We start from the raw sequence: 288358 nt of genomic DNA on the forward strand, positions 1-288358 counted from the left end.
GGTTTCATTAGTTTTCAATTGATTGAATCTTTACTAAATAACAACTGACTTAACTGTTAGTATATTYGTAGTCAGCTGTCGGCTCGTCTATGACATACATATACTCATTGTTTTCATTGACATCCAACTGAGCCTGTGGTCCAGTGAAGCTGTATATACCATAAGAACTTTGAGGATAATAGTCAAACTTTTTTATTGCTATCTCAAGCGGAAACCACTCTCGTTGATCGTTATTGTCGTAATCGACAGGTCGGGGACGGAGAGTAAACAATTGTTGCCTAATCGGACGTTTCTGCATCCGTGAAAATATGTGATATCTATTGGATGACTAATTCCAGCGATTGCCAACCGTTGCTCCCCTACTTGTCCCATATTGATCCATTGATTTTCTTGACCATCGACATCATGTTCCCGTACGTCTACTACCGGTTTATTGAGAATAGGAGTAATCTCATGCAAAATGGCTATAATTTGGGCTTAAATCTATATTATAGACAGCCAGCAAAAAGTATTGTTTTTTTATGCAGTTATACAATCTCAAATAAAATCAATCAAACAGATTAGTACAGACAGGTAAAAGATTTATTTATATTTTTTCTCAAAAAATGTTTAATTTATTTTTAATTATTTCCATTATCTACTATTCTATACATCCTTTGCCTTATCCCTCACAAACAAAACCAACCCAACAAACAATCGTCGTCTGTTTGAATTGGAACAAGTGGTTGAACAATACCATCAATGGTTCAATGAATTCATTCAACGTTCCCGTGAACTCTGCGATCTGCGTCTATGGTATCGTCTGGCCGGTCATTTAGGAGTCGGGAACGTCGGGACAGTTGGGATCGACAAAAAAAACAAAATAATTGGCAAACAGAACTAACAGTACAGTCAGTCGTACTGTTTGTAATTAATTGAAAAGTAATTATAAAGAAAATTACAATTGATAGAAATATACCATAAGTTTTAAGGTATAAAAATATTGTAAAAATTATTTACAACTATTATATATTTATATTATATCAATGTATAAGAAGATAGTATAGGATTTACTTTCCACAAGAGAGCCATAAATGTTATTGAATTATTGAACTATTAATATAAATTAAATGAATTTTTTTTAAGTATATATAAAGATGTTATTAAAATATTTTATAATATTTGTGAATTAGTGATTGAGTTATTTTATACATTTAAACTGTTTTTTTTATTAGTTTTCAATTGATTGAATCATTACTAAMGTACTGTTAGTTCTGTTTTCCATTTACTTTGTTCGTTGTTTTTTTGTCGATCCCGACGTTCCCGACTGTCCCAACGTTCCCGACTGTCCCGACGTTCCCGACTGTCCCGAAGTTCCTGGTTCTGTGTTTTTTGATACCTGTTCTTTGATATTTGATTCACTCTTGTAAATAGCAATTCTTGTTTTCATAAATTGAATTTTATATTCCTGTTGTTGTGCATTGGGAACGAGTAAACTGAAATTCCATACCTGTTCGAGACGATGGATAATCTGATATTTYCGAACAGTGGTGCGGGTATTGCAAACARTCGTTGGAAGCAATCCTGAATGTTTGGCAGCCAATGGGGTTCGGCTGCTAAATGACCGGCCAGACGATACCATAGGCGAAGATCGCAGAGTTCACGGGAACGTTGAGTGAATTCAATAAACCATTGATGATATTGTTGAACCACTTCATCCAATTCAAACATKCGTCTCAATTCCATAGCCATCGCGCGGTTTACAAAATACAGCCGCCGCTCTTCAAGCCCATCAACGTCTGGAAAGCTTAAAGTCATTACTTGAAATCCATTGTTACCGGATTGGAGTGGAATGTCGTAAAAGCTACCGGCCAGACCGTGACTGTGTACCGGAAAGYGTTCTGGTCGCTCGACTACCAATGACTGCCAACCGGGAACCTCTACTAAATTGTATTGTTGATGAGATATGCCGCTAAACGCTGCCGAACGGATTGAAAACCTAATTTCATTGTGTATACCTACATATAACTCACACAATACATTGAATTCCKGTTGATTTGTTAGACGGATCATCTGATTGACTCTTTGGCCCACCTCTAGGTTTCGTATGGGCAACGATGTCTGTTGACTGGCCATCTCGTTGAAAGTCTGTCCCCAGTTTCGGGTAAACAGTTGACTAGCGTTTACTCTTTCGATATACTCATTGATTCTGTCCACCAATTGTTGGACATTCTGAATGTCGATATCCGGTGCCTGATCGACATTTTCGGAAAGAAGTGGTTGCCTGAATGGATCCAAAGGATTATTTATCGGCAAATAATTCATGGCTTCTCTTTGAACGATTGAAATCTTGTAGATTATGTCTGATTGAATAGCTCTACGAATTTGTACCATAAATTGATTTCCCAATCTATAGACACGCCGTCTGAAACTATTGACATCTTCATCGTTGACATCGTTGCCATCACACCATTCGTATAAACGAAAAGCCAATATTGCTATTCTATGGGCACACAAAACAAACCTATATATCAATGACTTGTGATTGCCATGACTTACACATTGGTTGCGTAGTTCTACAGCTGTCGGTTCGTCTATGATATACAGATACCGGTCGTTTTCATTGATCTCCATCTGAGCCTGTGGTCCAGTGAATCTGTGTATACCATACGAACATAGAGGAAAATACTCACCAAATCTTAATGTTATATCAATCGGATACCACWCTCGTTGAYCATTATTGTCRTAATCGACAGGTCGGCCGCGAACTTTGCAAGTGTTGCCTAATTCAACTCTTCTGTATCCTTTATTATCAGTGATATTGATTGGATAACTATTTCCAGCGATTGCCAACCGTTGCTGCCCTACTTCTGCCATATTGATCCATGGATTTCCCTGACCATCGACCGCATGTTCCCGTACGCCTACTACCGGTTCAGTGAGAATAGGAGTAATCTCATGCAAAACGGCTATAATTTGTTGTTGGTTTGGCAGAACATCCACTTCTTGTTGTTGTTGTTGTTGTTGATGTGGTTCAGCCATTGTTTTCCCAAATAATTTGTTAATGTAATGGAAAGGTGTTTGTGATAACTCTTTTAGTTTTTAGTAATTGGTGTTAATTTTACATAAACTATTGTTTAGTTTCTAATTTTTTCAAAAAATAAAATATTTTATTAATTATTTCTTCAATAAATGTTTTTTTTCTTATTTCAATTAAACTATTGTTAACTTTTTATTTTTTTCAAAAATTATATTTTCTTATAATTATTAAAACAATTTATTTTACTGGGTCCTTATAATCTAGACTTTCAAAAAAAACTTTTTAATTTGTTTAAAAGTCAATTTTATTAGTCCATTGACAATAATAATTTTTGTTTGTATCATTAGTCTATTAAAAATAAACCTATTAATACTACTGTAAATATTATACAGAATTTTATTAASAGATTTATTTATACTTAAAAAAATCACWAAATTTATATCACTAATTTAAATTTAACAATAARTTTATACAATATTAACATTTATGGCTATATTGTGCGTAAATCCTTTATTTTACATTAAAATATATTTTTTTATTASTTTTCAATTGATTGAATCTTTACTAAATATCAACTGACTTAACTTTTAGTGTGTTCGTAGTTTTTTAGTCGATCCCGACTGTCCCGACTTTCCCGACACTCCCGAAGTTCCTGGTCCTGTGTTTTTTGATACCCGTTCTTTATCTGATTCACTCTTGTAAATAGAAATTTTTGTTTCATTAGTTGAACYTYMTGTTCCTGTTGTTGTTCATTGGGAACGAGTAAACCGAAATTCCATACCTGTTCGAGACGATGGATAATCTGATAATTTCCGAACAGTGGTGCGGGTATTGCAAACAATCGTTGGAAGCAATCCTGAATGTTKGACATTCTRAATGTCGATATCYGGTGTCTGWTCGATATCTTCRGGAAGAAGTGGTTGCCTGAATGGATCCAAAGGATTATTTATCGGCAAATAATTCATGGCTTCTCTTTGAACGATTGAAATCTTGTAGATTATGTCTAATTGAATAGCTCTACGAATTTGTACCATAAATTGATTTCCYAATCTATAGACACGTCGTCTGAAACTATTGACATCTTCATCRTCGACATCGCTTGAGGTCTATGAATGTAATGGAAAGGTGTTTGTGACCATTAATCAGAAAAAATAAGAACCAAAATAAACAATATATTTATTACAATAARTTTATACCTTTAAAACTAGTGTTTTATTACTTTTCAATTGATTGAATCCTTACAACAAATTAAATGTTTTATAAATTAATTTGTTCGTTGTTTTTTTGATGTTCCCGACTTTCCGGACTTTCCCGCCGMTCCCTTACCTTCTTTTCCATCCTTTTTTAATACTCTTTTTTCCGTTTTTTTTCCCGAATAAATACTGATATGTGTTTTCATTAGTTGAACCTTATGTTCCTGTTGTTGTTCATTGGGAACGAGTAAACCGAAATTCCATACCTGTTCGAGACGATGGATAATCTGATAATTTCCGAACAGTGGTGCGGGTATTGCAAACAATCGTTGGGCGCAGAGCTGAATATTTGGCAGCAATTGTGGTTCGGCTCCTAAATAACCGGCCAGACGATACCATAGGCGCAGATCGCAGAGCTCACGGGAACGTTGAATGAATTCATTGAACCATTGATGGTATTGTCCAATCACTTGATCCAATTCAAACAGACCTCTCAATTCCATAGCCATCGCGCGGTTCATAAAATAAAGTCGGCACCCATTGAGTCCAACAACGTCGGGAAAGTTGATAGTCATCACTTGAAATCCATTGTTACCACTTTGGATGGGATCGTTATAATAGCTGCCGGCAAGACCGTGACTATGTAGCGGGTAGTTTGCGTTACGCTCGACGACCAATGACGACCAATCGGGAACTTGTGATATAAATAATTGATTATTTTGTATTTCTGTAAACACTTGCGAGTGAACAATAAATCTTATTCGATGTTCTGGAAGAAAATATGGCCGATAAGAGACAATGAATTCATGTTGATTTGTCAGACGAATCCTCTTATTGAACTTTTGCCCATTCGCTAGATCTTCAATGGGCATCGATGTCTGTTGACTGGCCATATCATTGAAAGTCTGTCCCCAATTTCGGGTAAACAGTTGACTACCGTTGACTCTATCGATATACTCATTGATTCTGTCCATCAATTGTTGGACATTTTGAATGTCAATATCTGGTGCCTGTTCGACATCTTCGGGAAGAAGTGGTTGCCTGAATGGATCCAAAGGATTATTTAGTGGCAAATAAGTCATGCCTTCTCTATAAACGATAGAAATCTTGTAGATTTTGTCTGATCTCACAGCTCTACCAATTTGTACCATAAATTGATTTCCAAATTTATAGATATGTCGTCTGAAATTGTTGGCAGTTTCATCGTTGACATCGTTGCCATTACACCATTGAAACAAACGGAAAGCCAATATTGCGATTTTATGGGCAGACCAGACCAATCTGTAGACGAGTGACTTTTGGTTACCACGGCTTACACATTGGTTGCGTAGCTGTACTGCTGTCGGCACGTCTATGACTGACAGATACCGACCGTCTTCAGTGATCTCTAGCTGTGCCTGTGGTCCACTAAAATTATGTATGCCATATGAGAATATTGCCATATAGTTACTTTGTGTGTACCAGCACTCAACCGGATACCAATGTTGTTGACCGTTATTGTCGTAATCGACTTGTCCGACGCGAACTCTGTAATTATCGCCTAATCGGAAGCTTCTTCTGCCGCCATAATCAGTGATATTTACTGGATAACTAGTTCCGGCAATTGCCAAACGTTGTTGCCCTAGTTGTCCCATATTGATCCATGGATTTCCCTGACCATCGACCGCATGTTCCCGTACKCCTACTACTGGTTCATTAAGTATAGGTGTAATCGCATTCCAAATGGTTGTAATCTGTTGTTCATTTGGCATAACTGCCACCACTTGTTGTTGTTGTTGATGATGTGGTTCAGCCATTGTATTCCCAAAATGATATTCTTGTGGTCAATGAATGTAATTGTCTGGTGTTTGTGATAACTCTTGTAGTTTTTTTGTCTACTATTTTGTGTTCACTTCTCATAATCTATTGTTTAACTTTTTTAATTTTTTCAAAAACTAGTTAGTTTCCCGGTAATAATCATGTGACTTAATTTTCTGGTTTTATTATAATTAAAAGTATTTAAAAAATCTGTTTTTTAGTTATATAGTTAGTGACCCCAAAAACGGCCGTTTGTGACTATTTATTCAAGTCTATTTATTGTTTTGAAAAAATGCTTTTGATTTAGTGTACATTATCTATTAGTATGCAGTATAAATTATTATACAGTATCGATTAATGTACATTATCAATAAGTATGCAATATTAGTTAGTATACTGTATCGATTAGTGTAAAATATCATTTTTTAATAAAATAAACACCTTCAAAATAATATATTAAATGTTTAAATAAAAAGTTGTAATGCATGTTGCAATAATACATAAAAAATTAAGCACTGGTATGTTAGCACTGGTATGAGAGTACAGGTAAGTGAGAGCAGGTTTTAATAAAAAAAATTCAAAAAACAAAAATTATAAAAACAAAAAGCAATCTAAAAACAAATATATTATTTAAATTTCGCGTTCAATAATATAATTTAAATGTTTTTTTTCTTTACACGTGCAACAATAAATAAAATTAAAAAACTAACTGTTTAATTAACAATACTTTTTATTTAACCGTTATTTTAATTTTAATAATTTTTAATTGTTGTAACGCGCAAAAGTGTGACAGAGATATATATAAATATATAAACATTTCCAAATTATATAGTTGTATAGATTTTATGTTTTGTTTCAGTAGTCTATGGAAAATATTTACCGGCCATACAGTGAGAGTGTACCGGATATATGGTTGCCAAACGAAAAGCTAATATTGCTATTCGATGGCCATACAAAACAAACCTAGAGATCAATGACTTTTTAATTGCCATGACTTACACATTGATCGTCTATGATATACATATACTGACCGTTTTGATGATTGATCTCCAGCTGAACCTATTGTCCAGTGAATCTGTGTATACTTTATATGAGAAAAGCGCATAAATATTAAAGTCGTCGTAAGTGCCCTCAACCGGATGCCACTGTCGTCGACCGTTATTATCGTAATCGACAGGTCGGCCGCGGATTCTGCAAATTGTTGCCTCAACCATAGACTATCCATTTACTACCCTATCTCACCATCCCATCTCACACACATACATATACCACTTCCCAACCATATCCAGACGTAAATACCAATGATTGCTGATTTCTGTATATATATATATCAATTGATTCGCCGATTGAACGGTTTGATGGCATTCGTAGGAAGCGTTCAGCAGAGGTAGTGGCAGTTGTTAATCGTAAACACGAGGGAACAGACCGGAGATGACGTGTTGGCGGTTCTCGCCTGAAGACAGAGGGGAAGAGGGAGTGTCAGAATAGACAATAATACAAAACAATTAGTTATTGCTAACAAAAGTTATTGAGACGTTTGGTTTTGCGGTAAACTGTTTGACCCGATTTGGCCAGTATTCGGTCTCATAATCGCCCAAACATCCGATTCGTCGACCAATGATCGCTTAGACGGCGATCGGGCGTACATCTGAAGAGCGAAAACATTTGATTTCTTGACATTCAAAGTCCATTCGTTGTCATCACTTGTCGAACAAACGGCTTCGACTCGGCCGTCGTCGTAGGCAACCTGTAGTGGCCATTGTTGGAGTTCGGAGGTCAACTGTTGGCTCAGTTCCTGATCGTAGCCTTGAATGCGGACACGACACAACTGGACGGCCAGTTCGCACGGCATATGAGCCGATACGTGAGCGTCGGCTTGAATGCGAATCGTATTGAAAGTATGCGATAAACGAAAGTATATATACTCTATTGTGTTAATAAATAAATAATTTTTACAAAATGTTTATACYWTTAAAACTGGTGTTTTATTACTTTTCAATTGATTGAAWACTTACAACAAATGTTTTAGTATTAATTTGTTCGTTGCTTTTTCGATGTTCCCGACTTTCCCGTCACTCCCGAACCCTCTTTTTCATCCTTTTTTAATGCTCTCTTTTCAGACATTTTCCCCGTGTAAACACCGATATGTGTTTTCATTAGTTGAACTTTCTGTTCCTGTTGTTGTTCATTGGGAACGAGTAAACCGAAATTCCATACCTGTTCGAGACGATGGATAATCTGATATTTTCCGAACAGTGGAGCGGGTATTGCAAACAATCGTTGGGCGCAGAGCTGAATATTTGGCAGCAATTGTGGTTCGGCTCCTAAATGACCGGCCAGACGATACCATAGACGCAGATCGCAGAGTTCACGGGAACGTTGAGTGAATTCAATAAACCATTGATGGTATTGTACAACCACTTGATCCAATTCAAACAGACCTCTCAATTCCATTGCCATCGCGCGGTTCACAAAATAAAGTCGGCGCTCATTGAGTCCCACTACGTCTGGAAAGTTGATTGTCATCACTTGAAATCCGTTACCGCCTAGAAAGGGATTGTTGTGATAGCTGCCGGCCAGACCGTGACTATGTAGCGGGAAGGTTAAGTTTCGCTCGACGACCAATGACGGCCAACCGGGAACTTGTGCTAAATATACTTCCCTTCCAACTAAATCTATAAACACTTCCGAGCGAACAGTAAATCTGATTATATCTTCTGGAACGACAAACGGAGTATACAATACATTGAATTCTTGTTGATTTGTCAGATGGATCATCTGATTAACACTTTGGCCCATATATAGGTCTGCTATGGGAATCGATGTCTGTTGACTGGCCATATCGTTGAAAGTCTGTCCCCAGTTTCGGGTAAACAGTTGACTAGCGTTTACTCTATCGATATAATTGATTACTCATATAATTACTCATTGATTCTGTCCATCAATTGTTGAACATTTTGAATGTCAATATCTGGTGCCTGTTCGACATCTTCGGGAAGAAGCGGTTGCCTGAATGGATCCAAAGGATTATTTAGTGACAAATAAGTCATGCCTTCTCTGTGAACGATAGACAGACCAGACCAATCTGTAGACGAGTGACTTTTGGTGATCACGGCTTACACATTGGTTGCGTAGCTCTACTGCTGTCGGCTCGTCTATGACTGACAGATATCTCTTCAGTGATCTCTAGCTGTGCCTGTCTTCCAGAGCAGGTGAGTATGCCGTATGAGAACAGTGATCGATATTCAACTAGTGCTAGTGATAGCTCAACCGGATACCACTCTTGTAGACCGTTATTGTCGTAATCGACAGGTCGACCGCAGACTCTGTACTGATGACCTAATGCGACGCTTCTGATGCCTGTATATTGAATGTTGATATTTACTGGATAACTAGTTCCGGCTATTGATAACTGTTGTTCCCCTGCTTGATCCATATTGATGCATGGATTTCCCTGACCATTGACCGCATGTTCCCGTACGCCTACTACTGGTTCAGTAAGAATAGGTGTAATCGCATTCCAAATGGTTGTAATCTGTTGTTCGTTTGGCAGAACAGCCACTTTTGGTTGTTGTTTTTGATGATGTGGTTCAGCCATTGTTTTGTCTGATTGATTGTATTCTTAAAAGATATTCTTGTGGTCAATGAATGTAATTGTCTGATGTTTGTAATAACTTTTGCTGTTCACTTTTCAAAATTTAACTTTTTTAATTTTTTCTAAAATTATAATTGTTTTTTATTTGAAAAAATATACTTTTATTAATTATTATTTGCAAAATAAAAAATTGTTTAACAGTCAATACAATAACATACAAATATAAAATGTTAGTTTTATTACTTAATTATTATTTAGTTAATGTTAGTTTGGGGTGAGTTTGAGGTTAGGAAGTGGTTGGTTGGATGGGTGTTGATGGGTTTGGGGCAAATAATTTTCTACTGGCTTTCTATAATATAGATTTAAACTTTAAACCTACTTTTCATTTTATTCCCGCTCGACAATAACAACAATCGGCGACGGACCGGCCCGTTCAAGTTGTGTATGACTTACCAATACAGAGACCGCCCAATTGGGATCAATTATGGACCGACCAGTCTATGTTTGACAAAGATTATCGGCTATGGAAAGCACGGGGAAAGTCGTTACCCGATAAACTGCTTAGGTATGTTAGGGAAGAAAGGCCTGGTGAACTGTGGCTCAATATTCAGTTTGTACGCCAACTAGGATTCGGCAATTTTGGTGTAGTTTGAGAGATCAGTGCACAACATAAAATGGGTCCCGGCGTCGGACAGCTAAGTCAGACAACCGGATGCCACTGTCGTTGGCCGTTAGTATCGTAATCGACAGGTCGGCCGCGGATTCTGCAAATTGTTGCCTAATCTGGCTGTTCTGATACCAACATTATGTATGACATTAATAATAATTTTTTAATAACAGATTTATTTATACTAAAAAAAATTATATCAATATTTTAAATTCAACAATAAGTTATTTCTACAATTATTCTACAAATCTAATAGATCAAATCAATAAAACAAATCTTCTTATACAGGTATACTGGTATACATATAGTAATAGATATACAGTATATATAAATTTTATATATAAAGTTGTAAATAAATAATTACAATATTTTTAAACCTTAAAACTGATGTTATATTTCTATCTATTTTTTATTAGTTGATTGAATCTTTACTAACAGTACGACTGATTGATAGACTGTATTATTAGTTCTGTTTTCCAATTACTTTGTTCGTTGTTTTTTTGTCGATCCCGACGTTCCCGACACTCCCGAAGTTCCTGGTTCTGTGTTTTTCGATACCCGATACGATTCAATCTTGTAAATAGCAATTTTTATTTTCATTAGTTGAACCTTATGTTCCTGTTGTTGTGCATTGGGAACGAGTAAACCGAAATTCCATACCTGTTCGAGACGATGGATAATCTGATAATTTCTGAACAGTGGTGCGGGTATTGTAAACAATCGTTGGAAGCAATCCTGAATGTTTGGCAGCCAATTGGGTTCGGCTCCTAAATGACCGGCCAGACGATACCATAGGCGCAGATCGCAGAGCTCACGGGAACGTTGAATGAATTCATTGAACCATTGATGGTATTGTTCAACCACTTGTTCCAATTCAAACAGACGTCTCAATTCCATAGCCATCGCGCGGTTCACAAAATAAAGCCGCCGCTGATTGAGTCCAACAACGTCGGGAAAGGTGAGTGTCATTGCTTGAAATCCATTGTTACCGGATTGGAGTGGATCTTCGTAATAGCTACCGGCCAGACCGTGACTGTGTACCGGTATGCGTCCTTGTCGCTCGACGACCAATGAGTCCCAACCGGGAACCACTGCTAAATAGTAATATTGTTTTGGTTGTTCGGTAAACGCGTCCGAATGGAATAAAAACCTAATTTCATGGTATGTACCGTTATATATCTTACACAATACATTGAATTCCTGATGATTTGTCAGACGGATCATCTGATTGACACTTTGGCCTTCCTCTAGATCTTCTATGAGCATCGATGTCTGTTGACTGGCCATCTCGTTGAAAGTCTGTTCCCAGTTTCGGGTAAACAGTTCACTAGCGTTTACTCTATCGATATACTCATTGATTCTGTCCATCAATTGTTGGACATTCTGAATGTCGATATCTGGTGCCTGTTCGATATCTTCAGGAAGAAGGGGTTGCCTGAATGGATCCAAAGGATTATTTATCGGCAAATAATTCATGGCTTCTCTTTGAACGATAGAAATCTTGTAGATTATGTTTGATTGAATAGCTCTACGAATTTGTACCATAAATTGATTTCCCAATCTATAGACACGTCGTCTGAAACTGTTGGCATCTTCATCGTTGACATCGTTGCCATCACACCATTGATATAAACGGAAAGCCAATATTGCTATTCTATGGGCACATAAAACAAACCTATAGATCAATGACTTGTGATTTCCATGACTTACACATTGGTTGCGTAGTTCTACTGCTGTCGGCTCGTCTATAATATACAGATACTCATTGTTTTCATTGATCTCGAACATAGCCTGTGGTCCAGTGAAGTTGTGTATACCGTAAGAAAAAATAGGACTATAGTGTGATTGATATACTGATAGTTCAATCGGATACTGTTCCTGATCGGTATTGTCGTAATCGACAGGTCGGCCGCGTACTCTACAATCGTCCCCTAATCTGGCCCTAGTTTTACCATAACTAACATAAGTTACATTTATTAGATAACTATTTCCAGCGATTGCCAACCTTTGATTTCCTTCTAGTGCCAGATTAATCCGTGGATTTCCCTGACCATTGACATCATGTTCCCGTACGCCTACTACCGGTTCAGTGAGAATAGGAGTAATCTCATGCAAAATGGCTATAATTTGTTGTTGGTTTGGCAGAACATCTACTTGTTGTTGTTGTTGATGATGTGGTTCAGCCATTGTATTCCCAAATAATTATCTTGTGGTCTATGAATGTAATTGTCTGTTGTTTGTGATAACTCTTATAGTTTTTTTACTTCTAATTTGTATTCATTTCAGATTTAATCTATTGTTTAATTTTTTATTTTTTTCAAAAATTATAAAATGGTATAATTGTTTTTTATTTTTAAAATTTTTGTTTATTAACTATTATTTAAAAAAATGTAATGACGAATATCTTAACAGTAAACTCGTGAATAATTACTTATTATTTTCAAAAAAACTAATTTGTTTAAAAGTCTATTTTATTAAATTATGACAAATTTTTGTTTGTTATGTTAGTCTATATAAAATAAAACAATTAATATCAAGATAACACTTAAACGATTTGTAATATTATTTAATTCTTTCATTTATTGTTAATTAATTAGTATTTCAAATCTATTATAAAATTTTTGAAACCATTTGTCAACAATAATCAGTGCCTGAGTTGTCAGTGATTGGGAATTATGTGTAAAATACTATACTATAATCCCAATCGCTTTACAAATATACTAATAAACCCTAACTCACGACTAACACAGTATCTTATATAATGTTAATAAATAAATAATTTTAAAGGCCGATTCCTAGTTGAACTACCGGAGAGAAAAATTAATTTTTTCAACGGAAAACCTATCTTTGGGTCCTAAAAAATTTTATGTAATAAAAATAAAAGTGCGGAAAAATCCATAACCTACTCAAATCTATTATAACATACCTGACCTAACCTACATAAACATAGCATAAATATAACAAACTTTAAAAAATATAATTTAATAAACATAAATATTAGCGCGAGAATAATAATATAAATTATTAACAAAAAAATATAATGACAAAAAATTAAATGAACTAAATCTTAATTTTCATAATAGCCTAAATTATAATATACACTATTGGGTTTAACCTAATTATAATGGTATTACACAAATGTTAACTTAACCTAACCTAATGTATTAGTGTTCGCTCCGTTACCTAACCTGGTGTTCGATCCGCAACCTTAACCTAATTATAATGGTATTACACAAATGTTAACTTAACCTAACCTAATGTATTAGTGTTCGCTCCGTTACCTAACCTGGTGTTCGATCCGCAACCTTAACCTAATTATAATGGTATTACACAAATGTTAACTTAACCTAACCTAATGTATTAGTGTTCGCTCCGTTACCTAACCTGGTGTTCGATCCGCAACCTTAACCTAATTATAATGGTATTACACAAATGTTAACTTAACCTAACCTAATGTATTAGTGTTCGCTCCGTTACCTAACCTGGTGTTCGATCCGCAACCTAACCTAATTTTTAATAGTAACCTAAACTAAATAATTGATTTTTAATTGCAAACATTAATAAGTATTTTTATTTCTCTGGATTATTAATATAATGTATAATAATATATATTATTATAAACAAAATAAAAAAAATTCTCGCGCTTATAGAATTTTTGATGTTTTTGTGTATTAAACTTTGAATTATAATGTGATGTTAGGTCAGGTATGTTATGATAGATTTGAGTAGGTTATAGGTGTTTCCGCACTTTTATTTTTATTATATTGTAATAAATGACTAGATTTTATCACAGACAAAGTATTTATAATAGTAAATAAAAATAATTAAAATATATATACAAAACATTATACTTATATCAAGGTCACCGGTAACAGATTGGCTAACATATGTTAGCCTACTATCGGGTAGTTTGGTCACCGGGTTCAATACAACCACTTTAAAAGGTTAGGCCTTCATGTGGCCTAACTTTTAAAATAAATAAAAAATTAGGCCTTGAAGTGACCTAACCTTTAGGACCACTTCTCACATATGAAAAATATCACAGATAGTTGTAACAATAAATAAAACAAAATAAATATATACAATATAACATAGTCGCCGTTGACTAGTATTCAGACTAGTATTGGTAGTGACCACAGGTCTATCACAAATAAAAATATCACAATTAAAAAATATCACATATGTATTACATATATATATATCACATAAAAAGTTATAATATACAATAACAGATATTTTAAATAAATAGAGTGTAGAAAATAAATAAATATATATATACAAATAAATACTGACCAAAATAAGTTGACCGGAAGTTGACTAGAAAGAAATGCTGATATATACAATAAGTTAATACTGATTTTATTGATGACTAGAAAAATTAGATTTTAAAAATAGATAATAAATAAAAATTATATATCACAGCAAAAAATACTAATATTGTAGCAAAAATTTATGTACACCGGGAAAATTTTAGCACACATCATCACAGAAAATAAAATATCACAAAATAATCACATTTTAAGTTACACAGAAAATAGTTAGACATAATTTTAAAAATTAAATAATAATCAAAAACTTGAAAAATAAAATAAAATAAAATCATACATACCCTTGAAAACAGGAAATGAAAATCATATATAAATCGAGTCAAATTATGTTAAAGACTCACTTCAGTTTGAAGAGTTGTAATAACTTTTTAATTGTTAATAAAACTTACCTTTTAATACTTTACGTAATTTTTGGACGTGATTGATTAACGTAAGTTTTAAGTAGTAGTACCGTAGGTATTGGCCACCGTAGTCGGCGGTAGCCAACTACGGGGGCCAATAGACACCCTCCCGGTTAGACCGGCATAGAAACCCCCCCTTCCCCCCTCGGACGTGTATGTGATGGACCGGCAGACATAAACCTGTGATGGCTCTGGTGGCGAAAAGGACGGTTTGGTGGCGCTGATTGGGACCAGGACGTGTCAATATATGGTGCCAAAAAGTACCAAGCACGACCAATTCATAACAATGGTGGCTGGAAAAAGGGATCGAAGTACGACCCGACCCCACTCCATGGCTAGCTTTAGTGTCGACTGCGAGTGTGATCTTGCGGGTGGCATTAATGCTTAAATTTTTTCAGAAAATGGCCGATAACACAACCGCGTTTGCTGATTCAACGAACGACTTTATGGCGTGGATGACAGAAGTGCAAACAGGAGAGATCTTTGAGGACGAATGGACGCCGCTGACTATTAATGAGGACAACATGACGCCAATACAACTGCCGAGAGCCGATTTGGAAACTTTTTCTCTTGGAGTTGCTGTTTCTATCATCTATCCCGCCAATGAAATCTTTGTGGTTGGTTACAAAAATGGATCAATTGCCGTCTACGTCCGTGTCACACTTGATTTGCTTCGTTTATATAACGCAACCGACGAACCAATAATTGGCATCAATACTAAAACTCTGAGCCCGGCTGCCGAATTTCCGTGGAACGTCACAAGCGATTTTAATATAAGTGAAATTATATTTTTTGCCGTTAGCGACTATAGCATTTGTGGACTCGCCTATCATGAGAATAATGACGATCGCAATTTTACGTATCACCACACAAATCGTATTGCATCTACTCTTATGGAGACGCCGATTGGTGCAATATTTGTTGACACCATGGGAAATATCTATGAAATGACTCATCAATTTGGTGTTAGCTTTGATTTTATTCGACGCATATCTCTCAATGAACCCGTGGAAAACTGTTGTTTTTTCTTCTGTGGTGACCAAACAGTACCTGATAATCGATGGCACATCTATTTATATATGACAAATGATCATTATGGTGCATTATTTCACGTCAGTCGCTTTAATCATAACAATATGGAAATTCAAATTTTGTGGAAACAAGAGTATCTGATTAATACTAATTATGGAATGATGTCAACATACACATCTCAATATATATACATCACAAAAGTAAGAACTTTCGATTCCATTCATTTACGACATTACGTGACTATGTTTGAAATCGATAAAATGCATTTGGCACCACCGGAACGTGACTTCTTAACTATTCGTGGAGGAACTATTGCCGACATAAACACATCTAATAGCTGTTTGGTTATCACTCAAACTGATGGCTTTGTGCAACTATTCTCATGTGAGTTGGATCTTATGATGTTGACAATTATTCAAACAAATGACGAGCCGGTTACTGCAATCACTTATCTACAATCACACCAATTTCATCTCTACCTGCTAGTCGGTTATCGTAATGGAAACCTCACACTTCGAAGAATTCCTCGTAGTGGCCGTACTTGCTGCTTCAGATGCCGACCTCTGTTTAAAGAAAAATTCCCTTATAATTATATACAACCCAATATGATAACTTATGTCTGTTCTCATAAAATTTAATAAAACAATACTAAATAAAATATTTAAAAATATATATATATTAGAATAAAAAAATAAATAATAAATAAATAAAATAAAATTAATTAATAAAAAAATACTAATAAAATATACTTATAGAATGCGAGTCATACGTGTAAATGGAATTCCAACACCTGCATGGATATCACCAAAAGAGCTTGAGTTAGATGAATTCCGATATATAAGAAACAACAGGCAACGTCAATTAAATGTCTTTAAATTTAATCCTTTGAATATTGTCAAACGTTTATGTGAAGCATATAATATTACTTATACATCAACTAAGATTGAAAAGCGTAGGAAGAAATATTACAACATAACAATAACCGCACTCGATATCACTGTAACCGGAATAGGACAAAGCAATAGAGAAGCCAAAACCAATGCCGCTTTCAGAGTCCATCGAGAATATTACCACAAAATTTATTATATATAAAGATTCCCTTACCCATGAATTTAATATTAAATAAAAATGATTTATTGAAAAATTTATTTATCTAATTTATTTTATTTTTTATAATAGATGTTGAAACAAAAGTTTATTTTGTTTCTGTTAATTATTAATGAAATTACACAAATACAATCAAAAATTAATGATAAACCACAGCTAATACCTTTGAAAAGATACAAAAGAGATAGTGGCGACGATTATTCTATGTATTTTAGGAAACAAAGCGATGAAAAACCAATAGAAATATTTACTAACAATACAAATGTTGTAAACTTTGCAAGTCACGGATTACATTTCACAAACAATGGAAAAGCATTAATTATAAATGACTATTTTACTCAGTTTATAAAATTTTCAACAAGTATGGATGAAAGTATATTTTATGACTTTCAAAATGAACTTGAAGATTTATGTAAAGAATCGGGTCTTAGAGCGAATGACAATGGTAAACCCCAGTATGATGCAAATACAATTGATATGTGTTTGAAAACCCAAACATTGTACACTGATCAAATACAACACATTGAAACTTTTTATAAAAAGAAACTAACGGCATTTATTGAAAAACACAGTAGAGGTAAACGAGAATTATTTACCGTTTTGATTAGTTCATTTATAGCCCTGGGTGTTAGTGTAGGTACAAGTTATTTTTTTAGCAATAAAAATAATGAAAATATTAAAAACAAAATCACCGCTTTGGAAGAACAGATGTTAGTTACAAACGAAAAATTTGTATATCTATCTAACTATTTAATGGGTTTGGCAAAACTAAACAATCAGAGATTTGATGCAGTTGATAACAAATTAAAATTAATAACAGAAACAACAAAGGATTCATTGGATAAAATGTCAACTTATTTGAATTCTGAAATTTATAAACTACAGAAAGAGACACAAAAAGGATTCAATTTAATTGGAGACTATGTAAACGCCATGAAACTTCTAGATTATTATCAAACAATAGGATTCATAAAAATAGAAGAAATTCAGTTTTGGGATCAAATATTAATTCAATTATCATCTGGCCAGTTATCACGTGATCTGATCGATCTAAAACAATTAGATGAAATCATATCTAAAATTCAAGCTGCAATTGGTGTGGATTACGATATTGGAATACCTAACAATCAAAGAGTTTTATTTTATAAATTAAAACTTGTCGAACATATTGTAATAAAAAAAGAAAATACATATGAAATATTTATTAAGCTAAAGGTACCAATAATTAGAAAAAATAACCAGAACATATATGACATAATGACACCAACAGCTCATCCATTTACCTGTGAAACAGATAGCTGTTTTATTTCCGGTTCTTCCGATAGTAGATTAATTTCTTTTGATCTACCAGCCAACTCATGGCTAGTTAATACTGTCACTGGTGAGATCGTTGATGAATGTGACCTAAGCCATTTCTCAGTATATGAAACATCACAAGCTAAGTTATTTTATACTTTTAAATCTACTGTTTTAAAAGCACCATCTGCTTGTACTTATGCTATACATCTCTGGAATAAAGATGAAATTATAAAAAATTGTCAATTTAAACAAAAACAAAGTTCAGAATATAAGGTAATTCAAGTCTCATCGCATCAATACGCAATACATAAAGGTATAGCTAAGGAATATTATGAGACATGTCCCCAAACAAATAAAGCAATAAAACACTTATTAAGTGAATGGTGTACAATTATTTCAATACCAGCTGAATGTGAAGTTTTTGTTCCAGCAACGAAACAAAAATTATTTGGACCATTTAAAAGACCAGAAAACGATAATACATACCTACAAACATATTCTTATGAATCAAATATAATAACACCTATTAGTAAATATTTAAAATCAATGCAATTAGATTTTAAATTAAACAATTTTGTATTAGACAATAAGAAATGGGAAAATCTTAGAGTAGAATTAAATAATGACCAATTGTCTAAAATTGCTAAACAGACAATAGAAATGACTGAATTAATTCAAGTAAAATTAAAAGAACATGAAAGCAAAATAAAAAGATATTCGTATGGCTCATCTTTTTGGAGTTTGTTTGCATTAGTAACTGATGTTCTTCAATTAACAACTACTTTATTAGTTATATTTGGTACTTTCACTTATACTAGAATGTTCGGCGTTATGGGTGTCGGTGTTATTGTAATACCGAGACCAGCACATGCATGGGCTATTAATTTAATTCCTGATGTAAAGATTTTTCCGGATGTAACAATTGAAGTACTCGAAGATGTTCAGGCAATCTCATGGATATTGAAAATTGTAATGGTTATTATTTTTACAATATTGTTTGTTTTGTTCTTAACTACAAAATGTTTCCGTAAAGTTGTAATAAGTGTGCACTCAGGCGAAATAAACTATAATCCTAATGAACACAATGTAAAATTTTATTTAAGACTAACCATAATAAACAAAACCAGATATTTTGCACATAAAACAATAGAAAACATATACATCCGTATACCAATCAGTAATAAAGTTAAAAACAATTCTGTATCACATATTATTGTTGATAGCACACCACAAATTATGTATACAATAAGAAAAAATAATCAAACACTTCTTTTAGGAATCAAAGAATTAAAATTAATTAGTGTCGATAATAAAGGAAAACGAATACGAGATAACTATCACGAATTGAAAGTACCCATAAAGAACATCAACTGGGACAGTGGACATAAATCACCAAAATCGTTGAAAATAATTAATAATTATGACAAAGCCTACCTACAAGTCATACCTTATCCAGCCGGTCCAAGTACACGCTCCAATCTAAGCAGTATTGCTGAAGAAGAAACACTTAGTTTAGATACCTTTATATAAATGTTTTTCTATGAATCATGAATATAAATCAATGCTGTACTACTATTTGAATTAAAATTTAAAATAAAATCATAAAAAAAACTAATATCAGAGTTAAATTATTTATTAAAATGTTTAGTAAACCAATGACAGAAAATAAAGACAACAAAATGATTTACCCAAATCTAGAAGATATGGGATCAAACAGTTATTTTGCTGGTTCTGTTGATGATATTGGTAGACACGATATACAATCTCAAACTAAACCATTTCAGTCTTCTACGCTATATCAAACACTGCCGCGTGAAAATTATACCCGATTTCTTACCCCATTTATGCCATCATTGAAATTTGACGGCCGTTCAAACCCTAGAGCCTGGCTTCGATATTTCAATAGGACGGCAGCAGCTTATTTATGGGACAATGAAATGAGAGTTTTGAGAGTCATTGGCGAACTCGAAGGACCCGCATTGGATTGGGCATTAAGTGTGTCAACCGAGAGTATGACCTGGGATACTTTTCAGGATGCCCTAATAAGACGATTTACAAACTCATTGGACACTTTAATGATTCAAAATGCATTAAACAGAAATAAACAAGGAAATAGAGATTTTATGACTTATTGGGAAGACAAGGAAAAGTTTATTACTTTAATGGCTGATGATTTAGAAGAAGATCAAAAAATGGCTCATTTATTTAATGGTTTGAATGATGAATTAAAAAATAAAACACTGGAATTAATGATAACAAAACGACCAACTAATAGGGAAGAATTAAGAGAGCTCGTAAAATGTGTTAATGATCTACACGTCTATTCAACTGAAGCCAATAAAAAGCAAAAATATACTGAAACTCCAAATGTTAACAAAACTTATAAAGGACAAAACAATCAAACATCACAACACAACCGACAAAATTTCAGTTATGAGAGAAATTATAACAGAAATTATCGACAAAACAATTATGACCAAAACTATCGTCAAAAAAGAGACTCAGAAATAGAAACTATTAACAAAACGCTAATGGATTTAAAATCAATGTTTTTAAATAAAAACAACAATGGCAACAATACCCAACAAGATAATTATCAACGAAACAACAATAATCAGAGACAGAGTAATTCGGAAAGTTATGAAAGAAAGTACAAGAAAGAAGCTTTTAAATGTTATCGGTGTGGAGATCCTAATCACTTCATTAGAGATTGTCCTGTCAAACAGACTACCAATAATCAGGGAAACGACAGCCGGCGAAATCAGGAGAGCTAAATTTCGTCGTAACCGATCAAACGCTCTCTCCTCAATCTCAAAGCCTATTAAAAATACCTGTCAAAATTAATAATATACCATTAAAAGCAATAATCGATACCGGAGCAACTTTTAGTTTGATTTCAAAACAAATAGTAGATAGACTAAATGTTACTCCTAACTATAAACACAAAACTCCAGTTTCATTTATTGATAAATCAATAATAAATTTAAACATGTCTGTTAAATTAGAAATTACTTATGAAAACGAAATTTATTTACAAAAATTTTATGTTATCGATAAGCCAAAAAGAGATTTATTACTGGGAATTGATTTTTGTCGAAAAGCAAAAATACAAATCAATTTTGATGTAAATATTGATGATTTTATTTCACCAAATTATTTAAATATTGATAATAAATTTAAAGTAAAACTACAAAATGATATTGAAATTCCCGCCAAAACAATAAAGTTTGTCAATGTTTATACCTCAAAATCAATCCAATATGGTTATTTTAAACCTAATAAAAGTTTAATGACTGAATACAATTTAAAATTAATTCATAAAATAATTAATATTGACCCCAATTGTGTAATTCCAATATTTAATCCTAATTCAATTAAAATTTATTTATACACTGATATGACTATTGGCACGATATATACTATTAATGATTTAATTGAAATACAAGAGTGTAACTTTGTCGAAATTCAAGATAATAATGATAATAATAATTTAAATTATTCATTTGATATCGGCGTTGACAATACTGATCAGTTTCTCAGATGCCAAAATTTATTGTTCAAAAATAAAGATTTATTTGGCAACTCTATTGACTCTATAGGAACTGCTGTCGGGGTCGAACATGAAATAAAGTTGACCACAGAAACACCGATTAAATTACGCTATTATCAACGATCACCTGAAGAACAAAAACTTATAAGAGAAATGATTGATGAACAACTTAGTGCTGGTGTTATAGAAAAATCTTATAGTCCGTATTCTTTTCCTGTTGTTTTAGTAAAAAAGAAAAACGGTAAACAGAGAATGTGTGTTGATTATCGAAAACTTAACAAAGTCACAATAAGTGATAGTCATCCTTTACCACTTATAAATGACGCCTTACATTCTCTATCAGGTGCTAAATTTTATTCAACTTTAGACCTCTTAAGTGGTTATTATCAGGTGAAAATCAAAGAAGAAGATAAAAATAAGACAGCTTTTATAACTGCCGATGGTTTGTACAACTATATTTCAATGCCATTTGGGCTGAAAAATGCTCCATTAACGTTTCAACGCTATATGCAAACAGTTTTTAAGGAGGAGTTATACAAATTTTTAACTGTCTATTTAGATGACATTATAATTTACTCACAAACTTTTGACATACACATGGAACATCTGGAAATCGTTTTAAATAAAATAAGAAAATATGATTTACGATTACAGAGTGAAAAATGCAAATTTGCTTACAATGAAGTACTATATTTAGGACATGTAATATCACAAAACACAATTAAACCGAATCCAGATAAAATCGCTTCTGTACAACAATTCAAAATACCACAAAATAAAAAAGAAATTATGAGTTTTCTCGGACTTTGTGGTTACTACAGAGATTTTGTTCCAAATTTCTCATTAGTGGCCGCACCTTTGACAAATTTATTAAAGAAAAATGTAAAATTTGATTTTGATAGTAACTGTATCAATGCCTTTGAAACACTAAAACTATCACTTACAAGTGAACCGGTACTAGCACAATTCGATGAAAATTGTGAAAACGAAATATTTACTGATGCATGTTATTATGGAATGTCTGCAATCTTGGGACAGATCCAAAATGGCAAACATGTTGTCATTTCATACAACAGTAAATTGTTTAATAAGGCTGAATTGAATTATTCTGTTACTGAAAAGGAATGTCGTGCACTAATGTATGCATTAGAAAAATATCGTAATTTTATATACGGTAGGAAATTCAGTTTATTCACAGATCATAATCCACTAATTTGGCTAATGAATGTTAAAAATCCTAATGGTAGATTGATTAGATGGGCTATTCAATTGTCAGAATACGAGATGTATATAAAATATAAACCAGGTATTAAACATCAAAATGCCGATATATTATCTCGAAATCCAATAGAAAAGCCAAATAGAGACGAGATATATTACATAGAAAAAATAAATATTGTGGAACAACAAAGAACAGACCCGTGGTGTAAGGCAATAATAAAATCCTTATCAAATACTACTAATAAAAATAAAAATTTTGAATTAAAAAATGAAATATTATACAAAAAAGTTTTTAATAATTTGAATAGACCTATAATGTTATTATGTATACCATTTGAAATGAGAAGACAATTACTGGAAACTTTTCACAATGACCCAAGTTATGGAGGTCATTTAGGTGAAATGAAAACAATGTTTAAAATGAAAAATAGATTTTATTTTCCAAAAATGGATAAAGCAATTAAGCAATTTATTAAAAATTGCAAAATATGTCAAATAAATAAACGAGACTATAGTGGTAATAAAGGTCTCTTACAACCAATAGAACCACTATCCCCATTTGAGAAGTGTGGTCTGGATATTCTTGGCCCGTTTACCCAGACTAAACCAGGAAATAATAAATATGTTATTGTATTTATTGATTTGTTTACCAAATGGTTGGAAACCAAAGCAGTGAATCACATAAGAGCTACAAAAATAAGCGAATGGTTTAAAACAGAGATAATTCCTAAACACGGCATAATCAAATACGTTATAACAGATAATGCCAAAAATTTTATCTCAGAAAAAATGAAACAGACATTTAATGAATGTCAAACAAAACAACTACATGTTAGTAGTTATTCCCCACAAAGCAATGGGTTGGCTGAAAAAGCTTGTGGAACTGTGACAAGAATGTTACGTAATTATGTTAATGATAATGTTGATAATTGGGATCAATTTTTATCAGATATTACTTTTTGTTATAACATAAGTGTTCAAAAGTCTACGGGGTTTTCGCCGTTTAGACTGGTATATGGGAGAGAACCGGTGCTCCCAATTGATATTGCATTACCAATAATTGGCGATGAAATTGGACAAGAGTTTCAAGAATTATTTACTCAAATCAAAGCAATTGCGAAACAAAATATATTAAATTCACAAATAAAAATGAAAGAAATTTATGATAAAAAACGTCGCGACATTCAATTTGAAGTTTCGGATAAAGTCGCCCTTTATTCACCGAAACGTATACCGGGAATGAGTGAAAAACTTATATCCCAATGGAGTGGACCATGGGAGATCATAGAAAAGATGTCGCCGTTGGTCTACAGGATCCGGATGGTTGGAAATCCGCGGTTAATTAGGGTTAAAAACATCAGACATTTAAAACAATGGCATGCCGAAATGATACCCTCTATAGATATACCGGATCCGGTTGAAAATATGGTTGAGGTTACACCCATGGATAATAATGTTCAAGATGTTGATAGCCAAAATTTGGACAAAAACATCATTTAAAATAAATTACTACATATAAATGTTTACTATATTTACGGGATATTATATATAATCATTGGGATACAAATAATTTAATATTTATAATTTTATTAACATTTGTAATAACACTAAATTGACTCGACTTTAAGAATTTTTAAGCATAAAAATTCTTTTTATTCGGTGGGAAGGTGTGTAATAAATGACTAGATTTTATCACAGACAAAGTATTTATAATAGTAAATAAAAATAATTAAAATATATATACAAAACATTATACTTATATCAAGGTCACCGGTAACAGATTGGCTAACATATGTTAGCCTACTATCGGGTAGTTTGGTCACCGGGTTCAATACAACCACTTTAAAAGGTTAGGCCTTCATGTGGCCTAACTTTTAAAATAAATAAAAAATTAGGCCTTGAAGTGACCTAACCTTTAGGACCACTTCTCACATATGAAAAATATCACAGATAGTTGTAACAATAAATAAAACAAAATAAATATATACAATATAACATAGTCGCCGTTGACTAGTATTCAGACTAGTATTGGTAGTGACCACAGGTCTATCACAAATAAAAATATCACAATTAAAAAATATCACATATGTATTACATATATATATATCACATAAAAAGTTATAATATACAATAACAGATATTTTAAATAAATAGAGTGTAGAAAATAAATAAATATATATATACAAATAAATACTGACCAAAATAAGTTGACCGGAAGTTGACTAGAAAGAAATGCTGATATATACAATAAGTTAATACTGATTTTATTGATGACTAGAAAAATTAGATTTTAAAAATAGATAATAAATAAAAATTATATATCACAGCAAAAAATACTAATATTGTAGCAAAAATTTATGTACACCGGGAAAATTTTAGCACACATCATCACAGAAAATAAAATATCACAAAATAATCACATTTTAAGTTACACAGAAAATAGTTAGACATAATTTTAAAAATTAAATAATAATCAAAAACTTGAAAAATAAAATAAAATAAAATCATACATACCCTTGAAAACAGGAAATGAAAATCATATATAAATCGAGTCAAATTATGTTAAAGACTCACTTCAGTTTGAAGAGTTGTAATAACTTTTTAATTGTTAATAAAACTTACCTTTTAATACTTTACGTAATTTTTGGACGTGATTGATTAACGTAAGTTTTAAGTAGTAGTACCGTAGGTATTGGCCACCGTAGTCGGCGGTAGCCGACTACGGGGGCCAATAGACACCCTCCCGGTTAGACCGGCATAGAAACCCCCTCCCCCCTCGGACGTGTATGTGATGGACCGGCAGACATAAACCTGTGATGGCTCTGGTGGCGAAAAGGACGGTTTGGTGGCGCTGATTGGGACCAGGACGTGTCAATATATGGTGCCAAAAAGTACCAAGCACGACCAATTCATAACAATATAATATATTTTAGGACCCAAAGATAAGTTTTCCGTTGAAAAAACAAATTTTTCTCTCCGGTAGTTCAACTAGGATTTAGCCATAATAATACTGTAGTCTATATATATATAATGTTAATAAATAAATAATTTTTACAAAATGTTTATACCTTTAAAACTAGTGTTTTCCAATTAATTTGTTCGTTGCTTTTTCGATGTTCCCGACTTTCCCGTCACTCCCGAACCCTCTTTTTCATCCTTTTTTAATGCTCTCTTTTCAGRCATTTTTCCCGTGTAAATAGYCATACTTGTTTTTAATAGTTGAASCTTATGTTCCTGTTGTTGTTCATTGGGAACGAGTAAACCGAAATTCCATACCTGTTCGAGAAGATGGATAATCTGATAATTTCCGAACAGTGGTGCGGGTATTGCAAACAATCGTTGGGCGCAGAGCTGAATGTTTGGCAGCCAATTGGGTTCGGCTCCTAAATGACCGGCCAGACGATACCAATAGACGCAGATCGCAGAGCTCACGGGAACGTTGAGTGAATTCAATAAACCATTGATGGTATTGTTGAACCATTTGATCCAATTCAAACAGACGTCTTAATTCCATAGCCATCGCGCGGTTCACAAAATAAAGCCTCCGYTGATTAAGTCCAGCAACGTCTGGAAAGTTGAGTGTCATTACTTGAAATCCATTGTTMCCGGAWTGGWKTGGATCGTCGTAATAGCTACCGGCCAGACCGTGACTATGTAGCGGGAARTTTGCGTGACGCTCGACGACCAATGATGGCCAGCCGGGAACTTCTGCTAAGWATACTTCCCGTCCAACWAAATCTGCAAACACTTGCGAGCGAACAGAAAATCTAATTCTTTCATCTGCAACGACATATGGAGTATACGATACATTGAATTCCGGTTGATTTGGCAGACGGATCATCTGAYTGACTACTTCGTARTACTCTTCGTCTCCTATGGGCATCGATGTCTGTTGACTGGCCATCTCGTTGAAAGTCTGTCCCCAGTTTCGGGTAAACAGTTGACTAGCATTTACTCTATCGATATACTCATTGATTCTGTTTATCAATTGTTGGACATTCTGAATGTCAATATCTGGAGTCTGTTCGACATCTTCGGGAAGAAGCGGTTGCCTGAATGGATCCAAAGGATTATTTAGTGGCAAATAAGTCATGCCTTCTCTGTGAACSATAGAATTCTTGTAGATTGTCTCTGATCTCACAGCTCTACCAATTTGTACCATAAATTGATTTCCAAATTTATAGATATGTCGTCTGAAATTGTTGGCAGTTTCATCGTTCACATCGTTGCCATTACACCATTGAAACAAACGGAAAGCCAATATTGCGATTTTATGGGCAGACCAGACCAATCTGTAGACGAGTGACTTTTGGTTACCACGGCTTACACATTGGTTGCGTAGCTCTACTGCTGTCCGCTCTTCTATGACATATAGATACTGACCGTTTTGAGTGATGTCCAGCTGTGCCTGCSGTCCACTAAAGCTATGTATGCCGTATGAGAACAGTGCCAAATAGATACTTCGTGTGTAAAAGCACTCAACCGGATACCACTGTCGTTGACCGTTATTGTCGTAATCGACAGGTCTGGCTCGGACTCTGTATTCATCGCCTAATCGGACGCTTCTGATGTCGCCATATTCGAAGACAATTATTTGATTACTAGTTCCAGTTGATAGTTGCCAACTGTTGGTTTGTATTTTGTGTCATATTGATCCATGGATATCCCTGACCAATGACATTATATTCCCGTACACCGACTACTGGTTCCGTAAGAATAGGTGTAATCGCATTCCAAATGGTTGTAATCTGTTGTTCGTTTGGCATAACTGCCACCACTTGTTGTTGTTGTTGATGATGTGGTTCAGCCATTGTATTCCCAAAATGATATTCTTGTAGTCGATGAATGTAATTGTCTGGTATTTGTGATAACTTTTTTTGTCTACTAATTGTTGTTCACTTCTCGTTAATCTATTGTTTAACTTTTTTTAATTTTTTCATAATTTATAAAAATATAATTGTTTTTTATTTTAAATTTTTCTATTTCTTATTAATTATTATTTTCAAAAAACAGCGAACTTTTTAATAAATTTCTGTTTTGTTTCAGTAGTCTATCGAAAATAGCCACGATATCAAACTGTATAAATATAATGTAAATTAATGTAATATTGATATAAATGTTATATAGTATTGTGTAATAAAAGATTTATTTATACTAATAAAATAAATTAATACAATTTAATTAATAGTTTGTTTATATATATCAGGGTTGCGAAAGGATGTAGGAAATAAGGCCATTTACCCCCTTGACATCGAGATTTTTAGGTTTTACCCCAGTGGCCTAATAATTATATATATATATACCGTATATATTTAATGTAATACTGATATAAATGTTATTCAGTACTGTAATAACAGATTTTCATTTAATTTAATTAATTACTATTAAATAACTATACTATAACTCCAATCGCATTAAAAATAAACCCTAACTCACGTCTTATATAATGTTAATATAAATAAATAATTTTAAAAATATGTTAATACCTTAAAAATTTATATTTAAATTACTTTTCAATTGATTGAATAATTACTTTATTTGATTGCACTGTTTTACTTGTGTTTTACAATTACTATGTTTTTAGTTTTTTTGATTTTCCCGACGTTTCCGCCCCTYCTGTTTCTTCCGAATCTTTTTTCTTATATTCTCTCTTTTGATGTATTTCTGCCGAATAAATACWGAYATGTGTTTTCATTAGTTGAAGTTTGTGTTCSTGTTGTTGTTCATTGGGAACGAGAAAAGCGAAATTCCATACCTGTTCGAGACGATGGATAATCTGATAATTTCTGAACAGTGGTGCGGGTATTGCAAACAGTCTTTGGGCGCAGAGCTGAATATTTGGCAGCAATTCTGGTTCGGCTCCTAAATGACCGGCCAAACGATACCATAGGCGCAGATCGCAGAGCTCACGGGAACGTTGAATGAATTCATTGAACCATTGATGGTATTGTTCAACCACTTGTTCCAATTCAAACAGACCTCTCAATTCCATAGCCATCTCGCGGTTCACAAAATAAAGTCGGCGCTCATTGAGTCCAACAACGTCGGGAAAGTTGATTGTCATCACTTGAAATCCATTGTTGCCTCCTTGGACGGGATCGTTGTGATAGCTGCCGGCCAGACCGTGACTATGTAGCGGGAAGTTTAAGTTTCGCTCGACGACCAATGACGGCCAATCGGGGACTTCTRCTAAATATACTTCCCYTCCAACTAWATCTGTAAATGCTTGYGAGSYAACAGAAAATTTGATTCGATGTTCTCGAATAAAATATAACYSATAATTTACATTGAATTCTTGTTGGTTTGTCAGACGGATCGTATGATTGATCTCATCGTTCACTGCTAGAGCTTCATCGCCCACTTCTAGATCTTCWTCGTCCACTGCTAGATCTTCAATGGGCATCGATGTCTGTTGACTGGCCATATTGTCGAAAGTCTGTCCCCAGTTTCGGGTAAACAGTTGACTACCGTTGACTCTATCGATATACTCATTGATTCTGTCCATCAATTGTTGGACATTCTGAATGTCAATATCTGGTGCCTGTTCGACATCTTCGGGAAGAAGCGGTTGCCTGAATGGATCCAAAGGATTATTTAGTGGCAAATGAGTCATGGCTTCTCTGTGAACGATAGAAATCTTGTAGATTTTGTCTGATCTCACAGCTCTASCAATTTGTACCATAAATTGATTTCCAAATCTATAGATATGTCGTCTGAAATTGTTGGCAGTTTCATCGTTGACATCGTTGCCATTACACCATTGAAACAAACGGAAAGCCAATATTGCGATTTTATGGGCAGACCAGACCAATCTGTAGACGAGTGACTTTTGGTTACCACGGCTTACACATTGGTTGCGTAGCTCTACTGCTGTCGGCACGTCTATGACATATAGATACTGACCGTTTTGATTGATCTCTAGCTGTGCCTGTGGTCCAGTATWTCTATGTATGCCGTATGAGAACTGAGCATAATACTTTCCTTGTGTAAGACTAAAGCTCTCAACCGGATGCCACTCTTGTTGACCATTATTGTTGTAATCGACAGGTCGGTCGCGGACTCTGTAACCATYGCCTAAGAATACGCTTCTTGAATTGCCAACCACGTTGACATTTATTGGATAAGCAGTTCCAGCGATTGCCAACTGTTGTTGACCTTGATATCCCATATTGATCCATGGATTTCCCTGACCATCGGCCGCATGTTCCCGTACGCCTACTACTGGTTCCGTAAGAATAGGTGTAATCGCWKTCCAAATGGTTGTAATCTGTTCTTCGTTTGGCAGAACCGCCACTTCTGGTTGTTGTTGTTGATGTGGTTCAGCCATTGTATTCCTAAATGATATTCTTGTGGTCAATGAATGTAATTGTCTGGTATTTGTGATAACTCTTGTAGTCTTTTTKTTTGTCTTCTAATTGGTGTTCATTTCATATTTAATCTATTGTTTAACTTTTTATTTTTTTCAAAAAATTTCAAACTTATTTTTTATTTAAAAAAAATATTTTATTATTTATTTTTTCATAAAAAAATTAAATTTCTTTTAACAATCAATTTTCATAATTCTTAACAATTTTTTATTGTTTCCCCAGACGCTCATTAACATATAGTCCAGGTTCGGTGTGTCAGCATATAAATAAATGGCCGGTGCTTTGTATRGAAATTATGACGGAAATAATCAGTTAATTTACAGTGAAATATATCGCCCTCGTATGGACTATCTGGAGGTTCCCAGCTGCCATTCAAGTACATTGCTTTCCAGTATATTAATAATGAATTTTTTCTCCCGGTTTTTCATTTAAAATAAAAAATTAATCAAAAAATAATAATTCATTTAAAAAAAGACAACACTATAAATATGTTTATACYTTAAAATTTYTTTTATATTTAAATTACTTTTCAATTGATTGAATAATTACTTTATTTGATTGCACTGTTTTACTTGTGTTTTACAATTACTATGTTTTTAGTTTTTTTGATTTTCCCGACGTTTCCGCCCCTCCTGTGCCTTCCGAACCTGYTTTTGCATAAACTCTCTTTTGATGTTTTTCTGCCGTATAAATACTGATATGTGTTTTCATTAATTGAACCTTACGTTCCTGTTGTTGTTCATTGGGAACGAGTAAACCGAAATTCCATACCTGTTCGAGACGATGGATAATCTGATAWTTTCCGAACAGTGGWGCGGGTATTGCAAACAATCGTTGGGCGCAGAGCTGAATATTTGGCAGCAATTGTGGTTCGGCTCCTAAATGACCGGCCAGACGATACCATAGACGCAGATCGCAGAGCTCACGKGAACGTTGAATGAATTCATTGAACCATTGATGGTATTGTTCAACCACTTGTTCCAATTCAAACAGACCTCTCAATTCCATAGCCATCGCTCGGTTCACAAAATAAAGTCGGCGCTCATTGAGTCCAACAACGTCGGGAAAGTTGATTGTCATCACTTGAAATCCATTGTTACCGCTTTGGATGGGATCGTTGTGATAGCTGCCGGCCAGACCGTGACTATGTAGGGGGAAGTTTGCATTACGCTCGACGACTAATGACGGCCAATCGGGAACTTGTACTAAATATAATTCCATATCAACTAAATCTGTAAATATTTCGGAGCGAACAACAAATCTGATTCGAGGATCTGGAACAGCATACGGAGCATACGATACATTGAATTCCTGTTGATTTGTCAGACGGATCGTATGATTGACCACTTGACCCAACGCTGGTTCTTCTTCWTCWTCATCTTCTACATCTTCAATGGGCATCGATGTCTGTTGACTGGCCATATCGTTGAAAGTCTGTCCCCAGTTTCGGGTAAACARTTGACTACCGTTGACTCTATCGATATACTCATTGATTCTGTYCATCAATTGTTGGACATTCTGAATGTCAATATCTGGTACCTGTTCGACATCTTCGGGAAGAAGCGGTTGCCTGAATGGATCCAAAGGATTATTTAGCGGCAAATAATTCATGTCTTCTCTGTGAACGATAGAAATTTTGTAGATTTTGTCTGATCTCATAGCTCTACCAATTTGTACCATAAATTGATTTCCAAATTTATAGATATGTCGTCTAAAATTATTGGCAGTTTCATCGTTGACATCGTTGCCATTACACCATTGAAACAAACGGAACGCCAATATTGCGATTTTATGGGCAGACCAGACCAATCTGTAGACGAGTGACTTTTGGTTACCACGGCTTACACATTGGTTGCGTATTCTACTGCTGTTGGCACGTCTATGACTGACAGATTTGGCGTCTTCAGTGTTCTCTAATGTGCCTGTGGCCAGTGAACGATGTATAGACGCATGAGAACAGACTCAAAAACGTGCTAACGTTGAACCTGATGTATTCAACCGGATGGTACTTGTTGACCATTATTGTCGTAATCACAGGACCTCGGATTCCATGCCTAAGCCATCTGTGTTTATGAAACAACAGTTATGCGATAAACTCATTCCAGCGATACCGACAACGTTGCTGCCGTTGATGTCTCATATTGATCCATGGATTTCCCTGACCATTGGACCGCATGTTCCCGTACGCCTACTACCGGTTCAGTAAGAATAGGTGTATCGCGGGAATGGTTGTAATCTGTTGTTCGTTTGACGAACCCACTTCAATGTTGTTGTTGTTCCCTTGATGTGGTTCAGCCATTGTATTCCCAAATGATATTCTTGTGTACAGAACGAATATGTTGTTGTTCTCGACATAAAATGTTTGTGATAATTTCTTGTATTCATTTTTTGTCTTCTAATTGACATGTTGATTTGAGATTTAATCTCATCGTTCCACTTTTTGTTTCTGGACGTCAAAAATAGATTGTTCTTCAATTTCGATGTTTTGATTGGCCATATCATTTATTAATTTCTTTTAACAATCACATTTTCAAACTTATTAACAATTTCAATGTTTCCCCAGTGTGTGACGCAAAACATTGACATACTGAATGTCAATATCGTGTGTATCACATCTAAATAAATGGCCGGTACAAGACCTATGGAAATTATGACAAAATAATCATTAGTTTACAGTGAAATACACTACCAATCGTAATGGACTGTAACTGGAACGACAGCTTACCGTAATGCCATTCAAATAGATTTTCCATTACAATAAAATCATCAGCTCTACCAATTTGTCGTAAACTAAAAAATAAATCAAAAAATAAAATTATAGATTCATGTTTCTGAAATTGTTAGTTGCATCGTATACATAGTTATATATACGCGCGAAATAAATGATTTACCGTATAAATATATAGAAATTTAATCGCAGTGCCAACCAATATGTAGGGTATAATACTTTTGGTTACCAACCTAATAATAATGTAAACGTACTAATTTGTACATTTTATAGACATTGAATAGAATACTGACCGTTCGGCATTGATTGATCTCTAGCTGTGCCTGTGGTGTATATTATGTATGCCGTATGAGAAAAAAGCATATAGTTATTTTGTAAGACTTAAGCATCAACCGGATGCCATATATCGTTGACCATTATTGTCGTAATCGACAGGTTGGTCACGGACTCTGTAACCATTGCCTAATATTACGCTTCTTGAATTGCCAAGCACGTTGACATTTATTGGATAAGCAGTTCCAGCAATTGCTAACTGTTGTTGATATTGTCCCATATTGATCCATGGATTTCCCTGACCATCGGCCGCATGTTCCCGTACGCCTACTACTGGTTCCGTAAGAATAGGTGTAATCGCATTCCAAATGGTTGTAATCTGTTCTTCGTTTGGCAAAAGCGCCACTTCTGGTTGTTGTTGTTGTTGTTGTTGTTGATGATGTGGTTCAGCCATTGTATTCCTAAATGATATTCTTGTGGTCAATGAATGTAATTGTCTGGTATTTGTGATAACTCTTGTAGTCTTTTTGTTTGTCTTCTAATTGGTGTTCATTTCATATTTAATCTATTGTTTAACTTTTTATTTTTTTCAAAAAATTTCAAACTTTCTTTGTTTAAAAAATTTTTTTTTATTAATTATTTTTTCATAAAAAAATTAAATTTCTTTTAACAATCAATTTTTAACAATTTTATTGTTTCCCCAGACGCTCATTAACCAGGTTCGGTGTGTCAGCATATAAATAAATGGCCGGTGCTTTGTATGGAAATTATGACGAAAATAATCAGTTAATTTACAGTGAAATATATCGGCATTACTTACCTTAGAGGGCTTCGTTTTTTATATTGTTTTTAAAGTGTAATATAAAAGCATTAAACTTATCTTTATATTTAGGTTAGTTTGGGGGGTGAGTGGGGTAGGGTGTGGGAGGTTAGGAAGTGGTGTTGGGGTGGGTGGGTTAGATAGTAGTGTGTTAAGTAGGGGTGGTGTGGATACAAATTATGATTTATATATATATATTTTATTTCTAATGTGAATACAATCGAGTGATTTCACGTGCAAATAGTATTATTAATACATTTAATACTGTGTTGTAATGCACGCGCAAACAATATAAAAAACGAAGCCCTCTAAGGTAAGCGTTGCCAATATATCGCCCTCGTATGGACTGTCTGCAGGTCTCCCCATCCCCAGCTTAGTGCGTAATGCCATTCAAGTACATTGCTTTCTAGTATAATAAAAATGATTTTTTTCTCACGGTTTTTCAATTAAAATAAAAATTTAATCAAAACATAATAATAATTCATTTAAAAAAAAGACAAACACTACATACTGTGTGCGCAAAATCTCCACTATTTGCAGTTTAAATCAGGTTTAAAGTTTAGATTAGATAATTTCAATGACCAAAAAATCAGGCGATGATTATATTGAATTGGATGATGAGTTAGGCGGCGGTACTGATAATCAAAACAACAGTAACAATAGAACATCTCAGGGATATCGCAGTGGCCAACAATATAAAACTCTTTGGAGGTCTATTATCTTTGGGGTCACAGAGACCAACCAGGGTCACAGCTACCAGAAGGTCATCAATGCCATCCCTGGGTATATTCATCATCACCGCCAACATAATTTCGAAGATTTCCTCCACGAAACCATTATCCGCTAACACAACCAGATTCATCTCGACAACAACCTATATCGGGACCTAATTTTCCAGCCGACATCAGAATAGACATTCCGGAAGCCGGCGGTGGTGTTGGCAGCGGCAATACAAACGAGTGCCGAATATGTTTTGACGCACCAATAGTACCCTACTTTATATGTAACTGTACGACCGGTATGTGTGCCGAGTGTCTATCCCGACACATTCACGGCGCGATTTGAATGGTTAACTGTTTCGCGAGGGTATGGTTTGCGAGATATGTCTGACACCCTATAGTAATCTACAACTGATTCGCGTTTATTTCTTTTGGGGTTTTGTTAGGTCAGCTCAACACCAATTCAAAAGACTATACTATAACTTCAATCGTATTAAAAATAAACCCTAACTCACGACTAACACTATGTCTTATACTGTATACTGTATACTGTAGTCACTTATATAGTGTTTATATAAATAAATAATTTTAAAAATATGTTTATACCTTAAAAATTTAATTTTTTATTGAAATTACTTTTAAATTTATTGAATAATTACTTTATTTGATTGCACTGTTTTACTTGTGTTTTACAATTACTATTTTTTTAGTTTTTTCGATTTTCCCGACGTTCCCGCCCTTCCTGCCCCTCCCGAACCTATTTTTGCATTAACTCTCTTTTTATGTTTTTCTGCCGAATAAATACAGATATGTGTTTTCATTAGTTGAACCATCTGTTCCTGTTGTTGTTCATTGGGAACGAGTAAACCGAAATTCCATACCTGTTCGAGACGATGGATAATCTGATAATTTCTGAACAGTGGTGCGGGTATTGCAAACAGTCGTTGGGCGCAGAGCTGAATGTTTGGCAGCAATTCTGGTTCGGCTCCTAAATGACCGGCCAAACGATACCATAGACGCAGATCGCAGAGCTCACGGGAACGTTGAATGAATTCATTGAACCATTGATGGTATTGTTGAACCACTTGTTCCAATTCAAACAGACCTCTCAATTCCATAGCCTTCGCTCGGTTCACAAAATAAAGTCGGCGCTCATTGAGTCCAACAACGTCGGGAAAGTTGATTGTCATCACTTGAAATCCATTGTTGCCGCTTAGGACGGGATCGTTGTAATAGCTGCCGGCCAGACCGTGACTATGTAGCGGGAAGTTTAAGTGTCGCTCGACGACCAATGACGGCCAATCGGGGACTTGTGCTAAATATAATTCACTTTTAACTATTTCTGTAAACACTTCCGAGCGAACAACAAATCTGATTCTATGTTGTGGAACAATATATGGCTCATACGATACATTGAATTCCTGTTGATTTGTCAGRCGTATCATATGWTTGACCACTTGACCCATCGCTGGTTCTTTTTCTTCTTCTTCTTCTTCTTCTTCTTCTACATCTTCAATGGGCATCGATGTCTGTTGACTGGCCATMTCGTTGAAAGTCTGTCCCCAGTTTCGGGTAAACAGTTGACTACCGTTGACTCTATCGATATACTCATTGATTCTGTCCATCAATTGTTGGACATTCTRAATGTCAATATCTGGTGCCTGTTCGACATCTTCGGGAAGAAGCGGTTGCCTGAATGGATCCAAAGGATTATTTAGCGGCAAATAATTCATGTCTTCTCTGTGAACGATAGAAATCTTGTAGATTTTGTCTGATCTCATAGCTCTACCAATTTGTACCATAAATTGATTTCCAAATTTATAGATATGTCGTCTGAAATTGTTGGCAGTTTCATCGTTGACATCGTTGCCATTACACCATTGAAACAAACGGAAAGCCAATATTGCAATTTTATGGGCAGACCAGACCAATCTGTAGACGAGTGACTTTTGGTTACCACGGCTTACACATTGGTTGCGTAACTCTACTGCTGTCGGCACGTCTATGACTGACAGATACCAACCGTCTTCAGCGATCTCTAGCTGTGCCTGTGGTCCAGTGAAGCTATGTATGCCGTATGAGAACAGACCCAAAAACTGTGCTAATGTAGAACCTGATGTATCAACCGGATGCCACACTCGTTGACTATTATTGTCGTAATCGACAGGTCGGGTGCGGACTCTGTAATTATTGCCTAATTGTGCTCTTTTTGTGTTGCCATGACTGAGAACAGTTATGCGATTACTAATTCCAGCGATTGCCAACCGTTGCAGCCCTTCTTGTCTCATATTGATCCATGGATTTCCCTGACCATTGACCGCATGTTCCCGTACGCCTACTACCGGTTCAGTAAGGATAGGTGTTATGGCATTCCAAATGGTTGTAATCTGTTGTTCGTTTGGCATAAATGCCACCACTTGTTGTTGTTGTTGTTGTTGATGTGGTTCAGCCATTGWATTCTCAAATGATATTCTTGTGTTYAACGAATATGTTGTTGTCTGGTGTTTGTGATAACTCTTGTAGTCTTTTTTTTCTAATTATTGTTAATTTCAGATTTAATCTATTGTTTAACTTTTTATTTTTTTCAAAAAATTTCACTCTTTTTATTTAAAAAAAAAATATTTTATTAATTTCTTTTAACAATCAATTTTCATAACTTTTAACAATTTTATTGTTTCCCCAGATTAACATACAGATACGCCAGGTTCGGTGTGTCAGCATATAAATAAATGGCCGATGCTTTGAATGGAAATTATGACGGAAATAATCAGTTAGTTTACAGTGAAATACACTACCCTCGTAATGGACTGTCTGGAGACCCCCCTCCAGCTTAGTGCGTAATGCCACACATCGCTTCAAATACAATTACAATAAAATAGATTTTCCCCCGATTTTTCAATTAAACTAAAAAATAAATCAAAAAAAAATTTTTTTAATTCATTTCGGAACAAATGTAGATTATAGACAACCCGTAGAAAATTTTAAAAATATGTTAATACCTTAAAAATTTCTTTTATATTTAAATTACTTTTCAATTGATTGAATAATTATTTTATTTGATTGCACTGTTTTACTTGTGTTTTACAATTACTATTGTTTTAGTTTTTTCGATTTTCCCGTTCCCCCCTCCTGTGCCTTCCGAACCTGTTTTTGTATAAACTCTCTTTTTATGTTTTTCCGCCGTATAAATCCTGATATGTGAATTCATTAGTTGAAGTTTGTGTTCCTGTTGTTGTTCATTGGGAACGAGTAAACCGAAATTCCATACCTGTTCGAGACGATGGATAATCTGATATTTTCCGAACAGTGGTGCGGGTATTGCAAACAATCGTTGGGCGCAGAGCTGAATATTTGGCAGCAATTGGGGTTCGGCTCCTAAATGACCGGCCAAACGATACCATAGGCGCAGATCGCAGAGCTCACGGGAACGTTGAATGAATTCATTGAACCATTGATGGTATTGTCCAATCACTTGATCCAATTCAAACAGACCTCTCAATTCCATAGCCATCTCGCGGTTCATAAAATAAATTCGGCGCCCATTGAGTCCAACAACGTCGGGAAAGTTGATAGTCATCACTTGAAATCCATTGTTACCTCCTTGAATGGGATCGTTGTAATAGCTGCCGGCCAGACCGTGACTATGTAACGGGTAGTTTGCGTTACGCTTGACGACCAATGACGGCCAATCGGGGACTTGTGCTATAAATAATTCATTATTTGGTATTTCTGTAAACACTTGCGACTGAACAATAAATCTGATTCGATGTTGTGGAACAATATATGGCTGATAAGAGACAATGAATTCCTGTTGATTTGTCAGACGAATCGTATGATTGACCACTTGACCCATCGCTAGATCTTCAATGGGCATCGATGTCTGTTGATTGGCCATATCATTGAAAGTCTGTCCCCAGTTTCGGGTAAACAGTTGACTAGCGTTTACTCTAACGATATACTCATTGATTCTGTCCATCAATTGTTGGACATTCTGAATGTCAATCTCTGGTGTCTGTTCGACATCTTCTGGAAGAAGCGGTTGCCTGAATGGATCCAATGGGTTATTTAGCGGCAAATAATTCATGTCTTCTCTGTAAACGATAGAATTCTTGTAGATTTTGTCTGATCTCACAGCTCTAGCAATTTGTACCATAAATTGATTTCCAAATTTATAGACATGTCTTCTGAAATTGTTGGCAGTTTCATCGTTGACATCGTTGCCATTACACCATTGAAACAAACGGAAAGCCAATATTGCGATTTTATGGGCAGACCAGACCAATCTGTAGACGAGTGACTTTTGGTTATCACGGCTTACACTTTGGTTGCGTAGCTCTACTGCTGTCGGCTCGTCTATGACTGACAGATACAGACCTTCCTCAGTGATCTCTATCTGTGCCTGTGGTCCACTAAAACTATGTATGCCGTATGAGAACATTGCTATATAACCAGTTTGTAAGTAAAAGCACTCAACCGGATACCAATGTTGTTGACCGTTATTGTCGTAATCGACTTGTCGGACGCCGACTCTGTAGCCATCGCCTAATCGGACGCTTCTTCTGCCGCCATGATCAATGATATTTACTGGATAACTAGTTCCGGCAATTGCCAACTGTTGTTGCCCTTGATGTCCCATATTGAGCCATGGATTTCCCTGACCATTGTCCGCATGTTCCCGTACACTGACTACTGGTTCCGTAAGAATAGGTGTAATCGCATTCCAAATGGTTGTAATCTGTTGTTCGTTTGGCAGAACCGCCACTTCTGGTTGTTGTTGTTGTTGATGTGGTTCAGCCATTGTATTCCCAAATGATATTCTTGTGGTCAACGAATATGTTGTTGTCTGGTGTTTGTGATAACTCTTGTAGTCTTTTTTTTCTAATTGGTGTTCATTTCAGATTTTATCTATTGTTAACTTTTTATTTTTTTTTCAAAAAAATTCAAACTCTTTTTATTTAAAAAAAATATTTTATTAATTATTTTTTCAAAATTTTTTTTAAAAAATTTTTTAACAACCAATTTTCATAACTTTATTCATTATTTTATTGTTTCCCCAGACGCTCATTAACATACAGATACGCCAGGTTCGGTGTGTCAGTATATAAATAAATGGCCGGTGCTTTATATGGAAATTATGACGGAAATAATCAGTTAATTTACAGTGAAATATATCGCCTTCGTATGGACTGTCTGGAGGCCCCCATCCCCAGCTTAGTGCGTAATGCCATTCAACTACATTGCTTTCCAGTATTTTAAAAATGAATTTTTTCTCCCGGTTTTTCAATTAAAATTAAAAATTAATCAAAACATAATAATAATTCATTTAAAAAAAGACAAACACTACATACTGTATGCGCCAAATTTCCACTATTTGCAGTTTAAATCAGGTTTAAAGTTTAGATTAGATAATTTCAATGACCAAAAAATTAGGCGATGATTATATTGAATTGGATGATGAGTTAGGCGACGGGGGCGGCGGCAGCGGTACTGATAATCAAAACAACAGTAACAATAGAACATCGCAGGGATATCGCAGTGGTCAACAATATAGGACTCTACGGAGGTCATTATCTTTGGGGTCACAGAGACCAACCAGGGTCACAGCTACCAGAAGGTCATCTATGCCGTCTCTGGGTGATGCATATTCATCATCACCGCCAGGACCTCAATTTCGGAGATTTCCACCACGAAACACTTATCCGCTAACACAACCAGATTCATCTCGACAACAACCTATATCGGGACCTAATTTTCCAGCCGACACCAGAATAGACATTCCGGAAACCGGCGGTGGTATCGGCAGCGGCAATACAAACGAGTGCCGAATATGTTTTGACGCACCAATAGTACCCTATTTCATATGTAACTGTACGACCGGTATGTGTGCCGAATGTCTGTCCCGACACATTGCACGGCGCGAATTGAATGGTCAACTGTTTCGCGACGGTATTGTATGCGAGATATGTCTGACACCCTATAGTAATCTACAACTGATTCGCGATTATTTCTTTTGGGGTTTTGTTAGGTCAGCTCAACACCATTTCAATCGACTCGTCCGAACAGATCTGCCGCTTAATCGCCAACTGCTCCTAACGACGGCACCGCTTATTAGTTCACTTCCGTTAGCTCTGTTGACTCTCTATCACTGGGCAACTGGTGATTCCGATTGGAGTCGTTCGCTAGTAACTCTGGGCGAATTTCTAAGCCTAACCTATGGAATCGTAGGACTCTGGTATCTCTATCAGTGTATCCGATATCTTTTAGGTGAAGGCAGTATTGTCGGCGCCACTGTCGATGAGTCGCGGGCAGTGCCACGAGGCAGACGTCGACGCAGGGACAGGGATGATAATGATGGGGCTGGTAGTAGTAGTAGTAGTAGTCAACAGGTTTAATTTTTATTTGCAATGTTGTGGATGTGTCAATAGATTTTTAAGTAAATTAAAACTGTATATACTTTATGATTAAATATCATGTATACTAAAAAAAAAAGTTTTATCTTTAACTGATTTGGCTCTCAGGGTGTCAACAATTTTTTAATTCTTACTAAACACCGTTAGGTTAATCAGGGACAGGTATGCTAGTGCTATATATGATATAGACAAATCTAGATATAACCTATAAATGTAGTCAAAGAGCATCAATACGATTAATACGGTAATTATTAGAGTTATAATATTAATATAATTAATAAAATTATCCATATTATTTATTATTAATTTAAATATTTAATTACTTTTAAATATATAGATACTGTAATAATTTTTATTTTAATTAACTGTTACTTTCTATCATACAAAGACACAATTTATACTTTTTTTATAAAAAAAAGTTAATATAGTTTTATAAAGATTAATTGATTAATTATTATACTTAATTAATTTACATATCAAATGTAATTATAAAAAAACAGTTAATTGTTAATACAGTAATAGCAAGTATTATATTCAGAAAAATTTATTAATTTAATACAATTAATAAAGTTATTAATACTGTATAATGTTATTACCAGTGTTGGCAGAGACAAAGTGTATGTATAATACAAAGCGTATTATACAGTATAATACAATATAAATTACATGACAATTTTGGCTTACAAAAAAATTTTTAGCGCAACCTAGTAACAAAAATACTAAGATTCACAAACAAACACATATTTTGTAAAAATTATTTTTTTATTTTGAAAAAATTTGAAATTATCTATTCAATTTAATTCTGGAAAAATTAATATTTTATCATTGTTAATGTAATTTTTCTATAATTGTAAAATTTTATTCTAATTTTGTAAAATTTACTGTATTTTACAAAGCCAAAATTGAAAACCTTGTATTTTTCCAACCCTGGTTATTACTGTACTGTAATCAGGGTTTTAAAAATGGCAGGCATAAACAATAGATGCCAATTTTGCCAAATGCCTGCCCTGCCTCTGCCATGCCCTGGGCATCTATTTTTTAGGTGGTTTAAATTTTATATTATTAATTAATTTATAAGACATTGTTTTTATAATATATTTGCTTGTATTTTTGTTTTGTATACCTTTAATTAAAAGGTAATATAATTGGAAATAAGTAAATTAATTGTAAATTTTATTAACACGTTAAAACACTAAATTACATTATTTTTATAAATTCAGTTGCTTTTTAGCAATTTAAATTGGCAGGCAAATAAAATAGATGCCCAAAATGCCAGGCATTTATGGCATCTATTTGGGCATTGCCAGGGCAGGCATTTATTTTCTTAAAACCCTGACTGTAATACATGTATATGTATTGTCAAATTAATGCATGAATTTTTAATATCACAAAAATCCCTCAAAAAAAATAAATAGTGTTTATGTTTACAAAAGTGTTTTCTCAAAAAAAAAACATTAAACAAATTATTTTTAAAAAATGTTTAATAAATTTGTTAAATTATAATTAAATGATTATTTTTTTTAAAAATAGATAAATGATGATGATAAAAAAGTAAAAAGTGATCACCAACACAAAAAAAACTGATCCAATGGTGATGATGGTTGCCATCATCGAAGTCGACGATATGTTTGATGAACTACTGGTTGAAAACAATAGACTAATTAATGAATTGTTTATTGCAAACAAATCTTTGAATTTATTGAATGAATTGATAGATCACTTGAATTTTGTTCACAAGAAATATGAAGACACTATCGTAACAAAAGATTACAAACAATGGCAAAGATTACAGCAATCAGTTGATAAACTAATGGTCAGGGATTTCAAAAAAAATATGACACAAAACTACTTGAAGACTACTGTCGAAAATGTCGTGAAAACTAACTTAAATGAAGACATTAGACAAGCATTTAAAAACATCATCGATGGTAATAATAATAATAATAATAATAATAAGAGTCAAACAACTACTTCTCTAACTACTTGTCCGACAACCAGTACTACTATCACAGCAGTTCCCAATCTGAAGACGACGTCGACGATACAGATAGTATCTAATGTCAAAATTATTGACACAAAGACCACTGCCGCCGCCACCGCTAAAGAAGTCTCAATAGATTTATCACAAAGTGATGACATATCTGATGATAGCGATTGTTGTGCTAACGATGCTAAAGATGATGATAATAGTGGACACAGTTTTGCGACCGAATCGGAGGATCACAACACAAAACATTGTGAAAGCGAAACAACAACAACAAAATCAAATGATAATACAAGAATTACTGATGAATCTGATGTCAATTGGTTAGCATTGCTAAAGAACGACACAATGGACAGCGCTAGTGGCCAGTTTATGTGCCCGAAACAACCCGATTGTCAGTCAATGTTTGCCACTAGAAAGGCCGTCTACCAACACTGTTACTATTATCACCGATTGAGCGGACCGTTCAAATGTGATTACGAAAACTGTGATAAATCGTTTGCGCTAATTGGCCACATATGTCGCCATTTTCGTCAGCACGCGTTTCGTGCGACAGCTAAATACGATTGTCCGTACAGTGGCTGTACTAAATGGTACAGATGGCGGAAACGCTTGACTGAACACATAAGATTACAGCACAGGACGGATCAGCCACCGCTTGTCTGCGAACATCCCGATTGCGGTAAACGATTTATAACTAAATGGCAGCTCAAATGTCATTCCGTAGTTCACTCGGCCAACCGTAAGACCTATCCGTGCGGACAGTGCGACAAAGTGTTGTATTCGGAGCGTACACTCGATGAACATAAACGAATACTGCATTCGTTGGCCAAGACATTCAAATGCGATATTCATGGCTGCGATGAATGGTTTCGCAATGTGTTTCACCGGCGCCAACACAAGATGGCCGTTCATCAGATAAAGTATACACCGAAAAAACGATACGTTCACGACTTTCCCTGCCATTGGCCCGGCTGTGACTATAGGGGCCGTTCAAAAGTATTGCTCGACTATCACACTACTGGCCATACCGGTGAGCGACGGTTTGTCTGCGAATGGCACGACTGTGGCAAACGATTTCGATCGAAACGAGAGTATAGTATACATTATAACTATCATCTGAATGTTAAGCCCTATGGATGCCAATGGCCGGGTTGTGAATACCGGGCCACTTGTTATGGAAATATTGTTAATCATACAAAATGTGTACATAAAAAATATGTGTCACGATTGTAATTATGTAATAAACTACTGTATATATATCGGTAATTGTAAAAATAATATTATCAATAATGTGTAATATTATGTAGATTTTAATCAACTGTTGTTTATTTTTATTGTTTAGTATTATTATTTAAATCTATAAATTAATTGCAAAGTTTGAAAACTAAAAACAAATAACAATAAACATAACATTAACCTTAACGAATATACTGTAATGTATATATAATAATTATTATGAAATATTGTACAATAATTGTCAATACAATTAATTTAAACTATACTGTACTAATAAAAAAAATGTAATTATAATAATAATGTCATTTTAGTTTTTATCAACAAAAAATAATAATCAATAAATGTGTATCATCAAGTACTATGATACATATTCAAATTATTAAAAAAAACTGGTCGATATTTTTTTATACAAATAATACTATAATAATACCTAAATTACATTATTTTATTTATATAAGAAAAACATAATTATATTAAAATCATTTAAGCATATTAATATTAAAATCGATTTATTTGTCTTATATATATACAGCAGTATTAATAAAATAGTATAATATAAATATATAAATTACAGTTACATTAAATATAAAATATTAATATATAATATGTGGCATTCAATGTAAATTTAGATTCATTATTGTTTTGCATTATAAAATTGTAGTCAAAAAATATTTATCATATATTGATATACAGTATAATTACTAAATAAAAACATTTTACAAATTAATAGATTGAACAACAACAAAAAATTAATTTAAATATATTTAAAAAATAAATAATATACCTGGGCGTAACTATTACTATATTTAAATGGCACCTGTACTCGGCTACTGGAATATTCATGGAAGAGCTCAACCAATACGGCTAATGTTGGCCTACACGGGCACCGACTATGAGGACAAACGCTACACCAGTGCTAGCGACTGGTCCAACGATAAACATACACTTGGACTGGACTTTCCCAATCTGCCCTACTATCTGGACGATGATGATGGTGTCAAACTGACACAAAGCGTAACTATTATGCGATTCATTGGCCGAATCAACAATCTTGATGGACAGTCACCGGAGGAAAGGGTTCGTATAGCGCTCGTAGAGCAACAATTGGTCGACTATATTGCCGCCTTAACTAAGCTATGCTACGATCCAGAGTTTGCTAATCTAAAGGATAACTATATTGGCAATCAATTGGCCCAACAGTTGCAACTGTTGGATAAATTTCTGGGCAATGATCGACCATTTTTGGCAGGTATTTATTAAAAGACCGTATGGGGTGTCAGAGTATTTTGAAATAATTTTTATAATATCTACCCCCACCTCCCCTCCTCTCACCTCCCATACTTGCCAGGTGACAATATGAGCTATGTAGATTTTATAGCATTCAACTATATCGATAAGGTTAGCAAATTGGCCGGCAATTCGGTGATCGACGAGTACGACAATCTCAAGAACTATTTCGCCCGAATACTAGAGTTTCCTTCAATTGAAAACTATCGGGAAAATGAACCCAAAGTTCCATTTCTCGGTAGATCTGCTCAATGGGGTAATACAGTCGACATATAGTGTACGATAACTATACCTCCATGTACCCCCCCCCTCTGTACATCCCCACGTTCTAGCATGTACCAATTATTATTTGTGTGTATTATCTGATAAATTTAGTTTTGTTTTTTTAAAAGTAAAACCTATAACTTGTATATCTTAAAGTTAAATAAATAAATAAACTTTAAAATTAAAAACAGTTTTTTTTATTGAATTAAATAATTATTTATTATTATTATTATTATCTAAACGAGTCTAAACATTATACCAGCATAAATAAAAAAAACCAAATCTATTTAATAAACCATAATATATATAAAATATAAAAAAATTTCCGAGTTTTTGAAACTTTTGTATTTATCGGTTTCGGGTTTTTGTTTGACTCAACAACTTTAGCACCTCCTTTAAAAAAGTTATCAATAAATAAAATGACATATATTAAATAATAATAATAATGTAAAATATTATTTATACAAATTCATTAAATGTATTTATAAATTTAGTCTATTTAAGAAAAAAAATTAATCTTTTATATTTTTTTTTATATTGAGGTCACTGATAAATAGTGGGTAAAAATTTGTAATTAATAGTTAATAACTAGGATTGCCAAATATAGTATAATTATTGTAATAACTAGGTAATAATTTTTTTTTAAAAATAATTATAATTTATTAATTAACTAATTAATTTAGATATTAATTTTTTTTAAATCACAAATTATTACATAATTAAATATATTAAATAAAATGTTTAATACAGTGTATAAAAGTTTAACACTATAGTATAAAAGTCTAAAAAGAGTCCTATTAATAATTAAAATTATTATTTTATTTTTTTTTTACAGTACTATTGATAACTTTTTATCACAAAAAATACATTTTAATATTTTAAGTTTTATATTTTTTAAAAATAATTCTTTAACTATATATTTTTAAAATCCTATCTCACCAAACAAACACATAGACTATTCTAAACGGTAAGTATTAAAAAAATTGATTATTTAAAATATATATATATATTCTAGTAGTAAATAATTTTATTAATTAATTGTTATTACAAACTTATAATTATAGTATCATTATTTTTATTTAATATTTTTTTTAAATAGTATAATATTGGATTTTCTATACCTCTATTAATTTCTACTATATTTTTAATTGAATTTTTTAAAAATAAATTTTGCAATAGTGTGTCAATGCTATAGCATTGCATAGCATATATCAACTTAGCAATAAATTTAACTATCACATTTAATTAGAGATTTGTAATTTATTCAAAAAAAAAAATAATTTTCATAAAATGAAATAACAATTATTACTTATTATAACAAAAATACAATATTAATTTTTATTAGTATTTTATTTTTTTACAAACAATTTTCAATCAACACTTTTGATTGTTGTATTGAACAGTCCTCTAAATAAGCACCTGTAATAAATGGCACCTACACTGGGCTACTGGAATTTTCATGGCTATGTCGAACCCATTAGGCTATTGTTGGCCTAAACGGGTACCGAGTATTTAGACAAACGATACAATATTAGGCCAAACAATGACCGATCCGAGTGGCTGGACATCAAATTCACGTTTGGACTAGACTTTCCTAATTTGCCATATTATTTGGACGGTTCGGTCAAATTGACTCAAAGTTTAGCAATTATACGCTATATTGCACGCAATCATAATCATGGACTTTATAAACAAAATAAATAAACACTAATTTCATATTTCAAATTTAAATGAAATGATTAAAAATGTAATCTAGAAAAAAATGTTTAATAAAAAAAGTTAGATAAAAAAACTTATTATTCAAATTAATTAGCAAATAATTTGTAAAATTTATAATGAATTTTTTTTTGTTAATAATTGTGACCATAAATAATTGTAAGCCAGCTATGGGTACGGTTGCCCACCAATTGATTTTAATCGTATATATATATATATTGAAATTAAATTTACTGTATTTACAATTTATTAGACTATTAATTATCTTTTACTGTATATTATTATATTGTATATTAAATGTTAACATTAGTTAGAGTCTCTCTAAAGTTTAGTATTAAAAGTGTGGATAACAGATAGCGTATGCATTTGGGATAGTATTCATATTAGAGACAAGAAATCAATTATTGTTAGTTTATATTTAAATATCTAGTAAACTATACATACAATAATTGTTAATTATTAAAAAAATGACCAAGGACATAATTGTCCATAATATCTGTGTATTATTGTAATTGGTCATTTTTTTATTTTTAATTGTAAAATTAACTAGATAAGTCAACTATAGTACATATTGATGCTATAAATATTATCTAGTTAATTTTACAATTATTACAAAAAAATGATCCAATCATACAATAATAATGTTGATTTTAATATTATCAATAATTATGGACTTGGTCATTTTTTAAATTAAATGTATTGTTTAACTTTTAACTTTTAATACATTATAGCTCTAAAAAACTAATAATAATTATACTGTATATTATACAGTATTTTATATTAATATAAATTTATTTTTGAATTATGTTTACTGTTGTTATGGTAACACCACATGATATATGATATACTTGTTGTTGTTTTTTGTTTATTATTAGTATTTTTATTTCAATTGAATAAAAAAATTATAAACAAATTATTTATTTATTATTAAATTTTTTTTTTAATTATAATATAACTGTAAATGAATTGTAAAATAGTTTTTTTTAGTAATTAATTAAACAAAATGTTATAATTTATTATTTTAAAAAAACATACAATTAATTGATTGATTGAAATGATGGCAACAAATGTAGTCATTGTTAAGGATTTATTTGAAGAGTTTAGTGAAGAAAATCAAAGACTTTTCGATGAATTAAGATATTGTCAGCAATTGATTGAATTGTTTGATAAATTCAGACAACTATTAGATAATTATCAAACAAATTGTTGTTGTATTGAAAATATTGAATTAAAAACACAATTCAATGAACTGGAAGACCAATACATGAAAACATTGAAGAAGAAGATAATCACACAATCATTGGATCAGCAATTGATTAGCAAAAGTGATAATAAAATTATAGCGAAGAAGAAAAATACGCGAATCAAGAAAATCAGATCAAGAAATAATACCACAAATAGTATTGAACACAAAGTTAAGACATCGCCAACTGGTGATCAATTAAGTGATAGTGATATTCATAATGATATTATTGACGACAATTGTAATCATGATATAAATGATACCAAACTGACTGCTGTTAGCGATAGTCAATTGACTGCCCAACGAATTAAGAGACGATACACTAAACGAAAGCGTACGCCAAGTGGTCAACTGATCCAAGAAAAACAGTTTCAATGCGATTGGATTGGTTGCGGCAAAGCCTGTCGCGATCGGATAGAACTGGTGGCACACATCCGACTTAAACATACCAAAGAAAGGCCGTACGGCTGTTCAGATTGTGGTAAATGTTTTCCGGTAGAAAAGTATCTGAAGACACATCGCAAACACTTTCATCCGAACAGTAACAATATGTCGATAGTCTCAGCGACTGACAAGACTAACTCAACCACCACTGCTGTCATCAAAGTCTATAAGTGTCAGTACGACAACTGTCCGACTGAGTTCCGTAAGATTAAGTCACTGAAAGAACATCATAAACGGCACGAAAATCGTTTAGCAGACAAGTCCTATCTATGCGATGTCGATGACTGTGGCAAACGTTTTGTCACTATCTATACATTGAATCGACATAAACTGTCCTTTCATAGCGATGACAGACCCTATCCGTGCGATTGGCCCGGTTGTGACAAACGATTCAAAGATGCACACTATATGAAGTCGCATAAGGAACGGCATACTGGTCTGAGACAGTACCGGTGCAATGAACAGGGATGCGATAAATCGTATACTACCTACAGGGGTCTGTTTCAGCACCGGTGCGCCCATACCCGACCCTATATGTGTCCGTGGCCGGCGTGCGATACTCGGTACTCGTGCAAAGAGAAACTGGACGAACATATGAACACACATCAGGGTCTCAAACCGTTTGGCTGTCATTTCGATGGCTGTTCGGCCAGTTATGCCAGCAAATCGTCGCTGAGATGTCATTGGAGACAAACGCATAAATATATTAAATCATTTCACGATAAATAATGATTTAAGATTTTTGTTTTGTTTTTTTTAATTAAATTAATTGAGAATTTTTTTTAAGTACATAAACTTCATCCTAAATCTAACTCTTAAAACCTACACTTACTTTACTGCCCTAAACTTATAGTATAAAAATTATAATAAATGTTTTAAATAGACAGTAATTTATATAACTTATAAGCTATAAATATAAAATTGATAATTTTAAATAATAAAGTTTTATATAATTTATTTACATCTATAGAGTCCTTAATAATCCGAGAGTTTAATAATACTAATAAACTGTTGTTATAATTTAACATTTTTGACAAATATAACAAATAATATTATTGTATAATTATTATTAATTTTTTTGTATTAATAAAATTTATATTAATTTTATTTTTTATWTATATATAAAAAATAATAACAATAATAAACATAGATATATTGTTTGTTAATAATATTAATTAAGATAGTTAATATATTTCTAATTTTAAAAATAATTATAAATATTTGATTCATGTAATTAATAATAGAAATACTGTATTATTATATTACCGGTTATCTTAATTTTTGTTGTTGAATTAATCAATTACCGCTATTTAATTATTTATAATTACATTAATTTATAAGTTATAATCTATTAATAAACAAACAAACATTTTGTTTTAAACACCATTTCTGGCAATACATTCAATACGGTCGACAACTTTACACCTGTCATCACTGGCTCTGATTCTTTGGCCAATAGTTTTCATACGATCACTCAATTGGCAATCGTTGGCCAACATATCGACAGCGGCTATCAACTCGTTGGCCGTACATTTGGCCAGATCGAGTCGATAGCCGAGTTTAGTGTCTACCAATCGCTGTGCATTGTCAAACTGGTCGCCACATACGGGCAACAGTAGTAACGGTTTGCCAAAATAAAAACCTTCGGTAACAGAATTGTTGCCGCCGTGTGTAATGAAGGCATCGACTTGCGGTAATAGTGATGTTTGCGGCAAAAACGGTTGTCCCCATTGATTGTCGGGCAGTGTATACTTATTGTGGTGTCGACGACCCAACGACACGATAAACTTGTGATCGGATTTGGCCAATGATTGTGTTATATGTTTCATGAGATCCAGGTTCCCGGTTAGCAGCGAACCCATTGACAGTAATATTAATTTTCCGGGACGTTGGACAAGCCAATCGGGTATCGATACCTTATCATTGTTGGTGGTGTGGCGCACAAAACCGTTAACACCGAACCACAGTTTGTGGTCCAGTTCGCCGACAATTTGTTTGTAATCAAGTTCTTCGGGTGTCATATATATGTTGAGATGTTTGGACAACGGCTGCAATCCATGCGCTTCAGTCAAGTGTTTGCCACACAAATCGTAATACCAGTTATCGATCGACTGGCGTAAGTCGGCAAACAATTCAACTGACTGTCCATGAAATTCAAGCCATTTATCTTTACTATCGTTTATTGATAGACCTTATGAAAAAATATATAAGATTTTAAATGATAATTAATATTATTAATTTTTTTTATATTTTTTAAAATCAATAAAACGGTATTACCTGACCAGGCAGGTGGCAACCTATCGGGACCGTGAATAGCACTATATATTTCTAACGGTGCGCACGAACTAAGCAAAACCCAGGGAATGTCGTTGTTGTTGTTCATAAGCGCCGGTGAGGCTATATGTGTATCGCATACAATAATATCGGGTCTAACAGTGTCGACCACTGCTCGATAATTGGTTTCCAATTTTTTCCAATCGTCAAACATATCGACAAATAATTGGAAAAAACCTTTGGCCACATCCAATGCATTCAGTTTTACGACATCATTGTCGCCGCTATTGTCTGCAAAATATTTGGCAATCAGATCCTCTTCGGTTGCCGAATATGTTTCCGGACCAATAGTCTGCAATATTGCCTCTTCGTAGCCGTATTTTGCGAGCCGACCCTTGAACTGTATATCCATTGCAAATACTACTCTATGGCCTCTGTCTCGGACCAGTTCAGCTAATCCATGACAGGCACCGATATGGCCCATACCTTGTGCCGGTGCAAACAGTACGGTTAGCTTTTGGTCAGTCATTATTAGTATTGTTATTAGTATTTTGTTGTTGTATTAAATCTTTGATTACTAATTTGTTAATAACTAAATAAACTAATAATAAAAATATCTTATAATTTAAAATTTTTTTGTTTGTTTGCTATTAATTAAACACTTTATTGAATTATATGTCGTTGTGTTGATAATCAGTTTGTGTTAAAAAAATTTAAGATAAGACTAAATGATATAATTTGATTGCTGTATAATAACTTAATGTCTTTATTTTGTGTTATTTGTTGTCTAATAAATATTTATATAACTTTTTAGTGAATAATGACTAAACTACATATTTGATAAAATTAATAATTAAAATGATAAATTGTTGAATAAGTTTTAATTATCATTTTGAATAAATAAATAATTATAGATAAATAAATTTGTTTAAAGATAAAAAAATATTAAACTACTCAAACAAACAAATATGTTATAAACAAATTACATATTGATATATATTTTTTTAAAAAAGTTTATCATTTATAAAAGTGAACTGTCTAATTAATTGATAGCTTAAATAAAAAGTTAGTTTATTTAAAATAATCAATTGTTTGATATTTTTATAATTAATAAAAAATAACTTAATATAATAACTTTATACTGTACTATAATATTTGTTAGTAAAATTACTAAACAAATATTAAACTTAAATATCATTTTTAAAAATAAAATCTAATATCATTATAATCTATAAATAATTTCTAACTAATACATGTATTTATATAAAATTCAATTGCAATTAAAGTCATAAAATTTCCAAACAACAAAAAACATGTTTAATAATTATATTGTATTTAATTCATTGCATTCAATCGTATACAGAATTTAATAATAATAATAAATAATAATAATATAATAATAATTAATTTTCACAACATTTTGCTTTTTCTGTAATCCATTTATTATCCAAAACTGTTTTGATATCACATCTATCTGTCTCTTCAAACTCAAACATCGATCTAATCAATTGTTTCAGATGTTCGCAGCCATCGATGGTATATCTGGTTTCGAGATAATTCTTATCTTTCATTTCGCTAATTGTTTTACTATCGTTGTCCACATGAAACGGTAGCTTATCGTTGATCATTGAAAACAATACGACACCCATTGCCCAGACATCGGCTTTGTACGGATCGTACGGTTGTTTGCGGAACAATTGCGGACAAAAGTACATACGTGTGCCGCAAATGGTTTCCGCTTTCATTACTTCGCCAGTAGTCGGATCGTAGGCTTTACGGGCAAAGCCAAAGTCGCTGATTTTGGCCGACATTTCACTGTTCAACAGTATATTATCGAGTTTGATGTCCCGGTGCGCAATGTACAGTTCCTCGTGCAAATAGGTCAGTCCATTGGCTACCTGATTGAACCAATAGCATGCTTTTGTTTGTCCAATTTTACCGTATTTTTTCATATACTGCATCAGATCGCCATTACCCGCAAACTCCATAAATATAAATATTTTTTTGTTGGCTTTGATAATATCAAAAACTTTGATAATGTTGTCGTGATTGGCTTTGATCATTGTGGCCATTTCGCGGGTCAAAAATTTATCGGCATAAACTTTGTTGACTTTTTCCATGTCGGTCACTTTGACGGCCACTTTTTCGCCGGTAGTAGTATCGATGGCCCGATAGACGTAGCCATAGTTTCCGTGACCCAATTGTTTTTCAATTTTATAGCCCTTACGGGTGAAGACGGCTTGAGTTTTTTTGTCGAGTTTTAACTGATTATCCATTTTTTTTAATTAATTAATTAATTAATTAACTAATAATTAACAAGTTTTCTCAGTAAACAAAATATATTTAAATAATTATTAGAAAATTAACTGTAAATTCTTGTACTTTATTAGAAACGCGTGTCAAACAAACGCGTGATAATTGGCACGCGTTTTGCAATAATAGATAAGTTTGAATTATTTTATTTTTTTGATTTACAACTGTAATCGACTGTAATAAATATCTCACAACGGTTTTACAGTCAGTCTATTGATTAACAAAGATATTTCAATCCATATTTCAAGTGATCAAACTATCGAGAGAGCTATGGGTCAGCTAAAGCTACAGAAGCCAAAGGTTATTATTATGGATGTAATCGGAACGGCTGTCAAATTGGGATTCATTGAGAAGATTCTCATACCATATGTCAAATCAGACATCAAAGAGTATCTGACGGAGAAATGGACGGACAAAAACCTAAAGAAAAACATCGAACGGATGAGAAAGGAGTCCGAAAAAGATGGGGAAAGTGGAGCCAAGATTGCGGCGGCCAATGCACCCGAAGCCGAACAACAAGAATCAGTGGCCACCTATGTGTTGGCTGCGGTCGACGCGAAAAAAGAGTCAAAAGGTCTTCAGATGTTTAAGTTTTATATGTGGTTCTATGGCTTTGAAAAGGGAAAGTTGGAGACACCGGTCTATTCGGATGTACCGATTCAGGCCCGCAAATGGAAGGATATGGATGTCAAGCTATATATGCTGAGCAATGGCTGGACTGAGTTTACCAAACGAGCTCTGTCTAAGACCTCTCACGGCGATCTCAATCTACTTATTGATGGCCATTACGACAGTTCTGAGGGACAGCTCAACAACAAGGAAACGTATACCAAATTGTTGGCCAAATTGAAGGTCAAACCGGATGAGTGTCTATTTATGACCAAATCGGCTGAAGCGGCTCACGCTGCCAAAGAGGCCGGCATTTCCATACTGTTGGTTCTCACTCACAGAAAGAACATCGAAAAACTAACCGAAGAGGAAAAACAAATGCCAAGAATCAGGTCTTTCAATGAACTCGAGTTCTCATCCAAAGAAGGCGGCGGTGAAGGCGCTGCTCAACCGCCTGCTGAGGCAAATGCCTAAACAAAACAGACACACAAAAAATGTTAGACCAGTTTGAAGATCATTAAAAGAGATACATTCAGATCTTCAAATATGTCATCTATTTATTTGTCTTTCATTTTCATCCATTGATTCTCTGATTTTTTCTGTTTATAAAAATATATACAAATGTTTTTTACATTCAATAAAACAAATTTCAAAAATTGTTTAAAATTCATTACTATTGAAACTTAATTTTTGTTTCCTAACATTTAGATTATACAGTAAATCACATATTTTTTTTAATAAACTTGTTTTTATTATTATTATTATATTAGTTAATAATAGTTATTATAAAATAAAATATTTCTCAATAAGTATTAGTATGTTGTATTTACATCAAACAATTTTATTAATAAACTAAATAATATCCGATAAAAAAATAGTTTTATCTGTAAATAAAAGTTTTAAAAAATTTTGTGGATATCGTTTGGCATATCGTTTGAAACAATGTTTTAAATCATCGCTTATATCAAAATTACTAATAGGTATTTGAAACAATTTCAATGTCGATATCTCATCTAACAGTGCAATCAATCCGTTTTCGGTCACATCGGACACTATGTTAGGCACAGTTGTCGTAATATATATGTGTGTAAGCTGTGAACACCGGGACAGCGACCGAAGCGAGTTATCAGTCATGTCAAACATGTTATGCAAAAATAGTTTACGTATATTTGGCACATAAACATGTATGTTGTCGAGTAACAGATCTGTTATCAATAGGTTTGCCAACCGTAGCTCATGTATGTCGTGACAGTTAGTCAATGGCGATAGACTCAGCTGAAGTAGTCCCGTCTCGAATGGTTTCCAAAGAGATAAGTCCAGTACTTCAAGTCGCGAAAAATAACTGATAGCTTCTATAGTTGTTATTGTTATAGAATTTAGTCGAACACACAGTTCCCGTAGTTGTTGCTGACATCCCTGTGCCAGTGTTATCAGTTCCCTGTCCAACGGTGCCTCGCAATTGGTTGTTATAGTCAAGTGTCGCAACTCTGGCAGTAGACACAAGTTTTCAAACAATTGCTGAATAGTTGTCTGACTGTAGATAATGCCGTCGTTGATGAGTCGCACGACTCCGGTCAGCGACTGGACGTGTGTCAGGTGTCGGGCGCCGTCATCGCCGATCATACAATCTGGCAACGGTGCGCACAGGTAGTCAATGTTTTGCATAAGATCCAAGTGATCGGCGCTCAATCGATAGGACTTTTGTGACCGAATTGATGCCAAAAACAGGACAGTCAATTGTGGACAGTTAGCTATGAACTGTTTGAGACCGGCGTTAGTGAAATATAGAGCCCGATTGGCTGCACACTGTAGGTTCACGTGACGTAACCGGTGTCCATAGTTTTGGGCTATTATGGCCAGACATTCGTCGGTAATACCGGTGCTCGACGATAGAGATAGACACTCAACGTTTGGACAGTACTCGCCTAACATTTCAAATACCTGGGCATCGATTAGCGCCAAATCCAGATTAACTGATCGCAAACTGTGGCCAACTTTTTGCAACATTGACTCCATGGCCGACATATTAATCGGTGACTGACGAGTACGTGAGCCGAACGTCATGAGTTGTGGACACCAGTCGTCGTTTGTTACGCGATGCGTGCAATCGCCGCAAAAGTTGGCCGACGAAGACAGTGAGGTGAGTCGGGCGAAACGTATTGACCATTGGATATCGTAGATCAGGTGTTGCCAGAGACGACATACACTTTCCAAACGAAACTTATCGATCAGTGGTAAGTGTGCCAGTACTAGACGTAGACATTCCTCAGGTAGATCTTGTAGTGACAGTTGTTGTGATGGTTGGCTAATACTATCAGTGCTAGTGATGGTGGTGGTGGTGGTGACGGCGGGAACCGGCAGATTGTCATCAATTGTTGTGTTCATAATCAGTAAATATATCATATAATCAGTTAATATTATTAACTAATATATAAATAATTAATTAATTTGTATTTAAATTTTACAGAATATTCTGGTTTTGTCAAAAAAAAAAATTTTTTTTCTCTCTCTCTCTCTCTCTTAGTATGTTATGTAACAAAAATAGCAGTTAATTAAGACACATATGATATAGTAATAAATTATATAATACTGTAAGTTATATCATATACTGTATTATATTTCACAAGTTTAAGGACAACAATATATTATTATTATTATTATTATTATTGGCACAAATAGTTGATAATTTGCCAAATATTTGTTTAAACAAATAAACAAGCACAAATAAACTGTAATAAATTTTCTAGCTATTTTTTTAAAAATATAAAAAATTAACAAGGTAAAAAAATATCAGTTAAGTTAAGGTTTATATTAGTATTTAATGTTGAAAATAATTATATATGATATATAAAAATTTTTTAGTAAAAGTAAATTATTTTTTATACCCAAATGTATGAAATATTTACCAAATATTATATACAAGTTTACAGTTGTTATGGTAACTATAATATACTATTACAGTATTTAATAGATGTTTATATTATTTACACATTCAATGCAAACAACAAAACAAATTGATTTCAGTTTTTTTTTTTAAACATATTATTTTATGAATTGATTTTGAATTAAACATTAATTGAAATTATGGTTTAAAAAAATTTTTTTGTATTATATTTATTTAATAATTGAAAGATTGAAACGATGGCATCAAATCTGGTTATTGTTAAGGATTTGTTTGAAGAGTTGACTGAAGAAAATCAAAGACTTTACGATGAATTAAAATATTGTCAGCAATTGATTGAATTGTTTGATAAATTCAGACAACTATTAGATAATTATCAAACAAATTGTTGTTGTATTGAAAACAATGAATTGAAAACACAATTCAATGAACTCGAAGACCAATACATGAAAACCGTGAAGAAGAAGATCATTAGACAATCCGAGCGGCAATTGATCTGCAAAAGTGATGTTAAAAATCAAGTGAAGAAAACGCGGGTCAAGAAAATCAAATCAAACAAAATCACTACAAAACTTAAAGAAGTAAAAGACCAGTTAAGTGATAATGATATTAATAATAATAATGAAGACAAAAATGAGACCAAATTCAGTGATAATCAACTAACAGTACAGAGAGTTAAACGAAAATATCGGAAACGACAGACTCGACAGACACTAAAAAATGTTAAACAAAAACAAGAAAAAGAAGAAGAATTAGATAACAATGAAGACAATGATTATAAAGATTTTAATGAGACAACAATGACTACAAATGTCGATCAAATCGATGACAACTTAGTCGAGGAATATGTCGGTAAATCCAGTGATCTATTGATGAAATTATGGGTTAAGCGTCGATACAACAGACGAAATACAAAGAAGAATACAAACGTCGAAGAATTTGATGCAACAACAGAATCATGCGATCAACAGAAACGTGTTAAGACTTTTCTGTGTCGATGGCCGGGCTGTGGCAAAGTATTTCGCGAACGACTGGATCTGTTGGCACATTTGCGTGTCAAACATACCAAAGAGCGGCCATTCAAGTGCGACAACTGTGACAAATGGTTTCCAGTTGAACACTATCTGAAAATGCACAGAAAGTCGGCACACAATCCACGACCGACGGTATACAAGTGTCGGTACGAGGGCTGCGATAAACAGTTCAAACAGTTGTTGGGTCTGAATGAACATCACGTACGACACGAACGACCACACGATTTCAAACGAGAGAAAACAGTTGAATGCGATGTCGACGGTTGCGACAAACGATTTACATCTGTCTATGGTTTACGTTATCACAAACAGATTGTTCACACCGACGACAGGCCCTATCCGTGCGAATGGCCCGGTTGTGACAAACGATTCAAAGATCCGTCATCGCTGAGACACCATCGCGAACGACATGCCGGTGTCCGTAAATACCGGTGCGATATCCATGGTTGCGACAAAGGCTATACAACCTACAAGGGTCTCGAACAGCATAAACGTGCCCATACCCGGCCGTACGCGTGCTCGTGGCCAGCGTGCGATGTCCGATACGCGTGCAATAATAAACTCAAAGAACATATGAACGCACAYCAGGGTATCAAACCGTTTAGTTGTCATTTTCAGGGATGCGATGTCAGCTATAGTATGAAAGCATCGTTGAGAATGCATTGGAGACAAACACATAAATATATTAAAACTTACCATGATAAAACATAGATAAATATTGATTATATATTGATTAATTAAATTGTAATATATTTAAAAATAGCAATTCCCGGTAAGTTTACCGGTAGTTAAGTTTTAAACATTTTTTGGGGGGGGGTAACAAATACGAATTATAATGATTATTTTTATAAATTAATTACGATAACTACTGTAAGTAAGGTCAATTGATATTTTGTTTTTAAAAATAATAATAATTATAGTTGTAAATTTTCTAATTAAATGCAATATTGTTTAATTTAATTTTTTTTTTGTTATCATCATCATATAATAAATTATTTTCAATATACATGTACATATGTATGTATGTATGTATGTATGTACAAAATGTRTGTATGYACAAAATGTATSTATGTACAAAATGTATGTATGTACAAAATGTATGTATGTACAAAATGTATGTATRTACAAAATGTATGTATGTACAAAATGTATGTATATATGTATGTATGTATGTATGTACGGTATATGTACAGTATGTATGTATATATATATATAAAAAAGTATTAGAAATTTAGCGGTTAATAAATATATTACCATATTATTCAATAAAAATTTTACAATATTTTTTTAATTATTTAAACTTTTGATTAATAAATAAATGTAAGTGTAGTTGTGATGAATATACAACACAACAACAAAAAAAAATAAAATTTATTACATTTTTTTGTTACATATACTCTATTATTAATAGACTATTAATACATTTACATTGTTTTCAATGTCTAATAGACAGCGATAGACACTAACCAACAGTAAATGTATTCAAATATTCAATTGTCTTATACTGTACTGTACTGTACTGTATTATGACAGCGCATGCGCTATAATTAGATAATTATTATATACACAGTGTATATGTGTTTACATAATATATTGTTGTTTATTATTAATAATAATAATATTAAATACAGTATTACTTTGTAATTATTGTTTGTTTGTATCGATTGAATTGAAACAAATAACTAATTGAATTAATATTTAATTAATTCAATAATTAACTAATCAATTAATTGACATTCAATTTTTAAATGCAGTAATTGTAACGTTAATTATTGACTGATTGTTTGTTTTGTGTGTTTATATATATGGGACTGAAATGATGGCAAATGTTGTGACTAAGGATACGATGGATGAGTTGAGACGTGAAAACGATAGACTGTGTCGTGAATTAAGATATTGTCAACAGATTTGCGAAATGTTTGACAAATACAGACAACTGATGATCGGTTTTCAGACGAATTGCGTTTGCATTGAAAACATACAAAATAAGACACATTTCAATGAATTAGAGGACCAATACATGTATTTGAAGACACGCGGACATCAGCTAATCGGTGATAGTAGTGGTGGTGGTGGTGGAGGTGGTGACCATCAATCGGTCAAACATGAATTGGCTAAAGCAAGAGGTGGTGGYGGCGGCGATAATAGTGGCTATAATTATGGCTATATTTTTCACGGCAATCAATACGAGCCGCAGGTAATTGTCAATACTGTTGAGGGCGGCGTCGACTGTGCTGTCAATGTCCACGAAGACAACAACAACAACGATAAGAGTGAGTCGGAATCGGCCAACAAAAACGGCGCCAATCGTAACAACAGTCGCAAGATGTCGGAAACATCGGAGACGACTCCGAAAATGATAACAACAAGAAGTGGCCGAATATTGCCAGAGAAACGGCTGAAATGTGATTGGGAGGGATGCGAGAAGGCGTTCCGCGATAAGGACAACCTATGGGCACACATACGGGTCAAACATACCAACGAGCGGCCGTTCAAATGCGATGAATGCGACAAAACATTTCCGGCTAAACGAAACCTACGACAACACCAGAACTACTGTCATAACAGTCAGGACACCAAAACCTACCGGTGCCGGTACGACGGGTGCGACAAAATATTCAAAAAGTCCGAGTCGTTGATCTATCATTTGCTTAAACACGACAACCTATTGAAAAAGACGTTCAAATGCAATGAAGAAGATTGCGATAAAAGTTTTCATTCGGCATCGCTATTGAGTAGACACAGACGTATGATACATATCAATGGTGGCTCAGGCGGTGGTGGAGGTGATCGCGGACGCGGACAGTTTCCGTGCGAATGGCCCGGCTGTGACAAACGATTCAGAGATGAACCGCGGCTGAAACGCCATCTGGATATGCATGAAGGTATCAGACAGTATCGGTGCGATGTCGAGGGCTGCGGCAAACGGTTTGGCGATGCCTGGGCACTGCGCGTTCATCGGGAAGTACATCCGGGTGCTCGCGAATATCGATGCGATGTCGACGGATGCGACAAACGTTTTCGCGACGAAATGGGTTTGAAGAGACATCAGGCCATCCATTCGAGTAATCGCCGTTACAAATGCGATGTCAAAGGTTGCCATAAGACGTACACCACGTGCAACGGTTTGCTTCAGCACAAGAACTCGCATACCCGGCCCTATGCGTGCGATTGGCCGGCCTGTGGAGCTCGATATACTAGTAAGGGTCGGCTAATGGACCACATGAACGCTCATCAGGGTATCAAACCGCACACTTGCTATTATTCCGGTTGCGACGCCAGTTACGGTAGTCGGGCGTCGCTGCGTATGCATTGGAAACAACATCACAAACTAAATGAACTAAACTAACCATTAATTTCTATTATCTCTATAATATCTAACTAACTAAGCTAGCTATCTATCTATCTATCTATCTATCTATATAACTATATCTTACAACATAACTGTCCACATATGATATATACATATAGGTGTAAAACTGATGATAGATTTGATATTACATGATATTTATAAACAACAAAATTATTTCTATTTATCTCTATATTATATTAATATTATTATAATTATTATCTAATTTAAGTACTAATATTATCTAATTTTTATCAAAATCTATAGTATTTTTCATTTTTTAAAAGTCATATATTATTATTATTATTATTATGTTATAATTTCACTGATTTAATAGTTTTAAAAAATTATGTTTATGTAATTTTTTTAAAAGAAACTATTTGATTTTTTTTGTTGCTATCAATATTAATATTACAATATATGATATATTAACATATACTGTATTTAAACACTTTATAAAATGATTTAAAACAAACTAATTAATTATTAATTAATTAATGATAAATCTATATGTGTAAAACTTAACTGAAACAAAATTATCAATATTATAATTTCCTATAATTATAAATTTATTTACGATATATATATATTATATATATATACAATTATAATTTGTAGTCTAAAAATAATATTATTCAATATAAATAAATTGCTGTCTTGAGGTTTAGATATTTTTTTTGCTTAAATAATCAATCATTTTTACAAAAACAAAAATTATTTGAAATTATTGCTGTAAACTTGAAAACACACCCAAAAAAAATTATATTATATAATAACATTAATATAAAATGTTTTTAAAAAAATTATATTTAAAAAAAACTTTTCATATCATTGTCATTAAAAATAAAACATGGGATTTATAGAAAAACTATGTCAAAACAAACAAACAATATTATAGTAGTATACTGTAGTAAACTGAAAATTTTTTAAATAAAATTTATTTAAATTTTTATTATTATTATTATATTGTATTTATTATCACTTATTTTTCAAAATTAATATTACAAATTAATTAAAAATTTTGAAAACTATAATAATGTTTATATTTTTTGTTGTTGTTATGACAACACATGTGTCTTAAACTTTGTGTTTTTGTCAACAATTATTTGTTGTAAATACTGTATAATATATTTTCATCAATGGATTGATTGATTGATAAGTTTTCTGGTATTGTATTTATGGTGATAATTGAAGTGACAATAAATTTGGATATTAATTGATGACTAAAATTAAAAAAAAAATGGCAACAAATATAATGATTAACGATGTATTGGATGAGTTAAGCGAAGAAAATCAAAGACTATTTGATGAATTAAGATATTGTAAGCAAATGTGGGAAATGTTAGATAAATACAGATATTTATTAAATCAATTTAAAGTCAATTGTGTTTGTATTGAAAATATTTCGCATAAAAGATATTTCAATGAACTCGATGTCCAATACAATGAACTGAAGAGTCGACAACAAGAAGAAGAAGACAACAATAATTCAGATGATGTTAATAATTATGATGAAGAAAAAGAAGAAACTGGCGATAAGTTTACGGCGAGTCGACGACAAAGTAAACGGATTATCAAAACTGAAAGAAAAAGTGATTATAATTATGATTATAATGATAACATCGATGACTTTGCTGATGATTATGATAATGAATTGTTGGTGAAGACAACAACAACAACAACAACACCGACAAAGAAAAACAAGAGACGCAAGAAATTTACAGAAGAAAGTGACAGCGATTTTGCCGTTGATAACGAAGATAGTGATTACAACAACAACAACAACGATGACCAACAATTAGTGGACTCAGCCGACGATGATAATGATAGTCCAGTAGTACCATCAAAACGAAAAGTACGGAAAAGTGCTAAAAAAATACGTGTCAAACGATTGCGTTGTCATTGGGAAGGATGCGGTAAAATGTTTCGCGAAAGAGAGTATCTGGTGTCACACGTCCGCAACCGACATACTGGCGAACGGCCGTTCAAATGTCCAGATTGTGACCGTATGTTTGCTACCGAATTGCTGGTAAAACGTCACCAGAAGACCAGTCATTCAGATGATAAAGTCATTTATCAATGCTATGGTTACGATGGCTGCGACAAAGAGTATACTACACGTCATGCACTCGACGAACATCAGCGTCGACATCATCAGGGATTTGTCGGACAGTTTAAGTGTGATGTTAACGATTGCGACAAAAGATTCTTTAAAAATTATTTACTTCAAAAACACAAACGTACGGTACATTTGGGCGACAGGCCCTACCAGTGCTCGTGGCCCGGCTGTGATAAACGATTCAAAGTTAAAGCCCATTTAGACAATCATAGCCAACGACACGAAGGCGTCCAAAAGTATTGGTGTCTGTTTGATGGTTGCAATAAAGTCTATACAACCCAACAGGATTTAAGTGCACACAAATACGCCCACACCCGACCGTACGAGTGCACGTGGCCCGAGTGTGGGGCCAGATTTCGGGCAAATAATAAACTAACAGATCATATGAATGGACATCAGGGACTCAAACCACATAAATGTCATTTTCCCGATTGCGATGTCAGTTACAGTGCCCGTACATCACTAGAACATCATTTGAAACATAAACATAATTATATGAAATCAAATAATAGATAATACTCTGTAGATATTTCTCAAGAAAATTTTCAAACACTTATTGTAAAATTGTAAAATAAAACTAAAAATTTTGTTAATTATTTATTTTATGAAAAAAATATTATGAAAAACCAGTTGAGAATGCTAGAAAGGATTTCCACACGAATTCCTAATCATAATTAAAAATTAAATTCAGTATGATAAAATAAAATCAACTATAGTTATGTATCAAATGATTCAGAATTACAAAATAAACTACTATTTTCCTAAAAAATAAACTTAAAAACGAAAAAAATAAAAAATCAATATTCAAAAAAATTCAAAAATTTTTTAATTAATTTTTGGACACCATTTTCTTCAATTTCCTAAAAAATAAACTTAAATAAGAAAAAAAACAAAAAAAAATCAAAAAAAATTTGTAGCGGATAGTGGATTCGAACCTATGTCCTCGTGGGACAGACAGACAGACAGACAGACAGACAGACCGACTTATAGAATGCATATACGTATTCCTTTCAGGAATTCGTGAAAATTGTTTTAATTATATTACTCTATAGTATTTGTATATTAATTTCTAAATTAATTATAAATACATTGAATTATATACAAAAATATATGATGTTTTTGATGTGTTTAAAATTATTTGATTATTATAAAAATTTTTAAACTTTTTATTAATTTTAACATTTAGATCATCAATAGATTTATCACTAAAAATTTAATTATTTTTTACGAATAAATTTACGATTTTTTATGGCAATTAAAAAAATATATTTATAAAAAAAACAGTTAAGAATGCTAGAAAGCATTTTCAGAAAAAAAAACTTGAATAGCATTGAAAACCATACGTTTATATAATTATAGCGGCTATAGAGTAACATTTAAAAATTTAAAAAACGTCAAATATACATAAATTAAATATTGATATCAAATGACTCAGTATGACAAAATAAACTACTCATATGTGGTATCAAATGATTTAGTATAACAAAATAAACAACTATAATCATACTTTTTTAAAATTGATAATTTTGATCAATTATATCAATAATAAAATAAATTACAAATATTTATAAATTATTTTTATTAATATACAGTAAGGACGGGATCGCTGGGCAGTTGAGTGTAGGAGTCAATGAACACAAGATTAAAATAATATGAAAAACTTTAAATTTATTAATTGAACTTAAAATCAAAAATGTTAGATAACTAGGACTCTTAGCTCTATCTCTTAGACCCTAGTGTTGTATGTAAGCGATGGTTTAGTCTACGCTATACAATGGTTGACCCCCCTCCCCGAGCCAGAGCTTGGGTTACACGTTATAAACTACAGTGTATATCTGCTGTATCTATGTGTCACGTGAACCCAGCATTTTAATTTAAATTTGTTTTGTGTGTGTGTGTAAACGGTAAGTGTTTTTTTATTTATATACACAATAGTTATTTTAATATATAAATTACTATATTTTATTAATATTTTTTTATTTTGCCAACAATTATGGCCTCAAAAAGCAGTTCGGGTGAAGCGGTGGCCGGTATATCCGTTGGCTTTGAGAGCTCTGCGATTGTTTTAGATGTTTTGCCAGTGTTTCCTTAGCATCGTTAATAAATTGTGAGGTTATTATTGGGTCAAAATTATCATATTTATTGCTTAATGCTTCGCTTTCATCGCAAGAGCTGATGTCACCACTTAAGTCTATACTAACAGTAGTTTCAGAATCAGATAATAGCTAATACTTTTAACACTCAAAATATCGCTTTGATTGTTATTTTGATTATCGCACTCATTGTTTATTGATTCCCACATTACACACTTATAATACTACATCTTATAATATTTGCCTTTTCCATGTAGTTGTTACCTAACAGCATATCAATATTGAATTTCTTAACCAACAATACTTTAATAATGATTGTCTTTTCTATATTATTCATTTTTTATTTTATTTCCGGATAGGCTTTCCCTTTTAATTTTAGTTTATTCCCATTGACAGCATGTATACTTTTCGAGTTGTCTTTGTATACTTTGAGACATAAGGCTTGTGCTTATTTATACTCCATTAATGAGACTTCTGAGTCTGTATCTAACAATGCTTTGATTTGACCTCATTAATGAAAACACTTTTKAATCAAATTATGTTGATATTGTAATGCATTGTTACTAGTTGTCTTTTGCGAGTACACGCTATACTTCTAAACTGTGCAGAAATAGGATTATAAAACGGTTGTTTTGGGTGGAGGTAAAAAAGGTTAGTTTTCAAAGGAGAGAGAAATATTTTAGGGTAATAAAATTATGAGAGTAATGTATGGGTTAAATAGTATGACACACGCATACATTCATATTTATATACAATAAAAACAACTAATACAAAAAACATACAACATATAAACAAATTACATAATTAATAAATATAATATTGTGTCGCCAGTCGACATCACATGTGGCTCTGGGAGCGAATCGTTGCGCTATATGCGCACCGGTAGTTGCGCCAGTAGTTGAGTAGACGTTGAGCGGAGCAGTGGACTAATTTTGAATAATAGATAAAACGTTTTTCGCTTTACACGTGTTTTTCATATTTACTTTCACCGCCGATTTCCCGATGTTGAGTTGGCCATCGATGACCAGTTGATAGTCATCTCAATATAAATAATAAAAATAATGAATTAAAAAATAATGAATTAAAAAATAATTGTAAATAAAAATAAAATAATCAAATAAAGTATTTTGATAAAAAAAAGGTCGGCTTTGAGAGGTATATTTATAAAAGTGTGATAAAATTTACATCCCGCGCGTGAAGTTTTATTACACTGTKTGTGTATAGTCAACCGTCAGTAACAACAATAATAACTTTAGTTTACAATTGGAGGCCAAGAGCTCAACAACAAAGAGATAGACAACGTATCCCAACCATACAATGAAGAGTCAGTCAGAGGTGGTCTGCATTTGGACGATATCAAACCACAGGTGCCACCAGTTTTCCCACTCGGGATGACAGGACCATTGTCTGGCTCGGTAGATCTGTTTAATCAGAACTTCAATACTGCATTGGATAGGACTCGAAGAGAACACTCAGACAGCACTGCAGATCAAATGGCGGCATTGAAGCTKATGATGAGCCAAGAGGACGACTCAGTGGATGGCCTGAAGACAGAGGTCAACGCAGATGCGACAGTCGTTGACGGTATGATCGAGAGTGAAGATTATGAGTCGACATTATCAAGAAAACACAGTATCAGACGATACGCCGACGTATCGGAAGCCTATAAGGAGATCCAGTGCTTCAGGGCCGAGAACGTCAAGAAATCCTATGGTTATGTGGCTTGGCGGCAAATTATCGGGCAGAGTTCTAGGACTTGAAGGCGATACTGGAMTGGAATGGAAGTCCAGACGAAGGCGTTGAAGAGCGTGAAGTCGACCGATATCATTAAGAACGAAGACTGTCGGAAGAGTCTATTCCGATTGAACGAATCCAAAGGTGATGTCCACAGATTGTAGTAGAGCATTGATGAGTTGAAGCTCACACGAAAAGGAGAAGTATGAACTTATACAACAGTTTAAGACCCGAGTCGATGAACTGGAGTTAGAGGTGGCCGACGCAAAACAGACTTTGGCGGAAGAAGTGGCTAAGAGAGACCACAAGACGGCCAAATTTGAAGGGAAGATCGAAGAGTTGCGGAGATCATAGCTATTTATGGCTTCGACTACTTCGGACTTCGAGAAGACTTATAACCTTTTCCAGGATTTTATGGATGAGACCGAACGGAAGAAAGMGGAAGAAAAACGCCGAGAATAGTGGATTCGAAGACGACGTCAAGTGAGAGGAGAAATACAGAAATTCTTTATTATACAACTTATGTAACATCTATTATAATCACCTAATAAATATATTTGACAAAACCATGTTTACCGCAACGTGAGGCCTCTACGAACTGGTCTTCATTGTAATATTCATAATCTTTTTTTATTAATAATAAATTTTAAAACTATTCCAAAACATTTATCACAAAATAAAACAATTTTTTTATTAAAAAAAAATTATATGATTATTAAAGGAATTATGTCAATCATCACTACATATACTATATCACTGATTCAATCGCATTTCTATTAATATAAACTAATATCATTAACTAACTATTGATTAAATTATTTTTTTATAACTTGTAATAATTTTTAATACATTAGCTAATACTTTGTTATTACCATTTAATGTGGTACAATTTTTAAAATTTTATATAAACTCTTTTTTAATAGAACAAACGTTTTAATTAATTAATTAAATTGTTTAAAATATATTTTTATTATTAAATAAGTAATTAATAGCAAAACATTTTTATTTAAATTTAATAATACTTTTATAATATTGTATTATTTTAAATACAGTAAAAATATATTGCATTAAAATAATTACAATAATTTGTTTACTGTTGTTATGACAACTAGTTGTTGACAACTATTAGTGTGTGTTTTAATGTTTTCATATATTATTTGGTTTTTATAATAAAATTATTTTTAACACAAAAAATAATTACATTCATTGATTTAAAAACTTTTATATTATTGAAAATAATTTTATGTATATTTAAGGTTATAATTGAAGACACAATTTATGATGAATTGATTGAAATGATGGCATCAAATGTGATGATTACGGATGTATTGGATGAGTTGAATGAAGAAAATAGTCGACTAATCAATGAATTGGTTTTCAGTAAACAATTGATTGAATTGTTTGATAATTACAGACATTTAGTTAAGAGTTTGCAAACAAATTGTTGTTGTATTGAAAACAATGAATTGAAAACCCATTTGAATCAACTCGAAGACAACTATTTGAGACTTAAGACAACAAAACAGAAAAATGTTGATAAAAATCTGACAAAAAATTTAAGACCAAAGAAGATATTGAAGATAACAGAATCAACGGATAATCTATTGATTAGAGATTATATTAAAACAAGAAATAAATTGAATAATAGTTATGAAAAAACTGCAAACAAATCGTTAAGTGATAGAGAAGTGCTAATGAAGAATAAGAATAAGACATGGATTAATAAAATTGATTTTACAAAACAACCGAAAAGTTTGGCCACAAATACCAAACACTTGAACTCTTCCTCTTCTTCAGCTGTTTGTATCAAACAATACAATAATAATAATAATCACAACACAAGTGATGATAAAAAACCAATAGTTATTGACAACAATAACAACAACGACAATCATAATCCAGATTATAATAACATCACTAATAATAATAATAATATTAAATCTAATGATAATTATTTTAAGGAAGAAACTGTTGATGCATTAGATGATAGTCTGATGAATAAACAATCTATTGATGAAAGAAGAAGACGAAGAAGAAGTAAAGAAAAAACAAAGAAAGTTCATAAATGTCATTACAGTGATTGTGACAAACAGTTTCCATATAATTGTCTACTAATGTCACACTTATTGCTGAAACATAACGATGAACAACAACTTACTGAACAACAGTTGATGAAAATGAGACAAAAACCGAAACGACAGATACGCCGAAAGAATTACAGATGCGATTGGATTGGATGTGATAAACAATTTTGCCATCGATTTCAACTGGAAGGCCATCAGCGAACCAAACATATCGGTGAGCGGCCATTCAAGTGCCGGGAATGTATGAAATCATTTGGTGCCGCTTTCTATCTGAGAGCTCATATCAAGAAATGTCATACAAATCAGAAATTTAAATGTCTGTACGATAACTGCGACAAAGTCTATCTGTCCAGTCAGGCACTCGATGATCATCATCTGCGCCATCAGGGCTTGTATTTGAAGAAATTTAAGTGCAATGTCGACGATTGCGGTAAAAGTTATTATAAAAATTGGTTACTAACTCAACACAAACGTACGGCACATTCGGATGATAGGCCCTATCCGTGCGATTGGCCCGGTTGTGACAAACGATTTAAACGGCCAAACTATTTGTCCACACATCGCGATAGTCATCTGAATGTCCGTAAGTATCGGTGTCCAGTCGACGGATGCGATAAAGTTTACGCAACAAAACATTGTTTAGTATCGCATAAAAGTTCCCATACTTTGCCCAATGTTTGTACGTGGCCGGGATGTGAGGCCAGATACGGTCAAAAACAGAAACTTACCGAACATATGAACGGACATCAGGGACTCAAACCATATAAATGTCATTTTCCTGATTGCGATGTTAGCTATCGTTTGAATGCATCACTTCATCGACATTTAAAAACAATACATAATTATATGAAGTCATACCATAGAGAATAGGTTAGGTTAGGATATGTCATATATATATAATAATTATTACTATAGTATATAAACATATATTATTAATGATATTTTTCTCATTATTATTATAATTATTGTTTTAATGATTATTTATTTATAAAATATTACCGATATTTCATTAAATTTGTTGATATATTATGTAAAAAATTAATATGTTATAATCAAATTGGATTTTTTTAAAATCAGTATTTTTAATACTATTTCAAGTAATTTATTATTTTATGTAAATATAATATTTATTTATTTTTAAAAATAATTAAATAAATTTCGTACAAATTTATTACTTTAAATATAATTTTGTTTACTGTTGTTATGACAACTGATGACTACTAATGTGTTTAATGTTTTCATGTTTTTAACTTTTTTTTTATTTTGATATAAATTTTAAAAATAAATGAATTCATTGATTAAAATAAATTGCAAACAATTTATTAGATATTTGAAGACACAATTTGTATGAATTGATTGAAATGATGGCATCAAATGTGATGATTACGGATATATTGGACGAATTGTTTGAAGAAAACGGTCGACTAATGCGTGAATTGTCTTTAAGCAGACAATTGATTCAATTATTTGATAAATACAGACATTTGTTGAATAATTTTCAAACAAATTGTTTTTGTATGAAAAACATTGAATTGAAAACACAGTTCAATGAACTCAAAGACCAATACATGACTTTGATATTAAAGTCGGCAAAAATTTTGTCAATCAATTCTGTGGACATTAAATGTAAAGTTAAAAAGTTTGAAACTATTGACAATAATAATAATAATAATAATAATAATAATAATGAATATAATAATAATAATAATAATAATACAAGAGATGATGAATGCGATAATAATTGTGCGGAAACTGTGGACACATTTGATGATAGTTTGCAGAATAAACCGATTAAAACAAGAAGTAGAAGAAGAAGAACGAAGATATTAGGGGAGAATTATGATGACGACAGCGATTATAATGACGACAACCAATCCGGTAACACATCCATCAGTGATAATACAGATACAGAAATAATGGTAAAGAAGAAGAAGAAGAAGAAACAGATTACCGATAAGCAAACGATTGAGAAAAAAGTTCAACGAAAGGCTTATATATGCGATTGGATTGGATGTGACAAACAATTTATAAGTTATTCAGAAGTCTTGGCCCACAAACTGGTCAAACATACCGATGAGCGGCCATTCGAGTGTCCGAAATGTGACAAAAGATTTCCACTTAAACAGAAACTGAAAGTTCATCTGAGGTTAAGTCATTCAAATAGGAAATTCCGGTGCACTTACAATGGCTGCGACAAAGTGTATTCATCGCAAATAGCACTCAATGGTCATCGTAAGCGCCATCAGACCGACTATATGAAGATGTTTAAGTGTGATGTCACGGATTGCGGCAAAACATTTCATAGAAATTCTAGTCTTAATGAACACAAACGTATAGTACATTCGGACGACAGGCCCTATCCGTGCGATTGGCCCGGTTGTGACAAACGGTATAAAACGGCATTCAGTGTAACACTACATCGCGAATATCATATGACTGTCCGAACGTATCGGTGTCCAGTCGACGGATGCGATAAAGTCTTTAATTCTAGAATTCAATTATATTCGCACAAAAAAGATCACTCACTGGCCTACTATGTATGTTCGTGGCCCGAGTGTGAGGCCAGGTTCAGGTCAAACATTAAGCTTACCGAACATATGAACACACATCAGGGACTCAGACCACACAAATGCCATTTTCCCGACTGTGACTACAGTTACGGTCGGTCGTCATCACTGCGCAAACATTTGATTAAAACGCATAATTATATTAAGTCATACCATAGAAAATAGGTGTACGGGGTATGGGATGATACCATACACTCTCTAAATAATGACATATCTATCAAATTTATTAGATATTGTAAATTAAAAAGCTATTATAGTTGTATTAATAATTATTAATTAATTTGTTTATTATTGAATCTAAAAGGTTTAATACAGTAATTTGATAATAACAAATGTATATTGTATATATTGTATAATATTTTTTTAAGAAATACTAAAAATGTGTTTTTTAATTATATTTTAAATATGATAATTAAATACCCATTATATATATACTGTATATTGTTGCAGATATTAGATTAAAAWTTTTTTTAATTAAAACAGCAAATATTTATATATTTTAAAAATATTGTATAATTTGTTTACTGTTGTTGTGACAACAGCTGACTACTACTGTAATGTGTTTAATGTTTTTAACTTTTTTTTTGATATAAATTAAAAATTAATGAATTCATTGATTAAAATTAATTGCAAACAATTTAATTACATATTTGAAGACACAATTGGATTGAAATGATGGCATCAAATGTGATGATTACCGATGTATTGGACGAATTGAATGAAGAAAATCAAAGACTTTTGTGTGAATTAAGATATAGTCAGCAATTGATTGAAATGTTTGATAAATACAGACATTTAGTGAATAGTTTGCAAACAAATTGTGTTTGTATTGAAAACAATGAATTGAAAACACAATTCAATGAAATGGATGTCAAATACATGATATTAATGAATAATAAAAGTGATGATAAAAGTTGTAACAATCAAAACAATAACAACAAATCTAATGATAATTATACGGAAACTGTGGACACAATTGATGATAGTTTGATGAATAAATCGATTAAAAGAAGTAGAGGAAGACAGAAGAAATTAAAGGAGAAAATGGTTTATAAATGCCATTACATGGGTTGTGACAAACAGTTTGGTTACAAGAGTTTACTTCAGACACACATTAAGATCAAACACATTATGGATAAAAAACACGACATCAATGTTGATGTTGATGTAAATGACGACAACAGCACTTCCGATGACATTTGGACACAGGATGAAGATATAGAGACATCGAGTGATAGTACAGAAAGTATGGTCCAAAAGAAGACCAAACCGAAGAAGAAACCAATTCGTAAACCTGATCGACGAAAACGAATTCGTCTGAAGAAGTATTCGTGCGATTGGATTGGATGTGATAAACAATATTGTTATCGTTATGAACTCGTGGCCCACATCCGGTCCATACATACCGGTGAGCGGCCGTTCAAATGTGACGAATGCGACAAAACATTTCCAACCGATTACTGTCATAGAGTTCACGTAAAGAATTGTCATAGAATTGAGAAATTTAAATGTCGTTACAATGGCTGCGATAAAGAATATCAATTTCGTAGTTCACTCGATGACCATCATCTCCGTCACGAAGGCTTATATCAGAAGACATTCAGATGCGATGTCGACGGTTGCGATAAAAGTTTTTATAAAAATTATTTACTTAAAGTACATAAACGTATAGCACATACTGACGACAGGCCCTACCCGTGCGATTGGCCCGGTTGTGACAAACGGTATAAACGATCGCGAAGTTTGACTGTACATCGCGAATGTCATCTGAATGTACGAAAATATCGGTGCGATATCGATGGTTGCAATAAGACATTTGCAACTAAAAAACATTTATCGGGACACAAAATATTTCACACCCGACCACACAAGTGTTCGTGGCCCGGATGTGAGGCCAGGTTTGGTCATAATACTAAACTCGTTGATCATATGAATGGACATCAGGGACTCAAACCACATAAATGTCATTATCCTGAATGTGATGTCAGTTATTCACAGCGAACATCACTCGAAAGCCATTTGAAATCTAAACATAATTTTATGAAATCATATCAAAGATAATTGATATTATTTCTCAAGAAAATTTTCAAACACTTATTAAATTATTAAAATAAAACTGAAATTTTGTAAATTATTTATTTTTTTTTAAATATCTATTACCAAAAAAAAATAATTGTTTTAATTATATTACTGTTAAATAAAAATTAATAGTATTTTATATATTAATTTCTAATAAATACATTGAATTAAAAAAAATAATAATTAAATGTGTGACCCTAGATGGCCCACAGATCACACACACACACTTACAACAGATTTCAACCAACCCTTCACTCTCATTGGACGACCCTTCAGGCCGTCCACTACTTAAGTGGACGACAATTCACTTTTTCTCTCTCTGATCACTCGCTTGAAACACACTCTCTTCACTCTTCAATTCAATCACAGCTCACTCACTGTTTTCTTGACATTCACTTGAATTTAAATCAAGCATTTTGACAAAAATCTGAAACACAATTCAAACAACATTTTTTAACCAATTTTTATTTGTATTTTTTTTTATTTTAAACAATAAATTGTTTTACCGATCATTTGGTTGTGTCCACTCATTCAATCATCTCATCCACGGTCACAACTTGGCGCAGTCTTCAAAGATCGAACCATATCACGACTGAAACATCCATCCAATCAATTCAAGTGAAATCAAGAAAACACGTTTCTCATCATCAATGGCTCCCAGAAAAAACACCAGAAAAAACCGAAGAAATCAACTGAACGACACAATAAACACCAACGATGCAGACATGACGTCACCAACGGCACTGACTTCCGTTTCCGGCTCACGTGGACTTCAAACACGTGCACAACAGAGAAGCAACGCCAGCGTTAACGCAATGCAACACATGGTCTTCAACAACGACGATGAAGAGGACAATCAAACAAACCAAAGCAGGCCCAGAAACACTGGCAGACTCTGCGACACTTTTTCCGGCAGCGATCCACTGGTCAAAGCCGACGATTGGATGTCTCTCTTCACGTTTGTCACACGTGGCTACACAGACGATGACCGCTGCACTGCACTCGGACGCCATGTCACTGGTGAAGCAATGAGATTTCTTGTGCGTGAAATCGCACCACATTCTGAAACAATCACATGGGCGGAAGTCAAAGAAAAAATGTTGGGCCGCTTTGCCCGAGTCACCCGCCAACCAATCACTGAGGCCATTGAAAGAGAATTGAGAGCAAACGAATCCATAGAGTCGTATTACGACGACAAGCGCCGACTCTTGGAATTAGCCGAGCTATCAGACATCAATCAAGTGGCACTATTGAACAGTGGAATCACGACAACGCTGACCCGAACTCAGATCGCGTCACATCAACCGAAGACTCCAGAAGAATGGTTCAGAATCGCCACATCAATTGAATCAAGCCTGAAAACAGGAAAGGATCGACCGCAAAAACCCAAGCCAACGATCACACCGATCAACCATCTGGACGCTGACACAGACAATGACAGCAAAAAGCTACCTCCAAAGGATCCGAAAGATCCAAAGAAGTTTGACAAGCCACCGCCTGGCCCATGCCCAGTCTGCAAATTGTTTGGCAAGAAAGAGATGCACTGGAAATCCGTGTGTCCAAAGTGGGCCGAAATCTCAGGCACCGGTGTTGCGCCGAAAACTTCAACAACTGATGCTCCGCCAATGGCTGGCATCAATTGCCTTCAACCGATCAAAAAGGTTGATGCGCCAAAACCCTCAACAAAAGTCGCCGCTTCATCAGCGAGCGTCCATTGCCTTCAACCAATCGAAAAGGTTGTTGCGCCGATTCATTCACCAATGAACTCAACCATTCAATCAACAGATGTACCAAAAACAGTTGGCCTTCATCACATCAAGCATGAAGAGGATCCGCTGGATCTCATTTGGTTCACCACATATGTCAATGTCAAACAAACGAAGGCATTCCTCGACTCTGGCTCCACAATCAGCGCCATTTCCAAATCGGCCGCTGATAGGATGGGCTTGCAGTGGGACACCCAGCGTTCAATTGCCATCAGACATGTGGACGGCACCGGCCGTACCCTCGGACTCGTTGAAGCAATCATTGAATTGCAAAACAAGTCATTTCACTTCGCCATTCAAGTGTTGGAAAATCTGGAGCACGACATGCTCATTGGCCTCGACTTGGCCAAAGCCGCTGCTCTTGTAGTCAACTTCGGCACAATGGCTCAACACAAAACGTTTTATCTTCACCAACTCAAGACACCAACACCAGCACATAGAACGTCCCGACAATCAATCAAAATGATGGTCGACACAAAAGAAGTTCTCTCTCAATCAATTGTTGGATCTGTCAAAGAGATTGAACAAGAGATTCAAATCATAAAAAGTTTCATTCATCCGACTCACCATCAGATATCACAAATCATTGACAACTCATTTAAAACATCCATCAGCGACAGCACTGGCTTCACATCGAAATTTTTGCATTTCGAGTTTTCATCAGCCCTTCCAACTGATGACACACTCGAAGAGGCCAGAAATCAGCCGACATTGAAGTCCAGAGCTCTGCAAATCAAAAGACATGAGAAAAATGAAAAACAAATGAACAAACAAACCTTTGAAATTTCAGATCAACAAAGAGTTAGCACAGAACTGTCACCACATTCATCGACATCTTGTGTTGTCCTGGAAAAACTCGGAGATGAAAGTCAGCGTTTGGATCACATCGACATCAACACTGATGTTGTTGCGCGTTCATTCACAACACATTCATCAAGAGTGGCTCCAAACATTCCCCGCGATGACAACACTTTGATCCACAATCAACTGATTCACTTATCTGTGGCCAACATTTCCACCACATCCTCAACAAAATTGACATCTCATGCAAACACATCAACAACAAAGTCAACAGATGTTGATTCAAAACAAAAACAGGAAAAAATGGTGATCACATGTCAAACAAGCGCATCATTTGAAAAAAATTTAGATCAATCAAAGAACCAGATTAGACGCCATACGCTAGCGGTCGGCGGATGTGACCCTAGATGGCCCACAGATCACACACACACACTTACAACAGATTTCAACCAACCCTTCACTCTCATTGGACGACCCTTCAGGCCGTCCACTACTTAAGTGGACGACAATTCACTTTTTCTCTCTCTGATCACTCGCTTGAAACACACTCTCTTCACTCTTCAATTCAATCACAGCTCACTCACTGTTTTCTTGACATTCACTTGAATTTAAATCAAGCATTTTGACAAAAATCTGAAACACAATTCAAACAACATTTTTTAACCAATTTTTATTTGTATTTTTTTTTATTTTAAACAATAAATTGTTTTACCGATCATTTGGTTGTGTCCACTCATTCAATCATCTCATCCACGGTCACAAATGTATATATTTTTATAATATTATGTTTAAAACAAAACAAAATTATTTTTGTTTAAATAACTAATAAAATAATTGATAACTTATTTAGTAATATATTTACTGTTGTCATAACAACTCGTAATGTTTATAGTGTTTTGTTTTGTTTGTAAAAATAATTGACACAAAACTTATTATTAATTAAATAAACAAATGATTTCTTATATAATTGAAGACACAATTTGATTGAAATGATGGCAACAAATATAGTGATGATTAAGGATGTGTTGGACGAATTGAATGAAGAAAATCAAAGACTTTTGCGTGAATTAAGATATTGTCAGCAATTGAGGGAAATGTTTGATAAATACAGACATTTAGTGAATAGTTTGCAAACAAATTGTGTTTGTATTGAAAACATTGGATTAAAAACCAAATTCAATGAACTCGAAGACCAATACATGAAGACACTGAAGAGGCCGATGAAACTAAAGACTATGGCATCCGATTGTTTGGTTACGAATAGTGATGAAAATATAGTCTTTGAAGAAAGTGTTGATAATTTTAATAACGATTATTTTAATAAAACTGTGGACACAGTGGACGATAGTTTGACAAATAAATCGATTAAAAGAAGTAGAGGAAGACCGAAGAAATTAGCGGAGAAAATGGTTTATAAATGCCATTACATGGGTTGCGACAAACAGTTTGGTTACAAGAGTTTACTTCAGACACATATTAGGATCAAACATGTGATGGATGAACAACAACAACAACAACAAGACGATGACGACAATACATGTTATGAGGGTAACAGTGCTAATGATAGCGATGGTACGGAAATAATATCAGAGACCAACTGTAGTGATAGTTGGAGTGAATCAAAACAAAAGGCTAAGAAAATACAACAGAAGACGACACCAAAAACTAAGCGCCGAATTCGCCGAAAGAAGTGGTTATGCGATTGGGATGGATGTGATCGACAATTTCGTCATCCGTGCGAACTCTTGACACACAAACGGATCAGACATACTGGCGATCGGCCATTCAAATGCCCGAAATGCCAGAAATCATTTCCAGTTAACTTTCAACTCATAAATCATCAGAAACTTTATCATTCAAATAGACTATTTCAATGTCGTTACGATAACTGTGACAAAGTCTATCGATTTAGTCGATCACTCGATGACCACCACCGGCGTCACGAAGGCTTGTATACGAAGACTTTTAAGTGTGATGTTGGCGGCGACGACAACGACGGCGGTTGCGACAAAAGTTTTTATAATAATTATTTATTAAAAGTACACAAACGTACGGCACATTCGGACGACAGACCCTATCGGTGCGATTGGCCCGGTTGTGACCAACGGTTTAAGCGACAACATTGTTTATTTATGCATCGCAAGACTCATACGAATGTCCGAAACTATAGGTGCGATATAGAGGGATGCGATAAATTGTTTACAAGTAGTAGTCGTTTGAATGGACACAAACAGTTTCACATCCGACCGCACCAGTGTTCGTGGCCGGGATGTGAGGCCAGGTTTGGCGAAAAAATTAAACTCCAATTCCATTTGAACGGACATCAGGGACTCAAACCATATAAATGTCATTTTCCCGATTGCGATGTCAGTTACAGTGGACGGACATCACTGGAAAGTCATTTGAAACATAAACATAATTTTATGAAATCATATCATAGAGACTACTAGTAGTCTTAAACAAATCTATTAAATTTATTTTTTTTTTAAAATAAATAAACTTCAATTTTGTTATACATTTATTTTTATAAATTTTTATCTTATTATCGAAATAATTTTTAATAATTGTTTTTAAATATTGTTTTTAAAAAAATTAATACCGATTATATAATAATTTATCATTAATGATATTTAATTAGACAAATAATTAAATTAAATATTTTTAAAATTATAATTCATAATAATATACTGTAATATTTGTATTCTTACTTAAAAAGTAAATAAACTTAAAATAAAATTTTTTAAATATTTTACAGTAGACTATAATATTATTAAAAAAAATGTTTACTGTTGTTATAACAACTGGTACTATAAGTGTTTATTATTTAGCAATGCATGGCATGAATGTGAGGATCATATCATATGAACAACAAAAATAACATTTCGTCTGAAATGATGGCATCAAATGTGATGATTACGGATATATTGGATGAATTGAATGAAGAAAATCAAAGACTATTGTCTGAACTGAGATATTGTCAGCAATTGAGGGAAATGTTTGATAAATACAGAAATTTAGTGAATAGTTTGCAAACAAATTGTGTTTGTATTGAAAACAATGAATTGAAAACACAATTCAATGAAATGAATGTCCAATACATTGAACTCAAGACTAGATATACAACTGATGACAGACTGATTGTCCAGAAAAGTGATGACAAAACTAATGATCAATTGATAGACAGACCATCGATTAAGAGACAAAATATTATTAAACGTATGATTAAGGAGAAGAAGACAGTTAATCAAGACATTAAAGATGACTATTGCGATAAAGATGAAGACATTGATGACTTACCAGATGGTGATTACAATGTAATCATTGACAACGACAGTGAAAACAACGACAATATTTCTAGTAATAATAATAATAATACTAACAAATCTAGTGATCAATTGTTAGACAGACCACGGATTAAGAGACAGTGTGTTATACTTAAGAAGTCCGTTAATGAAGACATTGATGACGAAGAAGACAACTTACGCGATGGTGATTACAAAGCAACCATTGAAGACGACGACGACGACAACAACAGTATATCCAGTGAAGATAATAATAGTCTAACTGTGAAAATACCGGCGAAGAAGACGACGACGACTACTACGACAAAGAAGAAAAGGATACGAAAACCACGAATAGGAGTTTGCGAGAAGAAATTGATCTGCAAATGGGAAGATTGTGGCAAACGATTTAGCTATAACTATGAACTGGTATCGCATACACGGGTCAAACATACTGGCGAACGGCCATTCAAGTGCCACGAATGTGACAAAACATATGCCTCCGATATCTATCGGACGGCTCACATCAAGAAGTGTCACACAATCAAGAAATTCAAATGCGATTACGATGGCTGTAACCGATCGTTTTTTGTGGCCCAAGCACTGGAAACACATCGGTTCCAACACCAGGGACTCAAACCGTTTAAATGTGATGCCGATGGTTGCGATCAATGTTTTGGCACTAATAATACATTGCGTCTACATAGACAATCGGTTCACGAAGGTATAGCCTATCCGTGCGATTGGCCCGGTTGTGACAGAGTGTTTACGCTAAAGCACCGGCTGAAAGAACATCAGGAACGACACGCTCAGGTACTTAAGTACAAGTGTCCGCTGGATGAATGCGACCGAATGTTTGCCACCAAACACGGCGCCTACAAACACAAGTTTAAACACTTTAAACCCATACAGTGTGTATGGCCCGGCTGTGAGACCAGATTTTCTAGAAATGATAAAATGACAGATCATATGAACGCACATCAGGGACTCAAACCCCATAAATGCCATTTTCCCGGCTGTGATGCCAGCTATAGTGGTCGCCGGACACTTCAATTTCATTTGAAAAGAACACATAGATATATGAAATCAACCGAAAGAGTTTGGTTGAACCCCGAAAGGTTGGGGTAATGGGTTAGGGGGTTAAGGTTGGGTTAAGTTTGGTCGGATTGATATGACATACCTATCCCGATACTATCAAATTAATTGTTTAATATACGGTAATTATCATTATTTAGTTTTATTTATTTACCGGTAATCTATTACCGATAAATGTTTTTTTATCGTTGATAAATATTTATGTAAAAAACTATATATATATATATATTTAATGTAAATTTTATTTTAATTATAATTTAAATTTTTAATTTATTTCTAACTATATTTAAACAAAAATATAAAATAAAATAAAATAAATTTATTATCAAATAGACTGATTGGTATTGCTTTTGCATTGTGTTGACAGTTGTTATGACAACCCAATAATAACTTTATTATAACTAAGTTTGTGCTAAACCAAAACAATAATGGCTGACAATAATTTCAATATAACAGTATAGTAGTATATATATGCGCGCAATATTATAAAGTCTAATACTCTAAGGGGCGGAGTCTTTACACAGCATAGTTATTATACATACTAAACTATATTGTATGTATATATTAAGTGTAATCTATGATAATCTATGGGTATTTGTAGTGCGTCTGCTATTGTTTTAGTTTAGCACAAATTGAGACCGTTTTTTATACAGTTTTTTTTTTGACAACAATTTGACTGTAATTTAAACACTGTTTTTGGTTATTGTTTTCAATGATTTGAAACATACAATCGGATTAATTAATTAATTGATTAATTAAAATGATGGCAAATGTGGTGATTATGGATGTATTGGAAGAGTTAAGTGAAGAAAATCAAAGACTATTGTCTGAATTGATATATTGTCAGCAATTGAGGGAAATGTTTGATAAATACAAACATTTAGTAAATAGTTTGCAAACAAATTGTGTTTGTATTGAAAACAATGAATTGAAAACACAATTCAATGAAATCGATGTCAAATACATTGAACTCAAGACTAGATATACAAGTGATGACAGACTGAAAGCAAAGAAAAATGATGACAAATCTAGTGATGAATTGTTAGACAGACCGCGGATTAAGAGACGGAATATTATTAAACGTAAGATTAAGACAACAAGTGGTCATCAAATAATTAAATCAAATATAAAGACAAATAAGAAAATAAAGATTAGTTATAAATGTCATCACTTGGATTGTGGCCAACAGTTTAGTTACAATTATCTGCTTAGTTCACACTTACGGATCAAACACAATGATCAACGAAAACAACACGACAAACGTGATGTCGAAATAGATGGAAAACTGAAGACAAAAGAAACAGAAGACGTAGCCGACGACAAACGTATGCATACTAGCCGTCCAATCAATTGCCGCAATTGTGACCAAAAATTTGCTACAGTTTTGACACTTAGAGCTCATGTAAAGAAATGTCACAAAAATGAAATATATAAATGTAGTTACAATGACTGCGATAAAGAGTGTTTGTATCCGCAGTCACTCAATGCTCATTACTATTGGTGTCATAAGGATTTGACTGACCGGCCGTTTAAGTGCGATATCGATGGTTGCGATAGAAGTTATGATAAGAGTAGTGTACTTCAACATCACAAACGAACCGTACATTTGAATAAAACTGTTCGCCCAAAGAATTTGATCTGCGATTGGGTCGGTTGTGGCAAACAATTTAGTTATGAGTTTCAACTAACGGATCACAAACGAACCAAACATACCGGTGAGCGGCCATTCAAATGCCAACAGTGCGACAACTCGTTTGCCACCACTTCCTATCTGACTGCTCATGTGAAGGCCAGTCACGCCGAAAGAAAATACAAATGTACTTACGATGGATGCGATAAAGCATTTTACAAACCGCATCCATTGGCCGAACATCTACTCCGTCATCAAGGATTATATGAGAAGCCGTTTAAATGCGATTCGGTTGGTTGTGGCAAAAGTTTTACACAAAAAGATGGACTTGAAAAACACAAACGTCGCGAACATTGGGGTATAAAATATTCGTGCGATTGGCCCGACTGTGACAAACAGTTTACTAATAAATACTATCTGGTCCGTCATCAGCACCGACACACAAATGGCCAGAAGTATAGGTGTCTGGTTGATGGATGCGATAAAAAGTATTCAACAATTGCTGATCTACATCATCACGAAAAATACTATCACATCCGACAGTACCAGTGCTCGTGGCCCGGCTGTGAGGCCAGTTATTCACAGAAGACACCGTTTACCGATCATATGAATAGACATCAGGGCATTAAGCTATATAAATGTCATTTTCAGGGATGCGATACAAGTTTTTTTATACAGAAATCATTGGATTATCATTTGAATAAAAAACATAATTTTCGTAGAAATCAAATGAAAGATAAAAAGTAAATAAATAAATAAATAATTAACTAATATTTTTAAATAATATATACCGTAACTCATCTATCGTTAATCTAAATATATATATATATATATATATATATATAATAGTTAATGTCATCTAATTTATTGTTAAATAATATCCATATAATTTAGAAATTATCTTATTTTAATGTAATTCAAATGTTTTTTTTATTGTATAACTAAAATTAAATATAACAACAATAAAAGTTTGTATTTATATTTTTAAAAAAACATTTGTTCACAGTTTAAGTAAAATAAAACAAATAAAAGTTTATTTTTATTATAGTTTTTTTTAAAAATAAATTTATGTATAATACTGTTTATGAAACTACAGTATACAGTGTATATTGATTGATATAATTATTAACAAATTATTAATTAATAAGTAAATAAATAAATGTATTATATGATAAACTTTTTAAACATTTTATAAATTGAAATAGTGTTATAAAAATATTTATTTAAAAAAAATTATTTTGTTATTGTTATGTCTATTTATAATGTTAATATTACATATCCATTAATCAATAAATCATAATTGAATGTAATATACATTCAATTAATATTTCAATATACTATTAATGCTTTGTAAAAACTATGCCCCTAAGCCTTAAACACTTTTTAATAATAATATTGCGCCCATTTAGACATACACTACACTGTATTAGTGGGCGGCCATTATTGTTTTGGTTTTGAATATAATCGAACAGTTTTTTTATGAAACTATTGCCGTTTATTGTTATAACAAATTAGTTTAGTTTATAAAACAGTTTTTTTTTGGTGAATATTAACAACAAAATTAACATTTCGACTGAAATGATGGCATCAAATGTTATGATTACGGATATATTGGATGAATTGAATGAAGAAAATCAAAGACTATTGTCTGAACTGAGATATTGTCAGCAATTGAGGGAAATGTTTGATAAATACAGACATTTAGTGAATAGTTTGCAAACAAATTGTGTTTGTATTGAAAACAATGAATTAAAAACACAATTCAATGAAATGGATGTCCAATACATTGAACTCAAGACTAGATATACAACTGATGACAGACTGAACGCAAAGAAAAGTGAAGATAAATCTAGTGATGAATTGTTAGACAGACCACCGATTAAGAGACAAAAACGTAAGATTAAGACGACAAGTGGTCATCAAATAATTAAATCAAATAAGAAAAAGATTTGTTATAATTGTCATCACTCGGGTTGTGTCCAACAGTTTAGTTACAATTGTCGACTTAGATCACAGTTACGGATCAAACACAAAGATCAACGAAAACAACACGACAAATGTGATGTCGAAATAGATGGACAACTGAAGACAAAAGAAACAGAAGACGTAGCCGACGACAAACGTATGCATAGTAGCCGTCCAATCAATTGCCGCAATTGTGACCAAAAATTTGCTACAGTTTTGACTCTTAGAGCTCATGTAAAGAAATGTCATAAAAATGAAATATATAAATGTAGTTACAATGACTGCGATAAAGAGTGTTTATATCCGCAGTCACTCAATGCTCATTACTATTGGTGTCATAAGGATTTGACTGACCGGCCGTTTAAGTGCGATATCGATGATTGCGACAGAAGTTATGATAAGAGTAGTGTACTTCAACATCACAAACGTACCGTACATTTGAATAAAACTGTTCGCCCAAAGAATTTGATCTGCGATTGGGTCGGTTGTGGCAAAGGATTTAGTTATGAGTTTCAACTAACGGATCACAAACGAACCAAACATACCGGTGAGCGACCGTTCAAGTGTAAGGAGTGTAACAACTCGTTTGCCACCACTTCCTATCTGACTGCTCATGTAAAGGCCAGTCACGCCGAAAGAAAATACAAATGTACTTACGATGGATGCGATAAAGCATTTTATAAACCGCATCCATTGGCCGAACATCTACTCCGTCATCAAGGATTATATGAGAAGCCGTTTAAATGCGATTCGGTTGGTTGTGGCAAAAGTTTTACACAAAATGCTGGACTTGAAAAACACAAACGTCGGCAACATTTGGGTATAAAATATTCGTGCGATTGGCCCGACTGTGACAAACAGTTCGCTAACGAAGGCTATCTGAACGTTCATCGGCAGCGACACACAAATGACCAGAAGTTTAGATGTCCAGTGAATGGATGCGATAAAATGTTTTCAACAAATCTTGATCTATACAATCACGACAAATACTATCACATCCGACAGTACCAGTGCTCGTGGCCCGGCTGTGATGCCAGCTATTCACAAAAGACACCGTTTACCGATCATATTAATAGACATCAGGGTCTTAGACCATATAAATGTCATATCCAGGGATGCGAACGCAGTTATCCCATAAAGAAGACATTGGATCATCATTTGAAACATATGCATAACACAAATAATAAAAAGAAGTTAACAAAAAAAAATAGTAAATACAATACAAATAACTTGAATGTACGATAAATACTAGACATATCTATATCTATACCTAAATCATAAATTATTATATAATATAAAAAGTTGATGTCATGTCTAACTTATTGTCCATAATATCATACACTGTATACTGTGTTATATAACAAGCAATTAGGATCTCGTTTTATTAGCCATAAAATTTCCTTATGTTTAAAAAAACAAATATTACAATAAATTGTAATTTTGTGTTTGTTATATAAATACTATCAATTACTTTTGATAAAATTGATTTTTTTTCAAAAAATAAATAAATAAATAATATTTCAATAAAATTTTTATGAAAAATATTTTATTTTTTTATACTCTTATGTTGATTATAGTGTTGAAAATTAAATAAAGATTTTATTATAAAGTTTCTGAGAAAGTTCCCTAATAAAATCCATTCAATTTTCCCGAAATATATATATATAAGCAAATTATTATTATAAATAAATAATAATCTAACAAAAATATCATTTGATAAATTTTCAACATTTTTTTGAATTAAAAGCATAGTTATGTAAATATTTTATTTAAAAAATTTAAATAATTTTGTTGTTTACTGTTGTTGTTATGACAACATATAAGTTACTCTACAATATTATTACTGTATTTATGTTTACATTTTTTTTGTTTAATTAAATATTTCATTCAAATGTTGTTTTTTTAATTGAGTTTATTGTATAACAAATTAGTTTAGTTTTTATAAAATATTTTTTTTTTTAAATGAATATTAATAACAAAATAATATTTTGATTGAAAATGATGGCAAATGTGGTGATTATGGATGTATTGGAAGAGTTGAGTGAAGAAAATGACAGACTATTGTCTGAATTAAGATATTTTCAGCAATTGATTGAAATGTTTGATAAATACAGACATTTAGTGAATAGTTTGCAAACAAATTGTGTTTGTATTGAAAACAATGAATTGAAAACACAATTCAATGAAATGGATGTCAAATACATTGAACTCAAGACTAGATATACAACTGATGACAGACTGAAAGCAAAGAAAAATGATGACAAATCTAGTGATCAATTGTTAGACAGACCACGGATTAAGAGACAGAATATTATTAAACGTAAGATTAAGAAAAAGACAACAATTGATCACCAAATGACTGAACCAAAGATAAAGAATAATAATAATAATAATAAAGAGATGTCAAATGATATAACAATCAAACAAGACATTGATTATGAAGACAACTCACGCGATGGTGATTACAATAATACGATCATTGATGACAACAACAACAGTATACCAAGTGATGATAATAATAGTCTATCATCAGTGAAAACACCGGCGAAGAAGACAAAGAAGAAGAAGAATGCAATGACAGACAACAAGACTGATGGTGTGAAGACAAAGAAGAAACGAAAACCGCAGACAAAAAAACACGAGAAGAATCTGATTTGCGATTGGGACGGATGTGGCAAACGATTTGGTTTTAACTATGAACTCGTGTCGCACGTGAGGGTCAAACATACCGGTGAGCGGCCGTACAAATGTAAACAATGCGACAATTCGTTGTTTGCCACCGAAATCTATCTGAAGGCACACATCAAGAAGTGTCATACAATCAAGAAATTTCGATGCGATTACGATGGCTGTAACCGATCGTTTTTCTTGGTCCAGGCACTAGAAACGCATCGGTTCCGACATCAGGGTATCAAACCGTTTAAATGCGATTCTAACGATTGCGACAAATGTTTTGACAGCAACTATGCATTGCGTATACATAGACGATCGGTTCACGAGGGTATTGTATTTCCGTGCGATTGGCCCGGTTGTGATAAACAGTTTAACCAACAGCACCAACTGGCCGAACATCGCGAACGACACGCCCAGATACTCAAGTATAAGTGTCCGCTGGATGGTTGCGATAAACAGTTTGCCACCAGACACGGTGCCAACAAACACAAGTTCGTACACATTAAGCCCATTCAGTGTGTATGGCCCGGCTGTGAGGCCAGGTTTTCAAGGAGTGAGAAAATCAAAGATCATATGAACGCACATCAGGGACTCAAACCCCATAAATGCCATTTTCCCGATTGCGATGTCAGCTACAGTGGACTCCGGACACTACAACTTCATTGGAAAACTAAACATAATTATAGGAAATCAATCGAAAGAGAGTAGTAGTAGTAAGGTTGGAAAGAGGGGGGGGGGGGTTAGAGTACATGTATGACATACCTATCCCGATAATCTCAAATCGGTTATTTGATATACACTACCGGTAGTTATTAGTGTACTGTATTTATCATTATTATTAGTTTTTTTAACAAAAAAAGATCTATTACTGTAATTGTCATTTGTATTCATGCATTAATTTTAAATATATTTTTTTTGTTAGTTATATAAATATTTATTTAATTTATCTTAATTTATTTATACCTCTAATTTTGAGATAATATTTGTTGTAATAAAACAATTTAAATTAAAAACTTTTAATTTCAAAAATTTTTATTGACTGTAGTTATTGATTATTATTAGTTAGATTAATAGATTTTAGAAATTTAGTTTTTAAAATATACATGTACAGTAAATATATATTTTGTTGACTGTTTCCATGACAACTATTAAAAATTCGAACATAAAAATTTAAAATTTAAAATACATTTACAGAATATTCTTTATATACAGTAATATTCTATTCGATTGATTGTTTGAATRTTTTTTTTTTGGTTTTAAAAGCAAAAAGAAAAACAGTTTTGTATTGTATTTGTTTGTGACAATTGAAGACACAATTGAATAATTAAATGATTAAATAATTGATTGATTGATAGAAATTAATGGCAATTGTTTTGATTACTGATGTATTGGATGAGTTAAGCGAAGAAAATCAGAGACTTTTTAGTGAATTAAGATATTGTCAGCAATTGATTGATAATTACAGACATTTAGCGAATAGTTTGCAAACAAATTGTGTTTGTATTGAAAACAATGTATTATTGAAAACACAATTCAATGAAATCGATGTCCAATACAATGAACTGAAGAGTCGGCGACAAAACAAATCCTATGATAATAGTAGTAATGCTAAGAAAAGTGTTGACAATAATAAATCTGATGATTATTTGTTGTCTGAGAGACCATCGATTAAGAGACAGTTTATTAAACGTATGATTAAGACAACAACAACAACATCGACAACAAGTGGTCATCAAATGATTGATAAATCAAATATAGAGATGAAAGCTAATGAAGAGATATTAAGTGGTGATATAACAGTCAACAAACATGTGATTCAAGACATCACTAACATATCGGATTCAACTGAAGCATTGGCTAAGAAGTTGATGTCAGTGTCCGAAAGTGGTCCAAAAGTGGCCAAAACTCGGCCAAAACCGAAGCGCGTGCGACCAAAACAGCGTAAAAGAAATCGCCAAAAGAAATACTTCTGCCAATGGACGGGATGTTCAAAAGGATTCAGATATAACTCGGAACTTATTGGACACGAACGGCTCAAACATACCGGTGAAAGACCCTACCAGTGCCTGGAATGTCCGAAATCGTTTTGCATGGAAACCCAATTGCGCGGCCATCGGAAAGCATCTCACGGACCTGACGGTCGGGCTGTTGTTTATCGGTGTCAGTTCACCGGATGCGACAAATGGTTTCGCCAGAGCGGTTCACTAAAGATACATCACTTGAAACAACATACCGATCACAGGCCGTGGAAATGCGATGTCGATGGTTGCGGCCGTACCTATCATCTGAATCATGAAATGCAATTACATCGACGCGTTGTCCACAGCGACGACAGGCCCTTTGAGTGCGATTGGCCCGGTTGTGACAAACGATTTAAACGCATGCAGACCCTCAACTCGCATCGCGAGTATCATATAGGCGACCGACACTATCGGTGTCCAGTTGACGGGTGCGGCAAATCGTATCCGACCCGCAATTCGCTCATTGCGCACAACTATTCGCATACGAAACCTCATGTGTGCAGTTGGCCGGCCTGTGAGGCCAGATTTCGGGCCAAGAATAAGCTCAGGGATCATATGAACGGACATCAGGGACTCAAACCGTATAAATGCCATTTCCCCGATTGCGATGATGTCTGCTATAGTGCCCGATCGGCACTGGAACAGCATTTGAAACATAAGCACAGTTATCTCAAGTCATACCATTATAAAGTTTAGTTTGGTTATCAATGATATTACATATAGTATATGTTTTTTTAAAATAAATATGAAACTATTTTTTAAGTCAATGATATAATTGCTTTTTTAATGTTAGTTTTTTTTGTAAAATTGATTTTTTTATTACAAATTATTATATATTTTTTATAGATAAATGCTTTTAATGGTATTTAAATATTTATTTACTATAGTTTTTATTATTATAAATATGTAATAAAAAAATTTTTTTTGATTGTATAAATCTCTAAACACTGCTTGTATTTTGCACTTTGATTTTGATTTAAAAAAAATATTGATTTTTTGAATTTTAATAAACTTATTATTTTTTAAATTTTTATTATTTTATTGATGTACAATTTATTTCATACAATAATTAATTAATTAATTAATTAATTAATTTGTTAACGTAATCAAAAAGTTTTTATATTTTTTGAAAAACACAATTATTATGTGAACGCATGCGTCGATCACTTAATGTTTATATTGAAAATAAAGTATTTTTGTTTTGTTTTGTTTTGTTTTTATTATTATTAAAGTATTTCAATGTTTTTTACGTTAAATAACAAAACAAATAAACTTTTTTTTTAATATTTATTGACAACAAATTGATTGCAATTTATAACAAACAAACTGTTTGTTTTTGGGGATTGTTTTTTAATGGTTTTATAAAGTGATTATTGTATTGATTATTGATTGAAATGATGGCAACAAATGTAGTCATTGTTAAGGATTTATTTGAAGAGTTTAGTGAAGAAAATCAAAGACTTTTCGATGAATTAAGATATTGTCAGCAATTGATTGAATTGTTTGATAAATTCAGACAACTATTAGATAATTATCAAAAAAATTGTTGTTGTATTGAAAACAATGAATTGAAATCACAATTCAGTGAATTAGTTGATCAATATATGACACTAAAGTCAATGACTATATCGACGACAACAACAACAACGACATCCGCGGATCTAATTGTTGACAACAAGACCTACGATAGAAAAGATAATAATAATAATAAAATTAATTACAACAAGAAAAACAAGATTATAACTGAAGACAATGATAACGACGTTAATAATAATAATAATTATAATTATCTGACAAAAACTGTGGACTCATCGGCCGATACTCTACTGAATGAACCGATCAAAAGAAGTAGAGGCAGACCAAAGAAATTGATGACATTATCGTCGTCAGCGACAACTGATAGTCAAATAATAGCCATAAATTACCGGAGAAGCTATAACTGTGATTATACCGGTTGTGGCAAACAATTTAGATTTATATGTTTACTGAAGAAACACATCCAAATGGATCACAAAGAAGAGCGACCGTTCAAATGTGATGTCGACGGCTGTGATCAACGTTTCTATCGAAAAGAGCACATCAAACGACATAAGACTTATGTACACTGCGATGACAAGCCGTTCGGGTGTGAGTGGCCGGGATGTGGCCTACGGTTTAAGGATAAAGCAAGAGTTAGGTTACATCATAGACAACATACAGGCGTTGATCGCAAAGTTCCGGGCATTTCGGGTAAATTTACGAGAAAAAAGTGGAAAAAACAGCCGAAAGAGATACGTGAATACAAATGTCATTACATTGGTTGCGATAAAGTGTATAGACATCGACCCAATCAGTTGGCAATACACATACGTACCAAACATACCGGTGAGCGGCCATTCAAGTGTCCAGAATGTGACAAAACTTATCCATTCGAACGAAATCTGAAAATTCATATGAAATCTGTTCATCCGATTGATCGAAAAGAGTATAAATGTCGTTACGATGGTTGCAATAGAGAGTTTCGGTTTGAGTCGACTTTGAAACACCATTATCTGAGACACGAAAATCTAGTCGAAAGGCAATTCAAATGCGATGTCGACGGTTGCGACAAAAGTTTCTACCGTAAGGCGCATCTCAACGATCATAAGGCTTATCTGCATAGCGATGAACGGCCGCTGCCGTGCGAATGGCCCGGTTGTGACAAACGGTTTAAGTTTATTCACGAATTAAGGAATCATAGAGAACGTCATACGGGTGTCCTACAGTACCGGTGCGACATTGACGGCTGTAATAAGGCATTTACATCCAAATCGGGTCTATTTAGTCACAAAAAATCACATACTAAACCCTATGTGTGCAGTTGGCCGGCGTGTGAGGCCAGGTTTGAATGCAATGTTAGACTAACAGATCATACCTATGAACACCAGGGACTCAAACCACATAAATGCCATTTCCAGGGATGTGTTTGTAGTTACAGTAGTCGAGTATCATTGAGACATCATTTGAAACTCAAACATAATTATGTTAAATCTATTTGCGAGAAATCTTGAAAAAAATGATTAATACTTTTTATTATTTAATAAAAGAAAAAGTATAATTAAATATAATATTTACATATAATTGTAATATTAATAAAGTTTTTTTATTAAAAAAATATTGATTTTGATATTTGATTGTAATTTAAATAAATTAAAATATTTATTATTAGTTTTAATCCAAAATTATTTGTAATTTTTTTTATAAATAATAATACAAACGCATGCGTCGATCATATGTTTACACATTATATTGAATGTTATTTTTCATACATTGTGTTTGAATTGAAATTATGATTAAATAAAAAAGTTTTTTTTTGTATTTTGTTTATAATGACATCTTATTAATTGATTGATTGATTGAAATGATGGCAAATGTAATGATTAAGGATGTGTTGGATGAGTTGAGTGAAGAAAATCAGAGACTTTTTGATGAATTAAGATATTGTCAGCAATTGATGGAAATGTTTGATAAATACAGACATTTAGTTAAGAGTTTGCAAACAAATTGTATTTGTATTGAAAACATTGGATTAAAAACCAAATTCAATGAACTGGAAGACCAATACATGACCATAAAGTCGATGAAGATTTACGATAATAAAAAACTCAAGACTCAATCGGATGACAATCATAACGACAATAATAATGATAATAATTGTAATAAAAGTGATGATGAATGCGATAATAATGATAATAATAATTATACGGTAACTGTGGACACATCGGCCGATAGTGTAATGAATGAACCGATCAAACGATGCAGAGGTAGACCTAAGAAGTCAATGATAGTATTATCGTTAGCCAAACAAAAACGAGTTGAAAAACAGTTGAAATCGGTAAATGACCGGAAAGTTTATAAATGTGATTATACGGGTTGTGAAAAATGTTTTAATAATAAACAGCGACTGAAAATTCACTTACGGGTCAAACATACCAATGACCGGCCATTCAAGTGCGACAAATGCGACAAAACGTTTCCATTTCAACAATATTTGAAGAATCACCAGAAGTCTGTGCACACGACTGTCCGTAAAGTCTATAACTGTCGTTACGATGGTTGCGATAAACAGTTTCGGTTAGTAAACAGTCTGAAAGAGCATCACTTGAGACACGAAAATCGTTTGGAGCGGCGATTCAAATGCGATGTCGACGGTTGTGACAAAAGTTTTTACCGAAAATCGCAAATAAATACACATAAAACATATATACATAGCGATGAACGGCCGCTGCCGTGCGAGTGGCCCGGTTGTGACAAACGGTTTAAGTTTATTCGCGAATTGAATAATCATAGAGAACGTCATACGGGTGTCCGAAACTACCGGTGCGACAGAGAGGGCTGTAATAAGTCATATGCAGCCAAATCGGGTCTATTTATTCACAAACAAACACATATTAAACCATTTGTATGCAGTTGGCCGGCGTGTGAGGCCAGGTTTGAATGCAATTATAAACTAACAGATCATAGCTATGAACACCAGGGACTCAAACCACATAAATGCCATTTCCAGGGATGTGTTTGTAGTTACAGTAGTCGAGTATCACTGAGACATCATCTGAAACTTAAACATAATTATTTAAAATCTATTTGCGAGAAATCATGAGAAAGAAATTAATTTTTTTTTAAAATGTAAAACTTGTTTTTTTTTTGTAAAAATATTACTAAATATTACATTAACTATAATAACTTGATTATTAAAAAATAAATAAATGTAAATATATTTTTACATATACGGTAATAATAATAATATTGTTTTTTTTTGTTGTTGATATTTTATGTGTAATTATTTTTAAATATCATATTAGTATTTTAATCCAAAAAAAAAACAGTTAAGAATGCTAGAAAGCATTTTCAAAAAAAAACTTGAATAGCATTGAAAACCATTAGTTTGTATAATTATAGCGGCTATAGAGTAACATATAAAAATTTAAAAACGTCAAATATACATAAATTAAATATTGTCATGTATGATATCAAATGATTCAGTATGACAAAATAAACACAACTTTAGTCATGTACGGTATCAAATGACTTGGTATAACAAAATATACTCAACTATAGTCATGAAGGATATTAAGTGACTCAGTATTACAACAAAATAAACAACTATGATCATATTTTTTAAATATTAATAATTTTGATCTATATCTTATTTTTGATGATCTATGCAATTCTAAACCTTAAAATTTTTACCTAAATTTTTTATACTTTTGCCGCCATATTCGAAAAAAAATAATTTTAATCAATTATATCTTATTTTTGATGCTCTATACAATTCTAAAGGTTAAAATTTTTAACTAAATTTTTATACTTTGGCCGCCATTTTGTCTATGTTCCCGAAGAGATATCAAAATTTGAATTAAACTTTTCAATACATTATTAGTAGTCCTCTAACCGAATCTGAAGTCAGAATTTCAAAATTCGCAAAAAAATTGCTACACACACACACACAGACAGACTCAAAAAGCCATTATAGATTTCAGTAAACAAAACTTTTCAAGTTTTTTTTGAAAATTAATATTTAAAACATTTTACARAAAAAATGATATTAAATTAAACGCATTCGTCGATTATTACAGTATATGTTTACACACATTATATATGACAACAAAATTTTTTTAAAAAAATAATTTTTAGTTTTAATTGATATTATGATAAATTGAAATTTTTTTTTGGGGGGKGGGTATTGTATTTGTTGTGATAATTGATTGATTAAAATGATGGCAACAAATGTAGTGATCATTAATGATGTGTTTGAAGAGTTAACTGAAGAAAATCAAAGACTTTTTAATGAATTAAGATATTGTCAGCAATTGATTGAATTGTTTGATAAATTTAGACAATTATTAGATAATTATCAAACAAATTGTGTTTGTATTGAAAACAATGAATTGAAATCACAATACAATGAATTAGTTGATCAATATATGACAGTAAAGTCAATGAATATAACGACGATATCTTCGGATCCAATTGTTGGTAACAAAGCCGATGACAATATTGTTATATAATAATAATAATAATAAAATCAAAGACAATGAGAAACATAAGACAACAGATGACAATCATAACGACAATTATAATACGGAAACTGTGGACACATCGGCCGTTAGTGTAATGAATGAACCGATCAAAAGTGATAGAAACAGATCCAACAATAAGTCGATGGTATTATCGTTAGCCAAACAAAATGATAGTCAAAAAACAACAAAATGTGATAATAATAATAATAATAATCACCAAAGATTTTATAGCTGTAATTACTCGGGTTGTGACAAACAATTCAGATTGAATTGTCATCTCAAGACACACATACAGATCAAACACAATACGGCGGAGCGACCGTTCAAATGTGATATCGACGGCTGCGGCCAACGTTTCTATCGAAAAGATAAAATCAAAAGACATATCCGTTTAAATATTCACAACAATGACCGGCCCATCGGCTGTAAGACGAAAAAGCGAATAATCAAATGTCATTATATGGATTGYGACAAATGTTTTGATTATAATCATCAACTGGTAGTTCATGTCCGGATGAAACACACCAAAGACAGACCATTCAAGTGTGACAAATGTGACAAATCGTTTCCGTTTGTGAAAAATCTGAAGATTCACCAGAAGTTTTTGCATCCGACTGTCAAAACTGTGTATAAATGTCGTTACGATGGTTGCGATAAAGTCTATCAGTTTGAGAACGCTCTGAAACAGCATCACCAGAGACATGAAAATCCATTGGACTTCAGATTTAAATGCGATTACGACGGTTGTGGCAAAAGTTTTTACGAAAATGGTTCACTAAAATCGCATAAGATTTCTATGCATAGCGATGAACGGCCGTTCCCCTGTCTGTGGCCCGGATGTGACAAACGATTTAAATTTAGTCGCGAATTGAATAGACATTTGAATAGACATTCGGGTGTCCGACAGTATCGGTGCTCAGTTGATGGTTGCGATAAGTCGTACACTACGGACAAAGGTTTGGATCAACACAAGAGAACAACACATAGTAAGCCATACCAGTGCTCGTGGCCGGGATGTGAGGTCAGATACGGGGCTAAGGATAAACTCCGGGACCATATGAATGGACATCAGGGTATCAAACCATTCAGTTGTCATTTTCAGGGATGCGATGTCAGCTATAGTAGCCGCGCATTGCTAAGAGCCCATTGGCGACAAACACATAAATATATTAAAACTTACCATGATAAAACATAGATAAATATATAAGTAATTTAATTAATTTAAAAAAAATTATATTTATTTTATTTAAAACATTGAGTACTAACAGTATATTATTCTTAAAACTGTAAAAAAATTTTGAATAATAAACATTTAAAAAAAAACTTATTTAAAAATTTATTAATCTAATAGTAGTTTATAATATTTTTTTTATAATATATATATATATTATCAATAAAATAATTAATTATTTTTATTATTATCTAATTATCATAGATATAATTATTTAAAATTATTTAATTATAAAAAAAACTTTTTTGTTTTGTTATGATATGTAAACGCATGCGTGAATCACATGTTTATTATACAGTATTTTGTTTATGTTTTTGAATTGACATTTAATTGTAGTTTTGATAAAACAACTGTTTGTTTGTTATGTAATTATAATTGAATAATAAAAAAATCATATAATAAACTGATGGAAATAATGGCAAATCTAGTGATCAATGATATATTGGACGAATTAAATGAAGAAAACGGTCGACTAATGTCTGAATTAGTTTTCAGTAAACAAGTGATTGAATTGTTTGATAAATACAGACATTTAGTTAAGAGTTTGCAAACAAATTGTTGTTGTATTGAAAACAATGAATTGAAAACACAATTGAATTCATTGGATGTGCAATACATTCAACGGAAAACTAATGGTAAAAGTAATGTCAAAAATGCGGTCAAAATTAATGTAAAGAAGACATCGAAGAAAACTATTGACAATAATGAAAGAAATTATATTATGTTAAGAGATAAATGCATTGATAATAATACTAATAATAACAATCTTAAGACTGAAACTGTGGACACATCGAGTAGTGATAATTCACTGAAGACACGGATTAATATTTATTTCAATAAACAAACAGAAGTGTTGTCCACAAGTGTCCAACACTTGAACTCTGCAGTCAAACGACACAATAATGTTAATAATTGTAATATTAATGATAATTACAATACAGAAACTATAGACTATGATATGATTGATGGATCAATAGATAGTGATAGTGATGTTAAGCCACAGATCGAAATACAAAGCAGACCATTACAGGGACCGGCAGTTCATAAGTGTGATTATAAGGACTGTGGCCAACAATTTAAGTATATTTGTCAACTTAAGACACACGTACGGGTCAAACACAACGAGGAACGACCGTTCAAATGTAGTGTCGATGGCTGTGGTAAACGTTTCTATCGAAAAGATCATCTAAAACACCATAAGATTAAAGTACACAAAGATGGTCAACCGTTTACCGGTTTACCACAGAAACAGCCGACTGTTTGTGACTACGAGGGTTGCGGCAAAACATTTCGATGCAAAAGTGAATTAATAAGACATACGGCAGTCAAACACACGGCTAATAAACCGTTCAAATGTCCCGATTGTGACCAAACGTTTGCCATTCAGAAGTATTTGGGTGATCATCGGCGGCGCAATCATTCGCTGGCTGTCTTCCAGTGTCGATACGATGAGTGCGGCGGCAAACTGTTTAAGAGAGAGTCGCAACTCAAACACCATTACTTGAGACACGAAAATCGTTTGGAGAGACGATACAAATGCGATGTCGACGGTTGCGATAAAAGTTTCTATAAAAGCAATCACCTGAGGGATCATAAGTCTCTGGTGCACAGCGATGAACGGCCGTTCGGATGCGATTGGCCCGGATGTGACAAACGATTCAAAATTGCCAAAGAATTGGGCAGACATAGAGAACGGCACGCGGGTGTCCGTCAGTATCGGTGCACAGTTGATGGTTGCGATAAGTCGTACATTACGACCGGTGGTTTGGATCAACACAAGAGAGTACATACTAAGCCATACCGGTGCTCGTGGCCGGGATGTGAGGTCAGATACGGTGCCAATGATAAACTTCGGGACCATTTGAACGGACATCAGGGTATCAAACCGTTTAGTTGTCATTTTCAGGGATGCGATGTCAGCTATAGTAGCCGCGCATCACTGAGAATGCATTGGAGACAAACACATAAATATATTAAAACTTACCATGATAAAACATAGATAGATAGATAAAATTATTAATATAATTTTATTAAATACATTATTTTAAAGTGATTTTATTTATTTATTAAATACAGTTATAATGATATTGTAAAGGGTTAAACACATAATTACTTTTGAAATAAAATAACCCCCAAAAAAAGGAGAAATTTTTAATAATATTAGATTATTATATTGATATAATTTATTAGTAAATATTTATTATATTTATTATTATTATATATATAAATTATTAAAAAAATAATTATTAAATAATTTAAAGTTATTATTATTATTATTTGAACGCATGCGTGGATCACATGTTTTATATATATATTTTGTTTATGTTTTTTTAAACAAAAAATTGACATTTGATTGCAGTTTAATAAATAAAAACAATGTTTGTTTGTTTGGGTTATTGTTTTTAAAATGATTTTTAAAGTGATTTAAATATCAATTGAAAATAATGGTATAGTTTTTTTTTGTGATAACAATTTTGAAGGTTTAAAATGATGGCAAATCTTGTGATTACGGATGTATTGGACGAATTGAATGAAGAAAACGGTCGACTAATGTCTGAATTAGTTTTCAGTAAACAATTGATTGAAATGTTTGATAAATACAGACATTTAGTTAAAAGTTTGCAAACAAATTGTTGTTGTATTGAAAACAATGAATTGAAAACACAATTCAATGATTTAGATGTTGAATATATGACCATAAAGTCAATTAAAATAACGACAACATCTGCGGATCAAATTATTTACAATAAAGTAGTCGATGATAGAAGTGGTAATAAAATCAATGACAATGAAAAACATAAGACAACGACTAAAACTGCGGACAATCATAACGACTATAATATTATTAATAATACGAAAACTGTGGACACGTCGGCCGATACTGTGATGAATGAACCGATCAAAAGTGGTAAAGATATGATACACATACAGATCAAACACAATCCGGCGGATCGACTGTTCAAATGTGATTGCGATGGCTGTGACAAGCGTTTCAAACGAAAAGAGCACATCAAACAACATAAGAGATATGTTCACAGCGATGACCGGCCATTCAAGTGCGACAAATGTGACAAAATGTTTACATTTGGACAAAATCTGAAGAATCACCAGAAGTCTGTGCACACGACTGTCCAAAAAGTTTATAACTGTTGTTACGACGGTTGCCATAAAGTATTTCGGTCTGAAAGCAATCTGAAAGTGCATTACTTGAGACACGAAAATCGTTTGGAGAGACGATACAAGTGTGATGTCGACGGTTGCGATAAAAGTTTCTATCAAAGCAATCACCTGAGGGATCATAAGGCTCTGGTGCACAGCGATGAGCGGCCGATTGCGTGCGATTGGCCCGAATGCGACAAACGATTCAAAATTGCCAAAGAATTGGTCAGACATAGGAATCGGCATTTAGGTGTCCGACAGTATTGGTGTACAGTTGATGGTTGCGATAAGTCGTACATTACGTTAAGTAGTTTGGATACACATAGGAAAGACCATACTAAGCCATACCAGTGCTCGTGGCCGGGATGTGAGGCCAGATATGGGGCTAACGATAAACTCCGGGACCATATGAATGTACATCAGGGTATCAAACCATATAATTGTGATTTTCAGGGATGCGATGCCAGCTATAGTAGCCGCGCATCGTTGAGAATGCATTGGAGACAAATACATAATTATATTAAAACTTACCATGATAAAACATAGATATAATAGATAGATAATTAAAAGGCATTTATTTATTTTTATATGAAATCAAAATTTAAAGTATTTAAAAATATTGTACTTTTATTGACTAATCAATATTAAATAGATAATTATTTTTTAACAATTTAGTATTTTACTATTATGTTATAATTGTATACTATTGTATTTTTAAAAAAACAAAACAAAACTCATCACATAATGTGATTATTTTTGGTATTTATAAGATAAGTCAATCCAAAATGAATATATAGATTGCTATCATTGTAAAAACACCGGCCATTTGAAAGCACAGGGATGGATACCAGTCGATGGTATACTGAAACACTGTATTGATAAAAAACGACTGCAATGTTGGAACAATGGCTTCCATGGCGCCCAACAAACAGAATACCCGACCCGATTCGGTTTCGGTAGCTATTTTGGACAGTAGGGCACGGATGGCAATAGAGCTGACGTTGGCAATACAGGCTGAAGCAAACATTAGATACAAGCCTATCGGCGACCGGACAACTGAGCCGATAATCATGTCCGATAAGAATATCGAGACCAGACCAATGATTCCCATTTTAGTGTCGCTTAGCTGCAAATAAGTGGACAGTATTGGTACCGTAACGGTATATGTATAACGTATATGTTTAACCAAAATATAAGTAAATTATTAAAGCAATAATAAATACAATATATATTTTATTAATAAATAAATCAAAATAAATACTAAAAATATCTTACATAATAATAATAATACATAAATTAGTAAACTATATGATTATCTAACTATTATTAATACAAATATTTTTTTTTCAAAAAATACTTTTAGTAGTTATTATTATTATTATTATGTGAACGCATGCGTGAATCAAATGTTTATATTGTGTTTATATATGTTTTTAAATGACATTTGATTTGCAGTTTTATAAATAAAAACAACAATTTTTGTTTGTTTGGGTTATTATTGTTTTTAATTGTGTATTAATTAATAATTTTCTTAAGAAAATTATGGTAAAGTTTTTTGTTGTTGCTATTGTGATAATTGAAGATACAATCGGATTAATTAATTGATTGAAATGATGGCAAATCTAATGATTACGGATGTATTGGACGAATTGAATGAAGAAAACGGTCGACTAATGTCTGAATTAGTTTTCAGTAAACAATTGATTGAATTGTTTGATAAATACAGACATTTAGTTAAGAGTTTGCAAACAAATTGTTGTTGTATTGAAAACAATGAATTGAAAACACAATTGAATGGATTGGATGTACAATATATTGAACGGAAAACTAATGGTAAAAGTAATGTCAAAAATGCGGTCAAAATTAATGTAAAGAAGACAACGAAGAAAACTATTGACAATAATAATGAAAGAAATTATATTAAGTTAAGAGATAAATGCATTGATAATAATAAGAAAACTGTGGACACATCTAGTGATACATTATTGAAGACACAGATTATAAGAGATTTTAATGATAAACACATAGAAATCATGTCTACAACAACTACAACAACAAGTGTTGACAATAATCTTAAGCAAACAATAGACAGTTTAACTAATAGTAATAATAATCATATAATTGATGGATCAATAGATAAAGACAGTCAATCTCAAGGATCATCGACTGTCCATAAATGTGATTACAACGGTTGTGATAAACAATTTAGATTTATTTATTTGCTTAAGAAACACATGCAAATCGATCACAAAGAGCAGCGACCGTTCAAATGTGATGTCGACGGCTGTGACCAACGTTTCTATCAAAAAGCTCACATCAAACGACATCTGAGTTATGTTCACAGCGATGACCGGCCGTACTGGTGTGAGTGGCCGGGATGTGGCCTACGGTTTAAAGATAATGCAGTGTTGAAGTTACACAGTAAGCAACACACCGCAGACAGCGATGGTTGTGGTGGTGATAGTGTCTACAAGTATCGGTGCGATAGAGATGGATGCGATAAAGTCTATGATAAGGAAAAGTCATTAAAACAACACTACTATATTCAACACAATACTAAACGACAATTTAAATGTTATGTCGACGGTTGCGATCAGACATTGGCCAATAAAAATCAATTGAAATCTCATATCCAGATTAAACATAACATCACTACTACCAGTAAGTGCCGGCCCTTCAAGTGTGACAAATGCGACAAAACGTATACCAATCGGTCAAATGTGAAGAAACACCAAAAGTATATCCATTCGGATATCCCGAGAGAATTCAAGTGTCGTTACGACGGTTGCGATAAAGTATTTCGTTTTGAATCGACTCGTAAACAACATTATCTAAGACATGAAAACCTGTGGTTTAGACGATTCAAATGCGATGTCGACGGCTGTGGCAAAAGTTTCTATCGTAGGGCACATCTTAACGAACATACGACTTATTTGCATAGTAATGACCGGCCGTTTGCGTGCGAATGGCCCGGTTGTGACAAACGATTTAAATTAATGGAAAATCTGAAACAACACCGCGAAATACATTCGGGTGTCCGCAAGTATCGGTGCGATTTTGACGGATGCAATAAGACATTTATTACGGCAACCGGATTGGACTCACATAAAAGATTTATTCATCGAAAAGACAGACCCTATGGGTGCAGTTGGCCCGGATGTGAGACCCGACTGGAGAGTCGTATTAAGCTAACAGATCATACCTATGAACACCAGGGCCTCAAACCACATAAATGCCATTTCCCGGGTTGTCTGATGAGCTATAGTTATAGGGGATCGTTGAGAATGCATTTAAGACAAACACATAAATATATTAAAACTTACCATGATAAAACATAGATAGATAATTTACAAATGATAACTATTTTATTTTTACTATAGTTATACTAAATAATAATAAAAAAAAATTGTTTTTAAATTATAATATCATTAATATTAATTTAACAATTTATATAAATTAATTAAATAAATTATTTTATTTATTAAAAAAAAAGTTTTGAACGCATGCGTGAATCATATGTTTATATATATATATATTTAATTGACATTTAAATTGTAGTTTTTTAAACACTGTTTGTTTGTTTAGGTATTGTTTTCAATGGATTTTTTTTTATAKATATTGAAATTATTGTATAATTTTTTTGTGTATGTTTTATGATAATTGAAGACACAATCAGATTATTAATTGATTGAAATGATAGCAAAACTAGTGATTACGGATGTATTGGACGAATTGAATGAAGAAAACGGTCGACTAATGTCTGAATTAGTTTTCAGTAAACAATTGATTGAAATGTTTGATAAATACAGACATTTAGTTAAAAGTTTGCAAACAAATTGTTGTTGTATTGAAAACAATGAATTGAAAACACAATTCAATGCATTGGAAGTGCAATACATTAAACTGAAAACTAATATTAAAATTGATTTCAAAAATTCGGTCAAAATTAATGTGAAGAAGACATTGAAGAAAACTATTGACAATAATAGTGGTTATAATAACTTAAGAAATAAATGCATTGATAATAATAATAATAATCTGAAGGAAACTGTGGACACATCGCGTGATAATTCATTGAATAAACGAATTAATATTTATTTCAATAAACAAACAGAAAAGGTGTCCACAAATGTCCAACACTTGGACTCTTCAGACAAATACCACAATAATACTAAACAAGAAGACATACCACGGATTAAGAGACAGTATACTAAACGTAAGATTAAGACAACGACGACAACAATAAGTGATCCATCAGTGAAGACAAAGATTAAGAAAAAATATAGTAAACAAAAGAAGTTTGTCTGCGATTGGATTGGATGTGATAAACGATTTCGTGAATCAAATCAACTTCTGTCGCACATACGGGTCAATCATACCAATGAGCGGCCGTACAGTTGCCAGTTGTGCAACAAATCATTTCCGGTAACGACAGCACTGAAAGCGCACCAAAAATTTGTTCATAACAACAGTGATGATCAGTCATCATCATCACCACCGAAGCTAAAGTGTCCGTACGATGGCTGCGCCAAACAGTTTAGTTTGAAGTCATTGTTGAACTCTCATATGAAATACAGACATAAACCCAGAGAATTCAAATGTGATGTCGACGGTTGTGACAAAAGTTTTTGCTATCGTAACAAACGTGAAATACATAGATTAAGATTTCATTCGGATGTTAGGCCGTTCCCCTGTGAATGGCCCGGTTGTGACAAACGATTCAAGTCGTCCACTAATTTGCGACGGCATCGCGAAACCCATAGTCTGGTGCGCGGCTACCGGTGCGATGTCGGCGACTGCACTAAGACGTTCAATACACAGCAAAGTCTAAATAGTCATAAACTGACGCACACCCGACCCTACCAGTGCTCGTGGCCGGCCTGTGAGTTCAGGACGGCATCCAGTGTTGTACTCAACGATCACGTGAACGGACATCAGGGCATCAAACCATTTAAATGTCATTTTCATGGATGCGATTGCAGTTACAGTAGTAGAGCATCGCTGAGAGTTCATTGGCGTCTAATACATAAGTTTATCAAAACATTTGATCAGAAATCATAAAATAAAATTAATCATAAATTATGTCAATTAAAAAAAATTAATTTAATTAAAAATGATAATTTAATATATGAAGACTTTAAGAGAAAGTATAATTTAAAAAAATTGGTACAAATCGTATGCGTTAATCATTTATATTGTATAATCATAGATTATTTTGTAATAAATACTAACAATGATTATTATTGTATCAAAATTTTATGTCAATCAATATAAATAATAAATATAATTATCCAAATAATTATAATATTGTTATAATAATATATTGAAAGTATATCTTAAACTAAACGATTTTATTATACTTTACTTTCTACAGCAAAAATTTTAAGCAAAACAAGGTATAAGTTTTTTAATTTAAAAAAAACTTTAATAATTTTTATAATTATTACTTAATTATATAATTATATATATATATATATGATATACATATAATATGAGTAAAACTTTAAAATTTCAATTACTATATTAATAAATTTAACCAAAAAAAAAACAATATTATTATTATGTGAACGCATGCGTGAATCAAATGTTTATATTGTGTTTATATATGTTTTTAAATGACATTTGATTTCAATTAAAAAAAGTTTTTTTTAAAAAAATAATGTTTGAAATTATGTTATAGTTTTTTCTGTGATGATATTTTATTGAAGACACAATAGGATTGAAATGATGGTAAATGTGATGATTAAGGATATATTGGATGAGTTGAGTGAAGAAAATTGTCGACTAATACGTGAATTAGTTTTTAGCAAACAATTGATTGAATTGTTTGATAAATACAGACATTTAGTTAAAAGTTTGCAAACAAATTGTGTTTGTATTGAAAACAATGAATTGAAAACACAATTCAATGAAATGGATGTCAAATACAATGAACTCAAGACTCGATATACAACTGATGACAGACTGAACGCAAAGAAAAGTGAAGATAAATCTAGTGATCAATTGTTAGACAGACCACCGGTTAAGAGACAGTATATTAAACGTAAAATTAAGACAACATCGAAAACAACAACAACTTGTGATCCAATAATGAAGACACAGATTAAGAGAAGATATAATAAACAGAAAACAATTAATCCGGAAATAACAGACAACTGTTGTGATGATAGAGTGGTCGATAAAATCACTGATAAACCAATCAATGATAATGACTGTGATATTGTGGACAACAAAACCAGTAATACTCGGCAGAAATCTTCGGCAGAAATATTATCAGTGAAGACAACTGATAGGAAAAAATATACTAAACATAAGAAGTTTGTCTGCGATTGGATTGGATGTGATAAACGGTTCGCCGAAAGAGACTATCTGGTGGCACACATACGGATCAATCATACAAAAGAGCGGCCATACAGTTGCCAGATATGCGGCAAAACATTTTCGGTAATGAGATTATTGAAAGCACATGAAAAAGTAGTTCATTCGGCTTCAAACAGATTCAAGACTCAGCCGCTGAAGTGTCCGTACGATGGCTGCCGTAGAGTGTATAGTTTGGAGACAACGTTGAACTATCACATCAACTATAAGCACAAGAATTTGATACCGAAATCGTTTAGATGCGATGCCGACGACAGTTGCGATAAAAGTTTTTACAATCGCTATCAATGGGAACGACACAAGCAGGCCGTCCACTACGATCTGAGACCGTTTCCGTGCGAATGGCCCGGTTGTGACAAACAGTTTAGGTCGACCAGTGAGTTGAGAGTACATCGCGAAAGACATAGCGGTGTCCGACAGTATCGGTGCGATGTCGGCAATGAATGCAATAAGACGTTCACTACCCGTAAATGTCTGAAACAGCATCAATTGTCRCACACCCGACCCTACCAGTGCTCGTGGCCGGCCTGTGAGTTCAGATGCGCWAACAATATTACACTCAACGATCATATGAACGGACATCAGGGCATCAAACCATTTAAATGTCATTTTCATGGATGCGATTGCAGTTACAGTAGTAGAGCATCGCTGAGAGTTCATTGGCGTCTAATACATAAATTTATCAAAACATATGAACATAAATCATAAAATTAAATTTAAACAAAAAAAATTAATTTAGTTAATAAAAATTATCATAATTTTTTATTGAATAAATTTTATATGTTTTAAAAACAATTTTTCATATAATTAATTAATATTAGAGAAATAATTTTAATTGAATGATATATTTAAAAAAAATATTAATTAATTAATTAGTATATTAGTTATTAATAACTATCCCAATAGTATTACAGATAATTATAATAATTATTTAATAATTTATAACACATCAAAAAAAAATATTTATTTTATTTAAAACTATTTGTTTATTATTATAAGTTATGAACGCATGCGTGGATCTAATGTTTATATTGTATTGAATAATATTTTCAAATAACTATTTTGATTGCAATTTAAAGTTTAAATATTGCTTATTATTATTACTATTAAATCAATCATATAATAGTAATATTTAAAAACATAATTTTTGAGGATTATTTTTTTAGTTATTGAAATGATGGCAATAAATGTGACAATTAATGATGTATTGGATGAGTTATGTGAAGAAAATCGGAGACTTTTTGCTGAATTAAGATATTGTCAACAATTGTGGGAAATGTTTGATAAATACAGACATTTAGTTAAGAGTTTGAAAACAAATTGTGTTTGTATTGAAAACAATGAATTGAAAATACAATTCAATGAATTAGATGTTCAATATTTGACATTAAAGTCAAAGAAGATAACGATAACATCTAAGGATCAAATTGTTGACAATCATAATAAAGACGATAATAATAGTAACACAAGAGATCAATGCTATAATAATAATATTATTAATAAGGAAAGTGTGGACATATCGGTGGTTAATGAAATGAATAGACCGATCAAAAGAGGTAGAGGTAGACCAAAGAAGTCGATGGTATTATCGTTAACAACAAAACGGAATAAACTGTTGAAATCAAATCAACTAAAGAGTGTTTATAGTTGTGATTACATCGGTTGTGACAAACAGTTCAGATATATGTGTCTACTGAAGACACACATACAGATCAGACACAATACGTCGGAGCGACCGTTCAAATGTGATATCGACGGCTGTGACCAACGTTTCAATCGAAAAGAGCACATTAAACGACATAAGACTAATATACATTGCGATGATCGGCCGTACGGTTGTGAGTGGCCGGGATGTGGCCTACGATTTAAGGATAACACGAGATTGAAGTTACACAATAAACGACATACTCATGGCGGCAGTGGTAGTGGTGTCGATAATTCTAGTGATGATAGAAGTTGTGGTAAATTGAATCCGATTAGTACTGAAAAATCTTTAGCTAAAAAGAAGATAATGCAGAAAATATATAACAAAAATCGTTTGAAAAAGTATTGCTGTAATTGGGAAGGTTGTGGCAAAAGGATCCGCGATAAAGATATGCTTTTGGCACACATACGGGCCAAACATACCGGTGAACGACCGTTCAAATGTCAAATATGCGACAAAACATTTTCAATGGATAGGTATTTAAAGTCACACCACTTAACAGTTCATACCAACAACAGTGACGGACAGTTGGCTACACACAAGTGTCCATACGATGGCTGTACTAAAGAGTATAAATCGCTTCCGTCGTTGAACTATCACATCAATCAACTTCACACAATGTTGGCGACCAAATCGTTTCTATGCGATGCCGACGGTTGCGGCAAAAGTTTTTACCGTAAATATAATCTGGAAACTCATAAAAAGCGCGTCCACTACGATCTGAGGCCTTACCCGTGTGAATGGCCCGGTTGTGACAAACGGTTTAAGGCGCCAACTAGTCTGAGAATACATCGCGAAAGACATAGCGGTGTCCGACAGTACCGGTGCGATGTCGGCGATGATTGCAATAAGTCGTTTACTACCTATAATGGACTGAAACAGCATAAAAGATCGCACACCCGGCCCTACCAGTGCTCGTGGCCGGCCTGTGAGTTCAGATGCGGATCCAGTGTTACACTTGAAGATCATATGAACGGACATCAGGGCATCAAACCATTTAAATGTCATTTTCATGGATGCGATTGCAGTTACAGTAGTAGAGCATCGCTGAGAGTTCATTGGCGTCTAATACATAAATTTATCAAATCATATGAACATAAATCGTAAATTATTTTTTGAAATATAATTATTTTTTAACTAATAAAAAATTTATTATAATCATGATAAATTAAAATGATTTTAATTGATGTAGTTTATTTTATATTTTGAATAAATTATAGATTATTTCAAATTTTATTCAATTCAAATAACTGATTAAAAAAATAATAATACATAACTATATTAGAAATTATATAAAAATTACTTTAAATATTTATTTTTAAAAAATGATAAAATTTTTCAACGCATGCGTGGATTACATGTTTATATCAATAGTAATTTATTTTTTAAATGACAAAATTGTTTAGAAATTTAATTATTTAATTGTATTGAAAATAATGGCAACAAAACTAATGATCAATGATTTGTTGGATGAGTTAAATGAAGAAAATCATAGACTAATTGATGAATTAAGATATTGTCAGCAATTGATTGAATTGTTTGATAAATACAGACATTTAGTAAATAGTTTGCAAACAAATTGTGTTTGTATTGAAAACAATGAATTGAAAACACAATTCAATGAATTAGATGTTCAATATTTGACATTAAAGTCAAAGAAGATAACGACGATATCCGCGGATCAAATTGTTGACAATCATTATAAAGACGATAATAATAGTAAAACAAGATATCAATGCTATAATAATAATACGGAAACTGTGGACACATCGGCGGTTAGTGTAGTAAATGAAGCGATCAAAAGAGGTAGAGATAAACCAAAGAAGTCGATGGTATTATCGTTAACAACAAAACGTAATAAACAATTGAAATCAAATCATCCAAAGGGTGTTTATAGTTGTGATTACACCGGTTGTGACAAACAGTTTAAATATATGTATCTATTGAAGTTACACATACAGATCAAACACAATACGTCGGAGCGACGGTTCAAATGTGATGTCGACGGTTGTGACCAACGTTTCTATCGAAAAGATTATTTAAAGGCACACCACTTAACAGTTCATACCAACAACAGTGATGGACAGTTAGCTACAAACAATTGTCCATACGATGGCTGCGCTAAAGAGTATAAATCGCTTAAGGCGTTAAATAGGCATATCAGTCAACGGCACACACTGTTGGCTACCAAACGGTTTCGATGTGATGTCGACGGTTGCGACTTAGGTTTTTACGACAAGAATAGGATGGAAATACACAAACAGCGCGTCCACTACAATGTGAGGCTCTACCCGTGCGAATGGCCCGGTTGTGACAAACGATTTAAGTCGGCAACTGATTTGAAAGAACATCGCGAAAGACATAGCGGTGTCCGACAGTATCGGTGCGATGTCGGCGATGAATGCAATAAGACGTTCACTACTCGTAAATGTCTGCAACAGCATAAAAGGTCGCACACCCGACCCTACCAGTGCTCGTGGCCGGCCTGTGAGTTCAGATGCGCAAACAATATCAATCTTGAAGATCATATGAACGTACATCAGGGCATCAAACCATTTAAATGTCATTTTCATGGATGCGATAGCAGTTACAGTCGTAGAGCATCGCTTAAAGTTCATTGGCGTTTAATACATAAATTTATCAAAACATTTGATCAGAAATCATAAAATTAATTAATTAATTAATGATATTATTTTATGAAACTATTTTTTTTTTTGTTAACTGTAATATACGTTATATACAACTGTGTGATAAGTGTAATATGTACTACTGTGTATATAAATTATATTAATATTATATAACTATTTCAATAATATTAAATTAAAGTTATATACTTAATAATAATAATAATTTAGTTTTATTTTAGTTTCATTTATTTAATTACTGATCATATGAACGGACATCAGGGCATCGAAACTATTTAAATATTATTTTCATGGATGCGATTGCAGTTACAGTAGTAGAGCATCGCTGAGAGTTCATTGGCGTCTAATACATAAATTTATCAAAACATATGAACATAAATCATAAATTATTTTTTTTAAAGATAATTATTTTTTTTAACTAATAAAAATTTATTAGTATCATCATATGATAAATTAATGATTTATAATTGATATATTTAATTTTATATTTGAACAAAATTATACTTTATTTCTAATTTTTCAATTCAAATAACTGATTTTTTATGAAAAATGATTTCAATTAAATGTTATTTTTTTAAAGAAAATAATAGTAATACATAACTATATTAAAAATTATATAAAAAATTACTTGTATTTAAAAAAAATATATATTATATTTTATTACATCAAATATTTATAATAAAAAAAGATAAAATTTTTGAACGCATGCGTGGATTACATGTTTATATCAATAGTAATGTATTTTAAATGACAAAACTGTTTATTAAAGAAATTTATTTAATTAATTGATTGTAAATAATGGCAACAAATCTGATGATCAATGATGTGTTGGATGAGTTAAATGAAGAAAATCATAGACTATTTGATGAATTAAGATATTGTCAGCAAATTTATAATAATAATATTTGAAAACATAATTTTAAGGATTATTTTTTTATTATTGAAATGATGGCAATAAATGTGACAATTAATGATGTATTGGATGAATTGTGTGAAGAAAATCGTAGACTTTTTGCTGAATTAAGATATTGTCAACAATTGTGGGAAATGTTTGATAAATACAGACATTTAGTGAATAGTTTGCAAACAAATTGTGTTTGTATTGAAAACAATGAATTGAAAACACAATTCAATGAATTGGATGTCAAATACTTGAGACTAAAGTCAAAGAAGATAACGATAACATCTGCGGATCAAATTGTTGACAATCATAATAAAGACGATAATAATAGTAACACAAGAGATAAATGGTATAAAAATAATATTAATAATACGGAAACTTTGGACACATCGGCGGTTAGTGTAGTAAATGAAGCCATCAAAACAGGTAGAGGTAGACCAAAGAAGTCGATGGTATTATCGTTAACAACAAAACGTAATAAACTGTTGAAATCAAATCAACTAAAGAGTGTTTATAGTTGTGATTACATCGGTTGTGACAAACAGTTCAGATATATGTCTCTACTGAAGACACACATACAGATCAAACACAATACTGCGGAGCGACTGTTCAAATGTGATATCGACGGCTGTGACCAACGTTTCAATCGAAAAGAGTACATTAAACGACATAAGACTAATGTACACAACAATGACCGGCCGTACGGGTGTGAGTGGCCGGGATGTGGTCTACGGTTTAAGGATAACACAAGATTGAAGTTACACAATAAGCGACACTCTGGTGGTTGTGATGTCAATAAATCTAGTGATGTTAGAAAATGCCATAAATTGAATCCGATTACTACTGAAGAATCTTTAGCTAAAAAGAAGATAATGCATAAAATATATAACAAAAATCGTGGGAAAAAGTATTGCTGTAATTGGGATGGATGTGGCAAATGGTTTCGCGATAATTACAATTTAGTGAAACACCGTCGGGCCAAACATACCGGTGAACGACCGTTCAAATGTCAACTGTGCGACAAAACATTTGTTATTGAAAATTATGTAAAAGTTCATCAGTTAGCTGTTCATACAAACAACAACAACAGTGATGGACAGTTGGATACACATAAGTGTCCATACAATGGCTGCGCTAAAGAGTATAAATCGGTTAAGTCATTGAATATTCATATCAGTCAACGGCATATACTGTTGGCTACCAAACGGTTTCGATGCGATGTCGACGGTTGCGACAAAGGTTTTTACTACAAGAATAGGATGGAATTACACAAACAGCGCGTCCACTACGATCTGAGGCCCTACCCGTGCGAATGGCCCGGTTGTGACAAACGATTTAAGTCATCAAATGAATTGCGTGTACATCGCGAAAGACATAGCGGTGTCCGGCAGTACCGGTGCGATGTCGGCGATTGTAATAAGTCGTACACTACTCATAAATGTCTGCAACAGCATAAAAGATCGCACACCCGACCCTACCAGTGCTCGTGGCCGGCCTGTGAGTTCAGATGCGGATCCAGTGTTACACTTGAATATCATATGAACGGACATCAGGGCATCAAACCATTTAAATGTCATTTTCATGGATGCGATTGCAGTTACAGTAGTAGAGCATCGCTGAGAGTTCATTGGCGACTAATACATAAATTTATCAAATCATATGAACATAAATCATAAATTATTTTTTAAAGATTTATTTTTTAACTAATAAAAATTTATTATTATCATCATATATGATAAATTAATGATTTATAATAGATGTAGTTAATTTTATATTTTAATAAATTATACTTTATTTCAAATTTTTCAATTCAATTTTTTATGAAATTTTTAAATAATACATAACTACATATTAAAAATTATTTAAAAATTACTTGTATTTTAAAAAATATATTTTATTACATCAAATATTTATTAAAAAAAAGATAAAATTATGAACGCATGCGTGGATTACATGTTTATATCAATAGTAATGTATTTTAAATGACAAAACTGTTTATTAAAGAAATTTATTTAATTAATTGATTGTAAATAATGGCAACAAATGTGACAATTAATGATGTGTTGGATGAGTTAAATGAAGAAAATCATAGACTATTTGATGAATTAAGATATTGTCAGCAATTGTGGGAAATGTTTGATAAATACAGACATTTAGTTAAGAGTTTGCAAACAAATTGTGTTTGTATTGAAAACAATGAATTGAAAACACAATTCAATGAATTAGATGTTCAATATTTGACACTAAAGACAATGAAGATAACGACGATATCTGCGGATCAAATTGTTGACAATCATAATAATGACGATAATAATAGTAACACAAGAGATCAATGCTATAATAATAATATTATTAATAAGGAAAGTGTGGACATATCGGTGGTTAATGAAATGAATAGACCGATCAAAAGAGGTAGAGGTAGACCAAAGAAGTCGATGGTATTATCGTTAACAACAAAACAGAATAAACTGTTGAAAAAATCTAATCATCTAAAGAGTGTTTATAGTTGTGATTATACCGGTTGTGACAAACAGTTCAGATATATGAGTCTACTGAAGACACACATACAGATCAAACACAATACGGCGGAGGGACTGTTCAAATGTGATATCAACGGCTGTGACCAACGTTTCTATCGAAAAGAGTACATTAAACGACATAAGACTAATGTACACAACGATGACCGGCCTTACGGTTGTGAGTGGCCGGGATGTGGCCTACGATTTAAGGATAACTCGAGATTGAAGTTACACAATAAACGACATACTGCTGGTTGTGGTGCCAATAAATCTAGTGATGATAGAAATTGTCATAAATTGAATCCGATTACTTCTGAAGAATCTGTAGCTAAAATGAAGATATATAAGCAAATATATAACAAAAATCGTGTGAAAAAGTATTGCTGTAATTGGGAAGGTTGTGGCAAACGGATCCGCGATAAAGATATGCTTTTAGCACACATACGGGTCAAACATACCGGTGAACGACCGTTCAAATGTCAAATATGCGACAAAACATTTCCAATGGATAAGCATTTAAAGTCACACCACTTAACAGTTCATACCAACAACAGTGATGGACAGTTAGCTACACACAAGTGTCCATACGATGGCTGCGCTAAAGAGTATAAGTCGGTTAAGTCATTGGATATTCATATCAGTCAACGGCACACACTGTTGGCTACCAAACGGTTTCGATGCGATGTCGACGGTTGCGACAAATGTTTTTACGACAAGAATCAGATGAAAAAACACAAACAGCGCGTCCACTACGATCTGAGGCCCTACCCGTGCGAATGGCCCGGTTGTGACAAACGATTTAAGTCGCCAACTGAGTTGAAAATACATCGCGAAAGACATAGCGGTGTCCGGCAATATCGGTGCGATGTCGGCGATTGTAATAAGACTTACGCTACTCGCAAATGTCTGCAACAGCATAAAAGGTCGCACACCCGACCCTACCAGTGCTCGTGGCCGTCCTGTGAGTTCAGATGCGCAAACAATATCAATCTTGAAGATCATATGAACGGACATCAGGGCATCAAACCATTTAAATGTCATTTTCATGGATGCGATTGCAGTTACAGTAGTAGAGCATCGCTTAGAGTTCATTGGCGACTAACACATAAATTTATCAAAACATATGATCAGAAATCATAAAATTAATTAATTAATCAATGATAAGATTATATGAAATAAATACTATTTTATGAAAATAATAAATATTTTTTTTTAAAACTATTTTTTTTGTTTTGTTTATTGTAATATACGGTATATACTACTGTGTGTATAAATTATATTATTTATCTATTTCAATAATATTAAATTAAAGTTAGGTAAACTTAGTAATAATAATAATTGAGTTTAATTTTATTTTAGTTTTATTTATTTAATTATTGATATCATTTGAACGGACATCAGGGCATCGAAACTATTTAAATGTCATTTTCATGGATGCGATTGCAGTTACAGTAGTATAACATTGCTTAGAGCTCATTGGCGTCAAACACATGAAATTTATTTAATCATTTGATTAAAAATCATAAAATAAAATTAATTACAATAATTAATTTTATATGATATATAAAATAATTTTTTAAAATTATTTTTTTTATATAATATCATATATATTGTATTTCAATAATATTAAACTAAAGTTATATTAATACTGTATAACTCTGTAATAATCAATTTGTTTTATTAAAGTTTTAATTAATCTATTAATTTGTTTCAATTCATTCAAATAAAAATTGAATAATAATTTATACATTTTATATTTTATTATATACAGTGAACATTTTTGGAATCAACTCGGCATAAAAAATAATAATTCCTTTCAAATACAATGTTTTATAATATTTGTTGTTAAATAGAAATAAATATGATAACGTAGTTTAAGAGTGACCTAATAAGAATACACTATTAATGCTATGCACACACTTAGACCGTAAAGACCTATAATGAATGGAATGATTGTCAAACTATTTGTATTTTGTTTAATAACATTTGTTGTCATAGTAACACAAAATATATATATAATTCATATTAAAAAGCCCCGAGTCTTCGCTAGATCATAAGGACTGTATTTTTAAAATTTATTAACGCATGCGTGAATCACATGTTTATTTTTTAAGGGCTTTTATACATTTACAACACTAAATGTTTAATTCAGATAAAATGTTACCCGAAAAAAATTGCAACAAATATTTATAAATCATATCAACTATTTATTGGGTTATTTTTTAAAAGTTAATTTAAAATCTAGTTTTAATATAAATTATTATTATTAATATGTTAAATTATCAATTAAATTAATTACAGTAGATGTGTGACCCCCCCCCCACTACTGGRCGGTTACTAACCAATCAATAGTGAAATATAAAAGATTAATTAAATCTAATTGAATGATAAACCTATAATAAAGTGTTAACTGTTAAACAAACTATTAACTATAAAATTTAAATTAATTTAATAACAATTTAGTATTAGTTAAATAGATTTCTAAATGATTTATTTGTTTCAGTGTAACGTTGTATCTGAATAGGCATTTAAGGGGGTGTTTATAATGTAGAATAGCCCAAACACTTGGTATTTATTATTATTAACTGTAATATTGTTTTGTTTTTTGATTGAAATTATTGTATAGTTTTTATTGTTGTTTGCGATAACAATTTGAAGACACAATCGGATTAACTGATTGTTTGATTGATTGAAATGATGGCAAATGTGGTGATTAAGGATGTGTTTGAAGAGTTGACTGAAGAAAATCGGAGACTATTGTCTGAATTAAGATATTGTCAGCAAATGTTGGAAATGTTTGTTAAATACAGACATTTAATGAATAATTTTCAAACAAATTGTTTTTGTATTGAAAACAATACAAATAAAATCAAATACAATAAACTCGAAGATCAGTACATGATATTAATGAATGATAATAAATGTGATGATAATAGTTGTTATAACAATCAAAACAATGGCAACAAATCTAATGATAATTATACGGAAACTGTGGTAACATTAGTGGATAGTTTGATGAATAATAAATCTATTGAAACAACAACAAGAAGAACGAAGATATTACCGAAGAAAATGGTTTATAAATGTCATTATATGGGTTGTGACAAACAGTTTGGTTACAATAGTTTACTTCAGTCACACATTAGGATCAAACACTGTATGGATGATAAACAGGACATCAAAGTTATTGATATTAATGAAAACAACAACAACATTAGGATCAGACCCGACGGCCAAACACTTGATGAAGATATAGTGATAGTTAATGAAAGTACAAACAAACGATTGCCAATACCTGTTCGTCGGAAAAGAGTTCGCTCGAAGAACTATTGGTGTGATTGGATTGGATGTGATAAACGATTTTGTTATAGTTATCTACTGTTAGCTCACATACGGACCAAACATACCGATGAACGGCCGATCAAATGTGACGAATGCGACAAAACATTTCCAACCGATTTCTGTCAAAGAGTTCACAAAAAGAAATGTCACCGAAATCTGAAATTTAAATGTCGTTACAATGGCTGCGATAAAGAATATAAATCTCGCGCTTCACTCGATGACCATCATCTGCGTCACGAAGGCTTATTACAGAAGACATTCAGATGCGATGTCGACGGTTGCGATAAATGTTTTTATACTAATTATTTACTTCAAACACACAAACGTACGATACATTCGGTCGACAGGCCTAACCAGTGCGACACTTCAGTTGACTTAAGGATCAAACACGACGGCCAAACACTAGATGAAGATATAATGACAGTAAATGACAGTAAAGAAAGTGTGGTAAAAATGAAACGAATCCATAAACCTGATCGTCGGAGAAGAGTTCGCTCGAAGAACTATTTGTGTGATTGGATGGGATGTGATAAACGATTTTGCTATAGTTATGAACTCTTGGCCCACACTCGGACCAAACATACCGGTGAACGACCCCTGAAGTGTCAAATGTGTGACAAAAGATTTGCAACGGAAAGGTGTGTAAAGAAACACCAGTCAAACGTTCATTCAATCAAAACGAGCAAAAATAACGACAACAACAGTGACGGACAACAGTTGCCGCCGACACACAAGTGTCCGTACGATGGCTGTACTAAAGAGTATCAATTGGTTCAGTCGTTGGGTTCTCATATTAGACAAGTGCACAAAAAATCGTCGACCAAATCGTTTCGATGCGATGCCGACGGTTGCGACAAATATTTTTACAATAAAATTCTTATGGAATCACATAAACAGCGCATACATTACGATGTGAGGCCCTACCCGTGCGAATGGCCCGGTTGTGACAAACAATTTAAGTCGACGGGCGAACTGAAAATACATCGCCAAAGACATAGCGGTGTCCGACAGTATCGGTGCGATTATGGCGAATGCAATAAGTCGTTCACAACGCAAAAAGGTCTGCTACAGCATAAAAATGGACACACCCTACCCTACCTGTGCTCGTGGCCGGCCTGCGAGTTCAGATGCGCATCCAATGTTGTACTCAGCGATCATCTGAACGGACATCAGGGCATCAAACCATTTAAATGTCATTTTCATGGATGCGATTGCAGTTACAGTAGTAGATCATCACTTAGAGCTCATTGGCGTCAAACACATAAATTTATTAAATCATTTGATCGGAAATCATAAAATTAATTAATTATAATATTGTATGAAATAAATACTATTTTATGAAAAAAATATTTAAAAAAAAACTATTATTTTGTTTGCTTACTGTAATACTGCTATATATATAAATTATATTATATAACTATTTCAATAATATTAAATTAAATTTATATACTTAATAATAATAATAATTTAGTTTTATTTTATTTTAGTTTCATTTATTTAATTATTAATTTATTTAATATTTGATTTATTGAATAATTATTTCATAGTATTATTTCAAAGTTATTTTTATCGCATGCGTGGATCACATGTTTATATTAGTATTTAATTTATTATTAACTATATTTTGAATGACATTTGATTATAGTTTTTAAACTTATGTTTTGTTTGTATTGAAAATTGAAATTATTGTAAAGTTTTTGTTGTAGTTGTTGTAGTGATAATAATTTGATGACTTAATCGGATTAATTGATTGAAATGATGGCAAATATAGTGATTAAGGATGTGTTGGATGAATTAAATGAAGAAAATCAGAGACTTTTTGATGAACTAAGATATTGTCAGCAATTGATGGAAATGTTTGATAAATACAGACATTTAGTAAATAGTTTGCAAACAAATTGTGTTTGTATTGAAAACAATGAATTGAAAACACAATTCAATGAAATGGATGTCAAATACATTGAACTCAAGACTAGATATACAACTGATCACAGAATGAATGTCCAGAAACTTTCTGACGACAAATCTAGTGATCAATTGATAGACAGACCACGGATTAAGAGACAGTATATTAAACGTAAAATTAAGACAACAAGTGATACATTAGTGAAGTCACAGATTAGGAAAAAATATAATAAACAGAAAAATTTGAAAACAATTAATCAGAAAATAGACGACAACTGTTGTGATGATAGAGTGGGCGATAAAATCACAGATAAACCAATCAATGATAATGACTGTGATATTGTGGTCAACAAAACAAGTAGTAGTAGTAGTAGTAGTAGTAGTCCTGTAATGAAGTATCGGTGCCATTGGGAGGGATGCGGCAAATGTTTATACGATAGACAAAAACTGGTCGCACATATACGGGTCAAACATACCGGCGAAAGGCCGTACAGGTGTGACAAATGCGACAAAACATATCCAATGAAAGGAAATCTAACGGTTCACCAGAAAGAAGTTCATCAGACAACAACAACAACAACAACAGCAGTGATGTGTCGTTGTCGACGACCAAACAACACAACTGTCCATACGATGGCTGTACTAAAGTCTATTGTTTTCGTACATCACTTATAGAACATATCAAACGATATCATAAAAATCCGTTGAATACAACAGTAATAAACAATAAATTTAAATGTGATGTCGACGGCTGTGATAAAAGTTTTTACTATAAAAGTGTGTTTGAAAATCATAAAAAGTTTGTCCATTTAGATGTGCGGCCGTTTCCGTGTGAATGGCCCGGTTGTGACAAACGATTTAAGTCGACAACTGATTTGAAAGCACATCGCGAAAGACATACAGGTGTCCGACAGTATCGGTGCGATGTCGGCGGCGATGACTGTACAAAGTCGTACACTACGTATAAAGGTTTGGCACAGCATAAAAGGTCGCACACCCGACCCTACCAGTGCTCGTGGCCGGCCTGTCAGTTCAAATGCATATCCAATGCTACACTCAATGATCATTTGAGACGACATCAGGGCATCAAACCATTTAAATGTCATTTTCATGGATGCGATTGCAGTTACAGTAGTAGAGCATCACTTAGGGCTCATTGGCGTCAAACACATAAATTTATTAAATCATTTCATCAAAAATCATAATAAAAAAATTAATTTATTATAAAACATTTATTTAGATTATTATAATTTATAAGTGAATAAATTAAACTAAAATTTGTTAACTTTTTTTAAAAAAATATATTATAAAAATAATAAATTTATAAAATGTTTTGTATATTTGAATGACATTTACGGTAATTATAGTATAGAAAAACAAAAGTTTGTAATAATGATATAAGTTTTTTTGTGTTAATAATTAATCGATTGATTGAAATGTGATGTCTTCAAAATGTAGTGATTATAAGATTATGGATTTTTTTTTGAAGAGAAAACTATGATTTATTGTGATTTAATTAATAATAGGTTTCCATTTTGAATACCGTTCTACTATTCATCATCTTCTAGTTAACCTAACCTAACCTAACCTAACAGTTATCAGATCCGGGAGAAGATAAGATAATATTTGTCCTTCAAATTAATAAGCAGCAGAAGTGGGACAAAACAACTCATTTACATATATTTATTATTTAGATAAACAACACGACAAATAAAGTGAAAGTTTCGAGTCATTTCGATATATAACAAGAGTTTTAACTGGAAATTAATGCGTAGATCTCTATTCCTTTATGGATGGAAGAAGCGGTGGTCACTGGGAAAAATGAGACTGGGAATATATCGGTTTTTATTTGAATTTTGGCTAAAAAGAAGCAAAACAACTCTATGGCAACAAACAACGAATGCCTTATCGATATCTTCTCCAACGATTTCTTTGTGTTAAGTATAAGTCCCTCTAAAAGCGTGTGTATTCGAACATCTTCTTTTCTTTGTCCAGACAATGATCCATCATTTGTTTTATAACATTGTAATCTTTGGGTATCCAGTGTTGGTTAGGTTTTTTCTTCATACCTTTGGATGATGTTCCTGTAGTACTTTGTCTGTCCAAAAAATACTCCGAGAATTGTTATATCATTCATTGATGGTATCGACACCGGTATTATACATTCAACACGCGTAGTTATTTGGCACACGCAACAATAGTTAGTTAGAAAACGCGGTCGACGGATGGACAACAGATTGTTCGAATTGGCTCCGAATCGGCGTTTCTTAAGATTGGATCAGCTATCGCATTAACCTATCTCCAAGTCTAAGAGGACCCCATCGGTTGATTCTAATTCCGACGCCGATTATCTAAAATATTGAAACGGCCGTCGAATGGTCGGACAAAAGCCGAATCGGGCGTACCGCCGGTCCTGGCCGGTGGACAGTGTGTTGCTAGGAGACACTACGCAGCTTAATTGGCAGACAGTGCTGTGCTTTGTGTTTGCCGCCAACGGTTCGGTAGTGAGCTGAACAGTTGTAAAATTTTTGAACTATAAATAAAATGTTTTTCGCTTAACATGTGTTTTTAATATTTACTTTTACTACCGATTACCTGATTATTGCGTTGACCATCGATTGACAGTCGATAGTCTATTCAATATATATATAGTAATATATAGTAATATATAGTAATATATAATAATATATAGTAATATATAGTAATATATAGTAATATATAATAATATATAGTAATATATAGTGATATATAGTAATATATAGTAATATATAGTAATATATAGTAATATATAGTAATATATAATAATATATAGTAATATATAGTAATATATAGTAATATATAGTAATATATAGTAATATATAGTAATATATAGTAATATATAGTAATATATAGTAATATATAGTAATATATAGTAATATATAGTAATATATAGTAATAATATACTAATATTCCTTTATTTGTTTTAAAGCATCTCTTAAGATGTCATAAAAAAGACATGAAAGCCCTGAATGTCGATTGTGACGAAATACCAAAGATGGCAAAGTTGGTGTACAAGTGCTGAGATAACATTGAGTCAATTTATTTGTTATACTTTTTTTATTTATTGTTACTTTATATCTTTTATTATATTTTTTGTAGTAATATAAAAGATTATAATATAAAAATCTAAAGTACAAAGTTAATAATTTAGTACCTTAATATTTAGTTTTTAAATTATCTTTGTACATTATATAAAGGGGGTAGAATTCCTACCCACTACCATCCTTTAATAACTTTTATATATATATCATCCCACCGCTAATTTTTTTAATATTTAATATAATATTGCATGATGAAGTTTAAACAAATAATGTTAAATAAGCAGATTCAAGATGATTCAAATAAAGTCAACACACCTTTTGACCAACATATCAATGGCTTTCAGTATATAACTGTTGGTTGTGGTAATATCGGTGACGGTGGTGTTTGTGGTTGTAGTTTTTGCTAATATCCCGGACTCTAGTATACGACTTGGCGGCAAACAGCCACAATGGTGACCGACACAGGAATCGATACCATAATATTGCCGATTTTGTTAAAGTGTTATCATCTAATTTGTTGTCGCTATATAAAAGATTTGTTTACTTTTCAATTGATCGTTTGAACCAAACAGGTCCAGTTCCTGTGACAATCAAATCGGCTGTATATCTTGACACATTTTCAACAAACTTGACAACAGCGGTCACTTCGACGTTTATAAACGGGTTTCCTATTATATATTTGTGATTATCATATGTTTGCTGAACGGTCTGAACAATGGTCTTCGTGTTCAATTGGCTAACAATTTGCTGACCAGTCAATAGACTAATTCTATTGGCTGAAAATGTCCCCAAAAAATTTGTACGAGAAACCAATTTTGACGGAATAATCACTTCGTTTATATTTTTAATGATTTTCGAACTGTTCGAAGTCCTTAACTCAACATTTCATGACTTTACAATGAAAACTACACCAGTATTTATACCTCCTTACAACTCTATGTTTGCACTACTCATTGTTGGTATGGTGTGCACACGGGTTATCTACTACAGTATTAAGGTCACTACTTATTTTATTAATTTTTTTATTTAAAAAGTATTATTCCCATATATATATAGCCGTATTCCCTATTTAGTATTATTTTAATGAAAAGTAGTGTTTTTTGGACGGTATAATTATCCGGTTTCCTTTCTAAGTATAAATTTATTTTTTTCGAGACGGTACTCCTGCTTTCTTCTGCAGAGCTAAAAGAGGAAATCCCGTTCCCCACTCTACTATTAGTTTTATTAATGTCGGTGGTTATCAATCGATGGCGTCACCGGCAATATAATAAATATCTTTGCCTGACTGTATTCATTGCAATAACAATAATAATAATTATTATAACAACAATAGTATTAATAATAATCATAAAAATAAATCGGTAATAGTATTAATTAGTTTACTATATAGTATTTTATCCAATTGTATTAACAAGTATTAACTACCACAATATTGATCCAATAGTATTAATCACTATAGTATTACACTACAAAACATTGCACTTAAATATATAAAAATAATTGTATAACAGTATTACCTAATAGTAATATAACAATAATATAATATTATATTGTTCAGTATATACAAAATATACAACAAAACAGTGTTACTCACTAATTAACAATTACAGTATTACTACTAAACAAACATTTGTATCATTTTAAATATTAATCTATTTAATTGTTGATCATGATACAACAATATAGTATTATTACACTATTATTTAAAATCACAATCAGTATTACTATTACAGTATTATACAATTTTTAAGTGTATTATTTGTGACACTAATTAGTATTACATCTATTTAATAATAGCCAATCACGTAATTAATATTAATTATTAAAGAATAGTATTATATTATTTTCCAAACAATAGTATTATTAAAAAAACAAAAAAATAACAGTATTACTTTTAGAATTATTTTAAAAAATATATTAAAATGCCGTACAGTGTTATCAGTATTATTTTAATTAAAAATTATATTAATAATAATTTGCATAGTAAGCAACACTGATAACAGTTGTCAAAAACTTATATCAGTTGTTGCATATATTAGTTAATATATAAAATATAAAATTCAAATATATGTAAATAAAATTGTAATATTTAATGATTATATTGCAATATTAAGTAAAGCACTACGAGGTGGTTCAGCCAATCATCACATGTGTGGTATCAATATATATGTAGTAATGACATCACATATATGATTAGTGCATACAAGCATACAGTATATATTAATGCATTGACTTTTTAATACACAGTATACTATATAGTGTTGCCAAAATACTTTAGACAACTTTTTATAAAACAATTAATTTAGTATACTATATATAAGAATATATATTATGCGCAAGTCATTAAATATAAATAAATATATATAATAGATTTATAATTAATATAAATTTAAGTTAGTTATAAAATTTATAATTTTATTGGTAAGTTATTATTGGAGTGGCAATCAAACAATTAATTTAATCTATAATATATTAGTGTAAGTAATATAATGATATATAATAAATAAATATAAAATTTCATTATTAACTGAATAGTTAATTAAAGCTCAATATCTTAATTATTATAAATTTTATTTAGATCATAAATTATTAATTGTTAATAATAATGTTAATTTTACTGATAATAATGATACTAATAAAATATATTATAATAATGATTTGTGTCCGATGGAATATAAAATTGATTTTATATATAAAGGAATTGWATAAATGTATTCTAATTATAATATCTTATTAAAATTATAATATTTTATTGAAATAATATAATAAATGTATATTAAAATAGTTATAAATTAAATTTTGTTGAATATATAAATTTTATTTAAAATTTAATAAATATTTCACATTTATTTACTATATTTATATATTATTCTATTTTTATAAATAAATAAGTTTATTAAATATTCAGTACTTACTATTTTTTATCTGGCCACTCTAKTTACGTTATATACTACAACATCATTTTACCACATGTGTGGTCTCTTTAAAAAAAAACCCTATGTCCAATTGAGTGGTTAAAAACGGTAATATTTTTTTTAAAAAAATAAATCAGAATTATTAAAATAATAAACTATTCATATGTGCTGTTGTTATGACAACAACTAACAAAAATAACTCAATGTTTGTTTATTTGGTTTTTAAATGACAACACAATAATTGTTTTGTTTGTTTCAAATTGTTTATTGAAATTAAGTTTTAAATTTTTTTTTAATGTTTTGTGGATCTAATTGTTGTGATTAAACTTAATTTCATTGAAAATGATGGCAATTGTGATGATTAAGGATTTAGTGGATGAGTTGACTGATGAAAATCAAAGACTTTTCCAWGAATTAAGATATTGTCAGCAATTGATTGAATTGTTTGATAAATACAGACATTTAGTGAATAGTTTGCAAACAAATTGTGTTTGTATTGAAAACAATGAATTGAAAACACAATTCAATGAATTGGATGTCCAATACTCGAGACTTAAGACACAACAGAAACAGAAAAATCAATCGATAAAAATCAAACTCAAGAAGAAGTCAGCGAAGATTGAAGACATTGATTATATTAAATGCAATAATAATAATAATAATAATAACTTCAATGATAGCTATGTTGACAACACATCATCTGTGGACACATCAACTGATACTTTGCTTAAGAAGAATATGAAGAAGAAGAATAAGATACAGATTTATAATAAAATTGATTTTACAAAACAACTGACGGAAACACTGTCCACAAGTATTGTCCAACACTTGGACTCTTCAGCTGTTGTCAAACAACTACAACATAATAATAATAATTATACAGAAATTATAGACAGAAATTCATGTCTAGCGAGTAGTTGTCGTCAAATAACTGATCCCTTAGAAGAAGATGACATAACTGTTAACAAACCGCTGAAGAAGATGAAGATAAAGAAGAAGAAGCGATTAGTTGTTGTATGCGATTGGGAAGGATGTGGCAAACAGTGTACAGATAGCCAGTCATTGACAGCCCATATACGGGTAAATCATACAAACGAACGGCCATACAGTTGTCCGGAGTGTCCGAAATCGTTTGCCATCCGTCAGTATCTGGAAAATCATAAACTCAATGTACACACCAATCAAACGGCTCATCATAAATGTCCGTACGATGGCTGTCCCGGTCGGTACAAAAAACGTGAATCATTGCGTTGGCATATCAAACGCCGACACGAAAACCCGGATTCATTGCGTTGCGATATTCATGGATGTGGTAAACAATTTTCAACTGTCTATGTATTRCAACGACACAAACAGTGCGCCCATACGGACGACAGGCCCTATCCGTGCGAATGGCCCGGTTGTGACAAACGATTCAAAAAACTACAAATACTTCGCGTACATCAGCAAAGTCATACCGGCGAACGTATCTACCGGTGCGATGTCCAGGGCTGCCATAAGTCATACTTTACCTATCGGGTACTATTGCATCATCGTAACGCACATACCCGACCGTATCAGTGTTCGTGGCCGGCCTGCGACTATCGGTGCGCATCTAATATTGCACTCAAAGAGCATATGAATGCCCATCAGGGTCTCAGGCCCTATGAATGCCATTTTCCTGACTGCGATCACCGTTACTGTAATAGTCAGGCGCTGCGAAAACATTTGAAAAAGACACACAAATATATGAAAACTTACCATGATAAAACATAGATTCATTTAATTAGTTAAATATATTATATTAAAATTATACTAAAATTTAGTTGATTATTACTGTAATAATTATTATTGTTATTACCATAATATAAATTATATTACAAACAACTATTAATATAATAATAATAGTTAACTGTGTATATAATAAGTTATTTTATTTGTTATTTTTAAAATTATTATTATTTTTCAATTAGTATATAAACTTAAATATTGTTATTTATTAGTGTTTTTCGTTGTTGTTRTTAATGTAATTATTAATGTTTATTAATAAGGTATAAACTCATTGTAAAAAAATATAATTTTTAAAATATAAATTAATTAAAAATTACACAATCTATGAAATACTGTATATATAATTTATTTTACATGTAATTTTCATTAATAAATCTCTTAATTATATATTATTATTATAATTTAAATTATAAAATTAATAGTTATTAAAAAAATATTTATAATTTTATTGTTTTTGTTGTTTGTTTAAATGTATTTATATAAACGCATATGATATATTATTATTAATAAAATATATATATTATTTATTACAATTGAAATAAAATTACCGGTAATTGTTTAACATTTAATATAATAATAATTTAAAAACTAAAAAAATTATATTAACATAACATTAATAGCATTTTTGAAAATCATGTTTACTGTAGTTATGACAACACATATGTTTTTATTATTATTATTATTATTATTATTAATATATGATATTTGATATTATGTTGTGTTTTAGTAAACAGTGAATGAATGGCAATAATAATAATAATAATAATATTATTATTATTAAGTGATTAACTATAAAAATATCCACAAAAATAATATATTAACAAAAAAAATGAAACCAAAAGTAGTGATTAAGGATGTGTTGGATGAGTTAAGTGATGAAAATCAAAGACTATTTGATGAATTGAAATATTGTCAACAATTGTCGGAAATGTTTGATAAATACAGACAATTGTTAAGCATTTTTCATCAGAAATGTTGTTGTATTGAAAACAATGAAAACAAACAACAATTAAATGAATTGGAAGTGAATTATATGTTACTGAAGAACAATAGGTCGTCGTCGTCGCCGAAGTTATCGGCGAAAGACATGACAACAATAAGTCAGGACAACAACAACAAACTGTTGACAAATCGGCGGCAAAGAGTCAAGAAATCGGCGGTTAGATCACGACGTGTTAAAARACATGTTGTCGACGATGACAACGAAGACACTATTAATGATACCACCGATGATGACAACAACAACACTGATATGATTGGCGATGAAGTATCGGACAACACAACACAACAACAACCAATGATAGCAAACATACCGACGAATATACCGCTTATGGCCGCAAAAAAAACTTCATTTGCGATTATAATGGTTGCGGCAAACGGTTCCGACAGCGAGACTATCTGTTGCAACACTTGCGTATCAAACATACCAATGAACGGCCGTTTGTTTGCCAGGATTGTGACAAACGATTTCCGACCGGCCAGACCTTGAAAACGCACGTAACGATTAGACATCCGTCGGACACAGAGTTTCGGTGTCCGATCATCGGGTGTTCATTTAGGACACGAGTTTTGCAGCGACTATACGAACACAATCAGTGGCACAAACGAAAATCTGGTGCCAAACGGTTACGAAAGACAGAGAACAAGAATAAGTTGACCACAAATAATACAAATACAACTAATAATAAGTATTCGTGCGATTGGATCGGCTGTGGAAAGTCATTCTCCCAGAGAGGAAATCTCGAGACACATATACGCAGCCAACACACCAAAGAGATGCCGTTTGTGTGCGACGATTGCGACAAAATGTTTACCAGTCAGGCCTATCTGAAGATTCATTCAGCGGTACATTCGGATGAATTGAAATTTGTTTGCAAACATGTCGGCTGCGAATACAAGTCACGTACGGCTCAGGCATTGTTCAGACACCAGTTTACCCATCGACCCAAACGACCGGAACGATTGAAAATAGTACACAAACGTAACTTTGTGTGCGATACGGATGGCTGTACTCTTAGGTTTCAGGATCGGGAAAAACGTTTGGCACACATACGTAACAGACATACCAACGAAAGGCCATTCAAATGCGATGAATGTTCGGCAACGTTTGCCATCGATCGCTATCTGGATGGACACAAACGTAAGATGCATACCAATGCACCGGTATTGAAGTGTCGACACGATGGCTGTACGTACGAAACTCGGGTCAAAGATCGACTCGACTATCATCATCTGAGACACGACGGCATCAGACAATTTGAATGTCAATTAGACGGATGCGGTAAACGATTTTTCGATCAAAAGACACTCAATGTCCATATGAAATGTCATTCGGATGAGCGTCCGTTTCCGTGCAATTGGCCCGGTTGTGACAAACGATTTCGCAATAATCAACAATTGAAAGTACATTTGGAACGACATTCGGGTGTCCGATCCTATCGGTGTTCACTACCCGGCTGTGACAAGTCGTATACTACGCAAAAAGGACTGGAACAACATAGCCGATCGCATACCATGCCCTACCAGTGTACGTGGCCGGCCTGTGAGGCCAGGTTTCAGAATAGTACTAAACTCAAGGATCATATGAACGGACATCAGGGTATCAAACCATTTAATTGTCATTTTCAGGGATGCGATGTCAGCTATAGTAGTAAAGATTCGTTGAGAATGCATTGGAGACAAACACATAAATATATTAAAACTTACCATGATAAAACATAGATAAATAGATAGATAATATAGTATAATGTATAAAAAATACTTATATAAAATTTTTTTTTACGGTAAATGATATTTTTTATGATATACGGTAATTATAATTTTTGTTTTGTTTTTTGTTTCAAAAAAGTCTATTATTAGAATTATTAGAAAACAATCATAATATCATAAATTTAATATATATTTCAATAATTAAAAATATTTTTTTTTTAAGTAGAAATACTAATAAATATTAATAAATAACTTATTTTTTTTAGTTAACTATCGTTTGCTTTCTTCTTCTTGATCTCCTCATCGCATGTCTTCAGTTTTGTCTTAAGAAAAAAATATTGAAATACAAGAGAAAGAGAGAGAGAGATTTGATATATTGAATACAATACTTACAGAAAATGAGATAATAAATCATTAATACCTGTAATCCTTGCCAAACACCACCACTACTCCATGGCTGAGAGTCGATGGCCTTATTTATCGGTATATGTTTGCGTAGACAGCCATCGATACCAAGTTGACAGCCTTTGGATAGTCGCCAATGAAAACACTCGTCGCTTGTCGTCTCGACAATTGTTTTTGCCATTTCCATCGACAGCTGTTCTTTGTTCTTCATCTGAGACCAACTCAATGCAAATCTTATTTTCAACGGCATTGTCGTATCCCTTAAACAATTCAGATAACGATATTGTTGTTCATTCACTACTAGATCAACGATGGCATCAATTGGCGACTGACTGTTGTCGTAGCTGACAAACAGTATGTTTTTATCGATAACCCTATAGATTGCCGCTAAGTATCCATATTTTCTGAAAATCTGTTTGAATTTATCCATTGAAACCACTGTTGAAATGTTACAAATCCAGAGTCCATTATAACCCATCAGATTGGTTGGCCTTTGACTAGTGGTCATCATCGGCGGTGATTGCGGCGACTGCGGTATAATGACTGTCGTATTATTATTATTTTGATGATTGTTCAACACTTTGGTCACTTCGTCRACCAATYGTTGCATCTGTTGAACCAATAGATGATTTTCTTGACGCACATCTTCTACTACTTTAGTCATCGCCACCGACGATGAAGAAGACGACGGCGTCTGTTGTTTGTTGTCACCATCAGTTAGCCGGCGCTGATGATTGTCATTGTTGTTGTTGTTGTTGTCGTCGTCGACGACGTCCAATGAGTCTAACTTCTCAATCAAAGTCGCCTTTTCTTTCTTYAGTTCTTCATTTTCATCCGTCAACTGTTTGTTTCTAACTCTTAATCCATTGATTAGTCGTTTCAATTCCATGACATACGTTCCGAATCCGTTTAATATATCTTCGCAAACTTTATCTTCATCGGTCATCATCATCGACATCGTCATCATCAGCATCGATGGTATACTACAAAAAAATCTGATGCAAAATAGTATAGGATATATACAGACACTGTGTGTGCGTGTGATTTGACCGCAAACTAAAAAAAAAAAAAAAGTTTTTAATAACAATGGGATCAACTTATAGGTGATGTATGTGTGGATATAAAACTTTTTTTGTTGATGTATTGTTGCTGTWGTGATCACATGTGTTCAATGTGTTTAATAAATAATCAATAAATATATATATAAATAAATTTATATACAGTATATTATAAATTATAACTATTAGAAAACTATATAATTTATAATCCCATCAAATAATTATTTAATCCCTCAACAAAAAAATGCATTGTTTTAGTGTTAGACAAACACATGTTAAACATATATAACTGATTATTATTTTATCAGTCAAATACAATATACCAGTAGTTGTATGTGTAGTTCACTGATAAAAAATTTTCTATAATAAGCGTATTATTATTGATAATAATATGCATAAAAAAATAATTTKCAATGCATTAGTTAWTTGAATAATTTAACTATCAATATATAATTTTTATTTAGTAGTAGTTTCGTATGATATCTAAAATAAAACTGTAAACTATATATAAAAATTTTTTTTTAAAAGTTAAAAATCAAAATTTTATCTATAAATATCTTAAATATATATATCGAGAAAGTCGATAAATTTAATTAAGTTAAAAATATTTATTAATAATTTTTAAAAATTAATATTATTAAGTAAAATAAAACTATTTAAAAAAATGTAAAACAAATTATATATTTAATACTGTAATTATTTTACCCAATTTTTTTTTGGATAACAAGTTTATAATAAATAAATAAATTATTACATGAACATTTATTTTTTAATTATTATTAAATTAATTTATTTTTTAAAAAAAGTTACATTGTGCCAAAATATTAATATAATTTTTGTTTACTGCTGTTATGGCAACCATACATAATGTATATGTAATGATTATAAATGTTGTTTTTATTTACATTTATTATATTATTATTACAGTATTGTGTTTACTATTAATAATAATTAAAAAAATACTAAACATTGAAATCAATTGATTTAATTACTAAATATTATTTGATATATCATATGATAATATATATATATAATACATAACTTAATTAATAATGTATTTAATAATTAATTTAATTATATAATTATTTAAAGTAATTGTCTTTTATTTTCCAGACAATAGTTTTATAAAAATGAAGCCAAAAGTACTGATTAAAGATCTATTGGATGAGTTAAGTGATGAAAATCAGAGACTATTTAATGAATTGACAATTTGTCAACAATTGTGGCAATTGTTTGATAATTACAGACAATTGTTAAGCAATTTTAGTAYAAATTGTTTGTGTATTGAAAACAATACATTTAGACAACAATTGAATGATTTGGAAGTGCAATACATGTCACTGAAGAATAATATGAAGAAGAAATCGTTGTCGAAGAAGATATCGGCGACCGATAATCACAAGGAAGACGAGGAGGAGATAGAGGACAACAAACTGTTGACAAATCGGCAAAGAGTCGAGAAATCGACGGTTAAATCACGACTTAGAAGACGTGTTGTCGACGACAACAAAGACGACGACGACTACACTAGTGATACCACCGATGATAACAACAACAACAGCACATCCACTGATATTATTGTCGATGAAATGAGAGTTACATTCAAAAGATGTAAGACTACTAACAAAACTACTGACCGGACGCCCGCCGGCCGTAAAAAGAGTTTTGTTTGCGATTATAACGGTTGCGACAAACGATTTACGGAGAAAGAGTTTTTTCTTCAACACTATCGGGTAAAACATACAAACGAACGGCCATTTGTCTGCCAGGACTGTGACAAAGGTTTTCCGACGGCACAGACACTGAAAAATCATATGAAAACCAAACATCCGGCCGATCATGAGTTCCGGTGTCCGATCATCGGRTGTTCATTCAGGACACAAGTATTGCAGAAGCTGTACGATCACAACCAGTCGCACAAACCGAAAAACGGTACGAAACGGTACGCAAACTAATGCCACGAAAATATGTATGCGATTGGATTGGCTGCGGAAAGCCATTCTCGCAGAGAGCAAACCTCGAGATCCATATACGCAGTCAACACACCAAAGAAACGCCGTTCACTTGCGAAGACTGTGGCAAAGTATTTACGAATAAGTCGTGTCTGAAAAGTCATACGGCTTTACATTCGTCGGACATGAAGTTTATATGCAAACATGTCGGCTGCGGCTACAAAACTCGTACACCGCAAGCTCTATACCGTCACCAACTAACTCATCGACCGAAGCGGCCAACGATTATTGGCGAACAACGCCGAAAACGGATCAACAAATTGAATTATTCGTGCGAAGTGGTCGGCTGTACGAAACAATTTCAACGACACGAACAACTGGTAGCACACATACGCAACCGACATACCAATGAACGGCCGTTTCGGTGCGATCTGTGCGACACCCGATTCGTTATTGAACGCTATGTCGACATACATAAGCGTACGGTTCATTCGGACGCACCGCTGATGAAGTGTACGCTGGATGGCTGTGCCTATGAAACGCGTTTTCAATCCAGACTCGACCAACATCTMCGMAGACACGACGGCAATCCGGAATTTGTTTGTCCCAATCACGGCTGCGGTAAACAGTTTTATACAAAACGATCGCTTAATTTGCATCTGCAGTCCCATTCGGATGAGCGTCCATTTCCGTGCAATTGGCCCGGTTGTGACAAACGATTCAAAAATAATCAACAATTAAAAGTACATTTGGAACGACATTCGGGTGTCCGATCCTATCGGTGTTCACTACCCGGCTGTGACAAGTCCTATACAACACATAAAGGTCTGGAACAACATAGCCGATCGCATAGTATACCCTATCAGTGTACGTGGCCGGCGTGTGAGGCCAGGTTTCAAAATTCAAGTAAACTCAAGGATCATATGAACGGACATCAGGGTATCAAACCATTCAATTGTCATTTTCAGGGATGCGATGTCAGCTATAGTAGTAAAGATTCGTTGAGAATGCATTGGAGACAAACACATAAATATATTAAAACTTACCATGATAAAACATAGATAAATAGATAGATAAAATTTATTATTATTATTATAATTGAATTTGTTGTTTGAAGTGATATATTTTATTTATATTGTTTTTTTTATCATTATTTTATTCATTAGCAAATTTATTTTTTTTTAAAAATAAATATTTGTGGTTAAATTAATATTAATAATAAGATATATGAGCGATAAATAAAATAAATAAAATTATAATAATTATTTTGTATTTAATTATAATGTGTAATACTGTATATAAATTAGTAAAAATTAAAATATATATATATTTTTTAAATACTACAGTATTTACATGTTGTTATGACAACAACACACACACATACATGTGTTTGTGAATCAAAATATTATTATTGTTTTGTATTTACTATTTATTTAATAATTAAAACAAAAATTATTTGACATTTATATACTATAAATGCATTTTTGAATTACTTATTTGTAATAATAATTTTTTTTCAATGATTGTGTTTTAAAATATTTTCATAGATATTATAATAATTAAAAAAATAATATAATAATTAATAACAAAAATGAAGCCAAAAGTACTGATTAAGGATCTGTTGGATGAGTTGAGTGATGAAAATCAAAGATTATTTGATGAATTGACAATTTGTCAACAATTTCAGCAATTGTTTGATAATTATAGACAATTGTTTAGCAATTTTATTATAAATTGTTTGTGTATTGAAAACAATACATTTAGACAACAATTGAATGAATTGGAAGTACAATACATGTCACTGAAGAATAAGATGAAGAAGAAATCGTTGTCGAAGAAGATATCGGCGACAATAGATAATCACAAGAATAATGAGGACATGACTAGTGATGATAATAACAAACTGTTGACAAAACAAAGATATAAGAAATCGGCGGTTAATTCACGCATTAAAAGACAAGTTGTTGTCGCCGTCAAAACTACTGATACCATCACCGCTGATGACGACAACAATAGTGATATGAATGAAAGAGTTTTGTCTGAAGCCAACGATATTACCACAACTGATGACATCACTTCTGGCGGCAGTAAGAAGATAAAGAATTTCATCTGCGATTACAACGGATGCGACAAACGATTTCGTCAGAGAGACCATCTTCTGCAACACTATCGGGTGAAACATACAAACGAACGGCCATTTGTCTGCCAGGACTGTGACAAAGGTTTTCCGACGGCGCAGACACTGAAAAATCATATGACAACCAAACATCCCTCGATTGGAAAGGAGTTCCGCTGTTCGATCATCGGGTGTTCATTCAGGACACAAGTGCTGCAGAAACTGTACGATCATAACCAGTCGCATAAACCGAAAAACGGTACGAAACGTGTACGCAAATTGATGGCCAATAAATTTGTATGCGATTGGATCGGCTGTTCAAAACAATATTCACAGAAGCGTAACCTCGAGACACACATTCGTAGTCAACATACCAAAGACCGACCGTTCAGTTGCCAGAACTGCGACAAACTGTTCGCCAGTCAAGAAATACTCAGACAACACGTGGCGGCCWTCCATACGGATGGCGGCGAACCTAAGTTTATCTGTCAACACGTCGGCTGCGACTATAAGAGTCGTACGTCGGCTGCACTCTACCAGCACAAGTTGCAGCACCGGCCGAAACTAGTGAAGCCTAAAATAGTTTCGGCCAAACACAAGAAACAGTTGAAATTTGTGTGCGAAGTAGTTGGCTGTCAGAAACGTTTCCAGTGTCGCGAACATCGGTTGGCGCACTTCCGTAACCGACATACCAACGAAAGGCCGTTCAAATGCGATGAATGCGGCGCCCAGTTTGCCATCGAACGGTACCTTGACTTTCATAGGTCTAAGATTCATACGGACGCACCGGTAGTCCGGTGTAAATATGATGGCTGTCCATATGAAACACGTGTCGATAGTCGACTCGCTATTCACTATTTGAGACACGAAGACGTTCGGAAGTTTGAGTGCCAGTCAGTCGGATGCGGCAAACGGTTTGTTACTAAACGGTTGCTCGGAATGCACGCTAAGCTACACACTGAGGAGCGACCGTTTCCGTGCAGTTGGCCCGGTTGTGACAAACAGTTTAGAAATAATTTCCAATTGAAAATGCATTTGGAACGACATTCGGGTGTCCGGGCCTACCGGTGCCCACTGCCCGACTGCGACAAATCGTATACTACACAAAAAGGACTGGAACAGCATAGTCGGGCTCATACCATGCCCTACCAGTGTTCGTGGCCGGCTTGCGAGGCCCGCTATCAAAATAGTATTAAACTCAAGGATCATATGAATGGACATCAGGGTATCAAACCATTTAGTTGTCATTTTCAGGGATGCGATGTCAGCTATAGTAGCCGAGACTCGTTGAGAATGCATTGGAGACAAACACATAAATATATTAAAACTTACCATGATAAAACATAGATAAATAGATAGATGATAATGGATAAATTAGTTATTTTAAACAAATTTTTTGTTGTTGTTGAAAAAACATAAATTAGTTTTTAATATAAAAGTTTATAAAAATTTTTAAAATTTACATATTATACTGTAATACTTAATATAAAACTAATGTATTAAAAAAAATAAATTTGTATTAATTAAATAAATTATTATTGTCTATATTGTATATAAATTATTGAATACAATAGTATTTCAAAATAATAATAATTAATTAATTAAATCATTAAATAAATTATAATTTTCAATCAAATAATTGTAGTTTAGTTGTGTTGTCAATAGCAACGCCCTTAATATACTGTACTATATATGTGTTTAATGTTTACTATTGAATGACAACACAATAATAACAATAATAATTGACTGCAGTTTTCAATGTATTATAAATAAAATGTTTGTTAATATTAATCATAATTATGTTTAAAAGTTTTATAATTAAAATAAAAATTGTATTTTTTCTTAATGACAATTGATTGAATGAAACAATCGGATCAATTGATTGATTGATTGATAAACTGTTAAAAATAATGGCAAACCTACTGATTAAGGATGTATTTGAAGAGTTAAGCGAAGAAAACGATAGACTTCTGTGTGAACTAAGATATTGTCGACAATTGTCTGAATTGTTTGACAAATACAGACAATTRATGATTAAATTCAATACGGATTGTGTTTGCAATGAAAATCAGTCAAACAAAACACTGTTCAGTGAACTGGAAGTCGAATATATGACACTTAAGTCGCTGAAGATATCATTATCAGTGGTGTCATCAACTGATCCAGTAGTTGACGAGAAAACTAATGTAAAAACAATTGTTATGAAAAAAAGACAAAAAACTATTAAGAGATGTATTAAAACAAGTGATGACAACGACAACGACGAGAAGATAACGACGACGAAGAAGAAGAAGAAGTTGAATAAATTGAAGTTGAAGTACAAGAATAGGTCTGACGATAACAACAACAACAACAAGAAGAGGTCATCATTTCTCGATGATTATAAGCCACGACATCATCATCCGAAACAACGATACAAACTGAAGACATCGACTGTATTGCGCTGCCAGTGGACAGACTGCGACTATGAGCGCGTATTTCCCAACAAACGTCAACTCGTGGCACACGTCCGGAGCAAACATACCAAAGAGCGGCCGTATAAGTGTCTGCTGTGCGACAAGTCGTTTGTTGTCGAGTTGTATCTGAAAAATCATATGAAGATTACACATCCAACCGATGGTACGCCAGTTTCTGGTCGCTATCAATGCCAATACAGTGCCGATTGTCAGTATTGTACGAAAAGTAATGAAGAACTAGAGGCACATCATTTGCGCCATCAGAATCTCAGGCCATATAAGTGCGATGTCGACGGTTGCGACAAAAGCTATTTCCGTCGGCGAGCACTGGACCGACACAAGCGTTGTGTACACACCGACGACAGGCCGTTCGGGTGTGAGTGGCCGGGATGTGAGTCGAGGTTTAAGGACGAATGGCTATTGAATAGGCACAAGAAGATTCACGGCGGACTGCGGGCCTATCGGTGCGATTACGAAGGTTGCAATAAGTCGTACAACAATAGCAACGGACTGTTGCAGCACAAGAACGCCCACCGACGGCCGTATGTGTGTTCGTGGCCGGCATGTGAGGCCCGATTTGCGGCCAATGTTAAGCTCAAAGATCATATGAACGAACACCAGGGCCTCAAACCGCATGAGTGCCAGTTTGACGGCTGCGACGCCCGGTTTACCAGCAAACAGACACTCAGATATCATTGGCGACACATTCATCACTATATTAAGTCATTTACACACAACACACCAAAACCTGTTATAAACGACAATAATATTACATAATATTTAATTTAATTTAAGTTTAGCTAATAAATAATAATAATAATGACTAAAATAATTTCATACTACTATGTAATACAGTAAATGAAATTATTTATTTTTCTAAAAAAAATAATAATAATAATGAAACTTTAAATTATTAGTATCGTATGTACGCGCATATGTACTCTAAAAAAATCATAACATATATATATATATAAATTAATAAAATGTAAAATAATAAAATAAAGTTTAAATCAAATTTATTTCTGATTATTAAAATATATAAAACATTTTTATTTATAAAAATTACATTTAAATAAAAATTACAATTCATATAATATAAAAATCTTTTTACTTTACTTCAACAACAAGTTTAAACATAATTATAATTTAAAGTAATAACAAAATGTAACAATTTTTTTAAAAATTATAAATTATTATCCAAATAAGCCTTTAAGTTTTCCAGACAAACAATTTTCGTTAAAACTTTTGCAATCCTTTTTTAATTTTCCATTTTTTACATCTTCCTTACAAGTTTTAACAAACAAATTGCAAATTCTTATTATTTCAGCTAAAAATAAATAAATAAATAAATAAACAATAATTAAAAATAATAATAATAGCAACAAATTTATACGAAAATATTATTAAAATAAATATTTAATATATATTGTTTAATTGTTAAAAAAATAAACTTAAATATTAAACTATATTAAAAATAACTATACAATTAAACTGTATATTATATACATATATATACTGTATATTATATACATATTTATACTGTATATTATATACATATATATACTGTATATTATATACATATATACTGTATATACATATATATATGTTAAATAAATATACTTTTATTTCCATTTAATACCGCTGATTGATAACGATCGAATCCAATGGTTGTAATATCTTGTAAAATCAAAAAAAAATTAAAAAATAAACTAAAACATTTTTAAAAATAATCTAGAACATATTTATTAAAAATAATTTAGTAATTTACACAAAAAAAACATTTAATTTTTTTTAATTATAAAATATATAGAAGATCTGTGAATATTTTTTTTGGTGATTTAAAAAAATGAATCAAAAAATAATTTGTAAGAAAATAATTGAAATTTTTTAAATTTTCTATTTACCCTTTAATATGACCAAAATAATAGCTGAAATAATAAAACTGTAATATATTTGGGCTTTCATTTTGATTTTGTAAACTTAACAAATAAAATTAGTTAATTCAATATTTTAGTTATTAAATTAAAAAACAAAAATCAAATATGTTTTAATTTAAGTCAATAATACGTACTTAGATTTACTTATATATATAGAATTCAGGCATCACTCCAATGGAGGGAAGTTTCCTAATAAAATCCGGAATATTTTTCCTGGAATATTGAAAAAATGTTTTTATTTTCATTAGCATGTTAGATTTGAAAAATATATATATGTCTACAATAAATAATAACAAAACTTAATTATTTTATCCATAAATTTTAATTGAAATATTTAAAAAATATATTTAGTGAATTTAGTGAATTTAGTGATACTATTTAGACAATAATAAAAAAAACTGTTTAATAATAAATTTTTATTAAAATGCAATAATAAAATTTGTTTAAAATTCAATAGGATAAGGAAATAGTTTCCCGGGAAATTTCCAGGAAGCAGGAAAAAATTAAGGGAACTTTTGGACTATAAAACTACTTATGAAAATTTGTACGAACCCTAATTTTATTTTTATTTATTATAACTTGTAATTAAATATTTGTTGTCTTTAAAAAAATTATTTTTTAATAAAATTTTAGTAAAATATTATATATTGATATTTTCACTTGTTTTATCAAATGTTTTCTAAAGTGATTTAATAAGTATATAATTACTACTAAAATTTTAAAATAAAATATTCGTTTTTGTTTTGATTTTATTAATATTTGATATTTTTCAAGATTTAAAAAATGACAAAATTTTTAAAATAAGTTTTATTTAGTTTAAACAAAAAATGTTTAAATTAGCATATTAATAATATATTTAAAAATATAATTATAAACTTAGTTTAATAATAATAATAATATTTATTATATTCTTTAGAAAATTTTTGCTGTCTTTTTATTTGAATAAAAATAAAAACAAGTAGTTTTATAGATTAACATAAACAAAGATTAATTTTTACATATTTTTAAAAATAAATAGTACTCATTTTATGCATTGGTATATTTTTAAATAATATTTTTTAAGTGTAATATATAAATTTTTATTAAATAAACAATTAGTAATAGTGAAAAAATAAAATAATTTTATTATTAATGAATAATTATTTAAAGTAAATCAATACATTTTGATTAATAAATTTTTTTAAGATAAAAAATAAAATAAACAATTTTTTATTTGATTAATCCAATGTTTGTTCTTATTTTAATTTTTTTCCAAATTTTAAGTTTTACTTTGATTTGATTTAAATGGGTTTTCTTTAAGACATTTATTATAAAAATCAGTGCATTCCTTGTGTTTTATAGTTTTGTCTTTTTTACCCAAATTTTGTTTATCATTACAAGTTTCCTTAAGAGTAGTACATATTTTGTTTATTTCATCTAATCATTTATGAAAATAAAAACATTATTTGTTATTTTGAAAAAAATTATGATAATAAAATTAAATTTATTAAAAATAAATATAATATACATTGAATTTTTATAATTAAAATTTTATTGACCAATAAAATGTCAGAATTATTATTTTTAATTTAAATTTATCTAAAATAGTAATTTAATTTATTTTACAAATTATTATAATAAATTTTTTGTATATAATTAATACTGATTTTTTATTGTTGAAAATATCTATTATAAAATTTTTAAAATTATATAATTATATTTTTAGAAATACTAAACTATAATGTAATGAATCAGACATTAGTATTGATCAGAATTATATATATATATATATTTAAAAATATTTAATATATATATATTTAAAAATATTTAATAAAAATATTTAATATATATATTATATAATATATTTAAATTTTTGTTTTATATATAATACAAATTTATATATATTTTTTTGGTTTCTAAATTGTATTTACCTCTTTTATTCTCTTTAACTAATTTATCGTATTTTACTTTCATCAAATCATCTAAAATAAATAAAATAATATTAATTTGAAGATGATGATAATATATATATCTAAATTATTTAATTATAATTATATTAATATGTTTTTTAAATTAAAATTTGTTTTGTAATAATAATGAATATTTTTGAGTAAAAATTCTGTTTTTCAATAATATTTCTAAAATATTTTTTCAGTGATAAAATTTTATACCCCTTATGATTCTACTTATGTAAATAATATCTATTATAATCTATAATACTATAAATAATTTAGAGACTATGGGTAAATAAAAAAATTATACTTAAAAAAAATTTAACAAAAATAAACTCAAATAACATAAATTTATACAGTACTAATTTTATTTATAGTTAGTTTTTTTTTTAAAAATGTAAATTAATTATTAATTACTTGCGAAACCTGAGACCGCTTTAATGATAGCATTTTGATCAATATATTTTCCATAGGATTCTATAATTTAAAAAAAATATTTTTATAAAATTATAATTAAATAAAAAATATAATTTATAAATTAACTGATATAAAATCATAATTTTTAAAAAATAAATAAATATATATATATATATATAATAATTTTAATATTATTTATAATAATAATAATAATAATATATTAAACAAAAAAGCATTAAATACAGTAGTAAAACAAAAGTATAAAAATTACTAACCGTTTAGTGTACCGAAAATAAATACAAAAATAATAAAACAATAATATATTTGAGCTTTCATTTTGAATTCCGACTTAATAAATAAAATCAGAAAAAATTATAATTTAACTTTATTTACAAAAAATAAAATAAAATATGTTTTATTTAATTATAATAAATTATGCGAAGTTTAGATTTAATTACATGTAATTTACTTGTAAATTGAAATTAAATATTTATTATGTGTTGAAAATTATAATTAAAAAAATTACATCTAAACTAATTTTATAGCACTTTTTAAATTTTGATTAAATTTCAGACTTAATTAATCATTATGTTATGTCTAATGATATAGATATATCATATTATGAGTATATTAATTACTAATAAAATTTAAATAAAAACTTATAAAAATTTAAATATAATTAAACTTAATTTTGTTTTTTATATATTCAGAAATTCAAAAACCAATATATAATATTAAAGTATTTTAATTTTTTCAAAATATAAATACTAAATCGTTATGAGGTTATTATGAAAAAAATATTAAAAATGACATAATTAATAAATTCAGGTTTATTTTGGTTAAAAAGTTATACAATTATTGTATTAATAATTAAATCATTATTTTTGTTGTTGTTAATCTATTACAAAATTTTGATTTTAATAATTTAATAATATGTTATATATATATATATTTGTTATTAAATTATCCATTAATTGTCTGAATTTTTTTTTAAAATTATGGTTTTGTTGGTCGTTGTCGTCCATATCTGGCCATACAGTCCTCATAATAGTTGGCACACTTTGACGGGTTGTTTAGATTTTGTTGACGACAAGCAAAGGCAGCCTCACCACAATATAAGGCTATTATTATTATTATTATTTAAAAAAATATATTAGTAGTTTTTTAGTTTAATACGTAATTAATTTTTTTAAAAAAATATAAATTGTTAAGTTTTAACACATACCTGGCTGTCCAGTGACCAGTGAACCATTGATTGCAAACATTGTAACTATAATAAGTGTAATATAAAACATTTGGCGATTCATTATGTTTTTAGGTGTGTGTGTGTGTGTGTGTTGTATTTAAAAGTAATTTTTTACGTTTATTTTCAACTAATATTTTAGTTTATACTGTATTTTTAAAAAAAACAAAAGTTAATAATGTTAATTTAATATTTTAGTAAATTTATATATTATAATATATAATGTATTAACAAAATTTATACAATATCCTTACAAAAATTAACTGTTAATAAATAAATGTATAATAAATGTTTTCCCGGATATTTATAATAAATATGTATTTTTGTAAATATAAGTTAATTTACATATAACAACAAATTTTTAAAAAAAAACTAAATTAAAAAGTTTTGTAATTTAAAAACAAAATGTTAAAATGTATTTAATAAAACGTATGTTAATTTTATTATTAATTCATTATAACATTTTTAATAACACTCTTGTACTCAAAAAAACATTTATAATATATTTATAGTTAACAAAATAATATATTAAATACTGTATATACAGTACTTAATATAAATTAGTTAATTAACATATATATAAAAAAATATATAACTAATTATACTAACTATAAAAAAACTAATAGTATTTATATTGTATTAAAATATATGTATTATAAAATAAAAACTATTATACAGTATTAGTAAAAAGCTATATATTTGTGGTAAAAGTATTATTACAGTATTTTTAAATGCAATTTTCTGATGATTAATATTTTTAAAATTAAAAACAATTTATATAGTATGCAGTGTCAGTATATTAATGATAACAATAAGTTATCATTGAAGTGATACAACACAATATTATTGTATGTAAGATATAATATGTAAAATATTAAAAATTATTATTGATATAAAATATAATAAATAAAATAGTTTTTAAAAAAAAATGTTTAGTTAAAATATAAAAATCATAAAAACCCATAATTAAAAAAAACATTGTTTGACCGTAAAATATAGATGTATTCAAACAATTTTCTATAATTAATTGGAAATAACTTTAATGAGATTATTATATATCTAAATATATATTTTTTTTGTTTGTTTAATATTTTAAATATAAAATATTTAATTAATACATTAATAGATGTAAATAAATAAATTTTTATATTTTTTTTATTAAACAAACAAAAAATATTAGCAATTATAATATTTTAATAAACATTTTATTAATACAAACATTTAATTGAAAGATTTTAAATTATATTTTAGTATAACTTTTATTAGTAATTAAAATTAATTAATTATTTTTATATTTAAATAAAATATTTAGAATTATTTATTTTCAACAGTTTTTTTTATAAAAAAATACATTTAAGTAAATAAATAAAATATATCAGAAATACGCATTAATTTTATATTTACCAAAAAAACAATACTGTAAATTAAAATATTGTATTTTCTAAAAAAATAAATAAAAAGTAACTAGGCCAAAATGATAATTGATAAATTTTAACTTAAACATTTTAATTATACAGTTACGTATATCTAATATTTAATTAAAACTAATAAAATAAAATATTTCTTTAGTTATTATCATTTATTATTTTAATAATTTATTAATTATTTTTTTGTTGGTATTTTTTTTTTGCTAAATACATGTTATACTGTATATACGAATATATATGTAGAATATATCAATTAAGAAATTTTATTTATTATTTAAAAAAAATGATTTATATTACAGTCTATCTGTTAGAAGTAGTTATGATATAAGGGTTCCCATATAAAGCATAAATCATTGACGTTATAGAGAGTTGATGTATGAAAATAAATTATCCTAAATGTTGATACTTAACTCAATTAAATTTAATTGAATTAAATTATACCATCTAAAGTATCTAAGTCTAACATCTAAATTTAACTTGTATAATAAGTTATAAATTTAATCACGTGACAAATTTTTTACATAATTATCGCATAAATATTATAGCATATATTTTATTAATTATTTACGCAATTAAAGTACTTAATAATAAGTAATTTAAAAAAAATAAATATTGTCTATATATTTAGATTTTAAAAAATTAGTACTAACTATAGTTTAAGTTAAGGTTCGGGTAGTCAGAAAACAGATAGTAATTAATTACTTTATTAGTTTATTACATTTAGGTTAGGTTGGATCACGTGATCTTTGCCATCCAATTCAACACGTTATTTATGTATATGGGGGATGACATCAGTGCTTTTCACCCCCTTTGGGAACCCTTATATCATAACTACTGCAATCAAACAGACAGACAGACAGACAGACAGACAGACAGACAGACAGACAGACAGACAGACAGACAGACAGACAGACAGACAGACAGACAGACAGACAGACAGACAGACAGAAACAATTTATGTAATATAAATCATTAGAAAATAAAAAATTTAAKAAWTATWAAAATGATAATGCACATATTTCAACGAGTATCTTAATGTAAAATATGTATATAGTTAAAATTCCATATATTATTTTTTTAAAAAAATTACTAAATGAGTTAACAAATAATAATGACATAAATATTTTATTTTGTTAAAAAATATAAGTATATATTTTTCAGTAAAAATTTGAATACAGTGTTCTATAGTTTAKTTTATTAATTAATTGAAAAATAAAACATTTTTTTTAAAAAAATTTAATATAATAAAACTAGTTTATAAACTATGGTTTTTCTTTTATTAATTACAACTATAATATCTATATTTGCTTTTATTGGTATAGTATAACAATGTTTACAATTTTTTAATTAGTTAATTATTTATTTTTATGATTATTATTATTATTTAGTATATAAAAAGCATTTAAAAAATGTCAATTATTGGAGTCGATTGGGCATAAAAGGACCCAGACCAGTGCCCATATTTGGAAATATTTTAGCAGTTTTAAGAGCAAAATATGACATAACATGGTTTAAAAAATATGGAAAATCTGGAATCTATGGGTAAATTTGATTTAGATTTTTTAATTTTTTAAAAAATTAAATAAATATAATATAATAAAAAACATAATTATGTAAATTTTTTAAAATGTTATAAAGGTATGTATTATATATATAATTATAGCTTAAAAACTTAATACTGTATATACAATCAAAAAAATATATACAAATTGATTGCGCGATTAAGTATTATAGTATCGCAACACAAAAGCAATAAATATTATCGTATTTAGCATTAGTTATAATTCATATAATTTTTTTAAAAATTTCATTGATATAAATCATTATATATTAAGTGGTTTTTCTTAGAAAAAAATTTTGTTCATAAAAAATACAGTGTAGTTATAAAACTAGTGTTATATATTATAACGGATTTTTAAAAAATTAATAAATAAATTACATCTACGTATAATAATAAGCTAATTGTCCGAATGATAATAGAAATAAAGTACATATTATAAAAAAATAAGTTAATATAAAAAAAACACGTCATTATAAAAATGTGTATGTGTAATTTATAAATAAAAATTAAAAATAAAAAGTTAAAAACGAAAAAAAAACATATATACAAATATATATATAGTATACAGTATATTAAACCCTAATTTTCTAATTACTTAAAATTAAAAACTATTTAAAAATAATTGTTGTTTCATTATATCTATAAAACAATTTTTTTATTTGACGGGACGGGTCGGTACGGTAACAGTCTATTTGAATTTGATACACCAGTGCTTAGTGTATGCAACTATCAAAATGCACACAAAATACTAGTCAAACATTTCGAAAGTTTCGATCGATTGAAAGTCGATTATCCGCAAGAAATGGTAGATGTGGTCGGCTTTTTGAATACCGATACAACCCGTTGGAAACATTTACGTACAAAAGCGTTGGTATTTTTTACAACCCGTCGCATACGTGCCATCTATGACGATGTTATWGATAAATGTTCGGCTAATCTGGTCAAACATTTGGACAAAACTATCGGCTACGGCCAACCGTTTAAGCTGAAAGCCGAATGGGCCCGATACGGTATGGACATATTCCTCGGTTATGCCTTTACATTGGACGGCCATATGGGTAACTATACTGATCCGCGACAACAACAACAATATAGGGAACTGGTGGCCTCGGGTATCCGATTGGACGATGATCTTAAATGGCGTGAACTAATTGTACGTTTGCCTGGATTTAGCCAACGGCTGGCCAGTTGGTATACGGGTACCGATTTGAACAAATCGTTTAAGCAAATGGAAAAAGTCATCAGTGCTTATATTGTCCAACGATTAGATAATAGGAAAGAGGGCGAGGATGTCGGGGCCGCTGATGATGACGACGGCGACAACAATCCTAATAAATATGATGACGAAAAACTAGATATTGTCGGACTGTATTTGAAATTAATTATTGGAAAAGGTTTGTCTGTTTTTTTTATTTATTTAATTATTTTTAATACAACATTATAATTAACATAACATAATAATTGTAATTAGATTTTTTAAAAATAATTTTAATAATAATTAATTTAATAATAATAATTAATAAATTAAAATTTTATTATTTTTGTTTAATTAATAAGTAATTTTTTATATCTATATTACTATCGAATAAATTATTTATTAGAGATAATTATTTAATAGTATTGAAAAGATGGAAAAAATAAGATAATCATAAGATAAAAAATTAATTGAAGGAAATCATTAACAATTAATATTAGATATCTTAAAAAACAATACCAATAAATATATTAAAAAACACATTAAAAATATTAATTTTTTTATTAAACATTTTAACTAATAATTTTTTTTAGAGAGCTATTATTGTTATATTTATATATTGATATACAGTATACAGTATTATTGCTATTATAATTATATTACTAAATATTTTATACTTTATTATTAAACAGTTAGTTCATCGGATCCGATAGCCATCCGAGTGATGACCTACTATGTGATCGGAAACTTTTTAGCCCTATTCGGCAGTACAGCCGACATACTGACCAACATAAGCATGCATTTGGCCCGTCATCCGAGTATACAGAAAAAATTGTACGCAGAAATAGTAGAGGCATTAGATAAGGGTAAGGATGGGAAGGATCAGGACGTAGAGGTGGAAGGGGTTAGACAATGCAATCTATCGTTTGATCAGCTGACACACTTGCCATACATGGACGCTGTGGTCAAAGAATCGTTGCGTATATCGCCCAGTGCTCCGCGATTTCGGCGGGTATTTGGCGGCAGTCGGGATAGTGAGGCGGCAAAAATTTTGCCCGGTATCCAATTGGAGCCGGGTACCCGTATCGATATTCAAATATCGGCCATACATATGGACGACGAACTATTTCCCGATCCCTACGAATACAATCCCGACCGATTTCTGACCACAAACGCCAATAACCGATTGTCCAATTTGGACGCCAACTCGCTGTTGACATTTAGTCTCGGACCGCAAATGTGTTGCGGCGTACGGTTGGCTTTTTTGATTGTCAAATCATTTTTGTCTCATATGATCTACAACTATCAGTTCAATGTCATCGATATCGATGATCTGAATCGACCGAAACTGTGCGACGCCCCGATATACCCCACAAAATTCATGAATATCAATGCTGTTTACAACCTAGAGTTAAAAAGTAGAATTGACAGGTTGAATATTGGGGGTGGGGGTGGGAGGGTTGTTGAGGTAAAGTGTTAGTGGATGGGGTGGGTTTGGTGGTGGGGTTGTTAAGTAGTGTTAATCTTTTTACATTAAGTTACATTAGTTAATATTAAAGTATATATGATTATATCATTATGATAAAATTATCTCATATACAGTATATATACAATTGATATAAATTATAACAATTACAATATATAATAGTATATATATATATATTTCTTAATAATAGTTATATATATAAACTTAAATTTAGTATTTCTTACATTAGTTAATAATCAATAAATAAAATAAAAACTTTACTAATAATTATAAATTTAATTAATAATTGATACTGGATTATATTGATATATACATTATCACATATATTTATATATATATATAATAAATAAATAAATAAATAAATATTAAATTAATGACTTATTTCTAAATATAATATATTTTTTATTTAATATAAAAAYYATTATATTTAATGCAAGTATTATTAATAACATGTATTAATAAATTGTAGTGTCCACTACATTACCTTAAGCTAATTTAGTTATAAAGTATTTTTGTGCTAAATTCTTAGTATTGCTTTTCAATCGGTTATATATATATATATACTAACTGTTCAACGGTTCCCACATTCAAACTATCCAATGATAGCTAACCATTCCCTATAACTACCCGTCCTCTCTCAAACACTATAAATACTGTACTACAGTATACACATACTTTAGTACAGTGCCAGCCGTCATACACAACAGTCATACCTGACTCTCACATATCATACTGTACTCACATCATACATGTGCTCCACTGATAGCACCATTTTAACCATACAATCCATTGTATCCTCAATTGTCTTAAACTAATCAATAAATTGTTATAATTATCTTATACCTGTGTTAATCATACGATTCATTACCATCGCTATTATCATCATTGAAACTATCACTTCAAGAGTCCAACCGGTTGTTCACATCATTAAAGACATACATACAACCCGGTTGTCCATCAACTCTAACCTACCGTTCCGTATCGCGTGATATCAAGAGATAGTACAGACATCCAGATTGGGATCAGCTCTAGCTTTACGCTTGGCCACCACTACTGCAAGTGATCTACCCTTTTATCATCCGATAGGTCTCATACCGACCCTTCAGGTGATAATCTATAAGGAATTGGTTGATAATCGGTTGTAGGCCTCATACCGACCCACGCATAACAACCGGTGCTCTCCTATTCCTCTAAGTTGTGTCCAAACATACAAACTCAGGCACAACAATTGGCGCAGTCGGCACAGATCATTAAAAGATCCTTATCTTCGCGTATTGGATGACGACTATCAATACAGGGTTCACTAGACACGGAACTCCATATCTTCGACGAGATATCTCAACTAATAGCGATTCAGACAACACAGTAACCAACAACACATCAGACATGTCCATCAATGGTGAAGACAACGATACACTAAATCTGGTTAATGCCATCGCAGACAACACAACCGGTATCTCATCTAATTGTGTACCAATCGGTACAACCGGTAACTCAGCCACCAACGGATCCTCTACCACTGGCTCAGCACCGATGCTCTCAGTGAAGATACCAAAGTTTAATGGTACTAAAGACTCATCTCTACGTATCGAAGCATTCCTCTTAATCTTCGACAGAGTCTTCGCTCATCTCACAGATGATAACAAACTCATCAAAATCGTTGAGTTCCTCGAATCAGACGCAGCCAACTATTACGGCTCAGACCTACTCATCGACACATCCATCAACTGGATCAAAGCTAAGCAACTGCTTACCAACAGATATACCCGACTGGACATTCCTCCAGAAGTGGCCGCCAACCGCCGGCGCCAACAACGATCGGAGTCAATCCGCGCATACTTCGATGACAAAATGGAGATTTTAAGACGCCTCCAAAACTACACCGACAATCAAAGAGCAAACCTACTCACGGAAGGCCTACTCCCTGAATACCGTGAATACTTCTATGGCCGACGCTTCAAGACTCCCAGTCAATGGCTCGAGATGGCTCAGGACATCGAGACCGACAAGCAACGAACCGGTAACCGCATCAACCGACCTCACGGATCATCACATTACACAGATGACAAACGAAATGACAACCGGTTACCTAAACGCGACAACAAAGACAAACTACGTCCGCCCTATTCCTGCCGCATCTGCAGAGATCTTGGCATCACTTCATGGCATTACCATAAAGATTGCCCAAATAAATCTTGTCCTCCAGCAGCCATCAATCCAAACACAGGATCCACAGACGGTCCACCTACTCGTATAACAGCCGCATCATCACATATAATACGTAGTAAAGTCATGGCTACCGAAGCCACACCACTGGATATGATATTGATCCCGGGCCGCATCAATCGGTTCGAGTTATCAGCATTCGCCGATCCCGGATCAACTGTAGACATCATACCATTAGATGTCGTCAAACACCTCCGACTCCATATCGACCGCCGCCGCTCTACCGACGTATCACTGGCGCGTGGATCAGCTCGTACTCTCGGAGAAGTCACATTTGACTTAACCATCAATCGGATGACCCGCACCATCAAAGCACAGGTCATCAACGGATTTCATTACACATTACTGCTATCTCTCCAATCTCTTGGCCAATACGGTGTCATCATTGACACACAGACACAAACCGTATCATTCAAATGGCAACAACAGAGAAACTCATCCACTTCAGGGACATCAACCGGTTACTGCAATCTCATCAGTCGTATACCTTCTCCAAACCGGTTGCCTAACAAATCCAATGGCCATATATACAAACAAAAGCACCGCATCGTAAAGATAGACCAACAGTCCACCGCACAGCGCACCCGTCAATCGCATCCATTTGCAGCCAAAGCTGCACGTCAAGTGAAGGATCACCAAATCCATGTTTCTCGGGACAGCCGTAACGCTTTACCGATCACTTCGACGATGAATACAGACGGAAAACCTCGCTTGTGTAAAGACTACCGTCCAATCAATACGACTTCTAATGCCGCAAGACCATCGCATCCATACAAACATCGGCATTACTTAAGGGACATCACACCTACTATTACCGTTACACCACTACGCGCTGTACATCCGGTTATTCGCCCTCAACAGTCCCGACTCTCACGCATCGATACATACAACAAACATATTTCCGGTAATATCCATTGCATCCCATCCAACTCTCCCAATCTACGATTCCGTAACACACGACTCCAATTACCGGACTCTCAACGCGGACATCCATCACAACCGGCTAAACGTCTCACTCCTGGTCCACATCGTCTCACTCAACCGTTTAACTCTTTGACCAGTCTTAAACCGCCGGGGAGTGTAGTGTCCACTACATTACCTTAAGCTAATTTAGTTATAAAGTATTTTTGTGCTAAATTCTTAGTATTGCTTTTCAATCGGTTATACAGTTCCTTATACTTACCGGTTGCTGACCTCAGACCTCTGGCACCAAACTAACTGTTCAACGGTTCCCACATTCAAACTATCCAATGATAGCTAACCATTCCCTATAACTACCCGTCCTCTCTCAAACACTATAAATACTGTACTACAGTATACACATACTTTAGTACAGTGCCAGCCGTCATACACAACAGTCATACCTGACTCTCACATATCATACTGTACTCACATCATACATGTGCTCCACTGATAGCACCATTTTAACCATACAATCCATTGTATCCTCAATTGTCTTAAACTAATCAATAAATTGTTATAATTATCTTATACCTGTGTTAATCATACGATTCATTACCATCGCTATTATCATCATTGAAACTATCACTTCAAGAGTCCAACCGGTTGTTCACATCATTAAAGACATACATACAACCCGGTTGTCCATCAACTCTAACCTACCGTTCCGTATCGCGTGATATCAAGAGATAGTACAGACATCCAGATTGGGATCAGCTCTAGCTTTACGCTTGGCCACCACTACTGCAAGTGATCTACCCTTTTATCATCCGATAGGTCTCATACCGACCCTTCAGGTGATAATCTATAAGGAATTGGTTGATAATCGGTTGTAGGCCTCATACCGACCCACGCATAACAACCGGTGCTCTCCTATTCCTCTAAGTTGTGTCCAAACATACAAACTCAGGCACAACAAAATAAGTACATTGTATAATAATTTAATAATTTTAATGATTTTTAATATGATTTTTTTAACTAATAAACTATATATTAGAAATATATAAGTTATATAAGAAATTATGAATCAATAATATTATTTTTACTATAATATTATAGATGATATGACTATTAATAATATATTAATTTCCAAGATTTATATTTAAAGTGCATAATTTAATACTTGTAAATGTTTTATTTGTACCTTAAATATAAATCTGAAAAATTAATATATTATTAATAGTAATTTTTTGTAATAATGTAACTTATATTATTACAAATTAAATTAAACTTWTATTATAAATTCATAGAAAATATTATTATCAAMGTTTTTATTATTTAGTATTTTAGCTATTRATTAMTACAACAAAACTAATAAACTTTCATAAGTTATTTTCCAATAAAAATAATTTAMTTGGAATATAAACTATGAACTTAAAATTAATATCTATATATATATATAAATTAATATTATAATTTTTCCATAATTAAATTTAATATAATTACAAAAATAAAACATTTTTAATTATTTAAATTATATAACTAAATATAACTAAAAYAAAAATAAAAATTAAAAAAACACCCAAAAACAACAACAATATAAATATAATTTTCTAATTAAATCGATTTAATTATTAAATTTTTTGTTGTCTTAAATAAATATTATATAWATTTTGTTGTTGTTGTTGTCGTCGATAGTTATTAATATTAATAATTGTTGYTTGTTGTTTATTTTTATTATTTAAATAAAACATTTTCAGTTTATCATKGACAAATATTACTAAATCACAGCCAACTAATAAATTAAAACCAAACCATAGACTAAATAAACTAGCAACTAGACATAGATATTCCTCCCAGGTATCAATATAGATTACTGGATCAGCTGATTGACTAATAGCTAGATGATGATAATGATGATGATGGCGGTTACCTTGATGATAATTATCGGTTACCTTGGTAACTTSCATTGATTTGACCTGTAGTTAGATTTATCATATTTAATATATTCCTGATAGCATTCTAGTCGATGATCGCATAGCTCTGTACACTCGGTATTATACAAATTAAGACTACTATCTATTGGTAGACTATCGACAAATCTTAACCGACTGGTCATATTGTAGGCTAACTGATCGATACTAATCCAAYCCATGTTATCCCTGTTAAACAAACTGTCCGCACATTCGTCCCGGCAGTCATCGCGACTTTTGTCAAACAAACACAACTGATTTCGATAACCGRAACCGTATTGTTGTTGTTGTTGTAGATTAACATAATTGGTAACAACTGTCCGATGATAGACAATCAATGAACTGGTATCTAWAGTAATAAACTGTAACGTATCAATTAGCTCCAGTTGTTTGCCACCGTAGTGTAGTCTAACCAGATAATCAAGATTGACGGGTCCGGTGCTGCTGCTGCTGGTGGTGGTGGTGGTAGTAGTAGTAGTAGTAGTTGCCGTTACCATCAATAAATACAAATCAATTTGACCGTTACGACTGCCGGCCAATAGTTTTCGGTCATAAAATTTACTGCTGATAGTCGRKTCGCTACCGTTTTCCTCCCGTGAATTGTTGTTATGGCTAAACAGTGTAACACATGTATAGTTCATGTTCAGACTAGGCCTATAAGCGGACCATTGGCTACACTCCCGGACACGTTTGACCTGATCATCGGGCATAAATACTGTACAGTTAAGCCATCGATCTACCGGTGCCAATAATCTGGTTTGTTCGTATACAGTCAGCTTGTTTAAATCGGCATTATCTAATTTATCTTTTTATCTATTTATCTWATTATTATTATTATTATTGATTTCCGTAAGTAATAGCCACGATTTTCCACCAYAAACGGTAATACCCGGCAACGATAGTGTAGTCTCTGTCTGGTATCTGACATTAGTAGTGGTCTGGTAGCTAAAGTATAGATCACTTATACGATATGTTTGATACAGACATCCCAKCAAACATGCGATTAAATATAGTATTTTTAATATTATTTTAGTTTCAAACATTGTTGTGTGTGTGTGTGTGTTAATGTTAAAATAAATAAATAAATATTATGTAATATACAGGTGTATCGATATATAAAAATATGCAGAAATTTTTAGATAAAATTAAAATTTGTCTAAATTATGCAAATGTAATATATATATATATATATATAACCTTATATTATATTAAATAGTATTGATTTAATCTTTTATTTCACAATAATAATAATAATAATAAACTTCGCCTAAAAACTAATTATTTGAATTTACTTTTTTTAAATTAAATATACTAATAGATGATATCATACTAATATATATTTTTGATATTAATAATAAATTAATAATAATAATAATAATAAAATTACAAATTTTTTGCATTTATTTTGAATGATTTAAAAAACATTTAATTTAATTCATATATAATTTTTATTAAATAAATATAAACTATATATGTGAAATAAAATTATATTAGTATATACAGTAGTATAYAGACACCAGTAATACAATAGATCATAAGTACYATATCRTACAGTATTAAAATTTATTGATTTATTTTAATATTTACTATTATTTATTTTAACAAATTTATTAATAATTGTTATTTTAATATTTAAACAAAATAATAATATTTTGTTTAACCTTGCTRTTTGATTTATATTGCCAATATATTGGCTAATGTACACCAAAAAATTGTATTGTTATATACAATCAATATTTTGAATATCTAAATCTGAAAAATATAAAGTTTTTATATAACGAAAATGTTAAATTATATGTTATAATAATTTTCAATAAAAAAAAATCTATTAATATTTTAATATAATTACTTATATGTAGAGTTMGATCAACATTCCCAAAGAGGGAAGTTCCCTCTAAAAAATCCCTCAAATTTTTCCTGAAAAATATATAATTTTTTTTATAAAATATGAAATTTAACTAAAATAGTTTAATAGATGATAACTGTTTTTTAATAATTAAAAAAAATATTATACAATTAAGCTAATGATATTGTTTTTTTAGAAAAATAAAAATAATACAAAACATTTTTTTTATTAAATCAATTTTTAAAAAAAATTAAAAAATTAATTGAAACTAATTAAATTTATAGTTGTTGTCTTAAATATAAATTAAATTGATTTTGTTGTTGTAGTAGTTGTTGTTGTCGATAGTTAATATTTGTAATAATTGTTGCTTGTTGTTTATTTTTATTATTTAAATAAAACAATCATATCATGTATAAATATTAATAAATCAAATACAAATATTACACTAAAACCAAACCATAGTCCMAATAAGCTAGCAACTAGACATAGATATTCCTCCCAGGTCAATTTCAATGTAATATCAATATAGATTACTGGATCAGATGATTGACTAATAGCTAGATGATAATAATCTTGATGATGATGATTATTATTATTATTATTATTATTATTATTATTGGTTGTCTGGGTAACCATTGATTTGATCATATTAGATTTATCTAGTTTAATATATTCCTGATAACATTCAACCATATATTTTGTACATAATTCTATACAATCATACTTATAGATACTAGTGTCGGGTAGTTTGTCATCAAATTTCAATTGACTATCTGATAAATTATAGGCTAACTGATCGTAGATAATCCAACCGGGATTAGCCCTATTGAACCTACTGTCCACACATTCATCAAAACAATCATCTGGACTTTTATTGAACAAACATTTCTGATTGTAATTATTGTTAGCACCCGATTGTTGTTGATTAACATAATTGGTAACAATTGTCCGATGATAGACAATCAATGAACTGGTAGTATCTATAGTAATAAACTGTAACGGATCAATTAGCTCCAATTGTTATGACACCGTAGTGTAGTCTAACCAGATAATCACAATTAACGACTAGTGAATCGGCGACGGCTGTCCTTATCATCAATAAATGCAAATCAATTTGACCGTTACGATTGCCGGCCAATAGTTTTCGGCCATAAGATTTACTGCTGCCGATAGTCGGKGGGTCGATGTTTTCCTCCCGTGAATTATTATTAGTGTTGTTAATAATGTTGTTGTTGTGGCCAAACAGTGTAACACACGTATAGTTCATGTTCAGGCTAGGMCTATATGCTGACCATTGGTTACACGGTATGGTTTGATTGACTTCATCGGGCATAAAAACGGTACAATTGAGCCATTGATCTACCGGTGCCAACAATTTAGCTTGTTCATCTATCGTCAAATTGTTTAATATAGTATTGGTCATTTTTATACCACCACCACCACCATTATTATTATTATTATTGATTTCAGTGGACAGTAGCCACGATTTTCCACCACAAACGGTAATACCCGGCAACGATAGTGTGGTCTCAGTTTGATATATGACATTAGTAGTGGTCTGGTAGCTAAAGTATAGATCACTTATACGATAAGTTTGATACAGACATCCCAGCAAACATGCGATCAAATATAGTATTTTTAATATTGTTTTATTTTCTAACATTTTTTTTGTTAGTTTGTTTGTTGATTTTTATTAGTAGAAAGCATTTTTTATCAAGTACAAATAGAGAAAATAAAATTAAATCCATAGAAATCACTAGAAAAGTGATTACTAGACTAAATAGATACTATTACCTAGATCAATTTACAATTTAATTTTTACATTTAATAATATATATATATAGAAAATAATTATGATATATCATTTTTGCAAAAATACAAAAAAAAATTAAACTAATATATTAGAGTAAAAAAATTGAATATTTTATTGCATTTTTATTTTGTATTATTATTATTATTATAAATGATAAAAACTACTCCTAAAAATTAATAAACTAAATGTGTTGCAAAATAACTATTACAATAAATATGTAATTTTTAAAATATAAATTTATAGCATTTTATTGTTAAATCAAAATATTTTTGATAAAATAATAATAGAAAAAAATTTTTTTTTTATTAAATTAAATTTTTTAAAACCTTTGTATCTGATACCATACAAATAATTAAATATATTTATAAATTTTTATTATTATTAACAATTAATATGTGTTAATTAATTAAATTATATTTCTAAATTAAATACTTTAAAATATATACGGAAATCTTGATTGTTATAAAGTTTTAAATAATTGAAACTGATGAATGTATAAATAATTTAAAAATAATAAAAAAAATTGAACTATAAAAAGTTATAATTGTTTAATTGTGTTAAAGTCCAATATATTTTATATATAAAAATATATATTTTGCTTAAAAAATTGTAAAGTAATTAAACATATCTTTGTTGATTTATATTGTCTATACTTTATATAAGACAATGTATAACATAATATATAATCATATAATACTATTAAATATTTAGATTTTATATAAATTAAAAATAGGTATAATAAACATATAATAAAATTGAAATACGTTAATAATTTGCATTAATAACAATTAAATTATATGTTTTTTAAGAAAAAATTTAATAATATTTTACTAAATATTTGATACTAAAAATATTATTCATATAATATCATATTATAAACAATAATTATTTTAAAAAATAAACTATTAATACTATTTTTTAACAAACATTTCCTTTCATTTTAAAGCAATTTAGAAATAAAATCTTATTATTAATATCTATTAGTCATAATAATAATAAAAATAAATTTTCAGTATAATAAACAATATTAATAATATATAAATAGTATTTATTGTATTGTATTTCATATAGTAGTATAAAACAATATATATATATATATATATATATATATATATATTTATATTAAATTTATGATCATTGATACTGTATATACAATGGAAAATTTTAATTGTTAAATTATAAATTAATATATGTTAACCTGGATTTTTATTATTGTATTTTAATATTTTATCGATAAAAAAATGTCATATAACTGTAAAATATCAATATATTATATATAAATACCTGTATAAATTAGTACAATATACTGCATTTACAGTATAATAAAATTTACAAATTTGATAATTATCTGTAATAATAATAATAATTAGTTATATAATAAATAGTAATAAAAATAAATATACAGGTATACTGATATATATATATATATATACAGTATATTAGTAAAACAGCAATATTTTATTTAAATAAATTTAACAATTTTTTTTAAAAATAATTAGTTTTCAATTTTTGTGTGTGTTTTGTATTATTATTAGTGGGTGTGCATCAATTGGACTAATACAAACACACACACACACACACCAACAAAATGTCTACAAAAAAATCTGAAAAATTTTTCAATCAATTAAAAACCCAAAATAATAATATGCTGTCAATAATTGTATCGTTGGCTAAGTTTATATGGAATCCTAAGACCAGACAATTTTTTGGTCGCACCGGTAGCTCATGGCGTATGTATATATAATTTTTAGATACTATACTATACTTTATTTATTGTATATAATYYTTAGTTAAGATCCTAACATTTTACATATGTTTCTACTGTTGTTTGGCTGGATTTTGGCTACTAATGCTATATGTGTTTTATCAGACTGTCGATCCACTGGTACCCAAACGGCAATACTGGGACAGTCCTATTGGTTGGACACCGGGACTTGGTTTCAGACCGCGCGACCAAAACGGTGTCAGCGATAGTATAGAAATTCGGTTCAAACCGGAAGGACTAGAAATGGACGRYAATAACAATAACAACAACAACAAGGACTGGAAGTACTGGTCAGACAGTTTGGCTGACTTTCTGGAGCCATACGAAAAGGCTGCTACCGGTGCTCATAACGACTTTGACGACCAGTGCTCGGACGGCGGCGGCGGCAAACCTGTGTCAACCGATACTGACCAGAGATACTGTTTGTTTGATATTAAAACAATTGACGCCAATTGCAGTCGTGATCGGGATTTTGGSTATAAAACAGGCGATCCTTGTGTTCTCATTAAACTTAATAGAGTAAGCAATAAAATATTTATTTTTAGAAAATAATAATAATAAAATTTATGATAAAATTTTTACTAAAAATTTTTTTTAACAAATCTCTAACTAATAATTATTTTTTAAAATAAAAAATATCATAAACAATTTGATATTAGTTTAATATAGCATAATAAAACTTTTTTATTATTATAACAATTGAGTATTATAGTTTATTTTTTTGACATAGTTTAATGATCCAGGCTAGATTAATATGTCATCTAGCATATAGCATATCTTAACAAAAAAATAGCAAAAGTTTAGATAAAAAGCTTAAGTTTTATTACACATAAATAAACAAATAAAAAAATATTGTTTAATATATAAAATAACTAAAACATATCTAAAATAAAAGTTTTTCTTTGCGAGTTATAATGTAATAAAAATATTTTAGTTGTTATTGTTTTCATATTGTTTTATTTTATTAATTAAATAAAATTACTTACATTACTAATTAATTAACTTTTTATAATTATGTTATGTAGTAATGTTTATAAATTATAGTTTATTTCCCATATGTTTTAAAATCATATAATAGTACATAATAKACWATATGAATATTATTTTATTTTTTTAGTTATTAATAATCAATTTTTTTACTTTAAATTGCTAATAATTTTRTCATTAATTAATATTAGATGAGTTTTAAAAATATGATTAATAAAAAAAATAAACTGTAAATTTTAAAATAACATTGTGTATAATAAATTTACATATCATATATAAAATTATTATCATAAATTATCTCAAACATGATTTCTAAACTATTGAAATATAGAGTTATTAATTCAAAAAATTATTTATAAAAAAATACTTTTATCATTTAAAAAAAATTTATTTTCCCCCACAAAATAGATATACAATTGGATGCCCGAACCGTATACTAATGATGACCTGGAGGATGACAACAATAACCAATTGGTAATACCAGATGAAATTAGATCAAAAATATTGGTCACCACCACCAACAACAACAACAATCAAACTATTAAACCAATGATTTATATAACATGCAATGGAAAGGTATATAATAGTACAGTTATTTTTTATGGTATATATTATTAGATAATAACATATTTTTTTATTATTATTAATTATACTAATTTTTTATTCACAGAGTATAGACGATAGAGCCAACATAGGACCGATACACTACTACCCGCACCAGGGCATGGAAATTAAATACTACCCGTTTACCAATCAACCCGGTTATCTATCGCCGTTTGTTTTTGTCCACTTCCCTGAGCCGGCAACCGGTGTCCGGATTGGTGTCGAGTGTAAGGCTTGGGCCAGAAATATACAACAAAATCGGGCGGACAGAGAGGGATACATACAGTTTGAACTATTTATAGATTAGCCAATAATATTCATATATTAATATACTGTATATATAAATATATATATAAATAATTTATTGACTTAATTGTCGTTCAAAAAATATATATATTGTGATATATTTATGTAGATTTTAGATTATGTTTGTTATTTTGTTAATTTTTGAATTGAACAAAAAAAATTACTATATTTTGTATTTTTTTGGTCAAACAAATAAAATCAAACCTAATCTAAAATTTATATACTTATATTTATGCAACAATAAAATATTTTTTATATATTATAACTATTTAGTGAAAAAACCYRTACTGTTTTTGTTATTTATTTTATCAAAAAAAAAAATTGAATAAATAAATTATAAAATGTATTTTTTTTAATGTATTATAAATTATTATTATTATCATCAATGGGTTAGTATTTTTTTTTTAAAAAAATAAAAATAAATAATACCAACAAAATTAATACTTCAACAAATAATTTAATTTATTATATATATATATATATATATTAAATATCAATATTTTTTTCAATTACAATGATTATTAYAATAATTTAGTAGTAGTAGTAGTAATAGTAGGCAATAATACAGGGACAATAAATTAATAAAAAAAAATAGACAATAACTCAGTTTTTAATGGAAATTATAGATTATTTTTTTTAGACAAAAAAAATAATAACAATTAAATAAGTAATAATAATAATATCATTTGGTGAAAAAAGCTGTCTTTACATATATTTTTATAGATACATATAAATAGTTTTTTTTTAATATTTAGTGGTAATGTCCATATATATAGATAGAGAGAGAGAGAGAGAGAAATATCCAACTGTCCACTTCTATAAAAACCTAATCCATTGGGTTTTTTTACCATTGGATTAGACATCCAATAGAAAAAAATCATATGTTTTAGTATTTCTTTCCGTAGCTAATAATCTTGAGGTCACCGCCGTTACCATAACCGCCATCACTGTAGCCACCCTTGTAGCTGCCATCATCATAGCCGCCGCTAACGTACTGACCTTCATAGCCACCCTTATAGCTGCCATCGTCGTTACCGCCATCATAACCACCCTTATAGCTGCCATCATCGTAACTGCTGCCACCATAGCTGATCAAAGTCTTGGGCTCAGAGATCTCGTAGGACTTAGTGATGACTGGTTGGTAGGTCTTAGTAATCACTGGCTTAATCAATGTCTTGCCATAGATAGGGGTGATTGAGTGGTGTCGCTCGAGACTGGACTGTCTGATCGGTTCCTCTTGTCTATACTCAACACTTTTGGTAAGGACTGGCACCTTCACGATACGGGTAGTGGTATAACTGATCTGTTTTGAGTTACCATAGCCGCCTCCATAGCCACCGTCACCGTAACCGCCGCCGTAGCCTTTGTTGTCGGCCAACAGTATGGCTCCCTTATAGCTGCCGCCATCACCGTAGCCGCCGTCGCTATAGTAGCCTTTGGACGGTATGGCAGCGGCCAATGAGATGAGAGCCGATAGCACTACCTGTGCGGTAAAAACAATAAATTTAAATAAGTTTTTAAAATCAGTAAATTGTATTATAAATCACACTTACAAAGGTATTCATGTTATTAATATGACTTTTTTTTGGGTGACAATTCAAACTAATATATATATATATATATATATATGTATTAACAGCTTTTTGTATGACTGACTGAGTGATAATGTTTTTTACATACCGGTGTGCACCGGTATTTATATGAAAATTATTTTTTTCAACATTTTCAATATTTTTAAGAAAACTAATTACTAGTTTATTAAATTATATTTATTTAGTTGTTTTTTGTGTGTATGTGTGCAATATATTATAATTATTTGCATATTAATATTGAATATAATTTTTTTGCGTGTTTTTATCAAAAACCTTGATTTGATTTTTGTTTGATTTTTATTATTATTATTATTGAGTATAGTTTTTACTAATTATGAGGTTTGGTCTAGATATTAAAAAATGATTTTTTATTATTTTTATTATTTTTAATTATTTAATTTAAATATATATATATATATGTAAATATATATAAATTTATTATATATGTAAAGATATATAAATTTTCATAATAAAAGTTTAATTAACAATAAAAAATTAATAGTATTATTATTATTATAAAATTTATGTTTAATTACATTGTTTTTTAAAGTATTAAATCTATAATTGTTTAGTATAAGTATTTCTATTTAGTAAAAATATGACAATTTATAAACTAGATTATCAATAAATTAATTTTAATAGAGATTTATATAATATTGTTTAACAAAATTTTTATAGTAATAACTATATTTATATAAGCATACACATTATATTTATGACATTTATTAGATTTTAAGAAACTTTAATAAATGTTAATTAAAAATTTTGAGTTTAGAAATATATATATAAATTTATAAATATTATTATTTCTAGAAATATTAATTATAATACAGTATATGTATATATATATTGATTAAATTGATGTATTTTAAGCATTAAAAAATACATTTTTAATAATTATTTTTTAAAAAAATATACATATGCACAAATTCTTTATTGTAATTAAATAATAATAATAATATTTGATAATTATCAAGGTTAATATAATAAATCAAAATTTATTAATAATTATCAATAGTTAGTGATATTTAAGGTCAAAATTTATGAGAATTTTGTAAACTATTATATAATTGATTTTTTTAGATATCTAATCATATAATAATAATTATAGTTTATTTCTATATAAATGCAATAAAATTTACAAAAAAAAAAATTAAATAATACAATTTAATTTATACTGTAATTAATTTATTTTACTTAAAAAAGATTTAAAAATTTACTTAATAAATATTTTTAATTATGTTTGATAAAAATAATTAAATTGTTTTAACATCTAATCTAATCAAGATAGTCAACAAAAAATAATAATAATAATAATGATGCAAATAATAAAATAATTTACATAAGTTTATTGTATTAAAATAAAATTATTGTTTTTATTATTGTTGTTGCTGTGTATTAGTGCAACCTTGGCTAACCTTGGGCAACCCTAATTTTTTGTTTGTTTTTTTGTTGTATTTTTTTAGTTGCTATCATAAAATTGTTGGTACAGTTTAAGCTCCAAAAAAACTAGGAAAACACCTTTTATTGCACACAAAAATCGTTATAAAAAAACCAAAAAAAAAATAAATTTCTAAATTTTTTTTATAACTATCTATAAGTTTTATATATTTTTATAAAAAAATTAAAAAAAACAAGTTTTATTGGAAAACACTTTTTTTATTTAAAAACATTTTAACAAAATCATTACAAATAAAAACTTAATGTTTAAATAATAATAATAATAATAATAAAACATTTTAAATATTAAAATTTTTTTCAATATCACGATTATCAATATATAATATTTAAAATTAATATTATAATATAACTTATAAATATTATTCATCGGCTATTTTAAATAAATGATTTAAAATAAAACTTGTTTTTTTCCTTAAATAATTTTTTCCCCAATACAATAAGTTTGTTAATAAAAATATATGTAAAAATAAATAAAAGTTTATAATACCATTTATACAATCAAATAAAAAAAAATTAGACCCTTGAGAGCCACACCTATATTTTAATTACATTTTTGGCGTTATAATTGATTAGTAATATATTCAATATATATATTTATATATTAATACAATTATTAATACATATTTTCTTTGAAATAAATATCTATTTTAAATGTCACAACTAATTTGTATAATTTTTTTTATTTTTGTTGTTGTATATAATTATAGTAAAAATGTTTTTAATTTCCTATTTTACTAACTAAAAGTTATTATTCAATGTTATTATGAAATACATTACTTTCATAATTTATTCAACGCTAACATACTTTATATATATAACTTTATATAAAATTAATTATTTAATTAAAAAAAAATAAAGATTCAATTTATTGTACATAAATTTTTTTTATAAGTTATAACATATTTTATAATTATTAAATTTTTTTGTTTTTTGTTGCTATCATTAGACCAAAATAGCGCAGTTTTTTTATTGCAAAAATTAAAATTAGATATAATTTTCAATACCTATATTAGTCGATATATAAAATAACTTAATAATTTAAATATTATAACAACAACTAAAATAATTATAGCCTTTATTTCAACAAAAAAAACGAGAAAATCATATATTATTAACTAATATATAGTAATATCAGTCAATGAGAATAACCATCAAAAACGCCTTAAAAACTAAAAACAAAATACTTTATAAAAAAAGATTAATAATATTAATAATGAAATAAAAATTAAAATAATAACTTTATATTTTGTTTGTTTGTGTTGTTATTAGTATAAAACTGGTTATTATTATTATTAATATTGAAATTACAATATACATGATATTATAATATTAAAAATTATATAGCAATTCATTTGTTTAACAAAAATCCTTATAATATTTAAATATATAGTAAAACTTATAATAAAAACAAAATTTCAATGTCAATAATCCGATCATTTAATTGGGATTTACTTATTAGTTAGTGAATGAATGAGAGAGAGAGAGAGAGAGAGAGAGAGAGAGAGAGAGAGAGAGAGAGAGAGAGAGAGAGGTTTTTAAATAAAACTAAATAAAGTTTTCAAATTCATTACAAATTATTTTTTCTACAATCAGTTTTCTAATGTCTATTCAAAAAAAAAATAGTTAGCCATTGGATGACATATAACTAAAGCATCCCAAGGATTATCATTTTTATTGTTATTTATTATTATTAATATTATTTTCAATAGCATTTCAACGATTATAAAAACATTATAATATCATATATTATATTATTTATACAATTAATAATTATCTGATTCATTGACGCAATGATGGATAATCTCAATGAATATTTATTATATATATTGATATACAAAACAATGAGTATATAAAGAGAAACTATAAATTGAAAAATTTTGTTAAATATAGTTTTATTACAATTTGTTTGATTATTTGCTTAACTATTGTGTGCTTTTAATTAAATAATATATCAATAATGAATACATTGGTATTTATAAATTTTTATATTTTTATTTATCTTAATATAAATTTTTAGAAATAGAATTTTTAAAATTAAAATTTATAATAAACTAAAATAACTTATTTTTCTTAAAGTAGTAATTATACTGTATTAATAATAATAATAAAATAATAGTTTAATTAAATATTTTTTGATTTATAAAGTATATAATTATAATAACTTAAATTTTTTGTTTATAATTTATTGCTAATTATAATTTAACTATAATTATTTTAATGTGTAGATATTTAAATAATAATATTAATATAATTTTTATTATCTTTTTTATTAAAACACATTTATATTTTTTAGAAAAAAAACTTAATCTAATTTGCTATTACTAAAAACAGATTTTTATAATTAAATTTTACTTATTTTTCTATTATTTTTTATTTTATTTGAAACATTGATTAAAAATTTCTATATATTATTTGCTGAATTAGTAATAATAATTAAAGTAAAAACTAAATAAATTAAAAATACATTAACAATTAAATTTAAAATAATAATATTAAAAAACACATTTTTTTGTGTATTAGTTTTTCTAATTTCTAATTATGTCATAATATTAATTGATAACAAAATTTTATAATTATTTTTGTTTGTTTGCAATAATTAGATCGTATTGTCGGCTCTGTTAGCTGTGACCACTGCCACATATGTTGGCGGCTATGGAGGATATGGCGGTTACGGTGGCGGCTATTATGGCGGTTATGGCAAAGGCTATGGCGGTGGCTATTATGGTGGCGGCGGTGGTTACGGTGGTAAGGGCTACGGCGGATACGCCTTGATTGGTGGCTACGGACTGGGCGGCGGCTATGGAAAAGGTTACGGCGGCGGTTATGGTGGCTATTATGGCGGCGGTTATGGCGATGGATACTATGGTGGCGCCTATACTACCAAAACAGTAGTAGCGGCCGCACCCGTTGTTACCAAAGTTGTTGCCGCACCTATTGTGACCAAAGTTGTGGCCGCACCGGTAGTTAAGWCGTACGCCGTAGCTGCTGCACCAGTTGCCTACCTGAGCGGCGGCTATTACGATGGCGGCTACGGTAAAGGTGGATACGGTGGTTATGGCTATGGAGGCTATGGCGGCTATGGTAAGGGCTCATACGTTGTCGATGGCGGCTATGGCGGTTATGGTGGTTATGGTAAGGGTGCCTACGTTGTCGATGGCGGCTATGGTGGTGGTTATGGCAAATATTATAAAAAATAAATAAATACTAAACTGATGCTATCGATTGGATAATGGGAAGATAGAGAGAGGGAGAGAGAGGAGGGGTGGAAATGGATGTTAAATGTGTGTAAATTTCATACATTATTATTTTTTTAAGCTCAAAATTAATCACTAATTTAAATATCTGCCATTTGATTTGATTGACTGCCAAATTGTCTATTTAATAATTATAGTGTGAAAAAACTAAATTATTTCAAAATATAATCCAAAAAAAACTGAATTAAACACTAATTATTTTTTTATTTATGTGTTTTTTGTTGTTGTTGTTGTTGTTGTTGTCTTATTGTCGATGATCTCTGTTTTGGTTAGGATTGTCTTTATATAAAATAATAATAATAATAATATATTTAAATTAATTAACATTTAAAAAAAATTAAATGTTATTTTAATTAAATTAATTATATTTATTATTTGTTGTTGTTTTTATAGACAAAAATAGTTTTGTAAAAAAATGTAGTTTTAATTTGTTGTTGTAGTAAACATATTTCATGTACTAATTTTAAATGTAATTTTGTTAAATGTTTGTTAAATTCAAATTGAATTGAAGTATTAAATTACTTTTAAAAAATAAAAATTTAAGTGCAATTACTAAAAAAAAAAGTTTATACTTTATTTCACTTTTCAAATTATTGTTGACTTAGAAAATATTGATAATAATAGATTTATAATACTAACTATATTAATATGTTTATATACATTATAAATAATTTTTTAGTTATTAAATTATAGTAAATACTTTTTGGTAATTAATATAATAAATACAGTTTAACAAAATTTTTAAAATAAATAATTTAAGTATCAAAACTATTTGTACAAAAAAAAATTATTATTATTATTATAAGTAATTATTTTGGATATATTATACTCATATGATGGTCACTGTCCTTATCTTTATCATCGGCTAAGTCCTGTTGGGCTTCAAGTATTAAATGGTCGACTAAACCACTGTCCCTTTTGTCGGTACCCATTATATTGTAGGGCAGGTAATAGCCAAAACAGGTACAACGTCTATAGTAGATATCGCAGTGGCCTATTTGATACTGTAATAATAATAATAATAATAATTATAAGGACAGTTAGTTAGTTAGTTAGATAGCTACCTACCCCATGCTCTTTGCAGGCACTGTTGCATTCAATATCATTTTCGCCGATCCTGGCATTGCACCCGTAGTTTAAGGAGCCGGTGCTCAACGATATACTAATTGAAAGTATTAATATAAATAACAAATAAGTCGATAGTTTTCTATTGAATTTTTTCATTATTATTTTATAACTTTTTTGTTGTTGTTATTGTAGTTAAATTAAAAAAATAAATAAATATTATTTTACTGTTTTACTAATTCAACAAAACTTTGTTTTAGATTATAATAATAATAGGAAATTAAATTATTAAATATCTGTTATAAAAGTATAAAATAAAAATAAATGTTTTGTAACACAATTTATTTTATGATAATTAAATTTTTGCTCTAATTGTAATAAATTTTAATTAACTAAAATACAAATATTTGTAAACACCTGTCAAAATTTTTTTTAACTATAATACAGAAATAATAATAATAATATTATAATGATATTAAAATATTTAGTTTTAGTAAATTTTACTTAAATCATGTAACTAACAAAAAATTGTATTTTATTAAATATGTTATTAATATGTTATCAACTATTTAATGAATTATTTTTTTTAAAAATACAAACTTAAACTAAAACTTAGTTATTAGATGACACTCTTTACTTATATACTAAGTTTTTTTTGTGTGTTTGCATAATAAATGGATTAAAATGTAAAAAATTTGTAAACAGATTGAAAAAATTTGATAAAAATTTTATTGATTTTAATATTAAACTATTTAATGATTTACCAAAAGATATTAGAGAAGAGCATAATTATAATAAGTTTGCGAATCTAATTGATTGTTATTTTAATTAATTTTAAATAATTGTATTTTCTTGTATATATTATTTATTTTATGAACTTTTAATGTATTTCATGACAAGTATTTGAAATAAAAATTATTATTATAAAAAAAATAAAAGTATAATAAATGTTATTATAATCACAAAAAAATATGCAAATTATTTTCTTAGAGTTTGTTTAATTTTACATAAATAAAATGTTATACAGTGTATAAAAATTATTAAATAAAAATACTTATATTTTTCTAATTACTTACAAATTATTAATTATATTTTTTTAATAAATTAATTACAATTGAAAAATTTGTATATAATTTATGAAAATATTATATTTATTTAATTTTCTAATTTAATTAATTTTTAAACATTATTTGTTTAATATTATTGTTGTTGTTTTTGATGCAATCAAACAATATTATTGTACAATAATCAATAATTATTGTACAATTTTTATGTTTACTAAAAAAATATATTTTAATTGATTTTTCAAGTATGCAAATAGTTAATAATTAACAAAAAATATTAATTATTATAAAAATAATAATAATTTATATATATATAAATAAATCATTTATAATTTTTATGTACAAATATAACACAATAGAAAATTTTATTGATAAATTTGTGATAAATAAAATTATAATTATTATAAGAAATATTGGTTTTTATTTTGATTATTATTATTATATTATTTGTATTGTATAATATATTATCATAAAATTTACAAATAATTCATAAATATTATACTAACAAATAAACACAGTTAGATATAAATATAAATTTTGTAATAATTATTGTATAGTTATAACTATAGCTAATAATAGTAATTATAAATTAAAATCTAAAAATTATGGTTATTGATTTTTATTAGTAAATATATAATAGATACGAAATTTTGCTAAAAAATTATTAATAATTATTATATAGATAAAAATAATTATATTTATGTGAACATTATCATCTGGAATTATACTGTATTATAAAAACAAATATTAATATTAATACAATTATTTGTACAAAAAAAATCCCAAACCAACTATTAGTTTTATTTATAAAATAATATTGAATAATTTTTATATATAAAAAAAATATTTACACACATTTACATAATATTTGTTTGGGTTTGTTAAGTTGTTAGATATAGATAAAAATAAAATTTATCAAAAAAATTTATTATTATACTGTATTATTGTATTTATATAAATTAAATATAAATATTATTATTATTATAAAGTTAATGCAATAAACATTTAAAATTACAATAATAATAAAAAAAATTAAGTTTTTAATTTAACAGTTAAATTTAGTTAAAAATAACTAACTAATTATAATAAATTAATAAACTAATTAATAATAATAATGTTTGGTTGGCAATATTTCACTAAACAATATGTAAACTATACCAATGCCATTAGACTGTCCTATTTTATGGTATGTTCGGGCTTCTGTATGTATCAGATCTATCGACTATCGGCAATGTATTTCCAATACGATATGACTATATCGATAAACAGTGACAATTCGGGTAAGATATCGATGCCGGGTATAACTGTATGCATCAATAAGGCATATCTGGTCAAACCGGATATATTGCTCAGGGAGTTGTCCATTGATAGGGTTTCGGGTAATAATTATGAACAAATCAGAGACTATATGAACAGAAAATGGACGCTTAGGGAACAGTTGGCTAACCTATTGGACAAACATCAGCTATTGAACAATACGTGCAAAGTTATGAGTACTATTGGTATTAGCAATAATAGTAGGGACGGTAACAAACAATGGGACAACTATATCGATTGTGAACTAATAGCACCGATACTACAGGTATACAGTAGTTGGCACTAAAAAAAATAATAGTGAAAATTTCTAGAAAGTTTCTGGATTAAAAAAATTCTGTTTATGGGAACATTACAATTAAATATAATAACTAAATATTATTATTATTATTATTAGAATTTTAATTAATATTAACAGTTAAGTAAAAAAAAATATTTTTAAAAGATAACATTAATTTTTTATATAAATATCAGATCCCATTTGTACATTATGTCTCAATAATTTAGTATTCAAATAGATATAGATATGGGAATCCCATAGTATAATTATAATTAAGTAAAAAAATTAAAATTAAATTAAAAATAAAATTTGAAAAAGTAAAAATCAGAAAAAAATTACTAAAATATTTCTATTTGCCCACCATCTAACACTACCAGGGTATTAATCTGGAGGACAGTTGTCTTACATTGTTTTACCAGTCAGACATGTCTACTAGCCGGGACAAAATGTATGAAATAGACAATACTAATCGTATCTATCGGGATGTCTATCTGGAAATGGTTCAAATGCAACTGCCCGTTAGCATACCCAACTTGCATGTATATTTTCATCCACGACGGGAACTAATCATACGCTATACGGAACGATTTAGTCGGGAATTAATACGAATTCCCGGCTATATTACGTTCATAGGCTACAGGAAAACCCGTATACAATTGCTACCCGCACCGTATGTTAGCAATTGTCAAAATTATGAGACTATTGGCTATCATTCGCACGATGAATGTGTAGCCCAGTGTCGATTGGATAGCCTAACAAAATCGCTGGGCAAATGGCCGGGTAGTTATCTAGCCTACAATATGACCCGATGGGGTCATCTGTATGTACACGAAGTATTTCCGCGATTTAATTTCAGTTTGAATAATCAATCGCTTGTCCGAATGGACAAACAAATTAGCTACCGGTGTCGGCAGGTATGTGGCGAAAAAAACGATTGCCTAACCCATGTATACGATACTAGTGTCGACAGTTATCGGTCGAATACCGGCCGGTTTTATTTGGTTATACAACCGCCCCAACAATCCGATCAGATTGTCGAACATTTACCKAAAATCGAAATCCAGGAGTTTCTGGTACTAATGGGAAGTCTATTAAGTTTTTGGTTTGGCTTTTCAATGATTGTTGTATGCGATCTACTAATCAAATTCGGACGGTTTGTCTATACAAGTAGTTGTAGTAGTAGTACATGTAGTTGTCTGGCACCCAGATATCTAGTATCTAATAATCTTAATAATAAATCATATTTTATCTATAATCACCAATGTAATAATAATAATAATAATAAACATGGTGAAAAAATTATGACAATTAATAATAATAATAATCAATCATCAATTGATCGTGGTCATTTTATACCTGTTAGTAGAGCTAGCACACAATTAGAAGATAGACGATAGTTAAATAATAATAATAATAATAATATAAAAAAGTTATATTGTATATTGAAACTACTGTAACTTATTGTATACAGTAGCACTGTACTAATAAATTATTATTATTATTATTATATAATATATTGATGTATAAATATTATTTTTACCTAATTAATTATTTTGAACAAAAAATAATAATAAAAAAATTGATTTAATAAGAAAGGTTAAATTAGATTTTTTTGTTGTTAAAAAATATATTAATTTTGTATTCAAAAGTTTTTTTTTAAAAAAAATAATTTTATATATAAAACATTATATTAAATTTGCAAATTGATTTTTTAAAATTATATTATAGAAATTTTTTTTAAAAAATATTTTATATATCAGTAAATAAATCAAATATTAAGTGTCTAAAAGTTTTACAAAAAAATTATTGTTTGTTAAAAATAATTAAAATAGAAAAAAATATCTTGGATTAAAGGTATTAAATTTACTATTTGTTATTCAAAATTTTTATTTTCTACATAATAATTAATATTAAGTATTTTTTTGAAAATATTAAATTTTTTCTACAAATAATAGTTATCAAAAACACAACTAAAAAATTTGACACACGTTTTACTATCAAAAAAAAATTATTGCTTAAATATCTGCTATTATAAAAAATATGTCAAACCATTAAATCCCTGTTTGTATATATAKTATATACTGAAAACATACAAAAATTTTTGTTATTGTCTTGTTTTGTATTTTCAAGTTTTGTTTATGACATCAAAATATATATATAAAAAAAACATTATATATATAGTAATGAGATTTAGATTGATTTTGTTGTTGTTGTTTTACTGTATATATATGTGAAAAATGCTTGATAAACAAAATGTTAATTTTAGTTAAAAAATAATATAAATATATATACTGTATATATTTAAACAAATGTGATTTTTTTTTAAATATTCAATTTTTGTTTAGTAAAATGTTATTTTAATTATGATTGATTACAAATTAATTGTACAAATTTTAATAATATTGTTAGTTTATTATTTGTCCACAACATTTAACAATATTAAATTTTTCAAATAATAATAATTTAATTATGATATTATTTTCTGTAAATAATTTAATTGAATATATATATATATATAGTAATAAAAAGTAGATATTTTCAATATATAAAATATGATAACTATCTATAGTAATATTTAAAAAAATGTTATTAATAGTTAGTAATTAATAATTAACTATAATTATTATAAATAATTACTAATTAAAATGTTAAAATTAAATATTATATTTATGTTTACTAAATACTATAAATATTAGTTAATAAATGTCACTTTCAGAGACTAAATATGTTTTCTATTACTACTATAAATAGTTTATATAGTATATCAATATATCTAAAAAATAAATTACATTTTTGTCATATATATAATTTATATATTAAAGTTAATAATGATATAATTAATAATATGTCAATAATAATAATAATAATAATAATAAGTAAATAATGTTAAGTAATATTCAAACAGTATTAACCACTTAATAGTCAATATTTTCTTAGAAAAACTAACCACTTGTTGTTTTTTGTTAATTTAGTAAATAATAAAAATATCAATAATAATAATAATAATATTTTATTACTACAACTATATGAATACTAATACTTAATATAGTATAATAAAAAAAATAATATTATTTACACATTTATATAGTATTTAATTATTAGTAATAGCGAATATAAGTAAATAAATATGTACTACAAAAAAATCATTTATATATATAATATATACAGTGTTTTTTGTTTGTTTGTTTAATATATATATATMTATATATAATGTATATTATAATAAAAATACTACACTGTTATGTATTTATTGCAAATTGCTAAATAAAATTATTATTATTATTATTATTATAATTTGTTGTTGTTGTTAGTAATTTACTATTAGATTTGGCAGTATTTGCATTAGAAACTACATTGTAAGCTAATAATGGGTATAGMAAAAAAATAATATTAATAAAAATATTACATTAATATTATTATTATATAACTTTCCACAATTTAATAGAAACTTGATTTTTTTGATATAATATATATWTTTTTGATTTTTAATTTCCTGGATAAAATAAAAACGAAAATTTTGAATTAAATATTGTCAAAAAATGACAATTTTTTTATACTAAACTAAAATCTTAATCTATTTGTAATGTTATAAAATTGATATAATATATATATATTAAATGTTGAAAACATATACAGAATGTGATACACATGTTATTTTAGTTATAATAGTTTATGACATATATTTTTATAGTATATTACTATTGAAACATTTATTTTGTTATATATTTAAATGTCATAAAATTTGTATATTATTTGTACAATATATTTATATAAAAAAAAATAACATTGCGTTTGACATTTTGTATATACTATATACAGTAGTATAAAATTCATATATAAAATCTAATACAGTATATAATGTTTAAATTTTTTTTGATTTAATAGAGTGGAGATAAAATAGTTTTTAATCACAAAAAAACAAAATTTTTTTGAATGTAATACACGACTATTGTTATCAAAAAATATTTAAAACATTTTTATTTGATAGGATTTAGAAAAAAAAATAAATAATAATATCAAATATAGTATAATACAATTTTGTGTTATTCGGTAAATTTACTATTTATATTAACTTATTTGTATAAATAATCCAATTCAAGTTTATTAAATTAAATTATATGATATATATAATACTATATATATATATAAATTATATACCAAGTGTTGTACTAAACATTAATGTATATGAGATTAAATATATTGTACTGTATTATTATTATTAATATTATAGTAGTAATAGTAATAGTATGAATCAAAAATAAAATAAAATCAAGCAATATATTTTTCATTAGACATTAATCTATGTAAATGTTTAATATAGACATAATATTATTGTAATATAAATTTATATAAAAGTACATGTAAGGGTATATGACAAATAACCATGTTTGTATTTTTTTAATAAAATTTTTTTTATTAACTTATATATAACTAGGGTTAGATTGAGATTCTGAGGGAGGGAAGTTCCCAAATAAATTCCCTCCAATTTTCCCGGAAAATATGGAAAATATATTATATTCCCTCCCTTGATCGTTAGAAAGGGAAAATATAATTTGTCATACATTAAAAAGTACCTAAACTATGTGTTTCATTGGGACCATTATGTTAGTAATAACTCAATCAAAATATGATTAAAATATTATTAAACATTTAGTAAAAACATTAAATACATTTTGTAGACATTTACTATACAAACGTGTTTTTAATTAAACATTATGTAATGTGAGTTAGTGTATGATAGGTGGTACCACAAGGAAATGTCTTCCCAGGGAATTCCCAGGGAACAGGGAATATAAGGAACTTATGGAAAATAAGAAGAGGGAGGGAATCTGATCTAACCCTATATATAACAAATCCAAAAATTATCAAAATAAAAAAATATATTAATTTTATTTATATTACTTTACTATTGTACTGTATATAGTCATTGTATAGAATATAAATTATATTATTTTACAGTAATTTTGTATAATAATAAATTGCAAAATAAATATAATTTATATACAGTTACAGTAGTTTTTTAATTATATTATTTTTTAAAAATAACAATATCAAATCTATTTATAGTTACAGTAATATGCAAATATAATAATAATACTGTAATATTACTGTACTTTATATTAATACTGTAAATAATAAATAAAAAGTATATGTAAAATACAGTATATCCTCCCTTTTTCATATTATATTTTATATATAAAGTTTTTCCAATGGTATCGAAAAAAATAATAAAAATAAGTAAAAATTACTATTCAATAATATATATATATATATATATATATATATATATATAATATTTATTGATAATTAATTTTTGACAATTTTGTTATTTAATAAACTTAAAGTCTATATACAATTATTTAACATTATCTTAAAAATTAACATMAAAAAATAGACAAATAATTTTTACACTGTATATTATGACAGCAGTATTATTATTAATAATAATAATTATTATCATTAATAATAAATTTTATATATTAATATCTAAAATTAACAGTAATATAAAGTATATAAATATTRTATATATTATATATTATAGTATAAATCAATTTGACACAACTGACCACAATATATATAATTTATATGACTATTAAATAAAAGAAAACATATATTCCCAATAATATACAGTAGAAACTGTTAATTAAATTTAATGATAATATTATACAGTAAATTGTACTGTATATATACTATATATACTAAATGCTATGGTATAAAACACGAATATTCCTAATAAATAGTAAAAATATTATTTATTTTTATCTATTGATTGATTAACTTATACGATATCTATTTGCTCTGTATATATATACAGTTATTTAATTTAATATTAGATAAAACCCATATATAAATTATTATTATTATTATTATATTATTTATCTTATGTATTATAAATTATGTATTGATAGTATTATTTTATATGGTTTTTTTCCTAGTATTAAATTAAATAACTGTAATAGTGTTACTGTATGTATATATATATATATATATATATATACAATGTATCAATATATGTTTATGACATTTATATTACTGGTATGTGCTGGTATAAATACAGTAAATAAATTATATTAAAAAACTAATGTTTATTATTATAATTATTAYGATACTATACTATATATATATATATATCAAACTATTGAAATTGAAAAATTAATATAAAAACAATTATCAGATAAAAATAAACAATTTTTTTTAAACTAAGTTAATTTTAAACTATATCAACATTAAAAAAATAGCTTATTAGTAATAATTATTTTACAATAACCAACAAAATTGTCGATAATATGGACACATAAAGTAGTTATATCTAGTTTTTATTGTTTGTATAATAATTATAATTTTCTAGAATCAATGCAATTGATAATAAAAGCATTGATAAAATATTTTTTTCAAAATAAAATTTTAAAATTTTTCCTAATATTTTTATATAGATATATATCAATTATTAGTACAATATTAATATTATTTGATTATAAGTCAAATGAAATCAAATAAAATAAATTATTTTTGTTAAGTTTGTTAAAATACTTTACTTTAACCGATACACTGATCTATTGACACTCACTTAAATCATACACACACTTACTTATACACACATACACACACACACCTACACATACATACACACATATATATATACATTATTGATATTTAATTTAACTTATATATAAAGTGTACACATAATATGTTTTATCAACATTGAATGGAAATGAATGTCAGCAAAATAAAAATAAAATAATTAAATAAATTAAACTACAGTCTAAATTATATGATGACCTAAACTAAAAAATTAAAAAGTTTTTATAATATATACAGTCTATACACTGTTTATAATTAATTTTAAATACTGTAAGTATAATACTGTACAGTTACTGTACTGTATATAGTGTTTAGATAATTAATTATTAAATAAAATCCTATTGTTTATAATAAGTTTTAAAAAAATAATAATACTAGAATTAATGTTAATAAACATGTGTTAACTTAATTAATTAATTTATTTAACTTAATGTTGTTATTATAAAATTATTATTATTAGTAAATTTATTATTATTATTATAATAATAATACTAACAAAGATAATAAATAAATAATAAAATGTTTACTTATATTTTACTAATTTTTTTGTAAGTAAATTAATTAGTTTTTTTTAAAACTAACAAATTAAATAATAATGTTAATTATTATTATTATTGCTAAATGTTATCAAATTATTAAAAAAATCAAAATATCTTATAAGCTATTTACAAGCTATATAATTCATATAATTTTAAAATATAATAACTATATAATATTTATTATATTATAATTTATAATAATATTATTAGATAATATTATTTTTTCAATTAACTAACTTATATTAAAATTAATTTGATGCATCTTAAATTATAATATAAAACAGTTTCAACAATATATTAATATTATAGTTATGACAAATAAGCAAAAATATGCACTGTCATATATAATAATTAATTAATTAATTAATTATAATAATAAATTAATTAATTATTATTATTATTATTATTATTATTATTATTATTATTATTATTATTATTWKCAATGCACCAAGTAATAATTTTAATAAAATATATAATTACTAAATAAATAATTACTAAATAAAATTATTATAATATTATCGTATTTCGTTTTTATTGTTGTTTTATTTGCTGTTATTTTCTGAGTAGTAGTTAGTATTTATCAGCAAAAAATAAATAAATAAATAATAACTACAAAAACAAAATATTTATCAAGATAAACAATAATAATAATAATAATTAAATGCCTCACATGTCTAGGAAACCATATGATATATTACGTATATATATACTGTATAATAATAATAATAATAATAATAATAATAATATAYCTATCATTGAATATAATACCTATGAATATCATATGATTTTAGGTGAATGTTTTTTTGATGGCAATAATAATAATAATTAATTAATAATATATTTCATAATAATCATCGAGTAAACATGTATGAATGTAATAATTTATTTGTTTTTTTAAAAAAATTAAATAAAACAATAGTTTTTAAYCGTTATCTATTTGTATAAACAAAATTGTTTTTTTTTTGAAAAGTTTTATGACAAACATRTGTAATCAAACTGTATATAAATATAWTTATTAMTACTGTAAGTTATAATTAATATTTTTTTGTTAATTAATATTATTTTTTACTTGTCCAAGATGATTTATTTTCCTTTTAATTTATTATTAACTTTCTTAATTTTTATTGTTTTTTCAAAAAATAATATATATATATAAAATTATTATATTATTGACAATATTTTTTATATATATGATATAACAAAAAAAAATATATCATTAATAATGTGTGTAATAATCCGGAAACCGATGAATTTGCTAATAATTTTAATAAATATTTTTTTTTGTTTAACAAATACTACAGTACTTAACTAAATAGATAAGTTAATTGCAACAAACTTACTATAATATAATAATAATAATAATATTATTAATTATCGCAATTTTATGATAATTGTGATTAWTATTATTGTTATTAAAAAAAAWTTCTATTAAATAATTACAAATATTAATAATAATATACAGTATATATATATATATATATATTTCATTTAAATAACATTAAATTGTTARTTACGCAACTGTTTAGTGTGTAAATTAAAACCCCTAAATAGGAGTTATTATGTAAACAATCATATGATTCACACTAATTGATAAAAAAATATTTTTTTTAAATATATATATATATATATTACTATTAATAATAATAATAATGAACTAATAATTTATGATAAAAAAAAAGTAAAGCATGATGTTTATACTGTATATATATATATTATTTTAAATAAATTATATAAATAATTATCTATTTTTTTGAATAAATATATAAATCTACACACACACACACTTAATTTTTTTAAATAACTATTATATATATTATATTTCAATATTTAATATTAAATATTTATAAATTTGTTTAAAAAAAAGGTTTTCCAACAAATATATAGCAAACACCATATTTGTTATGATAAGTCAATAATCTAAAACACATTATACTATATATATATGATATTATATCACATTTTTTAAATATTTATATATATTTTTTCACTATTTAGATATGAATATATAAATAATACGTGTGTTATTGAATGTAACATTTTTTATTATTTAGAAAATAAAAATTAAATATCATTTATTTATTTTTTTAAATAAAATAATATTATTACAAATACTATCAGCAAAAATAAATCTCAATAAATTTTTTTTAAAAATAAAATTATTAAATAATTTATTATTAATAAAACTAATTAACATTTTCGACAAACAACTAAATATTACTATTAATATTAAAMGTAAACACAAAAAAATTAATAAACTTTTAACTAAATTATCAGTTTATAAAATAAAATAAATTTTTAGATATCAATGTGAKTGTGTGTGTATATATGTAATGTTATAGTAGTGATTTAAATGTGAAAATTAAAAAAAAACTATTAAACTATTTTGAAACTAACATTAACTTATTTTTTTTTTGAWGATATAKATATATATACGTACAGTACATACACTGTATATACAGTATATTATCGTCTAATTGTAAATGATTTTTCAATTTTGTGAAAAATAAATCCTACAGTAATATTATATATCATATATATATATGTTTATAAGTACAGTGAAAATTCAGATAAAAATTATTAATTATTTGTATGTTTTATGTGATTTAAACTACTATTTACTGTATTTTAAACCTCATGACACASACACACACACACTGGTAGTAATTTTAAACATTGATATTTAATATATATATATAAACTAAATAATAATAATAATATAATATTGTAATAGTAGTAGTAGTAGTGGTTGTTATGATTAGCTGGCATAAAATTACCATTACTTGTAATTTACTGTACATATTTCAAAATAATCTACAATATATTATTTATATTTATTTATATTATTATAGCAAAAATAATTTCCATCAATATATACTGTATATGTAATGTATACTAGTATTAAATAAAATACTTTTAATATTAATAATAATATAAAATATTTTATTACATACAATATAATACTGTAATAATAATAATTATACAAATAATACAATATAATATCCAGTCGACTGTAAAATATTTTTATATATATATATATATWTATACATTATATCATATAATATTTAGTGTGTGTGTGTATATATATAATGTTATGTATTGTAATTTCCTAACTAAATCAACAATTTTCAAATACTATGTGTGTATRTATATGTTTATCAAGCAATTAGTAAACATTTTTAAATAATAATACTAATAAATATATAAGTATTTTATTATTATTAATTAATATATAATTTGCATGAGTGTATTTTACATTTAAGTATAATAATAATAATAAAAGTTCATTGACTCATCAATAATTATCATTAATTATTATTTATTATTATTATTATAATACTGTAATAATTTATGAATAATAAGCCAGTAAAGTTTTCAACATTAATAAAAAAATTGTTTTAATGTGGACTTAAAAATCACTTTCAAGTAACTACACGTGCGATAATAATAATAATTGTGTTTTTYAAATATATATTAATTTTTTTATAAAAACTAATATTTGCCTTAAAAATAAAATATTCATTCATTCAATYGATTGAATTGAAGTTTAGTTTGAAATTTATTTATTTATTTTWAAAAATAAWATAAMACTTGGATTTGTGTGGATATTAGTCAACCCCYCCCCCACCCATCGACACACAAACTAATGCTGAAAAGTATGGCATCGACACTGGCCTCGGAGGCCGACCGTAGGGCCAAATCTGGTGAACACTATACGGCTATTGAGATCTACTCGAAGGCGATMGCAATGTATCCGATTGACCACAAACTATACCTAAGCCGAGCCGACTGTTACCAGAAATCCGAGTTATATCATTTGGCGCTGACGGATGGCGAAGAGGCCAGTCGTYTGCTGGAAATGGATACMAACAGTACGATGGCCGGCCAGTTATGTATGGCCCGTGCGTTGGCCGGTATGCGCGAATATACCCGAGCCGAACAAGTCTACAAACAGGTTATCCAGTTGACGGATGACGATATGGATGATTGTAATAATAATAATAATAATCGCGAGGACAACCAGCGCGAGCTATACGACCTACGATGTCGATCATTGGTGGAAATGGGTTTCGATAAGCAAACGGCTACCGAAGCGGCACAGGTATACGATTCTATACGCGAAGCAGTGGACAGCCTATTAGCTCAACAGGTGTTTAACAACAAACGAAGATCTTCGTCGTCGCTGTCGTGTCGTCTGAATCTAAGCTCCGGTGCTTATAGTAGTGATGATGAGTATGACGATGAAGAGGAGGACGAGGAGGAGGACGGAGTCGAGGAGGACATGGATTACAATACTAGTGATAAATGTCTTAATAATAAAGTTAATAATAATAAAAATAATAATTTAAGTATCAATAGTTTATTTAAGTTTACGACAACAAATCAGTCAACAATTAATACTAATAACAATAATATTATTAATAATAATAATAAGGATATAATAATTATTAGGAATAATAACGACATAAACTCTAATGACATGACAATTGGTGATAATAATAATAATTACATGAATAATAATAATAAGACTATTACTACTACTACTACTACTAATAATAATAATAATAACTTTAAAACAACTGGTCTTAACTATGCCGATAAAGCACGCAATTGGGCCAAAACTGGCGCCGCCATCGATATCGGGACCGCCAATAAATTCACAAACAAGTTGTTGGCCGTAAACGGCGGTGTGTTGTCGTCATCGTCGTCGTCGGCGGCGACCAAAAAGTTGTCTACAAAAAAGCCGCCACTATCGGGACCGGATTGTCCGACAAACCTGTGGGGCTATAATGGACTGCGTGTACAAAATATCGACGCCACTGCCCTCAAGACTATCGACAAACGATTTTCGGTTTTCGGTAAAGTCAAACACTGCGAACCGGTAGCCAAATCCAAGTCAAGCGTATGGATCTACTTTGATAATCCAGTAGCACCGGTCCAGGCCATTGCCAAACTGCAGGGCACTGTTCATCGGGATCTGAGTTACAGACAAAAAGCCCGACCGATGCCGTTGAGGTTGTTTTTTGCGCCGACCGACGACCAAAAAGAGTTGCGTTTTTCACGACCAAAACAGCCGCAAAACGACTGCGGAGAGTGCTATTACTGGCGGACAACTTCGTGTCTGATGGCCGACAAGTGTCTGTTCAAACATTTACCGGCAAACAAACAGATTGACGCACAGGTCTGGATGAGGGACAGGGATGGCAATCCTATTTAAAGTCCAATTTAGATAAAGCTATAATAATAATAATAATAATAATAATTAACTTAAGAGACATTTTAGAAGTGATGGTTGGGTTTGTTTGATGGTATTATTTAGAGGAAATGGATGTCTTTTTTTTTAAAAAAACAGTTGTCTCTATAAAAAAAAAATTAATAATAAAACAGGAACTGAAGATCTATTTTTTTAAAATTAAATTTTTTTTTGTAATTATAATAATAATAGTAATAATATCTTTAAATTAATTGCTAATAATAATAATAATAATAATACTCTGCTGGTCATTTATTATTTTTTKTTGTTGAAAACTATATATAATTACCGGTAATTAATTAATTAATTAATAATTTATAGTTATTTTTGTTTTGTTTTGTGTGTAAAAATTGCTATTATTATATAAATACAATACATATGATAATTTTTTATAATTAATAATTACATAAAGTTATACAAGTATTAGTTTTTATATATAAAAAAATAATTTGTTTGAATAAATACTTGTTGTCTCTCTTTCAAAGCAAAAATAAATAATTTTTTTTAATGTATTATAAAAAGTTACGATAAAATTGTTTTTATTGTTTCCCCCCCCCCCAAATATAACATATTGTTAATAATTATAATAATAAMYAATAAATAATACAAATAATTAAAAAATAAWTAAATAACAAAATTTAATAATAAATAAGATTAATATATCTAAAATAATTAATTATTAAAAAACTAAAAAATAAAAAWTTCAATAACAAAAAAATMTTATTGATTAATAAAATAATGAATATTTTTATTAATTAGAAAAATATTTGCCTAATCATTAAAGTCAATAAAATATTTATTGGTTAAAAAATTTTTTTTTGTGATTTCATCATTTACTGACTAACATAATATTTACATTATTTTATTATTTCTAAATAATTATTTCATTATTTCATCGTTTTAATAGTAATTTTTTATTTATTTTTTTTTGATGAATTACTCTATGTGTAAATAATACWGTATTACAATAATAATACTAAATATTGTTTTTATATCTATAAAAAAAATTAATACTTTTATATTAAAAAAAAATACATTTATATAGAAAATTCTAGAAATTCTATGGAAAAAAATTAGTAATAAATATTTACAAAAAAATAATAATGTAAAATATGATAAATTAATAGTTAATATACATTTAATATTTAATTTAAGATAAAAGTGTATACTTGAATAAAATGATAATCAAAAAAAAAACTTATAATTATTGTAATTTTTTGAATATCTTAAATTYTTCTAATATATTAATAAGTTAAATAAATTATTAACTTTGATTAAATGACTAGGATTAAATACTATAAAATAATAATTAAAAAAAAAGTTATATATTATAAATTAATTTTTGTTTTTWAGTAAATAAATTATTTATAAATTTTTCGACAAACAAAATATTTTGAAAAATTCATTATCAAAATTATCGACAATTTTTTGATAATCTGGTCTATAGTTTTCTAAAATATTTTGATCAAACATCCAATTATGTCGATCRGCAATAATCTCAGCACAGGTAGGTCTGTCTATAAAATATCGGCGCATATTATGGAAAAGTTGATCCAAATTTCTTATATAACCATACAATGTATTATCAATGTGATAGCTAAAACAATAATTTTAAAAACAAAAAAATAATATATGTACTAGGTTAAATTTTTTTTATAAAAAACAAAAATAAATAACAAAATTTAATTACTTTAATATGTCTGTAGAAAAAATCTCATAGCAAACAATGGCCAGACTATAGACATCGCATTTTTCATTATACGCTATATAAGACCCTTTCCCAATACTACCTGTTGTTGTTGTACCAGTACTAGTCATATCAGAGACTTCCGGTGCCCTATATCGTTGGGTACCCATATTGTTTGTATGCAATCCCGATCGGGAACCGTATCTGATATGATGTACGGCCAGTCCGAARTCGCCAGTTTGACAAAACGATTGTTTACAGGTCTAGTATTAATCAGTATATTATCCGGTTTGATATCCCTGTGTATAACTGGCGGATGTCTTGTATGCAAATATTCAACACATTCGCACAATTCAAGCATCAGATGACTTGAGATAAAATAGTCCAACGGATCCATTGGTTTGTTAGGCTGTTGTTGTCTATGAAATGTCTGTCCTTTTAAATCGATTAAATGCTTAAGACTTTGCGAACATAACTCCATTTGTATGTATAGACTGTTAGTATTWTTATTATTATTGGACTCAAACCAGGCGTCATAACAGTTGACCACAAATTGTGAATTCAATTTAATTAATTGTTTAACTTCTCTCAGCGATTCTTGATTAGTAATATCTAAAAAAGTAAAAATTTTTTAAAACTAAAACAAAATCATCATTTTTATTGCATTTTTTTATAGTTACCAAAATTATCGATAATTTTGATGGCATAATCTAAGCCACTRGACTTATGAGTAGATCGATATACTTGTCCATAGGTACCGGAGCCCAATAGTTGGCCGCCGGGTGTCGTCCATGTTTTRCTAAATTTATTATGRCACATAATGTTCCGGGTCAATTTRTACAGAGCTATATTAACAGTTTTAACTGTYMSCTGGCACTCATTGGCAAATAAATCGATAAAATTTKSGTATTGATTGTCTAAATTGATAATTTGWCCAGTACAATTACGTTGCCATTTAATTATTTTAAATTGATGATTAATTGAACTAYTTTKATAATTGTTGTTGTTTAATAAAATTWCCAATAATACTGCCAACGTTATCTAKTAGATAAATTGGCCYTGATAAACAWCGATTAAACATACGTCCACAAATGTACAATTGATTTTTGCTTGATAAAAAATATGTATGCTGACTATTGCCCATTTTATGACATTGCCAATTRCTTATGGATATTATATGATCTAGRYSRTTTATCATTKYGGGTATACGACAATCAATGTTAGGTTSGTGTCCCAATAGTCGGGTACTATTATCGCCCCAACTGTATACCCGACCCMWATGTCGGGTAATACCGAACGATAGATTGTTATAGGCGTAGATATATTTAAATTCTGTATYGATTGGTAYTATTGGCRGTTTGATTGGCGGATAACTAATGCTMGCKGYATATGAACAACAGCCTACCTGTCCGTAKGTGTTGTTACCCCACGCATAGACAGTACCGCAACTGGTAATGGCCAGTGCGTGACTCCAACCGCACACKAYATCSGTAACACATTTATCATCRAAAAACGGTATGATTGCTGGTTTRCTGTAATCAGTATTGTCAGCACCTGCAGGTCTACCCAATTGATAGCAATCGTTTGAACCCCAGCTATAAACTCGATGGTCAAACGTTAGACAAACAGCAAAATCGTTTCCGATRACAAACTTTTTGATTGATTTGCCGSACAATTCMRGTATCATTTGCGGTATGTTTTCATCAACTTTTCKMGAGTGACCCAAACCAAGTAAACCGTAAAAATTTTCGCCCAAACCATACACTTGACCAGTGGTTGTCACATACCATAGATTATCGTATTCATAGTGAACTAATTGTATAGTTTGTTTGATTTCCTGGTCATGAATAGTTGTTATCAATGGAAACTTATCCAATAGATCATCAATACTAGTCTCTATATATTTTAATTTTAAATAAAAAAAGTCAATTATAAATAATAATAATAATACAGTATATATATATATATATATATATAGTATATACTGTATATATATTTCTATCACACACCTGACATATCACAACCATATGGTTTTACTTCAACAGTACTGATAGTATATTGAAATTTACGGGCGTATAGTATMGGCAAACTTGTATAGTAAACATTGATTAGTTTGACAACAGTTTCGGTAAAATACATTAATTTATAACATCTATTATTAGTATCAATGCTAACATATCTGCCATACATATCGCTAACATTATCAATATTTACTAACAATGTTGGACTACTATTACAACAACTACTACTACTACTACTAYTACTAYAACTATTACTGTTTARAATAATATTGGTAACTTTGCCGCACCTGTATATTGTACCTTGATGTGTCAAAAAATATGTTTGCAAAATATTACCATCAATATTACAGGTAACTAATTTGATATTTTTAATTATAGCAATCAATTTTGGTATATAGTAGTAGTAATTATTATTATTATTATTATTATTACTATTATGTCCCAGTAGTGAGTTACTATTGTCACCCCAACTATATACCTGTCCATTAGCACTGGTTATAGCAAACGAGCATGATGATATWGTATAAATAGATTGAATAGYAGTGTCTAGTGATAAACCAATTACTATAACTAGAGTTGGATACTCTATATAATCGGTTTGTCGTTGTTGTTGTTGTTGTCCGCAACCGCACTGTCCAAATCGGTTATCGCCCCAACCATATACCTGGCCCTGACTGGTCAGTGCCAGCGAATGATGMGAACCGCACCCGATATCAGTAATATGTTTATCGGCCAGAAACGGTATGAGCGCTGGTCTACAGTAAATATTAGTAGTAGTAGTATTAACATTAGCGGCAGCACCGGTAGGTAGTCGACGACGACGACCCAGTTGTCTGTACTGATTGCAACCCCAGCTATATATTTGTTGGTCACGTGTCAGACACAGTGCAAAGTCGGCGCCGATAAAAAATTTCCAAACATTACGATCGCATAATTCACGGATCAGTTGCGGTTCGGTTATCTTGTTTTGATGACCCAAACCCAGTATACCGTAACTATTGCTACCAAAACAATAGACACAATCATCGTTTGTTACAAACCAAACATTATTAGGATTGCAATGAAATAATTTGATTTCACTTTTTATAGGATGCGGTATATTATTGAATGATTGAAAATTGTGTAACATTTTTTTGTTGTATAATTATTACAATATTATTATTATACTATTATTAATATATAATTTTTTTTATATAATTAATATGAAATAGCTAGAATAAATAGTATTGCATTATTAATAAAATTTTATTTTTTTTAAATAATTATTTAATAAAAATAATTATTTCAATTAGACCATAAAATATAAGATAATTATTATTAAGTATTGTCATAAATGTATTTCAAGTTTTTTTTAAAAAATAAAATAATGCTTAAGTTGCTAAAATTATTTTATTTTATTTTATTAATWTTTTTACCTTTATTAAATAAATGTTATCAATCAAAAATTTTTTATAGTGCTTTTTTAATTTCAATTATTATAGTAAATTATATTTTTGTTGTTAATATGCACAATAAATTTTGATATAATTTTTTGAGTAATAATTAAATTAATCAATAATACAATGTTAAATAATTATAACAGTATATATATATATATATATATATAATTTAATTTAAATTAAAAAATGTAATTGTATTTTTAGTATATAATAAATTAATATTTATTGCAATGTACATTTTTTAGTTTTTTTTACTATTATACTAAATTATTTTATTTAGAAAAAAATTATTTAATTGTTAAAAATTATTTTAATCAATAAATTTTATTAAATTAAAAAAATATATATATACATAAATATGATGTATAAAAATAAGATAGTTATAAGAGATAGTTACTAATATAAAGCGATAAAAATTTTATTATTATTATCAATAATTTTTATTTTATTATTACATTTTAATCAAATACTTAAAGTACAAATATTAACAGTAATTTTACTGATTAGATAATAAGTAAAACAAGTAGACATTTATAATTACATTAAATTAAGAGAAAAATAACATATTAACTAAATATTAGTTTTACAAAAAAATATTATAATTAAAACAAACATTGTTATTAAAAGACATCAAAATTTGATTTTTAAAATAATTTTTAGATATAATTGTTTTAAATTTGTTTAAATAAATACTATTATTTGTGATTTTTTTTTAATTTTATACATTTAATATTTGCAACAACAAATATATAATCACATAATAATAATAAAAAATTATTATTTATTATTATAAAATAATAAATATATTTCACTTAATATTAAAATAAATAATAAAAATCCATTTAATTGCTTACAAATAAAACTTATCAGATTATAGTTAAAATTATTACTAAAGTTTTGATTACTGAAAACTGTTTTATATATATATACAGTATTTAATAATTAAATAATTATTTGTTTTGATATTATTTTGTTTTATAATAATAATAATTAACTAATTAATTATAATTACATCACTAATTATGTCACAGACAAGTAATGATGACATGTTTGATGTCGACAACGATAACGGTGTTGTTGTTGTTCGTCGTCAATGAAGACAATGATAATAATAATAATAATGATAATAATGTTGACAATAATAATAATGAGGGATCAGTTAGCTATGACGCCATTGATAGTGATGGGTCGCGGGCAGCACATGTAGATTTTGCACAGGATCCACATCATATGCCTGATGATGATATTGTCGATAATATCGATGTGGATAACAATGATAACACAGCACCGGTAGCCACCACTGCTGACAACAATATGTTGATCAGCGATGAGATCGGAAAATATCAGAAAGAAATTGAAAAGATATCATATCTATTGAAAGAGAAAAACTTGATTATCAATAAACTGATGATTGCATTGTCCAATCAAACACAGGTATGATTTTTATGATATATGTTTGTTTGGTATTAAGTAACTAACTGTCCCCTAGTATTATATAATAATTAAATATATAAATAAACACATATGAAAAAAAGTTTTATTGTATTAATAATTTTAAAAAATTTGATATCAAACAATACAAATAAAATGTTTTTCAAAAATATTTAATTTATTTTTATTGAATATTTTTGTTTTATTGTTTTCTAGGAAATTATTGGCTTAGAAAAAGCATATCATAGTTTACGGGAACACTGTATACGAAATTCTAAAAAATAAAAAAAAATTTATAATMAAAWACTTTTAATTATAAAAATAAATAATAATAATAATAATAATCTATTGTTTTAATAAATACTATTATAAAATATTATGATTTTCATTTAAATAATAACTTAATAAAACTATTTGTATAWAAAAAAGAAATCATTAAATATTTATTTTTAAAAAATAAAATRAAAATTAACATTATTAAACAATATAAAAATATATTTACTAATATATTTCAACCATTGATAAACATGCTATTGATTGAGCATCTGATTAAAAAATAAAAAATAATAATTTATAATTAAAAAGTTTATATATAAATTAACAAAAAAATAAAATAAAAATAATTACTTTAATTTTGTTTTGAAAATATTACTAAAAAACACATAATCATCAKTAKTATTAGTAAATATTTCCATAATAGATGATGATGGTRAATTTTTAAAAAATAATTTATATCAATAKCAAATAATTTAAAATATATTTATATGGACTATCCTAGTGGATAATTATCACTATACTCATGTTGTAGCATTGACAGCTACTAATTTAATAATATTATCCATATATTAGTTTTAAAATTAATACCACCATGGTATAATTGTAGATATTCATTATATATTAATTAAAATAAAATTTAAATTAAATTAATAAAATAATAAAAATTATTATATAAATACTCAGTTATATCAAGCAAGTCCATCAATATTATGCCAATACTATATAAATATTATATTATTAGATAATTGATATTATAATCGACTTTATAGTATCCGAGTTAATATAATCGATAACTACTGGTGACATATATTTGTTTGGTAGCAGATATTTTTTTTTGTTTGTATACATTTCCTAGTTTTGAGATCCCCAACGATTGTGATAGGTARCCAAACCCAAGTTTCGCATAGTTTAACAAATCTATTATCMAAAATGGTTGGCWGGCTATTGATTAGTATATTATCGGGTTTTTWAAGATCCCGGTCAATAACCGGACGGTTGTCGGGTATACAGATATATGAACGCATTCGCACAATTCAATCAATATATGATATAATTTTATATTTGTTGATCATTTAGCTTATCATTACATCATGAATATGTATTTAATTTATTTTATTTACTATATGAATTKAACTAGATGAAAATAAATAAATAAATACTAACTTAATTTTTAAAAAATAAATCATTTTATAAACATGCTAAATATTTTTAAAAATATATACATATATAAACTAATTATAAACTCAGATAAACTCATAAAATATTATTATTATAAATATTTTTTTTATTAATTTATATTAATATAAATAATATTAATCTTATTTTTATACCCCAATATCCCTATATATTAACTATAAATCATAAATTTTACATTGATAATTACCTTAGTTTCTATAATAAAAAATTTAATTGATTAGATAATTACTATATATTATATAAATTTATATCATTATTTAACAAATTAAAATAATTGATTTTAAATAAAAATTTAATGTTTTTTGTTATTACTATTATATTGATAAAATTGATATATAATTATTATTGAATTWATTATCATATATTTGTAATATACTGTATATTAGTTGATATCATAAATWTTTTYAAWTAATAACTTTAATGATAATTACCAAACAATATCTATAAGTACTKTAAATTTAATGATTATTACTACAGTATAGWCAATGAAAATAGTAAAACAAAAATRTTTAAATTAGTATATATTTTAATAGACTTAATACAATATTAAATAATTTATAMAATAATACAATATATAACTTTTTATACAATAAATATATTTTTTRTTTTTATRTAAAAAAATTAACATTTGCTGTTACTGCTTATGTTTATTATTTTTWATTTGTAAATAATAACAAAATATAAATAAATTTCAAGTAAAATATTACTAAATATTTTTWTAATAAAAACAAAATTAWTTTTTACAAAATAGTCAATAATAAATGATATTAATATTATTTAATATAATAGAAAACTAGAAAAAAAATTATTTTCATGTTTGTTGTCTGAAAAAAACCATTAGTTTAAACATATCTATTACAATAAAATGATAGATATATTAATATATAAATAATTTATATTTATGTTTTTCTATGCTTTATTTTATTACAAAAAAATTACTTGTATTTTCATCTTATATAAAAAAAAATAATAAGATAAAATAAGATAATAAAAAATACAAAAATAATATACAGTATTATGCAATATATTTAAATTATAGTTTACTGGTTACATAATAATAAAAACAAAAATCAATGTCATTGTCATTTTAGTGTACAGTAAATTATATATATATATATATATATACGTAACTATACAGTAGATAAAAGTTATATAATAAACTATAATATAATATATTATGAACAATCTTAATTAAATTTGTTATTGTAATTGAAATTAATTACTGTMTATTACTTATACTAATAGTTTTTTTACAGTATTAATAATAATATTCACAATCATTATTAATAATATAATGATTTTTCTATTTGTAGTTTAAAATAAATTTATAATATTTTCTTAATTTTAATATAAATGATATTTTTTCTCGYTATCTATTATATTAATACCAAAAAAAATATGAAAACATATATTTAATATTATTRAATATATGATTTTTTGTGGGGTTTCACATTGTATTATATTAAATGTCAATGACATTTATATAAATTATATATATAACTAATATTGAATATAAATTATATATATATATATGTATATCATTTATCGAAATTGAATTTATTTGTTAGTMAATAAAATATTATTATTAATTTTATTTATCTGTGACTATACTATAATTTTTTTTGTGATGTCAACCAATATTTTATTAACATWCAGATAATATTCTGTGTAATAATTTTTGTCAAAAAAGTTTTGTCTGGTATTAAGTGCTATATATATATAYAGTATATATAATAGTTAAATATATTAGAGAATATTCTATGCATTTTATACACAATAAGTATGAAAAAAAATCTAGTAAATAATCTTTGACATACACACATACATACACATACACACACACATGTACATACATACAAACACATACATACACACAGATACACACACACATACACACACACATGCACACACACACATACACACAAATACATACACACAAATACATACAGATACATACACATATTGAATTCAAACGCATGCGTTTATACATAACAGTCCCTTAACTGTGATTCACTTATACCGTTCCCCTCATCTATCTATCYATCCATCCAAACATATTTTCCACAATAAAAGAGAGGATTCAACAAAAATTTTATTCACAAACTCAATGGATAGACAAGGAGTAGCAGTAYTGTAGTAGTGGTAGTAGTGGTGATTGTAATCTAAACTATTGGTTGTTAAATATAAAAGTTGTTATATTATATAATGTTGTATTATTGTTGTCAACGTAAAGATTATTTGTTAAGTGAAAAAAACAAAAAAAAACAACAACAAGAAAATCGTAAATTAAGAAATATTTCTTAAGATTATTGATRGGAAATAAATTTTTATTGTTATAATAGTTATATCAATATATATATATAAATTAAATTTAGTTTGTTTTCTAACTTAACGGGTGCTTATCGATGATACCAGTGCTGCTGCTGMTGAKGATAATAATAATAATGGTGCCAATGATCTTACAGTTATAATAACAATAATATACAAAACTATTATATACAGTATATATGCTTAGTGTGCAATATTTGACTAAATAATAATAATAATAATAATAAATTGAATTGTTATAAACAATACAGAATATATTCTGGAGATTCTTTTAAATATATATATATATATATATAAAAGTTAAACAAACATAAAAACTAAATAACTTGTCGACAAATAATTGATTGTTGACCTCTCAATATATATATATGTMTGTCCATAATATATATGACGACTGTCCATAACTGCTGTTTGTGTGGTTGAAGACGTTTTGTGGAAATTTTATTTAATGTTAGTTTATTATTTTTTGCTGACAAATTGGCCGATAAACTGACTAACTGTCTAAATAAAAAAAACACTAATAAAATTATATATTAATATATATATATATATATATATAACTACTAAACAATACCCACAAAAACCTCTCGACGACGGCTGTCCAACAAATAAACAAAAATAAAAAATGTGTCGACATTTAGCTACCTTTTCYTATTGTCATCTATATTATTGCTAAACTCTCTCTCTCTCTCTCTCTCTCTCTCTCTCTCTCTCTCTCTCYCACTAAGTGCTAATGATTTGTGTGTATGTATTAGCGGACAGGTATTCAAAAAAAAAACTAAACTTAACAAAACTAAGTGACAAACAAATTGACAGTAAAAAACACATATCGATGCGCTGTTTAAGCATTTAATTGATTGCTGACAACAACAACAACAAATGATAGCTAAATATCAATTGACAATTTTGWTCGTTTTATAAAAAAATAAAATATATATAYATATATATGATATGCATATTACTGTACGGTATATATATAAATATATATATATATAAACCMTATGAATACTAAATCAATCAAWCAATCAATAAAAACATCGACAAAAAAACTAAAGTCAAGTGTGTGTGTCAATTGTCTAGTGAAAGGCCTACTATTACTACTACTACTACTACTACTACTGTACTATCAATGCAATCAAAATTATTAAGACACATATTCTAACTGTTCCCTTAAGCATACCTAAGCGCACATATAGTTTTTAGTACATACAGTCTCTCTCACATAGACTAACTCTCACGAGTACTACATACAACCTACTTAAGTAAGTGACTGTACTTTATATAATGTCAACTATACTATTGAACTAATGCATCAAAAAAATATATAGTTATATATACTGTATAACTAAAATCAAATAAAATATTGAATGTGTCATCAACTATAAGTTTTGTGTGAAATTTATATAAAACTAAACTAACAGTGTTTTTTTATTTAACACTGTATTGTGAACTATATATCAATAATAATTATACTAAAAAATAAGTCAAAAGTTTTTAAGTTTATTTTTTGACCAAAAAAAACTTGTAATAATAAATCACTATAACATTGATGACATTGGCTTTTCAGGTAAATAAATAACTTATATAAAGTTATATATCATATATAACTAAATATAACTAAATAAATATATATATATTTAATAATTAACAAACAGTTTGTGTGTTGAAAATTTACTGTGTATTGAATCAAATTATTTAATATATATGATATATATATATATATTTAAAATCTATAAATTAGTGTAATAGTTGTGTTAAAAATATATTATATATATATATATTATATATAAATTTAATTTAATATTTATTATAAATGACAAAAATATGAATCGACAGTTTAAATTTATTGTTCAATTTTTATTTATTTTATTTCTTAGTGTGTGTGTGTGTGTGTGTAATCATATAATAAAATTATATATAAATAAATAAAAAAAACTTAAAAACATTAAAGTTTTTTTTAAAAATAAATAAATACAAAATTTCAAAACTGTATTAACTATAGTTTAGAATTTACTAAAAATATAATATTATTATAAATTAATTAACTAGTTATAAAATATTTGTAAAATATTGAAACATTTGTTGTTATTGTTGTTATTGTTTGGTTAAGATAAAAAAACAATTAATAATTATTATGCAATCGTTTTAACATTGATAACATTTATATATATAAAAAAATATTGTATAATCATAACAAATATTACAAATTATTTTGGCAACTATTTTAACACAACAATATAATTTAAAACCATTGTACTTATAGTAATAAAAGTAAGCAATTTAATATTATTACTATTATTGATATTATTATTATTATTACCTTAGTATCATAAATATATAGTAGTTATACATTATATATATATACAACAAAAAAACTAAAAACTGTGATATATTTTACTATTATATTATTTTTATTACACTTTTTTCATTGAATGAAACTAAAATATAGTAATCAAGGTAATAGGTAGTTTATTTATTTTTTATTTTTTAATATAAAAAAATATATTTTTGTTGGTTTTGTTATTATTGTATTGCTTACAATAGAAATCATAGAAAGAGAGAGAGAGAGAGAGAGAGAGAGAGAGAGAGAGAGAAGAAATCAATTACTTTAGACCTAATGTTTAATGATTTTTTTCATACACTTAAAAGTGATTTTATGTCTTTTAAAAAAAAATATTTTTAGTTATATTTTTGATTTAACTTGAAAAGGTATATTTGAAATAGTACATATATATATATATATATATATATATATATATATATCAAATAAATATATATACTGTAGACAAAATTAACTAAATTAAATTAAAAATTCAAAAAAAAAATCAAATTATTTTTTATGATATTTAAACACTAGAAAAAATGATATATTTTTATTTTATTTTTTATATTTCAAATATATATGTATATTTCTGTATATATATATATATACTGTTATAGATATTTTTTTTATTAAAAAAATGTTTGTAATTAATATTAATAATAATGATATATTAGGACACACATACATACAGAAAAAAACTAGCATATAATTTATGATATTAACATAATAATAATTATATAATAAGACACACATACACACAAAATTATAATAAAAATAATAATTTATTATTAACAAAAAAAACAATGCATTATGTTATACTGTATATTACAGTATAACTTTATTCAACATAATATAACAATAATTTTGTTGTTGTTGTTATATTTATATAAAAATATATTATATATATATATATTTATTTATTGCATAATATATAAAATATTAATAAGAAACACATCATTTGTTTTATGATAGTTTTTTTTGTTCAAATGTAATACATAAATAATAAAAATATTTTTAATGTTATTTTGTTGTTGTTGTTGGATATATTTTTGTCAAATTATTTATAACATTGTTTTTATTTTATTTTTTATTATGTATTCATATTATAATTATATATCTATTTTGTTTAGATATCATAGAATTATTATTATTATTATTACGCAAACACATGTATTATATAAATAATTTTTCGTAAATGTTTAACAAATTTTATATACATATATATATATATAAAACATTACTTTTTCACACTCGTGTATTGTGTATTAGTCTGAATAAATGTCTAATATATCAAAATATTTTTTCACAACTTATATATCATTCATATTTATCTTTGATATATATTGATATATATATTGATATATATATACACTATATATATATATATATATATATATATATATCCAGAAAAAATAAATATATTTATATATAAGTGTAGACATTACTAGTGAGTGACATATTACAAGTAAAGTAGACTAAAAACATTGAACACACATAAAATGCATACAATAAATAGGATTTTATGCTTTTCTTAACAATACTATCCAATCAATAGTAAAAGCCTTTCTTTCTCTCTCTCTCTCTCTCTCTCTCTCTCTCTCTCTCTCTCTCTCTCTCTCTTATTTGCCATCAAATATAACGATAGCAAGATATATATATAGAAAAAAATCATAGATATAATACATAAAAAATATATGGTCCATAAGTTTGCCAATACATACATACATACAAACTATAGTATAGACAAATATTGTTACATATAATATAAATGTTAAATATATTATATGTACAGAATTTTGCTACCAAACATCAATACATGGTTACTAACAATTCCCAGTAAACTACTGTCTAAACTAAACAACATTTTGCCGTCAAAATATATAATCATCATAAGGGGAAAAATGCAATACAATAGAAATTGTGTGTCTATGTATGTATGTTAGTGTGTGTGTATGTATGTGTGTGTATGTATGTATGTGTGTATGTGTGTGTATGTATGTGTGTGTATGTATGTATGTATGTATGTATGTATGTATGTATGTATGTATGTATGTATGTATGTATGTATGTATGTATGTATGTATGTATGTATGTATGTATGTATGTATGTATGTATGTATGTATGTATGTATGTATGTATGTATGTATGTATGTATGTATGTATGTATGTATGTACTGTATGTATGTGTGTGTTTGTAGAAATTTAGTATAAAAAACTAAATAATTTTAACAATGCAAGTTTTATGATGCATCCAAATAAATTTTTATTTTATTTTTTATGTGTTAGCGACATATTATTTTTATTTATAGACATTTATACACTATATAGTATAATACGGTTATATTATATTTAGTCTTTTTTTTTGCTTGATGAAATTATCAATTTATATTTATATTCAAGCAAATAGTATATGACCAATAATTTACAGTATATGTAGTTCAATAATACTAATAAATAAAAATAGCTGTTAACAAAAAATAAAAATAAAATACAATAATGCAATTGTAAATTAATTATATTAATATATTTTAATGTATATAACTATAAATAATATTTTATACTTATTTATAAAATTATTTTCTTTTATTATATTTTTTTTATAAATAAATAACTTTTGACGAACAAAACATTTATATTTATCTAATATAAAAAAAAATCATTAAAATTATATTAGAAACAAATATTAACTATTTTATTAGTAGATATCAATATATATTTGTTATTATTTTATATATATATTATAAAATATGTTATTACTGGAAAATTTTTTATAAAATTTATTGTAAGAATTTTAATAATAAAAAAAGTTTATTATATAAAGCATATTATATGAATAAATATAGTGATTTTCATCTAAAAAAAATAAATTATTCACTAACTTAATAATAAAATCAAATATACAATAAAGTGAGCAGCATAAAATTTTATGTTTATGCAAAAATATTTATTTTTTAAAAAATAATTTACAAAAAAAAATACTTTTATTTATTTGTCATATTTATTTCATATATATTTTACTTTAGATTAAAAATAATTTCAATAAGACCAAGGTAGATTGTTTAGCATAAACAATTTTTTCACACAATTAATTTGTTGGTAATATTATTAAAAAATTAAATTAAATTATTATTATTATAAACATTTTATTTTGTGTAATGCTTAGAATATTCTTGTATTTATTTTATAAATTTTTAATATTTTTGTTAGTTTCATATAATTTATCTTTTATAATGAAAATCGTGTCCACACATAGACATTATAAATAAACTCATAAATAAAGTGTTATATTTGAAGATAAGTTTATTTTTTATTTTTTTTTATTATTATATGTTTTTTTTCGGAGACACTATTTTAGTAAACTAGACTCGTATACACACTTATCCATACAAATATCCGGTTTATATAAATTTGTGGCACTTATTATTATTATTTTTATTATTTATTGATATTATTAATAGAAATAAATAATAGTATTACTATCAATAAAATTAATAAGTATATTCAATTAAATATTAAGTGGTTAAAAAAATAATAATGCTTCAAGTGTTATAAATATATGAATTATATATTAATTTAATACATATATCTATATATATATATAGAATCAGTAAAACATAATACTATTATTAAAGAGCAAATTTTAAGATCAATAATATATATATATAGATATATTTGTTAACTGAGAATAATTAGCATTTTTATTGAAATAAATATTTATAGTATATATATAATATTAATATTTATAAATTTAAAAAAATCTATTTAATTGTTTAACAAAAATAAATATCCAAAAAAATATACAATAGTTTATTTTAAAATCAATAAATAAAAGTTTGGTTAATAATATCTATAATAATAAAATACGGTTTTGTTATTATTATTTTTATTATACCACTAATATGTAATATTATACAATGTTACGGTTCAATACATTTGTATTATATATATATATATATATATCTTTATGTTTTAGTGTCTCAAATATCTTTATAATAATTTCAAATAAAGGATAATCTAATAGATATATCTATTATATGATATATTATATATATATTTACTTTAAAACAAAACATTTATTTTAAAGGATTTATCTTAGAAATAAATAACAGATTGTTTCACACAATAAGTAACTGTAATATTATTATTATTATTATTATTAGACTCAAAATAATACTTAAAAATTTAATATTTATATACAGCTTATAATATATATATTTATTATATTAAGATGAAACACTTGAAAAAATTGTTGTTAATTTATTTTATAATTATAGCAATAACAATAATAATAACAACATAGACATTACAAATTTACATTACAAATAAATAAGAGATTAAATTTATGTTAATTTAAACAAATAGGAAATTTTTTTTTTATTAAATTACGAAAAATTTGTGTGTTTTAGCATAGATTTTATTTTAAGTTAAATAGTTTTTTTTTGGTTTAATAATATAACACGTTTTTTGTTGAAACTAACATTTAGTAAAACTATAAATTGCTATTTATACTAATAAAACTATTTTTTACTTATATAACAATATAAAATAATTCAGTACACTATATATATATATATAAAACAAATAAAATACAAAATATATACTRTATATATATATATATATATATATAATATTATATATAAAATATATATTTATATAAATTTTTTTTAATGTACATAAACAAGGAAAACATTTTTGTTGTGTCAATATTTTATTTGGTATTAAATTACTAATTCAATGCAAACAAATAACAATTTTCTAGTTGTAGTTATATTTTTTGTGGGCCTAAAAGTTTTACACTACAACAACAACAACAGCACATACTGTAAACACAAATAGACTGTATTTTATTGTTTAACCTTTTTGTTGTTGTCATTTAATAGTAACGATACTATAAAAACATTAGTTTTAATTAATTATAAAATACTAGGAGTTATTTTTTGTTGTTGGTATGTAGTATTGCCATTACAATTAAATAGCTATCATATTGTTTATGTAAACTTATAAATTAAAACCTTAATTGATTGGGTTATAAAATATATAAAATACTAAACTTATATATGACTTTTAATGATAATAATTAATAATAATATTTTTTTATTTTTTGTTCAACAAAAATATAATTATTTATATCCGTATATATATATACTGTAGTTAAAACTATTTAATTATTATTACTATTATACTATCTAGTTTTTTTTAATTAAAAATACCCTAATCTATGATTACACACAACATTAAATTATAATTAAAACACATACACACACACACAAACTAAATATTTATATTTAAGCTAAAATATATCTACAAATATAACTAACATTTTAAGTACAGTATATATATATAAATTATTAATTAAATACTTTACTTTAATAAAAAATTTTTGCATTTATTTAGCAGTCTAAATATTTTATAAACTGTTAATTTATGTTTTAACTAAACTTAGTATTTTGTAACTGATTTATGTTGTACTATATATATATTAAAAATTTATGATAAATATATAGGATTATTGAAAAAAACTACTATTTTTTGGAAAAAGTATTATTATTATCTCAAATACTTATTATTTTCAAGAGAGTGTTATCATTTAAAATATGAAAAAAATTTCAATAATTTATTATACAATCAAAATTATTATTATTATTATATAAAATAATATCTTTATTATAAAATAAATTTGCAAAATATTTTTACTTACAATAGAGAGAGAGAGAGAGAGAGAGAGAGAGAGAGAGAGAGAGAGAGAGAGAGAAAGAAAAAAATTCTCAAATAAATATTTTGAATATTTTAAATAAATTAATAACTAAAAAAAATTTAATTTATTATTTTACATAAGTATATATATATATATATATATATATTGATGATTATATTTTACATCAAAACTATTATTATTATTATTTTCCATACTATTATTGCACAAATTTTTTTTGTGACAATAGAAATTGTCCCCACTCACTCAATTATTATCTATTATATTCATATAACTATTATTATAGTAATATTTCTATTATATATATATATATATATAGTATTAGGCAAAACATATTTATCAAATAATGTTGATAATGATGATAATGATTATCTAAGCAATTTTATTGTGTGGACAAAAAATTATATTAGTATATATATAGTAAATAATAGATATATACGTATATATATATATATATATATATATATATAGACTATATATATATTGTCTAAATATATTATAACTATTGATAGATAAATTATAACAATACTCTATTGTATTTTGTATTTTATATACAGTATTTATATGGAAAAAAATAATAACTATACATATAAAATATGTAGATATAGTTAGTGATACTTATATATATATTTAATATATGATTGATATTCATATAATTTATTTTTTTAATATAGCATATAATCAATCATTTATATAGAATTTGAAAGTTTATAAACAATTAGTTGTTATATAAAACTGTATATATTTTTAAATAACAAATTTGTTTTTAAATATAATACTTACAATCAAAAAATTATTAATATATTAAACGTTAAACTTATCTATTATTTAAATTTAATATAATTTTTTAGTGATAATAAATTGTTATATTCTTTACAAAAAAATATACTTTTATAAAAAAATATACTTTTATAAATAAAATATTATTTTATTATTTTAAATAATATCGAAAAATTAATGTATAAAATGTATAATAAATAAATGTTATTAAATTATTGTTTACTTTATGCTAATATTAGTAATAAAATTAATATTAAATTGTTTGCATTTTACATTTTATTGAAAATTATTTGTGTTTTATGTAAATTTTTAAATAAATTATAAATAATAGATAAGTTTATTATTATTATTAATTACTTTTTAAAAAAATAATAACTAATTTATATTTAACTATTAAATAAATTGCATTAAATTAATAAATCTAAACAAAAATATTTCAAATATTTATTATAAATATCTGATTAAAAATTAAAATATATATTTTATTATTATATTTTCAACTTTTAAAACATTTATTAGCTAACAAATAACTATTTGTCTTAAACATATTGTTTAGTAGATTATTATTGTATTATAATTTAATAAACAAAAAATAAAATATGAGAAATTTTATTTATTTTCTAAATAAATTTAATTATAAATATGTTTAACAAATAATATGTACATTAAATCAATAATTATGCAAAATTATTAAAAAAAACAAATAAAATATTATAAAAATATTTATATGCCTTAAAGCACATTCAAAAAACAAAAATATAGTTATGTTTACAAAACTATTTTGTACTTTATATATAATTTATGATTGATTTAGAAAAATAAGATGAAATAAAATTCAATAATAATTTTTAGTATAATAAAAGATAAATTTATACCAACAAAATCTAAAACAAATAAATTATTTACACAAATAATTTTGAAACTTTTAATAATATTAAAAAAAATATTTTAATTCAATAATAGTATTGATAGTATAGTTTAAATTATCTTAAAAAAATATTACCTAACAAAATGAAAACTGTATTTAAAGTATAATAGGTTTTAAAAATAATAATAATATCAACAATACATTTGTTGATATTTGTAATTATTTTATTTAATATATAATAGTGTATTGGTTTTGTCTAAAAAAAAAGTTTTATCTAAATATTTTGTGTAAATATTTTTGTTTAATTTAAAAACAAATAACACAAACACACACTGAAACTTAGATTAAATATTATTTTATACAAAAAAAAATAATAATAATAGTTATTAAAAAATTGATTTCTCTGAGGAAATCAATAATTTTTTTTTGTAAATAATTTTATAAATTTATTTTTATAAATAATTTACAACAACAACAAAAAAATAATATCAAACAAAATTGAAAATTGAAATAAATATATTCCCATTGGTTCATCAAAATAAAAACAAATAAATAATAGAAAATATTTTTTTAAAAAAATTAAATATTAGTAAAAAAAATTATCTAAAAATTATTAATATTCTAATGATTTCAATTGTAAACTATATATATATATATATATTTAGTAAAAATAATTAATTGTCATAAAATTAACTCGAAAATAAAATTTTTGTTTTATTTAGTAATTTACTAAATTATAATAAATAGTATGCAATTAAAAAATATTTTATTGTATACAATATTTGCTATTATTTTAATGTAAATAATAAAGTAATGCCGACTAACAAAAATATCACATTAAAAATATTGTCGCAAAATTATAATTACTACTTTTAAAACTTTAAGCTTTTAAACTCTAAAAATATATATTTTTTTATTGAAATAATTAATTGCTAGAAATACATAATGTTTTAAATCTTGTAAAACAAAATATAAAATAGACATTAAATAAAATACATTACAATTTGTTATAATTAAAAAAAATATTTTATTTAAGACAAACATAAAATTTCTAATACTATTAAAAATTAAATTAAAAAGTTTATTAATTAATTAATTTTTAATAAATAAGTTTCTTTCTAAAATCTAATATTAAGTAATATATTACATTATTTTTGTTTTAATAACTAATATAATAAAAACTTGTTTTAAAAATTAGTTTTTGATATTAATTAAGCTTAAGTTAAAATACATTTAACTATAATACTGTACTTTATATATATACTATATATACAGTATATTTAATATATTTATATCATTAGTTAAAATTAATGAGTGTGTGTGTGTGTGTGCAGCAATGTGTATGTAATATATCTAATATCATACATAATAGTCAAACATATCCAGCATATAATAAAAATAAATAAAAAACAAACACAAATTAATTTAATATATTTGTCAAATCAAATGAATTAATTTTTTGGGGTTAAAAACTATTGTCTGTTTGAAAGCGATAACATTATTAATGGCTAATAATTTTTCGCTAAGAAAAATAAAATAATACACTAATACTGTAATGATAATGATAATGAAAATACTGTAATAATATAATGAAAATACTAATAAAATAATATAAATCTTTGTTTAGTTGTTTAGTTGTTTATTTGTTTGTTATTATTGTCGACAACATTTCATATTATATGACAGTATTTTATTATTATTATTTAGTGTTAAAAATGTTTATATATATATATATATATATATATATATATATATCTAATAATAAAATAGATGTTAAATAGTAGTGTGATATTTGTATGAATGTATTTCTAGATAAATGACAAAAATAATAATTATTATTTAATATATGATTGACATTATATATATCTTATATAATATTACTGTATATTAATTTAATATTTGTTTTTTTGTTTGTTTGTATTATACGATATATCTTATAGTGTGTGTGTTTTTGTCGATATAAGTGTCACATATAAATCATATCCACAATATATATAAATTTATATATATATATATAATTGTCAATTTATCTCAAAAAAATGTTTTATTATTTATTGAATATACATTTGATTTATAATTATAAAAGTAATTTTTAATAAACAAAATAATAAGTTATAAATATACAGAAATATATATTATATTGTTATAATTTAATTAGTTATAATTTATTAACAATTTTTTACGACAATGTTATTATTTTTTTAGACATCCACAAAATTAGTGTTTATTAATTATAATAAAATAAAATTAATTAAATATAAATTAAAACAGTTTTGATTTATATAATGTACAATAAAGTGATTTATTGTTTATAAAAATTAATAAATACTGTATAAAATGCATGAATTGTTAATTTTTCAGTTAATAATGATATACTATTTGACAATTTTTATACAAAAAAAATATATTTATATTTAATAAAAAATTATTTATATCTTTTATAATTTTTTTTAATTAGTCATATTGTAGTCAAGTTATAAAATTATTTTATGTTATAATAAATTTATAATACAAAACACTTAATGAAAAATTAATAATTAGAATAATATTTTTATAATTTATTAGTTCATTGAATCATAAATTTTATTTATTATTTTTCACCAAAAAAAAATCTTAATAATATATTGATAATAAATATATTGAGAGTTTAACTAAAATATTATATAATAAATGTTATTAATAAATATGATTATTATTTTAAAAAAATAATACTATTAATAAATAAATGTATTAGTAGTGGTAAAAAAATTATAGTAAAAATGCAATAATAATAAACTTTTTTGGGTATAAAATATAATAAACATGTTTATCATTATTATTACAATAAATAATAAAAAAAATTATTATAATTAATACTAATTTATAAATATTTTTGTTACTTATAGACAAAAAAATAATATATTGCTTTGACAAATTTATATTTATTTAATAACAAAAAAAAACAATGACAAAAATTTTACATACAGTATATTATAAACAGTTGTGTAATAAAATTATTATTAAAAAAAAATCCCACACATAATCTCATAGATATTAAATTAATTTTTAAGTAAAAAAAATAGTTTAATACTAACTTTACCAAAAAAAATGTGCTAAAATAGTAGTTTATTTTAAGTATTAAATCAATTTTTGTTTTGTTTGTTTAAATTAATAACACTATTATCTTGAAAACTCATTATTATTTTTAAATCTATTTTTATATTTATATAAACTAAATGCTTTATATGTATATATATATATATATTGTAGAGTATAGATAGATATATATTTATATATATATATACCTATTAATCTTTATCACTATCACCTAAATATTTTTAATTATACTGCTTATTCAGCAGATGAAACAATTTGTTAAACAAAAACAACAAAATAATAAAACAAAATAAACTAAAATAAAATTTTAAAATTTATAAATTTGTTGAACGATATAACACATTAAGTTAGTTAAAAGGAAATAATACATCAAATTTATGAAAAAAAATTTATTAACTATACTATTAATAATACTGTACTGTACTGTAATAATAATAATAATAATAATAATAATACAGATATTTATTAACAATAGTACTACTAATAAACTGATAACAATCAACAACAACAAAAAAAGTTCAAATGTTATGCTTAATATAGTAGCTAATAAACTGATAACAATCAATAATATTATATTAGTTTTAATAAATATATATTAATAAAATATTTTATCGATTTTTTCCATTATATAATATATTTCTTGTTAATAATATTTAATATAAAAAKAAAAAGTTTTGACTGGAATTTTATAAACAACTAAATATTGTTTATAAAAATAATATGGAAAATATTTTATCATATATATATATATATATTTATTTATAAATWTATAAAATTAATTAATTTTGTCAAAAATAGTTTTTGATAAGTTATTTAGACAAATTWAAAAAAATAAAAAACATTGATTTKCAAAACTTTAAGTATTAAATGACATTCAATATTTTTTAGTAATCATTTTTAATAACATAAGATTTTTATGATAAATAACTAAATTAATGTTTTTAATTTAAATTTGTAATTTATTTAATTAATTAAAATAAATAATCTATAAAACTTAGTTATCGGGATATTATAAAAAAAACTATTTTTTAAAAATAATAATCAAAATATTTATCTAATTATTTAGTTATATAATAATAATAAGTTATTATTAGATTACATCATTAAATCAAATATAATATAATAAAATTTAATTTTTAAAATTTGATTTTTTGAACTTTAATAGAAATTATGACAATACAGAAATAGTTTCAATTTATTTATTATTACAAAAAAAATCAATAATTTAATATAAGGGCAATAATTAAATGTGTTATTTACAGTATTTTTTTTAGCAATAGTACAAAATGTATGTACATATGTACAGAGTATGTGTATAATATGTGTAATTATAATCTTTAAAACCTAAATGATTAATGATTTTTTATTATATTATATAATATACTTTACTCTCTTTTTTTGTGTCATTTAACTATTGGATTATTGATTGTATGAAATTTCTTTAGTTTTGAAAYRTATGATTAAAATCAATACTATTATAATAAACAGTATATATATATATGTATATACAGTCTATGTGTTAAAGATGTCTCTCTCTCTTTCTCTCTMTCTCTTTYTCTCTCTCTCTCTCTCTCTCTCTCTCTTTCTTTCTTTCTTTCTCTCTCTCTTTCTCTCTCCTATTTTACACACAATTATTCTCACTTTACTTATAATAGTAATACTAATACAGTAGTAGTAATAATAATATGTTGTTATATAATGGATGATATGTGTGTCATATAAATTGAGTGAAAAAAAAAACTTTTAATAACATCTATCAATATATACACTGTATTTAAATGATTGATTGAAAAAAAAATTGATTGACAATTCAAAAATACTAAATCATTTTGTTGTTGTTGTTGTTTTAGTTATTAAAATCAATTATAGATTAAAAGTTATTATTATTAAATTATTAAAAGTTTTATTTATTTATTTTTTGAACACAAAGTTTATGTTTTATTTTTAGTTTGTTTGTTAAGAAAATTCTGATTAATTTTATACAAAAATTGAATTAATTATTTATATTATTTTTTAATAAATAAATAAATTTTAGTTTTAATATGATATTTACTATTATTAATAAGAGATTTTATTTTTGCTAATTATAGTGCATTAAATTTAATACACACACATAATAATAATAATAAATATTATATAATTAAATAAATTTGATACAATAATGGTTATCGATTGTTATTATGTGCATATTATTATTAAGTTACTTATCTATATATCAATATATGAAACATTTTTTTAACATATAACTAAATTTAACATGATAGATAATTGAAGATGATGGTTAATTGAATTGAATTGAGCTAGCAACTATATCATATATATATATATATAATATCAAATTATCATATTAGTTTATAAATAAACTAATAGTCTTTTGAAAAAGTTAATATTTTTAATGAAATAAACATGATATATGAAATAAAATATCAATGCACCTTGATACATTTACATAATTGGCATAGAAAATATAATAAGTTAGTTAATTATAAAGCAAAGCAAAACAATAATAATAATAATATTTTGTGTATCAAATTAGCATTCAATTAAAATTTATTAATAGATAAAATAAATGCTGAAAATATACCATATTTGACATTATAATAATTATATTGTATTTTTCAAATTTATAACTTAAAACATTTAGATATATAAATTTTAAACTTATTAAAATAACAATATATATTATTAATTTTATTTGTCATAAATATTTATCATAAATTTATTCAATAATTGTTTTCGATATGTTGAACAATAAAATATGATATAAACAAATTTTTTTATAGAAATTAATATTAGATTTAATATAATATTTATTTTAATGGTTACATCAAAAACAACAACAAATTATTTTGTTTTCTAAAAATTTTAAATAAATTTATTGTTCACAAAAAAAAAATAAAAATAAAAAAATCTAATGTCTACAAATTTAAAAATAATAACATTATTAGCATCAAAAAAACAATTTATATATATATATATATATATAGTATAAAATATCATATTATATTTATATAGAATTTGCAATTTATATTTATATATATATATTAGTTTTATTTATTTATTTGTTTTTTTTTGTGGAAATAAAATAACATGAAAACGATTTTTATAGTTGAAAAAAACAATAAAAAAATATATGTTMAAAAAAACACACACACAAAACAACAACAACAACAAAATTAAACTATATATACAAATACAGTATACTTTCATTAATGGCATTATTTATTTGGATCCGCACAACAACAACAACAACAACAATAGTCCACATAAAACAAAATCAAACAAAATAGCAGTACTTTTAAACATAATAATAGTAAAATACATTAAGATTTAAGAGTAGAAACAATATTATAGTAAAAAGTATGTAACAACTCTCTCTCTCTCTCTCTCTCTCTCTCTCTCTCTCTCTCTCTCTCTCTCTCTATGTACTCACTCACTCACTCAGTCTGTATATAAATGATTGTCCTAATGAGGGACATCCCTATAGCACTCAAACAAATACAAACTAAAACATTAACTTAAATACAATAAATTTAGATTTAGTTCATAGACACACACACACACACACACACACACACACACACACACACACACACACACACACACAAACTAACACACATTGATAAGCAATAAATTTGTTTTTTATATTGAATTTTATTGTGTGTTTTAGTATTTTCAAACTAAATTTGAATATACTATGGGATTAGGTATTTAAAAAAAAACAACAAACAAAGACACCAAACACTAACCAACCAACTAATCCCTAACCAAAAAACAAATACATGACTTTGTTGTTAAACTGTTAAATAAAAAAACAAAAAAAACAAATTTTTTATTTCAAATAAATAGTTTTTTTCCAAATAACAGAATATTCTTGTTATATGTTTTGTAAATTTCATAGAAAACATTTATTTTACTTATAATTGATTAATAGCTATTTTATTTTTGATTGTAACCCATATATATATATATATATTATTTTATTAGGTCAATTACCCACATTAATTTAATAAATTATATTGTATTATACATAATATATTGTATATATATATATAACTAATATAATAATTCAATTGTGCTAAATAAGTAAAACAAAACAAAAAACAAAATTTTATAGGCATACTATTATTTATCTAGCAAATTAATAGTTTTTTAATATAAAGTTTAAAACTTTTATATATTTGTATAATATATACAAATATATAAATAAATAAAATATTTTTAATCTGTTTATACTTTATTTGATTAAATGATTTATTGTATTTTTTAAAAAAAAATTTTACAGGAAGTTTCAACTACAACTTGAAAAAATAAATTATACTACAAATATAATATAGAAAAAAAATGTGAGTATAATATTTATTATTAAAATTTTGTTGTTATACTAAAAGTATGTTTTGAAATATAAGATAAAACACACATACACACACACACACACATACACACACACACACACACACACACACACACACACACACACATACATACATACATACTTACATACATACACACAGTCAGTCACTTAAACATAGCCCAAACAAATATTTGCAAATTTTATTAATAATTTAACCCAAAAAAAATCATTATATATATATTAGTATTACATATATATATATAGCACACACACACACAACATATCATTAATTAGATTAATGTGTGATTTCTTGTGGTTTATGTAATCCGATAGCCGATAGTTGACGACAACACTTGACATATGATTTATATAATCAATTATCTCGTATACAGTGTTTGAATACTATATTATTTTACGGATCTAATTATCATTAATTTGCACATGAATTCAGCTAATGATACACTATTGTATATTTATATATATAATATAAAAAATTATAATATACATATATATTATATTTATTGTAAGTGATAACTAAAATTTTAAAATTAACAAAAAAAATTTAAAAAAAATTATTACCTTTTATAATATATAAATATACTATTAAAATATTTTCTATTTATTTTATCTGAATTTATAATAAAATTATTATAACATAAAAAATAGATATTTCTAAAAATGATATATTAATTAAAAATTCAGATATAATTAGATAAATATATAAATTTACGAAAATTAATTATGAAAAAATTAGTTTAAATATACATTTTTGACATTTACTTTGTATTACAATAAAAGAAATAAAATTTGATATAAGTTATTATAATTATTTTTAAACAATATACATTTTTATTCAATATAAATATTCATGTAAATGTAAATTATGAAATAACATATTGTTATATTTGATATGATAACTAAAATATCATTAAAATATTTGTAACAATAATACAGTAATACATATTATGCATTCAAAACAAATAGAGAAAAAAACTTTAATAATATTTTTTTTAAAACATAATGAATATTTAAATATATTTGAAATATGTTTTTTATAAATGTAAATATTTGTGCTAATTTTATTTATTAGATTTAACAATTATTAATTATGCCACAAAAAACAATTTACATATATTTAATATAAATACTTGTATATATATACACACATTTAAATTTACTTTTAGTTTTAATATCAATATTTCAATTATACATAATGTTGTTATTACCTATAATAATAATATGCTTATTTTTTAATGGTATCATTAATCTAATTAATTAGATTTATGTGTAAATTATTATTATATTTAATAACATTTAAGTTGATATAATTATAATATTATTTGCATTTCTAAAATTTTTTTTATTCACTGTTTAATACACTGTGTATTACAAAATTACTATATATTATCTATTTTTTGATAATTAAATTATACTTAGAATACTATTAGCTAGTTATGAATATATTTAAATAAATTTAAATGCATAATTAACAACAAAATAAATATTAAAAAAAATAGTTTATTTAAATAATATAATAATAATAATATTTCAAATAGTTTTATATATATTATATTGCATTGAATATTTTGATACATCTAAAATTATTTTAATTTTTAATTTAAATAATCAATACCCATAGTTTAGATGAGGTTATATAGTAAATATATTGGTATAGTTATAATTTTATTTTTTTAAATATAATAATAAATCAGTTGAGAATGCTATCAAGCATTTTCAGACAAACTAATTATCARATTATGTATTATATTTAATTAGTTTGTAAATCAATTTGTTTTTAAATAAAAAATAATAATAAATTATTTATTATAATTCTATTATTATAAATATTATTAATTTTATTCAATTTATAAACAATATTAAATATATTACTAATTACAATAAAATTGTAATAATAGCTTTCGATTAATAATTATAACAATTTTTTTATAAAAAAAATATATTTATGCTATAAAAACATTGTTATAGCCTCATATTGTATAGTATAATCTATTGATTTTATTATGTTTTATTAAATAGATTTATTGAAAATAATTTAGTTTATTTATAGACATTATTTTAGATATTAACAAACTTTTTATTTTATTTCTAATTAGTTATTATATATCTATTATTTCTTTTGAAATATAAATGCATAAAATATAATTACATTTGTAATTTAAAAAAAACATCATTAGCTCAATCATTAAGAAAAATAATATTAGTTTATAATAAATTATTAAAAATTAGGCAATTAGGAAATAGTACAATATTTAAAATAATCAAAAAATATTGTATAGATTATTAATCTAAATTTGGACACAATTTAATTTATTTAATTTTTTTAAAATATATATTATACAATATATATTAAATATTAAACAAAATAATTAGTAATATTTTTTACTTAAAAAAATTATTTAAATATCAATAGTAATAATTTATAGACAAAAAATCAAATAAATATTATGTTTAATTTAATGAATATTTTAATTAAATAATAATAATAATATGATTTAATATTTAGATTTATTTGAATTTTTATAATCTTAATGAATATTATTCAGTAATAATAAAATAATATAATTTTTATGTGATATACCTGTACATTAAAAAAACTTATTAAATAAATCATTTGATCAATTTCTATACACAAATGAAAAAATATTATTATTAAATTATTATTAAACAAAATAAAAACATTATGCGTATATATAAAAAAAAATTTTTAGTTAACTTTTTGTATATAATTATACTGTAATTAATTAAATACAAGACATTGACTTATAAATACTTCAAAATACTACTATTAAAAATCTACATAAATTTATCAACATGGTACAATTAAAATTGCCAAAATTGTTATTAAAAATTTATAATTTTATTAAGAAATTATTTGTTTACTGTATGGGAAAATTTAATCAGTTTAGAGATAATAGGGTATCACCTGTTGATAATAATAATAATAAAAATAATAATAATAATACTGTAAACTGTAAAATTATGTATATATTATTTTTAAAAAAAAATATAAAATATTTTTAATTATTTTTTTGTTGTTAAATATTCAAGCAATGGATTAATGAATTATTCTGTGATCCAATATATCTATTATCAAATTCAACACTTATATCAATGTTTGAAACATTTTGTTGTTTGAATGCATTGATTATCATATGTTTTGTACATTATTTAGAGTTAAAACATTCGATCAAATCTATTGAATATATTTATCAATTAAAATACATTCAATTGACTAACAATAATAGTAATATAAAATATAAAAACTTAATTTCAAATTTGACTGTATTTACTAAATATTTACTAAATACATTGATTTATTTAACATCATTGTTGACTATGTCTATTGTGTTATATGCATATTATTTATATTTATTAGATAATATTGATAATTTTATCAATAATTCAGCAAGCAATTTTATTAGACTAATTTTTAGTATATTAATGAATTTAGTATTTATAATTAAAGGTATCAGTATGATTTATATATCATTTCCAATAGTATATGGTGGATCAAATTATTTTTGTATTAAATTTAATGAATTATATACTAGTTTAGATATTGCCATGTTCAAATTTAATGCTAGAAATGATAATAATAGTAATAATAGTAATAGTAGTAGTAGTAGTAGTAGTAGTAGTAGTAGTAGTAGTAGTAGTAGTAGTAGTAGTAATAATAATAATAATAATAATAATAATAATAATAATAATAATAATAATAATAATAATAATAATAATAATAATATCAATAAACAACAAAATAATATATTATCGTTAATTAGAGATTATAATAAAATATGTATAATTATTAGCAATTTTAACAATGATATAATGAAATGGATAGTATTTGTATTATATTATATTGTAACGCCTCCCATATTACTTATATTTTATGGATCATTTCATAGTGAATCCAATAGATTTGCTAAATTATATACAATATATGCCCTAATATTTGCCGTTACATTATTGTTAAGTTTGACCATAAGTTTTTCACAGATTAACAATTGGGCCCATAAACCACTTAATCTAATCTATAGTTATTTAGCCCGTAATCCTAATCTGCGGCTAACTATACGTTTAAAACTATTGCTATTCAATGAACGACTATTGGGTCCATCGATTGGTTTCTATTGTTTGGATTTATTTCCAATGACTTCCTATGAATTGTTTGAATATTTCTATATTTGCGGTCAAACAATGTTTTTAATTATGGGTTATATGTAATCTATATCATATTACAAATAAAACTATTTATATTGTGAAAATATTATTTAAATAATAATAGTAGTTGTAGTATAATTGCATTATAATAATATTGTTTTAGTCTTAGATTGTATAATATATATTGATTTTATTATGTGATAATAAAAATAATCTATTATATTCATTATAGATATTAAAATCATTTATTTCATTAATATTATATTATAGTTTAACAATTTTTTATATTTATAATTAGTTATTTAAAACTTATTATTTGCTTTTTTGAAATACATTTACACATTTCTATAGTTATAAATTATAATTAAATTAATGTATTAATAGTATATTTTAATTAATAGTAATTTTATTCATAATAGCTTATCATTTAACAGAACAACAAATAAAATTTATATTGTATTAAATCTGTAAAAAAAAATCATTAAAAATTATAATAATACTATAATTTATTGTTTAATTATATTTGTACTATAATGACATTGTTATAGACTGTATATATATAAATATATATATATATAATGATTTTATTATTGTATAACAAAAATAATTTAGTTTATTATAGATATTTTGAAATCATTAAGTCATTAATATTATTTTAAATTTTAGCAAACTTTTAGAAAGTTATTAGAAACTTATTATTTTTTTATAGTGCACTAAATATTGTATAATTTATTGATTTTATTATGTGATAATAAAAACAAATAATTTTGAAATCTAAAAGTCATTAATATTAATATTTTATAGTTTAACAAACTTATTATTTTATTTTTTGAATTACAATTGCACCTGTTACATTTATATTGAGAAAAAAAACACACATTAGAAGCTCAATCATTGAAAACATTTATATTAGTTTATATATAACTTACATTTACTTATAAATATTAACTTACATTACATTTAAATTATATATATAAATATAATTATCTAAAAAAAACAGTATAAAATTTATTATTAAAATAATTATTGTAAAAAAATGTTCTGTAAATTGTTATTTAAATTTGTTTCAAAATTAATTAAAAAATTAATTAATTATCGACTATTTAATAAGCAATTTCGACTAATCAATAATAATTTAGTTACTGATATTAATGTAAATGATAACAAACTTAAACAATCAATAGAAAGTATTGAACGTATATTTAGTCGATATTATATATTTATTAGTCCCGATATTGACAGCTATATTGCCGGCAAAACTACTAACAAATGCCGGCTTATTATAGCAATACTATTAGATATTGTAATGCTATTGAATTGTATAAAATTTGCCGCTATTTCCTATGTAGATGAGGTATGATAATCATTATAAAATATAATTTAGTTATAAGTTATATATATCTAAAAAAAATAAATAAATTAAATTTTTAAATTTGTTTAAATTTATTTTTTTTTAAAAAAAAAGCAATGGATAAATGATTTATTTTCAAATCCAACCTATATATTAACAAATTCAAAACTTGGTTCAATATATTTAACATTTGCTTGTTTTAGTATATTTATTTGCGGTTGTTTTGTCCATTATATCGATATAACACATTCGGCTAAATTTTTTCAATATATATATCAATCAAAATATTTGACTAATTATAATAATAAACTATATAATAATTTAGTCAATCATTGTCTATTTGTTACAAAATATTTAGTCAAACCAATGATTTATATTAGTTCAATGTTTTGTCTAACACTAATAGCCTATGCTTACTATATAAATGCATTAGATGATGATGATAATGATAATAATTTTTATTTCAATACAAATTATGATTTATTTGCATTTATTGTTAGTATAGTTATGTCTATAATAGCAATATTTAAAGGTTTTACTATAACATACTGTTCATATCCTATTTTATATACAGGTGCACAATATTTTTGCATTAAATATTCACAATTATACATGAAACTTAAATTAAGCATGCTTAAATTTAAAATAAACCATAATAATAATAATACAAATAATACAAATAAATGGCAACAATATTATAGACAACAACAAATATTATCAATTATTTCTAAACATAATTGTACATGTACAATTTTAGCAGATATTAATCAAGTATTTAATCGGTTATTATTTATGGTCTATTATTTTGCAACCCCAACAATGCTATTTTTTATCTATATTTCATATCATAGAGAATCGGATAAATTTGTCCAATTATTTACAATTTATATATTGATATTTTTTGCAACAATACTACTATTGCCTACCATGTTGTCTACCCGTATAACCAACTGTGCCCATAAACCATTGAACCTAATTCCCAGTTATTTAGCCCGTAATCCCACAAATCTATCCATAACTTTACGTTTAAAACTATTAATATTTTATGAACGACTTACTGGTCCAACCATTGGTATCTATTGTTTGGATTTATTTCCAATGACTTCCTATCAATTGTTTGAATATTTCTATATTTGCGGTCAAACAATGTTTTTAATTATGTGTTATATGTAAATCTAATAATTTCAATTTAATATAATTTAAATAAACTTTTTATATTGTATGAATTTCTATAAAAAAATTTTTTAATAATATTAATTGTATTATAATTATTTAATATAAAATTTTTTTTTGTTTTGTAATTACAATACGTTTGAACTATAATAACATTATTATAGTCTTAGATTGTATAATGTATTGATTTTATTATATGAGAATATTTTTTTGTTTATTTATAGACATTTATAGATCACTTAACATAACAATAAATTATATTTATATTTGATAAAATTTGTTTTTTAAAAAAATAATTACAAATTATAGTAATAATAAATTTATTTACTATATATATTTTGATTTGTAATTTATTAATAGTTTATAACATTAATATGATTTTATAGTTTAACAAACATTTAATTATTTCAATAATAGTTATTAGAGTATTAATATTTAAAATATTATTAAATATATATATATATATATATTAAATTTTATATTTATATTCATAAATAAAGTCATTAATATAGTTTTTTAAGTTAAATAAACTTTTTAATAATTTTTTATTACAAATAAATCTAATTGCATCATTTAAATAAGTTTAATAGACAATAACAAAAAATAAAAGTTATAAATTATCTTATATTCCACGACATAAAAACATTATGACATTATGCAATCAAAAATAACTTTTAGTTAACTTAATTATATAATTATATTGTTGTTAACTAGAAAATACTCAATTGAATATATACTTGAAAATAATAATAATAATAATAATAATAATAATAATAATAATAATAATAATAATAATAATAATAATAATAATAATAATAATAATAATAATAATAATAATAATAATAATAATAATAATAATAATAATAATAATAATAATAATACTGTAAATTATAGAGAAATACTGCAACTAATTGAACGAATTGAACGCATTGGTCGACAATTTTATATATTTATTAGTACCGATATTGACAGCAAAATTAGGGGTAAAACTCCAAACAAATGGCGTCTAATTATATCAATACTATTGGATTTTGTAATATTTTTGAATTTTATCAAATTTGCAGCTATTTTATATGTAAATGAAGTAAGTCTAGAATAAATTATTTATTTATAAATATTTAAAAATTAATTAAATATCTAAAAAATATTTTTTAAATATAAAAGCAATGGATAAATGATTTATTCTGTGATCCAACATATCTATTATCAAATTCAAAACTTATTTCAATGTTTGAAACGTTTTGTTGTTTGAATACATTTATTGGCATTTGTTTTGTACATTATATTGATTTAAAACATCCGACCAAAAGTTTACAATATATTTATCAATTAAAATACAATCAATTGAATAACAATAGTAATATGAAATTTAAAAACTTAATTTCAAATTTGATTGTATTTACTAAATATTTACTAAATCCATTGATTTATTTAACATCAATGTTGACTATGATTATTATGTTATATGCATATTATTTATATTTATTAGATAATATTGATAATTTTATCAATAATTCAGCAAGCAAGTTTATTAAACTAATTGTTAGTATATTAATGAATTTAGTATTTATAATTAAAGGTATCAGTATGATTTATATATCATTTCCAATTGTATATGGTGGATCAAAATATTTTTGTATTAAATTTAGTAAATTATATTCAAGTTTAGATATGACCATGTTCAAATTTAATGTTGCTAATAATAATAATAGTAATATCAATAAACAACAAAACCATATATTATTATTAATAAGAGATCATAATAAAACATGTATAATTATTAGCAATTTTAATAACGATTTAATGAAATGGATAGTATTTGTATTATATTATTTTGTAACGCCTCCCATATTATTCTCTATTTATCTATCATTTCACAATGAATCCGATAAATTTGCCAAATTATATACATTTTATATATTAATATTTGGCATTACTATATTATTAAGTTTTACCATAATTTTTTCACGTATTAACAAATGGGCCCATAAACCACTTAATCTAATCTATAGTTATTTATCCCGTAATCCTAATCTGCGGCTAACTATACGTTTAAAACTATTGCAATTCAATGAACGACTATTGGGTCCACCCATTGGTTTCTATTGTTTGGATTTATTTCCAATGACTTCCTATGAATTGTTTGAATATTTCTATATTTGCGGTCAAATGATGTTTTTAATTATGGGTTATATATAATCTAATATTTTAATTTATTAATCATTTAACATAACAACAAATTATATATATATATATTGTATAAAATTTGTAAAATACATCAAAAATTATAATAGTAATATAATTTATTTACTAAAACTTTTTTAATAATTACATTTTAACTTAAAAAAACATTGTTATAGCTTATGTAACACTGAATGCCAATTATATATAATGGTAATTATTTTAATATTTCTATATTTGTGATCAAATAATGTTTTATTTCAAATATACAAAAAAAAATATTCCGTATATTAATTTAATTAAAAAAAATTATGATAATATATTATTAATTGTATACTCTATTAACAAAATTAAACAATATTTAATTTGCAATAAGATTTAATTAAATAAAATTATTTAAATATTAATACTAATAACTATAACTATTAAAAATTTATTTTTATTATTTTCAAATTACTGGAAAATTACTTTTAAAAAATAATAATTAATACAATTAAATATTCAATATATAGATTTCTATTTATTTTATATATTATTAATATATATACTGTATATCTAAAGTCATTAATTTTGCCTAGTTTAATAAACTTTTTTTTAAATTTTTTATACAAAATATAACTGTAGTAAAATATATTACAAAATTGCATTATTTGATAATAGAAACAAATAATAAAATTATCATATTTTACACACGATATAAAAACATTATATAAACAAACAAAAATTTTTTAGTTAACTATATTTATATAATTAAACTGTAGTTAACTGCAAACTATTTACTTGAATACTTCAAAAAAAAATTAGAAATTATAATAAAAATAATAAATTATATTATTTTAATAATATATATTAAAAATTAATTATGATCAGGGTACTATTAAAATTGCTTAACCTGCTTAACAGAATCTATAATTTTCTACAAAATTTATTAGTATACTATATGAGAAAACTTGAATTTAATCAGTTTAGTCATAATAGTGTAGCTCCTATTGATAATACTAATAATAATTATAATAATAATAATAATGTAAATTATATAGAAATAAAGCAACTAATTAAACGTATTGAACGTATTTGTTGTCAATATTATATATTCATTAATACCGATATTGATAGCTATATTAGTGGTAAAACACTAAGCAAACGGCGCCTTATTATAGCAATACTATTGGAAATTGTAATGTTTATGAATTTTATCAAATTTGCCGCTACTTTATATGTAAATCAAGTAAGTCTATCATTAATTATATAAGTTATTGTCTTTAATTATCTTTTTATAATATATTTAATTTTTTCTATATATAAAAAAATTATTTCTAAATATATTTTAAGTATATCAATGAATTTAGTATTTATAATTAAAAGTGTCAGTTTGATCTATATATCATTTCCAATATTATATGGTGGATCAAAATATTTTTGTATTAAATTTAATGAATTATATACTAGTTTAGATATTACCATGTTGAAATTTAATGCTAAAATTTCAAATAATAATAGCACTTGTAATTTACTACATAAAAATAAACATGAAAATCATATATTATCACTGATTAGAGATCATAATAAAACATGTATAATTATTAGCAATTTAAACAATGATTTAATGAAATGGATTGTATTTTTATTATATTATTTTGTAACGCCTCCCATATTATTCAATATTTATGGATCATTTCACAGTGAATCCGATATATTAGTAAAATTTTTTACAATATATAGTTTGATATTTGGCGTAACACTAGTATTAAGTTCAACCATAACTTGTTCACAGATTAACAAATGGGCCCATAAACCACTTAATCTAATCTATAGTTATTTAGCCCGTAATCCTAATCTGCGGCTAACTATACGTTTAAAACTATTGCTATTCAATGAACGACTATTGGGTCCATCCATTGGTTTCTATTGTTTGGATTTATTTCCAATGACTTCCTATCAATTGTTTGAATATTTCTATATTTGCGGTCAAATGATGTTTTTAATTATGGGTTATATATAATCTAATCATTCAATTTAACTTATAATTTAATATAACAAAAAAACCCTATTAATATAGTATAAATATTTATTAAAAAAATCATTAAAAAAACTATAATAAATCTATAATTTTATTTTGATTAATTACATTTGAACTTTAAGATTGTTATAACCTGTTTAATGTATTGATTTAATTATCTATTAATAAAAATAATTTCTTATATTTATAGATATTTAAAAGTCATTAATATTTATTTTATAGTTTAACAAACTTTTATTTTATTTCTATTTAAGTTATTAGAGTCTTAATATTTGTGCTTGTTACATTTACATTTATATAAAAAATCATTATAAACTCAATAATTGAAAACATTAATATTTGTTTATAATATTTGGCAATAGAAATTATAATTATAATTAACAATATAAAATAAATTATTAAAATAATTAATTAATATTGAAAATGTTCTGTAAATTGTTATCAAAATATTTTAATTATTTAATTAAAAAATTAATTGAATATTTATATAAATTGAAAATTAATTATAATCTAATCAATAATAATGTAGGTCTTATAGTTTTAATGTAAATCATTTCAAAAATTAAACAATCAATAGATAGTATTAATATTAATTGTATTTATTTTTTTTAATTACATTTAACCTGTTATAACATTGTATAATGTAATTGTAATAATACAAATAATTTAGTTATATTAGTTATAAGTTATAAATAATAAATATATAGGTGTACACTAAATAAATATCAAATAAATCTAATTGCACAATTTTATAAAGTTCAATTAAACAAAAATAAATTATATATAATTTTACACGAAATAAAAACATTATTCACTAATAAAAATATAACTTTTAGTTAACTTTATATAATTATTTATATAATTATTTATATAATTATTTATATAATTATTAAACATTAGTTCACTTGAATACTTAAAAATTATAATAATAATGATATTTAAGTTTACTATAAAAAAATATAGTAATAATAATTATAACTTAGAGATTACTATAATATTATAATATATATATATATATATACACTACAATATTATATATAAATTTATCAACATGGTACTATTAAAATTGACTAAACTATTATTAAATATCTATTATTTTATTATCAAGTTATTAGTTTACTATATGAGAAAACTTAAATTTAATCGGTTTAAACATAATATGGTATTTCCAATTGATTATAATACTAATAATAATGTAAACTATAAACAACTAATTGAACGATTTGAACGCATTGGTCGAAAATTTTATATAATAATTAGTCCCGATATTGATAGCTATATTGGGGGTAAAACTCCAAACAAATGGCGCATAATTATAGCAATACTATTGGATTTTGTAATGTTTTTGAATTGTATAAAATTTGCCGCTATTTTATATGTTAATAAAGTAAGTCTATTATTAATTATTTATTTATAAATTTTTTTTTATAAATATTAAACATATTTAAAATCATTTTTATAATTATTTAAGCAATGGATAAATGAATTATTCTGTGATCCAACTTATCTATTAACAAATTCAACACTCATATCGATATTTAAAACTTTTTGTTGTTTGAATACATTTATTGGCAGCTGTTTTATACATTATTTAGATTTAACGCATTCGGCTAAATGTTTTCAATATATTTATCAATTAAAATACAATCAATTAAATAACAACAATTATAAAAAATTAGTTTCAAATTTGACTATATTTACTAAATATATACAAAATCAGATGATTTATTTGACATCACTGTTGACTATGCTAATTTTGTTTTATGCATATTATTTATATTATAATTTTATCAATAATTCAGCAAGCACTTTTATTATACTAATTATTAGTATATTAATGAATTTAGTATTCATAGTTAAAGGTATCAGTATGATTTATATATCATTTCCAGTAATATATGGTGGATCAAAATATTTTTGTATTAAATTTTCTAAATTATATACTAGTTTAGATATGACCATGTTCAAATTTAATGCTAGAAATGATAATTATAATAATAATAATAATAATAGCACTTGTAATTTACTATATAAAAATCAACAACAAGATTATATATTATCGTTAATTAGAGATCATAATAAAATATGTATAATTATTAGCGATTTAAACAATGATTTAATGAAATGGATTGTATTTTTATTATATTATTTTGTAACGCCTCCCATATTATTCAATATTTATGGATCATTTCACAGTGAATCCAATAGATTTGTTAAATTATTTACAATATATTGCCTAACATTTGCCGTTACATTATTATTAATTTCAACTATAAGCTGTTCACGTATTAACAATTGGGCCCATAAACCACTTAATCTAATCTATAGTTATTTAGCCCGTAATCCTAATCTACGGCTAACTATACGTTTAAAACTATTGCAATTCAATGAACGACTATTGGGTCCATCAATTGGTTTCTATTGTTTGGATTTATTTCCAATGACTTCCTATGAATTGTTTGAATATTTCTATATTTGCGGTCAAATGATGTTTTTAATTATGGGTTATATGTAATCTAATGATTAAATTTAACTTATATTTTAATTTAACAAAATAAAACTATTTATATTGTATTAATTTATTTCTATAAAAATAATTTGTAATAATATTGATTGTATTATAATTATTTTCAATAACAATTTTTTTGCATAATTACATTTGAACTATAATAACATTATTAATGTCTTAGATTGTATAATATATTGATTTTATTATGTGATAATAATTTTTTTTGTTATTTATTTATAGAAATTTTTCAAATCTAAAAGTCATTAATATATTATTTTACAGTTTAACAAACTTTTATTTATTTCTAATTAATTATTAAAAACTTATTATTTGCTTTTTAAAATACAATAATCTCTATTACATTTACATTTAATTTTTTTTAAAAAAATCATTAAAAGCTATATTAAACTCTATATTTAATTATAATATGATAAATATAATAACTAACAAATAATATAATTTTTTAATTGATAAATTAAATCGCATAATGCATAACTATTTATTTTTAAAAAAAACTTTAATATAGTGTTTGATTAACATAAATTAATACACAAATTGTTATATTATTATTTATACTGTTTTTTTTTGAAAATTTTTTATTAATAAATAATTATTATATAGATATTGAGATATAATAAGCATTAGTATTGTAGTGTATATAATATCTATATCTAAAAGTTGTATATTTTTAATAAAAAAATAAATAAATACTTAATGACATAGAAATTATATGTAAATATGGCTTAATATTTAACTTTGTTTATAAATTAGATTATTAGTACAGTTATACTGTACTGTATATACTATAGTATATGATTTAATATGTATTAATAATTGTATATTGAATTATTTTAATCTTATATAAATTTATATATATATATATATATATATATTAAATATATTGATATTGATATTAGATTAAGTCAAAACTAAACATTTACATACACCATATTATACATGTAATAATCAATACAGTTATATAGTAATATGCGTAATATTAATCTTAAATAAACTTAATAATAATATTAATATCAATATATCGTATATTATATATAATAGTGTAATATATAAATTGTATTTAATTTATTATAGTGCACTTAACCTATGATTTATATTTTCAATGTTCAATAACTTATGATTGATTTTTTTTGGATTATACTTTTTGGATATAAATATACTGTAAATCTATATATATTGTATATATACTGAATAACAATAATTAATTATTTAAAACAATGTTTAAATAAAAACCATATTGATTTTTTTGACAATTAAAATTAATTGACAAAATTAATTATTTTTATACTAATTATTAATTATTGTTTAATTTATTGTTGATATTGATATTAATAATACATAACAACAAAAAATAATTAGATTACTATACATACACTGTGTCAATATAATATACTTTATTATAAACCTACTGTATATATATACAGTATATAAAGTACAGTATACTATGATATATACAATAAATAAGATATATTTCATTTGTCCCATTGAATAGACTAATTATTATTATTATTATTTGTGGTCTAATAGACAATATAGTATACACTTAATACAGCATTACACATAGACATACACACACACACACACACATACACACACACACACACACACAATCACACACACACTTATTATATTGATATATTACAATCCACACACATACTGAAACTCCTACACTATAATAATATATCAATATATATATATATATCTTATAATACTGTATATAATTGCTATACTATATTTTTGTTATCATAAAAATATCGTATATTATATTTATATACAGAATATATATAAACTGCTTTTTTATTTGATATATTGATACATACTATGTGCTCAATGTGTAAAGCTTTATAGTGTACAGGTATATACTGTATATAAATTTATATTAATCCAACCATATATATAAATTATATATATATATATTAAATTTACCAATGAATTAACCTATCACATATAGTAGAAAAATATATATTATATATCACCCAACACAACAAAAAACTTTATTAGAAAGAGAGAGAGAGAGAGAGAGAGAGAGAAAGGGAATGAAAACATATTAAGCGAAAAAAAAAATTATATATATATATAATTATAAGTCAACAATAAATATCAAATTTTCTAACTTAAGGCCAATTGTAGTAATAATAATAATAACAATAATAGTTATACTTTTGTAGTGATGTGGTATGTATTGTATAGTTTTGTCAAACTATTTCACAATTATTATTATTATTATTAATATTAGTGTATTGTATTTGGTTGAGTAAATAAATAATTTAATAATAATAATAGTTTATTTGCCAATAATTTTATATTTTATTTTGAACTATTGATTTTGAAATAACAATAAAAATATATTTTGATAAACTATATTGTTATCAAAATAGTTGTAAAAATATTGATATAAATATCTATCTATCTATCTATTAAAAACTATTATTAATATTATATATATTTTTAAAAAAATACTAAACTTGCTAAATTAAAATACAAATTATTATATTTTTTAAAAATTTAAATATAATCAATAAATAATTTGTAAAAAAAGATATATTACCAACTTTTTAACACTTTAGCAAATTTGAGAAAAACTGTGTATTAGTTTACTGTATAATAAAATTATTTAAATTATAAAAATAATTATTATAATAATAAAACAATGTGTTGTTTACATTAAACTAGTTAGTGTTTTATAAAACAAAATTAAAAACATAGTTTTGTTTAATAAAATGTTTTTTAAAAAATGTGTTTTACGTTTGTTTAAGTTTTCATCATTGAATCTATTGATAATAAATTTTGATGAATAAATTAATATAATTAAATAATTTTGCTATTAATTAGTTTTAAAATCAATGCAATTTTTTATACATACATTGCAATCTATATGAATATTGGGTATAATTTAAACTAAAATAAGTAATTGTTATTAAATAAATATTTGCAATTTATTTTATATTTGTATTGTAAATATACGGTATGTAGAAAAATACAATACATTTACTATTTTTTTAATTTTTTTATTTATCATTATAAAAATAATGTTTAGTTATAAAACACATAATAATGTTTAGTTCAATCATTAAAAACTTTTTTTTCATTTAAGTTGTCTAAACTAATTTTTATAAAAATAATTACTGTATTAATTAGATGGATATTATTGGGACTGCAATTGATTTATATATATAATAATAATTATTATTATATATATATGTTTAACATTTTACTAATTGGAAATTTTATGGTTTTTCGTTAATCTATAGTTCTGTATTAAATACAATAGATATAATAATATTTTAATCTTTTTTTTGTTGTTGAATAATTAATATTATAAATTTTGATACATATATATATATATATATATATATATATTGTATATTAATGATGTAAACCTAAAATAATAATGATACTTAACAAAAAAATAATTATAATAATAATAATACTTAAAACTTGCTAATTATTATTATTATTAGTATTTTATAGAAATCAGCAAAAAATAAAAGTTTATTTTTTTATAATTACGCAAAACTATTAAACATTATTACCTTAGACTTTATAGTTATTTTTTTAATAGCATTTTAACTTTTTTTTGTTTTGTTTTGAATAACCAAACAAAATTTTTTGTTGTTATTTTAATTTAGCTTGTATAATTATTGTTGTTAATTTGTGCTTAAATTTTATTTTTGCAATATAAGCTTAATTAAAATAACAAATTGCTAGCCATTGTTGATAAGTATCAAACAATTTTGTTGTTGTTGTAGTTTTTTTGTGTGTACAAATTAGTGATAAAAAACATAAACTGATTGTATCAACAAATTTTTTTTGACTTATAAAATATTACATTATATTAATGATAATAATAATACAGCAAATAATAAAAATTTTGATGTATTTATCCGAAAAATTTATTTAATTTTTTTTGATAAATACATCAAAAATTTTATTATTTTATATACTGTTATATATTGACAATAAACAGGATCTGTATAAATATGATACAGATTTTCAACAAATTAAAGTTAATTATTATTGACATCTAATTAGTTTACAAAAACAAAACGCTATTTTATTTTTTAGTTTATAAGATATTATACATGTATTATTAAATATTATATATTAATTTTCTTTTGTTATCATTTATTATATTTAATATTAGTGTTATAGTTGACAAACAAAATTTTTTGACTTTTATTAATGTTTTTTCTTCTGGTGACATTTTTAACAAATTTTAAACAAAATATATACATTAATTATACAGAGTTTAAAAGTTAAATCATAGATACATTTATACCGTTAAATAATAAATAACCGTATTTATAATAAAAATATTTTACATACACATACACATACACATACACATACACATACACATACACATACACATACACATACACATACACATACACATACACATACACATACACATACACATACACATACACATACACATACACATACACATACACATACACATACACATACACATACACATACACATACACATACACATACACATACACATACACATACACATACACATACACATACACATTAGTAATAGCAAACAAAAATCTATTGATAGAAAATAAAAACATATTTCTACATTATATCGATAAAACATATTTAACATTAAATCTATATGTATTTATTCTCAGTTTTCTCTATCATTACAGTTGATGTCAAACAAACAAACAAACAAAAAAATCTAAAATAAAAATCTCAAAACGCAAAGTACAGTGCAATCCATTAGATGACTGACTGACTGTTGTTTTTTTCAATGACATCCGATTTGAAAGACAACCAACAAAATCACCAAAAAATAAAATCACAGTTTTTTATTTCACACATTAGTGTTGTGTTATTTGGTTGTTAGTGTTGTTAAAGAAAAAGTATATATAAGAGTATTATATTTCAAACGGAGAAATATATAATAATTTCTTTTTAAAAAAATTTTTAAATCCACAATCAAAATACGGTAAGAAAATAGTTATMTATATATATATATATATATATAGATATAATTTACTTTAAAAACATAGTATTTATAACTGTAACTACTGTACATGATATAAACTATATATATATAATTTTTATATAATGTAGTGTTTATAGTGTTTCTTTATATTTTATTTTTTTGCACATTTTTTAAAAAAACACTCATTTACGGTATTTCTAAGTCATTAAATACTAAGAAAAATACTACATATTTGTGATTTTTTTGTTGTTTAAAAAAATACTTAAGGATTAAAAACTAAAAGTATTGAATGTCTGTGAATGAGTTTGTGATTGTATGTATGTGTGTGTGTCTATGTGTGTGTATGTGGGTCTATGTGTGTGTGTGTGTGTGTGTGTGTGTGTGTGTGTGTGTGTGTTTGTGTGTGTGTGTGTGTATGTATGCATTAGCATTATTAATAAACTTTATAATTATGTTAAGTAATGGGCGTAAAAGATTTAAACATACATAAAAAAATCATCACTAATTATAAAAAATATATCTAATAAAAACTAAAATAAAATCACAAAATACATTAGAAAATAAATTCATCTTTTTTTATAAAAGTCAATTTTTTTGTACAATATTTATATACTAAAATTTTTTATATTTAATGCTAACTAATTTATACTAATTTGTTAATAGAAATTTTTATGTTAGTACTTAAAATCTATTTTATTTTATAATTTTTCTTAAAAAAATAAATGTTTAGGCGTTTACTTAACTGTCAAATAATAAGTAAATTTATATTAATAATAACAACATTTAATACAATAATTATTTAGTATTTAAATATTTAAAAAAAAGTATATATTTAATATTTAGTTGAAAAATTAAAGTAACTTTTGAATATATTATATAAACACAAAATAAAGAGATAAATCCACAAATAATAAAACATATTTACCATAAATATGTAAATATAAGTTATATAATATATTGTAATATTTATAGTATTGTTTTTTTAAAGGGATTACATGAAAAATATACAATTTATTTGTTACAAAAAAAATAATACAATACAAAATAAATATTAAAATTATACAGTATATAAACAACAACAATAATAAAAACAAAACTTTTTTATTTATTTATTCAATATTTGTAAATATTATATCAAAAATAATTTTAGTTATTTATTTATTTGCATTTTATACATGCAATATACTATAGTAGTAGTATAAAGTAGATTTAAATAAATTATATTTATAGTACTCTATATAACTGTATATTATTAAAACATTTTTTTAGATAATATTTTTTTAAAAATAACTCATAAAATTGGATTTATAATATATATATACACTGTATATTAGTATATATATTATAAAAATAAATATATTGCATACATTAAAAGTTACTTAAACTTGATTATATGATTTTGCTCATAAAATTTTGGTAATAGTATTTAAAATAGTATTTATTATCTATTTATATAAAATAAGAAATTTTTATCTAAATATGTATAAGAAAAAAACTATTTATATAATATAGTTATTTAAATATTAATATAAAATAGAGATTTATAATAAAAACTATTAAGAAAAATATTTTTTTATTTATAATATATAGTATAAATATATATATATATATAAAAATAATGCATATATGAAATACATAATATCAATATATAAAATTATATATAATTTACATAAATATTTATATTTTATCATATAATACAGTATCTACTACTACTACTAGTAGTATAGATTAAAAAAATATTTTTACTAAAGTATAAATAAATTTTTAAAAAAAAAATATTAAACATAGCATACATTGACATTTTTGTTTTGTATATAAAATAATTTAAATAAATTTTTATTAACAAACAAACAATAATAATAAAAATAAAACAACTTAAATTTTATATAGCTTTTAACATAGCTTAGTATATAAACTTTATATTAAATTTTGTGTTTTTTTTCTAAAAAACAAAATTTTCAATGTTTTATATTTACGAAAAAAGTGTTTTATTATTTAAATTTTGAAAATGTTTTTGCATATAACACACACATGTTATACTGGTTTTAATAATATTAAACTAATATTATGCCAATTGACTGAATATTTTATAATATTATTTATTTGTTTGTTTGTTTGCAATAAATGCAATCAATTTTCTGTGTATATATCAAATGTTTTCATATAATTTAATTAAAATATATATATATATATATATATATATATATATATAGGTATAGATATATACGTTTATATAATATAAAATCAAAATCAATTTAATTTTGTTTTTGAATGATTGTTTTTATTATTTATTTATACACAATAGTATAATACAGTATTAAACAATACAAACTTATCAAATATATTTGAGATTTTTTGTTGCGGTTATTGTTGAATATATTACAATAAAATAAAAAAAACTTTTATTTTGTGTATATTATTATTATTTTGTTATCTATTATTTTTGTGTTGTCTAAAAATCTAAACATATTAAATTAAAACTGTTTTTTTTGTTGTTGAATAAAATTGATTGTAGTGGAAATTTTTTTTTAAATTTAATAATATTAATAATAAATTTTATTGCATAACTTTAATTTAATATTTAAATTATTATATATACAGTATATTTATAATCTAATTGATTGGAAAATTAAATATTTAACTACTTTATATAATATAAAACTACGGTAATCATTTTTTAATTGAATTATATATTTATAATACAATTATTATACAGTTTCAAAAAAAAAATTACGATATTTTTATCAATTGATTTATAACTCTAGTTAATCAAAATTGTTAACTATAGTTAACTACATGACTCTTATACATTTAAAAAAAATAAATTACTAAATTTTTTATTGCTGTATAAAAAAATACACTAAAATTTTTTATCTCTACTCTACTTAAAAATGATTTGATAACAAACATCAAAAATAAGAGATACTAATATTGATTTAATGATTAGACAAACTTTGAGTGTTATATATGAAAGTGATTGGACAGTGATTTTTGTTGTTGTTGTTTGTATTGATTTTTTTTATTGTTGCAAAAAAATAAGCTAATAGTATAGTGTAAAAGTGTAAGACTGGGATCAATACGTTATGTTATTTATTTTTTTTTGATAATACACTTATGGGTGTCAAATGCCTGTCCTCTCAACAACAAAAAAAATAAATAGATATACTGTTACTATACTTATAGTCTCATTTGACAATAGTATTGTAGCATTTTGTTAGTTAATTATTATTATTATTAGTTTAGTTAATATAAATTATAATTATATAACAATGAAAACTACAATATAATTAAAAAAATAATAATAATAAACATAAGTAAATTTTTTTTATATGAATTTTATTTTATATGATACACACAATTTATAATAATATTATTTAAATATTGATATATATATATATATATATATATATATATATATATATTAATATACTAATAATTTATTGAAACAACAAAAATAAATTATTTATATAGATTTGAATCATGAAAAATAGATTAATAAAAATAAAATTTAGGGATTAATTTGAGAAAATTACTAAACAACAAAACAAAAAAAAAGTTTTATCATTTTTGTTTATAACAACAAAAGTTTTGTAAACTACTAAAAATTCAATGGACAACAAATCAAAATCAAACTCAAAATTTATTATTTGTTTGTTTGTGTTTTTCCTGATTTTTATTTATTTATTGGGAACCAGTATTTTGTTAAATGACATACCAGTGCAGTATAGTCTCTAAACACTTATTTCTCTCTATGAAAGAGAGAGAGAGAGAGAGAGAGAGAGAGAGAGAGAGAGAGAGAATATTCCGGTCTCTCTCTCTCTCTCTCTCTCTCTCTCTCTTTCTGTATAAATAATGAATGAATTGATTTGATAACTAAAAAGTAAATTCCTAATAGAGATTTGCAGTCAAAATGTCAAAAAAAATTGTCGGTAAATGAAAGAAAAACAATAAATTATAACAACAAAAATAAATAAATAAATAACTGTAAATGCAATACTAAAATACTGTACTATACTGTTATGTGTATTGCTATTTGACATATTGGGTTTAAATAATTTATTATAATAATAATAATACTGTAATGGTGTGATCATTAACTTTACTTTAACATTACTTTTACATTGTATCTACTGTACAGTACTACCCAATGATTGTTGTATAGATTTAAAAAAAAAAAATTTATCTAAACTGTCCACTGGGTATCCAAATCTAAGTGTCCAAAGTTTATAATATATATATATATATATATTAATATTTATACTAATATACTGTATATAAAATATTATATACAATATTGATGTTAAAAGTATTTTATCATGTTATTACTGTAATAATAATAATAATAATAATACTAATTGTTATTATTATTATATTGGGAATAGTCTCAGCAATCTCTCTCTCTCTCTTTATGTTTTAGTTAGTTAGTTGCCGACACATCCCTGTCCTCAACGATTAATACAAACAATTCATACATAAATACATAGAGAGAGAGAGAGAGAGAGAGAGAGAGAGAGAGAGAGAGAGATCCCATTTCTAGTTACTGTCTATTGTCTGTCTAATTGTTTGTTGTTTTTCATTATATTGATATACACTAAACTACACTAAACAACAAACAATAATAATAAAAAAAAACAAAAATCTAAGCCAATTGTCATCACATGAGAAAAAACTAATTAATTATTTGCAAAAAAAACAAATTGTTTTTTTGTATGTATATTGAGATTCTAAATAATAGTATTGAAAATTTATTTGTAATGTTTTTTTTTATAATTTGTATAACTTTTCTATAACATTTGTAAATGTAAATTGTGCAAATTTTTTTTTGGTATTTTTAATTTAATTATGTCATACAACAAAATGTATATTAATGTGTGTGTCATGTATTTAAATGCTGTCAACTAATAGATGAAAATAAATGTTAAAAATAAAACATAAAGAAACAAAAAAAAAACAAAAAAATAAAATACAGTAAAAACACATTTCAAGCATTAATAAAAATGACTAATTAATTAAGTTGCAAAAAAAAATTGTTACATTACTTAGAATTTATTGATTAAATATTTTAGTGTGAATTTTTTTTAGTAAATTAATTTAGTTTATATTATAATTAATTTATATTAAATAATTTACTAAACGTGTCTTATTTATAATAATTATGTATTAAATAAATATACTATAATTATTAGCAAATTGTAACATAAGTTGCGTTAAAACATGTACTATACTTGTATTTGCTATACATTAGATAAATATCTTATTTTATATTTTATGTGTTATATGTTTGAATAATTAGCATTTTAATATTATATACTGTATTATAAATTAATAATATACTGCATAATATAAGATAATCTTATTATCAATTATTTATGATACTATATTTAATTAAATTATTTTTTATAAATCAATAGAATAATTACCTATAGATTTAGACGATATGTTAAATTAAATTTAAAATTTATTAACAAAAACAATTCAAACTAATAATTTTCAAAACAAAATTATTTTCTAGTTTTTTAACTTATTATTTCAATTAAAATTAAACATTATATTTTTAAATCTTTTAAATTTGTTTTAGTATAGTGTAATAAAATTAAATAAATAAAATCAGCATCATCACGATCATCATTTATTTACTTTAATCATTTATCAAAGATAATTAATTTTTTATATTAATGTATTTATATTAAATATCACTATTAATCAAGTTATAATTTAGCTATAATTTATCAAAAACACTTAAAACATTTGCTGTATTAGTATTAATTATTATAATTATAATTAATGTATTTTCAATAATAAACTATTAAATTTTATTTTACTTTATCAATTTTATACTAATATACTAAATATAACCAACAATGATTACTATTTTCAATATTGTAAAATATATATTTAAAAAAAATAGATTATTTATAGTGTATTTGTTTTTTTCCATAAAAATCTAATATTGTTTACAGATTTTATTTCATCTTTTATTTTATTGTTTTTTGTATTTCATATTATTAGTGCAATTCCCAGAAAAAATATATATCATTATATCTAATAACTTGTATTGTATTGACTTATTGTATCTATATATGAGATACAATATATATATATAAAAATGTTTATCATTATAAATTTATACGGAGAAAAAAATAAATATAAAGTATATAAATTTAAATTTACAGATTATATATGTATATATATAATAGTAGACAATATTGTGTTTTATATTACTACTCATTTATTGGTAAAAATAGGTTATTTTCTGTCACTATTTTTCAACAACAAAAAAAACGTAATAAAAAAAGTCTATATAATATATATACTGTATGTATATATACACACACAATATATTGATATAATATAATCTTTCAAATTTATATAATATATCTATTTTTCTTAATAATAGAGTATTCAATATTATATTTTATCAATTTGTTTGTACGATATGTATGGATAAATCTCTCTCTCTCTCTCTCTCTCTCTCTCTCTCTCTCTCTCTCTCTCTCTCTCTCTCTCACTCTCACTCTCTCTCTCTCTCTCTCTCTTTCAATTTAATATCTATACTTAAAATAAAATTTCTCAATATTTTTAAAAAATATATATATTTATCTTTTTCAATAACATATTGAAAATTTTAATAATAATAATAATATAAAATAAGATATTCTTATCAGGGTATATTATCACATTGATGACTATTGTGATTTAATATTAATAACAATAATAAATAATTTAATTAATAAAATATTGATAAATTAATATTAATACATAGACGTGAAAATTGTTGTTAAGTTTTTTTTTAACTTACATTTAGATATTTTAATCGTATTTATTAAATATATATATATATATAAAATATTACACTCAATAAATCAATAAACATTTATTAATAAAAAATATTATTGTTTTATTATTTTGATGAAAAATTTTATTTTTTTTGAAAATTAATGTTGCAAAAAATATTTGTATTATTGATATTATTTTTAAAATAAAAATAATATTCAATACTAGTGCAGTTAGTGATGTGTAAATTGAAAATTTCTATCGAAATTCTATATTGAAATTTTACTTTATTATTATAATATGAGATCTCCTATTCTATTAATATTGTAATTATATGTTTTGTAAAAATTTTATTTAGTATTTTTAATTCATAATTCAATTTAATTGTTAATTTAAATAATAATAATAATAATATTTTTATTGAATAATTATAATATATTGTAAACAGATAACAAATATTTGGATAACAAAATTAACATTTTTAAGAAACTTTCTAGAAATTTCTTTTAATTTTTTTATGCCAACACTTAATGCAGTGAATAATATAATATCTTTTTTTTAAAAAATAATTATTATGTGTTAAATTGAGAAAAAAATAAATAAATAAAAACAATTATATGCTATAAAAAATAAACAATTTTTATTTGTATTATTTCTACTAGTTTAGAAAAAATTATTCAATAAAAAATTTATTAAAAAATAATAATAAAAAATAAATAATCGTTTAAAAAAATATTAAAAACTAAAGATTGCTTTTTGATTATATAAAATTGTTTTTTTAAAACTATTATATAAAAAATAAAATTGTCGCATTAGTACAGTATATAATATTAAATTATTATTAAATTTTTCTAAACTTATTATGAGATTAGGAAAAAATACTGTAAAAATATATATTTTTCAATAGAAAAAATACATTTTAACAATAATTGCAAAATATTTCACTAATATTGTAATAATAAAAAATAAATAAAATTTTGTAATTATTTTCAACAAATAACATTTTTTATTATTATAAAAATTTAAAATTATTAATAGAAATAAACTATATTTTTATTTTCTTATATAAAATAAATGTTTGCAATTTATATGAGTTGCTCAATAATGGGATAAAATTATAAAACTGTATTTTTTTAATATTTCAATAGTTAGTTAAAAAACAAAATTTATAAATTATTCATTTTTTAATAAAATTTAAATATAAAAAATAGTTAAGTATTTTATCTAATATAAACACTATATTTTATTTAAGGGGAGAATAATAATTGTATTACGATATTAATACATTAAAAAATAATAATTTCAATAATACAATATATAGTTTTAAAAAATGTAAAATTAAGATATCAAGTATTAACAATAATAATAATACCTGCAATAATAAGTTAAAATTAATTATTTATAACAATATTATCTTACAAAAAAAATTATTTATTTATAATACAATGATTTATCTATTAATATATACTGTATATGTCTATGTACTGGTATATGACTAACATTTATTATTATTATATATTATAAAAATAATATTGTATAAAAACTTATTTATATACTGTATATATAAAATACTGAAAATATTTTTTATATATTAATATTTTATCAACTTTTTTTTTGTTATTGTTTTGTTAATATTTATATTAGATTACCTTATTGTTTTAGATAATATAATATTTATTAAATTTCTGTATTATCTATATATATATATAAAAAACTACTAAAATTTATTAGTAAACAAATAAATTATTAATCTATTAAAATAGTTATTGTCGTTGTATTTATTTATTTTTTTTATTATTATATTTTAATTTTTCTCTAAACCAAAGATAACAGATTTAATAGAAAGAAAGAGAGAGAGAGAGAGAGAGCTATAAAAACATAATACAGTATAATATAATAGTAAATATTGTTATCATATTTATTACACAATATAATTATTTTGCTTTAATAATAATAATAGTTTTTTTTGGTTATAATAACTTGTTATCCAATACAATATAACCTAAAAAAAGTAATTTTATGAAAATAATAATACCAATAAAAAAAGTTTTTTTTTTAATCAATAGATAAGCAACAATCTATAGAAATAATTGAATTAAATCCAATATATAGTCTATTATATATATATATCATATAAAGTGTACAACAATTTTCTTATATAAACTTTAATTCATTGATAAATAATTTTTATTATTATTAGTATTGTTTGCATTGAAATACACACAGAATATTCTGTATTAAACAATTCAATATATTATATATATATATTTAGAGAGAGAGAGAGAGAGAGATAGCATAGTATAGTATAATACTGTATATTCAATGTACTGTAAATATATTTTTATAGTGATTTAAACATTGATTTTTATTATCTTGTTTTTATCGTTGACTAAACCTCATGTAATATATTAAATAAAGTAAAAGAGATTTTCTAATATTATATTAATACCCGTTTTGTTTTGTTTGTTGCATATAATACCCATACCATTGAATAACACACACACAAACTTGAAAACTGACAATAAAAAAACTTTTTTTTTGTCTATTTTATATAACAATAACAATAAAATTTGTACCAAAAAAAAAATAGTGTAATACTTTTTTTCATTGTGTTTTTATTGAAAGATTGAGTGTGAATAATAAATCATAAAAAAATTTTGGTTTATATATATATTCAATAATTTTAATAATTTAAATTTTGTTTAAATATTTTGTAATATTTAATTTTAGAAAATACTCTTAATTTAATTTTTTTATATTAAGATTTTATATACTTTAGTGAACATATTATTATTATTACATATATTATTATTTGTCATAATTAAAAAAAATTATTTAATATTCAAAAATATACATTTATTTATTTATTAAAATTATACACAAATAAACAAAATACACAAACAATAAATTAAAATTAAATTAAATATTATAAATATTATTTTTAAATAATATTTTTTGCTAGTTTTTATTTTGGAAAATTACATAAAATTTGAACGATTTATTTAAATTGTTATATAAATTATATTGTTAATTATATATATATTGATATATATAATTATATAAATATTTTATTCAATAGTAGAATTAATATAGTATTAAAAAATAAAACAAAATATTTAATTTAAATTTATGTTTATGATCATTTATTTTAATAAACTATTTTATTTTATATTTAATATATTGTATTTATACATATAATGTATGTAAAAACATTATTTAGCGATGAGTTAGATATAGAAATATATATAGAAAATAGTGATTTATATTTTGTTTTACTAAACTATATAACTTTATTATTGATATTTATAGTTGTGAAAAAACAATAACAAAAATAAAAAAACAGTCATTTAATACAATGTTATGCCTATCATTACTATAGTTTGATTTTGTTTTATTTATTTATATAGTGTATAACATTTTTTGTGGATTCATCCAAACAGATATTAGTGATTTTGTCCATTATTTTAGTTATTTTTTATTTAGTAATACATTATAACTTTATTCATTAAAATAAAAGTTAATGATAGTAGAGAGAGAGAGAGAGAGAGAGAGAGAGAGAGAGAGAGAGAGAGAGAGAGAGAGAGAGAGAGAGAGAGATATTATGTATTTTATTTAATGATAATACATATGGGAATAATCTTTTATTTATTTTTTTTTTGTTTAGAAAACAAAATAAATCCAAATTTATTTCATTGTTATGTTTAGTTTTTTTAACCATTTTTTGAACCTCAGTTTAAATTTTGTAATTTAAAAAATCAAAATAAAATTTTAACTTAATTAATATGTTTTATTTTTAATTAAATAAAATTATTAAATAAATTACACAACAGTTTACATGCTATTATTTTTTATATACAATATTCTATACTAAATATTGTTAATAAAATTTTTAAAAATAAAAATAGCATTTAATTGATATGAATTTATATTCTGTTAAGTGTGTAATAACTTAAAAAATAAAACTTTAAAGATTAATGACAACAAAAAATTATGTAATTTATCAAAAATTATTATTTAATTTTATCAATATTTAATTGAAAAGATTTATCACTTGGAAAATCCATATTAAATACTATAAATCGTTAGTCATTGATATACAATATTCATATAATGTGTTATTAATAGATACAATAAATCGTTATAAAAATTTAATAGAAAAATAGATTACTTTTTATTAATTATTTATATAATTTATATTAGAATATATATATATTAAAAAAATTATTAAAAATTAATTAATTAATTAGATTAAATTTTCTACTTATAATATTAACATATAAATAGACTTATTCACTTAATCTACATGTATGTACTGTATTGTACTTATTATAGATATATGTAATACAATAAAATTATAGTTTTAATTTTAAAGATAAAAATCTACTTGATGATAAAAATGACATTGAAATTTAACTTTAAAAAGTTTTTTTTAAATATAAATATTAATTATTATGAATTTATTGCAATTATCTCCTTATATTACCTTATACAGTATAGAAAATATAAAAATAATTTTTAAAAAAATTATATAACAAATTGTTTATATTAATGTAAAATTAGTTTTGTGTATTTACTATAGAATTATGAAATAAATTAATATTTATATTAAATATAGTATATTATTATAGAATTTTGACTAATAAACTAATATTATTTAAATAATAATAAATTTAACAATATTTATACAATAAAGTTAGTTATGTGTGCAATATTACGTAATAATATGTCATTCAAATATTTCCCAATAGTTAATCTCAAAACTTATTATATATACCGTATATATACTGTATATATATATATATATATATATATATATATATAATGCAATCATAAATATTGTAAATGTAAGAAAAATGTTTAATCTGACTAAATTAAATATTAATATTAAAATATATTGTGACATATGTTTTTCAAAAACAAAAATATTATATATATAATAATAATAATAACATAAATAGTCTGAATGTCATGTCTGAAACAAATTTAAATTTTATACATAAATCATATAATAATATCACACAATATATATATATATATATATATATATATATAAATATATATACATTAGTTATAATTAACAACAAATCTGTGTGTATGTACGTGTTATTATTATTATTATTATTATTAAATTGTTTGTTATTTTAATCTATACAAGAGATAATGTCAATTATAAATTGCTTATAAAAATTAAAATAACATAATTTTCTCGTATGATTGTGTGATAAAAATCATTTGCAGTACAAAAATATTGTGTAAACTATTTTTATTTGTGTTTTTCTAAACCACTTATAATAGATTTTTTTTGCTRAGATTAACCTATAATTAATATCTCAATTAGTTAGATATATATATATATATAATATTTAAATATAAATTTTATCTATTATATTATAATTAATAATTTATAAATATAATAATGTTGTGATTTTTGTTGTTGTTGWTGTTATTAAAAAAATTACATTAAACAAAAAAATTTCTAAAACATACCAAAAATAAAATCAAATAATAATTCAAAAATAAATAACTATTATATATATATATATAATAAAATTACATAAATATTTCACAATATAAATATATTAWTAATAATAAAAATAATAATCTATACAATTATTGATGAATTTTATTATTAATTAATTAAATAATTTTTTCTATAATTATCATTGCAGTGACATAATAATAATTATAAACTGGAACAATTCATTCAAAYAAAATTAATTAATAAATTATCAGGATCAAATAACTAACTAACAACAATATGGAATCGACTACCCAGCACAGTCCACCAATGATTAGTACGTTAATGTCCAGGYTATCTACTGATAAGCTGACCATGCTACTCGATATGATACGCAAAACAAACCTATCGACAAACATATTTAATTTGACTGGCATACCCTATGACTATAATTTTACTATAACTGATCAGCCATCACTGTTAGGCGCAYCGGGAGGTAGTGCTAGTAGTGTAGGTGCTGGTGGTGGTGGTTCGGGAGGCGGACTAATGTACGAATATATCGATACAGTAGCGCTGAAAGTGTTTTTCTATGGCCTATATATATTGATATTTTTCTTGGGCATAGCCGGCAACGCACTGGTATGCTATGTAGTATTGCGTAACTCATCCATGCATACCGTTACCAATTGGTTTATAACTAATCTGGCACTATCGGATATATTTCTATGTGTATTTGCCGTACCGTTTACACCATTATATTTGCTCACTTATAAGGAATGGGTGTTTGGGACTGTCCTCTGTCATCTCGTACCATACGCTCAGGGTTTGTGTTAAATGATTTTTTTAAAACTATTAATAGTAATTATTTAGTAATTAATAATTAAATTTAGGAATAATTTGTTTGTTTGTTTATGTGTGTGCAAAATATATTGAATAATTTTTTAAAAAATAATTTTTTAGTAAATTAAATTAATTATTATAATTTGTATGCTAATGTTTATATTAATTGTTTTTTTTAGTTCAATAATGTAATATTATTTAAATTAAATATTAAGATAATATATATATATATATATGAAATGTTTCAAAAAGATTACTTTTTTTTATTTTGTTTATAATATATTTTAAGTAAACTTTATTTTTAGTAAAGTTAAGTTTATAGTTTACTATAATTTTTTTTAAAAAAAGTTAAGATAGTATACTTTATTTGCTTTTAATTTTTTTTTTAGTTTCCTATTTTCAAATGCAAACTTTGCAATATAAATTCAAATGTATGTTTATGTTAGATTTAATCTATATATATATGTACAGTACAGTACAGTACTATATAAACATTATATTATATGACAATAATGTTTACTTATAATGGCAAACATTTTATTTATATATATATTAATACTAGAATCTAGTTGAAAAAAATCTAAATAATTAAATATTTATTATGTTTAATGTACCATTTAATAACTTATTTTACTAATTTAAAAAAAAATTTTTTTATATACATTTTAATAGAAATTAATTTAATTTTTTTTATTCAATCAATAAATAATTTGAATMGTTTTCAAACCTAACTATAAATTTATTTCTACACTTAATATGTGTTTAAATTATTATATTTTACTATAATTTCATTTTAATTATATTTATTTACAGTATACTACCGTATATTTATACAGTAATACCGCTATATATATATTAAAAGTACATTTTTTTATGTTTAATGTTTTAGGCAAAAAAAAATCATTATTATTTTTATTTTATTTTGCATTATTAAATTATWTGTATTATTTTTTGTTGTTTACATAATAATTTTGTTGTTATTGTTTTTACAATGATTTATATTTATATAGATGTTAATCATTTTAGATAAAAATACTTATTTTAATAATTTGCTTAAATAATAACATTAATTTCTAATTATAATATTTTTAAAAAATAATTTTTATATTACATAATCTTTAGAGACATCTCAAACACATTGAGTGTAAATTATTATTTATATAAATTAATAATAATAATAATACTGTATTAAATATTTTGTAAATTAATAGAGATTAACATACAATACACAAGTAAATACACATAAATGTCATAAAATTATAAAAATATTAATATAAATTAAATACAAGTTATGTCTGTCTGGACACATATATTGTAATAATAATAATAATAATAATTATTATTATTATTATTATTATTATTATGACAAAAATTTAATTTTCAATTACTAATTTTATTTTAACATTTTATTATTATTATTAATCTTACTATACTATTGTATTGTATAATAAATCTGATTTTGTGTGTCATCRTTATATAAGTATTATTATTATTATTATCACTTTTATTTTGTTAACATATATATATATATATATACAGTATATATATATATATATATATATATATATATATATATATATATATATATATATATATATATATATATATATATATATATATTGAGATATTATTATTTTTCTACTAAAATTAAATGACTGACTGACTAGACATTAGTGTTGGCAAAAAAGAGAAATTTATAAAATAATAGAGAAATTTCTAGAAAGTTTCTAAAAGAAATTTCTATCTATGGGATCCCCATGTTAATTTTGTTTTCTCTATATTTGTTATCTTGTAACATTGTTTTTAAAAGTAATAATTAAATATTAGTATTAGTATTTAAATTACTAATTAAAGTAAAAAATATATTTATTTAATTATACTAAACTATACTATAATAAAAAGGTCAATAAAATTTTACAAAACTGATTATTATTAAATAATAATAATTATTTATATAGGGAGTATAATATATATATTATATGTACAGTATTATGTCTCATTAATATATTTATAGTATTATAATAGCTAAAGATATGGGGATCCCATAGTAGTAGTTAAATTTTTGAAATTTATTCCTGAGAAATTTTCTAAACAGTAATTTATTAGAAAATTTGCCCATCTCTACTAGACATACATTTACTTTTGTGAAAATCCTGTTGAAATTATTGATAGTAATTGAAAATTATTATAGTCATTGAACTAGACTTTTAGATATATATTTATTTAGTCTACTTTAATATTAGTTTAGTTTTAGTAGTAGAGAGAGAGAGAGAGAGAGAGAGAGAGAGAGAGAGAGAGAGAGAGAGAGAGAGTTGGCTAATGACCTAATGATTTGTCTGAAAACATAACTAAAATTAAGTCATTATTGCAAACCATAGGATAGATAGACAAAAATCCATTACTTAAACAATAAATACTTTTATTATTATTATTATTATTATTATATAATCTTAATTGTAAATAATGATTTTGTCTAATTAAATATAATWTATATATATAATATATAAGCAGTATATAATTATTTATTTATATATCAATCAAGACATATACATGTTAGCTAAATGATTAAATAAGTTTCCAAATGAATTAGTTAAATTTAATTAGACTAATAATTTCAATAAACATTAATAAATAAATAATTTATTAATGTTTTTTTAGTTGGAAAAAGAAATTATTTTATTTAATTTCTGTTAACTTAATGTTTTTATTATAAAATGTTATAAATATTTATTTTTAATTGTTTTGTAATTAACTAATACAGTATATAAATTTTATAATGGCTAACATAATTAATGTTTTTTATTTTAACTATTATTTTATAAATTAAAATACAAATTAATTAGTATATTATAAATATTTGATAATAATAATAATAGATTAATTAATAAATTATATTTTAGTATATTTAATACTAATTTTTACAATTTAAAAAAAWAAATAAAATAATTTTATTATTATTAATTGAATTTATAWAAAAAAATATTAGTTTTCAACAAAAATAAAAATTATTTATCTTTTATTTTCACAATTTTTTTTTGAACAAATAAAAATTGTGTTCAAAAAAAACAAATAATTTACAGGTGTTTCGGTATACATATCGGCGTTTACATTGATGTCAATAGCCATCGAYMGRTACTTTGTCATTATCTATCCGTTCAAAGCCCGTATGGAAATGCGTGTCTGTCTATCGATAATTGTGGCCATTTGGCTGTCGGCTTGTTTGCTAACATTACCGTACGGTATATTCATGGAGTTGGAGCACTTTGCTACCGATGTTGGTGTTGTTGGCGGCGGTGGTGGTGGTGGTGGTGGGGACGGTGGCGGCTATACTATGATGAACAACATCGATGATGATGACCACCTACCACCTGGACTGGTACCCTATTGTGAGGAACGTTGGCCTTACGATGAATCGCGTAAGGCGTTCGGCATCTCAACATCGGTACTACAGTTTATCATACCGTTTGTTATCATAACGTTTTGCTATGTACGGGTGTGCGGGAAACTTTGGGATCGGGCCCGAGCCCGACCCGGATCAGTATCGATGCGCCGGGAAGAGATCGAAAGGGAACGGACCCGCAAAACAAACGGTATGCTTATCTCGATGGTCGTCATATTTGTCATATCTTGGCTACCATTGAACAGCTATAATCTGGTAATCAGTTTTATTATTATTATTATTTTATTATTATTACAATAATTATTATGATAATAGTTTTAATTTTATTATTATTAGTATTGAATAAAGTGTTTAATATTATTGTGATATTCACATAATATTTTTATATTGTATAATACCGTATATATATTTATTATTTCCATAATAAAACAATATTATTATTTTATTTATATTATTATTATACAGTATATTGTTAGTTAAGCTATAACTATATGCTTGCGAAAAAATATAGATAATAATTTACAGATTATAATCAAACAACAATAATATAATAATAATAATAATTATTATTATTATAGAATTTTTCGTATTTTGTTGTACAATATTTTATTACTATTGTTATTATTATAACAATAATAAAATTAATATTAATATTGTTTATTATTATTATTATTATTCTGTATATAATTATAGTTAGAGATTCTATAATAACAATAATTGTGTCGAAAAATACCCTGAAATTAGTCACATTTCCCGAGAATTGTCACAATATTTATTGCACCCATAAATGACATCCATTTCCTCAAACTATTTATTATTTTCATCTGAATTATTATTATTATTATTATCATTGTTGTTATATATATATATATAAACTTTATATATAATTTTTCAAAAATACTATACATTAGATAATAGTTTTTATAAAAAGATTTTACATTTTTTACATCTAAACTAAAAAGACTGAAATTTTTAAAAAAATATACAAATTAATTATTAATATTTATATTTAAAAAAAAACTATTAGATGATTTATATAATATTATTTATAAATCGATAACAACCAAACAAACAAAATAATTGTCAATAAAATAACTAATTATCAATAAAAAATTTGATTTTTTTTCAAACATAAATTAAAACATTTTTTTATCAAAAAATCTATTGTAATTACCAGTTAATTAATTATTAACAAATAATTTTGTAAGGAAAAAAATTAAACATTAATTTTTTGGTATTTAAATTTAGTTTTTTGGTATTTAATATTTAGTATTTTTGGTATTTAAAATTTAGTTTTTTTTGTATTTAATATTTAGTTTTTTTTGTATTTAATATTTAATTTATTATTTTTTTTGGTATTTTATATTTAGTTTTTTTGGTATTTAATATTTAATTTATTATTTTTGTTTGTTTTTTTTTTGTTGATTATAGGTACACGACTTTTACATCCCAGCCTCCTATTGGCGCTATTCGCGTGCATTTTTTGTATTAGCCCACGCAGTGGCCATGTCCAGCACCTGCTATAACCCGTTTTTATATGCCTGGCTTAACGAAAATTTTCGCAAAGAATTCAAACAAGTGTTGCCCTGTTTTCGGGCTAACTGTTCGACAGTGGCGGCCATGGAAATGAGGCACCGGGTCATCAAACAGCAACAGCAACAACACTGTATGAATGGTGGTAGTGGTGGTGGTAATGGTCACCAATCGATAGGTATGACCATCAACACCAACAATACAATCCTGTTGTCGGATAAGCCACAAAACGACAACAATATATTGTCGGCAACAGCTATGTTGAGTACAACAACAACAACTGCCTTATCGTCGACAGCGGTGTCGACACCGATGACCAATAATAACAATAATAATAATAATAATGAGCTCAATAATGATGATGACGATGATAACTGTGCCACTACTGAGCCATTGTTGGGCTGTCTGACCTCATCGACAGCTACAATGAAAGCCAATAATACCGGTGCTTCGGATAACCATAAGGACCGCAGTCAGTCTATTGGCAATACAAATGATATTAGGCTTACAGTGATCGACAACAATAGGATTTAAATATATATATATATATGGATTAACAAAAAAATATATCAATATATATATACATATATATAATGTTAAATATATTTGTTGTTGAATTATCTATAGAAAAACAAAACTAATAATTATGTGTGAGATTATAGACTGTGTAACTAAAAAAAAATTCATAGATTGATAGATACATGTATTACATGTATAGATGTGATGTATTTTATAATAACATTTATTAATTTATAAACATTTATTATTAGTTATCATATTTGTTATCAATGATCATTTGCACACATTTTTTCTGTACAATTTTAACTTATAATTGTATTGACACTATTTATTACTAATAATTTTTATTTGTGTGTAAAAATTTGTATATAATTTTACAATACTTTTGTATTATTATTATTATTATTTGTTTAAATATGTAAAATTATTTACACATTAATCCATTACATATGTTGAATAATTTATTATATAATATAAAAAATGTGTTAAACTTCTATATATTCAGAATATTCTGTATATATATTTATTATATATTATTATTATTGTTATATTATTATATATTAATATTTAATTTGTATATAAAAAATAATATTTTACAACTAATTTCATAATTACCAAGAAAATCATTGATTAATTTTAGCTATACTAATAATATCATACTATAAATATAGTATTTAATATATTATAATACAGTACTTAATAAATCCTATTTATAAATATCTATGTGTGGGTCTCTGGTTATGTTTATGACAGTTTGTTTATGTATATGTGTTTAATACATCTACAACAAAATATATATAATATATATAAGATACAGTATAACATATTTGATAATATTAAACATTTAATACATTTACAGTATAAATGTGATGATGATGTGATGTGATAATGACTATCCATTTAATGGGACCATTTAGTTGTGTCTATATATACTGTATATGTGTGTATATGTATGGATCAATTGTATAGTAATGTGTAAACTGTACTAAATGGCTATTTGACTTATACTGTATATATATATATATATATATATGACCCAATAACTAGCATAACCATCCGGAAAAATATAGAGAGGAGGGGAACGGGAGGATAGACCAACACAGTATGGACACAAAAAATCGATTATTTTGTGTAGACATACATCTATCTACCAGTGCATCTACACTTAGAGTTATAGGTTTTTATTTAAACACTATTGTTAGTACAGTACACACACACACACACACACACACACACACACACACACACACACACACACACACACACACACACACACACACACAAACATTATTGATATAATATTATCATTATTATCATTATATTTTTAGAGATAAAATCAATAAAAAAATTGTTTTTTAAGTATACGTAATAATACACTATTGATATTTAATAGATATATTTAATAGTATAAAAATACTAATAATAAAAACATTTAATTAGAAATTATTATAAGTTTGTATTAAAAAAGCAAATATATTTAGTAACAAACAAACTAAAATAATTGTTAGACTTTTTTTTGTTAATTTTTATTTAATTACATTACAAATATATAGTCTAATTATATAAATGTCTATTATATATCATATACCATATATATATATTAATACAATATTTTATTAATGATTTTTGTTATTTTAAAAAAAAAGTTTGTTAAATATTTAATAATTATCATTATTAACAAAATATTCCATATATTATTAATGTTTTTAAAAAAAATAATTTAAGTATTATTTAAAATATAAATATTATTTGGATATGAGATTTATATAAAAAAAAGTTTATAAAAAAATCAATGATATTAATAACAATAAACACATTAAACTTTATAACCCATTAGTTTAGTATACAATGTTTATAAGTATTGTTTTGAAAAAATAAACTATTTATTATCATAAAAGAAACTACAATAGTATAGTCTAATATTATAGTAAACCTATTTAATGATAAAATGATTTTATTGATCTTTAAAAGTCAAGTTTTATTATTGATTTTATAAACTTATTATTATTATTATTTTTAAATAAACTAAAAAATCTATGAATTTTATTAAGAAAATAATAAATAAATAAATACTTATTAATAATTACTAAAAATAAAAATAAAAGTTATTATAACTTATAGGACACACCATTAAATACATTAATATATTTATTAATACTATTGACTGAGTAGTGAGACTTGAATTTTTATGTTTTTTTAGTTRAAAACTTTTAAAAAAGTTTTTTTTATTGTATTTTGTTTTTTGTTGTTTTCAGTGTTAGTTTTTTTAGTTTGAAATTTTTCATCAACAAAAAAAATATAATAATACAGTAAAAGATTATTTTTCAATTTACTATAAATATATTTTTGATTTGATATTTCAATTTATTTTTGATATATTAAAAAAAACAAAATTATTAATGTTGTTTTCAATTCAAATGTTTTTATATTTATATATATATTGTTTTTTAAAATAATATTTTTTAGAAACTTATTTAAAATATATTATTATACTATAGTTATTAAATAAAATATTATCTGAACCAGTATTATACAGTATATATATGCTATTTGTTATTACATTTAAAAAAAACAATAATAAAAATATTATTATTATAAAAATTGTTATTAAATATTATATTAGTAATAGTTTATAAATGTCATTTAAATAACACATTATTTAAAATTGTAATTTTAAATATATATACTTAACTAAAAAAACACACACAATTTTATTATATGATATTCATATATTATTAAACTTAAGTGTATTTATAAAAATAAAACTAAATGATAAAACTTTTTTTTTATAAATATTATATATTTTACTATACTTATTGTTTCACTTTTTTTAAAAAAACATGTAAAATTTGTTGTTATAATTTTTTGTATCACTAAATTATGTTAAAATTAAAAATAAAATTATTATTACAGTAGTACCTAAAAAAAAAAAACTTCAATTATTTTTATTAATTTATAACATTTTTAAAAAAAAATATATATTTTTTAAATTCAATTAAATTTTTCGATATAAAATAGTTTAGTCTCTCTCTCTCTCTCTCTCTCTCTCTCTCTCTCTCTCTCTCTCTCTCTCTCTCTCTCTCTCTCTCTCTCTCTCTCTCTCTCTCTCTCTCTGTTATCATACTTCCATTAAATTATATATTATTTTTAAAAAATAATTTATTTCTAAAAGCATTTATAAATTTTATTTTTATCAACAAAAAAAATATATAAATAGTTTCTACAAACTAATAAATCTAAGTAAATCATTTGAAAATACGATAACAATTTTTTTACATATTAAATTTACATATAAAAAATATATCTATATTATTTATTCAAAAAATAATTCAATTTAATTTATCTAAAATAATTTTAATAAAACTCTATAAATAATACTCTATAAATAAGACACATAAATTATATAAGCATTTATTTTATTTAAATCAATAGATAGATAATAATAGATAAGAAAWAAAAATAAAATAAATATTAAATCAAAAAATACTGTATAAAAAATAGACTATTTTTTAAAACTAAGGCATAATATTAATTTTCAAATATATAATGTATTTTTAAAATCGGAAATTGTATTATATAAAAAAAAACAAAAAACAAACAAAAAAACTTATAYATATATTATACTATAATAATATATAAAATATTTTTTTTAAATGACATTGAAAGTCATTTACCAGTTGTTAAAACAAATTGTTATGTCTTATCAAAAAACAATGACTGCATATCATTTCAGATGAGATATCTTTACACAAAAAAATAAATAAAACAAATAAAAACAATACAATACCAGTCTATAGTCTATAGTGACATAAAAAAAATTATTTATAACCTTGACAATTAAATATTTATCAATTTTTATGTTATTAGTGTTACAAAAAATTTATTTATTATTTAAGAGATAATTTTCAATAATTAKAAATTACTGTATATTAGMAATTTTWTTTCTATATAAATATTTATTTTAATTATTTATAAATATATTAAATTATAACAAAAATAATAGTTAAATAGCTTTTTATATGCAATTTAATTAGTATTTAATATATATTTATATAAATATATACTCTATTAATATATTAAATTTATAAATAAATTGTTTTATTATTTTTTCATCTATTTTTTGACCATCAATACTGTTTTTAGTTTGTATTAAAATTACTGGTAAATTGTTTGAATAGTTTTGGTCACAATTTATAATGCAATTACTATTGTATACACAAATCAATGGTATGTTTTATATACCGATTGTGAAAAATCATAATAGATTTCTCTCTCTCTCTCTCTCTCTCTCTCTCTCTCTCTCTCTCTCTCTCTCTCTCTCTCTCTCTCTCTCTCTCTCTCTCTCTCTCTCTATCATTCATGTTGTATAATATACGATAGTATTATTGTTTTTTATGTTTGGTTTGTTATATACCCGATATTTTATAACCATAATGTTKTTGTTGTTGTTTTAGTATCTTTTTGCAAAATGTAAACCAATAATGACCRCTACTAATGGCYATATCTGTATACAGTTTGGGTATAATACAGTATAATAGTACAGTATATACATTACGTATATAAAGTTGTATATATAAAACAAACAAATTAAATGAATGATTTCTATAATAACTATACAGATTTTATACAATGGATAAACACACTAATATAATACACATATAACTTATAWATATATATATATATCCAGTAATGTATATAAAAAATAGATGATTGAAAGTTAAAAAGCATTATAGAGATTATTAACAAACAAAATAAAACCTAACAATATTATTATTATTATTGTTTTTTCTGTTAAATATATCGTTAAATTATATATATATATATATATATATATATATATATATATATATATATATATATATATATATATATATCATAATATGATATATATAATGACTTTATTATTATTATTATTATTATTAATAGTACTGTATTTGATTGTTGTCGTTGATCTGTTTTTTATACAGTAGTTATACAAACAAACAAACAAAAATCAGATAATAATAAAATCATTTATCATTATTATATACTATTGTTAKAATTCAGTTAGAATTCAATATAAAAATAAAATATTTAAAATAAATTATAACAATATTTTACACATTGTATAAGTAATCTATAAATAATTTAAACRCAATTTAGAAACTATTTATAAAAGCATGYTATTAATTAAAAATTTTATTTAAAAATAAAAAATTTAGTATTACAGTGTATTATATTTGTGGTTATTAATTTTTTATTATCATATTATAATTTTTTTTGTATATGAAATTTGCACTATAATAGTGATGACAAAACAACATTTTTCAAATATTTTTTATGAGATCATTACAACTACAATAAATAAATAAAATTTTAATTATAAATTTAATTACTACTACTACTACTACTATTACTATTACTACTACTTGTTTTTATTACAATATTATATTTGTAAATGATAATATTCAGAAATATGAGAAATAATCAGTGATAATAAAGTTAAAATATATTGTAAAAAAATATATATTATATTATTATAATTTTTTTTTATAATTATTTGTTAGAGTATAGTAATTATATAAAAATATTAATTTAAAAAAAAWATATATCCAACAAAATACAATATGTAATATATGCAATTAATTATATATATATATATATGTATTAAATAGTTTATATTATTAATGACACTATTAATTGTTTATAAGCTAATTATCACGAATTAATAGTAAAATAATTTATATATATACAAACTATAAGTCTATTAATTTGTATATATTTAGAAATATGAATAAATTTTCAATAGTTTTCAATTTTAGTTATTTATTATTATTATTATTATCATCATTGTTATTATTATGCAATAATTGTCAAGGACAGTCATCATCATCATCATCATCACCGATACGGGTATCAATAACTAATGGTACAGTTGAAGGACAGTCATATTTGGTCAACAATAACAAGACTGTCCATAAATTTATTGTAAGTAACAAATAATTATATAAATTATTTGAAAACATTGTATTTGTTTTTGTTGTTAATTAATTAATTAAATAATTTTCTAGTGGCCCATAAATTTTTTTTAAAACAAACATTTAATTAATATTAAAATTATTTTACTAATATATAAAATTTTATATATTAATTAATACTAAATTATTTTAATTTTTGTAAAGTTATTATTTTGTTTAGTTGTTATATTGCTATTGCCATCTATTTATAGATAATTTTATAGTAAATATATTATATATATAATTTAAACTTTAATTTAAATTTTAGATTAATTAATAATTGTTTATTTTTTAAATGTAAATTAATTCATTAAAAAAAGGGCATACCATTTGCAAAGCCACCTACCGGTGCCAACCGTTTTCAGAAACCTGTTCCCTATGACCGCAAATTTGCCGGTATTTATGCGGCCGACAAAATCAAACCTCAATGCATGTCACCGATGAACACGTCGGTAATGTCCGAGGACTGTCTCTATCTGAACATATGGACAGCGGCGGCCAATTTGAATACCAGTGCTACTAATACCGGGACCACTACTGGCCAACCACCACTGCTGCCGGTAATGTTGTGGTTATACGGCGGCTCATTCATCATGGGTTCGGCCACTAAACAAGTGGACGGCTTGAATATTTTCGATGGCACACAACTGGCGCTCAGGGATGTAGTTGTGGTAACTGCTAACTATAGGTTAGGTGTGTTTGGGTTTCTCTACAACAACGATGATAATGCTGATGATGGTGATGAAGCACCCGGTAATATGGGACTATGGGATCAGGTACTGGCCATGCAGTGGATACAGTCGGAGATCAGGGCGTTTGGCGGCAATCCCGASTCGGTWACCATTTTCGGTGTCAGTGCCGGCAGTATGTCTATCAGCGCACACATTGTGTCTCCTGTTTCGCGTCAATTGTTTASMAACGCAATCATGGAATCGGGTAATCAAAAAAATAYTGTCTAAAACATACCGGAGCTGATCTAACTAACCAAATGTATGATTAATCCACGCTATTATAGGTTCGCTATATATACCACCGTTGATGACCACTAAGGAACAGTATTCAACATTTATGAAACAGTTTGCCACAAACGGGTCGTACTTTGCGGGCAATACTGTCTGCGCCGACGACAGCCATTGGGTTCGGTGTCTGAAAGGACTGTCGGCTGAAATGTTGAACAGTGCTCAGGGATCGCTATTTTTAGGTACATTTCGGCAAACAACTGGCGTACCGTTTAGGCCGATATTCGGCGACCAATTGTTACCGAAAGATTTCGGTCGTGCACTCAAAGATCGGGACTTTAAACAAGATGTCCGACTACTGGTCGGCCATTCGGCGATGGAAGGCGTGTCGTTTGCCAACGATTTTGACCAAATTGTCGGTTTGGACGGTCGYTACAATCCGCGACTGATGCCCGACAAAGTGACCAGCGATCAGATTGGCAAAGATATCGAACAGTTTATGAGTGGCAACCAATTAAAACTACGGAAACAAATAGCCAGTGACTATACTGACAGCTATCGGTCAGTTGATAGCGACCAGACCCGTGAACTAATACGTGCGGCCGCCCATTCGTTCGGTGATTTTGCTATCACTTGTCCGACTATTATATATGCCGCCGAACTGGCCAAACAAWTGGTAGCCAATRGTAGTACGGTTCAGGATAAACATGTATATCAGTATCGATTGACTTATGCCAACTCCCGGAGCATATCGTACGACAGCTATTGGGCAGAAGCCGARCACACGGATGAACAGCCACTGGTTTTTGGACGTCCACTCAATGATGATGTGGTGGACCAACAGTGGACTGAACTGACCGACAATTGTGTTCATTGTTTATGCAAATATGGACCGACTTTGCCAAACATGGGTTTGATTTTTGTTTGTATACAATATTTCTATTAATAATTTTTTTTTGGTTTGTTTTTGATTTGTATAGTAAACCGACAATCGGTGGCAAACAGTGGCCACAATACAGTGTCCGGAGAGACGGCAAAATAAATGCCACATATGTTGAACTAAATCCACGATTAGTTGACTCGCATGTTGTCCATCGGGACAGATATCGGGGAACAGATGACCGAACAGTTGCGGCTATCAATAATTGTCTGGACTATTGGTTTCAATTGTTTACTGAACCAAATAATACTAATAATAATAGTCAGAAAAAATTAGACATAAATAATATGTTTATCATTATTGGTATAATTTTTTATTTTTTAATACATTATACACAATAAATACACTTAAATTTATATTTATAGTAGTAGTATATAGTAGTAATCAAATTCAAATTCAAATCAAATAGTTTTTTAATTGAACAACAATTTTTTTAATTATTAATAAATCAATTGATAAAACAATTGTATTGTAATTTGTGATCACTTTTATTGTTTTTATTTTTTAAATTGCAATTCATTCTCACAAAATACACCACAACTCTAGTCTACTTTAAAGTCCTACTCTAGTCTACACTTACGCCTATTTGTCTTTCACCAGCCTTTACCCGAACCGCCAGTTTTCCAATAATACGGTCTGGTTTTGTTAGGCGGMGGAGGAGGTGGTGGTGGCGGCGGCGGCGGTGGTGGTGGTGGAGGAGGAGGTGGTAGTCCACCAGTGCCTCCATATTGTTGCTGTTGCTGTTCGTACTGATAATTGGGTCTCGGTTTTGGTGACGGTTGACGACGATTACTACCACTACTACTATTATCCTTGATTTTCCGACTTTTGTCCCATTGATTAGGTTTGCGTTGGCCAGTAGTCTCGTATTTTGTTGTCTGATCTCTGCATTCACCCCACCATCGATTGGTAATACCCGTATCGCGCAGTTTATTTCGCCTAAAGTTTTTCAATTCATCGATTAGCGGATCTGTGCCGTCTTTGGTCARCGTCGGCCGATTGACAAATCGCGGCGGCGGTTTKGGCATCGGCGGTAGTGGTGGGTCTAGGTTTTGACTGTCCAGTGTCGTCGTCGCCGTCATCATTATCATCCCCTTCCTCACGTCTCTGGCCGGACATGGATCCCCGATCCTGTCTGTCCGATTCGTCCCAAAGTGGCCGATCTCGTTGCCAGCCGCGTCTCAATCTGTTCCGATCAAACTTCATAAAGTCTTCGCCAAAATCTTGCAACGCTCCCGGTCCGCAACGGCCCGTCGGTTTGGGTATCGGTGCCGGTTTGGGTCGTCTATAATTTCTTTGTTGATTGTCATCKCCCGGAGCTGTGGTGTCCTCATCCACATCATCGTCAGGTCGTACATATTTTGGCACTTGTCGTTCAGTTTYAGACCAAAGTGGCGGACCTTTGCGWCCCGGCCTGAGCTTTGTCTTATCAAACTTTTTCAGATTATCCAACATCTCATCATTGTATTTRGGATACATATCTCGGCCACGATAACCACCGCCGCCGCCACCAGTCTGGCGGCGGTCAGGTTTCGGTGGTCGAAACGAATCGTCTTTTTCGGTTGTCTTRAACCAGTTTCCCAAACCGTCAGTTTTCCAATACTTTGCTCCGTCTGTTGTATTTGTCGCCCCGGAGGAGGAGGTGGTGGTGGCGGCGGCGGCGGCGGCGGCGGCGGCGGCGGCGGCGGTGGTGGAGGCGGTGGAGGTGGAGGAGGAGGAGGTGGAGGATGAAACCGTGGTTGTGGTTGCGGCGGCGGTGGAGGAGGTGGTGGTGGAGGTGGTGAGGTGGAGGAGGATAAAGCCGTGGTGGCGGTGGAGGTGGTGGTGGATAACCCTTATCTCTTTCATCCTCACCGTAGTCATAGTCTTTCGGATAGAAATCTGTCGGTTTTGGGGTGTTTTAGTTTTCTTGTCGGTCGTCCACTCAGTTATATCGCGTCTGACACCRTCGAGACCGCCGTTTTTGTCGACAAAATTCAATATRTCGTCCATCTTTTGGCGATCGTTGACCAAATGTCTGGCACCGATACCATCGAGAAACTYCAGCATCTCTCGGGGCGCCCGTTCCTCGCGAAACCCTTGTTTCGGATTCCAGCCTAACTGTCTGAGTCGTTCGTATTGTTTCTGTTTGACAGTGGCTACCAKTCCKCCGAACTCTTTGGCCTCGCGTTTGCTATCGAAATTCAGACCAACCGTACGATCGGCCGCATCGAACGTATGAAACTGTGGCCGCACTGTCTTATAGGTTACCGTATGCTTTATTTCCCATTCAAACTGTTTGCCCGCCGCGTACCCGCAGYTGTCGCTGACTGGTGTCTCTGTTGTAGTCATTGTCTGGCAAATTGTAGCACCGAATCCATGCCGATTGAGTRGTCGAATCMATTTCCAGACTGACTACAGTTCCCGGATTTGGASCGAGTYTGGTCCACTGTCGGTGCAGYGGCGGTACGGTTGCATTTATGTCGGCTACKGTTGCGTACAGMGATACCGATCCMCGACCTATCAGTCGACTGAGCAAATTGTTTTGTCGGTCAGTCAATACAGATGACCGAAATATCAGTTTCATTTGCTGATTGTTGTTGTCGTRCTGTCCACTCTCTCTCTCTCCCTCTCTCTCTCTSTCTCTCGGGCTTTGTATGTACTRTAAAATCAAACACTGTCTGTCCTAAATGGGTATTGTTKTAGCTAACTGTCCACTTMTTCAAATCAATTGTATTGAATATGGTTTGAAAAAATTAATGTTGAATTGATTTTTKTTTTATTTTAATTCTCTCTAATTGTTATATTTAATTGTTGTGTAATTTTTAATTTATATTTTTTTGAAAAAATTGAAAAAAACTATAGTTTTATGAATTAAATAAAAAAATATTATTGTTTTATTATAGATTTAATTGTTTGAAAAATACAAATAATAATGTTTTATTTTATTTTTTTGAAGCACCGGTAGATTAATTAATTATAAATATACATATATTTTTTGTTGTTGAATATAACTAATAATTTAAAATGTTCACTAATTTATAAAATTATTTATTTAGTCAACATTTTATTATTTATAATAATAATAATAATAAATTTTAATATCACTAACAAACTAATTGTCAATAGAGCTGACAAAAAAAATTAAAGTAAATAATAATAATAATCCATTTAATTATCAGTCAATATATATATATATATGCGTATAATACTATCTGAACGTCAATCTAATAATGTATATATGAATATATATGATATTTATTTATATAAGTAATCAGATATTAAATTTCAAAAAAAAATTTAAAACATGATTCAATGCAATGTCCAAAAAAAATATTTTTAAAACATTGTCGCCAAGTTGTCTATTAAGTTATATATTGTAACCCGCATGTTTTACTCATACATTACATACATATTAAAACAAACATTTATAACTACACACATAGCATGTCATTAGTTTATTATAATTTATTATAGCTGTTAAAAGTGTGTCATCATTACAAATAATTATGATTTATTATAAATAAATCATTTTCAATATGTATTTGATTTATCCAAATATTTTACATATAATTTAATATATATATATATATATATATATATATATTTAATAATAGACAAAACAATTATTATTTCATATTAAAAACATTTATATAATTACAATATATAATATCATTTCCTGTTTAAAATGATACATATTTTGAATATTACAGTATATATTCACTGTATATATTGAAAATAAGATTTTAAAAACTATTACTATTTATTTTGATTGCCTTATTGTAAAGATTTTATATGTATATATTTTTTATTAAACTAAATAACTATATACTTCAAAATTAATTAAAGTTTTTCTAATAAAAAGTATTAATAATTAATTAATTTCTAATTATGGCTAAACAAATATCTCTGTGCTATAAATATGTAATAACTATAAGTTTATGTATATCATTGTTTATAACGGTTAATATAAATAAATTTAATAATTTTTGTTATAAAATTAATATTAATTAAAAAATTTTAATATTATTTAGAAATTATCCAATGGTATACTAAGTGCATCGATAACTGATTATCAACTAATATATGGCATAACATTACAACAATTATCATTAGTATTGGTTATTAATAACATTATGTCAATGTTTGGATCATTGGGTAATATGCAGTATATATTTATTAATAGAAATAAAATAATCTAAACTAAAATAAAATAAATGTATGGTCAGTTTGGTAGTATATGGCACCTGTAGTGCCTTGTTGGCCAGTCTACCCACATATGGTTGGCTAATGGCGTCGATGTCTGTGTCCGGTCTATTTCACGATGGTTTCTATCTAATGAAAAACCTATGGATAATGGAAATGTGGTCCAAACAGTCGGCTCCATATTTGCATGCATTGAATTTTGCCGAAAATCTATCAAATATAATGGGAGCCGTACTGGCCAAACCGTTTTTGTCGACAGCCATACAAAACAGTACACAAACAACAACTACTAATACAATGGATACTACTGGGTCTCGTATATATACACCGACATAAACTAATAAATTAGAATATTACAGACCGATAATAATCATATTCTGACCCGCCTTAATAATGATATAATTAATTAAATTATTACAAACCCATAATAATCATATTCTGACCCGCCTTAATAATGATATAATTAATTAAATTATTACAGACCCATAATAATCATATTCTGACCCGCCTTAATAATGATATAATTAATTAAATTATTACAGACCCATAATAATCATATTCTGACCCGCCTTAATAATGATATAATTAATTAAATTATTACAAACCCATAATAATCATATTCTGACCCGCCTTAATAATGATATAATTAATTAAATTATTACAAACCCATAATAATCATATTCTGACCCGCCTTAATAATGATATAATTAATTAAATTATTACAGACCCATAATAATCATATTCTGACCCGCCTTAATAATGATATAATTAATTAAATTATTACAAACCCATAATAATCATATTCTGACCCGCCTTAATAATGATATAATTAATTAAATTATTACAGACCCATAATAATCATATTCTGACCCGCCTTAATAATGATATAATTAATTAAATTATTACAAACCCATAATAATCATATTCTGACCCGCCTTAATAATGATATAATTAATTAAATTATTACAAACCCATAATAATCATATTCTGACCCGCCTTAATAATGATATAATTAATTAAATTATTACAGACCCATAATAATCATATTCTGACCCGCCTTAATAATGATATAATTAATTAAATTATTACAAACCCATAATAATCATATTCTGACCCGCCTTAATAATGATATAATTAATTAAATTATTACAGACCCATAATAATCATATTCTGACCCGCCTTAATAATGATATAATTAATTAAATTATTACAGACCCATAATAATCATATTCTGACCCGCCTTAATAATGATATAATTAATTAAATTATTACAGACCCATAATAATCATATTCTGACCCGCCTTAATAATGATATAATTAATTAAATTATTACAGACCCATAATAATCATATTCTGACCCGCCTTAATAATGATATAATTAATTAAATTATTACAGACCGATAATAATCATATTTTGACCCGCCTTATTAATGATATAATTAATTAAATTATTACAAACCCATAATAATCATATTCTGACCCGCCTTATTAATGATATAATTAATTAAATTATTACTGACCCATAATAATCATATTCTGACCCGCCTTAATAATGATATAATTAATTAAATTATTACAGACCCATAATAATCATATTCTGACCCGCCTTAATAATGATATAATTAATTAAATTATTACAGACCCATAATAATCATATTCTGACCCGCCTTAATAATGATATAATTAATTAAATTATTACAGACCGATAATAATCATATTTTGACCCGCCTTATTAATGATATAATTAATTAAATTATTACAAACCCATAATAATCATATTCTGACCCGCCTTAATAATGATATAATTAATTAAATTATTACAGACCCATAATAATCATATTCTGACCCGCCTTAATAATGATATAATTAATTAAATTATTACAAACCCATAATAATCATATTCTGACCCGCCTTAATAATGATATAATTAATTAAATTATTACAGACCCATAATAATCATATTCTGACCCGCCTTAATAATGATATAATTAATTAAATTATTACAGACCCATAATAATCATATTCTGACCCGCCTTAATAATGATATAATTAATTAAATTATTACAGACCCATAATAATCATATTCTGACCCGCCTTAATAATGATATAATTAATTAAATTATTACAAACCCATAATAATCATATTCTGACCCGCCTTAATAATGATATAATTAATTAAATTATTACAAACCCATAATAATCATATTCTGACCCGCCTTAATAATGATATAATTAATTAAATTATTACAGACCCATAATAATCATATTCTGACCCGCCTTAATAATGATATAATTAATTAAATTATTACAAACCCATAATAATCATATTCTGACCCGCCTTAATAATGATATAATTAATTAAATTATTACAGACCCATAATAATCATATTCTGACCCGCCTTAATAATGATATAATTAATTAAATTATTACAAACCCATAATAATCATATTCTGACCCGCCTTAATAATGATATAATTAATTAAATTATTACAGACCCATAATAATCATATTCTGACCCGCCTTAATAATGATATAATTAATTAAATTATTACAGACCCATAATAATCATATTCTGACCCGCCTTAATAATGATATAATTAATTAAATTATTACAGACCCATAATAATCATATTCTGACCCGCCTTAATAATGATATAATTAATTAAATTATTACAGACCCATAATAATCATATTCTGACCCGCCTTAATAATGATATAATTAATTAAATTATTACAGACCGATAATAATCATATTTTGACCCGCCTTATTAATGATATAATTAATTAAATTATTACAAACCCATAATAATCATATTCTGACCCGCCTTATTAATGATATAATTAATTAAATTATTACTGACCCATAATAATCATATTCTGACCCGCCTTAATAATGATATAATTAATTAAATTATTACAGACCCATAATAATCATATTCTGACCCGCCTTAATAATGATATAATTAATTAAATTATTACAGACCCATAATAATCATATTCTGACCCGCCTTAATAATGATATAATTAATTAAATTATTACAGACCGATAATAATCATATTTTGACCCGCCTTATTAATGATATAATTAATTAAATTATTACAAACCCATAATAATCATATTCTGACCCGCCTTAATAATGATATAATTAATTAAATTATTACAGACCCATAATAATCATATTCTGACCCGCCTTAATAATGATATAATTAATTAAATTATTACAAACCCATAATAATCATATTCTGACCCGCCTTAATAATGATATAATTAATTAAATTATTACAGACCCATAATAATCATATTCTGACCCGCCTTAATAATGATATAATTAATTAAATTATTACAGACCCATAATAATCATATTCTGACCCGCCTTAATAATGATATAATTAATTAAATTATTACAGACCCATAATAATCATATTCTGACCCGCCTTAATAATGATATAATTAATTAAATTATTACAGACCCATAATAATCATATTCTGACCCGCCTTAATAATGATATAATTAATTAAATTATTACAGACCGATAATAATCATATTTTGACCCGCCTTATTAATGATATAATTAATTAAATTATTACAAACCCATAATAATCATATTCTGACCCGCCTTATTAATGATATAATTAATTAAATTATTACTGACCCATAATAATCATATTCTGACCCGCCTTAATAATGATATAATTAATTAAATTATTACAGACCCATAATAATCATATTCTGACCCGCCTTAATAATGATATAATTAATTAAATTATTACAGACCGATAATAATCATATTTTGACCCGCCTTATTAATGATATAATTAATTAAATTATTACAAACCCATAATAATCATATTCTGACCCGCCTTATTAATGATATAATTAATTAAATTATTACTGACCCATAATAATCATATTCTGACCCGCCTTAATAATGATATAATTAATTAAATTATTACAGACCCATAATAATCATATTCTGACCCGCCTTAATAATGATATAATTAATTAAATTATTACAGACCCATAATAATCATATTCTGACCCGCCTTAATAATGATATAATTAATTAAATTATTACAGACCCATAATAATCATATTCTGACCCGCCTTAATAATGATATAATTAATTAAATTATTACAGACCGATAATAATCATATTTTGACCCGCCTTATTAATGATATAATTAATTAAATTATTACAAACCCATAATAATCATATTCTGACCCGCCTTATTAATGATATAATTAATTAAATTATTACTGACCCATAATAATCATATTCTGACCCGCCTTAATAATGATATAATTAATTAAATTATTACAGACCCATAATAATCATATTCTGACCCGCCTTAATAATGATATAATTAATTAAATTATTACAGACCGATAATAATCATATTTTGACCCGCCTTATTAATGATATAATTAATTAAATTATTACAAACCCATAATAATCATATTCTGACCCGCCTTATTAATGATATAATTAATTAAATTATTACTGACCCATAATAATCATATTCTGACCCGCCTTAATAATGATATAATTAATTAAATTATTACAAACCCATAATAATCATATTTTGACCCGCCTTATTAATGATATAATTAATTAAATTATTACTGACCCATAATAATCATATTCTGACCCGCCTTATTAATGATATAATTAATTAAATTATTACTGACCCATAATAATCATATTCTGACCCGCCTTATTAATGATATAATTAATTAAATTATTACAAACCCATAATAATCATATTCTGACCCGCCTTATTAATGATATAATTAATTAAATTATTACAAACCCATAATAATCATATTCTGACCCGCCTTATTAATGATATAATTAATTAAATTATTACAAACCCATAATAATCATATTTTGACCCGCCTTATTAATGATATAATTAATTAAATTATTACTGACCCATAATAATCATATTCTGACCCGCCTTATTAATGATATAATTAATTAAATTATTACTGACCCATAATAATCATTTTCTGACCCGCCTTATTAATGATATAATTAATTAAATTATTACAAACCCATAATAATCATATTTTGACCCGCCTTATTAATGATATAATTAATTAAATTATTACTGACCCATAATAATCATATTCTGACCCGCCTTATTAATGATATAATTAATTAAATTATTACTGACCCATAATAATCATTTTCTGACCCGCCTTATTAATGATATAATTAATTAAATTATTACAAACCCATAATAATCATATTTTGACCCGCCTTATTAATGATATAATTAATTAAATTATTACAAACCCATAATAATCATATTCTGACCCGCCTTATTAATGATATAATTAATTAAATTATTACAAACCCATAATAATCATATTTTGACCCGCCTTATTAATGATATAATTAATTAAATTATTACAAACCCATAATAATCATATTCTGACCCGCCTTATTAATGATATAATTAATTAAATTATTACTGACAAATAATAATCATATTCTGACCCGCCTTATTAATGATATAATTAATTAAATTATTACTGACCCATAATAATCATATTCTGACCCGCCTTATTAATGATATAATTAATTAAATTATTACTGACCCATAATAATCATATTCTGACCCGCCTTAATAATGATATAATTAATTAAATTATTACAGACCCATAATAATCATATTCTGACCCGCCTTAATAATGATATAATTAATTAAATTATTACAGACCCATAATAATCATATTCTGACCCGCCTTAATAATGATATAATTAATTAAATTATTACAGACCATAATAATCATATTTTGACCCGCCTTATTAATGATATAATTAATTAAATTATTACAAACCCATAATAATCATATTCTGACCCGCCTTATTAATGATATAATTAATTAAATTATTACTGACCCATAATAATCATATTCTGACCCGCCTTATTAATGATATAATTAATTAAATTATTACAAACCCATAATAATCATATTTTGACCCGCCTTATTACTGATATAATTAATTAAATTATTACTGACCCATAATAATCATATTTTGACCCGCCTTATTAATGATATAATTAATTAAATTATTACAAACCCATAATAATCATATTCTGACCCGCCTTATTAATGATATATTTAATTAAATTATTACAGAAATTAATAAATTTATTTTATATTTAACTTAAAATAATAATTTGTTTAAACATTCCTTTAATTATTACTATTAATTATTTCAAATAATTTTTTTTGTGATACACTTGTAATATAATTTGTTTTAGTCGTGTAAAGCGTATGGTCAGTGTATATCCCTTTTATTTAGTGATTTAATTCAATAGATTGGCCCTAAAAAAATAGTCGACATTTATTTTAATAGTAATAAATTTATAGAAAATAAATATTTTCTATCAATGACATAAAAATTGATTTTTTATTAAAATTGTTAACTAAATTATTGTTAAATTTTTTTTGTTTAAATATAGCTATTTTTAAGTTACTATCAGATATTAAGTGTTTATACTATAATATATAAAATTAATTTAATTTTACATTTATATAAAAGTAATAATTATTTCATATTAACTTCAATACTAAAAACTGTATTTTTTCAAATTTTTTCACATATTTTTTTAAATATGATTTACTAATATTATATTACTTACATTTATTAATTAATTATTTACTAAAAATATTTAATAAAATTTTATTTTTCTAATTAAAATTAGTTGAAATTATTTTAATTRAAAATAAACTTAATAATAACAATAATAACATTTAATAATATATATTCAATATATATATATATATTATTTAAACTATAAATACAATCAATTAAAATATAAAGTTATTTAATAACAATTAAATTTATTATACATTAAATAATGAGATTAACGTAATATTAATTTTAATAATATGATTAAACATATATCTCTGAGATCTCATAAATATGTAATAACTATAAGTTTATGTATAGTTATGTTTGTAATGGTAATTAAACAAATTTTATAATATAATAAATTAAAAATTTCGTATTAATAATTATTATTAGTCTAAATAGTTATTTAATTATTTAATTGAATTTTTTATATATAATTATCTAGCGATTATCATGTGGTATATTAAATGCATCGATAACTGATTATCAGCTAATATATGGCATAACATTACAACAATTATCACTTGTATTAGTTATTAATAACATTATGTCAATGTTTGGATCATTAGGTAATATTATATACAGTATAACATAACATTTTTTTAAAAATTAAGATAATAAACATAAAATAATTTATATAATAGAGATATTTTATTTTTTAAAAAWAAATTATATTATAAATATATAGTTGGCTTAATATCAACGTATGTGAATAAACAATTGATTTGTACGATCAGTTTGATAGTATATGGCATATGTTGGTCARTGATGGCCAGTCTATCAACTTATGTATGGCTAATGGCATCCATGTCTGTGTCAAGTTATGTCAATAAACAATTGGTTTGTATGATTAGTTTGATAGTATATGGCATATGTAATGCTATGTTAGCCAGTCTACCCACATATGGTTGGCTAATGGCAATGATGTCGGTTTCCGGTCTATTTCACGAAGGTTTCTATCTAATGAAAAACTTATGGCTACTGGAAATGTGGTCCAAACAGTCGGGTCCATATTTGCAGGCATTGAATTTTGCCGAAAGTATGGCCAATATATTGGGACCCGTACTGGTCAAACCGTTTCTATCGGAAGCCATACAAAACGGTACACACATAACGTATTCAGTGGGCAATACATCACGTATATACATACCGACACTACTAACTGGATCGTTGACTGTCGGATGTGGCATATTTCTAGGCATACTGTACTATATTAAACGGTATGATCCGATCAAAGTGGACACCAATAGTAATAATAATAACAAAACAGATAACAAATCATTATCATTGATATCAATAGTTTTATACCGTTTACATAGAGAACTGGTACCCAATTGCTATCAGTTTACTATAATATTGTTTTGTTCACTAATTTATACACTAATTATTCTGTTTGATTCMACTTATTATTATTTRTCAACATTTGCACAGTTATCTCAACTWCAWATGAGTCAACAATCGGCYGCATATTTAGTGTCCGGSTTYTCCATAGCATCGGCTGTCAGTCAACTGGTTTGCATACCTGCGGCYAAATACCTGAACGTCAAYCTAATAATGTATATATGTTTGKCACTGGTATTTAKCGCACAATTACTATATTTAATTTTRGCCAACAATTCATTGGCCATTATGTGGACGGCAACCATACTGTTTGGTATWGGTTTCGGACCACTAGCCGGTTGTMTATTAAGTTATATGGAAATCCTATTTCCCGTAACCGATATGGTCGGCATGTTTTACTCATTCATACACTACATTACATACATATTAATGATACAATTRTTAGSCATTTATATCACTATTAATTGTATGTCATTAGTTTATTTTAATTTATTWGYTGTTATTTTGGCAATTATTTTGCTAATATGTATAAATGTTATGAATTATTTACATAATAATTAAATAACTATAAATTTGAAAACTTAACTAAATTAAAATTTTCAAAACATTCAAAAAGCCAAAATTAATTGAATWTATATACGATTAATCAAAAATAAATAATTTATATATATAATAAAAAATAATAATAATAATTAYAACAAAAATAATTATCAATAAACTACTTAYGSTAATTAATAATTTTTTTTAAATATRCAAAATTGATGAATAAAATATRGTTTTATATTYAAATTTTTATAYCACTATATTTTTTAAAAATAATATAAATTTTTAATATTATATATTATATATATATATATATATATATATATATATATATATATATATATATATATTCATACATAAAGTAATTAWWTAAATTRTGAAATTTTATTTCTATTATTATACGTAAAACTTTCYAACATCTAATTTATTAACARTTATTTTATCAATTGTTTTGCTAATGTGTATAAATGTTATAAATTATTTACATAACAAACTATCAATTGTGTGAATACTGGGACATAGCATTGCCATAACGAACTTAAACCATGTCCAATGTAAAAAATATATAACATATTGATAGGCATTGACTACTAGTTTAAAGATAAATTTTTTTTGTATAATGTTTTGCAATTAATAAAAATACTGTATATATATATTTTTTATATATTTTCCAACTAGTTTTGATTAGTTTTTTTTTTGGATGTTTTTAAGTAATTTTCCCAATTTTTTTTTAATAATAATTTTATTGTTAAGAAATATATAAAGTTATAAATAAATAAATATATATAAGCTTAAATATTGAAAAATAAAATTAATTAAAAAGTTATTATAATTTTATTTATTTACGTTAAGTATACCCTATTTATTAGTTTTTAGCTTATTTTTCTTAAGTAAAAATCTTATTTAAAAATCAATCAATAATTATTACARATAATTAAAATGTTGAATTTTTACAACAACAAAAATTAATTTAATTTAGTTRAAAATTTAGAMATAAAGACAATATTAGCAAATAATTACTTATAAAATAAATTTGATTTAATTTATTGTTTATTACTTAAAATTTATTGAATTTAGCAAAATATACATTATATTTAATATATATWTATATATTGTCACATAATTATTATTGTCTAACATATTTAAAACAAACAAACAAAAAATAACTATTATTAAAAAAAATAGATATAAAATTRWACTAATTATATAGATTACTGTATATATATATATTATCWTATTTTTCTAAACAAATTTTTTTGTTGATATAATATATAGTATAACATAGTATAACAATATGTCCAACAATTTTACGACATTTTTTGTAGAACTTTCGACATTATCTATAAATTTCCATAAAATATAAAATAGTATATAAAAATATKTGAAAATYAATAACTAATTATTATTGTATTAATACTTCAAACTMAAMCAACCCACACACAAAAAACATACCGATTTAGTCTCCATATACTCCATAATGCCTTCCCAACCGGCCTCGCGACCCATACCCGACTCCTTATAGCCGCCAAACGGTAGCTGCGGTGCAAACATCATATACGTATTAAGCCATACGGTACCCTTGCGGACAGCCTGGGCAAACAACTGGGCCTTATCGATGTCCTGGGTRAACACACCGGCAGCCATACCGTARCTGGTATTGTTGCACCGGTCGATWACTTCGTCCATRTCCTTGAACTTAATGATACACTGAACCGGACCGAACATCTCCTGGCGGACTATCATCATATTGTCGGTAACATTAGTCAGYCTATGTGTTTGTATGGATAAATACATAACATAAGATATATWTATAAACWGTTARTTATTTAGGGAACAGGTATGACTGTAAGTATGTGTGTGTTTATATATTTATATATGTGTGTGTCTGTATGTATGTGTATGTGTCTGTATTTAAGTATGTGTGTGTGTGTGTTTATGTGTGTGTGTGTGTGTGTGTATGTATGTGTGTATGTRTGTGTGTGTGTGTGTTTGMTTGCTTACACAGTTGGCTGAACAAAATAGCCTTTTGTATTAATAGTTTTCATATTATTATTATTATTACTAYTATTATCCACACGTTTACCGCCGACGGCCAGTTTGGCGCCCTCTTGACGACCCATTTCGATGTATTTCAATGCCGATTGCATATGCTGTTCGTCGATCATCGGTCCCTGTTCGGTGKTGGTCAAACGGATCGCCCACCCGGCGATCTTTGGCCAATTGGACACATCGGTCGRCAAACTGCGGGTAGATTGACTCGTGAACGTACAGTCGAGTTGGCGAACAACACGACTGACCCGAATTCATAAATGTCGACATATGCTGTTTGGATAGACAGATAGATAGACAAACACACAAAAATAGTAGGCTATTAGCTTCGGGAGKGGGAGCTGTTTTCAATTATACCGCAGTTTTGGCCGCCAATTCGAGGTCAGCGTCGGGAAACACAACGAGCGTCGATTTGCCGCCAGTTTCCAGAGTTACGCGCTTAAGATTAGACTCGGCCGACGCCCGAAGCACTAGTTTACCGATTTTTGTCGAACCGGTAAACGATATCATACGGACGTCCATATGTTCGGCCAGTGCAACGCCGGCAGTCTGRCCACAACCGGGTACTATGTTGACTACACCGGGCGGAAAGCCGGCCTCTTTGACCAGATGTGCCAAATAGAGTGATGTCAATGGTGTCTATCGGGGGGATGGGAGGGAGCAAATTGTTTGAGTATTTTTTTGTTATTTCCCACATAAATWATACTAATACCTGTTCGGCYGGTTTGACAACTACTGTACAACCGGCTGCCAGTGCCGGAGCCAGTTTGCAGCACATCAAATAAAACGGTAGGTTCCACTTGAAATGGGTATAATAATAATAATAATAATTATAAAATATTATTAAACAAATCAATAATCAATAATAGCTATACTAATAATAATAATAATAAAATTATCGATTCAATTACCGGAACGATTAGTCCGCAAACACCGATMGGTTCTTTGCGAGTCCAGGCCATACATTGGCCGTCGGCCGGTAAACAAGTGCCGTKCAGTTTGTCGGCATAGCCGGCATAATAGCGTATCATATTGACCGCCCACTGGCACTCAGTACGGGACTCGCCAATAGGTTTACCGCTATCAGTGTTTCCAAATTGCATATATAGTCCATATCTCTTTGGCAGAAGTCGGCCAATAGCCATAGGCTCTGTCCTCTAACCGATGCATCGATTGTACGCCAAACCGATTTCTTTAGTTTTTTAATAATAATTAATTTTTTAAAATTAATTTTTATATAATTATTTAAACTATCATTTTGTTTATACACTAAACTCTATTGAATGCTTCTTTAGCCGCCCGGACAGCCATATCGATGTCCGGTTTGTCGCCGCACTGTACCCGACATATGGTCTCACCGGTGGACGGATTGATTGTTTCGCATGTTTTACCACTTGAACAGTTCATCCATTGATTATTGATAAACAGCTTTTTAATAAAATAAATAAATAAATAAATATATTTTTAATTATATAATTTAATATTATTATAAAATAATTATAAATATATATATTACTTGAGTGTATTTTATTTGTGGATAACGTTTGTCGGACATCATCATCATTATTAGTAGTAGTAGTGGTAATAATTAATTTGATAATTAAAAATCAAATATAAAGTAAAATAAAATAGTTATCTTTAAAAATTAGTATTTAAATTAAGTTTTAAAGTAAATTTAACTTTTTAAAACTTTTTAAACTTTAAAATACTTAGAAAACAATATTTATAATTATTTTATGACACTATTACTTACTTTCGAGTATTTATACAATTTTTTGAAAATAATAATAATAATGTATTTCATCAAAAATAAATAAATAAAAATCATTATATTTGACTCTAAAGTTTTAATATTTAAATAATAAAAAAAAGTTTTAAATATATAATTTTTTATATTTATATTCAATATAAATTTTATCAATTTCTAAATCAATAGACTATAGACTTCATCATAGTGTCATCAAATTGATAATTTTGATTTGATTGCAATGTTTTTAAATATATAAACATGTTTTTATTAATAATAATAATAAAATACGGTACTTAAAAAAAACTAGTCATACTGTCTAGACAATTATTAATTTTTTTTTAAAAAAAGTTTAAGAATTTATACTAAAATAATTTTAATAAACTTTACATTTAAAAAAAAAAAAATCTTAAATAATTGTTTTATTTAATGAGCTAATATATCAGCTTATTTTTATTAAATAATTATTTTTATAAAGTTATGTTTATAAATATATTATATAAAAATCATGTCATTCAATAATAATTTTTTTTATAATATTGATTTAAATATTTCAACTTTTTTTTTAAAAAAATAATCYAAATGTTATTGCTAAAAAATACAAAAAATTCTAAATGAGATAACTAATATTTATTAATTAATTAAAATTATAAAGACAAATATTAAAATGGTTAAAAAACTAAAATAAAATTAAACATAATAATTATTTATTTTTTCATATTTTACAATAGCTATATACCGATATAAACAGTAAATTTTAATTTATAATAAAATAATTATTGTTAATAAATACAGTATATATTATAGAGAATTACTATATATATATAACAATCAATAATATATTGTATATAATAGTAATAAATATTAAAATTATAGTAAATTATTTTTAATTTCAATATTATGCTAAAAATATGATATAATAATATTATAAATAAAACAATAATCAATCATTAGAAAAAAACAAATATAAACAGTTATTAATTTATTTTATTAATTATTTTATTAAGTTATTTTTATAGTCAAATATAACTCAATTAAATTTATTAACTTATTATAAATTGCACATAATTTACGTTATATATACAGTATATAATTAAATTATATATCAAATTGTTATCAAAATTTTAAGTATATATTATTTTTATTACAATAAAAATATTTATGTAAATTTTAATTATTTTATACAATCATGCTGTGTGTGTGTGTTTAAATATTTAAATTAAAGAGAGAGAGAGAGAGAGAGAGAGAGAGAGAGAGAGAGAGAGAGAGAGTTTACTTTTAATATATTTTATTAATTATAATTTATAATAAATTATATTTCAAGTTATCTTAATAATCAAATAAAAATTTCATTTAGTTTAAAAGCTTTTGAAGAACTAATAATTTATTTTATGAATAATAAATTTAATTAATAATAATAATAATCATAATAATAAAATTAGAGATCATGAATATTATTATATAATTTATAAGTTTTTACAAATATAAGCAAAACAATTGTTAATATAGCAGCTAATAATAAACTACTGTTATATTAGTAGTAATAAAATTAGCTATAATTATCATATTAGTATCAATGTGATTAATATTGATATAAATACCAAATCAATAATAATAATAAAAATACTGTAATTAGTAAAATATATATATAATTACAAATTATATAAATAAACTAATCATTTATTTGACAATAAAAATATAATTATATAACAAGTAATTTATATATATATATATATTTTACAAGTATTTAGTTAATTAGATTAATAAAAAAATAATAAACTATTTTTTTAATGATGTTTGTTATTATTATTATTATTATTATTAGTACGAAAATAATTCATAACATTAACACATATTAGTAAAACAATTGTCAAAATAACAGCTAATAGATTACAATAAACAAATGTCATGATATCACTGGTAATATAAGTGCCTAACAATTGAAACATAATTAATTACAAATAATGTCCAAATATAATATAAAAACCAAACGAATAAATCATACCAATCATATCGGTTACAGTGAATAGGATTTCCATTAAATTCAATATACAACCGCCCAGTGGTCCGAAACCTATGCCAAACAATAAGGTTGCCGTCCACATAACGGCCAGCGATTGGTTGGCCAAATAGAGATACAGTAGTTGTGCGGTAACTATCAGTGCCATACATGTATACATTATTATGTTGACATTCAGGCATTTCAGTGCAACTATGCATACTAGTTGACTGATAGCAGTTGCTATTGAATAGCCAGTAACTAAATAGGCGGCCGATTGTTGACTAATATGTTGATGAGATAACTGTGCAAATGTTGATAAATAAAAATATGGTGAATGAAAAAATGTCGACAATGAATAGATTAGTATACACAACGTTAATATTGAAAATTGGTAGACATTGGGTGCTTTTTAAGATATTACTACGTAAACGATTTAGTAATCGCTTAAAAATCGGTATATATATATTGAATGTAAAATTATTGTTTTATAAACATACATTTACTTAACAATAAAAAAATAAATTTTTATTCAAAATTTGATGAGGGCTTATTATTATAATATTTATATAAAAAAATTCATAAGATTAACAATAATATATACAATTGTGGTAACAGCTAAACTATAATAAACAAATGCCATAATATTAGTTGTATAGTAATAGTGGTATACTATACTAACATTAATGGAATGTAAAACTGGGTGACTAAAACATGGGATGGTAGTCCAACTGAGAATGATTTGTGTTCACATTTAATATACAACCGCTGTATTTATATGTTAACCAAAAATGTGAACTTTGTCCACATAAGTTCCAGTGAATGGTTTTTATGTGTTTGTTTTTCTCTCTGTATATTTCTATATAATATACAATTTTGTTTATTTGTATTTTAGTGGAAAAGTTTTCTAATAATATTTTGTATGATTGTGTAAACTATTGATAAGCCGGACATTAGATATGCATGCCGTTTGTTGGTTTATATGGTATTGTATACTGTAGTGTTGACAAATAAATCAATGGTGAATGAAAAAATGTTGACAATGAATATATTATTGTACACAATATTAATATAGTGTATATAAATGTGTTGTTCACTGCGTAAACAGTATTGTATAGTATTGTTGTAAAAATGTGTCAGTATCTGACATTAGCATTTATATCATTTTGTTTAGTATCCGCTTGTCTCGGCTCATACCGTTTAATATAGTAAAGTATACCAATATATAGGCCGCACCCGACAGTCAACGAACCAGTTATTAGTGTCGGTATATATAGACGAGATGTTTCGTCCATTGAATAAGTAATGTTTGTACCGTTTTGTATTGAATCGGATAAAAAAGGTGAAACCAGTACCGGTCCCACAATATTACCTAAAGTATCGGCAAAGTTCAGTGCCTGTAGATATGGACCGCACTGTTTGGACCACATTTGTACTATCAATAGATTTTGCATTAGATAGAAACCTTCGTAAAACAGACCGGACACCGACATCAGTGCCACTAACCATCCATAAGCTGGTAGACTGGCAAACAAGGCACTACAGGTGCCATATACTACCAAACTAACTATGCATATCAATTGTTTATCGACAAAACTAGATACCAAACCAACTGTGTTTTTTTTTTAAAATGTAATTATATATTGTATTTAAAAATTTGTTTATTAATTAAAATTAAATATTTAGATTTTTTAAATACACACTCAATGATCCTAACATTGACATTAAATTATTGATAACATAAGCTAATGATAATTGTTGTAATGTTATGCCATATATTAGTTGATATTCAGTAAGTGATGCACGCATTAAACTATTTGGTAATCTCTTTGAAAAAAATAATATTAAAAATTAATAAATAATAATTAAAAAAAAATACTGTTAACAACAATAATTTGTTTAATTAATTTTAATTAATTTACAGCAATAAATAGTGAAACGCATAGACTTATTGTTAATACATATTTATAACAAACAGATACTTGTTTTTCCATAATAGAGATATTATAATTAATATTAAAAATATAATAAATTATTTTACTTTTCAATATTATGCTTAAAATTCTATACTAATATTATAGATAAAATAATAATCAAATAATGAAAATATATATAAATATATTTTTTAAATTTATTTTATTAATTATATTAAGTTATTTTTCTAGTCAAATGAAACTCAACTAAATTTATTAACTTATTAAAAAAATTGCACATAATTTACGTCATATACAGTATTAAATTATTAAATTATATAATAAATTATTAGTATATATTATTTTTATTACAATAAAAATATTTATGTAAATTTTAATTATTGTATACAATCATGTTGTGTGTTTAAATATTTAAATTAGAGAGAGAGAGAGAGAGAGTTTACTTTTAATATATTTTATTAATTATAATTTATAATAATTTATAATTCAAGTTATTTTAATAATCAAATAATAAATTTAATTAATAATAATAATAAAATTATATCATGAGTATTATTACTGTATATAATTTATAAGTTTTTACAAACATAAGCAAAACAATTGCTAATATAGCAGTTAATAATAAATACTGTTATATTAATAAGTAATAAAATTAGCTATAATAATTAGTATCAATGGGGATATATTGATTACAAATTATATAATAATAAACTAAACATTTATTTGACAATAAAATTATTTATTATATAACAAGTAATTTATATATATATTATATATTTACAAATATTTAGTTAATTAGAATAATAATTAAAAAAAATATAATTAAATATTTTAATGATGTTTGATATTATAATTATTAGTACGAAAATAATTCAAAACATTAACACATATTAGTAAAACAATTGTCAAAATAACAGCTAATAGATTACAATAAACAAATGTCATGATATCACTGGTAATATAAGTGCCTAACAATTGAAACATCAATACAAATATAATATAAAAACCAAACGAATAAATCATACCAATCATATCGGTTACATTGAATAGGATTTCCATTAAATTCAATATACAACCGCCCAGTGGTCCGAAACCCGTACCAAACAGTATGGTTGCCGTCCACATAACGGTTAGTGAATGGTTGGCCAAATTGAGATAAAGTAATTGTGCGATAACTATCAGTGCCATACATGTATACATTATTATGTTGACATTCAGGTATTTCAGTGCAACTATGCATACTAGTTGACTGATAGCCGTTGCTATTGAATAAGCGGTAACTAAATAGGCGGCCGATTGTTGACTAATATGCAGTTGAGATAACTGTGCAAATGTTGATAAATAAAAATATGGTGAATGAAAAAATGTCGACAATGAATATAGTAGTATACATAACGTTAATATTGAAAACTGGTAGACATTGGGTGCCAGTTCACTACGTAAACGATTTAGTAATCGCTTAAAAATCGACAATGAATTAGCATTTATATCATTTTGGTTAGTAGCCACTTGACTGGGCTCATACCGTTTCACACAATAAAGTATACCAATATATAGGCCGCACCCGACAGTCAACGAACCAGTTATTAGTGTCGGTATGTATATACGAGATTCGGTGCCCACTGTATGATCAATGTGTGTACCGTTTTGTATGGCTTCCGATAGAAACGGTGTGACCAATACCGGTCCAACTATACTTCCTAGAGTATCGGCAAAGTTCAGTGCCTGTAGATATGGACCGCACTGTTTGGACCACATTTTTACTAYCAATAGATTTTGCATTAGATAGAAACCTTCGTAAAACAGACCGGACACCGACATCAGTGCCACTAACCATCCATAAGCTGGTAGACTGGCAAACAAGGCACTACAKGTGCCATATACTACCAAACTAACCATACATATCAATTGTTTATCGACAAAACTAGATACCAAACCAACTGTGTTTTTTAAAAAAAAATGTAATTATATATAAATATTGTATTAAAAATTTGTTTATTAATTAAAATTAAATATTTAGATTTTTAATACACACCCAATGCTCCTAACATTGACATTAAATTATTGATAGCATAAGCTAATGATAATTGTTGTAATGTTATGCCATATATTAGTTGATAATCAGTCATCGATGCACGCATTAAACTATTTGGTAATCTCTTTATATTATATATATAAAAAACATTTTTTTCAAAAATTCAAAGTAAAATGATTTTATTTATTAAAAATTRATTTCTATATATTTACCGCAATAAATAGTGACACACATAGACTTATAGTTAACAAATATTTATAACAAACAGATATTTGTTTTTCCATAATTTATATAATTAATTAATTAATACTAAAATTAATATTAAAATTAAATTATTTTTTAATATTATATACTAATAAATAACAAAATAATTATTATTGAATATAAAATAATTGTACAATTTTTAATTYATTTAAATAATTATAATAAGAGTTATTTTAATAGTCATATGAAACTCAATTAAATTTATTACTTTTTTGCATTTGATTATTAAAATAACTCTAATTATAATTTATTATATTTATTACATTTACATAATTTACAAATTATCTACGTCATATATATATAAATTAAATTACATATCAAATTGTTATTCAAACTTATTAGTATTATATTACAGTACTATGAGATTAAAATAAAATACAAAAATTTATTAATAATAATTTTGAAAATGCGTAATTTTTAATATATYTAATAAAAAYATTTATATTAATTTATTTTATAAATTTTATATTTTAAAACCAAAAAAAATTATCAATAAATGTAAAAAATATACATATGTTATTTATTTGTATTAAACAAAAATTATTTAATATTTTATATATATTATATTATTATAGAGTATACTATACTAACTRCTGTTAACTATAGCATGAATTATGATAMATAAATAAATAATTATTTTTTCAAAAATGTATCATAATTTTTTAWAAAAAAGTATCAAWTAATAAGTTAAATAACTGTTTTTAAAAAAATAAAATAATAATTACWAGATTTGTAAAACAATTTAATTTAAATTATTATACATTATAATTGGCCAAAAAAAWTTTTTTTTATGTATTTATTTTGTTTTTCATTGTCTACACGTGTCAATTGARAAATACATGTGTTGTTATCCGTCATAATACTCATTAAAACTTATGATAATATCTATTAGTATATATTATTGTCAAGTCATTRAATATATGATACTAAACATTTTTTTTTGTTTTKTTTTTTGATTTATTTATGTTTATATAAACATTTTCATAATAATAAAAAAAGTGATTTTTTTAATGAAACAAAAAAAAGAGTATTATCTCAATAATCATATGAAATTTTTTTTATGAATATAATAACGTATATTAGTATAGTATTATTTTTGTAATAAATCACAAAAAAATTTACTTATATATATATATATATAAAAAAAAATAAATTCAACTATAAAATGCTTACCAATAACATGACATAAGTTATTTTTTTCATATATTAAGTGCATATATAAATATTGAAAAATAATTTTTTTAAATATAATTACAGTATATTAATGAAATATATACCGTATAAAACATGTTAATRATATTTTCATAATTATATAATTTTTTTTGTTTAATAAAAAATCAATTTATTTACTAATTACTACCTAAAACTATTGTATTTTATTTTATTAAAAAAAAGTAAAAGTTAAACTATGGATAAACAAATATCGTTGTCCTATAAATATTTAATAACAATAAGTTTATTTATTTCGCTGTTTATTGCGGTAATTATTTTATTTTTTTTTTGTTATAAAAAAATTAATAAATTGTAAATTATTTTATATAAAAATTATAATTATTATTATTACTATTACTAGAAACTACCCGCTCGTATAATGAGTGCAGCGATGACTGATTATCAACTAATATATGGCATAACATTACCGCAATTATCATTAGTATTGGTCGTCAATAATATAGTATCAATGTTAGGGTCATCCGGTAAGTTTTTATTTAAAAAAAAATAAATAATAATAATTAATTAATTAATTGATAATTATAATTATACAAAAAAAATAAATAAAAATATTTTATATAATAMAATTGTTTGCTATTTTCAAATATCAATAAAAGCATAATACGGTTATAAATATCAATGTAATTTAACCCATAATTAGGGTTAGATTAGATTCCCTCCCTCGTCTTATTTTTCATAAGTTCCTTATATTCCTTGTTCCCTGGGAATTCCTTGGGAAGACATTTCCTTGTGGTACCATCTATTGTACCCTAACTCACATTACATAATGTTTTATTAAAAACACGTTTGTATAGTAAATGTCTACAAAATGTATTTAATGTTTTTACTAAATGTTTAATATTATTTGAATCACATTTTGATTGAATTATTACTAACATACTTCTCCCAATTGAAACACATAGTCATTGAGATTAGGTACTTTTTAATGTATGACAAATTATATTTTCCCTTTCTAACGATCAATATAATATATTTTCCATATTTTCGGGAAAAAATTGGGAACTTTTCCTGGGAATCTCAATCTAAACCCATAATAATAGCCACAACTATATACAAATATTTGCTAATCAATTAATTAAATTTAAATTATTTAATTAAATAATTAAATTTATGAAATATATTTATATATAATATATATGTTTATCAATTTATTATTATTATTATTATTATTATATATATATAGCTGGTCTAGTATCGAGTTATGTTAATAAACAATTGGTTTATGTGATCAGTTTGATTGTATATGGCGGCTGTAGGGCAGTGTCGGCCAGTCTACCCAACTATGGTTGGCTAATGGCAATAGTATCGGTATCGGGTCTGTTTCAAGAGGGCTACTATCTAATCAAAAACCTATGGYTACTGGAACTRTGGTCCAAACAGTCGGGTCCTTATCTGCAGGCAATGAATTTGGCCGAAAGTCTGGCCAACATAGTCGGACCCGTACTGGCCAATCCGTTTTTGTCGACCGTTACACAAAATAATATACAAACAACTACTAGTAGTAGTAATACCATCGGTGCCAACCAATCACGTGTTTATATACCGACACTAATTACGGGTTCAATGACTGTCGGGTGCGGCCTATTTCTGGGTATAGTTTACTGTGTAAAACGGTATGAGCCGATGGTTGACACTGATTGTAAACCATCAGCTAAAACAAATGTATTCAAACGTTTACGTCAAGAACTGGCACCCAATGTCTACCAATTTTGTCAGATATTAATGTGTTCACTAATATTGGGAATGTTTTATGTATTTCAATCGCCACTSTATTATTTGTCAACATTTGCACAGTTATCTCAACTTCARATGAGTCAACARTCRGCTGCCTTATYTGGTYTCYGGGTTTTCSATWGCRTCGGCAGTCAGTCAACTGGTTTGCATACCTGTAACCAAATACCTGAGCGATATACTAATAATGTATACATGTCTGGCGCTTATAYTTATCGCACAATTATTGCATATATTTTATGGCCAACAATTCATTGGCCATTATATGGACGGCAACCATACTGTTTGGTATTGGTTTCGGACCACTAGTCGGTTGTATATTAAATTATATGGAAATCCTATTTCCCGTAACCGATATGGTCGGCATGTTTTACTCATTCATCTATTATATTACATACATATTAATGATACAATTGTTGGCCATTTATATTACCATTGATGTCAATTCATATGTTTATTGTAATTTATTAGCAGTWATTATATCAATTATTTTGCTAATATGTGTTAATGTTATGAATTATTTCCATAATAAGAAATAACATTAAAAAGTGATTTTATAGAAAAATATATTTAAAAATATATTTATCAAATATTTAATTGTATAAAAATTTTAGGTAATATAACTTTACAATTTTAACAACAATTTAACATTACATAAATTTATAACAATTATTATTTATTTAATTATTAAAATGTATACAAACTAAAATGTAATATTTTTTGCAAAAAATAATATTGTAAAAAATGATAATAATTTTAAACAAAATGTTAATATTTTTTTAAAATTAAATGTTAAACTTTTAATTAATTATAATAGATTATTAAAAATAATAATAATAGTCTACATTATGTAAATACATTTAGTTCATTTATTAAAATTTATTATCACTGTTGTTTTTATTATTATTATTATTATTATTATTATTACTATTATGTAAATAATCCATAACATTAACACACATTAGCAAAACAATTGCCAAAATAACAGTTAATAAATTACAATAAACTAATGACATGACATCACTGGTAATATAAATACTTAACAATTGCATCATTAATATGAATGTAATATATTGAATGGATGAGTAAAACATGCCGACCATATCGGTTACGGGAAATAGGATTTCCATATAATTTAATATACAACCGAATGTAGGACCAAACCCGAAACCAAACAGTATGCTAGCCGTCCACATGACGGCCAGTGAATGGTTGGCCAAAAATAGATACAGTAATTGTGCGATAAGTATAAGTGCCAAACATGTATACATTATTAGATTGACGTCCAGATATTTGGCCGCTACTATACAGATCAGTTGACTGGCAACTGATGCAATGGAAAAGCCAGAAACTAGATATGCGGCCGATTGTTGACTCAATTGTAGTTGAGATAACTGGGCAAATGTTGACAAATAATACAGTGGCGATTGAAATACATAAAACAATGCAAATATTAGTGTACATAACAATAGTTGTATGAATTGATAGACATTGGGTACCAATTCTATACGTAAACGATATAATATATTCCATACTATAGATAATGATTGGCGACTATTATCAGTGGTTTCATATGGTTTTCCCTCAATAGCTACTTGTCTCGGCTCATACCGTTTGAAACAGTAAATTAGACCAATATATAGGCCGCATCCGACAGTCAACGATCCGGTTATTATTGTCGGTATGTATATACGTGATACAGTGTCCGTACCATTACTACTACTACTACTAGTTATAACAATTTTGCTACCATTTTGTTTGGCATCCGATAGAAACGGTTGGGCCAGTAGTGGACCCAATATATTGCCCATACCTTCGGCAAAGTTCAATGCCTGCAGATATGGACCGCACTGTTTGGACCACATTTGTACTAACCATAGATTTTTAATTAGATAGAGACCTTCTTGAAAAAACCCCGACACAGTCATGGCTGTCATCAACCAGCCATAGGTGGGTAGACTGGCCAACAATGATCTACATATGCCAAATACAATCAAACTGACCATAAAAACCAATTGTTTATTAACATAACTTGTTATCAGACCCACTATAATAATAATAATAATAATTAAAATTAAATTTTTTAATCTTTTAGTTATAATTTTTTTAATCAAATATTTTTTTTTAATTACTTAATGAACCAAACATTGAAACACAATTATTGACGACCAATACTAATGATAATTGCGGTAATGTTATGCCATATATTAGTTGATAATCAGTCATCGATGCGCTTAATATACGAGTAGGTATTCTCTATAAAAATAATAATAATAATAATAATAATAATAATAATAATTTTTTACAAATATTTATATTACTAAAATAAAATAATTATTAATATCGTATTAGTTACCGCTATAAACATTGTTACACATAAACTTATTGTTATAAAATATTTATAAGACAATGATAATTGTTTATTATCCATATTATTATTATTATTATCCATATTATTATTATTATTATTATTATTATTATTATTATTATTATTATTATTATTATTATTATTATTATTATTATTATTCATATTATTATTATCCATATTATTATTTTTTAAAATTTTATTTGTATTTTTTTAAATTCACTTCTAATTTTGTCAATATACAATTTTATAAAATAAAATAAATAAATAAATTTAAGTGTGATTTAAATTTTCAAAAAAAAACAATTGCAACTAGTAAATTTATTTATAATAAAAAGCAGATTTTAATATATAAATAAAATTAATTGATTTTAAGTTATTATATTTAACAAGAATTGTTTGGAGATAAAAATAAAGAGTAATATTAAAAAAAATATAATGATTTATTTAAATACAATGTAATATATAAATTAATATACTGTATAAATAAATTAACAATTAAATAGTTTAGCTGTTTAAACATTATATATTTCAAATAAAATTCAAATAAACTAAATTGAAACAATAGTTTAAACAAATGATACCACAATATGATTTTTTAAAATAAAATAATAAAATTAAACTAAACATTATTTATTTAAATTTATTAAAAATTATTTTTAGATATTGACATTATATGTTAATGAATTTAAAGGCATTTTATATTAATACTACAATCATATAATATGATTAGTAATGTACTTAAGATTTTATATATTTAATACTGTACTTATTAAACACGTGTATCAATAAATTTTTTGGGGAAAAAAATCTAATGTCATGTTATTTGTAAGTATATTATTGTTGATTGATTTGTGGTTTTTTTATTTTTAACTAGAAATGGGCAAATAGAAARTTTCTAGAAAATTTCTATTCGAAATTTTTAACTTTATTATTATACTATGGGATCCCCTCATATCTATAGCTATTGTAATACTTTATAAATAATGAGACATAATATTATTTATATATATAATGTATTAACAGTACTATACAAACTATGATAGCTATATGTAAAATAATTATAATTATTTAATAATAATCAGTTTTGTAAAAATTTTTATTTATTATTTATATATATATATATATATATTAGAATTTAATATAATCAAATAAATTAATTTTTACTTTAATTATTAATTAAAAATATTAATACTAATATTTAATTATTACTTGTAAAAGCAATGTATTGTTAAATGTTAACATAAATATATCGAGAAAAACAAAATTAACCATGGGGATCCTAATTGATTATATTGTATTTATTATCTGATAAAAAATGGTAATCATTAACTAAATAAAAATTACATTAATTAAAAAATATATTTTCATTTGGTCAGTTATTTATATTTACATAAATTATTTACATAATAAAAATTATTCAAATATTATTTTTTAAAAAAATTAAATTATTGAAATATAATTTTATTATAATTTATTTTTTATAATTATTGCTGTTCTTATTATTATTATTATTATTGTCGTTATTAGTATTAATAGTAGTATTATTATTATGCAAATAATTTATAACATTAACACACGTTAATAAAATAATTGCCAAAATAGCGGCCAATAAATTACAATAAACTAATGACATTATATTATTGGTAATATAAATGCCCAACAATTCAATCATTAATATGAATGTTATATAATAGATGAATGAGTAAAACATGCCGACCATATCGGTTACGGGAAATAGGATTTCCATATAATTCAATATACAACCGACTAGTGGTCCAAACCCGAAACCAAACACTATAGTTGCCGTCCACATAACGGCCAGTAAATGATTGGCAAAAAATAGATATAGTAATTGTGCTATAAATATCAGTGCTAAACCTATATACATTAGTACATTAGGGCTCAGGTATTTGGCTGCAGGTATGCAAACCAGTTGACTGACTGCCGATGCAATGGAAAACCCAGAGACCAAATAGGCGGCCGACTGTTGACTCATTTGTAGTTGAGATAACTGTGCAAATGTTGACAAATAATATAGTGGCGATTGAAATACATAAAACAGTGCCAATATTGTTGAACATAACAACAATTGTGTAAATTGGTAGACATTGGGTATCAGTTCATTGCGTAAACGGTTCAGTAGTTTTGATATTATAGATATTGATTTATCTAATGTTTTATTATTATTAGTATTATTATCCACTTGTCTCGGCTCATACCGTTTGACACAGTAAAGTATGCCTATATATATGCCAAACACAACTGCCAACGATCCCGTAATAATCATTGGTATGTAAATCCGGGATACGGTATCAATACTACTATCAATTTCGATGCCATTTTGTGTGGCCTCCGATAGAAACGGTTTGGCCACCATTGGACCCATAATATTGGCCAGACTTTCGGCAAAATTTAATGCCTGCAGATAAGGACCCGACTGTTTGGACCACATTTCCAGTAGCCATAAGTTTTTCATTAGATAGAAACCTTCGTGAAATAGACCGGACACAGACATGGCTGCCATTAGCCAACCATATGTGGGTAGACTGGCCAACAAGGCACTACAGGTGCCATATACTACCAAACTGACCATACAAACCAATTGTTTATTACAATAGCTCGATACCAATCCAACTATATATATGTTTCAAAAAAAATAATTATATTAATTAAATGCGTTAATAGTTTTTTTCTACTATTAAATTATTATAAGTTTTATAACTAAAATTCAATATCAATACCATTTTATGTTAATTATWATATAATTAATTTTTATATATATAGTAATRCTATWTGTTTATTATATAACTAAMTATTATTACTATTTTTTTATTTTAATTAAATATGTTAATAGTTTTTATTACTTATAAATTATTATAAGTTTTATAACTAAAATTCAATATCAATACCATTTTATGTTAATTATGATATAATTAATTTTTATATACACTAATACTAAATGTTTATTATATAACTAACTATTTTTTGAAATAATTACATCAATTGTTACATTATTTAGTTAATAAAATAATCTCTATTTTTCATTACATGTATTTATTGTTATATTTTTTTATTATCTCTAATATAATTGTATATATTAATAAAATAATCTAAAATCAACTAAACTATTTTTTTACAAAAATATAAATACAATATATATATATAACATTACCTAATGATCCAATTAATGATACAATGTTATTAACAACTAATACTAATGATAATTGTTTTAATGTTATGCCATATATTAGTTGAAAATCGGTCATCGATGCACTTAATAAACCAGTTGGTAATTTCTAACAACAATAACAAAAATTAATGTAATAATAATAATAATAATTAAAATAAAATTATTTATAATTAAAATAATTAATAATTTTATCAATTATATATCTAACCGATATAAACATGGACACACATAGACTTATTGTTATTAAATATTTATAAGATAATGAAATTTGTTTATTCATATTTAAATTAAGATTTTTTTTTTTTGTTGTTGTTTATATATTCAGTAAATTTTTAACAGAAAAAACAAATATAATAATAAAAA

General features: G+C 26.9%; 38 protein-coding genes, 1 long non-coding RNA gene and 1 pseudogene across 39 annotated transcripts; 31 read left to right on the top strand and 9 right to left on the bottom strand.

Annotated features, from left to right (window-relative positions):
• The first annotated feature begins 43114 nt into the window (after positions 1 to 43114).
• Positions 43115 to 44746, top strand: LOC128964948 (zinc finger protein-like). The gene has a single exon (XM_054311603.1). The coding sequence runs from the start codon at positions 43115 to 43117 to the stop codon at positions 44744 to 44746; it is 1632 nt and encodes a 543-aa protein (XP_054167578.1).
• Positions 44747 to 45559: 813 nt separating this feature from the next.
• Positions 45560 to 46312, top strand: LOC128964949 (glutathione S-transferase-like). The gene is made up of 2 exons (XM_054311604.1): positions 45560 to 45998; positions 46098 to 46312. Exons 1-2 carry the CDS (start codon positions 45560 to 45562, stop codon positions 46310 to 46312), a joined length of 654 nt encoding a protein of 217 aa, XP_054167579.1.
• A 2968-nt stretch (positions 46313 to 49280) lies between these two features.
• Positions 49281 to 50522, top strand: LOC128964950 (zinc finger protein 62-like). Its single transcript, XM_054311605.1, has 2 exons — positions 49281 to 50382; positions 50491 to 50522. Exons 1-2 carry the CDS (start codon positions 49281 to 49283, stop codon positions 50520 to 50522), a joined length of 1134 nt encoding a protein of 377 aa, XP_054167580.1.
• Positions 50523 to 51011: 489 nt separating this feature from the next.
• LOC128964989 (uncharacterized UDP-glucosyltransferase YojK-like) lies at positions 51012 to 52611 on the bottom strand. Its single transcript, XM_054311645.1, has 2 exons — positions 51981 to 52611; positions 51012 to 51894 (listed from the first exon to the last, which is right to left on the bottom strand). Exons 1-2 carry the CDS (start codon positions 52504 to 52506, stop codon positions 51080 to 51082), a joined length of 1341 nt encoding a protein of 446 aa, XP_054167620.1. The 5' UTR covers positions 52507 to 52611; the 3' UTR covers positions 51012 to 51079.
• A 769-nt stretch (positions 52612 to 53380) lies between these two features.
• LOC128964951 (testis-specific serine/threonine-protein kinase 4-like) lies at positions 53381 to 54253 on the bottom strand. The gene has a single exon (XM_054311607.1). It carries the CDS (start codon positions 54251 to 54253, stop codon positions 53381 to 53383), a length of 873 nt encoding a protein of 290 aa, XP_054167582.1.
• A 198-nt stretch (positions 54254 to 54451) lies between these two features.
• On the top strand, positions 54452 to 55488 carry LOC128964997 (enolase-phosphatase E1-like). Its single transcript, XM_054311653.1, has one exon. The coding sequence runs from the start codon at positions 54561 to 54563 to the stop codon at positions 55371 to 55373; it is 813 nt and encodes a 270-aa protein (XP_054167628.1). The 5' UTR covers positions 54452 to 54560; the 3' UTR covers positions 55374 to 55488.
• On the bottom strand, positions 55449 to 57284 carry LOC128964952 (uncharacterized). Its single transcript, XM_054311608.1, has 2 exons — positions 55874 to 57284; positions 55449 to 55498 (listed from the first exon to the last, which is right to left on the bottom strand). The coding sequence occupies exons 1-2, from the start codon at positions 57282 to 57284 to the stop codon at positions 55449 to 55451; spliced, it is 1461 nt and encodes a 486-aa protein (XP_054167583.1).
• A 693-nt stretch (positions 57285 to 57977) lies between these two features.
• On the top strand, positions 57978 to 59546 carry LOC128964953 (zinc finger protein 112-like). Its single transcript, XM_054311609.1, has one exon. It carries the CDS (start codon positions 58041 to 58043, stop codon positions 59544 to 59546), a length of 1506 nt encoding a protein of 501 aa, XP_054167584.1. The 5' UTR covers positions 57978 to 58040.
• A 1027-nt stretch (positions 59547 to 60573) lies between these two features.
• Positions 60574 to 62334, top strand: LOC128964985 (zinc finger protein 468-like). Its single transcript, XM_054311641.1, has one exon. The coding sequence runs from the start codon at positions 60652 to 60654 to the stop codon at positions 62182 to 62184; it is 1533 nt and encodes a 510-aa protein (XP_054167616.1). The 5' UTR covers positions 60574 to 60651; the 3' UTR covers positions 62185 to 62334.
• Positions 62335 to 63424: 1090 nt separating this feature from the next.
• Positions 63425 to 64819, top strand: LOC128964954 (zinc finger protein 184-like). The gene is made up of 2 exons (XM_054311610.1): positions 63425 to 63525; positions 63586 to 64819. Exons 1-2 carry the CDS (start codon positions 63425 to 63427, stop codon positions 64817 to 64819), a joined length of 1335 nt encoding a protein of 444 aa, XP_054167585.1.
• A 4609-nt stretch (positions 64820 to 69428) lies between these two features.
• Positions 69429 to 70034, top strand: LOC128964955 (putative uncharacterized protein DDB_G0282133; the record flags this gene model as incomplete). The annotated part of the gene is made up of 1 exon (XM_054311611.1): positions 69429 to 70034. A coding segment is annotated over exon 1 (606 nt), but the record flags the coding sequence as incomplete, so codon positions are not given.
• A 62-nt stretch (positions 70035 to 70096) lies between these two features.
• LOC128964996 (zinc finger protein 90-like) lies at positions 70097 to 71089 on the top strand. Its single transcript, XM_054311652.1, has one exon. The coding sequence runs from the start codon at positions 70125 to 70127 to the stop codon at positions 71082 to 71084; it is 960 nt and encodes a 319-aa protein (XP_054167627.1). The 5' UTR covers positions 70097 to 70124; the 3' UTR covers positions 71085 to 71089.
• A 489-nt stretch (positions 71090 to 71578) lies between these two features.
• On the top strand, positions 71579 to 72951 carry LOC128964956 (zinc finger protein 675-like). The gene is made up of 3 exons (XM_054311612.1): positions 71579 to 71652; positions 71989 to 72423; positions 72520 to 72951. The coding sequence occupies exons 1-3, from the start codon at positions 71579 to 71581 to the stop codon at positions 72944 to 72946; spliced, it is 936 nt and encodes a 311-aa protein (XP_054167587.1). The 3' UTR covers positions 72947 to 72951.
• A 448-nt stretch (positions 72952 to 73399) lies between these two features.
• On the top strand, positions 73400 to 74842 carry LOC128964957 (zinc finger protein 813-like). The gene has a single exon (XM_054311613.1). It carries the CDS (start codon positions 73454 to 73456, stop codon positions 74840 to 74842), a length of 1389 nt encoding a protein of 462 aa, XP_054167588.1. The 5' UTR covers positions 73400 to 73453.
• A 3452-nt stretch (positions 74843 to 78294) lies between these two features.
• LOC128964959 (zinc finger protein 761-like) lies at positions 78295 to 79877 on the top strand. The gene has a single exon (XM_054311614.1). It carries the CDS (start codon positions 78417 to 78419, stop codon positions 79875 to 79877), a length of 1461 nt encoding a protein of 486 aa, XP_054167589.1. The 5' UTR covers positions 78295 to 78416.
• Positions 79878 to 80255: 378 nt separating this feature from the next.
• Positions 80256 to 84185, top strand: LOC128964960 (zinc finger protein 91-like). Its single transcript, XM_054311615.1, has 2 exons — positions 80256 to 81832; positions 82557 to 84185. The coding sequence occupies exons 1-2, from the start codon at positions 80289 to 80291 to the stop codon at positions 84178 to 84180; spliced, it is 3168 nt and encodes a 1055-aa protein (XP_054167590.1). The 5' UTR covers positions 80256 to 80288; the 3' UTR covers positions 84181 to 84185.
• Positions 84186 to 84862: 677 nt separating this feature from the next.
• On the top strand, positions 84863 to 86988 carry LOC128964961 (zinc finger protein 665-like). The gene is made up of 2 exons (XM_054311616.1): positions 84863 to 86591; positions 86976 to 86988. The coding sequence occupies exons 1-2, from the start codon at positions 85012 to 85014 to the stop codon at positions 86986 to 86988; spliced, it is 1593 nt and encodes a 530-aa protein (XP_054167591.1). The 5' UTR covers positions 84863 to 85011.
• A 296-nt stretch (positions 86989 to 87284) lies between these two features.
• LOC128964988 (zinc finger protein 836-like) lies at positions 87285 to 88800 on the top strand. Its single transcript, XM_054311644.1, has one exon. It carries the CDS (start codon positions 87397 to 87399, stop codon positions 88777 to 88779), a length of 1383 nt encoding a protein of 460 aa, XP_054167619.1. The 5' UTR covers positions 87285 to 87396; the 3' UTR covers positions 88780 to 88800.
• Positions 88801 to 89398: 598 nt separating this feature from the next.
• Positions 89399 to 90788, top strand: LOC128964962 (zinc finger protein 836-like). The gene has a single exon (XM_054311618.1). The coding sequence runs from the start codon at positions 89433 to 89435 to the stop codon at positions 90786 to 90788; it is 1356 nt and encodes a 451-aa protein (XP_054167593.1). The 5' UTR covers positions 89399 to 89432.
• Positions 90789 to 91894: 1106 nt separating this feature from the next.
• LOC128964963 (zinc finger protein 91-like) lies at positions 91895 to 94710 on the top strand. The gene is made up of 2 exons (XM_054311619.1): positions 91895 to 93107; positions 93464 to 94710. Exons 1-2 carry the CDS (start codon positions 91964 to 91966, stop codon positions 94708 to 94710), a joined length of 2391 nt encoding a protein of 796 aa, XP_054167594.1. The 5' UTR covers positions 91895 to 91963.
• Positions 94711 to 96098: 1388 nt separating this feature from the next.
• Positions 96099 to 97325, top strand: LOC128964964 (transcription factor IIIA-like). The gene has a single exon (XM_054311620.1). The coding sequence runs from the start codon at positions 96099 to 96101 to the stop codon at positions 97323 to 97325; it is 1227 nt and encodes a 408-aa protein (XP_054167595.1).
• A 451-nt stretch (positions 97326 to 97776) lies between these two features.
• Positions 97777 to 103858, top strand: LOC128964965 (zinc finger protein 62 homolog). Its single transcript, XM_054311621.1, has 5 exons — positions 97777 to 98031; positions 98134 to 99353; positions 99842 to 99930; positions 100042 to 100944; positions 102657 to 103858. The coding sequence occupies exons 1-5, from the start codon at positions 97777 to 97779 to the stop codon at positions 103856 to 103858; spliced, it is 3669 nt and encodes a 1222-aa protein (XP_054167596.1).
• Positions 103859 to 104213: 355 nt separating this feature from the next.
• LOC128964966 (zinc finger protein 62-like) lies at positions 104214 to 109710 on the top strand. The gene is made up of 4 exons (XM_054311622.1): positions 104214 to 104295; positions 104410 to 105550; positions 106229 to 107562; positions 108065 to 109710. The coding sequence occupies exons 1-4, from the start codon at positions 104214 to 104216 to the stop codon at positions 109708 to 109710; spliced, it is 4203 nt and encodes a 1400-aa protein (XP_054167597.1).
• Positions 109711 to 110039: 329 nt separating this feature from the next.
• Positions 110040 to 111248, top strand: LOC128964967 (zinc finger protein 845-like; the record flags this gene model as incomplete). The annotated part of the gene is made up of 1 exon (XM_054311623.1): positions 110040 to 111248. A coding segment is annotated over exon 1 (1209 nt), but the record flags the coding sequence as incomplete, so codon positions are not given.
• Positions 111249 to 112247: 999 nt separating this feature from the next.
• LOC128964968 (uncharacterized) lies at positions 112248 to 121872 on the top strand. The gene is made up of 7 exons (XM_054311624.1): positions 112248 to 113779; positions 114314 to 115762; positions 117356 to 119294; positions 119656 to 119668; positions 119782 to 120470; positions 120515 to 121076; positions 121784 to 121872. The coding sequence occupies exons 1-7, from the start codon at positions 112296 to 112298 to the stop codon at positions 121870 to 121872; spliced, it is 6225 nt and encodes a 2074-aa protein (XP_054167599.1). The 5' UTR covers positions 112248 to 112295.
• A 4383-nt stretch (positions 121873 to 126255) lies between these two features.
• LOC128964970 (zinc finger protein 850-like) lies at positions 126256 to 130408 on the top strand. Its single transcript, XM_054311625.1, has 3 exons — positions 126256 to 127591; positions 128523 to 128802; positions 128949 to 130408. Exons 1-3 carry the CDS (start codon positions 126256 to 126258, stop codon positions 130399 to 130401), a joined length of 3069 nt encoding a protein of 1022 aa, XP_054167600.1. The 3' UTR covers positions 130402 to 130408.
• Positions 130409 to 130655: 247 nt separating this feature from the next.
• Positions 130656 to 131975, bottom strand: LOC128964971 (putative uncharacterized protein DDB_G0274435). Its single transcript, XM_054311626.1, has 3 exons — positions 131922 to 131975; positions 130811 to 131850; positions 130656 to 130712 (listed from the first exon to the last, which is right to left on the bottom strand). The coding sequence occupies exons 2-3, from the start codon at positions 131765 to 131767 to the stop codon at positions 130656 to 130658; spliced, it is 1014 nt and encodes a 337-aa protein (XP_054167601.1). The 5' UTR covers positions 131768 to 131850; positions 131922 to 131975.
• A 1800-nt stretch (positions 131976 to 133775) lies between these two features.
• On the top strand, positions 133776 to 134865 carry LOC128964994 (oocyte zinc finger protein XlCOF8.4-like). Its single transcript, XM_054311649.1, has one exon. It carries the CDS (start codon positions 133807 to 133809, stop codon positions 134863 to 134865), a length of 1059 nt encoding a protein of 352 aa, XP_054167624.1. The 5' UTR covers positions 133776 to 133806.
• A 668-nt stretch (positions 134866 to 135533) lies between these two features.
• Positions 135534 to 139153, top strand: LOC128964972 (zinc finger protein 91-like). Its single transcript, XM_054311627.1, has 2 exons — positions 135534 to 137252; positions 137810 to 139153. Exons 1-2 carry the CDS (start codon positions 135600 to 135602, stop codon positions 139151 to 139153), a joined length of 2997 nt encoding a protein of 998 aa, XP_054167602.1. The 5' UTR covers positions 135534 to 135599.
• A 353-nt stretch (positions 139154 to 139506) lies between these two features.
• On the bottom strand, positions 139507 to 140377 carry LOC128965004 (uncharacterized). The gene is made up of 3 exons (XR_008484679.1): positions 140281 to 140377; positions 139997 to 140053; positions 139507 to 139703 (listed from the first exon to the last, which is right to left on the bottom strand). It is a non-coding gene; the product is annotated as an uncharacterized LOC128965004 (long non-coding RNA).
• A 1194-nt stretch (positions 140378 to 141571) lies between these two features.
• On the bottom strand, positions 141572 to 143036 carry LOC128965001 (uncharacterized). Its single transcript, XM_054311657.1, has 4 exons — positions 142937 to 143036; positions 142662 to 142721; positions 142224 to 142274; positions 141572 to 141729 (listed from the first exon to the last, which is right to left on the bottom strand). Exons 1-4 carry the CDS (start codon positions 142995 to 142997, stop codon positions 141572 to 141574), a joined length of 330 nt encoding a protein of 109 aa, XP_054167632.1. The 5' UTR covers positions 142998 to 143036.
• Positions 143037 to 146615: 3579 nt separating this feature from the next.
• Positions 146616 to 149567, top strand: LOC128964973 (putative cytochrome P450 CYP13A4). Its single transcript, XM_054311629.1, has 4 exons — positions 146616 to 146647; positions 146720 to 146873; positions 147580 to 148286; positions 148780 to 149567. The coding sequence occupies exons 3-4, from the start codon at positions 147695 to 147697 to the stop codon at positions 149565 to 149567; spliced, it is 1380 nt and encodes a 459-aa protein (XP_054167604.1). The 5' UTR covers positions 146616 to 146647; positions 146720 to 146873; positions 147580 to 147694.
• Positions 149568 to 159805: 10238 nt separating this feature from the next.
• On the top strand, positions 159806 to 161993 carry LOC128964995 (sodium/potassium-transporting ATPase subunit beta-like). Its single transcript, XM_054311651.1, has 4 exons — positions 159806 to 160061; positions 160122 to 160615; positions 161492 to 161659; positions 161754 to 161993. The coding sequence occupies exons 1-4, from the start codon at positions 159920 to 159922 to the stop codon at positions 161991 to 161993; spliced, it is 1044 nt and encodes a 347-aa protein (XP_054167626.1). The 5' UTR covers positions 159806 to 159919.
• A 722-nt stretch (positions 161994 to 162715) lies between these two features.
• On the bottom strand, positions 162716 to 163597 carry LOC128964999 (chorion protein S18-like). Its single transcript, XM_054311655.1, has 2 exons — positions 163546 to 163597; positions 162716 to 163475 (listed from the first exon to the last, which is right to left on the bottom strand). Exons 1-2 carry the CDS (start codon positions 163555 to 163557, stop codon positions 162879 to 162881), a joined length of 609 nt encoding a protein of 202 aa, XP_054167630.1. The 5' UTR covers positions 163558 to 163597; the 3' UTR covers positions 162716 to 162878.
• Positions 163598 to 166895: 3298 nt separating this feature from the next.
• LOC128964998 (acanthoscurrin-2-like) lies at positions 166896 to 168487 on the top strand. Its single transcript, XM_054311654.1, has 2 exons — positions 166896 to 167014; positions 167646 to 168487. Exons 1-2 carry the CDS (start codon positions 167003 to 167005, stop codon positions 168240 to 168242), a joined length of 609 nt encoding a protein of 202 aa, XP_054167629.1. The 5' UTR covers positions 166896 to 167002; the 3' UTR covers positions 168243 to 168487.
• Positions 168488 to 186208: 17721 nt separating this feature from the next.
• On the bottom strand, positions 186209 to 189231 carry LOC128964974 (E3 ubiquitin-protein ligase HERC2-like). Its single transcript, XM_054311630.1, has 4 exons — positions 188535 to 189231; positions 187239 to 187977; positions 186762 to 186880; positions 186209 to 186693 (listed from the first exon to the last, which is right to left on the bottom strand). Exons 1-4 carry the CDS (start codon positions 189229 to 189231, stop codon positions 186209 to 186211), a joined length of 2040 nt encoding a protein of 679 aa, XP_054167605.1.
• A 53593-nt stretch (positions 189232 to 242824) lies between these two features.
• On the top strand, positions 242825 to 248844 carry LOC128964975 (prolactin-releasing peptide receptor-like). Its single transcript, XM_054311631.1, has 3 exons — positions 242825 to 243360; positions 246458 to 247032; positions 248209 to 248844. Exons 1-3 carry the CDS (start codon positions 242838 to 242840, stop codon positions 248842 to 248844), a joined length of 1734 nt encoding a protein of 577 aa, XP_054167606.1. The 5' UTR covers positions 242825 to 242837.
• Positions 248845 to 253323: 4479 nt separating this feature from the next.
• On the top strand, positions 253324 to 256891 carry LOC128964976 (cholinesterase 1-like). The gene is made up of 5 exons (XM_054311632.1): positions 253324 to 253348; positions 254687 to 254796; positions 255146 to 255761; positions 255841 to 256695; positions 256765 to 256891. The coding sequence occupies exons 1-5, from the start codon at positions 253324 to 253326 to the stop codon at positions 256824 to 256826; spliced, it is 1668 nt and encodes a 555-aa protein (XP_054167607.1). The 3' UTR covers positions 256827 to 256891.
• Positions 256892 to 260924: 4033 nt separating this feature from the next.
• Positions 260925 to 269366, top strand: LOC128964977 (uncharacterized). Its single transcript, XM_054311633.1, has 3 exons — positions 260925 to 261220; positions 268299 to 269294; positions 269348 to 269366. Exons 1-3 carry the CDS (start codon positions 260925 to 260927, stop codon positions 269364 to 269366), a joined length of 1311 nt encoding a protein of 436 aa, XP_054167608.1.
• A 1351-nt stretch (positions 269367 to 270717) lies between these two features.
• Positions 270718 to 273156, bottom strand: LOC128965003 (aldehyde dehydrogenase-like; annotated as a pseudogene).
• Positions 273157 to 288358: the final 15202 nt, after the last annotated feature.

This window comes from Oppia nitens, unplaced genomic scaffold, assembly GCF_028296485.1.
Source record: "Oppia nitens isolate AA-2021 unplaced genomic scaffold, nextdenovo-longstitch-racon4-pilon3 scaffold15_pilon_pilon_pilon, whole genome shotgun sequence".
NCBI classification, from domain to species: domain Eukaryota; kingdom Metazoa; phylum Arthropoda; class Arachnida; order Sarcoptiformes; family Oppiidae; genus Oppia; species Oppia nitens.

Coding starts and splice junctions, on each gene's coding strand:
- LOC128964948 (XM_054311603.1), top strand. CDS start 43,115: ATGGTGATGATGGTTGCCATCATCGAAGTCGACGATATGTTTGATGAA.
- LOC128964949 (XM_054311604.1), top strand. CDS start 45,560: ATGGCACCTGTACTCGGCTACTGGAATATTCATGGAAGAGCTCAACCA. Junction 45,999..46,097: donor TGATCGACCATTTTTGGCAG/GTATTTATTAAA, acceptor CATACTTGCCAG/GTGACAATATGAGCTATGTA.
- LOC128964950 (XM_054311605.1), top strand. CDS start 49,281: ATGAAAACATTGAAGAAGAAGATAATCACACAATCATTGGATCAGCAA. Junction 50,383..50,490: donor CAGCAAATCGTCGCTGAGAT/GTCATTGGAGAC, acceptor ATTTTTTTTAAG/TACATAAACTTCATCCTAAA.
- LOC128964989 (XM_054311645.1), bottom strand. CDS start 52,506: ATGACTGACCAAAAGCTAACCGTACTGTTTGCACCGGCACAAGGTATG. Junction 51,895..51,980: donor GTTGCCACCTGCCTGGTCAG/GTAATACCGTTT, acceptor TTTTTTCATAAG/GTCTATCAATAAACGATAGT.
- LOC128964951 (XM_054311607.1), bottom strand. CDS start 54,253: ATGGATAATCAGTTAAAACTCGACAAAAAAACTCAAGCCGTCTTCACC.
- LOC128964997 (XM_054311653.1), top strand. CDS start 54,561: ATGGGTCAGCTAAAGCTACAGAAGCCAAAGGTTATTATTATGGATGTA.
- LOC128964952 (XM_054311608.1), bottom strand. CDS start 57,284: ATGAACACAACAATTGATGACAATCTGCCGGTTCCCGCCGTCACCACC. Junction 55,499..55,873: donor ATTGTTTCAAATACCTATTA/GTAATTTTGATA, acceptor TTTTATAAACAG/AAAAAATCAGAGAATCAATG.
- LOC128964954 (XM_054311610.1), top strand. CDS start 63,425: ATGGCAACAAATATAATGATTAACGATGTATTGGATGAGTTAAGCGAA. Junction 63,526..63,585: donor TGTAAGCAAATGTGGGAAAT/GTTAGATAAATA, acceptor TTGTATTGAAAA/TATTTCGCATAAAAGATATT.
- LOC128964996 (XM_054311652.1), top strand. CDS start 70,125: ATGAATAAACAATCTATTGATGAAAGAAGAAGACGAAGAAGAAGTAAA.
- LOC128964956 (XM_054311612.1), top strand. CDS start 71,579: ATGGCATCAAATGTGATGATTACGGATATATTGGACGAATTGTTTGAA. Junction 71,653..71,988: donor GGTCGACTAATGCGTGAATT/GTCTTTAAGCAG, acceptor ATTTGATGATAG/TTTGCAGAATAAACCGATTA. Junction 72,424..72,519: donor TGCGACAAAGTGTATTCATC/GCAAATAGCACT, acceptor AACATTTCATAG/AAATTCTAGTCTTAATGAAC.
- LOC128964957 (XM_054311613.1), top strand. CDS start 73,454: ATGATGGCATCAAATGTGATGATTACCGATGTATTGGACGAATTGAAT.
- LOC128964959 (XM_054311614.1), top strand. CDS start 78,417: ATGATGGCAACAAATATAGTGATGATTAAGGATGTGTTGGACGAATTG.
- LOC128964960 (XM_054311615.1), top strand. CDS start 80,289: ATGAACAACAAAAATAACATTTCGTCTGAAATGATGGCATCAAATGTG. Junction 81,833..82,556: donor TTGAACCCCGAAAGGTTGGG/GTAATGGGTTAG, acceptor AATTAATTGATT/AATTAAAATGATGGCAAATG.
- LOC128964961 (XM_054311616.1), top strand. CDS start 85,012: ATGATGGCATCAAATGTTATGATTACGGATATATTGGATGAATTGAAT.
- LOC128964988 (XM_054311644.1), top strand. CDS start 87,397: ATGATGGCAAATGTGGTGATTATGGATGTATTGGAAGAGTTGAGTGAA.
- LOC128964962 (XM_054311618.1), top strand. CDS start 89,433: ATGGCAATTGTTTTGATTACTGATGTATTGGATGAGTTAAGCGAAGAA.
- LOC128964963 (XM_054311619.1), top strand. CDS start 91,964: ATGACATTATCGTCGTCAGCGACAACTGATAGTCAAATAATAGCCATA. Junction 93,108..93,463: donor TAATTATGTTAAATCTATTT/GCGAGAAATCTT, acceptor TAATTGATTGAT/TGATTGAAATGATGGCAAAT.
- LOC128964965 (XM_054311621.1), top strand. CDS start 97,777: ATGGCAAATCTAGTGATCAATGATATATTGGACGAATTAAATGAAGAA. Junction 99,931..100,041: donor AATGTCTGAATTAGTTTTCA/GTAAACAATTGA, acceptor TCAATGATTTAG/ATGTTGAATATATGACCATA. Junction 100,945..102,656: donor CCATATGAATGTACATCAGG/GTATCAAACCAT, acceptor ATGGATCAATAG/ATAAAGACAGTCAATCTCAA.
- LOC128964968 (XM_054311624.1), top strand. CDS start 112,296: ATGTTTGATAAATACAGACATTTAGTGAATAGTTTGCAAACAAATTGT. Junction 113,780..114,313: donor GCATCGCTGAGAGTTCATTG/GCGACTAATACA, acceptor TTTAGTTAAGAG/TTTGCAAACAAATTGTGTTT. Junction 121,077..121,783: donor ATCACTTAGGGCTCATTGGC/GTCAAACACATA, acceptor TTGGCTAAAAAG/AAGCAAAACAACTCTATGGC.
- LOC128965001 (XM_054311657.1), bottom strand. CDS start 142,997: ATGAAAGCTCAAATATATTATTGTTTTATTATTTTTGTATTTATTTTC. Junction 142,275..142,661: donor AGCGGTCTCAGGTTTCGCAA/GTAATTAATAAT, acceptor TATTTATTTTAG/ATGATTTGATGAAAGTAAAA. Junction 141,730..142,223: donor AGTTAAAGAGAATAAAAGAG/GTAAATACAATT, acceptor ATAAATGATTAG/ATGAAATAAACAAAATATGT.